This window comes from Crassostrea angulata, chromosome 2, assembly GCF_025612915.1.
Source record: "Crassostrea angulata isolate pt1a10 chromosome 2, ASM2561291v2, whole genome shotgun sequence".
NCBI classification, from domain to species: domain Eukaryota; kingdom Metazoa; phylum Mollusca; class Bivalvia; order Ostreida; family Ostreidae; genus Magallana; species Magallana angulata.
The window spans coordinates 55,466,934-55,729,838 of record NC_069112.1 but is presented as its reverse complement, the minus strand read 5'-3'; the positions used below and the strand labels follow the sequence as shown (position 1 = coordinate 55,729,838).

General features: G+C 31.5%; 10 protein-coding genes and 5 pseudogenes across 12 annotated transcripts; 11 read left to right on the top strand and 4 right to left on the bottom strand.

Annotated features, from left to right (window-relative positions):
- Positions 1-7,297: 7,297 nt before the first annotated feature.
- Positions 7,298-22,454, top strand: LOC128171559 (adhesion G protein-coupled receptor B1-like; annotated as a pseudogene).
- A 5,280-nt stretch (positions 22,455-27,734) lies between these two features.
- On the top strand, positions 27,735-28,877 carry LOC128174519 (uncharacterized). Its single transcript, XM_052840055.1, has one exon. It carries the CDS (start codon positions 27,735-27,737, stop codon positions 28,875-28,877), a length of 1,143 nt encoding a protein of 380 aa, XP_052696015.1.
- Positions 28,878-52,543: 23,666 nt separating this feature from the next.
- On the top strand, positions 52,544-53,403 carry LOC128171607 (uncharacterized; annotated as a pseudogene).
- Positions 53,404-65,615: 12,212 nt separating this feature from the next.
- On the top strand, positions 65,616-113,998 carry LOC128174518 (adhesion G protein-coupled receptor E3-like; annotated as a pseudogene).
- LOC128171619 (protein draper-like) lies at positions 73,644-81,676 on the top strand. Its single transcript, XM_052837408.1, has 10 exons — positions 73,644-73,771; positions 74,433-74,663; positions 76,063-76,317; positions 76,578-76,715; positions 77,397-77,534; positions 77,684-77,824; positions 78,029-78,166; positions 78,448-78,600; positions 78,789-78,891; positions 78,978-81,676. The coding sequence occupies exons 1-10, from the start codon at positions 73,714-73,716 to the stop codon at positions 79,138-79,140; spliced, it is 1,518 nt and encodes a 505-aa protein (XP_052693368.1). The 5' UTR covers positions 73,644-73,713; the 3' UTR covers positions 79,141-81,676.
- On the bottom strand, positions 82,991-88,777 carry LOC128171558 (uncharacterized). Its single transcript, XM_052837348.1, has 5 exons — positions 88,557-88,777; positions 87,395-88,327; positions 85,557-86,519; positions 83,894-84,814; positions 82,991-83,100 (listed from the first exon to the last, which is right to left on the bottom strand). Exons 2-5 carry the CDS (start codon positions 88,140-88,142, stop codon positions 83,039-83,041), a joined length of 2,694 nt encoding a protein of 897 aa, XP_052693308.1. The 5' UTR covers positions 88,143-88,327; positions 88,557-88,777; the 3' UTR covers positions 82,991-83,038.
- A 5,504-nt stretch (positions 113,999-119,502) lies between the features above and the next one.
- On the top strand, positions 119,503-120,642 carry LOC128171586 (uncharacterized). Its single transcript, XM_052837381.1, has one exon. The coding sequence runs from the start codon at positions 119,503-119,505 to the stop codon at positions 120,640-120,642; it is 1,140 nt and encodes a 379-aa protein (XP_052693341.1).
- Positions 120,643-136,213: 15,571 nt separating this feature from the next.
- Positions 136,214-144,260, top strand: LOC128171569 (multiple epidermal growth factor-like domains protein 11). The gene is made up of 10 exons (XM_052837363.1): positions 136,214-136,279; positions 136,945-137,175; positions 137,568-137,822; positions 138,092-138,229; positions 138,877-139,014; positions 139,162-139,302; positions 139,539-139,676; positions 139,952-140,104; positions 140,310-140,412; positions 140,500-144,260. The coding sequence occupies exons 1-10, from the start codon at positions 136,222-136,224 to the stop codon at positions 140,660-140,662; spliced, it is 1,518 nt and encodes a 505-aa protein (XP_052693323.1). The 5' UTR covers positions 136,214-136,221; the 3' UTR covers positions 140,663-144,260.
- A 93-nt stretch (positions 144,261-144,353) lies between these two features.
- LOC128171557 (uncharacterized) lies at positions 144,354-150,870 on the bottom strand. The gene is made up of 5 exons (XM_052837347.1): positions 150,413-150,870; positions 148,774-149,709; positions 147,009-147,968; positions 145,234-146,154; positions 144,354-144,434 (listed from the first exon to the last, which is right to left on the bottom strand). Exons 1-5 carry the CDS (start codon positions 150,582-150,584, stop codon positions 144,373-144,375), a joined length of 3,051 nt encoding a protein of 1,016 aa, XP_052693307.1. The 5' UTR covers positions 150,585-150,870; the 3' UTR covers positions 144,354-144,372.
- Positions 150,871-150,993: 123 nt separating this feature from the next.
- LOC128171592 (uncharacterized) lies at positions 150,994-157,421 on the bottom strand. The gene is made up of 2 exons (XM_052837386.1): positions 157,349-157,421; positions 150,994-152,081 (listed from the first exon to the last, which is right to left on the bottom strand). Coding segments are annotated over exons 1-2 (1,062 nt in total). The 5' UTR covers positions 157,351-157,421; the 3' UTR covers positions 150,994-151,021.
- On the bottom strand, positions 153,068-157,328 carry LOC128171605 (uncharacterized; annotated as a pseudogene).
- A 6,669-nt stretch (positions 157,422-164,090) lies between the features above and the next one.
- Positions 164,091-181,459, top strand: LOC128171615 (adhesion G protein-coupled receptor B1-like; annotated as a pseudogene).
- Positions 181,460-186,704: 5,245 nt separating this feature from the next.
- LOC128171587 (uncharacterized) lies at positions 186,705-188,017 on the top strand. The gene has a single exon (XM_052837382.1). The coding sequence runs from the start codon at positions 186,705-186,707 to the stop codon at positions 187,842-187,844; it is 1,140 nt and encodes a 379-aa protein (XP_052693342.1). The 3' UTR covers positions 187,845-188,017.
- A 3,896-nt stretch (positions 188,018-191,913) lies between these two features.
- Positions 191,914-206,380, top strand: LOC128171562 (adhesion G protein-coupled receptor E3-like). 3 transcript variants are annotated; one of them, XM_052837354.1, is made up of 25 exons: positions 193,427-193,487; positions 194,892-195,104; positions 195,592-195,852; positions 197,528-197,662; positions 198,059-198,157; positions 199,746-199,840; positions 199,952-200,146; positions 200,414-200,485; positions 201,153-201,258; positions 201,342-201,479; positions 201,626-201,689; positions 201,875-202,013; positions 202,197-202,249; positions 202,357-202,465; positions 202,556-202,659; positions 202,761-202,863; positions 203,267-203,444; positions 203,927-203,996; positions 204,146-204,212; positions 204,382-204,467; positions 204,783-204,909; positions 205,119-205,160; positions 205,350-205,475; positions 205,750-205,854; positions 206,010-206,380. In XM_052837354.1, the coding sequence occupies exons 1-25, from the start codon at positions 193,433-193,435 to the stop codon at positions 206,031-206,033; spliced, it is 2,766 nt and encodes a 921-aa protein (XP_052693314.1). In that variant the 5' UTR covers positions 193,427-193,432; the 3' UTR covers positions 206,034-206,380. The 3 variants fall into 3 exon arrangements, with proteins under 3 accessions (XP_052693312.1, XP_052693313.1, XP_052693314.1); XM_052837352.1 differs by lacking the exons at positions 205,119-205,160; positions 205,350-205,475; positions 205,750-205,854; positions 206,010-206,380 and adding an exon at positions 191,914-192,046 and having other exon boundaries at positions 193,420-193,487; positions 204,783-204,975; XM_052837353.1 differs by lacking the exons at positions 205,119-205,160; positions 205,350-205,475; positions 205,750-205,854; positions 206,010-206,380 and adding an exon at positions 191,914-192,046 and having other exon boundaries at positions 193,420-193,487; positions 204,382-204,904.
- An 8,552-nt stretch (positions 206,381-214,932) lies between these two features.
- LOC128174517 (multiple epidermal growth factor-like domains protein 10) lies at positions 214,933-243,085 on the top strand. Its single transcript, XM_052840054.1, has 27 exons — positions 214,933-214,945; positions 215,109-215,288; positions 215,540-215,794; positions 216,256-216,393; positions 220,685-220,822; positions 222,074-222,211; positions 223,634-223,771; positions 228,177-228,314; positions 228,674-228,901; positions 230,527-230,781; positions 231,082-231,213; positions 231,641-231,778; positions 231,979-232,107; positions 232,633-232,770; positions 233,773-233,910; positions 234,386-234,523; positions 235,024-235,155; positions 235,578-235,715; positions 236,875-237,006; positions 237,145-237,282; positions 237,378-237,509; positions 238,939-239,076; positions 239,482-239,622; positions 240,346-240,483; positions 240,718-240,855; positions 241,000-241,108; positions 242,234-243,085. The coding sequence occupies exons 1-27, from the start codon at positions 214,933-214,935 to the stop codon at positions 242,517-242,519; spliced, it is 4,056 nt and encodes a 1,351-aa protein (XP_052696014.1). The 3' UTR covers positions 242,520-243,085.
- Positions 243,086-262,905: the final 19,820 nt, after the last annotated feature.

Genomic DNA, 262,905 nt, shown 5'->3' with positions numbered 1-262,905 from the left:
ATCATAAACATTATCAGTATGTATCGCACAATTCTCTTGAATCGGGGAGGAGGTCATTTTCCTGCGGAATATCATCACATCATGGTCAATTGTATTTATATCAATCACATGCTCCTCTTTACAGCTGGAACATAAATCACGTCTGCATGAAGTACAGATGAATTTTGTGTCCCCCTGGCATTTCGAACACTGCCGTGTTGCATAAGGACTTGGACTAGCCATGCTGTGGTGAAATGTGTATATACATGGAATCACATAACATTCAAATGAAAGAGTAGATTTAAGTGGCATAATGACTTATAAGATGATATTGCTTTAATTTTTTATAATGGTAACACAAATAAAAAACAAAAATAATGAATTTAAGCATGTGTCTTTTCTCCTAAAAATTCATGAATATATACACATTTCATTAGTATAAGTATAGATCAACATATGGGTTAATTAAACTCAAAAGGCTTATTTCATGTAAAAACATATTGACTAGTAAAAGACCCCTAAAAGATTCAGAGTAAGATTAATGTATAAAACAAAACGACTTATGGAGATTGATAAATCGTTAGCAAAATACGAACTTATCTTTTTCAATCTCCATTTAAAAGTCGCTTTTGTTTTATACTATAATTCAATATATATCTTATAAAGACAAATCACGTTTTTAAAAAAATCGACCTAAACAAATTTAAGTTTCTTGCATAGTATGGTGTAAATTATGTTTAAACGTAAAATTTATATCATATAGTTTTATACACATTGACAATTTTTCTTTCATATTGAACGAATTTGTCCTAAAACATTGCTCTTAAATAATGTCAGAGTGCACATTCTTATTGCAGTGTATCAAATATTTAATTAAATGGTGAATTAAAATATGGTAAAAACTATTCTTATTTAGTATTGACCGTTATTTTGTTTTGTATTGTGTTTTTTTAAATCAAACCCTGTCACTCGATCATTAAAAATAACACAAAGTATTTAAGTGCTTTGATAGAAACAAAAAAGACAGATAAGTTGTCTTTCTATAATTGTCGCATGGTTCCACTTTAATGTCTGAAAGGTTCAGTTAAATACCCGTGGTAAACCATTGATGCACGCACAGGTCTTTTTATTTTAATGAGAACTCCAAAAGGTCAATTGATTTATCATCGGATTTAGCTGGTAACAAACCTTACGTCTGTTAAGTGGTTATCATTTATCTTTTAAAAGGCTGTAAACTAATGGAACTCGTTGTACTTTTATAGGATTGTTTGCAATCAAATTAAAGACTTTAAGACAATAGCAAATGTTTCATCATTGCATTTGATTGAAAAAAAGAACATTAACATATATTGATAATTATTGAAAATATCGATGATGTGTTAAGGAGGCAGTATTGTTATTCTGAGTTTCAAAAATGAACAAACAATTTTAAGAAATCATTCATATAGGTTTTGATGTGTTCAAAACTGCAGTTATTAACACTCCAGATTGTCGGTATATTTTTACAGACTACCTTATTCATATGGTTCATCAGGAGATAATAACAATGTGGATTAAACATTACGATGGCAAAAGAAACATTTTACAAATTCAAAAGGTTTTGAAAAACTGGTGCAAAAAAAACGGAGAGCGGAATCATGCTAGCAAAACAAGATTAGTAGTTTCTCAATAATGTAAAAGCTGACGGGAACCTAGTGCAGATGAAATGAAAATGATAAGGTACCTTTATATGTTTAATTTATCTTTTTAATTCAATTGATTTGTCTTGATTATTCATAGGTCAAAGTGATCTACTCTTTTGACTTTATTGATGGTGCTTGACTGGCACAAGTCTTTAGACTTGTGTTAAATGGCGGTAACCGTTCTAACAACAGGAAATAACATTGCAATAGTGTAGAAAAGGGACCAACAGATACTATTTGTTAATTCAACTGATGGACATAACGTTCACAATCTTACCTTCTCAGGCACACGAGACACGGATTACATAGTGCACGTATTCTTCAAAAGAAAAAGCAGAAAACAATAGCGTCTTCTATAATTATTCGTCTACATAATACCATGTCCAAAAACATAATTTAAAAAAAAAGAACACAACCACAGTGCGTTGCTAAACTGATGTATCCTTAGATTAAAATGTTAAAATTCCAGTTTATTGAATGCATGCAAATGACAAAATAATTGTCAGCGATAAGACATAACAATGGCCGCGTTTTAACAGAACGGGATGATTAGATACCAGAAGAAATAAAGGATGTATTTATACCTAAGTAAATAAACCTTAAATTTAAAAGCCGCATACATCTTTAAGTAGAACATTAATTAATGGGCTTACTCTAGTGCAGTTAAACTCAATTAGGTATTCATAGAGTAGTTGTTTGATTTGAACATATTTTATTGTGGGATGGTTGTAACTAAAGGTATAAGTCAAAACTTCTGAAAACTACGTGCGCTCTTTCCTAAAAGATCCATGACAAAAAGCAAAATACAGTTGTTCGCCTTTTTAGTTTTCTTTCCTTGAAGAATAAAATGAGAGAAAATCCTGTATAGTCTGTATTGAGTTCATGAAACATGTATTGACTTTTCGAACATTTAATACGTCCCCTGATTTGACATTTTTCCCCCCATTCACTCTCAAAAATTTACATACTTACAACTGTGTTTAAAACAATAATGACCATGTATCCACTGCTATAATATTCATCTTGGTAGTTTTTTTTAATGTCAAGAGTACATTAAAAAAGATTTCAGGGGGATTTAAAATGGGCAACTCGGGTGAAAACAATCAGGGTTTTTTTCTTTAATTAATTCGAATAGCATCTTATTTAATCAAAAAGTCACTTAAATTCGTGAAAATGTACTGGCTGGTTTTGTTCTGACCAAAATTTCCCCATTTTACCCATTTTTCGTCAGACGTTTCAAACCAAATTCAATTAAAAAATATTCACATTTGCAAATGTTTCCTTCTATGAACCTCTAGAATAGCGAAAACATTCAATTCTGTGTGAACTTTTTCATGACGTCACAATCATCATAGCACGCGCTTATCGCTTGTTGGCTGGTTTATTGTAGACATAAATCTCGGTTATTTTAACAATTATAAACAGTTTGAGTTTTTTACATGTTAATATATAAGCTATAAACAGCAAATGAATGTTAAAAAGTTCACTGGGATATGAGCTTGGTTGATACGTAATCAAGTCTTCTGAGAAACTTAAAAACTAAACTTTATTTATTTTACAACGATTGATAAACAAGTTCTACAACTTATATTAATATCTCTCGTTGGCACGGATGTTAGCGCGAGGGGGTCATTGGTGTGGGAAGAAGCCGGAGTACCCGGAGAGAACCCACCTGTCCAAGCGGGCGACCACCATACCCTATCACATACCACCACTTTCGATCACGGGGATCGAACTCGGATCGCAGCGGTGACAAGCAAGTGCATTGTCCACTACGCTACTTGGACATCTAAAAGAAACTCTTCGTGCTTCACAGAATTATGATCATGAGACCCATCAATTTCATATTCAAGTAAACTTTTTAAACTGCTGTTTATTTTCCTAAACAAATAGGAAGTTAACATCACCATCAACTTGGTTGGTCACGTAATCAAATCCTATGAAGCCTTGAGGGCCTCTCAGAAGATTTTATCACGAACTGACCCAATTCATATCATATCATATTCATGAATGACGTATGACGACCAAATTTTAGAACAAAATCACAAGAAAACTAAAACTAAGTATAACGAAGTGTGTGGTTTGTGTCAATATATTAAAAGATAGGTAACAATTAATGTGTTCAATTATTATAATATATAGTCACCAATTAATTACCTCATTAAAAAGTTTTATACAATTCATAACATAAAAAAAATACTCTTTAATTTTAAAGTTAAAAACATATACCGCTGTTGAAAATCTTACGCTACTTTGTAAATACAGTTCTTCTCTTTCTAAATTATTTAAGAGTAAGTCTCTTTTTTCTCAACATTTATACATGTACTACCACATATTAGTCAAACACATACAGGAAGTTTTAAGATGATGATGGCTGGATAACATGAATTGTCAAATTAAGTGCTTTGTTGTAAATTGCTACTTCATTGAATATGTGAAACTCCAAAAAAAAAAAATTGCGAGGCTCTTATTCCAGTTATCATTAAAATAACTAACACCAAAGATTTCTTGAAGACTTAAAAGAGAAATAAAAAAAAACAGATTTTATATAGTTGGAAAAAAAAAATTTGTTTTCTTAATTTAGGAAATTAGTAATGTAGAGGGTATTTTCTGAACAAGATTGTTTTATTTCTTCCTTATTATCCTATATTACTAAATTTCACGTTAGATTGCCCACGTGACACACAGAAATGAAATCTATAGTTAGCTAATAATTTGCAATGATAAATCTTTCTTAGATGCAATTGTTAGAGTCATTCCAGAATCTCGATATGGAATCTAAATACGCCATGTATTATTTTGGTGATAATCTGGGGCAAGCCTTTTGAAAAATGTTTACTTACAATGAATACATTTGAATACATTAAACGTCTAATTAACAGTTTTGTAGTTTTAAAAGTCCGTGAGAAACGCATTTAATCTTAAGGAGATGTTTATGTTTTATTGCAAAATGTTGTTTTCAGCAACGTTGCACAATCAGAAATATTCCTTACCTGAGAAAATCAATGGGATGTCTTATAGTATTGCAAGGGCTTATTCAAATGCTCATTTATATTTTACAATTTGATAATTTTTTATATATTTAACTTCTTGAAGATTTTAAAATTTGCTGCGATTTTGAGATATTCCAATATCTTTTAAAAAAGACCATATTGACAGGGTAAAAAATACGGTCGTTCAATAAATTTAATTAAGAAATCATTTATCATGAGGCTCAATAAGATCGAAAATTTTTGCAAAAATACTTGACGATCAAAAACTTATTGAAAAAAAAGATGAATTGAGTAAAATAATCTTGAGAAAAATACAGCGGTCACCCAATACCAACGATCACAGAAATAAATGGAAGCCGTCACTTGGGGATAATAAATAAAACGGAAAATTATGTTTTGCTGGAATAAGCAATTTTTTCTAAATATCTATCCGTCTTTTCTTAAAAGGTGACATTGTATTTTTAAACATTAATTGGGTCGGTTCATTACTTAAATGCCAATGTTTCTGAAACAACTGATTAAAAAGTCGTAAGAAATAAACTGCATTATACAATTGATTGTTGTATATGGTATTACTTGGGAAATGTGAAAGCGCTCATAAATGCATCAATCAGTATTTAATAGTCGAACACCATATTTTTACAACATTATATGTACACGTTTCTCATATGTTTTTTTTTCTTGTTGTGAGTTGATGGCTTATACAGCCCTAATGGTATTGCAAACTCTCACTAAAAGTTTATATTAAACCACAAACTGCTTTATAACATCCCTGCTAGATTTGTATAACGGCAGTGGCATGGAGTAGAGTGATGATAGAAGTTTAAAAGAACAGTGTTATGTAAGTACTACTTATGTGATTTTCTTGCTTTACTCTGTCTGTACGGTTTGCTTTTGGTACTGTCCAGATTTATTCTTTAATAGTATTTTTTATAACATTTTTGTACTAATGAAATAAGTTTGCAACAATAATATCAGATTTTTGACCAAGTCAGGTTTGTTCTATTGTTATGATTCTTTGGCGATCATATCAATACACGTCTATTGATCTAACTATACTTTAATTTATAGAGTTTAAATCAAGCTATGATAATTAAATGATAGTATTAAGAATTTAGCGAATTTACATATACACTGTTCTTTTTTTGCTCAATTTTACTGATGTACTATTTTATCTGAACCTTATTAATAAACTTTATCGCTGTTATTTGAACAAGAACAAAAATGTGTTATCGATAGAATGGTTTAAGCCTCAGTTTTGTCATGAATGGAAGTAAGAGACCTTCATTTCTTCATTTTTTTAACAACATTCATTATGTTCTTATTTACACGTCAGTGCTACAAATCCGACAAAGTTCACAATATCATGTATGAACAATGACAATAACAAACTGTCAACCATCTCAAAAAAAACGAAAAACAAATTGAAAGCAGAGCAACACGGACCTCCAAAAGATAGAGGTTAGATCAGGTGCCATGGAGGAATGAGCATTAAAGATGCTGACCGGTCACACCTGCCATGTGCTCTTTGTCGTAATCGGGGAAGAAACGGAAAAGGCCGTAGACAGTGAGGGGAATAATTATGGTCTAACAATTAGTTTGAAAAACGTCGGTCAGCATGCGACCCACTGGAAGATTGTATTTGCTGACAAAGTCGTTGTATCGACAATACTTTACATGTATTTGAATTATCAGTAACATAAAGCTTAGTATTTCTGAAATGGAAAAAAGATAGCTTTGTAAGTGAAAAAAAACATTACGTAACTATATGGAAAGAAATTTCGTATCTATAGTGTTCATGCAGTGTCAGTATACTGCATGTAAGAGAAATTCACTAAGGAAGTACTTAAATTGTATTATTTAGCTTGAGTTGTACACTTGTTTGTTCGAGAGTAATTATCTTCTTTATTGCAATTGTAATTCTCGTAGCTAATTACTTTTTATGAGAGTTCTTAAATCTACAGTTCTGAATTATTCCTTTAAATGTCAAACACTTGTTAACATACTTTGTACACATATAGAACTGCATCAGGAATTTGAAGACTATAAAAAACTAAATCAGGAAAAAAAATTCATAAATGTGCAAAAATGACAGTTGTTTATTAACCTCGTTTATAAAAATAAATATTTGACGCAATCTTGAAACAATAAATGTAAAATGTCCAAAATTAAGATTTGATTATAGCAAAGTTTTAATAAAACTTTAATTTCATTTTTTCTGTAAATATGCACAGACTATGATTTCTCGTATACATATACTGTTCCATATTTGCTTTATTTTTAACTAATGTTTTCTGATATTGAAAACCTTCAGCAATCTTGTTCTTTCAGTAGTGTAACCCTAAGTGTTTTTATTTTCAATGACAAAATTTTTTAATGATCCTAATTATGTATAGGTGTCATATATTTTTTATGATTTTATTTATTATTCTGTAAGTAATACTTATTGCCCAAACTGGAAACCCATCAAGACTGCAAACAAGAATACATTAGAATTTTTTTTTTATCTTTTCAAAGTGAAAGATAGAAATAATTAAGAAAATTATTATATTTTCGAGGATATTCATAAGGACTGGTCACTATCAGTAGTATTTAGTCTTAACAAAAAATATTAATGTCATTTTTATATTTTCAGTTTTATCAATGATGACTATTGTTTTCGGCGATCGTCAGAATATGTTTAAGGCTATTCTTTGTCTTAACTTTTGTCTTTCATCAAGCTTTGCTTATGGTGAGTACTGAGCAAATTAAAATGTTTAAATGTAAGAAATTTTGCATTTATCTAATTTTAGAAACAGGTGCTACCGATGATTTTCTTGATGTTTTTAAAGGGGATAGGTTAGCAAGGTGAATCCTTAATTATTAACTTGAAAGAAGAGAAAAACTGTATATAGATGTGTCATTTTTCTTTTTAATGTGTTGGTCCATATTCGAGTTATATGCGGCGTTGAAAGCCGTCAAAAAGGTACATGAAAATATTAATTGGACATATACAGGAAATGCATTTGACAAAGTAATTTAATAATAAGAAATGATGACTGTATTTAATGAACACTAAAAAATAGCGACAAAATTAACTTTTTTCTTTTAATTGTATAAATGGCCATTTTTAAACCGAACTTAACTTTATTTCTTTTATTAACTCGACAAAGCTCGAACCTTGTTGTTTTACATCAATGTAACGAGAGAATAATTAGAGTAACTAACAAAACTCTTTTGATGACCAAACATTTTTTTTTTTAAATCGTTCAAAACGTTAAAGACAGAAATTAAAAAAAAGAAATGTAACGTTAATTAATATATTTTTCTGGTAATGGTGATTTAAAGAAACAGGAGACTAAAAATATGTACAATTATTCAATCAATTAGCATGTACTATAATTGTAAATCGCAATTTATTTCTTCTTTATTTCATTATTTCCCCGGGACTATTATTAAATCAAGAAATTCGTTTCATTTAAATGTCTAGCCACTATGAGATCTGCCATTGGAACTTTAATCTATGACGTCACACCATCTATTCCAGTTTGTTTAATCAACATAGCATCAGTATAAACGAATCATGATATTCGCTTTAAATGAAACAATATCAATTTGATACCCTTACTTAAACCTTTGACTTTCTACTGCATTACGAACCAACCTCAAAAGAAAAAAGTTCGTTGAAATTTTAAAAAGGTTATTGTCAGAAATATCTCCGCGTAGATGTGGAAATTTTCAGCAGATACCAAGTATCTTAGAAAATATCTGTCTTCGTTATTTCAGCATGGTAATTCCGACTTTAAAGAATGTATCTTAAGCATACTGATTACATATAACATACTTATTGAGTTAGCAGAGAACTTGACTTTGAATAGAATTTACTCGAAGTAATTTTCAACATTGAATGGTAGTAGATTAATAGCTGTTATTTATCTAATAAAAATGCTTATATTTTTGCATACATGCTTTTATTCTTTAGATCGGCGTGTGAACCTAAACTTTATCAATTTTGTTCTGTCGGATACTTGTGTAAAGAAAGGCATAATCCAGTATTTTATTCAGAGCACTGTATTCACTGCATATGTGAAACCAAACCAGAGTAGATGGTGTGACGTCAAAATAATAATTACTTTGTTTTGGGTTTTGAATGCAAAAGAGTTATACATTATGTCAGCCACTAGTAAATACGAGTTCTCTAACTTCAACCGTGTACTAAAGCTTAATTATGTAATTTATTTTCAAATCAGCATGACTACATTTGATAATTTTAAACATTTTATAATTATAAATAAAATATGTTTTTTTTTTACTTTCCTTCCCCATGAATGCCCAAATTTATCAAAATATGACAATAACAAACCGTGAAACATCTAAAAAAATCCATTAAAAGAAATAAGAACTGTTTTTTCAATATGAAGTTATTACAATGTTATGCTTTACTTTACGATATAAATTGCCCCGAGCCTTGCTCCTGATATACTTGAAGTTTTATGTTAATTTATTTCTGTGCCTCACGTGGTCAATTGATTAAACAGTTTAACTGTTATAATAGGTTAATTGCTTAACAAATCAATCTAATTAACAGCTAATCTAGTATTTTAAGTCAATAATTAAAAAGATTATTATCAATTACATAACAATTGTTTTGCTGTTCGTCTTTTTCGTAAGATTTTCAATAACGGTAGAAACTTTTACTTTCAGAAGTAAGAGTGTATATTAGGTACTAAGAGTGTCTAACATTTTAATGAGATGATTGGTTTATGCTTTAAGTTGTAACACTTAACTATAAATCGTCTACTTGTCTCGTGACAGTATCACTAGTATCTGGGAAGATGTTTCCTCTCCCTCCCTCTTTCTCTCTCTCCCTCCCTCTCTCTCTCTCTCTCTCTCTCTCTCTCTCTCTCTCTCTCTCTCTCTCTCTCTGTCACTGTCACTGTCACTTTTAAAATATCCTATCATCATTAATAAAAAAAAACACATGCCTTAACAGACGGGGAAACCCTCTATTGTAAGATTGTATAGGTAGTTTCCAAACAGTAAAATGCGCCAGTCAGTTTTGTTGGTCATTGGAGGGGGCTGCAAAACCTAACTTATTAATTAAACTGTTGAAACATAGGATGTTTTTTGTGATCTGTCATATAATCATTCGAGTCCTTTTGATTGTATCAAGTTGGGTTTTTTTTTATTTTGCTCTATCCCATGACATAGATCAATGTTTGAGTAAAAACTCTTCTAATAATTATGAGCAATCTAATTCAAAATGACTAAGTCAAATCTCATACCTTTCAGTCTATCGAAATCATGCATAAGTAGTACCTTACATTTAAGAATTTCTCATGGTTCAATCGTTCTTTTTCGCAAAGCAACGACTTTGAACGGAATACCTACTCGTTACAAAGTAACAAGTTTGAACGAAATACCTATTCGTTGAAACGAATTAGTTCTTGTTTTAGTCTCATATACTTAATGTATCCCGTTAAGGGTGATTGTGATCATTCAGTATATGTAGACCAGTCTTCGATTGACAATTTGGGTTTAACTGAAAGACTACTTTACTATGTATTTTTTTTAATTGGATTTAAAATATGGCATTTATGTTGTAAATACGTATTAATCGATGATCACCGATAAGTAACCATTTTTTGGGGGGGGGGGGATAAAGTGCAAAAGTGAAAAGTTTATAGATTAAGGTAACAAGAATGTGTTATTTTCATACCATTTTCAATATCTGGGTCATCATGTTAATAAGTAAAACAAGGGATTTTGTATGTATGTATCACTATAAAAAATCTGAATATTTCAAGACTTACACGAAATAATGTAATAATTTATTTTTGTTTTTCTTTAGTTAATTTAGCGCTTAGTAGACCAACATATCATTATCCAGAAAACTACAATTACAACACAAATTCAATCAATGCTGTGGATGGGCAGAAGTCGAATTTATACATCCATGGTGGGCAATGCTCACATACCTATTATGGACAAAACGCCACCTGGTGGGTTAATCTTACCAGTATTTACAGCATCCATGATATCCGGGTATATTACCCCAATGGTATGTTTCTGTATACATTGTTTCTTAAACACTTTTAAACACTTTTAAAATCATACATGACACGATACCGGTCTTTTTTTATGTTGGTATCGTTGTTTAAAGAGGGCCTTACGCTGGGTGGAGGCTTAGTAAATTTTTCAACGTTATTCTAGAGACCCTGAAGCGTACTCTACACCAAAATATCGTGCAAGAAATGTGTCAGTCTTTACTAAAGGTTTCGTATGGAATATTTTTCAAATGTTTTTGTGGTTTCAAAATAGCGCTGAGTTTAATTTTCACAAAATAAACCGTGTATGTTAAAACAGTTACGTATGTAAATGTACACTCATGAAAATAAATTTAGAAAACAGTAATCATTTCATTTCATAAATTTAAGAAAAAGAAAATAATAAATTGAATCTTATTAAAAAAAATTACAGAGTATGTATTTTATATTTTTTCATATTATTATGAGATTCAAATACACCATGCATTGTACATCAAACTGTTTTATGGCTGGCTTTAATACAAAATAAAAAATCAATACAGACAGTGTAATAGTTTTGATGAAAACAAAACCTTTTTTACAATTGATAAATGCAATTGACATGGTTCGACTATGTACAAACATCATACATAACCTCGGATATTTGATGACTCGTTTTACTCTTTTTGTACGTCCGTCAGTAAAATTCTGGGTTTTTTTTCGGGTTTTTTCATTTTTTTTATCACTGTAGTGTTATACATTCTATTATGAACAGCCATAAAAAATTAAGTCATTTTAGATTAGCTTGGATTGAAGAATGCACGTGTACTTGAACATGAACTTGGATATATTTTTCTCTTTTTTAAAGAATAAACAATTAATGATTTTTTTCTATGCATGTAACAATATATTAAAACAAAACATTTGTCCCACATTAACAAAAAGTATTGAAGAAAATTAAAACACAGGATTATAAACTTTATGTTTATGCGGCTGAATTAATGAATTGCGGTGATTTGAACATATTTAATACTTTCCTGTACATATGGCGTTATAATTAAGAATAGGAAATAGAATCATTTTTTCCCTTTAATACATTTTTAGTTTGACTTTTACAAAAATAAAATATATAATATGCTACCAGTAATGCTGGTCTTATTTTAACTTTTTTAAAATCTTTTTTTATCTACGAAATTCAATTTTTTTAATGACAATTCATCTTCTTACAAATATTTTTTGGAAATTTTTGAAGTGACGATTCAATATCTTTTTATACAAATATTTGACAAAAATATCAACAATATCAACAATGCAATGGATAATCCTTCTGCCTGATTTAGTTTTTGTGCTGTGGATTTGGTTTTAGTGTACATTCTAGACCAATGATAATTACTATAGATTTCACGTACTAAAATATTCCAAGTACTCATTTAGAAATAAATGAGTATAGCAATGCCATGTACAGAGTTATCTGCAAGGAGTATTTTATCTAGAGAAAACTTAACAATCGTTTCTTACAATTTTACACGCTTTCTATGTATTTGTATTTTCTAATGATAGTTCATATTAATTAATAAATGTTAAAATTGTCCATATAGATTCATATTGGACTGACTGGGTGAAAGAGAGGATGTTGGAATTTTCTATATACGTCTCAAACACAACCAGCAAATCAGATGGGGTTTTGTGTTATACAGACGACGACTTTACTGTGGACACCTTTCCAGACGTTCTAGATACCCCGTGCCCTCTGCATGGACAATACGTCATTTATTACAACGAGAGACTGCCCAATCCCTACGTTACCTACTCTTACTATGAACATTCTGTATTCATCGGACTCTGCGAAGTTGAAGTGTATGGTACGTGTTTCATGCGTATAACAAGATGATTTACGGAAAAGAAATAAAAGTAACCTTTTACAATTTTAAATTATTAGCCTAACAAATCTAAATTAGGGTGTCGTGGATTAGTAAATGCAATGAATATCTAAATGCATAGGTTTAAATGGTGCATATTTACATGTTTTTTATACATGTATAATAATATGTACATCCATGGCAAGCTTACTGGCGCAGCTATTTCAATTGGGCTGTCAGTTTGTTCGGATACCTGACTTCAACAGTGGGCGACGATACATACCTCAACCGCCAAGGAAATTGGTTTCTTAATTCTTCCACTAAAGTTATTTCTTAAAAAAAATAGCATTGACTAAACAAAATGTAAATCCTTTCGATTGAAAGAATAAAAACAATTTTAAGAACTTTTTTTTCTAATCATCCTCTGCTAGATTTGGCCTGTTAGCGAAATAACCGAATATATACATTTCATGCTGTTCCAACTACGAAGTTTTAATTAATAAACTTTGTTTGTTGTGTGAACAACACTTAGATGAACAAGATGAATAATAACTTTTCAAATTTGATTCAGCAATTGGCAAGTTATACTGTTTACATGAAATGAGAACCATAATAATTAATTATTATTAGCTACAACTTCTATATAATCATAGTTTGAAACCAAGTGTATACCAGTCAATAATTTGACACAACATAAATACCCCTTATCAGCTACTTATTTTGTTACTGTTTGAAGTGTTGACAATTATAATCTGACTACTTATTTCGTCATTGTAAAAAAATATTCTCGGTCTAAAACCATCATTTAGAAAAAATAGTTTTGCATTAAATTTAAATAATTGAGCCCGTTTAATATGTCTATATTCAGAAAAAAATTTACTTAACTTCATCTTAAACTATTAAGTAATTAAAAACAAACCTAAATTTTATAACCAAGAATTTAAAAAAAAAATCTTTATTTGTTTAGGGTGCCCTGTACCTGGATACGACGGTGATGACTGCTACATTTCTTGTTCTGACCCCGATTGTCGCAAAAGTCACGTCAAGACGGGCACCTGTCAGGGCTGTGATTCGAGATATACAAAACATCAATATGTATTTGGTATTTACTTCTCATGAAATAATAAATTTATGAATGAAATAATAACGATATGTTAACGTTTCAAACTTCCATTTTTTATATTTAATGTTGCTTCAACATTATTTGGAGATTAAGCATTACTGTTTCGTCATATATTTGTACCTCAACATCGAGGGTTCGTAACAATAATGATACCTAAACCTAAGATATTGCTACAGATGGGCTTAAGTGTATTCTCTGACTTTTGAAATCCGTAACAAAATAAGCTAAGAATTAGAACATATGTGTAAATGACATTCTACACCCATGTATATTCATACATGTTTGTTAGTAAATTATCTCCATTCTTAAAGATTTGTGAACTGAATAAATTTCCTTAATGACACATTTTGCTATAGTTAACAGATGTATGTGTTTTGAAGATCCTAAAGAATTGATGAGTTGCAAAGATGAACAAATATATGGAATATTATGGAGTACTACCATGGCGGGAATAACTTTAAAAGAGCCGTGTCCTAAATATCAAAAAGGTAGCCTAGAGCAAATTGTTATAAAAAGTTGTATACAGTTGTTATTTTTTTTTTAAATTGCAAAAACAGTTTTAAGTTTTTACCTACCCGTGTATTGTTACATGTATAACTTGTGTAGAGACGTTTGTTCATCGACGTACTCTCTTTCTCTCTCTCTCTCTCTCTCTCTCTCTCTCTCTCTCTCTCTCTCTCTCTTCCTCACTCTCGCTTTCTCTCTCTCTCTCACTCAGACTAGAAGATACGTTTTAGAAGATGGATACGTAAGACTTTATCATGAGATTTCTGATTCATACATTTATATACTTTATTATTCTAGATACATAAAAATTAATATTTATTGTTACAAAAAGTATTCAGTTAAATAAAGTTACGTCGTAATCGCTATATTGATATAAAATGTTAGTAACTATGTAAAATTTTGTATAAATATACACTAAGTGTATTTTGATACGATCGTTTGAAAACTTGGTGTCGAGTCTTTTTTTTTTCTTTTTTTTTTCTTTTTGCTGTTAACGTTTCCTGCGCAAATGCACATAAACGTAAATCGTATAAAGATATACAAAAGATACAACACAAAAGATAATATTTACTTCTCCTTACATTAAGATAATCTTATAAATCAACTCATTCCGATGTCGAATTTTTCACACAATATTCTTTAACAGCTTTAAAATTGTTGTTTAAGGACATCCTCGAGTAAATGTCCTTATTTTTTCTTTTGAATTTTGTCAATACATTTCTCGATACATCACCAGGAACTTCTTGATTTTTGAATTATATTAATTAAAAATAACAATTTTCTTTGTTATTTGCTCTCTTGAATATGAAACTTTATATGAATCATGCTGTGTAATATTCAAAGATAGAATTAATTCCACTAAACTGTGTATCAGTAATCGAAATGCTTCTAAAAATTGATCACGTCTGGATCCACGCAATATTGAACTCTAGTCCCGTTCAACAAGACGCTCGGCTGTCTCCGTTAATCTCCGACTACGAAGAGAGACTCTCTGCTTGTCGGAGATTTACGGATATAGCCGAGCGTCTGGTTGCACGAAACTTTATTGAACACTGGCGTAGGAATACATACAACTACAATATATAATTAAATTGTTCGTACTTTATAAAATCTGACTATTTTCAAAGTATTTAAGAAACGTTTCCTTGAAAACCAATGGTACAGCATACAGTTCACCGAATTTATCAATTATTTTCAAGATCTAAGTCTTGTCAGCGGTGATGATTTGTGCTCAGGTCCAAACACTGTTTCACTTTGGGTTTGCCAGAGTAACTCCATAGGACAGTTGATTAAAATCAACTCCCAAAAAGTGGTATATAAGAATGTTTCTCATAGTATAATTTGTTATGTTTATTATTCATTTACAAACAAATCTAATCTAGGAGTAGCAACAAGATTGTGTGATGAACATGGAGAATGGGAACCTCCTAACTTTATCAACTGCACCAACGAAGCTTTGGTGAATGCATCGTCACTTGTAAGTTACCTTACATAATGCATAAACAATGATTTATTACATCATGAGTGTATGAATCATTTTTTATTGTAGTAAAAATCTTTCAAAATAAGTTTTGGTTTTTTTCAAGTTGGAAAGTATCATCGGAAATGAAACACAGGATCAAGTAAACAATACTCTACAACTGATGCAAAACCTGACATCGTCAACATATGGAATCGGTGCTGGTGATCTGAGTTTGTCCCTTGGTGTTTTAGAGAAGATTGTAACAGTAACCAACGCTACAGGATTACCTATCGAAAAAGAGGTCATGTATTGGAATTATCTACGTTATAACCTCTCATTCATTCACCTATTATTAAAAAGTGTTGGACTAGAAAATTGTGAAAAGTCGGCGAAAACATTTCCCTCGTTATCAACACTGAATAATTGTTTTGACCCTTTTCACTCAAAAGTACTGATTATTTTCTTTGTTAAAGTGATATGATTTTAAAATGTACGTGTACCTGTTTTCTATGCCTGCAGCAAAAACTTAGAACAGTAGAATAAATTTGTAACTAACACGTTCAAAGTAAATTTTGTTTGTGATTCTACTTGCTTATTTTATATTCAATGGCAATTCATTGTTCCGTCCTTCTCCTTTTGATTTATTCAATGGAACATGTTCAAAGCACTATGTAAATCTTGCCTAAATAGTCGGATTAACATGTGTCATAAGAAGCGTTTACTCATAAACTGTTTCACTATGTCTTGTGTTTCTAAAATATGTAACTAAAATTATCAACAGCAAACTAGTTATGACACAAATATTTGCATATGGCTCTTTTATTTCAGTTCTCTGATTTTAGGTGAAAGATAAGTTTATGTTTACCGCAATTTGCACTTAACGTCCATTGTCTTAATTTGTTGATGTATAATGTCCATGTTATCTTTATTAGCGTATACCTGAATAATGCACAGACACAAAAAAGAACAGATATTTCACGGTGTTGGAATAATTAGTGTGTCTTTTAGGATGTCGCAATATACAGCTTACAATGTACACAAAGAATACCGTTCACAATGTCAAATTCCTTTTAAATTTAACAGTAACGATATTTTATATGTTTTTATTAATTTCAGGTATTTTACGCTGTTATTGATAACATTTTATCGCCCAATAACTCAAACTCTTGGACTACTGTAAGCAAAGAGGTAAATTTACATTATACAATATTGTAATATAAATCAAAAACAAATCATTTGGTATAAAAATTTTAATGAAGTTCTTGTATTTGTGAATTTATTAACTAAATATGACAAAGTTAAAAGTTTTCATTACTTAGAAGAACATACTTGTGGCCTGGAGCACAATCAATCCATCGTTTAATGTCAAACCTGAAAGATTTATTATATTAACCAGCTTAATATTTCGATCATCTGTGCATGGTCAACACTTGTTCGAGGTCATTGTACAACACTTACTGATTTTCAGAGTGAGATGATACAAAGAATTCTAACAGTAGTTCGAATACGCTTTCGTTTAAACGAACACAAACATAATATTCAATGTAAATAAGTATTTTGTGTCAAGTATTTGGGATTGTTCTTTTGTTACAGAGTCCAAACATCTCTAAAGCGTACAATATTCATTTTACAAACAATCCAAAACTCAAATTAAAAAAAAATTGACAAGTGATAAATTTATCTGAAACTTTAATTTTAACACATAATATAAGAAAAGTTCAATAAATTAGGTAAGGAAATAAAAGTTAAAAAAAAAAACATGGCATGCATCTAGCAGAAAAGTATAACGTTTATTTGCTCACTAATATCAATTAGTATTTTACAAAGTTTGTTACTTTTAGACAGAAAAAGACCCCAGCTTTCTCCTAAAAAATATGGACCGTTTCAGCAAGATTACACTCCAAAACGACAATATTACAACGACTAAATTTAACGGATCTAATTTTGGTAAAAAGCCATTTCCTTATCGTTTAGAATTGCCAATACATGTAGAAGAAAAAACACTGTATAAATTGATGTTTTTTTTTTAAAGAGCTTGTTATCAACCGGGCAAAAATCGATGAAACGGGAATACGTTTTCCGGATGAACAATCAAACGTTTCTCTAAACTCCGAAGAAATTTCTACCTTTCTAAAATTACCAAAACAAGCATCAAACGCTACAAAAGGTAAAAAAAAAATATTTTTTGTTCGGTATATGCATTTATTGTTAAAGACAATTATGTAAAAACACGATTTAATAACAATTATTGATACTGGAAGAGTATTTCAACCAATCTTTCAATTTTTTTTATTTATTGTTTTTTTAATGTTTCCACAAGCGATCAACTATGTTGCTGTTCTATATAGAACAATGTCAGACATTCTGGGATCTGATTCTAACAGGTAAACTGTTAAAACAAGTGTTCAGTTTTCGTTCAAATCTTTATTTACATCTAGCTAAATCTGTGTTAATCTGACAAATACTCAAAAATCTGATTTGATATTATCATAATGTATGATTTTTTTTAATTTGCTTCGATACTAAACTTAATATATCTTACTCATATCTTTTTGGAAACTCAATTAACCAACCAGTAAAGGGTTGAAAGGCAAACAGGGGGAAAAGTCTAAGCAATTCCCAAATATTGTCCCTCACGACACAGAAAGACCTAGGAGTATTAAATCCACCTCTCAATCTAAAGTTTGGACACACTGTAAAAGTAAGATGTCAGAAATATGTGATTTTGGTTTACAGTTGACATAAAGTTATTATGTAAAATTAACTTAAAAGTTTCCTATTTTTGCCGACGTGTAAAGTGCAATTAACCTATGTTAATTCAATTGGTTTATTTAAGCTGTTTTTATATTATTTGTATCGTTCATTGTGTATTTAGAATACGTCTACAGAAATGCGCGCTGTATGTGTCTCCTTGGATTTTAATCTAAAGTAAGTGATTGTGAACAAATTGTTTTCTCTGATTTTAAAATTCAAGCTTTTTTGATACAAACGTTACAGCAATAAGTGGGTTTATTTCTAATTCATTTTTTCATATAGTAAATGGTCAGAGGAAGGATGCACTGTGATCCAAACAGATCGTCAGAGAACTGTTTGTCATTGCAACCATCTCACAAACTTTGCTATTTTAATGAGACCATACACTCAGGTAAACGCCCCTTTCTGATGCAAATAGAGTCAAAGAAATCAAAACTGAAATTTACTGTTGGTATTCCAAATTATCTTGATTAAATTTCAGGTATCAGAAGAAAGTCCATTCTTAAAGACGATGTCACTTGTTGGGATAGCTCTCTCCATAGCGTTTACGTTTCTTACTTCTTTGATTTACATCTTGACATGGAGGTATGTAAGACTAATTTGTATCATTCATGCACAAATATTACTCCAGCGAGTGTACATGTAATATAGAAATTCAAAATCATTTTATTGTATGTAAATTTCAGATTTATCAGGAGTGACAAAAACATCATGATGCTGAATATTTGTGGATCGTTGATACTGTCGTATACAATATTCATATCGTTAGTGGAACAGACAGCGAATGAGGTAACAATCAATTTCTACCTCCTGATAAGCGATAGGTATTTGTGTGTACATATATCTTGATAATTAAAACACAAACGAAGATCTTACCAAAAAAACCATTCGAAATAAATTTATAAAATGCATTACGTAAAACAATCATAATACCTGGTAGCCAATATGTGAACATATAATTCTTATACATTAGATATAAACATGTACGTAGATTTTATGAAGAAAGAAAACAATCAACAAAAATTCATAATGCATTAAACAATCATGTAAAATTGTACCTAAAACATATTGGATTCATATTTGTAAAATAATAATCTGTATACATGTACCGACACTGAGTATCTATCTAATCACCGGCGTTTAATTATTTTTATATTTCAGGTTGCTTGCGTCGCGATAACGGCCATTATCCACTACCTTTTCTTAGTGACCTTCTTCAGTATGCTTGGGTTAGGTGTATATTACTTCATGAGTATTACAGTGACTTACTATGCCCTGTATGTTGCAAACAACTTCAAGTCGAAATCAAGGGTTCGTTGGTTTCTGAGTGGAATCTGGGGTATGTGTTTGAATGAACCTTTCACGAGTTGGTTTTAACCTTTTAGATATATTTTCATCGTAAGATATTCATTTTTGTTTTATTTAAATAAATATAAAAATTTCAAAAAGTCGTTTAGACTTTTCAAACATTCGTTTGAGTGACCTATTTTTTCTTTATTTTTTTCTCGTATCATAATGCGTCGAAATTTTAATTCTTTTGAAGTAGGTTCGATAAACTATCATCACAAAAACAAACCCTCATTTGAATTACATCTTCAGGCTACATATGCATTCACATAAACAAAATAAATAGCTGAATAATTCGAACACAATTTCTATAGAATCAATACAAGTTCATGTATCTATATACAAGTTATATTGATGCATGTTTACGAATTTTTTAAAGCACTTGCTTAATTATTTTCATCCACCTTTAAGATAATAATATTTTGGAATTCTTTTTAGTCCATTTGACGCAATTTAAAGGATTTGGGGGTAGAAGCGATTTAAATTGTCCTTTGGACACGGTATACATTGGTCCAATAAAGAGTCGCGCAGTTGCGTAAAATACAAATATGGAATTAGATGTAACTATTAAAATATAAGGATGATATAGTTTTATTCTCATAGCGGTTCTTTTTCAGGTATACCGGTCATTATTACTGCAACAAATCTTGGAGCGTTTTGGGGTAAAGGATACCACCTAAAGTCGTAGTATGCGTATTTTACATAGTGTTATCTTTGCAAGAACTAAATAACGTATCTACTTTTACATACAAACATACTTGAATACAGAATTTGTTGCCATAAATATGTTTACCAATGACTCCAGTCGGTAAAGAAATATTTTTTAACCTTTAGCTGCTGGCTGTCCATCGAAAGTGGCTCTCTCTATTTGTTTATCATTCCAGTCTGTCTGATTAGTTTGGTAAGTTCTTGAGCAACAGCTTCTACTATTCAGTTTTTCCTTGCACATCAAATTCTTCAAAAGCGTAAAGAAAATTGGTGATTTTTCAGGACATTGAATTTAAATGTTTCTCATAGAATTCAATATTGTTTCTTTATAAAAAAAAAAAAATAATTTTTTTTTTTTCAGATCAACATTCTTATAATTGTTTCACTTTTGAGGGTGTTGTTTGCTTCAAGCATAGTGGCTAGGTCTTCACTGCAGAGGAAAGCGTCGTGAGTCAAATCAAGAAGAATCTTGATATTCATATAATTTGGTTTACTAGCAGTGTAGAAAAAAACTTTTATTAGTACCTATGTCCCATCATAATCCGACAATTGAATATCAAACATAAAGTTTAACATAATAAAATAATGCTAGTTTTCATAAACATATCGCGTGTATCCACAAAACATACAAAATACTTGTACATATTTTTTTTTCTTCTTAGCCGCAAACCTACTAACATACATGCATAACAAAACATGGAATCGTACATGTTATTTTGTAAAACGTTCTGATAAAAAAAAATATTTTCAATAATTACTAGATCCGGTCTGCGGTCCCTCGGAACACTTCTGCCAGTTCTAGGAGTGACTTGGCTGTTCGGAATCCTGGCAGTTAACGAAAATGCAGTTGTGTTTCAGTATTTGTTTGTCATTGCAAATTCATTCCAGGTTTGATATCTTTATTATGTTTCTTTCGTGTTTGTTTGCTTTTAACTTTGTTTAATTTGCAGAGGTGTTTGGGGTAGTTTTCTTAGAAAAAAGAGAAGTTTTATTTCTTTCTTATTTTTTAAGTTATTTGTTGTTTTAAAAATCAGAATCATGTGTTTTACTTAAATATTGCCATTTTTATAATAATTATCTATTTTTCAGGGGTTCTTCATTTTTGCTTCACACGTTTTGTTGGACAAAAAGGTCAGCTTTTAAAATTTGTAATAAATTTTATAATGTACCTATACATATATAAAAATGACTATTATTTTTTTTTATTATTTTAATCTTGATTGACTCTTCTTTTTTTATTTAAAAAAAAACCTATGGAGATTTCAATAAAATATCTTACAGCAAAATTATATTTGTAATTTCTTGTCAGGTGAGGCAAGGCATATGGAATAGATACCCGAGTTTGAGTACAATATTGAGTTTTGCTGAGCGAGGGACAAAAGAAACTACTCTTAGTTCACAAAGCCCGTCGACATCTAAATCAAATGAACCATTGATGAAACCTAAGGTGAGGGAAGAATGATATTTTGCACATGATTATCATTAATAGTATTACATGTATCATTTTGAAATCATATATGAAATTTCAATAGTATCTATAATTGCTTTTTATATTAGATTAAAAAATCGACATTGTAAAGAATTCCATCAATCATTTTTATTTGCATACGGTATCATGCTTAGATTAAGTTAAAGGCTAGCTTTGCAATTCTATGATCTTCGATCTATAATAAATCGTTGCATTTTTAGAGGATCAATTCGGTTGTAACTACTAGAGAAAATAAACTTTTTTTTCTTTTTAGAAAAAGAGTTTGCTTAAAAGATTTCGGCAAAACAAAGTGAAGAAGTCTGCGTTATCAATGTCAGAAAAAACAATGTCTACAAGTTGTCCACAAAGTGTTTCTCATGCAAAAGTAAGCCTCAAACGTCAACATTCAAGTTCAGATTTTTTGCAAAAAAAAAAAAAAAATAATGATAAATCAAAAATGTGAAAGCACTTAAAATGTCATGATTAATTTTATTCATTGAGCAAATTTCGCAATATTTGAAATCTTCATATCTTTATTAACAGAAAAATGAAACAAATTCTGATTAAACTTCTAATTTGTGAACGAAAAGAGAAATGTCGCAGACCGAAGAGGACAAATTTTTTTAACATAAGTTAGCTGTAAAATGTCTAATGTACAAATTGTCTTTACCTATTACTAGGATGTAACACTATATAAACAGTGCCTGTTTGGAAAGGTAACATTTGAAATCAATACCCCGAGAAAACCTGGTTTCCCCTGGTTTTAACCTGCTTTACGAGGGAAGTCAAATTACCCTGAGTTTTGAAATTAATTACCCTGGATTCTGAGGGATGTCAAATTCAACTACTACCCTTCCGAACAGGCACTATCTATTTTATTATATCGAATGTCTTATTTTTTAAAGAAAACTTAGGTGCTTTTATGTAGAAATGACGTGAATTCTACCTCGAACCATACGCACATAATTTAAGCGCATGTAACAATTCGTTGTGTTATTCGTTGCCAGGTCTGTTGCTAACGCTAAGGGTAATAGAACGGATTATCAACTGCGTCTTGACCAATCAGTATTTAACATGAACGTATAAGAAATTAATTTATGTTGTATGCAATAGGGATGGTTTAAATGTATTTCTAAGATAGATTTCTCACAGTGTATTACTTATCTTAGTATAAATCGTTCGGTATGATATCTTTTATATAGTCATATAGAAAGCATATAAGGAATTTAGTTCCATTTTCACAATAGATTTTTAGTTACATTGTAGTATAAGATAAAATTCAAAAAACAAGTTATATTATTGTTACTGCTCTATTAATGCTTACTTTTACTTGCACTATATCTGCCATTTAATTTTTTTTTAAACAATCCATAAGCAACTAATTTGAATACATGTTTGCAAAACTCAAATGTCATGAAATTGAAACGGTTATTACCTTCATTGCTGAGGATTAACAATGATTTATTTGCATTTTTAAAATACATACCCACGACTGATATCATAAACATGTATTCCCGGACTGTAAATCCTATTTTTATTTGATTGTAAATAAAAAAAAAATTTACACAACCATATTTTTAGTTTTCTTTTTTATTCTTTTGTATTATTTATATAAGATATGTTATTTAGATCGTTCCACCTTTCAGGTTAAAGACCTCTTGTTTATGTTTCTTCTTCTTCTTCTTCTTCTTCTTCTTCTTCTTCTTCTTTCTATTTTTCTCGGAGTCACTTTTTTGTTATTAAGGTTATCCATACAATTTAAACCTTATATAATTGCTCATTAAAGTTTGATACCAATTGACCCTGTGTCAAAAAACTCCCAGAACTTGCAGTGTTACTGCCCTTTGGAAAATGCTTGTTATCGCTACTCCTCTGAAACCATAAGATATGGAGACTTGCAACTTTTACCAGTGTCTTCAGTACACTTTGATAGTTTTTCAATCTATTCATACCAAACGAATCTGAGGCCACTTTCTAGCAGTTATTGCCCCTGAAAGTATTGAAACTTCGATAAAATCACTTCCAACTCTTTTACTATATATTATAGCGACTTCGGACCACTTGGAATAGAAGCAACTACCTTGGCAAAATGACATAAAGTCAGATGTCAATGTCATTTGGAAATCTATTAATTAATGCATTTTCATATCTTTTGAAATACAGAATTATAGTAAGGGTTTCAATAGTTTGCTGGATTGCGCAATAAGGTATTCAATTGGGTCGGCCGGTTATCACGTAAAGTTCTGTGGTTACTCAAGTGGAACATGCCATTTTGTACACAGCTAGCCTCTAGAACAGTCTCTTCTATTGTTAGGTTTTCTGTTTATATGCTTGTGTTGATATTATTCACTTGGCTCAGTTTTGAGTAAGTGGAAAAAAAATTCAGAAAAGTAATTCAATAGATGTTTACGATATACAACATATACAACATATAATTCTTAAAGAAATTGCCGGAAATAAAAAAAAATCTATAAAAATAATTTATGGCTTTGTGGTTTTTTCATTTTATAGTACAACATATATCAAAGGTATATCTTTTTTTTATATATTATTGAGCAATTTAGCATTTCATTAAAAATATTAAGGTGAAACGACCTCTAATTGTTCGATAACAAAAAGCCTACTTGTTTGTATTTTTTTTTTTTTTGCTTTTCTTCATACCTCACCTGGTAGAAATAGTAGAAAAAAGAATTTTTATGGAATCTGGTGTGGCAGTTGTTGATGTTGTCGTTGTTGTTCGTTTCATAAAAATACACAAAATTTAAAACAGAGAGTTCGTAAAAAATATTTTTTTAGGCATTAATTTAAAAAAAAATAAAAACAAATTAATAATGTAAGCCTACATATTTTTTAGTTTCAAAATGCTCGAATAGGAATCATTTGGGAAAAAGGGCTTTCCATCAATGTTTAAAGTTTATTATGGAAATTAATAGAATACATTCTTGTAAACATGCTTATGACAAACAAAAAGGCCGAGACATTTATATCAGAAACAGCAGCTATATAAAAGTTTGAAATTTGTTCAAATATTTCATGCACCATAGCTTACTATTTTGTACTCTATTTCATAAGAAAATTGAGTGAAATTCATTATGAAACAAAACAAAACTAATCTTAAAAATATATATGCTTCAGTTTTTACTGAATGCAAAGCAACCTGTGTGCGTATGAATGTACGCATACTTCTAAACCACATAAAACTGATTTCAAAGGCAATAATGAGCTTACAAAAGATCAACTTATATACAAATAGCTTTGATCAATATGTTTGTATCGTTCATTGATTTCTTTTTTTCACTATCTTCAAGCAGGGATGTATCAGCATAGAAAGTATTCTATTGTTTAAATGGATATTAGGTGAAATACGGAACACAGCGGTGAAATAATTGCAAAAATTAAATGTACTTTAAATTTAGAATATAACATTGTCTATACTATATGAGTAAAGTAAATATATGTAAGTAATAACGAAATGTCCATGTTAACATCGCATTTTAATGGAGATATCAACTGCAAGCAGTTTGAGTCAGTTCAGCTCTGTTTTTGTAATGCATGCATTGTTTGTTGGGTGTGAAACGAGACTTATTTTTCAAAACCTGTCAAATGAATGTTGATATACTTGAAACAGGTCTTATAACAAAAGTCTTGAGGAAAAAGCAAACACAAAAAACACAAACCTATCAAATTTTTCATTGCGTTTTCTATTTTCAAAACTATAACAGTTAATACTGTTTTTTTACAAGAATATATCATAAGGTGAAGCAGTGCCATTTTTTTCAGACAGGAAAGTTTGTAACTTTGTTTAAAAGCCTAACAATTTCGCATATTATAGACACTTATTAGCGATGGAAATATCTTTCCTGCGCGTGATCGTTCGTGACGCTATCAGTGTCGTCTGTGTCGTTTGTCAATAGTAACGTTGCTACCAATATATCCATCGGTCATCCCGATAAGTAAACATTGGGGTGGGGGTGCAAAACTTGCGAAGGTAAAAAGTTGATGGATGAAGATAACTAAACGTTGTTTTTTTTCTTCCATATTTGGGGCATTGTGTAAATAAGTAAAACAACTGAGAATTAGATATAATACTATACAAATCTGCATGATTTTTTTAAGACTTACAGGAACGTAACAAAAAAGATATAAATTTCTTTTTTTTCCTTTAGTTAATTAAGCGATTAGTGTACCAACATATCAATGTTCAGGTCACTACAATTCCAACGCAACTTCAAGCATTGCAGTGGATGGGCAACAGTCGGATTTACACTTCTATGCACGAAAATAAACAGTTCCCTACGATTTTCTTGTTTTTTCTTACAGCGGCGTTTATCTCGTGACGTCAGATTTCATTTCAAACCAAATCGGCTTCATTCAAAAATCGTTCAGGTATGACATTGGGTTTTCTCCAAATATCATGAAAAGTACTTATGCGATCGCAGTAAAATTTCCAAGATGATGTTTTCCACACAGATCTCCTTCAGATAAAAAAATGACAGGCATTGAAGATACCCTTTGATATTAATACATGTAAATGAAGAGAAAAAAATGCCTTATTGCGCATATCCTTAGAAAACAGCTGTTTGTTATTGTTTGCAAAATATATATAATTTACATTAATTATCCGTCAAAATTATGTTAGTGGCTAACAGCTGTTGATTTGAATTATTATCATTTATTGAACGTGTGATGTTTTAGTCAATGTCCTCACTCCTGCCTGTTTTAAGTAGAATAACATTAATTCGCACGAACTTTAATTATCCTTTAGACATTTGGGGCAAAACACATACGTAATTGTTTCAGGGAAGTAGATTCATTCCCGCTTTTTCAAATTTAATTGCTAGTTATTCATTACTCCGTTTTTGTTTTGTTTTTTGTTTTTTTTTTCTTTGTTCTCGTACATGTATATAGAAATGAATTAAGCTTTCGGGAAGTTTTTTTTTCGTTGAAAGAGTTATGAAAGTGTTTAGCTTCGAACAATTAATGCATTTATCAGTTTCATATTGTCTGCATACCACTGCGAAACGCGACTAATCTTTGTGCACATGAAGCAAAGCAGGAATGTCTGAAATCTTTTGTGACTTTTGAAAAAAATAATAATAATTCAGTAAAACTTGGTTGTAGCGAACACGCTCATAATGAATTGACGCATACAGCAAAGTGATTTTTATTCCCCGCGACTTAAATACATTTTATTATATTTCAATTGGAAAAACATGTACAATAGAGGTAATTTGTAAATCTTTATCACGTACAAAACAACAATTATTGCAAGATGTTAAAAAGACCTATTACTAATGATGAGCAATTTTGTGCGAAATAAAGTGGCTTTATTTCATAAAAGACCTGCATACAGTTGTTTGACTTTGTATCATTAAAAAATGGGAAAAAACGCTTAATGAAAAAAAAGTTTGTTTTATTAGCGGTTTAGAGTGTGTGTGCAAGTTTCATCAAACGTAAGGGTTACTGTGCATTTGTGTCGCCTAATGATACAAATATATCATTAATATCAAATCTTACTCAAAGAAAAACCATGAATGGATAACATGTCGATATTTATTATAACATTGGTATTGATTTGGAATAAAAACCAATTAGGACTTTAAGAAGATATTTATGGACATTTTAAACTTTTGATAAACATAATCTTAAAATGTGATAATTTTGGGGCTTTTAACAGTTTAGAATTTCAAGCTGTTCTCCCGTAAACATACATTCATATCATTTTTAGAGCCAAAATTAACAAGAAAGAAGTATAATTAAAGAATAAATATTGCGCTAAAGATTTTAGAAATATCAGTTTTCTAAAAAGGCAGCAAGGATGAAACAAAAAATATTTTAGATTGCAACATGAAAAGAATCCCTTTTAAACCAAAGCTGCTTACTATTACCTCTTTCTTAGCTGTATGCGTTGGTGTGTACATACTTGGAGTCGCATATTCTCTCTTTCGAGAACCCATGAACAACAATTCTTCATTTATCGTGCTGAATCAGAGAGATGACACGCCAGATCAATGTGAGAATGTTAATCTTATATATTATGATGAGGAACAAAACAATGAAAACATTAAAGATTTGAAAGAATGCAAAGGTTCTGACAAAAACTTTGAAAAAGTGTTAAGGAAAAATATGCAGAAAGTAGACAACTATTTATTTAATGATTCAAATAAGTTGTTAAAATGCTTACAATTAGACAGAGAGGGAATCGTTAAACTATCAACACCAAGAAGGAGCAAAGAATTGCTTCCTATATTTGTGACGGCTCTGTCTGATAATCATTTTCAAGAATTCATACAACTTATCAACAGTCTTAAAATATATCAAGAAACAAAGCACCCACAGTTAATGATCTTTGTGTACGACATAGGGTTATCAAAAGCAAATTCAAAACTGGTGCGGCAAATGTGCAATTGCAAGGTTAGAGCATTCCCATTCAATACCTTCCCTAAACACGTGAAAAATGTACATGGATATACGTGGAAACCGATCATCATCCAAATGATGCTTCAAGAATTTGATTTTGTGATGTGGCTGGATACTTCTGTAAGATTAGAAAATACAGACCCATTTTTTGTTAAAGCGAAATGCCTCGGAATTCAGGTTTTAGAGGGATCCGGTTCAATTGCTGTCAGAACTCAAAAGCGGCTTTTTGAGCGTTTTAAGGAGGATCAGTGCATGTTTAATTATCCTGAAATACAAGCTGGTATGGTGATTATCTCCCGCACATACTTTACACCTAATTATATAATGCGGCCATGGGTGGGCTGTGCTCTTGAATATGGTTGCATGGACTTTCCGAATGCGGAAGTTTATATAAACTGCACCAAAAGGTGGATTCCTTCGGATTGTCACAGGTTTGACCAATCAACTCTCGGTGTTTTTATGACCAGACTATTCAACAAAAGAAGACACCACTTTGTCGTAAAAGAAGATTTTGCAAAAGTCCTACGACATGAAACCGAAAGCTCTCAAAGCCAAAACATCTCTAAATAATTGATAATTTCGTCTCACCCATAATTTTCCTGCATGTTTTCCGTTTTTTGTGTTGTGTGCTGTTCAATTTTTCATGACAAAATTAGTTACATTACTTGTTTTAATCAGTATTGCCTGTTCGTTACCATAATTGTCTGTTAAAATTTAAACGTATCAAGCGACTAAAATACAATTGTTATGGACAGATACAGAAAAAAATAATTTTAAATTTATTATTAAAAGAATATTTTCTATTTTTTTTCTTTTAGATTGGTATGGTTCTTTTTTATTTCATTTCAAAAACAGGATTTAGTAGAAATATTGGTATTATAGTAATATCAAGTAGAAGCTTTTTAATTACCTAATGCATAAATAATGTACGTGTATTCATATAATCAACCTTAGAGGTCACGGAGTACACATCTGTGGCAACATTTATATACATGTAGGAACAAATATGAATATAAGGTTATATTTAATTATATATGGAAAAGCATGTAGTCTGAAGAAAGTCTATGTTAAATAACAATTAAATCACTAAGTCAAGGGAGGGAACCATTAATAATTAAGTGAAAGATTGTCGTTGTTTTTGATTCTCTGAATACCAAAAGCTAGTTGGTTACTTGGGCCAGTAATGGTCATACTTATCGAGTGAGTGATGCAAGCCATAACCCTTTTGTTTCTTTTCTAAATATTACTTTGGTATTTTTGAAATGATATATTATATTATAGAATTGCTCGGAAAGATTAACGACATCATATTTATATTCCCCTTCTAAGTGGCGGATTTTTGTTTCAAATTGAAATAAACACTGAACAAAAGCTCAATGTATAATTAAACTAAATAACCATTCAACATGATTTGAAAATGATAAACAAAAAAATGACAAAGAATTGCGTTTGAAAAGTGTTTATAATAAACTGGCAACGAAACGCTTTACAATGACGTCTTAATCTTTGGATTTTTTTTTATTAAGGTCTTCCGTTTCCAACGGAAGACCTTATTGTTAAGGTCTTCCGTTTCCAACGGAAGACCTTACTATTATTCTGAAAAAATTTCAGATTTCTTATTATTTTTTTTTTCTTCTAGACGCCAACTTTGATCCTTAATATCTCGCTCGTTTGTTCACCGATTGTTTTGAAATTTTCAGGACTGATAACATGCCGCGTGATGTTGTCGTTGCATATTTTAGTTGAGAAAAATCTTTATCCGGTTTTGAGTTATTCCCCTTTTAGTAAAATTTAACGACTTCTTTTGTCCAGGGGGTTTAGCTTTAACGATGACTGGCAGAGTCTCAAAGATGGGCTGGTTTGGAAGCTAATACATTGAATTTGTGCGAGATATATTTTATTTATTATTTAAATGCAAATAAAAGGGGTGGTATAGATGTTGAAACAAAGGCAAGAAAAAAATTCAAAAAAATTCGCGTATTTTCCGTGTTAGTTTCCTACCTGATAAAAATTTGTTATAACATGTATTTTAAAAGATCTTGGTCTTACCAAGACCTTTCATTCGGTATACAGAAAAAGGGGCTGGCCCCTATAATTAAGGAGTTAGATGCGTCAAAAGTTTCTTGTCAATAACTTGTAAAGGAATAAAAATTTCTAATGCATTATTGAAGCAAAGTTGTAAAGAAATTAATTTTGAATCCTTCCGTGGTATTCAATTTAATGTTTTCGTAATTTATAGCCAGTATTTGCAGAAACAATTGTTGTCAGTTCGGTCCATTTTTGTGGGGGTGCGCACGTTTATGAGGTTAAGAAAGGGCTTTTTGTAATGCACTAACTGATACATGCAGCGCGCAAAAATAATTCTACATAAAAATCCCAAATGTTTTTATTCATATGTACATATTCATTTCATAAAGATGAACGTCTTTGACCTTATTTTTGTTGTTTGTTTCATAACTGTGCCCCTTTCTATATTTAGATGCATTACGAGACTCAGGTAACCGATCGATAGAAGAGTCGCTAGCTGTATTCAGGCCGTCGCCTTGACGACAGTGCATATGCTTGTAGAGCTGGACGTACACATGTTTAACGCCCCACTGTGTTACTGTAACAGAGACATTTTGAATTGTTTCAGTACTGGGAGATGTGTTAATTAAATGGTTCGAATGCATGGTAATTAAACTCAACTTTTCTACAGTACGTATACACGGCCGTCATATAAAGCACAATGTGTATTACTGACATGACAAATGTACGCTGGCAATTTAAACGAACGCGGGATTGCTCCCGATAGAACATTTCTTTTAAAGCAAAACAAAATACTGATTTCCGATGGATATAATATTATCATCGTGGAGATGATTTTAAAAAGTGAACTTAATATTCGTATACGATAATATTTGAATCCAAAGCCGCTATTTTTAAGTAACGGTTATTAGGGATACATGTATTAATTATGACTTGCCCCGCGTTTCACGTTTTTTACTTGCAATGCATCTACAAACGAAAATACCAAACAACCTTCGGCAGCAATTTATAAATAATTTATTACATACTAGTACACAATATTAAAGAGATAATTAAATGAATTGTGCTTTATAATTGTACTCGCTATCTTCCGTGGAAATAATGGCATGGAAAAAATGTTGTTCAATGTTCATCAAAAACGATGTAGCCTTAGCAATCGAAAAATAATTAACAAACTGTATATTGATAGATTGACACATTAACAAACATTCAGACCCGCAATGTATTTTTTGCAAATTCTATAAAATGTAGACTCAATAATTAAGTTAATTTTTCCGTTTGGGGTATTTTGAATCACATGTGTACGCTATGTGTACATATACATATAGATTAATAGCCATATAGATAAACACTTTCAGTGTTGAATTTTTAAAAGATATTTTGTACATGCAAAGCAATCCAATGCAAGGGCTATTAAATTCGAACAATGTACATACGATAGGGATCGAACTGATACTGGTTCTGCTTGTTCTACAAACAGCGAATGAAATGCGAAGTATTAGGGTGTTATTTTTTAAACAAATAAGTATTGCTCTCTTAAAACCTTGCACTACTAAACAAAGTATTTCATTGGAAGCATTATTAGTTACCTTAGCTGCATATATGTAGCTCTCCTTCTGGAAAAATTGAGTACCATCCGAAATTTTTCATAGCAATAGCTTTCCAAAAAGCTTGCCTGACTACCCAAATTTATTCAATGGAAGCATGCATGTATCAATTAGACTATCTTATAAGAAATGAAATTTAATTTTCGCTGCGGATCATAAATTATTAAACTGAACGTGCAGAGTTTAGAAGCAATTTCAATCTTTTTCTTCGATCGAGTGCATGTACCTGTATATCACTGGAAATTAAATCATTTCATTATTTTAAATCATTTTAGGAATGTACATGTATCGAATAATCTCAAACAGCCAAATTGAAAATTGAATTTGTTATATATTAGATGCAAAATCAAAGACATTTTGTTATTTCTAACCATATAGGAAAGGATATTCAAACACGTACATGTAGCATCGTTATTTGAAAGTGTGTGTGTGTGTGGGGGGGGGGGGGGGGGGTTAGGTGGGCAGCTTCATCAAAAAAAAATCTTGACAAGGAATTTAAAAAATGGGGAATTTTGAAAATCCTAATCCGTAGGTGGGAGGGGGTATTTACATTTTAACTTCAATTTAATTCAATTAGAATTACTTTATTTTTTGGTTCCATTTATTACATGCTCCGACAAAAGTGAAAGATCCATGATATCTCTATTTATTATATGACCAGTTAAGAAAATAGAGTGGGTAAGACCATCTACACATCATGTGCTCTGGCCTAACTTGGACTCGCCCACTAATCGGCGAGCCAAAATTATGAATGAGACGTATTATGGCGCGAAGTCTTTCTTTACCATTCACGCAACAGCTGAGATCTCAGATAGATCCATCGGCATAGATCCACTGGGATGGTGTCAACTAATAACTACATATATTATACTTTGGATTGAATGTTTTAGAAGAAATCTATCGAATTAACATACACACTTAATTGACTAGCAATTGTTAGATGTACATTTACATTTGTATACGCGAGTGAAACCCTTTTCCAGATGAATGAAATCGCCCAATTGATCGAAAATCGGGTCACACGTACCCCACTTCGGCGAATTACTTGTACGTAGCCCCTCCAGTAAATATTCCAATTATATGAATTTATATTTGTTTTAATTAATCCAAACTGATGATTCTTTGTTAATGATGATAATCCAACACCAACTATTACTTACATTGTACTACTTAGACAATGTGTATCATCTTGCGATGACACCTCCCTCTTTTTTTTTTTTGACCTTTCAAATATGGCAATCTATTTTTAAATCAGGATTACACACGTGCAATGTGAAATGCCCTTTTAATTGAACACTCTTGCTCATTGTGCTTATTACATCCCATATAACGTTTTCATCAATTATTAATATAAATGTTGACACATTAAAGATGCATCCTCAGGCAATTATTAATTCAAGCTTGTGGGTCCCCCCCCCCCCCCCCCCACTTTTTCTCACAGCAACTAATTTTTTTAAAATTTGCTTATAAAAAATTGAATTATCAAGGATGTAAAAAATTTATATAAAAATAAGAAAATTAGGATTGAAATTGGGAGTTTTTTTTTTTCTTGTCAAGATTTTTTGGATGAGTCTGCCCCCCCCCCCCCCCACACTTTCAAAAAGGATGCTACGTGCCTGCATAAAGATAACAACATTCAAGGGCCTTCCGTCATTTTCAAGCCATGATAAACATGATAAAAAGGACTCTCAAAATAAGAAAATAGACGCAAAGTAAACTGCATTCATGGCATATGTTCACATTGTATGATGTGTCTCAACATTCCTATTTTGGACTCGTCCACTATAACTTCGAAAAAATTAATGAATGAGACATCCTGATTCTGGCGCGGAGTCTTGTAAATGAAATTTCCATTGATCTGAATGGATTTTTCCGTGAGGGTCGGGGTACTAGGTATAAAAACAAATTTAATCGTTCAAAGTTTTGAATTGTTAACAACGATATATCAGATCGAATGTTTTAGAGCGATTTATAAATCCAAAATACAGTCATTTTTAATCTGTTGACGCGTGAGCATATGTATTAAGTAGGCGGGCATCCCTATACCCTATTAATTGAAGACAAATGAAATCGCGTCCAGCAGAACTCCCTGGCATTTTAGTGTTTGTTATTATAAATTTATGATTTTGTTTGTTAATAACAATTCAACATCAATTATTAATTAACAATGTTCACTCTAGTACGCTTATACACAGTTTTGTTGCGATGACCCCCCCCCCCTCCCCGGACATTATACCTATTTTTAAATCAGGATTACACACGTGCTTGCATGTGCAGAAGACAATCTGGAACTTAACTGATAACTATATCATCTCTTTGGAGATTTATTTCTCCGTAAGCAAATACGTGTAGTAACTGATACATGCAATTGTGAAAACCATAGAGGAATGCATAATCTGCGCATAATAACTAACTGCTTGATGCAATATTTCTTTTTTCCAACATGTTTTAAGTCAATGATAATATGAAAATATATGCTTGACTTCATATCGGAAATTACTCATTATCTTTATTCCCCTTTTCAATAAACAAAACAAACCAACAAACCAAATTGATCCAGATAAATAAATTATCAAAAATAAACCTAAAAAACAAACTACACTTTCATCCTTCACCCACAATATTGCCTTTTCGATATTTGTCATCGTGGTAGATCCGTGTAACAATCTATTAAGTAGGTGCTTGCACGACATAGAACCGGCCCTTGCTGATCAACGTTTTCATTAACACATATAAAGGAAAAAAAAATATTTAGATTTTTTCTTGGATTTATTTTGATGTAAATAAAAAAGAGAAGAAATTAGTTCTATAATATATATGCGATGTAAATCTTTTTTCCACGCAATATTTCGTATAAAACAACGAAGAGTAGTATCTTGAAACTTCATTCAAAATTTGATTAGACCTTTAAACTGTAAAATGCTAACATTGAAAATTGTGCCCGATTTCTTTTTTTTAAGATAAAACTTTATTTAAAAAACTGATTCTTTGAGACAAAATAAATAAACATAATCAGTTTGATATTCTCTAAGTGCAGTTCTGTAGCTCTTAGTCTGAAAAAGAATCGGATGGACGACCTAGGACCCAGATCGTCCATCCAAATTTCTTGAATATTGCCATTTCTTTCGTACGCGGACGCATGTTGGCCGAATACTCACCAAGACTAAATGGTTCGTATTTTAAGTTTTAACTGCGTTTAAAGGTAATATTGGAATTCCGATAATTTTGAAAATGATTAATTAAATAAAAATGGTTAAAATTACCGTCAAATTACCGGCATCGGCCTTCCCCATGCGCGAATCAAGAAGAGTAGGGTGAGGGTTCCAGACCCCACCCCAACCCCCGCAAAATTTCTTTCCATTACATGTACAATATAAAATTACAAAAATATGCCTCGGACATCCCCAGGCAAACTCAAATAACCGTCAGACACTCAACCCCCACCCCAGGAAAATTTTTCTTATCTGCGCATGCCCCCTCCTCCCCCCCCCCCCTCAAAAAACAAAATTATTCTTCAGAACCCCCTGTAAAAATTTCCAGGATCTCCGCATACATTCTAAAAGATTCATTGGCCCTTGCTTTCGATAAAAAATGCGAGTAAAATGTTTGGTCTTTTTACGTTCATACCGGGCATACCCACTGTGTGATTATAATCGTCGTCCATATTCTGTGTATATTGAGTCAATTATGATGATTCGATAAGTTTCTCAAAATAAAATGCACATGCAAAAAAACAAGATGCGGCGAATCAAACTTCAGACAACTTTTAAAGATCTGTATTTGCTTATATACATGTACTTTGTTTCTTTTACACAGTGTTTATACATCTAATATTGCACCATGGTCAGGTATCAATTTTTATATTACGTCACAAGTATGACGCAGCTACGACGGAAGACCTAATCGTTGCTTGCAACGAGCTCGTCTCTAGTTTTAGTACTGTTTCTTCTTCTTATTATTTTTTTTTCCAAATTTTGTGCACGCGATTTTTCAAAAATTATTGGACCGATTTAAACCATTTTTTCACAGATGATGAGATGTAATCTGAATTTTATATGTTTTTTGAAATTTTTGTTATCGTCACTTCCGGTACCGATTTATTGGCCATTTTGTATATTTTTACGACCTATTTTGTGCAGAGCTGATCTCAGAAACTATCAGAGTTATGACTATGAAATTTTCAGAATACATAGTCTAAAGTTTGAAATTGCGCACAATTATGTTGTTTTACGCCAGTGGCGCCATTTCTTGGAGCTCGCCTGGGTCCGAAAATTGGGTACGAATTATTGTTCAAAATTTTTATACGTTTTGATCTGTATTTTTTTATCAGTTAATATTTTGTTAAGAATTAAGTATAACAAAAGTAGTAGATAATGAAAATTTCTCTCCAACAAAATCAAAAAAAAGGGGCTGGCCCCCTTTTTTAGGGGCCAAGGCACTTGTAAACTCTATTACAAATAACCGAAAAACGATAAAAATGTTGTAATGCATTATAGAAGCAAAGTTGTTGATCGTAACATTATCTATCACAAAAAATTATTGCCACGCCCATTTATTACGTAATTAGGGAATTTTAGGGGCCAAAGTACTTAAACTTTGACGCAATATATCTTGAAAAGGAGACATATTTTGTTAAGTATTGTAGAAGAGAAAATGTTTGAATTAATGCTTTAAATTGATTCCCCTTATCAAAACACGAATTTACGTCCCCATTAAGGATCTAGAGGGCAGGCCCCTAAAATATTCAATCATTTGTATCTCAAAAATGATCAACAATTCTAGATAGGCATAAAAACAAAAACTGTTAGTATTCCTTAGACCTTTTCAAAGAAATCAAGAAAAAGGGGCTGGCCCCCTTTTTAGGGGCCAAGGCACTTGTAAACTCTATTATGAATAACTGAAAATTGTATCGATTATTCATGGTATGATTTTAAACAGAAATCGCAAGGAAGACCTACTCGTTACTCGTAACGAGATCGTATCTAGTTAATATTATTTTTCTTTTTTTGGCAGTCGTCTCGGGACACTGATATAGGCAAGTTATTTTGCTTATCAGGGATGACACTAAATAGTGTCATTGAGAATATTAACATTAATAAAATGTTTCGGGGCCAACTTTCTGTATACGTTATTTTTCCTAGAAAATAAGAGTAAATGTTTCCATAATTTCCGAAAAGCCTTCGTACATATCGGTAGCTCTCACAAATTTAGTCCTGACTCATATTGTCAATCATGCATGTTATGAAATATATTTGTTTTTAAAACAACGTAACTAACATATTTTTGTAAGCCCCAGTAATTGTTTTGGGGTTTGGGGGTTTGAACAATTTTGAACATTTGGTATCAAGTGAGCTAAAACTACCTAAAAAAACCACAATTGAAATTCATATACACATATTTAAATAAACTTTGAGCTCGATACTCTCTAATGTGATTTTTTTTCATTGCACATGCGCAAAATATACACTGTTGTAGATTGTTCGGTGACAACATGGGCTTTAAGATGGTTTGGGACACCTCCATATTGTGACCTACTTCCTACTGAAATTAAAAATGAAATACAGTATTATTGTATAAGTGTTTTCTTTTAATATTTACTATCTAATTGGTTAATAATCGGCTCTGTACAGCGTAAACTACTACTCTGTTAGCCATCAGCTCAAATCCCGTTTTTATTTTAATGTTCTAAAAAATTTCAGCATATTTTTTGTCAAATATTCTAAAATTTTAAATTCTAGACTTGTTAAACTTTAACAATTATAATGAAATGTTATCCATGTCAGAATCGACAGGTGTCCCATATAACCTTAAAACATGAAGTGTTATTGTAGTACATGTAACAGAAAGATATGTTGCATATCTATATAAACTAGCACAGTTGTTTGTGCGCCGTAAATTGCAACCTTTTGACATGTATGGAACTGTAGCTACTAGGTCTTTCATCCAAATTTTGTTTTCAGACCCGGAGTTAAAGAGCTGCAGCCATTGTAACAGCAGAGTGTCTTATTGCCAAAAGTATTAACTGAAATAATGTTATCCACCAATGGAAAACGATAATGATTAATTCAGGATAAGGGTATCATTTTTTGAGTATCACCAGGGACAATATAATCGGGCATCTAATAATCTATGACATCTTAAAATATTCTATGAATGTTTCCTTATTATTTATATTATTTTTACGATTGTGCGATTCTTTGTACGATTAAATATTAAAGTAGTCGTTGATCAAATGTTTCGGACTATGCATTACAAAATCGATTCGTGGTGATATCACAACAAAGACATAAGAACTTATAAATATGATTTAATAACAATTAATGATCGTCTATTTTATATGCGACTACAAGTACCTATAATTTCCATTCTAGGAGATAGACTTTGACAACGGGGAAATTCCCCCTCCTATTTTTACTGCGAATCTGAAAGGGTCTAATAAAATAATGTGATCTAAATTTAAATAACAACATTTGCAGGGGTAAAAAATCGCGAACTCTTATTGTGTGCATTCTAGTACTATAGCAATAAAATCAAAAGTAAAATAAATTTATAAAAATGAAGTATATTTCATTTCTATTGTTAAGATTGGGCAATTTAAAGCAAAAGTCTACAGCCCCATCTAAAAATATTCTAGCTATTAGCTATTACAATTTAGAACCCTCTCTCTCTCTCTCTCTCTCTCTCTCTCTCTCTCTCTCTCTCTCTCTCTCTCTCTCTCTCTCTCTGTGGGTCGTTGAAAAGTACACTAAAAATAAGTTTTGTTAAGATTCGGACGATTAAAGAATAGTGAACACGTGATCGAGAATGTCCATTCATTAATTGCATTTCTTTCTGGCTATTTTTATAATTTATTTTTGTTAAGAAAAAAACTGAATTGTCATTTACGCCCTTGTATTACATTTTAGGATTTTTCCACTTGTCGAATAGGCCTGAAAAGTTGCAATTGTTTCAATCGATCTAGGAAATCTACCAGAGGCCTCTTACACGCCAAACGGAAAACAGAGCGTTAATTGAAACTCTGATAATTATAATGCTATTTACTAGATGTACATTGTTAAGTTGTTGTTGTACATGTATTGACAAGCCAGAACCAATATCATTATGACAAATAATCATATCTTTCACAAAAGAATTACATGCATTTAATAATTTATTCAGGAAAAGTAAGCTTCTCTTCATTACCACGCTTGTATACATTATCCTTAATCAGAAAAGTTAATTTAGCTGTCGATTTTTCTCTCTCCGTTGTTCCTAACATACTCTCGCATATTAGACGTTCAGAAAAAGAAAGTTCTAAGCTGATGTTAGCTGGATTTAATTAATTTTGTAGTTAAGTGGTTGGTGGCTATTTGCCACTTCATTGAAGATGCGATACTCGAAAAATGTGAAGCTCATATTTCATTGTGATTAAGAAACAACTAACACCAGAGTATTGAGGAGTAAACAGACAAAATAAAAGAGAGTTCATTTAGAAATGAAAAAGATGACTTCATGTTTTTTTTTTAAATCCACGGCATCGATTTGTTTATTGTTTACTAATTGTGATTATACATGTACAATTGACGAGTTAGTTGTAAGATATATATTGGATGCATTGTTGTCAAAAACTTCAAGTGAGAAATTTTCATACAAAAAGATAATTAATGCATCAACCTGCATGTAAAAAATATCTTGGGTCTAACCAAAGCTTGTGCAATACTCAAATAGTTTCATCAAACTTCAAAGAACCTTAAATAACGAGTTAAATGTCAGCCATTCATACAAGAGAGCATTATAGGATACTGCCAACATTTCTTTATGAATCTGTAGGTTTAGTTCCTTCTTTTTTGGCGCGCACTGGTTCTCGGCGCTGCGCTATCACACCACGACAACTACCTATTAATGTCTTTGTTGGATTCGTATAACGGCAGTCGCATGCAGTGGTGTGATGATAAAAGTTCAAAAGAACATTGAAATGTAAGTTCGTTTTTTTGTATGACTATCTTAATGATATCAACGGTCTTGCTTATGGTATGTCCATGTTCATTCTTTATATCTTAATTTTTATTTCTCTTTCTTTTTAAATTGTATTTTCTAACAATGTCTTTACTTATGTAACTTCTCTGTCTGAACTTTCGACGCGCCAGGTATGTTCTATTTTCTTAAGAATAATAATGAATTTTTTCATTTACTTTTTACAAGTTACGATGACCATCAGTCTGTTCTAACTTACACATCAGTATTTTATCAGTAACTTTAAGCTGATGTGTGCTTTTTTATGAAATAATAGTTAAGTTTGGTAAATACACACAATACTTCAATTACACAATTGGGACACACATCAAAATGAAAGAGCTACGACAGTCTCTGTATTATGCATGTGATAAGGAGGAATTCATGAAGGAAGTACTTAGATGATATTATCTGCTTGAATTGTACACTTAAGTGTTTGAGAGCAAAAGAATTTGTTGTATTTAAGTACAGTTGACAAGAGTTTTCATATCTAAGCAGAATCATATCTAAGAATCTGAAAATGTTCTCTTGAATAACAGACGGTATTTTTTGCGTTCAAAGGCAAAATATGTCCGGTATTCACGAAATAGTAGCTAATGCATCAAATTATGTTCCAATTTGTATCGATTATTTTTTTTTATAATACTTCTTACATATTTAATTTAAACAGTATGTTATCATGCAAAAATATTACATAAAAAGGATTGGACGGCAGACAATCTATATATTTGTGCCCTCTCCGTAAAAAGTCAATTTGACAAACAGTGATGGTACAATGTATTGTACATCTTAAATATTTAGAAATGCATCAGGAAAATAATGATGAAAAAACACATTTTGATAATTAAGTCTAGATTAAGATATTATAACAAATCACTTTAGTATATATAAAACAAGTTCTGCTATAAAAAGAATGTAATAAGCAACAATGTTTATTAAGGGCAATATAAATGTGAGATATTTTATTAAATCAGAAATAACATTGCAAAAATTTCTGTATTGAAATTTAATTCATGTTAGATCAAAGCAAATGCTAGGGTATACACCACAAAACCTTTTTTTTTTCTTTTTTTTTTTCAATGTTTGCCTGTATTAAAACGTTGAACTATTTGGTTGAATTATTTCTACTGCTTTCAGCGGTCGTCAGAATATGGTTAAGACAATATTTAGTCTTCACTTTTGTCTTTCATCAAGCTTTGCCTATGGTGAGTATACATGCTATTTACAATGTTTAAATATTTTATATGTTGTTTTTAATAATTTTAGGGCAAGGGGTATCGCTATCTATTCTTTTTTTTTTTGGGGGGGGGGGGGAGTTGCATTCCTAAAGTTGAAAATTTAATAATTAGATGCATGCCCGTCTTTTTTAGTTTAATGTGTTTCGTTCAGCTGTCCAAGATTTGAATAAATAAGACAATCAAAAAGTATTTATTGCATTAAAATTTACTATACATCAATAATCAATCATTTTTTCTGACAAATTTTAGCCAAATCCCTAACGTTTAGATGTTTTCAAAAGACAATTACGACTGTCAGTATAGTTTTATTGTAACATGTCCAGTCTGGTTTCTTTCCAAATTCAACTTCTTTGACTATCACATGACCACGACATTTAAATAAAAATAAATATTGTGTATTTTCTGTAATTCTACTGTTAAAACGGACGTATTTTCCTTTTATTGAATAGAAAAAAAAACTATTTACTAATATTTACCGCTGTGCAATTATAAACGTGCTGGCATTTTATTAAGGGAGAAAATTCATTTACACTCTTCTTCAATTACGTGCTAAATTGTTCACATATACAAAATGTAGTCCAAAAATTTCTCGTTGTTTAAAAGGAGAGTAATATATGTTCTAATACTGAATTCTATGGATATAATTATGTTAGTCTTTGAACATCTAAAGGGATAAATTGTGTTTGTACAAAATTTTGATTAAACTTCACAGGGCGAAAAACCATCTTTAAGCAAGTCCTTAAAGGTGGCTTAAAGGTGACTTAAAGGAGCTTAAAGGCTATACAACCTTTAAGCCGCCTTTAAGTCACCTTTAAGCAAGTGCTTATAGGTCCTTAATGTCCAAACTTCTTAAAGCTACCTTTAAGCCACCTTTAAGCCAACTTTAAGCATCTTTAAGTGGCATTTACGCTCTCTTTACACTGCCTTTACACTGTCTTTAAGTGGCCTTTAAGTCAATATTGATCAAGCTGAACAATAAAAACATATATTAAATGCAAAAGCTCTTTTATAGAGATGGGAGGGGGTCATCCGAGTGATAATTTAATTTCCAAGGAAGGGGGGGGGGTGTTCCAGGCGGTTTTAATCGTCGCTCCATTAAACACAGATCGCTATTATCAGCACCGCTCTGATGGACACAGATTGCCGTTATAAAATTCTTTATAATTTTTTGGGGGTTTCAAAATTATTGTAGGTATGAGCGCAGTCTCTGTATCTAAATATGTGCATAAAACTAATTAAAGTATGTTTGTTTCCTATTATAAATTAATCGGTGAAAAAAATCTCTCTCTCTCTCTCTCTCTCTCTCTCTCTCTCTCTCTCTCTCTCTCTCTCTCTCTCTCAGTTCATCCGGTTATTAAACAAAATAAAGATAATGAACCAAAAATGCATGATTTAATTTGTTAATCGGTTTAAGGTTTGTATTTTTTTTTTCAATTTTCATTATTTCTAACTCTAGATCTGCTAGATACATGTTAAAGATAAAAAGACTCTCAACTGCCTTTGTTATATCGGGCAGGATATTACTACTTTGTTTGTCTAGACATAGTTTTGTTCGTTTGTGTATATCTAATTAGAGTCTATTGTTTGTCCAACTTAAGAAAACCCCTGGAACTAACACAGAATATACAAGATATACACAGCAGTTGTGTCGTGTGCCCAGGTGCATGTTTGTGTATATCTATTTAAAGTCTATTGTTTGTCCAACTTAAGAAAACCCCTGGAACTAACACAGAATATACAAGATATACACAACAGGTGTGTCGTGTGCCCAGGTGCACGTCAGGGTTTCTAAAGGCGTTGAATCTTAGTATGTACGAGTATACGATAAGTCTAGTGAATAAAAGTTAATTTACATTTGTAATTCATTTTCAAAATATTATTTCCTAGCTCTGGGTTTCAAAGATGTTACGTCTACAAATTAACGATACATGTATGTAAGAGTAAAATCTTGAGGCTAATTAATTAATGTACCGGTGATCATAAATATGGGTTGATTATTTAAATATATGTATAAGGGTAAATATGTCAAATATACCCGGCCTGGCACATCATACAATTGTATGTACAAGTCATTTGCAATTGCCACATGCAGTAAATACGTCACCGGTAATTGGTAATTTTGTTTGTTATAGAATTGATAGTTTAAAAGTCATGTACATGTACAAACAATTACATGTAAATATTTAAACATATTGGAACGGCGCCGCGATCATAAAAACCGGAAAATTGCGGGAAATTGAACAAATACCCTAATAGTATCAATGCATTTAATAAAAGAAATGATTTCATTTTCTTTCTTACATTTTTATAGCTATAAATTAGATGAACGTATATCTACTCGGTTTAAATTTATTAACTAAGAAAGCCTACTATAGTGAACCTAACGGTTTCCATTTAAGTATAATATATTTTTGTTCACTGAAGACCAAGTTCCGTATTTCATTCTAAATACATGCATGCATGTAATTTATAAATTAGATATAATTGATTGTTACAAAATGAATGGTTTGTCAAAATCTTTTCAAGTAAACACATTCAATACAGTGATTCAATATTCACTGATATATAGGATATAAAAACGCTCATAAATATGTAAGTTACCGTGGCGCAGAGGATGTGTGGTGATGCTAGTAAACTAAGGGTCCCGGGTTCAATTCTCGCCGCGGCCGGTTTTTTTTTTTGTATTTTTTTTTTCATTTTTCTTTCTAGAACAAAAACCGTTTTAATACCTTTTCTTTCATAAAGTTAATACATTTTGTTGGAAATTAAGCACAATATTGAATTAAATTTTTTTTAATGGCTTAAAGGTGGCTTAAAGGTAGCTTAAAGGTGGCTTAAAGGTGGCTTAAAGAAGTTTGGACATTAAGGACCTATAAGTTGTCCTTAAAGGTGGCTTAAAGGTGGCTTAAAGATAGTCTTTAAGCTGCCTTTAAGCCATCTTTACGCTTTCTTTAAGCCACCTTTAAGCAATACTTATAGCTTAAAGGTAGCTTAAAGGTGGCTTAAAGATCGTCTTTAAGCTACCTTTAAACACCTTTAAGCTATCTTTAAGGAGGACTTAAAGATGGTCATTCATCCTGTGCTTGTAGGTCTAAGCAGATCGATAGTTTTTAATCCTGTGAAACTTCGACAAAGCTCGAGCTTTATTTTCAAATATAACGGAAAAATATAGTACAATAACGAAAAAACCATTAACAAACGAAACAAACAAAGATTTGAAGAAATGTTTACTGATATAGACGTGTCACATATGTAAAAAAGCAAGGCACCAGCTTTGTTTACAAAAAAGAAAGAATTGGGACCTATGTATTGCTTCTCATCTTATTAATGGCGATCAAATCATATCATATATAATTACAAATATTTTTATTCCATAAGAGATGATGGTGCAAGCAAAAACTCATGCAGCATTGAAAATAACAATATTTTGTAAGTCAGCCTTCGATCTGTAAATCAGCTTTATTTCTGAAAAGGCTACATTTGCTACAAACCATTGTAAACTAATATTATAGTATGTTATAATCGATATTCGGTTACAACTTAATTCTGGGCAAAACTATGCAAAACAAATTGATGAAAGGAAAATATTTTCTTTTGGTTAAAACCTTATTTATGACTAAGGCATTACACAATGTCATGTAAGAACAGTTGATATTTCAGTACAAAGCTAGTTGTTGGAGATTATAAAATCTCAAAATAACAACATCAAACGGATGAATTTCTTTATGTTTCATTAGGTTATTTAGCGCTCAATAAAGAAACATTTGAGTAATATCCACGTCTATTCCGTTAAAACGTTGGTTCAAACAAAGCTGTAGATGGGATAAAGCCAGATCAAAACTAAAGTGATGCACAATGCTCATTTTCAAAGACAGAAAAAAAGCCACCTGGTGGGTGAATCTAAACAGTGTTTACAACATCAATGATATTTGGATATATTACGCTGATGGTATGTTTATGTATATATCGTTGAAAAAAGTCACTTTAAACACATTTGAAACATTACACATAATGTCATGCAACATGTCTTTTCCATCGTGGTTAAACAAAGGCTATTGGCTGGGTGAAGTTTTTGTACATGTTTTATTGATATTCATATATTAATAAATGTATGCCATTTTCTGCAATGATCATTGTTTTTATCAACAATCTCCTTTGTGATATGTATCATCGTCTCCGATTTAAACACGAGTAAACAACTTTACCCTCTTTTTTTTTATTTCTGAACAGTCTATACATAATAAGGTATAATTCACCCTCCTTGAAAATGTCAAATTAAATTTAACAGTAATATTTTCATGTAGGCTCACCTATATTTCTGATTAAATTTTTCTTCTCCAAAGACATACTATTCGATTGTATTAAATTTAGTAGGGCTTTCTAATTATACAATATTTACAAATTTAACATTATATATATAACATCGCTTAAGAAGTGCATATCTAAGCATAGCTTAAACCTGTAAATTAGATGCACGTAAACTTTATTTTCCCGGATAGCTACAGTTCTGCAGCTAGATGAATCTCTGCCATTCAGTCAATTGAAAGTTGACTGAAAGGTAACTAAAATATGACTGAATGACATATGTGTGCCATTCAGGCACCTTGCCAGACCATTCAGTTATCATTCAGATGACTGAATGACAGAGATTTATCCTGTGGAAGGTATAAGGAAGTGGATTGTTTGTGTCAATGTATTATAAGATAGGCAAAAATCAATGTGTTCAATTATTATGATATAAAGCAACCAACTAATCACCTCATTCAAAAGATACAATTTGTAGAATCAAATATATCGTCCCCTACATTTTAAAGTTAAAACCATATACCGTTGTTGAAAATCTTGCGCTACTTTGTAAATACGGTTAAACTTAATACAGTTTCTCTCTTTTGAAATTATTTAAAAGTGCCTCTCTTTTTTCTTTCAATATCTATACTACCACATATCAGACGAACACATAAAGGAAGTTTTAAGATAATGATGGTTGGAAAACATGAATTGCTTCACTAAATGTTTTGTGGTAAATTGCCACTTCATTGAATATGTGATACTCCAAAAATGCGAGTCTATTATTTCAGAGTTATTATTGAAATGGCTAACAACAAAGATTTTTAAAGACTTAAAGGAGAAATAGCAAAAACAGATTCCATGTAGTTAAAAAAAAAATTCTTAATTTGGAAAATTATTCATGTAGAGGGCATTTTTTTAACATGATTGTTTCATTTCTTCCTTATTATCCTATTACTAGGTCACACGTTAAATTGCTAACGTGACACACATGAAATCTATCATGAGCTTATGATTTGCAATGATGAATTTTTCTTTGATGCAATTGTTCGAGTCATGCCAATATCTAGATATGGAATCTAAATTGTTATGATGATCACCTGTTTTGTGTTTATGTTTATGTGTGACGTCATAGCGCGCGACAGGACGTGTAGTGTCCTCTGCGAAGTTAGAGAGACGCCAGGGATCGGGGAGGAAAGACGATAAAACATTCAGGAATCCTCGGTAATTCGGCCATGCTGTGCGGGATCAAGTTATGACTGGTGGACTGGCTTTAACTTTTGGAGAACTGTGATCTATTGGTGAACTGTGATCCGTGTGTGAACTCGAACTGTAATTCGTCCGTGTGCGCGCACCGTCCTATCAAACTGCACTCCTGTTATCCGTCCTGTCGTCCTTTAATCAGCTGTGTATTTGTGAAACTTTGTTAAGATTAATTGATTCTGTATTTGTTTATCGTTTTGTGTTTTGATATATATGTAATCTATTAAATGTGTAAACGTTAATCGTTTTGCCTGGTGTCTTTCGTAAGTGTCGCTATATTTAGAATTGGGGAAAGCTTTTGGGCTAATTTTAGATTTCTACTTCGGCGCACGTTACAAAACACGCCAGGTATTATTTTGGTGATGATCGGGGGACAAGACTTCTGAAAAATGTTAATTTACAATGAATACAATAAAAGTCTAATTAACAGTTTCGTAGTTTTAAAAGTCCATGAGAAACGCATTATATCATAAGGATATGTTTATTTCTTGTTGTGAAATGCTGTTTTTCAGCAACATTGCACAATCAGAAATATTCCTTACCTGAGAAAATAAATGGGATGACTTAAAATATTGCAAGGGCTTCTTCAAACGCTCATTATTATTTTACAATTTAATAGTTTTTTATAAATTAAACTTCTTGAAGATTTTAAGATTTGCTGCGATTTTTAAGACATTCCAATATATTCTAATAAAGACTAAATTGACAGGGTAAAAAATACGGTCGTTGAATAAATTTAATTAAGAAATCTTTTATCATGAGGCTCAATTAGATTTTGCAAAAATACTTGACGATCAAAAACGTATTGAAAAAAGATGAATTGAGGAAGACAATCTTGAGAAAAATAAGCAGTCACACACTACCACAGATCACAAAAATAAACGGAAGTCGTCATTTGGGGATACTCAATAAATAAAAAAAATTATATTTTGCTGGATTAAGCAATTTTTTTCTGAATATTTAACCGTTTTCGTCTAAAAAGGTGACATTGTATTTTTAAACATTAATTGGGTCGGTTTATTACTTTATTGTCAATGTTTATGAAACAACTGACTAAAAAGTCGAAAGAAATTAACTGCATTACACAATTAATTGTTGTATATGGTATTACTTGGGAATTGTCAAAGTGCTCATAACTGCATCAATCCGTATTTTATATCTGAACAAAATATTTTTTTTACAACATTATATGTACATGTTTTCCATATTTCTTTTGTTTTGAGCAAATGACGTATACAGCCTTAACTGCATTGCAAACTCTCACTAAAGGTTGTTAAGTACACCAAGAGCTGCTTTTAAACATCCCTGCTGGCTTCGTATAACGGCAGTTTGACGGAGTAGTGTGATGATAGAAGTTCGAAAGAACATTGTTATGTAAGTACTACTAGTGTGATTTTTATGCTTTACTCTGTTTGTACGGTTTGCTTTCGGTACTGTCCATTATTCTTTAATAGTACTTTTTAAAACTTTTTTTTCTACTAATGAATTAGGTTTGCAACAATATTATCAATTTTTTTTTACTGAGTCAGGTTTGTTCAGTTATTATGATTATTTGGCGATCCAATCAATAAAAGTACTAGTCTACAGATCTAACTACACTTTAATCTATAGATTACAAATTTTAATACTTAAATGATGACATTAAAAATAAAGCAAATATACATATATACTGTCTGTTACTTTTTTACTTAGTTATACTGATGTACTATTTTATCTGATGTACTATTTTATCTAATTAAACTACATCGCTGTTATTTAAACAAGAACAACAATTTGTTGTTGATAGATAGGTTTAAGACTTTTAAGTTTTTTCATAAATTTATTCATTATTTTTGTAAAACATTCATCATGTTATAATTTACTCGCCAGTGTTGCAAATCCGACATAAATCACAATATCATGTGTTTAATTTATTGGCATGTTTAAATGTTAAAAAAATCTTCCATCACTCGAATGAAAGACATTTTTCATTAAAAGAGCTAATGTAGTGTCAGTATACTGAATGTAACAGGAATTCATGAAGGAAGTACTTAGATTGTATTATCTGGCTTGAGTTGCACACTTGTTTTTTTAAGAGTAGTTGTCTTCTTTATTGCAATTATAATTCTCGTAGCTAAGTACTGTTTATGAGAGTTCTTAAAACTACAGTTCTGAATTATTCCTTTAAATGACAAACACTTGTTAACATACTTTGTACAAATATAGAAATGCATCAGGAATTTAAAGACTAAAAAGATAAATCAGGATATAATGTTCTTAAAAGTGCAAAACTGAACTGAATAAATATTTAATATTCATAAATACTCTGCAAAAAAGAACAGTTGTTTAAAAAAAATTCGTTTATATAAATAAATTTCTAAGGCTAATCTTGAGACAAGAAATGGTTAATGTCAAAAATTAAGATTTGATTCAAGCAGAGTTTTAATGAATCTTTAATTTCATTTATTTTAGTAAATATGCGCAAACTTTGATATATACATCTACTGTTCCACATTTATTTTATTTTTAACTAATGTTTGCTGTATTGAAAACCTTAAGCAATCTGGTTATTTCAGTGGTGTAACCCTAATAGGTTTTTTTTCAATGACGAAATTTATTAATGATCGAAATTATGTATAGGTGTCAAATATTTTCTTGTGATTATAATTATTACTCTGGAGGTATCACTTAGAGCCAAATCGGTAACCTATTGCAACTGCAAAGTACACATGTAAAACATAGAAATAATTAAGAAAATAATTATATTTTCTATGATATTTACGAAGAAAGTAAATGTAATTCCCATGTTATATATGACTTGTCACTATTAGTAGTATATCGTTTTTATATTTTCAGTTTTAACAATGATGTTTATTGTTTTTGGCGATCGTCAGAATATGTTTAAGACTATTCTTTGTCTTAACTTTTGTCTTTCATCAAGCTTTGCTTACGGTGAGTATCATTTTTCTTTTTTAATGTGTTTTGTTGTGCTGGTCTATATTCCAGTTATATACGGCGTTGAGAGCCGCCCAAAAGGTACATGTAAATACTAATTGGACATATACAGGAAATGCATTTGACAAGGTACTAAATAATAAGAAATGATGACTGTATTAAAGAACATTAAAAAATTGCGACAAAATTAATTTTTATGATGGGCATATTTCTTTTAATTGTACAAATGGCCATTTTTTAACCCAACTTTACGTCATTTTCTTTATTAGCTCGAATCGTTTTGTTTTACATCAATGTAACGAGAAAATAGAATAATTAAACATACTCTCTTGACCAAGACAAACCCTTTTAATTTATGTCGTATAACGTTAAAAACAGAAATTAAAAAAAAGAAATGTTACGATAACTAATATATTCATGTGGTAATGGTGATTTAAAGAAACAGGAGACTTAAATCATGTTGTACAATTAAGCGATTAATTACATGTAGCATGTACTATAATTGTAAATCGCATTTTATTTATTATATTTTTTTCATTATTTCCCCGAGACAATTATTAAATTAAGAAAATCGATCGCTTCATTTAAATGTCTCGCCGCTATGAGATCTGCCATTGAAACTTTATCATATGACGTCACACCATCTATTACGGTTTGTTTTATCAATATAGCATCAGTATAATCAAATCATGATATTCACTCCAAATGAAAAGTTCTGGAAAAATTTGAAACAAGATCGATCTGAGACCCTTACTTTTACTTTTGACTTTTCCACAAAATTACAGACCAACCTCAAACGAAAAAAGTTCGTTGAAATCTTAAAGAGGTTATTTTCAGAGAAATCGCCGCGTAGATGTGGACATTTTCAACAGATACCAAGTATCTTAGAAAATATTCCATCGTTATTTTGGTATGGTAATTATCATTTATAGAATGTAATTAAAGCATAAAATTTACTCGAAGTAGTTTTCAACATTGAATGTTAGTTGTCATTTATTTAACAAAAATGCATATATTTATGCATACATGCATTTATTCTTTAGATCGACGTGTGAACCTAAACATTATCAATTTTGTTCTGTCGGATACTTGTGTAAAGAAAGGTATAAACCAGTGTTTTATTCAGAGCACTTTTTTCATTGCATATGTGAAACCAAACCAGAGTAGATAGTGTGGCGTAAAAAAAAATCGTTATTTTTTGGTTTTGAATACAAAAGAGTTCTTCATTATGTCAGCCACCAGTAAAAACAATTTCTCTATCTAAGGTTTCTTTTTTTAGGTTAAATAAATTGCATTCTTTCGTTTCCATTTTCAATATCTGAGGTATTATGTTAAAAAGTAAGACAATGGAATTAGAGAATTGCGAATAAGATGTAACACTATAAAAATCTGAATATTTAAAAACTTACACAAAATAATGTACATTTCTTTGTTTTTCTTTAGTTAATTTTGCGCTTAGTAGACCAACATAGCAATATCCAGAAAACCTCTATTACTACACAAATTCAACCAATGCTGTGGATGGGCAGAAGTCGAATTTAGACCTCTATGGTGGGCAATGCTCATATACCTTTAATGGACAAAACGTCACCTGGTGGGTTAATCTTACCAGTATTTACAGCATCCATGATATCCGGGTATATTACCCCAATGGTATGTTTCTGTATATATTGTTCCAAAAAACACCTTTAAACACTTTTAAAAACATAAATGACACGATAACGGTCTTTTTTCTTATCTTGATATCGTTGTTTAAAGAGGGCCTTACGCTTGGTGAAGGCTTAGTAAATTTGTCAGCGTTAATCTAGAGACCATGAAGCGTACTCTACACCAAAATAACGTGCGGGTAATGTGTCAGTCTTTACTAAAGGTTTCGTATGGAACATTTTCCAAAATGTTTAAGTTGTTTCAAAATAGTGTTGAGTTTAACATTTCACAAAATAAACCGTATTTGTTAAAACAGTTACGTATGTAAATGTACACTCATGAAAATATATTTGAAAAACAGTAATTCTATCATTTAATCAATTCAAGAAAAAGAACAAAATAAATTGAATCTTATTAAATAAAACTTGCAGAGTATGTATTTTATATTTTTTCATATAAGTACAAGATTCAAATACACCATGCTTACTACATTAAACTGTTTTACGTTAGGTTTTATTAGAAAATGAAAATCAATACTGACAGTGACATAATTTTGGAAAAAAAAAACAACTTTGTTTTTACAATCGATAAATGAAATTGAAATGATTCGGCTTTGTTCAAACACCACACATAACCTCGGAACTTTGGTGACTCCTTTTGTACTTCCGTCTATATAGTTCTGTTTTTTTCGTTTCGATCATTGAAGTGTTGTACACCCTATCCTAAAAAATAAGTGATTATAGATAAGCTTTGATTGAAGAATGCACGTGAACTTGAACATGAACTTAGATATATTTATCATTTTTAAGAATGATAATTAACATGAACACACTATATGAAATATAATTTAAAAAACTGAATAGAATTCCGATTGATATACAACTAATGATTTTATCTATGCATGTAACAATAAATTAACACAAAACATTTGTCCCCCATTAACATAATTAACAAAACACATTTAAGAAAATTAAAGCACATGGCTATAATCTTAAAGTTTATGCGACTGAATTAATAAATTGCGATGTTTTTAACATGTTTAATAGTTCGCTGTACATATGACGTTATTTATTTACTGAAAAAGAAATCTTATTATTTTCCCCTTTAAATACATTTTTAGTATAACTTTTAGAAAAATGAAATAATATATATACTATTAATAATCCTGGTGTTATTTTAATTTGTTTTATTTATTTTTAGAGCAAAATAAACAAGAAAGAAGTATAATTAAAGAATAAATATGCAGAAAGTAGACAACTATTTATTTAATGATTCAAATAAGTTGTTACAATGCTTACAATTAGACAGAGAGGGAATCATTAAACTATCAACACCAAGAAGGAGCAAAGAATTGCTTCCTATATTTGTGACGGCTCTGTCTGATAATCATTTTCAAGAATTCATACAACTTATCAACAGTCTTAAAATATATCAAGAAACAAAGCACCCACAGTTAATGATTTTTGTGTATGACATAGGGTTATCAAAAGAAAATTCAAAACTGGTGCGGCAAATGTGCAATTGCAAGGTTAGAGCATTCCCATTCAATACCTTCCCTAAACACGTGAAAAATGTACTTGGATATACGTGGAAACCGATCATCATCCAAATGATGCTTCAAGAATTTGATTTTGTGATGTGGCTGGATACTTCTGTGAGATTAGGAAATACAGACCCATATTTTATTAAAGCAAATGCCTCGGAATTCAGGTTTTAGAGGGATCCGGTTCAATTGCTGTCAGAACTCAAACGCGGCTTTTTGAGCGTTTTAAGGAGGATCAGTGCATGTTTAATTATCCTGAAATACAAGCTGGGATGGTGATTATCTCCCGAACATACTTTACTCTTAATTATATAATGCGGCCATGGGTGGGCTGTGCTCTTGAATATGGATGCATGGACTTTCCGAATGCGGAACTTTATATAAACTGCACTAAAAGGTGGATTCCTTCAGATTGTCACAGGTTTGACCAATCAACTCTCGGTGTTATTATGACCAGACTATTCAACAAAAGAAGACACCACTTTGTCGTAAAAGAAGATTTTGCAAAAGTCCTACGACATGAAACTGAAAGCTCTCAAAGCCAAAACATCTCTTAATTATTGGTAATTTCGTCTCACCCATAATTTTCCTGCATGTTTTCCGTTTGTTTGTGTTGTGTGCGGTTCAATTTTTCAGTGCATATGACAAAATTAGTTACATGACTTGTATTAATAAGTATTGCCTGTTCGTTACCATAATTCTCTGTTAGAATTTAAAGTATCAGGCGACTAAAATACAATTGTTATGGACAGATACAGAAAAAAAAATGATTTTAGATTTATTATTAAAAGAATATTTTCTATTTTTTTTCTTTAAGATTGGTATGGTTCTTTTTTATTTCATTTCAAAAACAGGATTTAGTAGAATTATTGGTATTATAGTAATATCAAGTAGAAGCTTTTTAATTACTTAATACATAAATAATATACGTGTTTTCATATAATCAACCTTAGAGGTCACGGAGTACACACTTGTGGCCAAACTTACATATATGTAGTAACAAATATGAAAATGAGGTTATACATATTTATGTATGGAAAAACATGTAGTCTGAAGAAATTCAATGTTAGATAACAATGAAACCACTAAGTCAAGGGAGGGAACCATTAATAATTAAGTGAAAGATTGTCGTTCTGTTTGATTCTCTGAATACTAAAAGCTAGTTGGCTTTCTTGAGCCAGTAATGATCATACTTATCGAGTGAGTGATGCGAACCGTAACCCCTTTGTTTCTTTTCTAAATATTACTTTGATATTTTTGAAATCATATATAATATTATAGAGTTGCTCGAAAAGATTAAAGACAACATATTTATCTGTCCATTCTAAGTGGCGGATTTTTGTTTCAAATTGAAATAAACACTGAACAAACGCTCCATGTATAAATAAAGTAAATAGCCATTCAACATATTCGAGTTTCCTTTGTTTACAACGATACGTAAACAAGTCGGTGGTCAGGGTGTTTGACACATAACGTAAACTTGGTGATTAGAAAAAAATAACTTCTACTTACACAGTGTCTTTAACCTATAGTTTATAATAAACCAAATTAAATTAAATGTATGCTACATTTTATTGTAACTTATTTCTTTGCAAGTTTCACTTTTGTTCAAGCAGAAATGCAGAAATACGGATATAAGAGAAATATATTAGCTCCGATTACACCGAATTTTGTTGTGAAGGCAATCAGCAGTTATCACACATCAAATGTAAAAAAAATCTCGAGAGAAGATTTTTTTTCAGGCCAAGCTTTGATTAATCAAAACCCTACGATGGGAAAGATCTAAAAGATTTGTTTTGTTTCAGATTTTAAATCTTCAAAATAAGTCTGTAGCTGAGCAAGTCGACAGTTGTTTTAAGTGATAAAAAAGGCATTGTTCTGTTCTTGTATGCATAATTTGCATATAAAACACATGCAAAATCTCATATTTATTGCTTTTATTTCTATCTTTTGGTAATAGTTTCGGACAGAAACAAGCCAGTTCAAAAATGTTTACATTCCCATCCTCAAACGTACAAGATGGCTGCACATCCCCCTTAACTATTTCTAACATAATGTTTACAAAATCAAGAATGGATATATGAAGGAAATGCTAGCTTTTAAAAATGATTTTAAAAATGACAAAAAAATTGCTCTTTTTCCGTTCGTTTGTAAAGTATTTAAAATAAATTTCCATCGGGACGCTTTACAATGACGTCTTAATCTTTGGGGTTTTTAGCTCACCTGAGCTGAAAGCTCAAGTGTGCTTTTCTGATCACCTTTTGTCCGTCGTCCGTCTGTCCGTCTGTCCGTCCGTCCGTCTGTCCGTCCGTCTGTAAACTTTTTACATTTTGAACTTCTTCTCTAAAACCGCTTATCCAATTTCAACCAAATTTGGCACAAAGCATCCTAATGGGAGGGCAAATATAAATTGCAGAAATAAAAGTCCGATCTATATTCAAAGCGGAGAAAACCTTGAAACTGTAGAAAAAGGGGGTGCATTTTTAAAAATCTTCTTCTCAAGAACTACTGATTCCAATTCAACGTAGTTTAGCAAAAATTATCCTTATGGGAAGGAAGATATAAATTGCAAAAATTAAGGTCTAATTCTGTTTCAAATCTGAGCTATTACCAAAATAATAATAAAGGAAAGGCGTGTTTCAATCGGGCTCGGCATCCGGTAAAATGTAGACAAGACTTGGCCTGGGCAAAACAAAAGATTGACAGTTATTAATCTGCCAATCTCATTAAAATTTCAGGATATTTGATGAACCAGTATATTTGTATTTGCTGTAAATATTGCTGCAAAATAATGCGTATTTGGAATTGACGATTGCCGATCTGCCCCGGCTTTTAGTTTGCCACGGCCCGGGTTTGCATACCCATTTTACCACGACTCGTATTCCATACTTCTTAAACGAGGTTCTTTGTTTAAAGCAGCCATGACATTATACGAAAAAGGGTCGATCTGACTATGATGAATTTGCTTGTTGTGCAACAGTTCGCAAATGAAGGGAAATTTTTGAAACATGCAAAATATATTGGTGCCGATTTTGTGAAGTAAATTGAGGCTAAATATTTCAATGCGTTGGCAGTTTTCACACATGACGTTGGTGTTAGCTTGTTCTGATTTTTGTTTCGTTTTCATTATTTATGCTTTGTAACCTGGGAACTATCATCTGTATTTCGTGATTTTTACGTATCAAATCAAACAGATACTTCGGTAAATCAAACAGTTAACTGTTTACCTGCGCAAATCTGATGTATCAAAAAAGTACTGAAATACAATTCATTCTATCGGTAATTCGGCATTATCTTTTGCGTAATGGTAGATTAATGCAATAGATTTTGTTGAGATGCTCGGCATTTTCTCGAGTTTATTCAGTTTAAATAGAGTTTGATATTGCTGTCGGAAATAAGTAGGTATATACATGTATATATATATGATTCATTTCGAAAAAATAAATTGTGTTCTTTATTTGTTATAGTGCATGTTTCTTGTGTTTAATTGTTTACAATTTCTATTTACTAACCATACTTGAGTGTTAAGCTTCGAATCATAAGCAAAATACGGAGATTTGCTCACAATTCTATGTTTGTATACAGATCTTAAAAACTTAAGATTAAAAAAGTAAAAAAAAATGTCAATATTTATTAAGAAAATTTTCAAAGTCTGTTCTTCTAGAAACCAACTTTAACAACTTAAATAAGGAATAAGGAATCATTCTTTGAGTATTATGAGACGATAATTTTGGTCGGGGCGTGATCAAATCCAATAAGGCCCGAAGGGCCAATAAATAATGTGAAATCTACATCAATTTTGATAGTTTTTCAGACACGAGTAAGTAAAAACGACATCTTTAAAACAGTTTCCATAGTTCTGACACATTTCTGTTGCGGGGATAAAGTAATTATCGCTATTCCTAAGAAAATATCACAGCGGAAAATTATCCTGGTTTGTACGCGAAGTAAATAACAGTCTTTTAATTATAATGGAGAAGACCAAAATTTTGAATGTTTTTAATTTGAGGAATTGAGCACATTGAGGTACAATTTTATTCTTCACATCTATACATGTAGGATTTTTAAAATAAAAAAACAATAACTATTATATACAGAACGAAAATATAGGGAATTGGAAGTTAACAACTTAATTACAATTAACGATCGTCTATTATATATGCGACTACAAGTACCTAGAATTTCTATTCTAGGAGATAGACAACGGGGAAATTCCCCCTCCTATTTTTACTGCGAATCTGAAAGGGTCTAATAAAATAATGTGATCTAAATTTAAATAACAACATTTGCAGGGGTAAAAAATCGCGAACTCTTACTGTGTGCATTCTAGTATTATAGCAATGAAATCAAAAGTAAAATTAAATTCAGTAATTAAAATAAAATTAAATAAAGTATATTTTATTTCTATTGTTAAGATGAGGCAATTTAAAGCAAAAGTCTACAGTCCCATCTAAAAATACACACGCTATTAGCTATTACAATTTAGGATCTCTCTCTCTCTCTCTCTCTCTCTCTCTCTCTCTCTCTCTCTCTCTCTCTCTCTCTCTCTCTCTCTCTCTGATCAGTGTCTCCTAAACAATAACAAAGGCCATAAGTATTTTTATTCGCGTGCTTTAATGAAACTTTCATTTGATTTTCATTGATAACTTTATTTGGAAAAATCAATTAGTTTTTCTTAACCTTCGAGGTTTTTTTTATTGATTAATTTAATCATTAATCTCATGGGACAATCCAGGGGTATGTAGGTCCTTGAAAAGTACACTAAAAACTAGAGCAGAGCTCGTGGCAAAGCCACGAGTAGGTCTTCCGTTGTTGCTGCGAGTTGAAAATATATGTGATATGGTGTCAAACGATTATAATTATTAACTTTCAGTTCTGCTTTTGTTATAAAAACGTGTTGTGATTGAAAGCCTGCATATAAAACGTGTTTTGAAAAAGAAAACTAGAGGTACTGTGAGCAAGCTCACAATTGATACCCCCCGCTAAGAAAAAAATCATTACGCATGTATTTTTGCTATTATAGAAAATATTGGATGAATCTATTTCACTGTCCATTTTTTATAAATAACAACTGCTTTATTTTTGGAAACTGTTAATTTTTAGCTTCTAATATTTCCATTAATAAGACATGACACAGACAGAATTTAGCTTTTTTGAAACAATGACCTTGAACTTTCTCAATTGACCTTGGGTCAAGGTCATGACACACCCTTTAATCATAAGCAATCTTTGTGTGAAGTAAGAACTTCCAATGTTTCCCCATAAGAAAGATATGGACCAGACACGAATTTTGCATTTTTTCTGCCAGTGACCTTGACCTTGCCCGAATGACCTTGGGTCAAGGCCATGACACACCCTAAGGTCATAAGCAATCTTTGTGTGAAGTAAGAACTTCCAATGTTTCCCTATAAGAAAAATATGGACCGGACACGAATTTTGCACTTTTTCTGCCCTTGACCTTGCCCGAATGACCCTTGGTCAAGGCCATGACACACCCTAAGGTCATAAGCAATCTTTGTGTGAAGTAAGAACTTCCAATGTTTCCCTATAAGAAAGATATGGACCGGACACGAATTTTGCATTTTTTTTTTGCCAGTGACCTTGACCTTGCCCGAATGACCTTGGGTCAAGGTCATGACACACCCTTAGGTCATAAGCAATCTTTGTGTGAAGTAAGAACTTCCAATGTATCTCCATAAGAAAGATATAGACCGGATACAATTGCACAGACAAGACGGACAGACAGACAGACAGACGGACGGACAAGGTGATTCCTATATATCCCCCCCAAACTTTGTTTGGGGGGGTATAATAAGAAAATGTTTTAGGAAAACTATTTGTCGCACACAGTTTATGTAATCGTAACAAACATTATTTAAAAAAATGAGATATTTAATGGCGAGTTAAATTTTCAGAGGGTAGCAAGCATTGTGTCATGTCAGGAATTGTGGTGTTTTTTTTTAAACCGAACCCGTTTACAAAACACGTAACCTTTTCTCTAAGGTAACTTCTTTATTTAAATATTTGTAAATTTTTGAAGACAATGTGCAATTTAGAATTGTTGCGTGCTGACAAAATTTACAGACCCTGAAACGTACTACTACAACAAAAAAAGCGTGCGACTTACGTGCGAAAAACGTTTCGTATTAACCGTTTAGCGTTTCGTGTGAATCGTGAAGCGTTTCGTGTAAACCGTTTAGCGTTTCGGACAAAGCGTGCAGAATTTCGGACAATGCGTTTAAATCGTTTCGAGCAAAGCGTGCGTGAACCATGTGAAACGTTTATCAGATTTTATTCGGAACTCTCTGACAATTTGTTTCAAAATGGAGCCCGTGTTTAACATTACATGTACTTTAAACTGTTTGTGATTGGCAAAACTCTCTTGTAGGTATTTTCATGAAGAAAAAAAATCTAGAAGAAATGATATACTTATCTTTTTACAAAACTGAATTTATTTTTAACAAACAAAAGAAAGGTATATGTATTAAAAGACGACTAGTTACAGAGTACATGTATATATAACGTTTTTATACGATGTTTCAGTACTGGTACAGTTTTACCGGTAACGAATATTTGCCAGTATCGAATAATTTTTAGAAAAATTATTGGTGGAAGACAAAGTTGAGGTTTAAAAAAATTTCTAGCTAGGTGATTATAAAACAGAAATAAATATTATATCAGTGCGTGAAGTTGTTTGCCATTTGCACGATTATTTACCGAATTGTTTACAAATTAAAAATGTGCCCCAGATATGAGCTGCCGGATGTTCAAAGCAGAAAAAACGAAAGCCTAACTATGAAAATAAGTTTGTTATTGATCCCTATTTAGTGAATAATTAGTAAATATAATTCATTTAAAAAGATAATACATCATATCAAATAATAATGGAGCTTTGAATGAAATTACGACTTCAAATAGAACCACGTGTAGTTTTCCTAGTTACGGTTCATTGCGACAGAAGTATTATTTGGCTGCAAAAATTGATAGCTATACGGGAAAAACAAAGGAAAATGGCAACTACTTATCATCAATTACTACTATAAAGTGTTTTTATGAAAATTCAATATTATAAAGTAACGGAAATGAAAAATGTTCAAGTCCAGTTTCAATTTGACCGGAAAACGGTATGATAAAAATAACGATCATATAATTTGTTTAAATGACATATTCCCACAATTGTTTTTCCTTGTTCATTTATAAGTCCATTAATATGTACCTCTAGTATATTTTTGAAATTAATTTGCCTCAAAATATTCGGTCAGAAGAGATAATGGGCGCTTAATTCGATACTGAGAAACGAATTCAAAACTAGGAAACTGGAGGGGGTGTTGAAATTACTGTCTCCGTAATTCATCCTTTATATTTTCGGAAGTTTGATACAGTTTAGAAGGACAAAGAAACGCGATTTAAACAAAAAATAAAAACATTTGGAATTCCGATAATAATAGTTGCATACATGAGACACCGCATACTGATTCGTTACCGGTAAAATGACTGTACAATATTAAAATTCGCTATACATAAAAAATATTAAATTCAGTTAGCAAAACATGATTTCTGTTGGAACAAGCCTTAATCAACTTTAACTTACACGAGCATGTTTTGATAAGCATGTATCTTTTTTAATTTATTTACATCGATAACTCTTATTGAGACCACTCGCGGCACACATAACCTCGGACATCGGGTGAGACCTGCACCTGGCTGAACCTGTCAATCAAACTCTGTGTATTTGTTTTCATTGGATGGTCAAGTGTCTCTTTTTTTGTCAATAGCCAATGGAAAAATTAATGACTTCAAGGTAATTGGAATCAGTATTTGATGAAGCACACAATTCAAATGATAGAAAATTTATTAATTATTTGAACAAAATTAAATGTAAACATAGAAAGAAAACATACTGATCATTTCTATGAATTGCGGTAAGTAAGTTCTTTGGAATCCCGATTATAGATATTTTTACAAGTAATTATTTTAATTACTTAAACCACTGTTAACGGAAAACAAGACGTAATTAACGCACAGGGATTTGCCTACAATGTACACAGTCATGCAATTAATTATTATGGGAATCTTTACGAATGGAACTTAATTCAAATAGATCATGATAATCTATATACACTGTACGCCGTTATACATGTAAGGAGCGCCGGTAATATATACGAAGATTGAGTCAAAAATTTAAATCATTTTTATTTCTTGTTCTTTCAATACAATGTTAAATTACTTTGAAAAAAATCCGAAATAGTAATTACAACTTTCTTTTTTGTTTAATCATTTGAATTTTTTCGAGGTACATGGATATGTACAGAACATATTTATTTACGCGAATGATACGACATAGGAAAAAAAATTATCGGATGTTTGTATAACATTGTTTTCTAACGAATGTGACTAATTTAATTTTAAATATTTTTCAACATTATCAATGTAAATAATATTAGATTAATTTCCTGTTTGTATTTTTACATCGTATTCTCTGAAACCAATAAAAATACTAATGTTAAAAGAAAAATCAAATCCCGCCGAATACTGAAAAACCGATTTCAGTTTGTAATCATACGGATTTTTATTTTTGGTATTGACTATTGAGTTACGGTAACATTTTTTCTGGATGATTTTTTATTTATATTTTATGTAGTGAAAGCACCATTCCAACTGTTACTCAATTGCATAACAATTGATGACCCGGGGCTATATATGTTCTGAGCTGTGTGCGCTGAAGCGACACTAGATTCTCGGTCGCACGTGGCGATTGATTTAACACAGACTGACCGAATAAACAAACGGTTGGGAAAGTGAAACAAGAAGAAGCCACCAAAAATTATTTTCGACAGATCTTGATATCGTTTCGCCAAAAAAAAAAATACAGCGCGAGCTCCTGTCAGCGGGGCGGGAGGAGGGGGCGGGGAGGGGGGGGGGGGCAGCAATGAGTTCGCTTCCATAATGAAACGAACATGTAGAAAAACTACAGAAGTGATTAATATGTGACCGATAGAATCTAATCTAAAGTTGTTTAAAACTCATGTGAATATTCTTTTAAATAATCATCGAATGCCTCAACTCAGGACATTCTTTTATCGTGCTAGCACCTACCGCAAACACGTAACATGGAACTTTGATTATAATTTGATTTGATTTTAAACTACCTTGTACGCTATCGTATACACCAATGCTTAATCAACTGTACAAGTAAAATAAATTTATCTTTTCATCTTAAACCAAAATAATAGTTGAAAACATAATAAAATATAGTTGGTTCCGTGCAAAATGCCAAAATATGAAACATGAACGCGTGATAAGGTACAAGATCACGAACCGACCGCGGATCACTTGTCCAATCGTGCCGGATCTCCTCAGCCATGGGCGATGGATGATCATCATTTAAATGTTTAATATTTAGGGGGGGGGGGTTGTTGTTGTTGATTTAAAACATTATTTGTACAGTTTATAAACTATTTTATATAAACAAACCAACCATTAATTTATGTCTGACGATGTTTCCGATTTGGAGTAATATCGTTCATTAATATTCATTTACACTCAAATTTAATTAAATAAATACAAAATGGACAAACTTTTATAACATAAAATTAAAACAGTTCTTGTATTTACGACTATATTAACTCAAACACGTTCATATGCATGGAAGTGTGCGTCTCGGTGTGCGAATCTTGTGTATAAATAACCGCTATGTAGTGCAGCCGTGGCTGAGATCCTCGGCCGTGGGCGAACGATAGATTACGTAAAGGTACAACGCACAGACCCACACAGCTCAGAACCCAGTAAGCCTTGAAAATTGCAGTATAATGACCTTACTCTATCAAATAGAAGTTATTTATTTTAAACTTTAAACCCACAATTTATCTTTATCTATTATTGCTTTAGATTGAGAATGACATTGCTGTTATTAATTAACTGAACGATTTCTTAATTGACACCCAATCGTTTAATCCATAAAAAAACATATGTAATCAAAACGAAAAAAATTCTTGGGTTTGCGGATAAATAAACTCATATATGAGAGACGCAACTCTCGTGTATTAGATAACCCCTGACCGCTAGGTAGTCCAGCCGCGACCATGGTGACCGATTTTCTCGGCCGCGGGCGAGGGAGAGCTTACGTAATGGTACACACCAGCTCTGATTCAAGGTAGATTTTAAATGTATGGATTAATAACTAAAATGTAATGCATAGATTTTTTTTTAATTCCATATTTTGTGGTTTACTAGAAAAGAAAAACAATGATTTGTTTTCCAAATCCCGTTTTTAAGGGTTGAGCATTATAAGAACTTAACCAGTTAACAACAATGACTTAAACTCCTAAAAAAGCACGTATTCTAAAAAAAAAATTCTTATGAATTAATGCCGTTTGTATAAACCAGCATACTTTCTGCGGTGACTTTATGCGTGTTGTACGCGCAAAGACTTTCGTTAACTTGTCAAATGAAAACAGGTACATGTTAACATGTAAAGCTTTTTACACTCATACTACACAAATCACATACAAAATAATATTGTTACGACCTTTATGAGATCCCAACAAACAACTTTTCCAGCGACAGCCATATCAAAATCCTAACCGTTTTTGAGTTATTAAGCAAAATTTTTTAGGGGCCATTGGCCCTTAATTTAAGGGGCCAGTACTTTTTTATTGGTGTCAAATGAAAGCCCTCTATATTTTGCACAACTTTTATTCTACATGTCTTAACAAAATATTTTTCGTTTAAAAGATATACAGGAAAATATGTCTAAATTTTCGCACTTTTTTGAATCCTGTTTTTTGATCCCCTACCTTTTCCTAAATAAAAAACGTAATCTAAAAACAAAAACAGATGTGCACAACTACAATGTCTCTGTTATTCAAATTCGTTGGATTCCCATTCCCTGCTATCATAGTCTCGGAGCCTTTGTCTGGAAACAAAAGGCCCTAAAAAATTTTAAAAGGGGAATAACTCTTTAACGGAAAGAGAATTCTAAATTTTATGAATTGCTTCAGATAGTGTTTTGTAAAGTACATTAGCCCTGAAAATTTGAGCAAAAACCGTTCAGAAATAAGCAAGATATGAAGCCTCAAAGTTCGCGTCTAGGAAGGAAAAAAAAAAATAATCTTTCCCGCACAATAATAGAAAGGTCTTCCGTTGGAAACGGAAGACCTTAACAAGTTTTGTTAAGATTCGGACGATTTAATAATAGTGAATACGTGATCGAGAATGTCCATTCATTAATTGCATTTCTTTCTGGCTATTCTCATAATTCATTTTTGTTAAGAAAAAAGCTGAATTGTCATTTTCGCCGTTGTATTACATTTTAGGATTTTTTCCAATTGTCGAATAAGCCTGAAAAGTTGCAATTGTTTCAATCGATCTAGGAAATCTAACAGAGGCCTCTTACACGCGAAACGGAAAACAGAGCGTTAATTGAAACTCTGATAATCATAATGCTATTTACTAGATGTACATTGTTAAGTTGTTATTGTAAATGTATTGACAAGCCAGAAACAATATCATTATGACAAATAATCATATCTTTCACAAAAGGATAACATGCATTTAATAATTTATTCGGGAAAAGTAAGCTTTTCTTCATTATCTCGCTAGTAGACATTATCCTTAATTAGAAAAATAAATTTAGCTGTCGATTTTTCTCTCTCCGTTGTTCCTAACATGTATATTCTCGCATATTAAACGTTCAGAAAAAGAAAGTTCTAAGCTGATGTTAGCTGGATTTAATGAATTCTGTAGTTAAGTGGTTGGTGGCTATTTGCCACTTCATTGAAGATGCAATACTCGAAACATGTGAAGCTCATATTTCATTGTGATTAAGAAACAACTAACACCAGGGTATTGATGAGTAAAAAGACAAAATAAAAGAGAGTTAATTTAGAAATGAAAAAGGTGACTTCATATATTTTTTTTTAAATCCACGGGATCGATTTGTTTATTGTTTAGTAACTGTGATGATACATATACAATTGACGAATTAGTTGTAAGATATATATTGGATGCATTGTTGTCAAAACCTTCAAGTGAGAAATGTTCATACAAAAAGCTAATAAATGCAACAACCTGCATGTGAAAAATAGCTTGGACCTAACCAACGCTTGTGCAATACTAAAATAGTTTCATCAAACTTCAGGGAACCGTAAATATCGAGTTAAATGTCAGCCATCTTTGGCATAGTACTACGGATGAAAGCATATAAGAGAGCATTATAGGATAATGCCAGCATTTTTTTATGAATCTGTAGGTTTAGCTCCTTCTTTTTTGGCGCCCACTCATTCTCGGCGCTGCACTATCACACTACGACAACTACCTATTAATGTCCTTGTTGGATTCGTATAACGGCAGTCGCATGCAGTGGTGTGATGAAAACAGTTCAAAAGAACATTGAAATGTAAGTTTGTTTTTTATATGACTATCCTAATGATATATACGGTCTTGCTTTTGGTATGTCCATGTTCATTCTTAATATCTTAATTTTTATTTCTCTTTCTTTTTAAATTGTTTGTATTTTCTAACAATATCTTTACTTATGTAACCTCTCTGTCTGAAGTTTCGACGCGCCAAGTATATTCTATTTTCTTAAAAATAATAATGAATTTTTTCATTTACTTTTTACCAATTACAATGTCAATCAGTCTGTTCTAACTTACACACCAGTATTTTATCAGTAACTTTAAGCTGATGTGTGCTTTTTTATGAAATAATAATTAAGTTTTGTAAGTACAAACAATGCTTCAATTACACAATTGGGACACAAATCAAAATGAAAGAGCTACGACAGTATCTGTAATGCATGTGATAAGGAATTTATGAAGGAAGTACTTTGATGATATTATCTGCTTGAATTGTGCACTTAAGTGTTTGAGAACGAAAGAATTTTTTTTTATTTAAGTACAGTTGACAAGAGTTTTCATATCTTAGCAGAATCATATCTAAGAATCTGAAAATGTTCTCTTGAATAACGGACGGTAATTTTTGCGTTCAAAGGCAAAATATGTCCGGTATTATAGAAATAGTAGCAAATACATCAAATTAGGTTCCAATTTGTATCGATTATTTTTTTTTATTATACTTCTTACATATTTAATTTAAACAATATTTTATAATGCAAAAACATTACAAAAAAAGATTGGACGGCAGACAATCTGTATATTGTGCCCTCTCTGTAAAAAGTCAATTTGACAAACAGTGATGGTACAATGTATTGTACATCTTACATATTGAGAAATGCATCAGGAATATAAAGATGAAAAAACACATTTTGATAATTAAGTCTAGATTAAGATATAACAAATCACTTTAGTAGATATAAAACAAATTCTGCCATAAAAAGAATGTAATAAGCAACAATGTTTATTGTGGGCAATCTTAAATGCGAAATGCCAACATCAATATTTGATTAAATCAGAAATTACATTGCAAAAATTCTGTATTGAAATTTAATTCATGTTAGATCAAAGCAAATGCTAAAGTATACACCACAATAGCTCTATTATTTTTTTTTTTTTTACAAATGTTTGCTTGTTTTAAAACGTTAAACAATTTGATTGAATTATTTCTACTGCTTTCAGCGGTCGTCAGAATATAGTTAAGACAATATTTTGTCTTCACTTTTGTCTTTCATCAAGCTTTGCCTATGGTGAGTATACATACTATTTACAATGTATAAATGTTTTATATGTTGTTTTTGATAATTTCAGGGCAAGGGGTATCGCTAATCTATTTTTTTTTTTTTGGGGGGGTTGCATTCATAAAGTTGAAAATTTTATGAGATGTATGCCCGTCTTTTTGGGTTTAATATGTTTCGTTATGCTGTCCAAGATTTGAATAGATATGACAATCGAAACGTATTTATTGCATTAAAATTTTGTTATACATCAATAATCAATCATTTTTTCTGACAAATTTTAGCCAAATGTCTAACGTTTAGATGTTTTCAAAAGACAATTACGACTGTCAGTATAGTTTTATTGAAACACGTCCAGTCTGGTTTCTTTCCAAATTCAACTTCTTTGACTATCACATGACCACGCCATTTAAATAATTAAATATTAAATAAAAATATATATTGTGTATTTTCTGTAATTCTCCTGTTGAAACGGACGTATTTTCCTTTTATTGAATAGAAAAAAAAACTATTTACTAATATTTACCGCTGTGCAATTATAAACGTGCCTGCATTTTATTAAGGGAGAAAATTCATTTACATTCTTCTTCAATTACGTGCTAAATTGTTCACATATACAACATGTAATCCAAAAATTACTCGTTGTTTAAAAGGAGAGTAATATATGTTCTTATACTGAATTCTATGGATATATATATCTTAGTCTTTGAACATCTAAATGGACAAATTGAGTTTGTACAAATTTTTGATTAAATTTTAGGTCTAAGCAGATAGATAGTTTTAATCATGTTAAAATTTGACAAAGCTCGAGCCTTATTTTCAAATATAACGGGAAAATTAGAGTGCATTAACAAAAAAACCCCATTAACAAAGGAAACAAAGATTTGAAGAAAAGTTTACTGATATAGACGTATCACATATGTAAAAAAGTAAGGCACCAGCTTTGTTTACAAAAAAGAAAGAATTGGGACCTATGTATTGCTTCTCATTTTATCAATGGCCATCAAACTATATCATACATCATATATTATTACAAATATCTTTATTCCATAAAAGATGATGGTGCAAACAAAAACTCATGCAGCATTCAAAATGACATTAAATTTTGTAAGTCAGCCATCGATCTTTAAATCAGCTTTTTTTTTAAAAGGCTAAATTTGCTACAAACCATTGTAAACTAATATTAAAGTATGTTATAATCGATCTTCGGTTTCAACTTAATTCTGGGCAAAACTATGCAAAAAAATTGATGAAAGGAAAATATTTTCTTTTGGTTAAAACTTAATTTATGACTAAGACATTACACATGTAAGAACAGTTGATAATTTAGTACAAAGCTAGATGTTGGAGGATATAAAATCTCACAATAACAACATCAAACGGATGAATTTCTTTGTTTTTCATTAGTTAATTGAGTGCTCAATAAAGAAACAGTTGGGTTATATCCACGTCTATTCCGTTACACCGTTGGTTCAAACAAAGCTGTAGATGGGATAAAGCCAGATCAAAACTAAAGTGATGCACAATGCTCATTTTCAAAGACAGAAAAAAGCCACCTGGTGGGTGAATCTAAACAGTGTTTACAACATCAATGATATCTGGATATATTACGCTGATGGTATGTTTATGTATATATCGTTGAAAGAGTCACTTTAAACACATTTGAAACATTACACATAATGTCATGCAACAGGTCTTTTCCATCGTGGTTAAACAAAGGCTATTGGCTGGGTGAAGTCTTTGTACATGTTTTATTGATATTCATATATTAATAAATTTATGCCATTTTCTGCAATGTTCATTGTTTTTATCAACAATCTCCTCTGTGATATGTATCAACGTCTCCGATTTAAACACGAGTAAACAACTTTACCCTCTTTTCTTTTTTTATTTCTGAACTTTTCCATAAATACGTTTGTCAACAGTCTATACATAATAAGGTATAATGCACCCTCCTTGAACATGTCAAATTGTCAAATTAATTAAATTTAACAGTAACATATTCATGTAGGCTCACCTATATTTCTGATTAAATTTTTCTTATCCAAAGACGTACTATTCGATTATATTAATTTTAGTAGGGACTTCTAATGATACAATATTTACAAATTTAACATTATATATATAACATTGCTTAAGAAGTGCATATCTAAGCACAGCTTAAACCTGTAAATTGGATGCACGTCAACTTTATTTGACTTTGCTCTGCAATTTCATTGGAAAAGATTGCCCACCGCCCAGATTGTAAAGAGAAGACTGCTTTAACGTGTCCCCAGGACTGTCGGTAAGGCTTCTGTGACATTGCAAATGGAACGTGTCTAGGGTGTGCTGATGTTTACAAAGTATACAATGTAAAGCCAGTAAGTATTGCTCTATGGTTGTTACAATCCTAGTAGATGTACATGTATGCACTCGGTAAAGAAAGAAAAAAAATATACATGTACCATCATAACGTTGGTATATTTTGATGTACAAGGCATACTGACATACATCCGTTTTGTATTTTAACATAGCTATCGTATGTCTGCCAATTTATATTTGCACGAAAACCGTTTCTATAAAAGATATATTCGTTTTGTAGCTTGCTGTATATTTATTATACAAACAAAAAACAGCACAATAAAACCTTGGCTTTAGTAATCCTGCTTTAAGGATTAGAAATTGATGTCAAAAGTAAAAAAAAAAAGATAAATTACGTCGATTAAATGTTGTATTCTTTGTTTAAACATATAAGGAAATAGGTCAGATATTAGATAGGTTGGTATTGTTGTACCGTATTGTGATTTATTATCAGCTGAAGCTTAACATCTATCAGGTGTCTCCAACTCATGCTTCCAAATGAAAAATCTTCTGTACATCCTCAGTGCATTGTTTGTTATCTCTTTTGCAATCAAAATTGGATTAATGGTTCGGTAAGATGTCTTTGCATAATATGATTTATTTGTTTTTTTTCTCTTGATATACAGGTACATATAATTAAACACATGACAACACTGAGATTAGATATTTATGCATTTTGAAATGTCTATCATTACAGACTCCTCAGACTCTGGATGAACAAAAGGCACATTAAACCTAAGAAAACAGAAATATTACCTGACAACAACTTCATATTCACAAATGCTGAATATGAAGTGGTGGAAAACAATGCAGACTATCAAGAATTAGAAGACATTTTTCAACGCTCATTATAATAGTTTGTAAACTGATATAAGCAAATAAATACATTTTCGACATAACTGATATTATGTAATTATCGGTGCCTTTGATGCCAATGGCTAATTTTCCCAAGTAGTGGTATCGTATTTCAGTACTTTGCCATGTTATTACATACATACACAAGACGTTCGTTACATAATCTGCGAAATTTGTAACAACAAGCAGTGACATCCTTTAATGAAAATTGGATTATGTATTGATAAGTTTTAATATTTTGACAATTTTTTAAAACATTGTTAATTTGTGAAAAAATCACGACTCGTAACAAAAAGAGTACGTGTATTTCCATTGTACTTGATACATTTACTTCCTAACTAAGTACATTTTAAATTCTTTATAAGCCCAAAATTTCCAACTTTTACATGTGTATATACGTATCAGTATTTCAATTTCCTGGTATAACATGAGGAAATTAAATGATTTAATTTTGTTTTATCAGTTATGTTCTTGAAATAAACACTGTTCATCTTTGATTTTTTAAGATATCATAACCGTATCTGTGTTTCACGTTAAGATCTTGTACAATTAAAAAAGGTTGATTTCTTATTGTTTTTTATTCAATAACTCATAATTCTAAGTCACTTGTATGATGCTATTATTTAAATTCTGTGCTTTTATTCTAATTAACAAATGTTTTTTCACAGTGCCGCTTTCGTGTGTAGAAAACAGTAAAACTTTAAAAATTTGATTGCATGTTATTTTTTCTCAATATTTATAGTTTTGGTTTGTTATAATTCAAATTTAATCAGGGTGGTGGTGGGGAAGGGGGGGGGTGCACTTTGCTACCACGTTATAATAGATATACCTTATATTTTCAACTGTTTTTGTTTGTGTGTTTGTGTAAATTATACAATGGTTGGTTAATGGCCCCTGATTTAACCTCACGAAACGAAGTCGAGTGAGGTTACTCGGGGTTGTGAATCCCAAACCATGGTATCCTTAACACAACATCATACAACATAAGAAGTTGAAATGTATGGTATATCTATTACACATTATATTTTACACAACATCACAAAACAGTTAAACTATGTATGAAATATGTGTTTCAACCTGTGCTTTATCTATTAAATGGTTCTTTTGATGCCTTCGTATTTTAAATTGAGATCATTAAACATTTGTCTTAACGCATACAAAAATATCCCATTGAGGGTCCCAATGTCGGCGTTACTAACCTTGCATCATTTTCAGAAAATGAGCAAAAGTTTGTCACGTGTTTGACTAGCTGTAGTTTATTTATTGTTTTCAAAGTGACAGAGTGATACTTGAAAACCTCTATACATATTTTTTAATGGACATTGTAACCTAAATCATCTTCGAATTCAACAATGCATTGTAACCAGATTGCGGTCAAAGTGTAGATTATGTTGAACAGAATACAATGTAGACTTTTAATCTTGATTTCTTGCATATTTATTTCATATGAACCTGTGATTAATTTTAATAATGAACCCAGTCACATTTGAAACCCCACTGACGACGGTTGTTGAAAATTAATTCGCGCAACCGAATAAAAGAACGACATTTGCTGTCGACGGATCCCCATGTGTGCGAATTATGCCTTGTGAAGTTTATCCGAATTTGCGATTTTACCGCTGCGGAGGCAACCGTGTCTCGATATAGAAACAGAAAGGGATGTAATTAAACATGCCACTCCTTTATCATTTTTCTCGAAAAAAAATGTGTTGGGCTAGTGGCTTTCTATATGGAGTATTGAATGATCGCTAAAATATTCCCATTCATATTATTTCCTATAGTGGTACCCTGTTTTTTTGCATTAAAATGTGTTGACATAAAATGTTGTTATATTTTTTTCTATTCTCACAATTTGCATTTATTCCATACGGGATACTTGCATTAGCCCATATTGGATAACTGCAATGCATTGAGGTTTTAATGTTTTATCCACAATTACCTTTCACATATGGGCAATGGGGGCAATGTAAATTAAGTCGCCATACACGCACATAACACCAAAATGAAATAAAGAAAATGTGGATGATGTTTCAATTGGGAACAGGTGCGGATTTAGACGTGGAGGGGTTTGGACCAACCCCCCCCCCCCCCCCCCCCGCGCCCTGCAAAACTCATCAATTCGATTTATTTGAGTTCATTTGGGTAAAGAGATGCAACAGCGATGCACGTGCGCTACCGGTGATGAAGGGAATTAATGCTTGATAGTAGAACTGCCCTACCTTAGCTACCTCCTGTCTATTCTCTTCTCTTTTAAAGGCTTAATTATCGTGTATTTCAAACAGAATTAAATTTGACACAACGAATCTCTCTCTCTCTCTCTCTCTCTCTCTCTCTCTCTCATTTTGACCATGGAATGGTGATACACTACCCAAAAAACATTTGCATTTGGATTGTTATTGTTGAGGTTGTAAATCTTCGATGGTTTTCTTTCCATAGTTAAAACCACACTCAATCTTAATTTTTTAGTTTAAACAGATTTTTCCTTGCGAGGCGATTTTTACGGAACTGGGGCGAATACTCTACGGATTAAAATGCATCGGGGAGAACATCACTAATATTATTGTTTATACTGTTTGGGGTTAATTCATCTAAGTTATATTAAACATGATATAAGAGAAATAAGATAAGAGATATATAAGACATTTACTTGAAGGTAAGAGCAAGTACGCATTTTCTTTATTTAGAACAGTTTGATGTTGCTAGGATACAGGTTTCAGATCGATAATTTGATTGGTTAATTTAAATATTGAATGTCGAATTTCGAATCTTGAATTTTGAATCTCGTATATTGAATCTCGAAATTCTCCTTATAACATGTCCCCCAGAATAGATTTATATCAAATGAGTATATTTTTATTGCATATAAATATATTTCTTCTTATTTGATGGTTTATTTTGTTTTTAACACGTCTACTTCTTATAATTTGGTATCTCGTCCTGTTAATGAAATATGATTACAATTTAATCAAAGATAAATACATGTAACGGATAAATATCTGTAACGGATACATATCTATAACATATATGCTTCTTTAAGGTCAAAGTTGTATATTCACCTGATAGATTATCATTAATATGATGAATTATATATTATAGTTTGAGTACAACTCTTTAAAATGATACTGCATTTGTAACTATCTCTTTTGGTTTTACTTCACACTCCCCTGGTGTATCATTCCTGACTGTACAAATGTAAAAATGTAAAATTAAACTGACTGAGATACATTTGTTTAGTTTCTTGTTTTGTTTTGTGTGTTTGTTTGTTTGTTTTTTGGGGGTTTTATTTTGGGGGAGGGGGTGTTTTTTTATTTTGTTTACATTCCTCGCTCAGATTTTTGTCTGGTATACAATTCAAAAACACTTCATAATAACATTAAAAGCATATAAAGAGTACATTTGTAAAATAATCTAAAATATGACATTAATTATATTTTCGTATTACTATTATTCATCGTTTAAATACATATGCACTGCACTTTGATATATTTTCAAAAATCAAATCAAGCTGAAACAGTGTCAATTATTTCTTTTCTGTGCATTATTTTTCTACTTGATCATATCATAAGTAGCTGCATTTTCATTCTTTGTTCCTTTTTGTGCCGAAGAGAAGATTATCAATAAATTTCAACGTTTCAACAAACAATCATGCTCATACATTAGTATATGGTGTATTACATTTATTGATTTTTAAAAAGATGTATAAACATGGAAATTGGTACATAAGGCTATTAATTATAGCATATGAAATAATCTATTACATTAAAACCAGGGACGGTTTACGTTCAATTAATAAATGTTCGTGCTTTGTCAGTATAATTAATTTCTTATGATCTTAAACGTTATTGTACATTTTTGATGCGCAATTGTATGCCGCAGATACTTATACCTATACAAACCAAAATAAAACTATATAACTTAGACATGACTCATGATCATTGAAACAAAAAGGTCAACAACACTTTTCCCGGAACTAGGTTAAACATATCACGTGTATGTTTAAAAAAGAATTAAATTTTCATTAGTTCCTTCCATTTTAGACATGCATTTGCTCTGGCTGCATTTATTTTTCCATTTATTCATCTTAATCAATGCATACGGTAAGGTATTTGCCTTTACATTTTTTTCCTAGTGCGTGATATTTCAATTTTATTTAAAATTATGAGTTATTCAGTCTATCTTTGTTTTGAAGTGTAAGGATATAATTTTATTCAAAATAAATAGCAGTTGGAGTCAACATTTTTAGCAAATATACAGTAACACTTGCATTCATGTCAATGGCATTTTAAACCCTACAAATTTGATATCCTCATTAGATAACTGCTTAATCATAACTGTTGCCATTGTTTTACTTGTTATATTATGACACAGACAGGAAGTTAACTCTACATTCCTCTTAAGAAAAACAATGATTTAATGATGTTTTAATAACCTTTTTTCGTATGTGTGAAATGGCTTTGACTCTCAATGCATAATGTGAGCATGTTTTGGGAATGCTTTAATCAATTGAGGCTCGTATGCAAACATCATAAAAAAGAACTAAGACAACTTCCTGTAAAAAAAACATCCTTGATGTTTCATTAAAATAGAAAGGCTCACAAATAGATGCATATGTTTTAAATTTGGTTCAATAAAATTTAATATTTTTTTCGATTAAAACGATAGTGTAAAAATTGCATCGTATTAAAAAAAAAAAGAAAGAGAGAAAAGAAAAGAAAAAACGCAATTAAAATCATTAAATAATAATATTTTCCTATCAAGAAAATATTGCTCTGAGGAAACCAGCATGGCAGCGTTTTCCCTATAGCGGTCGACATTGGTGGGGAGCAGATCGTGCTGTGGACGGACGGTATTCAGACCTATCTCAATATGACAACCAGTGTACAATATCCGGGAATTATCACCAAGTTGCAGAATGGAGGGTGGATCTCCAAGAAGTCCTTAGCATGCATCATATTGTTATATACTATAGGACGGACAATGAGCCTTGGGGTACTTTATATATATATATATTATATTATGAATATAAACCCCGGCTGGGGCGGAGGTGGAGGTCCAATAAGGTGAATTTCTCTGTGCTTAATGTATATCTTTATCATTCACGTTGGGCAGGTATATGTCAATTTGAGAGTTATTGCAATAATTGTGCTTATTATATGTATATATCTATGCAGTGTGTATCGTCCCGATCCTCTCAAACTGTCGTTTAACTGCATTTCACCTGTATCTCAAACGACCGTGTAGTGAGCGACCAGCGCGCTAGTTTCCCTTCGTCATCGAAAGCAAGATTTTTGTCTTGCCTAGATGGCCCAGTGGTTAGCGCCGTGGCCGCTCACTGCTAGGAGAATGGGTTCCAGAGGTCGTGAGTTCAAACCCCGGCTGGGGCGGAGGTGGAGGTCCAATAAGGTGAATTTCTCTGTGCTTTATATATATATATATATATATATATATATATATATATATATATATATATATATATATATATATATATATATATATATATATATTTTATATACATGTACAAGGAACATGTACCATCTTCCAGTTATTGTTGAATAAAGTGTCGGATGAGGAGTAAACAATCAAAGGACTATATATGATATGGTCCTAAAATGGCCCCCTAAAATGAACATCATCATGTTACTGTAAATCTTTTATGTTTTAGTACAGATATATATGTGATGTGTTTACATTATATTCATTTTGATTCAAGTGTCCTAAATTTAGAAATAGGACATCGTAAAGACAACTTTTTCCCGCCATTTATGTATTTTTAGCATAAAACAGATTGTTTTCAAGCAGTTTTTCTTTCAGAAAACATAGAGCGCATGCTTGAACAAACGAAACGTTTTAATCAGAGATGTATCTAGCCACAACTAATGAATGACAAAAATATTTATCTTGATCAAGCATGCGCTCTATGTTTCCCATTCGTTAAAAGATAAGAAAAATGTCAATGTTTGACTGATTTTGCCTGAATTCTAAAAATAGCGTCACTTCTGACGTCATAACTGCCATTGAGTGCAAACAAATCAAATAAATATATGAAAAATAAATTTTATATCAACTCTTCTAAAAAATAAGTTAACTTTTTATTGTACCCGAAACACTTCAAAAATGGCGAATTATGGGAGCCCAATTTAACTCATATCATATATAGTTCTTTGTTTAAATTACTAAATTACATTTACACTTATTGATGTGTGGGTTTTATACGTTCAATCTAAAATTTAAAAAAAACACAAAATATGCTGGATTTTTGTGTTTTAATTACTGTTGTTCATAATAATCGTTAATATAAACTCAAAAGGAACGAATTTCCAAGTTTTAACTTATATTACAAAACCTTAACTGAAAATGTGGGTTTTCTTTAAAGATGTTATTTCAACAGGAAATCCTAGTGAATACTCGGGACGATTTTTGGGGTTCTCTGTCTACGTATCAAACACAACGAACAAAGAGGACGGGATTACTTGCTTCAAAGACAGAAACTTTACTAGAGCAACAATAGAGAATCCTTTAACGATAAATTGCCCTAATCATGGACGTTACGTCATCTACTATAACAATAGAACACAGCCCCCGTTTCCTTCTGGCTATTCTACAGATGGAGCATACAACGAAATCTGCGAATTTGAGGTTTATGGTAGGACCTAGCGGCGACTATTTCAGCATAAAAGTTGTTTTCATTGTTATTGTTAAAATTCTTTAAAATGCTGTAAATATCCTTGTCTAAACGAAAGCACAAATAATAAGTGTTTTATCCCTTTTTATCAACAAAATAAGAATAATCAATCCTATAAAAATGAAAAATACCTTACGTGCTGCTCTTAGATTTAATTTTTATACACTGTTATATCATTAAATGATCATTTCAAACATATTGAAATCATCATATAATTTAAGGTTGCCCAACACAAGGATATTACGGAGAGAACTGTTCTTTATCGTGTCCACAGAACTGCCAGGAAGGTCACTGTCACATCGAGGATGGGTCCTGTCTGGGGTGTACTGATGGATACAAGGGTCCAACTTGTAATGAACGTAAGTATATGCAACAAATATTATCATAGAAATAACTTTTAATCGAACAGTTTTAAAATTGTGTATCCAACCTGGTTTAAATTTTATTTAGAGAATGTTGATTTCGGTTTTATATGCGTACTTAGATAAAAGATCCATTACAGTGTCTAAGCCAATCAATATCCGTACTGTAACACATTTTAAACGGGTTCATGTCTAACAAATGTCATGAACATATAACAACATATTATCTAGAAGGTAGTCTAACATTTTTTGTTGTTGTAAAAACTGACTGATATTCAAAAAAAGTATCTTGCAACAACCTTTTTTTAAATTATGTATTTAAGGAAAAATAGGTATATGTAAAAAAAAAAAAAAAATAAAAAATACCAATTTAAAAAATTAAATTATTAAACACTTCAATGATTTTGTTTAATAAGTTGCGTTTCATATGTATAATGATGAAAACTATTTTAAATTTATGTATGCCCTTCAAATGACCAATCTTTTGACAATTATCTAAACTTCAATTTGTCTGCGATCCGTAAAAATGGTTCAATAAAACTCTTTACAATACACTTTACTTAAACAAGCATGACCCATAACCAAACATATTTCTATTACCCATTGAACTTCTTTGTTACTCAGACTAAAAATTTAATCTTTTTGCTCAATTATATAATTCTAACATTAATATTACAGAATGCCACGGCAAATCGTACGGTCAAGAGTGTCAGCAAAATTGTGGAAACTGTAAAAACAATGAACAGTGTCATCATGTGAACGGAAGTTGTATAAACGGTTGTGGCAGTGGATTTTATGGCACAAAATGTGACCTAAGTACGTACATGTTAAATTTGTTTTAAGTATATGATCGTACATTAACCTCTTTTACCATTATATTGTCTTCATATTCTAAACAGATAAAATAAAATAAGCAATCTGTATTAGTTATATATCAAAAAATGTCTTATATCGCAATATCGCAGCCTGCCCTGAAAGTCGATATGGCTACTATTGTGAGGAGCACTGTAACATCAACTGTGGAGTTCCATACAGATGTGACAGGGTGACAGGGCAGTGTGAGGGAGGATGCCAAGTTGGTTGGGAAGGGGCCACGTGCAATACACGTACACAGTCATTTTTTTAATGTTTATCAACATAATGTATTTAACAATAAAGAAGTACGATGTAACAATCTTAACCAATGAATCAAAAATAAATTCTGATATCGTAAACATTTAAAGCAAAATTTATGTACAATATTTTAATTTACACATGTTGACTTTGCTCTATTCAAACAATAAATTTCTATTTTTTGCTGCATTTTGCAGAATGTAATGAAGGAAAGTTTGGTCAAAATTGTAACCATTCGTGTGGACATTGTCTTGACAATGAACAATGTAATTACATCAATGGTACATGTCCCAATGGATGTGATATTGGTTATCAAGGAAGTCAATGTACACAGGGTAATGGTAATGTTATAGCTCCTAAAAATCTATGATAGATGTTTTCGAGGAACGAATAGAAAAGAAATTTGTGAGTTGTTAACTGTCGGACAAATTAAGTATTTAATTTAAAAAAAATGGTTTGTTTGTTTTGTTTTGTATTTATATTTCAGTTGTTAATCCATTCTGAAGATAAACTTGAATTAATCCAGTAATAAGAAAAATTATTCAAATTGTAAAGAAAAAAAGCCAAAACAAATATGCTTATAAATTCAAAAAAAATGTTTGATCTTGTTGTATAGTTTGCAGTAATAATACACATGGAGATAGATGTTTGCTTAAATGTGGGAACTGTTTATATCTGTACGGAGAACAATGTCATCACGTGACTGGTCAATGTCCACGAGGATGTGACATTGGCTACCATGGCGATCGATGTGACCAGGGTGTTGAAGGTAATGTCACTTTCATGTAAAGGACAGTAATCGAATATGTTGGAATAGTAATGCTGTTTAAAGTAACAATGAATGAATATAGCTTTTAACTTCAAAAATTTCAACACTAACGATTTGTATTTCGTAAAAAATAAATCTGAAAAAATAGAATTTGCTTTAATCATATTTTTTTTAAAACTTGGAGTCAGGTTTAATTCATCCTGTATCTGAGAGCCAATTATCCACTTCACTCTATGTCTGTACGACATTTCTTATCTTAAGTGGATTACCAAATGCCATTTTTGTTGTCAGGTACGTTTAAATAAGTATACATTATGATTTTTTTCTAATTTTTTAATATCAAACCAGGTTTTAAGTAATTTTGAAGTTCTATTAAGATTTCTCAGAGAACGAAGAAAGACAATGCACGAACATCAAAAGAACTTGAAAAGTGAAAGTGAAAGGAACAAAGAGTTGGATCACTCAATGCCTATCCCCGAGTGTTCGCACAATCAATATGAAAACTTCTCTCTGTATGAGGAACTTGGGATATCTAAATAGAATAATACTTGTTCTTGCCTTTGAAAAAAAACCTTTGCTGCGCAAAAAAAGCCCCCCCCCCCCCCGATGCCTACCTGCCTGAAATATTAAAGATGTTTTTATATTATTCGAATGAAGAACTATTTTCTCCGAACAATAATATGGTGATGGTGATTGTAAAGTTATTCCATCAAGCAAATTTACCTTAATCCAAAACAGGGAAAATAAAATTGAGAAGTATTCAAACTGTAATCAAATTTGATCAATTTTAAGCCATCATGTCTTTTAAAAGTATGCAGCATTCGTTAAATATCATTTGATAAAAACGATAAAAACAATCTTTTTCTTAAAAAAAAAACATTAAAAATTAAGAAAATACAATTCAAGTTTGTTTATAAAATATTCGTTGTAAATTTATCCATGGTAAGGATCCAAAGACTTGTATTATTTAAGCTGCCCTTAATTATAACGTGAATTTCATTCTCTTTTTATAAATTTTGGATTGTCGTCCTTAGAACAGTTTCTGTTATTTTCTGTTTCTAGGTCCCGATATAGTTTTTGTTATTAATCTTTACACTTGGAAATATTGCTTTCATTATTACTTTAAGAGGTACTGTTTCAAAGCTTACATGCATTTTTTTGTTTACTGTTATTCCTTTCCTGTATGGTTTTTATTTGTTAAAACAGTTATTTGACAGCGGGTTTTTTTTTATCACCTTGTGTTGCCGCAACAGTCGATCAATTTCAAATCATTGCCAATTATGACCGAAATGATTTTGGATACCTTTTAAATTTCATTAAGCAAAGAATCAATTTCTGACAGTCTTATGTACTGTATTTAATGATACATGTATTTTATATTTAAATTGAAATATCGTTTGGGTAGTCACAGCAATGTTTTTGACATTCATTTATATATTTAGTAACTTGCTTAATGGTATTTTGTCTTTTGTGTATTACTGTGATGTCATTGATATTCAAGGGTATCAATTTTCGTGGATAAAGTGAAAATCACAGTTTCAAGGATACGTAAATTCGTGGCCAATGACCATATCAACACAAAATATTTATTGAAATTGCATTTCAATGAACATTATATTTCCTGGATCAGCTCAACAACAGAATCCACGAAAATTGGTATTCAACGATCATTGATGAAATCACAATTTATTATTCGTAATTTCTTTAACATACATTTCTAATAATGCTTTTATTCATGTAATTTGTACACGCCGTTCCCAATTCTTCACACAGGGAAAAACTTTGCATTTTTATTACAAAAATCATTGACTTAGTCTGCCCTCCTTAGAATCTTCAAACACAATATATGTATATCTGTATGCAGTTAGCTAATTATGTATATATGTCACTTTACTTGTATTTCCTTTTTGTACTGTAACACAATATCCTCTGACGTCATTTGAACATTGTATATTTTTTCTGAGCCTCAGATACCATCTTTAGTATGACCATAGTGAATAAAGTGAACTTGAATTTGAACTACACCTAGAAACCTATTTTTCTTTTGCACTTATATATTATTACAAAGGCTATGCATATCGGATTTAAACTTGTTACACCTATTTTTCACTATTCGAATGTGCTATGTTGTAACGTAAACATGATTTACTAAGTACAGAACAGACAACATTTTTTATTATAATCATAACTTACAAAAATAGTTCAAAACTTGGCTTCTATGGTCAAACTAAATAATTCTGAAGTGATAGTTACAGCATTAAGATAAAAATGAAATGTATTTTTAATTATGTTGTGTAAACATTTAATCGATATCATTTCATAAATTATAGTTGAAATGTACATTTGTTCGTTTGCCAGTCATGCAAAGTCTGTGGCAACGGACTTTAAAATATTACGCATTCTGACTTGTTACAAAATCAGCTCATATTGGCTTCTCTTTTCAAGGTGAGTTAAGTTTGGGACCAAATCAGACCACTTTGATCTTTTTTTCAAAGACAATAATGAGTGCAAACATTCATATCTTTTTCATTTTCTATTTATTGATGTCGCATTTATTCAGAATAAGTTTTTTTTTATAACCGTGTTAAATCTGCTCTATAGATACGACATCCAATGATACAGTCAAATTACCAATATATTAATCAAATAATCAAATTGAGTACCTGAAGAATGCAACCGCATCTTTTCTTCCCAAACATCATATCATATTCTTGAACTTTGATAAAAAAAAAGTTTAGTCATAGAAAAATAAATTGATCAATGCAATCAAAAGCCTTTTCCATGTTCTTATGAGTTTCTAGTCATAAAACCACTTCTCACATTTAATCTTAACAAATTATTTTGATGTAAAAAGTAAGGTAGCTACATGTACAGCTGTTAAATTAACTAGTTCATAAAAGGCATTTGAGAATGCACTTTTTGCATTGATTTTCAAAAAATATATCAGATTAAAACTGTATTGAATAAAGATATTGATTATAAAATATACAAAGAATTATAAAACACAAAAAAGGGAAAAAAAAGAAAAGACATGATGGTTACTCTGCGCAATTGATGTGATATTTTGACAACAGATCTGAATGAAATCCCGAACTTTGTTGTTCATTGTGCAATTGCAATTCAGAATAGCTAACATTTTTTTTTTAAATTCTCTTGTTGATGTCCCATCGATCTAAGTAAAAACAATCATCTTAAAAGGTCTCAAGAACTGTGTGCCCTGTACATTTTTTTTTCCAAGTGCATTGATATCGATCATTTTAACGCGCTTGGAAAAATAATATAAAGTTGTCATTTTATAAAAAGAATCAAGTTTGTGAACTTCCTCCCAGGTTAAACGCACTTTGAAAAAAAAAAACCAAATGAGTGACTTTTTAAAGCCGACATGAATTTATAAATATGCATTATTTCCCTTTTATCTCCGACTACCTTCATATAAGTTGTCGATTTCTATTGTTCTGCTAATCGCTACACACCCGCTAAATAAGGCCGATAGCACTATTCATGCTTCGTCGCATTCAGGTATTTCATATAACATCGCACATGCGCAAACTGCACACTGTGGCAGATTGAGCAATGTCAATTCGCGCATGGATTTTTAAAAAACGGGGCGTTTTTGTATGAATTGATGGAAACAACGTTACTTTCTTCGAGTTACTATCATTTAGCTACTGTGTTGGATGTAATGTCGCCGGGGTTTTCAAGAAGATGCAGACGTTATGCACTCTATATGAACGGCACACGAGTTCAATGTGCATGCGAAGTAAGGCAGCACTGTCTGTGCAAATTAATACGGATACCTTGGACATCGTTTCGAAGACTGAATATATATTGTATTCAATTGTTGTTGTTTTTTTCTTTATTACTACATTTTACTACAATGTGTAGTTAATGCATTTAGAAGTCCGTGCAACGTGAATGCCTCGATCGGAAAGCAACCTACCGTAACTTTCTCAACCGGCATTTATACCCCAGTGTCAGTAGAAGAACGATCGAAACTTATATGGCGACCAAATGCTTTTATGAATTCATGTCAGCTTTAATATAGCATTGAATCATGATTTTTTTTAAGTATACAGTCTCATTACTGCAGCGACGTGTGCATACAAATTGAGTAACGCGCGTTAGCGCGTTATGAAAATCTGTATGCAAAGAAAATATGTGGAATGTAAATATAAAGTTGTAACAAACGTGAAGAAATAAGAAGCACTGACTAATAAGATATGACCAATCATGGTAAACCAGAGGCATAAACCAAATTGTCTACAGCATTCTATGACATTCTTTCTATCATAAGTTGTTTAAAACCACTAACTTTTTGAAACCTTTTTTTATAAAACACATCTTACAGAAAAATGGATGAAAACGATAAACCTTTCAGAACCTAATCCCCCCCCCCCCCATTCCTTAGAATCAAAGTGTTCTTCTTCAAAGAATTTCTTTACAAATCTGCTTGAACCAGACAGCACTCTTCATAGTTATCTTCATATTCTGAATTCTCATCTGTAAATCATTCACAAAAGGGTGAATAAAAATTTATTAAGAAAAATATATACATAATATTACCCAAAATTAAGAAACGACAGACGAAAAAAAAAACTAGAGCAAAATAAAACAAAAAATTGTGTGGAATCTGTGTTTAAAACTTGAAATTATTAACAAATTGTTGCATTATGAATAATATTGATAAAGAATACAAGGTGTGTTTATTTTTTTTTTACAATAGACCGTTGCGAAATTTAGATCTACATGTAACGTGATTAAAACAAATGTTAAACGAGGTATTTCTTTTAAACGATTTTATCATATTTCTTTGAATAAGAGTAGCAAACTATATATTTTTCTGGTGCTTAAAATATAAGTACTGATGTTGATTAAGGCTGACATCCTGTTAAAGGAGACTGATACATGTACTTCTTCACTATATTCATTTTAATCGGCGCCATCAACGTTTAGGTATAAACATATCACTTATGTATAGCTTGTTTTAGTTATCTGTGTCTTAATATGTGCCTGGATAATGTATTTGAACACACCAGTAAAAGAAAAAAAACAAACAAACGACGATGTGCTGAAAGACGGCGACTGTACAGTACCGATTAGAATATTTATACTTGACTTTTATACTTGTATATTTATCTGAGTATCTTCAATGTTAATATATAACTGTTACAATTTACAATAGTTTCGGCATTAAATGTAAAAATATTACGCTGCATGTATAAATGTAAATAGTCAGTGATATCCAATGTTGGCATTATACATTAAAACTCGAATATAAACTTAAAAATCTTACCGGTAAGAAGGTCCTTTGGTGATAGATACTTGTAGAGACATACCGAGTAGTTGACGTCTGATCCTACCCAGAGAAGGTCTGCGTTGACATCATAACACAGGCAACTAGGCGATACTATACCTAATGGTTTAATTAGCAGATTGGATAGGAAGTGTCCGTCTTTATCAAGAATCTGTATTGCGTGGGTTAACTCATCACATACCAAGATATGTGACAGTGTGTCAGTGCAGATTCCTAGTGGAGAAAGTTTTGATTCAGGAGGGTGTCCTTTGTACGAAAAACGATGTCTTCCTTCACGGTCTGTTACAACAACAGCACCTGTCGAGTCAGACACCACGACATCCCCGTTAACGTTTTCTGCTATATAACGTGGTGTACTGTAGATATCGCTTCCGATTTCGTTGTGTTGTATTTCCTGTATTTCTTCCCCGAGGTTGTTGTACCGAATAACCTTGCCTTGTATTCTGTCCAATTTCTTCATACCGACCAAAACGTCATCAGTTATTTGAGAACAGTAAAGACACCATGGTCTCCATGCAGAATCGGTTTCCTGTATATATTTGATAAAAGTTGTTTTTGTTTTCTCTTTATATTTTGACAGTTTGACAATGTTATAGTCCTTCTCGATAAAAAACAATTCTTCCCGAGATAGGTTCATTGAGTGTGATCCAGAACGGGCATCACTGCGTAAACCGTCAATATGGTGTATAGTTTCACCTGATGTACTTGTAATGATGAAGTTGTTTCCTTCATTGATTAAAAGGCAGTCGAATATTCCATATGATAAATGAGAACAGCGTTTAAAGTTTATCACTATGAAATAGTTCTGTAATGCTGGGGCAAATATCTGCTTTTCCGAACAAGTTCCATCGACGACGTCATGTTGCATCTGTATTACAGCATCGCAATGTTTATTTTGATCTATGACACAATCATAAAATAAAGGTTAATTTAATATTGTAGCAGCCCTTCCTCGGTACATGTTTATTTAATCTTAAATCTTATATAAAACATTACATGTAATAATAGTTTGTGTCAATATCTTAAATTTATATAATGCAACCAGCTTAATACATTTGGTTGTCAATTTAGCAAATAAAAATCTGTGTTAGTTTATCTTTCCATTAAACTATACCGGTATTCATCATATTTATTATGAGAAACGTAATGAAAAAATGACAATAACAAACTGTCAACCATCTTAAAAATCCATAAAACGAAATACAAATTCAACGCAGAGCAATACGGACCTCTAAAAAGATAGAGGTAGGATCAGGCGCCATGGTTTCCTCTGCTAACCGGTCACACCCGCCGTGTGCTCTTTGTCGTAATCGGGAAAAAACGGAAAAGTCCGTAGACAAGTAGGTGATTAATAATGGTCTAACAATTAGTATGAAAAACGTTATTGAGCATGCGACCTAGAGGAAAATTGTATTTGCTTACAAGGTCGTTGGACTGAGCATAGAACTTACGGAAAGATGACTTCAAACGAGATGTTAACAATGATACGTAATGCATGTAGGTACATTGTAGCACAATTTCTTGTACTGATGTAAAACATCGATCTAACTATCAATTATTTACTCATTTTAGTGTGTCTACGTCCTCGAGCACCGCAACAATAAAAGAAAATAATCTTAAAATAAGAGTTTTGTTATCTTACCTGCCAGTAGATCTTCATTCCTTAAATACTTGTAGATAGCTACTGTATTGTTGTACTCTGAGCCGACCCAAAGAAGATGCGTCTTTTTATCAAAGAAAATAGAACATGGTGTGGTGACGCACTGTAGGTTTATCGATAGATATGTCAAAAACTGACCGTCTTTATCAATAACATGTATTGTTCGCGTGTAATAATCGGATACCAATATGTTTGACAGTGCGTCGGTGGACACTCCAAATGGATCTAATGCTGATCCTTGTGGATACCCTGTGTAAGCAAAACGAAATTTTCCTGCACAATCAGTAACCACTACAGCACCAGAAGTATCAGATACCACCATATCTTCATTGTTGTTCTCTGTTATATAGCGAGGACGTTTGAAGATGTCCAGTCCTTCTTCGTTACATTGTATTGTTTGCACCATTTTGCCATTTTTGTTAAACCGAATTATTTTTCCTCTTCTTAAATTCATATTTGCCCTGCCGACAAAGATATCACTCGTGAATGAGGAATAATATATACATTGCGGTCTCCATTGATTTGAATCCGTATTCTGAATAAATGTGGTACTTTTTTCCAAATCCTTTGATAATTTGAGTATAGTGTCATCCTTTGCTACGTAAATTAGTTCACCATCACTGTTTAGCGTGTGCAATCCATACGACCAATTATAAGATCCATCGCGATAATCTTTGATTTGATCTTTGATTTGGTGTAATGTTTCACCAAGTTCGTTGACCAATACAATGCCATGATCATCACTCACCCATATCCTACATGTACCTGTTGCGCATACAGATACACTTTTGCTACACCGAACATCAGTAATTGACAAGTATTTGTGTAGGATTGGGCTATACGGTGATGACGATAGATTATTCTTTCCTACTTTTCTTTCTTTAGTCTCTGTTGTTTGAATAGCTTTTATTGGATTTGCTAAATCATCAGAGATTGATTCCGGATCTACGAAAAATGTAAAACGAATGTTTAAAACAGAACTAGGCTATAAATACGTTGACTCTCACCGCATTTTAAATTTACAAGTAATTTCTTGTCTACATATTAGGTAATTATTATAATATATGGTATATTATGTATTGCATAAATAGTTCATGTTAAGTACTAGCAGTTTCTGTTAAGGAACACGAATAAATGTACAATGATTCCAAGGGATGAACCTCCCTCAACAATAGTGGGCTAAAAAGTTTTTAAAAGATATTGGATATGAAATATAAAGTATGGAAAAGAAAAGTCCAAAATTATTTACAACGAGAGTAAGCTAATTCGTCTTGGTAAAAAAAATTATTCTATGAATTTCTCACCAAATTCACAACTGCGTTTGATAAAAGTAAAAAAAAATATGCATCTTTAGATGAATAATTTTTAAAGGAAGGATGTGCAACATCATGTGGATTGACGAACATGTGTTTTGCGCATGTGTGTACCAAACGTAATTCAAAGAAAAAAAACAGAGGTAGAGAATGGTTGGAAAGAACATTAATAATGTTGACAAAACATTACTTAGAATTGTTAGAAAGCCTTTATTTACATTGTATTTGCATGCATGGCAAACAGTTTTTAACGTATGAAGTGTGATGAAAGAACAAAAAGTCTTTCTTAATTATGAATGCGACATAAATAGTTAAAAATTTACTAAGCCTTACAAATATCAAATCATAGAAATAGTTTGCTTTAAATGTTGACTTTCGAATTAAGCATTGATAAAGCATTAACCATGTGGAATATAAAATTGTAATGGATTTTTCAATTATAATTTTTAACCTCATCACGACATGTAAGATAATTTTATTTTTTAAGCATTAAGCATGAACACTTACTTAACAACGAATCCTGTCTGAATATATACTTGTAAACACCCAGTGTTTGTTGATTATGGTCAATACCAGCGTAGAGACGGTTATTGAGGACATCATAACTCAGACAGTATGCCCTTCCCATCCCTGAAAGTTGAAAATGTGATAAAAAGTGTCCATTTTTATCTATGACATGCACAGAGTTCGAGTATGGAGCGCATATAAGGATGTTCGATTGACCGTCGCAACATACTCCATGACACCATGTGTAGGAACAAGAGCGATAACTTGTATATGAAAAACGATAATTTCCTTCCCTGTCAGTAACCACTATATTATTAAGGACAGAGTCAGACACCACGATATCCCCATTACTGTTTTCTGTTATATATGCAGGTTTACGATAAAGCGGTTTTCTACTGTTGTTGTGCTGTATGTTTTTCGTCCTATCTCCATCCCGGTTGTAATGCAAAATAGATCCTGTCCTTGGGTTGTCTTTTGTAACTCCGACAAGTAGGTTTCCAGTGAAAGGGGAACAATACACACTCAAAGGTATCAATGCAGTGTTAGATAACGTTATGAATTTGGTTTTTGTCTTCATAACTGTCGACAGTCTCATTATGTTATGTTCTTTATTTATATAAATCAATTCACCATCACTAGAAACTGTGTGTATTCCGGATTCTCGTTCACTGAATAAATCTTTGATATGGTATATTGCTTCACCTTTAGTGTTTATCAATACGAGATTTTCATGATCACTGACCCACATTTCATCAGCCGAAACAAGTGACAAATGGGAACAACACCAGATGCCCTCCACTCTAATTGCATTCAGAAGCAATGGACCTGGTGTCTCTAAATAGAGTAGTTCATTTACAAAGCAATGTTCTTCCCCCGTTTGTACTGTTGAGTGTACAGCAGATGTTCTTACAACGGCACTCAGTGAGGGTTCAGCTAAAAAATAAACATAATAAGTTACAAACTTATATGTTAATTTTGTTTGAATAAATGCAATATAATGTGCCTTTATTTTACTTAGTCGTTTATGGTTTCATATATAACATACTTATTCTAATAACCTATGGCATACGTTTGTGCAAAATTGAATTAACGAATTGAATTGTAATTAGGGAATTAATCAGAGATTAACAACAGTAACACATCAGAATGAAATGTGCCATACCGTAGGTGTTATCATATTGGGTTATGTACCTATAACCAAGCACTGTGTTTAAACTTGATGATCCAACCCAGAGAAGATGTGTTTACATCGATGGTTAGGCTGCTCGGTGACAGTATACCTGGTGGTCGCATTAGAAGATATTTTAGAAAATGGCCGTCTTTATCAATCATATGTACTGAGCTACTGTAACTATCACACACTAGTATATGCGAAAGTGAATCAGTACAAATTCCTTGAAACACCCCATAATTGAATGGCCCTCCATTGTAAGAGAAGCGATGTCGACTTCCAATGTCTGTAACTACAACTGTACTTCTATCCGAAATAGCAACATCCCCATTGTTGTTCTCTGCTATATGGGAAGGATGTGTAAAAAGAGGGTATCCTGATGCGTTATCCTGAATTGTTTGCTTCAAACGGCTTAATTTATCGTAACGGTTTATCCAGGTTTTGTTATCCAAATCATCATATCCCATGAACCCTACAAGTAGATCTCCAGCGAAGGGGGCGAAATACACACAGCATGGTCCCTTGTTATTGTATGGTGTGTTAATTAATGTCGTTATTTTTTCCATATCGTGTGAAAGTTTAACGATGTCATGATCGTTATTTATAAAAACCAAATCCTTTTCATTGGTTACTGTAAAATATGCAGCAGGGTTATAAAACGAAAATTCATTAAGTGGTCCCTCTTGATGAAAAAGTGTGTCGCCGTTTGTGTCTTTCAAATAAAAATTGTTTTCACATCCAATCCATATCCTATCTGATGTCACAAAAGCCATATGGGAACAGGAGTCAACATCTGTTGCCATGAAATACTTTTGAAACACAGGTGCAGGCATCAACTTGAGTTCAATTTCTGTAGGTCGTTTTCGTCCCTCTGTGACATTTATATCGCTCAATAACATCGTCACGCCCTTTGCGTTCAGTCTTTCGGTTACACTTAGCTTGGCATGTTTTGCACATCCGTACCGTTCTTTTAATGTTCCAAAGGCAGATTTTGATAAGAGGAATTTTACAGGATCTTTTGCTGACTGTTCAAATAAATGTTCGGAACACACCAAACAAGAAATATGTCTGTGTCTTTTCAGATTGTGTACAAAACACTTGTGTATGAGTTCAACGTCACATACAACTTTATCAACGATATCCTTAAGCCGTGTGGCATTCAAAATAAGACTTGTATTACCTTTGCATATTTCTTTTTGGCAGGTTTTCACATCAGCTTTGATGCCGGTCATTAAAACACTTTCGTATAAGTGAATCTTGCCCCTCACGACGTGAATAGCTTTTCTGAGTCGCTGATGGTGTGAATCATGTAAGGATTTAATATCTAATTTCTTGTGTCCGGTATGTTCAAAGCAAGAGGAACACATGGGCAATTCACAAGTTTCACAATACTTATCATAAACATTATCAGTATGTATAGCACAGTTTTCTTGAATTGGAGAGGAGGTCATTTCCCTGCGGAATATCATCACATCATGGTCCATTGTATTTAGTTCAATCACATGCTCCTCTTTACAGCTGGAACATAAATCACATCTGCATGTAGTACAGATGAATTTCGTGTCCCCCTGGCAGTATGAACACTGTCGTGTTGCATAAGGACTTGGAGTAGCCATGCTGTGGTGAAATGTGTATAGGCCCCTATATGGAATCAAATAACCTTCAAATGAAATAGTAGATTAAAGTGGCATAATGACTTATAAGATGATGTTTTGCTTTCTATTATGGCAACAAAAAGAAAAAGAAAAATAATAAATTTAAGCATGTGTCTTTTCTACTAAATGTTCATAAATATATACACATTTAATTAGTTTAAATTAAGACCAACATATGGGTTAATAAAACTCAAAAGACCCAATTCATTTAAGAACATATGGACTAGTAAAAGACCCTAAAAAGATACAGAGTAAGAATAAAGTATAAAAAAAAAACGACTTATGGAGATTGCTAAACCGTTAGCAAAATACGTACTTATCTTTTTTAATCTTTTAAAAGTCGCTTTTGTTTAATATATAATTTGATCTATATCTTATCAAGGCATATCACGTTTTTAAAAAAATCGACCTGAACAACGTAAAGTTTCTCGCATAGTATGGTGTAAATTCTGTTTAAACGTAAAATTCATATCACATAGTTTAATTTTTCTTTCATACTGCAACGAATTTGTCCTAAAACATTGCTCTTAAATAATGTCAAAGTGCACATTCTTATTGCAGTGTATCAAATATTTATTTAAATGATGAATAAAAATATGGCAAAAAATATTCTTATTTAGTATTGACCTTTGTATTGTTTTTTTTAAATCAAACCCTGTCACTCGATCATTAAAAATAACACAAGGCATTTAAGTGCTTTGATAGAAACAAAAAAGACACATAAGTTGTCTTTCTATAATTGTCGCATGGTTCCACTATAATTTCTGAAAAGGTTCAGTTAAATACCCGTGGTAAACCATTGATGCACGCACAGGTCTTTATTTAAATGAGAAATCCGAAAGGTCAATTGATTTATCATCATATTTAGCCGGTAACAAACCTTACGTCTTTTAAGTGGTTATCATTCATCTTTTAAAAGGCTGTAAACCAATGGAACTCGTTGTACTTTTATAGGATTGTTTGCGATCAAATTGAAGACTTTAAGACAATGGCAAATTTTTCATCATTGCATTTGTTTGAAAAAAATAATGAACGTTTACATATGTTGATAATTAGGTGAAAATATCGATAATGTGTCAAGGTGACAGTATTGTTTTCATGAAATTCAAAAATGAACAAAAAAAGGATATCATTCATGTACGTTTTGATGCGTTCAAAACTGTAGTTATTAACAATCCAGAGTGTTGCTATATTATGAAATATCGGTTCAAAGAACAGAGAACGGAATCTTGCTAACAAATAAGAGTAGTAATTTCTCATTGATGTAAAAGCTAACGAGAACCAAGTACAGATCAACTGATAACGATATAGCACTTTTACATGTTTTATTTATCTTTTTAATTCAGTTGATTTGTCTCGATTATTCATAGGTCAAAATGATCTTCTCTTTTGACTTTTTTGATTGTGCTTGACAGGCACAAGTCTTTAGATTTATGTTACATGGCGGTAACCATTCTAACAAGAGGCAAAAACATTGCAAAAATGTAGAAAAGGGACTAACAGATACTATAAGTGGACATAAAGTTAACAATCTTACCTTCTCAGGTACACGAGACACGAATCACATAGTGCACGCTTTCTTTATAAGAAAAAGCAAAAAACAATAGCGTCTTCTATTATTATTTGTATATATATAATACCATATCCGAAAATATAAAACAAATGAACACACGCATTGCTACACTGATGTATCATCGTGATTTTTTTTTAATTTTAAAGTTCCAGTATATTGAATGCATGCAAATGACAGACTAATTGTCATCGATAAGAAAAAAGACATAACAATGACCGAGTTTTAACAGAACGAGATGTTAAGATACACGAAGAAAAATGGGATGTATTTATACCTAAATAAATAAACCTTAAATTTAAAAGCCGTATACATCTATTTGTTTTAAATAGAACATCATTTAATCGACTTACTCTATTGCAGATGAACTCAATTAGGTATTCATAAAGTAATTGTTTTAAACACATTTTTTTCTGGGACGGTTAAAACTAAAAGTATAAGTCAAAAATTCTTAAAACTAAGAGCGCTCTTTCCTAAAAGATCCAATACAAAAAGCAAAAGAATGTTTTTCGCCTTTTTTTTTTAGTTTTTTTTTTCTTGAAGAATAAAACGAAAGAAAATCCTGTATTGATTTCATGCATTGAACATGTAATGAATTTTTGAACATTTAAAATGTTACCTGATTTGACTGGTTTGTTTTCCCATTAATCCCAATAATTTACATTTTAACAACAGTTTTAACAACAATAACCATCATGTATAATTACTGCTAAAGTATTCATCTTGGTAATTTTTTTTTAAATTTCAAGAGTACATCAAAAAAAAGATTTCAAGTGGGTTTTAAATGGGCAATTTTGGTGAAAGCAATTAGTTAGTTTTTTTTTCTTAAGATTATTCGAATTGCATCTTGTTTAATCAAACAGTGAATTAAATTCGTGTAAATGTATTGGCTGGTTTTATTCTGAGCAACATTTCATCAACATGTTCACCCATTTTTCGTCAGACGTTATCAACCAAAGTCAGTTAAAAATATTCACATTTGCAAAAATGTTTCCTTATATTAACCTCTAGAATAGCGAAAACTTTCAATTCTGTGTGAGCTTTTACACGACGTCAAAATAAGCATAGCACGCACTTATCACTTGTCGGTTGGGTTATCGTAAACATAAAATATCGGTTATTTTAGCAATTCTAAACGGTTTGCTTTGTTCACATGAAAATATAAGCTATAAACACCAAATGAATGTTAAAAAGTTCACCGGAATATGAACTTGGTTATTCCGTAATCAAGTTTTCTGAAAAACTCTACGTGCTTCAAAGGATTCAATCATGTGACCAACCAATATCATATTCCAGTTAACTTTTTAAATTGCTATTTGTTTCCTAAATAATTAGTAAGTTTAAATCACCACTCAGACATAAGTTTGGTTGGTCAAGTGATCAAATCCTTTGAAGTCTTAAGGGCCTCTTAGAAGATTTGATCACGAACTAACCAAATTCATATCATATCATATTCAATAATTATGATGACCACATTTTATAACAAAGTCCAAAGAATTCGAGGGTATAACGAAGTGGATGGTTTGTGTCAATATATTTGTTTTATTGGTTTTTTAATGTTATTTGTGGGGATGCTTGGACAGCGAGGGCAATGTATATAAATGCTTGCTTTCAGCCTCTATTGCTCGGCCTTAAAAGAAAACAAGTTGGATGTCTTTACAATTTCATTAATGAGAAACCGCAACTCAATATAATAGAAGAAAGTAAATTAATAGATAACAATGATTTGATTAATTTAACAAAATATCCTGAAAAATAAATAATTAATAACATTTTAAATTCCAAGTTATTACATCTTGGTTGCGTTTACTTATCAATGCTATTTCTAACGCTAAGATGATTTGAACTACACATGCGTACCTTAAAAGAAAACAAGTTGTATGTCCTTACAATTTTATTAACGAGAAACCGCAACTGAGGTTGTCAGGGCGCACATGGCCATTTTATACCCCAGGACCGGTTTCCATGACGTTTCCACAACTTGTTAACTTTTTAGTACCCATGTGACTTGACCGCATGTGGTCATCCTGTAATCACTATTTCATAATCTTAATTGAAAGTTTACACCTTGCCAAATTTCTAAATTCTTACTTCATAGCACCAATATCAGCATTGACCTATAATAATAACCTTTATCGAAATTCAACATTTTTTTCTTTATTCAAACAGGGATCACGTACATAAAATATTTGATGAATCAATTAATAATCCTAGTGCTTGGTGACAATACTTAGATGTAATAAAAAACTAGATAATATGTTGGTCGTCTTTTAAATACTGACTATCTAGAATACACAATTTGTAAACATAGATCAAGAATATCCCACTACTGACCTATAAGATAGGTAACTTTTGACCTTGCACTAGATATAAGAAATAAGACCTTTTAAAATCAATGAATGCTATAAATATACAATCAAATATGAAAATAATATAAAAAATCTATATCATATTTATATAATAGTCTTTTGTTGTGCATGTACGAGGGTTTTATACATGGTGCGAGAGCCGGAGGCGAGTGCACTACATGTATGTTTCAAACTCTGACTACTATTTCGGCATAGTACATGCACAACACAACACTATTGTTATTATTATGCCGAGTTTTGTATATACTAACAAACGTTGCTATAAGTACTGTGACGTTTGAGTGTTGTCTATCCCCAAAAATAATCACTGGAAAAGCTGGCGTTTGTTCTTTCAAATTAATCAATTGATTTCAAATCGATTAATTAACTATTGAATTCACCAAGCTAACCCAGCACTTTACATTATATTTGCTTGAAGACACAGAGCCTGGCAACATTCAGGAATTATGAAATAGAACTTTACAATAAATAGTATGATAGATATTTATTACTCTGTTATTACAAACAATTGGTGGATGTTGGCTGCATAATGATTTTTTGGGGTAACTGGGAAGCCGATCAGTGTGCCAGTTTAACTACCCATGTAGGGACACACTGTGGTTCCGAGTATGAAACAGTGCCCGAACCTGAACGATCCCCAGCGTTCTAAGGAGGGTAGTGAGTCCTGCCCTTCTCACCCTGTCTCCTGCAGTGCTACCTGGTTTAGAACTTTGCATGACAAAGGCTACTTTATCAACCAATTATTACACCATTATTAGTGCACCAGCCTGTAGCATCCCCTCACTGGAGTGAGGTGGATGTGGCTCCACCTATACCCAGTGTAAGCCCGCTATACAAAAAAACCAATTTTACATTGTAACAACATGACACAGTTAACTGTCATAACTTTGCCTTTTATAAATCATATTGAATGATTTAATTTATAAATAGCCCCTAGATTTGAAAGCAAGTGGGGGGAGACACTCAGGTTTTGGAGCAGAAAGTGTCAACACATACCACTACGGACTCCACAGTCCCGCCACAGACTTTGGGACAATGTCCCCCACAAAACCCTTTATATAAATTAATATTATATATGTAAAACTAATACATATAAAAATTGTTGGAGACTTGAAATTATTTATATTTACCTTAGATTGTACATAAAATAGAAAGAGCATGAAACAAAGGCCAATACCAAGTATGGCAGCACATTATGCTTTTAAGTAAAATAAAATTTTGGGCCAAAGCATTGGTCCTATCATGGGAGCAAAACAACGATCAGAACTTTCTGAATACTAACATAAAAAATGTACATATGTAAATGCAAATGGGATTGGAGACGGAAAAAAGTTGCTTTTCAGGAAACCACTGGATACTGGTTCCTTTGTCCATGAATGAAATATTGTAGAGCGCATTTAATATTCGTCAGATGTATGTTGTTACCAGTGTTCGACAGGTTTGTACCATCTGATCGAAACAACTCAAGATCGGTTGTCTTGATGTTGTGGCATGGCCAATGTAACACCCCCCCCCCCAACTGGTCTGCCATGAAATTGTTCATGCCCTTGTTAATTCTGACCCGCTTTTTGTTGATTTTGTTTCCCATACGCAAAGGGACAGACCAGATGGGGGTTGTCTTTGGCCATTAAGCATTTAATCGATACAATGAACATTGTGCATTTTCAGAAAACAATTTAGATGTCATTTTATCTTTGGTTAGGTCATTTGAACCGAGGTGAATGATGATGAAATCTGGCGGAGTCTAGTATTTTGACATTGATGTTACCGTCCTGTCGTCATCCTCCCATTGGAGTCCACAGATACCTTTCCACTGAATGGTTACAGGTGGTTACAGGTTAAGGTCCCCCTGGTCTCTCTGCTGCTGCAATTTCAGCCCAATAGGGGATTGAGGACCTCACAATCAAGGCTGACAAATCTAAAAGGGCTTTATTTAGTGCTGAGACCTACTGGTGTATGTATTGTGTGTATGTAGTGTTGTCAAAAATTCAGTGAAACTAGGGATTTTTGTAGGGGCTTCCGGATAAGCCAATGGTTACATGTAACTCGTACAGGGTTTTATCCGAATATACAGAGTGTCTCAAAATTGATACAGGCTATTTGATATGAAAACAAATAATCCTGATTATTTAATCAACAAGGTGTTGTACAGTAAAAAATCAACAAGGGTTTATGTTCTTTTAAAGAAACGAGAGACGTTTCACCATTCCAAGAAAACTCGAAATGTTAAGCAGACAAAATCTCATTGAATTTTGTTCTTGTAAATCTGTATCAAGCGTCATTTAAAAAGCGTTTTTGTGATTCTCATGTAGAATTTCTTTCGAAATTGTTTAATCTATTTGTTCAAAAGTTTATCAAAACTTTAACTTATAAAATTGTTGTCAATAATGATGTGTTTTTTTGAAAGATTAATAATTTTAATTGCTTGATGTCAATCAAATGTTTCTACGTTTTATATATATATAAATACCGTCAGTAACATCATCGGCTGCTGTAGCGTAATGGTAACGCGTTGGGCTTCAAGACGTAATGCTTTTAGTGGCAAGAGTTCAAAACCCGCCTTCGGCGCTTACAAAGTATCGTTGTAAACATTTGCCGTGCTCTATTGCGGCATAGTATGCTTACGCTATATAAACCCATTGTATACTATGCAAAAATAGATGAGTATTAAATATATAGCGACAAACTGACAGGAGGCATAATAATATAAGACAGACAACTGTAGCAGGTCAGTGCCGTATAAGTTTTTGTGAGTATTTCGCGTTGTGTTTATTTTTGTTTTGAGACTGAATTTGACCTCTACTTTAAAAATTAAACTTTACTAAATTATAGATAAGGTATGAACACGACTTTAATCTCAATATAGATAAACCAGATATAATAAACCAAAACTCAAAGTAAATGAAAACCAAGATTAACAACCCTTTATAAATTTATAATTACAAAATAAGAAAACAAGTCAATAGCAAGTACCTAAAATCCCCAACCCTAAAACCTATCTTTAACAGGGACCTCAAATAGACGGATGAGACAGGGACTCAGGAGAAAAGTAGCTAGCGAAACCAGCCGTCTCCCTCGTCAAATAAGGACTTACACGACTTTATATACGGAAAGAGATCAAAGGCAACTGTCAATAAAGTTATTGGTTTACGTATAAAGTGGGCGTTACCAAAGTAATAAAATTAAATCACTTCGGGATCGAAATACTAATTATAATTAATAGAAACGAAATCCCGATCTACCACACAACAATTAATGTGTTCAATTATTATAATATAAAGCAACTAACTAATCACCTCATTCAAAAGTTTGATACAATACGTAGAATCAAATATACCGTTCCGTACATTTTAAAGTTAAAACCATATACCGTTGTTGAAAATCTTGCGCTACTTTGTAAATACGGTTAAAATAAATACAGTTTCTCTCTTTTGAAATCATTTAAAAGTGCGTCTCTTTTTTCGCTCAATATTTATACTACCACATATCAGAAGAACACATAAAGGAAGTTTTAAGATGATGATGGCTGGATTACATGAATTGCTTCACTAAGTGTTTTGTGGTAAATTGCCACTTCTTTGAATAAGTGATACTCCAAAAAATGCGAGGCTATTATTTCAGTGTTATTATTAAAATGGCTTACACCAAAGATTTTGAAAGACTTAAAGGAGAAATAGCAAAAGCAGATTCCATATAGTTAGAAAAAATATTTTTTTCTTAATTTAGAAAATTATTCATGTAGAGGGCATTATTTTGAACATGATTGTTTCATTTCTTCCTTATATCCTATTACTAGGTTACATGTTAGATTGCCCACGGGACACACATGAAATCTATTATGAGCTAATGATGTGCAATGATTAATTTTTCTTTGATGCAATTGTAAGAGTCATGCCATTATCTAGATATGGAATCTAAATACGCCAGGCATCATCTTGGTGATGATCTGGAGCAAGACTTCTGAAAAATGTGAATTTACAATGAATACAATAAAAGTCTATTTAACAGTTTCGTAGTTTTAAAAGTCCATGAGAAACGCATTTTATCTTAAGGATATGTTTATTTCTTGTTGTTGTGAAATGCTGTTTTTCAGCAATATAGCACAATCAGAACTATTTCTTACCTGAGAAAATAAATGGGATGTCTTAAAATATTGCAAGGGCTTATTCAAACGCTCATTTATATTTTACAATTTAATAGTTTTTTATAAATTTAACTTCTTGAAGATTTTAAAATTTGCTGCGATTTTTAAGACATTCCAATATATTTTAATAAAGACCATATTGACAGGGTAAAAAATACGGTCGTTGAATAAATTTAATAAGAAATCATTTATCATGAGGCTCAATTAGATTTTGCAAAATACTTGACGATCAAAAACTTATTGAAAAATTATGAATTGAGTAAGACAATCTTGAGAAAAATAGGCAGTCACACTCTACCAAAGATCACAAAAATAAACGAATGCCGTCATTTGGGGATACTCAATAAATAAAAAAAATCATATTTTGCTGGAATAAGCAATTTTTCTCTAAATATTTAACCGTTTTCGTCTTAAAAGGTGACATTGTATTTTTAAACATTAATTGGGTCGGTTTATTAATTAATTGCCAATGTTTATGAAACAACTGACTAAAAAGTCGTAAGAAATTAACTGCATTATACAATTAATTGTTGTATATGGTATACTTAGGAAATGTCAAAGTGCTCAGAAATGCATCAACCGTTTTGAGTATTTGAACAAAATATTTTTACAACCTTATATGTACATGTTTTCCATATTTCTTTTGTTTTGAGTAAATGACTTATACAGCTTTAATTGCATTGCAGACTCTCACTAAAGTTTTTCAATTACACCACAGACTGCTTTTTAACATCCCTGCTAGATTCGTATAACGGCAGTTGCACGGAGTGGTGTGATGATAGAAGTTTGAAAGAGCATTGTTATGTAAGTACTACGTATTATATTTTCATGCTTTACTGTGTCTGAACGGTTTGCTTTCGGTACTGGCCACTATTCTTTAATAGTATTTTTTTAAACTTTTTTTTCTGCTAATGAATTAAGTTTGCAACAATGTTATCAGATTTGTTAACCGAGTCAGGTTTGTTCAGTTATTATGATTATCTGGCGATCCAATCAATAAAAGTACTAGTCTACAGATCTAACTACACTTTGATCTATAGATTAAAATTTTTAATATTTAAATGATGACATTAAAAATAAAGCAAATATACATATATACTTTTACTTTTTTACTTAGTTTTACTGATGTACTATTTTATCTGATGTACTATATTATCTAATTAAACTACATCGCTGTTATTTGAACAAAAACAACAATTTGTTATTGATAGATAGGTTTATGACTTTCAAGTTTTTTCATAAATTTTTTCATTATTTTTTTACAACATTCATTGTGTTCTAATTTACTCGCCAGTGTTGCAAATCCGAAATAAATCACAATATCATGTGTTAAACTTATTAACATGTTTAAATGTTAAAAAAATCTTCCATCGCTCGAATGAAAGAAATTTTTCATTAAAAAAACGAATGTAGTGTCAGTATACTGAATTTAACAGGAATTCACGAAGGAAGTACTTAGATTGTATTTTATGGCTTGAGTTGTACACTTGTTTGTTCGAGAGTAGTTGTCGTCTTTATTGTAATTGTAATTCTCGTAGCTAAGTACTGTTTATGAGAGCTCTTAAATCTACAGTTCTGAATTGTTCTTTAGAATGGCAAGCACTTGTTAACATACTTTGTAGAAATAAAAAAAACAAATCAGGATATAATGTTCATAAAAGTGCAAAAATGAACTGAATAAAGATTTGATATTCATAAATATTTTGCAAAAAGGACAGTTGTTTAATAAATTCATTTATATGAATAAATATCTAAGGTAATCTTGAGACAATAAATGGCAAATTTCAAAAATTAAGATTTGATTAAAATAGAGTATTAATGAAACTTTAATTTCATTTATTTAAGTAACTATGTTAATAAACTATTATATATACATCTACTGTTCCACATTTGCTTTATTTTTAACTAATGTTAATAATAGTGTCATTAATTTTTTTTATGATTGTTGATATTATTATTCTGCAAGTATTACTTATAGCCAAATTGGTAACCCATCAAGACTGCAGAGTAAAACATAAGAGTACATTAGAAATTCTATTATCTTTTCAAAGTGAAAGAGAGAAATAATTAAAAAATAATTATATTTTCGAGGACATTTATAAAGAATTTAAATATAATTCCCAAGTTATACAGGACTGGTCACGATCAGTAGTATTTACAAAAAAATATATCATTTTTATATTTTCAGTTTCAACAATGATGTCTATTGCTTTTGGCGATCGTCAGAATATGTTTAAGACTGTTCTTTGTCTTAACATTTGTATTTCATCAAGCTTTGCTTACGGTGAGTAAAGAACAAATTAACAATGTTTAAATATCAGACATTTTGCATTAAACTAATTTAGAAACAGGTGTTACCGATGATTTTTTTTTTCAATGGGATAGGGGTAGCAAGGTAAATCCTAAATTATTAACTTGAAAATGGGGAAAACTGTAGATATATGTGTCAGTTTACTCTTTAAATGTGTTTTGTTGTGCTAGTCCATATTCCAGTTATATGCGGCGTTAAAAGCCGTCCAAAATGTACATGTAAATACTAATTGGACATATACAGGATATGCATTTGACAAGGTACTGGATGATTAGAAATGATGACTATATTTAAGAACATTAAAAAACTGCGACAAAATTAATCTTTTTTTCTTTTAATTGTAGAAATGGCCATTTTTTAACCCAACTTTACGTCATTTTCTATGTTAGTTCAAACCTTTATGTTTTACATCAATGTAACGAGAAAATAGAGTAATTAACAAAACTCTCTTGGCCAAAAAAAAAAAAAAAATTTATGTCGTACAACGTTAAAAACAGAAATTAAAAAAAAATAAATGTAACGTTAACTAATATATTCATGTGGTAATGGTGATTTAAAGGAACAGGAGGCTATAAATATGTTGTACAATTAAGCAATTAATTTCATGTAACATGTACTATAATTGGAAATCGTATTTTATTTCTTCTTTTTTTCACTACTTCTCCGAGACAATTATTAAATCAAGAAAATCGATTGCTTAATTTAAATGTCTCGCCGCTATGAGATCTGCCATTGGAACTTTATTATATGACGTCACACCATCTTTTACGGTTTGTTTTATCAACATAGCATCAGTATAATCAAATCATGATATTCACCCCAAATGAAAAGTTCTGGAAATATTTGAAACAAGATCGATCTGAGACCCTTACTTTTACCTTTGACTTTTCCACAAAATTACAGACCAACCTCAAACGAAAAAAGTTCGTTAAAATCTTAAAGATGTTATTGTCAGAGAAATCGCCGCGTAGATGTGGAAATTTTCAACAGATACCAAGTATCTTAGAAAATATCTGCCATCGTTATTTCGTCATAGTAATTATTATTTATAGAATGTAATTTAAGCATAAAATTTACTCGAAGTAGTTTTCAACATTGAATTATAGTTGTCATTTATTTAACAAAAATGCATATATTTATGCATACATGCATTTATTCTTTAGATCGACTTGTGAACCTAAACATTATCAATTTTGTTCTGTCGGATACTTGTGTAAAGAAAGGCATAAACCAGTTTTTTATTCAGAGCACTATTTTCATTGCATATGTGAAACCAAACCAGAGTAGATGGTGTGACGTCAAAAAAATCATTCTTTTTTGGTTTTGAATACAAAAGAGTTCTTCATTATGTCAGCCACCAGTAAATACAATTTCTCTATCTAAGGTTTATTTATTTATGTAAAAAAATGTATTCTTTCGTTTCCATTTTCAATATCTGGGGTATCATGTAAAAAGTAAAACAAGGGAAATGGAGAATTGCGAATAAGATGTAACACTAAAAAATCTGAATATTTAAAAACTTACACGAAATAATGTACATTTCTTTGTTTTTCTTTAGTTAATTTAGCGCTTAGTAAACCAACACATCAATATCCAGAAAGCTACAATTACAACACAAATTCAAGCAATGCTGTGGATGGGCAGAAGTCGGATTTATACGTCTATGATGGGCAATGCTCACATACCATTTTAGGACAAAACGCCACCTGGTGGGTTAATCTTACCAGTATTTACAGCATCCATGATATCCGGGTATATTACCCCAATGGTATGTTTCTGTATAAATTGTTGCAAAATCACTTTTAAATACTTTTAAAAACTTAAATGACATGATACCGGTCTTTTTTTTAATTCTGTATCGTTGTTTAACGAGGGCCTTGCGCAAGGCTAAGTCTTAATAAATTTTTCAACGTTATTCTAGAAACCATATACTCTACATCAAAATATCGTGCGAGTTATGTGTGAGTCTTTACTATAGGTTTCATATGGAACATTTACCAAAATGTTTTTGTTTCAAAATAGCGCTCGGTATAACATTTCCCAAAATAAACCGTGTTTGTTAAAACAGTTACGTGTATAAATGTACACTTATGAAAATATAGCTAGAAAACAGTAATCATATAATTTCATCAATGTTTTTTAAAAAAAAAACACATACTTAATTGAAATTCATTAAAATAAAACTTGCAGAGTATGCATTTTATATTTTGTTATATTACTACGAGACTCAAATACATCATGCATTGTACATCAAACTTTTATGTATGGTTTTATAAGAAAATGAAAATCAATTCTGACAGTGTCATAATTTTTAAAGAAACATTTTTACCACCGATAAATGTAACTGAAATATAATTTGGTTGTGTACAAACATCATACATAACCTCGGACATTGGTTGAATCCTTTTGTACATATGTCAATATAGTTCTGTTTTTTCGTTTCGATTATTGTTGTGTCTTACATCTTATTGTGAACAGCAAAAAAATGAGGTGAATTTAGATAAGTTTGGATTGAAGAATGCTCGCTGACATGAACTTTGATATATTTCTCTTTTTTTAAAAGAATAAAAATAAACAGGAACACATTTTCTGAAATGCATAAAAAAAAGCTGAATAGAATTCCAGTTGATATACAATCAATGATTTTATCTATGAATGTAATAATTCATTACACAAAACATGTGTCCCCTATTAACTTATTTAACAAAAAGTATATAAGAAAATTTAGTTTTTGTGCTGTGGATTTTGTTCTAGTGTACATTTCAGACCAATGATAATTACTATAGATTACAAGAACTAAGACATTCTAAATACTCAATTAGAAATACATGAGTATAGCAATGGCATGTACATAGTTATCTGCAAGGAAGCATTTTTTAAAGGGAAAACTTAACAATCGTGTCTTACAATTTTTAACGTTTTCTATATATTTGTATTTACTAATTATAGTTCATATTAATTATTAAAAGTTAACATTTTCGATAAAGATTCATCCTGGAGTGTCCGGGCCAAACAAATGCGCTTGGAATTTTCTATATACGTCTCAAACACAACCAGCAAATCAGATGGGGTTTTGTGTTATACAGACGACGACTTTACTCTGGACACTTTTCCAGACGTTTTTGATACACAATGTCCTCTGCATGGACAATACGTCATTTATTACAACGAGAGACTGCCCAATCCCAACGTTACCTACACCTACTACTATCCTCGTTCTGTATACATCTCTCTTTGCGAAGTTGAAGTGTATGGTACGTATTTCATGCGTATAACAGGATAATTTACAGAAAAGAAAAAAATATTCCATTAAAATTGTAACGTTTTCCAATTTACAATTACTATCCTAACAAATCTAAATTAGGGTGTCGAGGATAAGTAAATGCAATTGATACATGTATCTATATGCATAGGTTTAAATGGTGCATATTTACATGTCTTGTATACATGTATAAATATATGTACCTCCATGCAATTTATTGGCGCAGCTATTTCAATTGGGCTGTCATTTTGTTTGGAAAATTGATTTCATCAGTGGGCGACGATACATACCTCAACCGCCAAGCAAATTGGTTTATTAATTCTTCCACTAAAGTTATTTTTTAAAAAATATCATTGACTAAACAAAATGTAAATCCTTTCAATGATGGAATGAAAACAATTTTAAGAACAACATTTTTTTCTTTTCTAATCATCCTCTGCTAGATTTGGCCTGTTAGCGAAATAACCGAATATATACATTGCATGTTGTTCCAACTACGAAGTTTTAATTGATAAACTTTGTTTTCTGTGTAAACAACACGTAAATGAACAAGATGAATAATTGGCAGGTTATACTGTTTACATGAAATAAGAACGCATTATAATTGTCGATTGTGAAATCAGCAACAACATTCTATATAATCAGAGTTTGAAACAAAGTGTTTACCAGTCAATAATTTGACACACCATAAATACCCCTTATGACTTATCAGCTACTTATTTTGTTACCGTTTGAAGTTTTTACAATAATATTCTGACTAGTTATTTCATCCTTGTAAAAAAATATTCTGGGTCTGAAACCATTATTTAGAAAAAATAGTTTTGCATTAAATTTAAATAATTGAGACCGTTTACTATGTCAATATTCAGAAAAAAAATAAACTTACTTTCATCTTTAACTATAAAGTAATTAAAAACAAACCTAAATTTTATAACCAAGAATTTAAAAAAAATCTTTATTTGTTTAGGGTGCCCTGTACCTGGATACAACGGTGATGATTGCTACATTTCTTGTTCTGACCCCGATTGTCGCAAAAGTCACGTCAAGACGGGCACCTGTCAGGGCTGTGATTCGAGATATACAAAACATCAATATGTATTTGGTATTTACTTCTCATGAAATAATAAATTTATGAATGAAATAATAACGATATGTTAACGTTTCAAACTTCCATTTTTTATATTTAATGTTGCTTCAACATTATTTGGAGGTTAAGCATTACTGTTTCGTCATATATTTGTACCTCAACATCGAGGGTTCGTAACAATAATGATACCTAAACCTAAGATATTGCTACAGAAGGGCTTAAGTGTATTCTTTGACTTTTGAAATCCGTAACAAAATAAGCTAAACATTAGAACATATGTGTAAATGACATTCTACACCCATGTATATTCATACATGTTTGTTAGTAAATTATCTCCATTCTTAAAGATTTGTGAACTGAATAAATTTCCTTAATGACACATTTTGCTATAGTTAACAAATGTATGTGTTTTGAAGATCCTAAAGAATTGATGAGTTGCAAAGATGAACAAATATATGGAATATTATGGAATACTACCATGGCGGGAATAACTTTAAAAGAGCCGTGTCCTAAATATCAAAAAGGTAGCCTAGAGCAAATTGTTATAAAAAGTTGTATACAGTTGTTATTTTTTTTTTAAATTGCAAAAACAGTTTTAAGTTTTTACCTACCCGTGTATTGTTACATGTATAACTTGTGTAGAGACGTTTGTTCATTGACGTACTCTCTTTCTCTCTCTCTCTCTCTCTCTCTCTCTCTCTCTCTCTCTCTCTCTCTCTCTCTCTTCATCACTCTCGCTTTCTCTCTCTCTCTCTCACACAGACTAGAAGATACGTTTTAGAAGATGGATACGTAAGACTTTATCATGAGATTTCTGATTCATACATTTATATACTTTATTATTCTAGATACATAAAAATTAATATTTATTGTTACAAAAATTATTCAGTTAAATATAGTTACGTCGTAATCGCTATATTGATATAAAATGTTAGTAACTATGTAAAATTTTGTATAAATATACACTAAGTGTATTTTGATACGATCGTTTGAAAACTTGGTGTCGAGTCTTTTTTTTTCTTTTTTTTTCTTTTTGCTGTTAACGTTTCCTGCGCAAATGCACATAAACGTAAATCGTATAAAGATATACAAAAGATACAACACAAAAGATAATATTTACTTCTCCTTACATTTAGATAATCTTATAAATCAACTCATTCCGATGTCGAATTTTTCACACAATATTCTTTAACAGCTTTAAAATTGTTGTTTAAGGACATCCTCGAGTAAATGTCCTAATTTTTTCTTTTGAATTTTGTCAATACATTTCTCGATACATCACCAGGAACTTCTTGATTTTTGAATTATATTAATTAAAAATAACGATTTTCTTTGTTATTTGCTCTCTTGAATATGAAACTTTATATGAATCATGCTGTGTAATATTCAAAGATAGAATTAATTCCACTAAACTGTGTATCAGTAATCGAAATGCTTCTAAAAATTGTTCACGTCTGGATCCACGCATTATTGAACTCTAGTCCTGTTCAACCAGACGCTCGGCTGTCTCCGTTAATCTCCGACTACGAAGAGAGACTCTCTGCTAGTCGGAGATTTACGAATATAGCCGAGCGTCTGGTTGCACGAAACTTTATTGAACACTGGCGTAGGAATACATACAACTACAAAATATAATTAAATTGTTCGTACTTTATAAAATCTGACTATTTTCAAGGTATTTAAAAAACATTTCCTTGAAAACCAATGGTACAGCATACAGTTCACCGAATTTATCCATTATTTTCAAGATCTAAGTCTTGTCAGCGGTGATGATTTGTGCTCAGGTCCAAACACTGTTTCACTTTGGGTTTGCCAGAGTAACTGCATAGGACAGTTGATTAAAATCAACTCCCAAAAAGTGGTATATAAGAATGTTTCTCATAGTATAATTTGTTATGTTTATTATTCATATACAAACAAATCTAATCTAGGAGTAGCAACAAGATTTTGTGATGAACATGGAGAATGGGAACCTCCTAACTTTATCAACTGCACCAACGAAGCTTTGGTGAATGCATCGTCACTTGTAAGTTACCTTACATAATGCATAAACAATGATTTATTACATCATGAGTGTATGAATCATTTTTTATTGTAGTAAAAATCTTTCAAAATAAGTTTTGTTTTTTTTCAAGTTGGAAAGTATCATCGGAAATGAAACACAGGATCAAGTAAACAATACTCTACAACTGATGAAAAACCTGACATCGTCAACAAATGGAATCGGTGCTGGTGATCTGAGTTTGTCCCTTGGTGTTTTAGAGAAGATTGTAACAGTAACCAACGCTACAGGATTACCTATCGAAAAAGAGGTCATGTATTGGAATTATCTACGTTATAACCTCTCATTCATTCACCTATTATTAAAAAGTGTTGGACTAGAAAATTGTGAAAAGTCGGCGAAAACGTTTCCCTCGTTATCAACACTGAATAATTGTTTTGACCCTTTTCACTCAAAAGTACTGATTATTTTCTTTGTTAAAGTGATATGATTTTAAAATGTACGTGTACCTGTTTTCTATGCATGCAGCAAAAACTTAGAACAGTAGAATAAATTTGTAACTAACACGTTCAAAGTAAATTTTGTTTGTGATTCTACTTGCTTATTTTATATTCAATGGCAATTCATTGTTCCGTCCTTCTCCTTTTGATTTATTCAATGGAACATGTTCAAAGCACTATGTAAATCTTGCCTAAATAGTCGGATTAACATGTGTCATAAGAAGCGTTTACTCATAAACTGTTTCACTAAGTCTTGTGTTTCTAAAATATGTAACTAAAATTATCAACAGCAAACTAGTTATGACACAAATATTTGCATATGGCTCTCTTATTTCAGTTCTCTGATTTTAGGTGAAAGATAATTTTATGTTTACCGCAATTTGCACTTAACGTCCATCGTCTTAATTTGTTGATGTATAATGTCCATGTTATCTTTATTAGCGTATACCTGAATAATGCACAGACACAAAAAAGAACAGATATTTCACGGTGTTGGAATAATTAGTGTGTCTTTTAGGATGTCGCAATATACAGCTTACAATGTATACAAAGAATACCGTTCACAATGTCAATTTCCTTATAAATTTAACAGTAACGATATTTTATATGTTTTAATTAATTTCAGGTATTTTACGCTGTTATTGATAACATTTTATCGCCCAATAACTCAAACTCTTGGACTACTGTAAGCAAAGAGGTAAATTTACATTATACAATATTGTAATATAAATCAAAAACAAATCATTTGGTATAAATTTTTAATGAAGTTCTTGTATTTGTGTATTTATTAACTAAATATGACAAAGTTAAAAGTTGTCATTACTTAGAAGAGCATACTTGTGGCCTGGAGCACAATCAATCCATCGTTTAATGTCAAACCTGAAAGATTTATTATATTAACCAGCTTAATATTTCGATCATCTGTGCATGGTCAACACTTGTTCGAGGTCATTGTACAACACTTACTGATTTTCAGAGTGAGATGCTACAAAGAATTCTAACAGGAGTTCGAATACGCTTTCGTTTAAACGAACACAAACATAATATTCAATGTAAATAAGTATTTTATGTCAAGTATTTTGAATTGTTCTTTTGTTACAGAGTCCAAACATCTCTGAAGCGTACAATATTCATTTTACAAACAATCCAAAACTCTGATTTAAAAAAATTGACAAATGATAAATTTATCTGAAACTTTAATTTTAACACATAATGTAAGGAAAGTTTAATAATTTAGGTACGGAAATAAAAGTTAAAATAAACATGGCATGCATCTAGCAGACAAGTATAACGCTTCATTGTGGTTTATTTGCTCACTAATATCAATTAGTATTTTACAAAATTTGTTACTTTTAGACAGAAAAAGACCCCAGCTTTCTCCTAAAAAATATGGACCGTTTCAGCAAGATTACACTCCAAAACGACAATATTACAACGACTAAATTTAACGGATCTAATTTTGGTAAAAAGCCATTTCCTTATCGTTTAGAATTGCCAATACATGTAGAAGAAAAAACACTGTATAAATTGATGTTTTTTTTTTAAAGAGCTTGTTATCAACCGGGCAAAAATCGATGAAACGGGAATACGTTTTCCGGATGAACAATCAAACAACGTTTCTCTACACTCCGAGGAAATTTCTACCTTTCTAAAATTACCAAAACAAGCATCAAACGCTACAAAAGGTAAAAGAACTTTTTTTTGTTCGTTATATGCATTTATTGTTAAAGACAATTATGTAAAAACACGATTTAATAACAATTATTGATACTGGAAGAGTATTTCAACTAATCTTTCAATTTTTTTTATTTATTTTTTTTTTTAATGTTTCCACAAGCGATCAACTATGTTGCTGTTCTATATAGAACAATGTCAGATATTCTGGGATCTGATTCTAACAGGTAAACTGTTAAAACAAGTTTTCAGTTTTAGTTTAAATCTTTATTTACATCTAGCTAAATCTGTGTTAATCTGACAAATACTCAAACATCTGATTTGATATCATCATAATGTATGATTTTTTTTAATTTGCTTCGATACTAAACTTAATATATCTTACTCATATCTTTTTGGAAACTCAATTAAACCAACCAGTAAAGGGTTGAAAGGCAAACAGGGGGAAAAGTCTAAGCAAAGATCCTTTGTCAATTCCCAAATATTGTCCCTCACGACACAGGAAGACCTAGGAGTGTTAAATCCACCTCTCAATCTAAAGTTTGGACACACTGTAAAAGTAAGATGTCAGAAATATGTGATTTTAGTTTACAGTTGGCATAAAGTTATTTTGTAAAATTAACTTAAAAGTTTCCTATTATTGCCGACGTGTAAAGTGCAATTAACCTAGGTTAATTCAATTGGTTTATTTAAGCTGTTTTTTTATATTATTTGTAACGTTCATTGTTTATTTAGAATACGTCTACAGAAATGCGCGCTGTATGTGTCTCCTGGGATTTCAATCTAAAGTATGTGATTGTGAACAAATTGTTTTCTCTGATTTTAAAATCAAAGCCTGTTTTTTTTTATACAAAAATGACAGCAATATGATGGGTATTTTTAAATTCATCATTTTTTTAAAATTATTATTCAATTCATTTACTAGTAATCAATTTTAGTAAATACATTTTATTAATTTAAATTGATCTTAGTAATTTTAATTTAATTTCAACATTAATTTTAGTAAATGGTCGGAGGAAGGATGCACTGTGAACCAAACAGATCGTCAGAGAACAGTTTGCCAATGTAACCATCTCACAAACTTTGCTATTTTAATGAGACCATACACTCAGGTATATGCCCCTTTTTTATACAAATAGAGTCAAAGAAATTAAAAATGAAATTTGCTGTTGATATTCCAAGCTATCTTGACTACATTTCAGGTATCAGAAGAAAGTCCATTCTTAAAAACGATGTCACTTGTTGGGGTAGCTCTCTCCATAGCTTTTACGTTTCTTACTTCTTTGATTTACATCCTGACATGGAGGTATGTAAGACTGATTTGTATTATTCATGCACAAATATAACTCAAGCGAGTATACATGTACTACAGAAATTCAAAATCATCTTATTGTGTGTAAATTTCAGATTTATCAGGAGTGACAAAAACATCATGATGCTGAATATCTGTGGATCGTTAATACTGTCGTATACAATATTTATATCGTCGGTGGAACAGACAGCGAATGAGGTAAAAATCAATTTCTACCTCCTGATAAGTGATAGGTATATGAGTGTACAATGTGAATATATAACATCATAATTAAAGTACAAACGTAGATCTTACAAAAAAACATTCAAAATAAGTTGATAAAATGTATAACATAAAATACTCATGTTATCTGGTAACCAATATGTGCATATATAATTCTTATACATTTGATATATACATGTATATATATATATATGTACGTAGATTTTATAAAGAAAAAAACAATGCACAAAAATTCATAATGCATTAAACATCATGTAAAATTGTACCTAAAATATATTGAAAATTATTGGATTCATATTTGTAAAGTAGTAATCTGTATACATGTACCGACACTGAGTATATATCTAATCACCGGCGTTTAATTATTTTTTTATGTTTCAGGTTGCTTGCGTCGCGATAACGGCCATTATCCACTACTTTTTCTTAGTGTTATTCTTCAGTATGCTCGGGTTAGGCGTTTATTACTTCATGAGTATTACAGTGACTTACTATGCCCTGTATGTTGCAAACAACTTCAAGTCGAAATCAAGGATTCGTTGGTTTCTGGGTGGAATCTGGGGTATGTATTTGAATGAACCTTTCACGAGTTGGATTTAACCTGTTAGATATATTTTCATATAATGTAAGATATTTCCTTTTGTTTTATTTAAATAAATCTTAAAATTTTAAAAAGTTGTATAGACTTTTCAAACATTCGTTTAAGTGACCGATTTTTTTCTTTATTTTATTTTGTATCATAATGCGATGAAATTTTAATTTTCGGGGGTTGGTGGGATCATCACAAAAAAAAACCCTCATTTGAATTATATCTTCAGACTACATATGCATTCACATAAACAAAATATAATTAACAGCTGAATAATTCTAATACAATTTCTATGGAATCATTACAAGTTCATGTATCCATATACAAGTTACATGGATGCATGTTTACGTGTTTTTTAAAGCACTTGGTTAATTATTTTCTTCAACTTCATACATAATATCGTTGGGATTACTTCAGTTCATTTGACGCAATTTGAAGGAGGCGGGGCTTAAAGCGATTTAAATTGCCCTTTCAACACGGTATACATTGATAAAAAAAAGAGTCGGGTAGTTTCGTAAAATACCAATATGGAAGTAGATGTAAGTATTAAAAAAATAAGGATGATATTGTTTCATTCTCATAGCGGTTATTTTGCAGGTATACCAGTCATTATTACTGCAACAAATCTTGTAGCGTTTTGGGGTAAAGGATACCACCTAAACTCGTAGTATGCGTATTTTACAAAGTATTATCTTTTCAAGAACTAAAGAATGTATCTACTTTTACATACATACTTGAATACAGAATTTATTGCCATAAATATGTTTACAACTGACTCCAGTCGGTAATAAAATATTTTTTTTAACCTTTTAGCTGCTGGTTGTCCATCGAAAGTGGCTCTCTCTATTTGTTCATTATTCCAGTTTGTCTGATTAGTTTGGTAAGTTCTTGAGCAACAAATTCTACTATTCAGTTTTTCCTTGCACATCAAATTCTTCAAAAGCGTAGGAAAATTGGAGATTTTACAGGGCACCGAATTTAAATGTTTCTCATAGAATTGAAACTCAATGTTGTTTCTCTATAAAAAATAATTGTGGTTTTTTTTTTAGATCAACATTCTTATAATTGTTTCACTTTTGAGGGTGTTGTTTGCTTCGAGCATAGTGGCAAGGTCTTCACTGCAGAGGAAAGCGTCGTAAGTCAAACCAAGAAGAATCTTGATATTCATATAAGTTGGTTTACTAGCAGTGTAGAAAAAAACTTGTTCTATTAGTACCTATGTCTCAACATAATCCGACAATCGAATATCAAACATAGAGTTTAACATAATAAAATAATACTAGTTTTCACAAACATATTGCATGTATCCACAAAACATTCAAAATACTTTTACATCGTTTTTTTTTTCTTCTAAGCCACAAACCCAATAACACACATGCATAACAAAACATGGAATCGTACATGTTATATTTGTAAAACGTTCTGATAAAAACAAATATTTTCAATTATTACTAGATCCGGTCTGCGGTCACTCGGAACACTTCTGCCAGTTCTAGGAGTGACTTGGCTGTTCGGAATCCTGGCAGTTAACGAAAGAGCAGTTGTGTTTCAGTATTTGTTTGTCATTGCAAATTCATTCCAGGTTTGATATCTTTATTATGTTTCTTTCGTGTTTGTTTTTTTTTTAACTTTGTTTAATTTGCAGAGGTGTTTGGGGTAGTTTTCCTAGAAAAAAAAAATATTATTTCTTTCTTATTTCTTAAGTTTTATTTGATTTGTTGTTTCAAAAATCAGAATCATGTTTTTTACTTACACATTGCCATTTTTATATTAATATATCTATTTTTCAGGGGTTCTTCATTTTTGTTTCACACGTTTTGTTGGACAAAAAGGTCAGCTTTTAAAATTTGTAATAATTTTCATAATGTACTTATACATATATAAAAATGACTATTTTTTTTTAAATCTTAATCTTGATTGAGATATGACTCTTCTTTTTTTTTTTTAAAAAAAACCTATGGGGATTTCAATAAAATATCTTACAGAAAATATTATATTTGCAATTTCTTGTAAGGTGAGGCAAGGCATATGGAATAGATACCCGAGTTTGAGTACAATATTGAGTTTTGCTGAGCGAGGGACAAAAGAAACTACTCTTAGTTCACAAAGCCCGTCGACATCTAAATCAAATGAACCATTGATGAAACCTAAGGTAAGGGAAAAATGTTATTTTACACATGATTATCATTGATAGTATTACATGTATCATTTTGAAATCAAATATGAAATTTCAATAGTATCTATAATTGCCTTTTATATTAGATTAAAAAATCGACATTGTAAAGAATTCCATTAATCATTTTTTGTTGCAAACGGTATCATGCTTAGATTAAGTTAAAGACTAGCTTTGCAATTCTATGATTTTCGATCTATAATAAATCCATGCATTTTTAGAGGATCAATTCGGTTGTAACTACTAGAGAAAATAAACTTTTTTTTCTTTTTAGAAAAGGAGTTTGCTTAAAAGATTTCGGCAAACCAAAGTGAAGAAGTCTGCGTTATCAATGTCAGAAAAAACGATGTCTACAAGTTGTCCACAAAGTGTTTCTCATGCGAAAGTAAGCCTCAAACGTCAACATTCAAGTTCAAATTTTTTGCCAAAAAAAAAAAAGATAATGATAAATCAAAAATGTGAAAGCACTTAAAATGTCATGAATAATATCATTCATTGAGCAAATTTCGCAATATTTGTAATCTTCATATCTTTATTAACAGAGAAATGAAACAAATTATGAGTAAACTTCTAATTTGTGAACGAAAAGAGAAATGTCGCAGACCGAAGAGGACAAATTTTTTTAGCATAAGTTAGCTGTAAAATGTCTAATGTACAAATTTTCTTTACCTATTACTAGGCTGTAACACTATATAAATAGTGCCTGTTTGGAGAGGTAACATTTGAAATCGATACCCTGAGAAAACCTGGTTTTCCCTGGTTTTACCCTGGTTTACGAGGGATGTCAAATTACCCTGAGTTTTGAAATGAATTACCCTGGTTTCTGAGGGATGTCAAATCCAGCTGTTACCCTTCCAAACAAGCACTATCTATTTTATTATGTCGAATGTCTTATATTTTTAAGAAAACTTAGTTGCTTTTATGTAGAAATGACGTGAATTCTACGTCAAACCATACGCACATAATTTACGCGCATGTAACAATTCGTTGTGTTATTCGTTGCCAGGTCTGTTGCTAACGCTAATGGTAATAGAACGGATTATCAACTGCGTCTTGACCAATCAGTATTCAACATCAAAGTATAAGAAATTAATTTATGTTGTATGCAATAGGGATGGTTTAAATGTATTTCTACGATAGATTTCTTACAGTGTATTACTTATCTTAGTATAAATCGTTCGGTATGAGATCTTTTATATAGTCATATAGAAAGCATATTAGGAATTTAGTTCCATTTTCACAATATATATTTTAGTTACATTGTGACATAAGATAAAATTTAAAAAAACAAGTTATAATGTTGTGTCTGCTCTATTAATGCTAACTTTTACATGCACTATATCTGCCATTTAATTTTTTTTAAACAATCCATAAGCAACTAATTTGAGTACATGTTTGCAAAACGGTTATTATATTCATTGTTTAGGATTAACAATGATTCATTTGCACTTTTAAAATATATACCCACGACTGATACCATAAACATGTATTCCCGGACTGTAAATTCTATTTTTATTTGATTGTAAATAAAACTATTTTACACAACCATATTGTTGTGTTCTTTTTTATTCTTTTGTATTATTTTTATTATATATCTATGTACGATAGGATATTTAGATCTTTCCACCTTTCAGGTTAAAGAACTCTTGTTTATGTTTCTTCTTCTTCTTCTTCTTCTTCTTCTTCTTCTTCTTCTTCTTCTTCTTTCCACGGAGTCACTTTTTTGTTATTAAGGTTATCCATACAATTTAAACCTTATTTAATTGCTCGTTAAAGTCATGATACCAATTGACCCTGTGTCAAAAAACTCCCAGAATGTGCAGAGTTACTGCCCTTTGAGAAATTCGTGTTATCACTACTCCTCTGAAACCATAAGAGATAGAGACTTGCAACTTTTACAAATGTCTTCAGTAAACTTAGAGAGTTCTTCAATCTATTCATACCAAAGGGATCTGAGACCACTTTCTAGCAGTTATTGCCCCTGAAAGTATTGAAACTTCGATAAAATCGCTTCCAACTTTTTTTTACTATCTATCATAGAGACTTCGGACAAATTGGAATAGAAGCAACTACCTTGGCAAAATGATATAAAGGTCAAAGGTCAATGTCATATGGAAATCTATTAATTAATGAATGTTCATATCTTTTGAAATACAGAATAATAGTAAGGGTTTCAAAAGTGTTCTGGATTGCGCAATAAGGTAATCAATTGGGTCAGCCGGGTATCGCATCAAGTCCTGTGGTTACTCAAGTGGAACATTCATTTTGTACACAGCTAGCCTGTAGAATTGTCTCTTCTATTGCTAGGTTTTTCTGTTTATATCCTTGTGTTAATAATATTCACCTGGCTCAGTTTTGTTCAGAGTAAGTGGAAAAAAAAATCAGGAAAGGAATTTAATAGATATTTACGATATACAACATATAATTCTTAAAGAAATGGCCTGAAATAAAAAAAATTCTATAAAAATCATTTATGGATTTGTGAGGTATTTTTTCATTTTATTATACAACGTATATCAAAGGTATATCTTTTTTTATATCTTATAAAGCAATCTAGCATTTCATTAAAAATATTAAGGCGAAAAGACCTCTAATTATTCGATAACAAAAAGTCTACTAGTTTGTATATATTTTTTTTGTTTTTCTTTATACCTCACCTAGTACATGTAGAAAAAGTAGAAAAAAGAATTTTTATGGAATCTGGTTTGGCAGTTGTTATTGATGTTGTCGTTGTTGGTCGTTTCATAAAAATACACAAAATTTAAAACAGGGAGTTATTATAAAACATGTTTTTTTTTTCTAGGCATTTATTTAAAAAAAATAAAAACAAATTAATTATGTAAACCTACCAATTTTTGTAGTTTCAAAATGCTCGAATACGAATCAATGGCAAAAAGGGCCTTCCATCAATGTTTAAAAGTTTGTTATGGAAATTAACAGGATAAATTCTTATTAACATGCTTATGGCAAACAAAAAGGCCAAGACATTTATTTCAGAAACAACAGCTATATTAAGGTTTGAAATTTTATCAACTATTCTATGCACCATAGCTTGCTATTTTGTACTCTATTTCATTAGAAAATTGAGTTAAATTCATTATGAAACAAAACTAATCTTAAAGTATACACGCTCCAGTTTTTACTGGATTCAAAGCACCTGTGTGCGTATGAATGTATGCATACCTCTAGAACACCTAAAAACTGGTTTCAACGGCAATAATTAGCTTACAAAAGATCAACTTATTTACAAATAGCTTTGATCAATATGATTGTATCGTTCATTGATTTATTTTTGTCACTATCTTCAAGCAGGGATGTATCAGCATAGAAAGTATTCTATTGTTTAAATGAATATTAGGTGAAATACGGAACACAACGGTGAATTAATTGCAAAAATGAAATGTAGTTCAAATTTAGAATATCACATTGTCTATACTATATGAGCAAAGTAAATACATGTAAGTAATAACGAAATGTCCATGTTAACATCGCATTTTAATGGAGAGATCAACTGCAAGCAGTTTGAGTCAGTTCAGCTTTGTTTTTGTATTGCATGCATTATCTGTTGGGAGTGAAACGAGACTTATTTTTCAAAACCTGTCAAATGAATGTTGATATACTTGAAACAGGTCTTAGAACAAAAGTCTTGAGGAAAAAGCAAACGCAAAAAACACAACCCTATCAAATTTTTCATTGCGTTTTCTATTTTCAAAACTATAACAGTTATTACTGGGTTTTTTACAAGAATATATCATAAGGTGAAGCAATGCCATTTTTTCAGACAGGAAAGTGTGTAACTTTGTTTAAAAGCCTAACAATTTCGCATATTATAGACACTTATTAGCGATGGAAATATCTTTCCTGCGCGTGATCGTTCGTGACGCTATCAGTGTCGTCTGTGTCGTTTGTCAATAGTAACGTTGCTACCAATATATCCATCGGTCATCTCGATAAGTAAACATTGGGGTGGGGGTGCAAAACGTGCGAAGGTAAAAAGTTGATGGATGAAGATAACTAAACGTTGTTTGTTTTTCTTCCATATCTGGGGCATTATGTAAATAAGTAAAACAACTGAGAATTAGAAATAATACTATACAAATCTGCATGATTTTTTAAAGACTTACAGGAACGTAACAAAAAAGATATAAGTTTCTTTTTTTTTTCTTTAGTTAATTAAGCGATTAATGTACCAACATATCAATTTTCAGGTCCAACGCAACTTCAAGCAATGCAGTGGATGGGCAACAGTCAGATTTACACTTCTATGCACGAAAATAAACAGTTCCCTACGATTTTCTTGTTTTTTCTTAGAGCGGCGTTAATCTCGTGACGTCAGATTTCATTTCGCACCAAATCGGCTTCATTCAAAAATCGTTTAGGTATGACATTGGGTTTTCTCCAAATATCATGAAAAGTACTTATGCGATCGCAGTAAAAGTTCAAAGATGATGTTTTCCACACAGATCTCCGTCATATAAAAAAATGACAGGCATTGAAGATACCCTTTGATATTGATACATGTAAATGAAGAGAAAAAAATGCCTTATTGCGCATATCCTTAGAAAACAGCTGTTTGTTATTGTTTGCGAAATATATATAATTTAAATTAATTATCCGTCAAAATTATGTTAGTGGCTAACAGCTGTTGATTTGAATTATTATCATTTATTGAACGTGTAATGTGTTAGTCAATGTCCTCTCTCCTGCCTGTTTTAAGTAGAATTACATTAATTCGCACGAACTTTGATTATCCTTTAGACATTTGGGGCAAAACACATACGTAATTGTTTCAGGGAAGTAGATTCATTCCCGCTTTTTAAAATTTAATTGCTAGTTATTCATTACTCCGTTTTTGTTTTTTGGGGGTTTTTTTGTTCTCGTTCATGTATATAGAAATTAATTAAGCTTTCAGGAAGTTTTTTTTTTCGTTGAAAGAGTTACGAAGGTGTTTAGCTTCAAACAATTGATGCATTTGTCAGTTTCATATTGTCTGTATACCACTGCTAAACGCGACTAATCTTTGTGCACATGAAGCAAAACAGGAATGTCTGAAATCTTTTGTGACTTTTGAAAAAAAATAATAATAATACAGTAAAGCTTGGTTATAGCGAACACGTTGATAATGAATTGACGCTTACAGCAAAGTGATTTTTATTCCCCGTGACTTAAATACATTTTATTATATTTCAATTGGAAAAACCTGAGGTAGCAGAAAACAACCATTACTTCAAACAGCAGGTAATGTTGGTTTTACGATGTTTATGTAGACAGACGTACCACATATTTTACTTTTTTGTAGATTAATGTAACATGTACAATAGAGGTTATTTGTAAATCTTTATCACGTACAAAAAAAACAATTATTACAAGGTGTTAAAAAACCAACTTTGTGCGAAATGAAGTGGCTTTATTTCATAAAAGACTTGCATTCAATTGTTTGTCTTTGTATCATTAACAAATTGGAACAAACGCTTAATAAAAAAAAAAGAGTTTGTAGTATTTGCGGTTGTGTATATATGTGCAGGTTTCATCAAACGTAAGGGTTGCTGTGCATTTGTGTCGCCTAATGATACAAATATATCATTAAAAGGCGATATTGTATCAGCGGTTTGAGATGGCAACAGTAATAGCAATGATTTATAGTAGTAGGCGTTGCAAACGCAACACTAATTATATTCATGGCATTAAGTGGCATTGGATCCTTAACGGTGGTGACAAATCAAATCTTACTCAAAGAAAAAACATGAATGGATAACATGTCGATATTTATTATAACATTGGCATTGATTTGGGGAAAAAACAATTTTTTTTGGACATTCTAAACTTTTGATAAACATAATCTTAAAATGTGATAATTTTGGGGCTTTTAACAGTTTCGAAATTCAAGCTGTTCTCCCGTAAACATACCTTCATATAATTTTTAGAGCTAAAATAAACAAGAAAGAAGTATAATTAAAGAATAAATATTGCGCTAAAGATTTTAGAAATATCAGTTTTCTAAAAAGGCAGCAAAGATGAAACCAAAAATATTTAGATTGTAATTTGTTTTTTTTTTTTTTTAGATTGCAACATGAAAAGAATCCCCTTTAAACCAAAGCTGCTTACTATTACCTCTTTCGTAGCTGTATGCGTTGGTGTGTACATACTTGGCGTCGCATATTCTCTCTTTCGAGAACCCATGAACAACAATTCTTTATTTATCGTGCTGAATCAGAGAGATGACACGCCAGATCAATGTGAGAATGTTAATCTTATGTATTATGATGAGGAACAAAACAATGAAAACATTAAAGATTTAAAAGAATGCAAAGGTTCTGACAAAAACTTTGAAAAAGTGTTAAGGAAAAATATGCAGAAAGTAGACAACTATTTATTTAATGATTCAAATAAGTTGTTAAAATGCTTACAATTAGACAGAGAGGGAATCGTTAAACTATCAACACCAAGAAGGAGCAAAGAATTGCTTCCTATATTTGTGACGGCTCTGTCTGATAATCATTTTCAAGAATTCATACAGCTTATCAACAGTCTTAAAATATATCAAGAAACAAAGCACCCACAGTTAATGATCGTTGTGTACGACATAGGGTTATCGACAGAAAATTCAAAACTGGTGCGGCAAATGTGCAATTGCAAGGTTAGAGCATTCCCATTCAATACCTTCCCTAAACACGTGAAAAATGTACTTGGATATACGTGGAAACCGATCATCATCCAAATGATGCTTCAAGAATTTGATTTTGTGATGTGGCTGGATACTTCTGTAAGATTAGAAAATACAGACCCATATTTTGTTAAAGCGAAATGCCTCGGAATTCAGGTTTTAGAGGGATCCGGTTCAATTGCTGTCAGAACTCAAAAGCGGCTTTTTGAGCGTTTTAAGGAGGATCAGTGCATGTTTAATTATCCTGAAATACAAGCTGGTATGGTGATTATCTCCCGCACATACTTTACACTTAATTATATAATGCGGCCATGGGTGGGCTGTGCTCTTGAATATGGTTGCATGGACTTTCCGAATGCGGAAGTTTATATAAACTGCACCAAAAGGTGGATTCCTTCGGATTGTCACAGGTTTGACCAATCAACTCTCGGTGTTATTATGACCAGACTATTCAACAAAAGAAGACACCACTTTGTCGTAAAAGAAGATTTTGCAAAAGTCCTACGACATGAAACCGAAAGCTCTCAAAGCCAAAACATCTCTTAATAATTGATAATTTCGTCTCACCTATAATTTTCCTGCATGTTTTCCGTTTTTTGTGTTGTGTGCTGTTCAATTTTTCATGACAAAATTAGTTACATGACTTGTTTTAATCAGTATTGCCTGTTCGTTACCATAATTGTCTGTTAAAATTTAAACGTATCAAGCGACTAAAATACAATTGTTATGGACAGATACAGAAAAAAATAATTTTAAATTATTATTAAAAGAATATTTTCTATGTTTTTGTCTTTTAGATTGGTATGGTTCTTTTTTATTTCATTTCAAAAACAGGATTTAGTAGAAATATTGGTATTATAGTAATATCAAGTAGAAGCTTTTTAATTACCTAATACATAAATAATGTACGTGTATTCATATAATCAACCTTAGAGGTCACGGAGTACACATCTGTGGCAACATTTATATACATGTCGGAACAAATATTAATATAAGGTTATATTTAATTATATATGGAAAAGCATGTAGTCTGAAGAAAGTCTATGTTAAATAACAATTAAATCACTAAGTCAAGGGAGGGAACCATTAATAATTAAGTGAAAGATTGTCGTTGTTTTTGATTCTCTGAATACCAAAAGCTAGTTGGTTACTTGGGCCAGTAATGGTCATACTTATCGAGTGAGTGATGCAAGCCATAACCCTTTTGTTTCTTTTCTAAATATTACTTTGGTATTTTGGAAATGATATATAATATTATAGAATTGCTCGGAAAGATTAAAGACATCATATTTATATTCCCCTTCTAAGTGGCGGATTTTTGTTTCAAATTGAAATAAACACTGAACAAAAGCTCAATGTATAATTAAACTAAATAACCATTCAACATGATTTGAAAATGATTATTAAAAAAAATGACAAAGAATTGCGTTTGAAAAGTGTTTATAATAAACTGGCAACGAAACGCTTTACAATGACGTCTTAATCTTTGGATGTTTTTTGTATTAAGGTCTTCCGTTTCCAACGGAAGACCTTATTGTTTTCGTACTGTTTCTTCTTCTTCTTCTTAATTTTTTTCCAAATTTTGTGCACTCGATTTCTCAAAAACTATTGGACCGATTTAAACCATTTTTTTCACAGATTATGAGATGTAATCTGAATTTTATATGTTTTTTTAAATTTTTGTTATCGACACTTCCGGTACCGATTCATCGGCCATTTTGTATATTTTTACGACCTATTTTGTGCAGAGCTGATCTCAAAAACTATCAGAGATATGACTATGAAATTTTCCGAATATATAGTCTAAAGTTTGAAATTGTGCACAATTATGTTGTTTTACGCCAGTGGCGCCATTTCTTGGAGCTCGCCTGGGCCCGAAAATTGGGTACGAATTATTGTTCAAAATTTTTATACGTTTTGATCTGTATTTTTTTATCAGTTAATATTTTGTTAAGAATTAAGTATAACAAAAGAAGTAGATAATCAAAATTTCTCTCCAACAAAATCAAGAAAAAGGGGCTGGCCCCCTTTTTTAGGGGCCAAGGCACTTGTAAACTCTATTACAAATAACCGAAAAACGATAAAAATGTTGTAATGCATTATAGAAGCAAAGTTGTTGATCGTAACAATATCTATCAGAAAAAATTATTGCCACGCCCATTTATTACGTAATTAGGGAATTTTAGGGGCCAAAGTACTTAAACTTTGACGCAATATATCTTGAAAAGGAGACATATTTTGTTAAGCATTGTAGAAGAGAAAATGTTTGAATTAATGCTTTAAATTGATTCCCCTTATCAAAACACGAATTTACGTCCCCATTAAGGATCTAGAGGGCAGGCCCCTAAAATATTCAATCATTTGTATCTCAAAAATGATCAACAATTCTAGATAGGCGTAAAAACAAAAACTGTTAGTATTCCTTAGACCTTTTCAAAGAAATCAATAAAAGGGGCTGCCCCTTTTTTTGGGGCCAAGGCACTTGTAAACTCTATTATAAATAACTGAAAATTGTATCGATTATTCATGGTATGATTTTAAACAGAAATCGCAAGGAAGACCTACTCGTTACTCGTAACGAGATCGTATCTAGTTAATATTATTATTCTTTTTTGGCAGTTGTCTCGGGACACTGAAATAGGCAAGTTATTTTGCTTATCAGGGATGACACTAAATAGTGTCACTGAGAATATTAACATTAATAAAATGTTTCGGGGCCAACTTTCTGTATAATCTATTTTTCCTAGAAAATAAGAGTAAATGTTTCAATAATTTCCGAAAAGCCTTCGTACATATCGGTAGCTCTCACAAATTTAGTCCTGACTCATATTGTCAATCATGCATGTTATGAAATATATTTGTTTTTAAAACAACGTAACTAACATATTTTTGTAAGCCCCAGTAATTGTTTTGGGGTTTGGGGGTTTGAACAATTTTGAACATTTGGTATCAAGTGAGCTAAAACTACCTAAAAAAAACAACAATTGAAATTCATACACACATATTTAAATAAACTTCGAGCTCGATACTCTCTAATGTGTTTTTTTTTTGATTGCACATGCGCAAAATATACACTGTTGTAGATTGTTCGGTGACAACATGGACTTTAAGATGGTTTGGGACACCTCCATATTGTGACCTACTTCCTACTGAAATTAAAAATGAAATACATTATTATTGTATAGGTGTTTTCTTTTAATATTTAATATCTAATTGGTTAACAATGGGCTCTGTACAGCGTAAACTACTACTCTGTTAGCCATCAGCTCAAATCCCGGTTCTTTTTTATGTTCTAAAAAATTTCAGTATATTTTTTGTCAAATATTATAAAATTTTAAATTCAAGATTTGTTAAATTTTACCAATTATAATGAAATGTTATCCATGTTAGAATCGACAGGTGTCCCATATAACCTTAAACATGAAGTGTAATTGTAGAACATGTAACAGAAAGATATATTGCATATCTATATAAACTAGCACAGTTGTTTGTGCACCGTAAATTGCAACCTTTTGACATGGACGGAACTGTAGCTTCTAGGTCTTTCATCCAAATTTTGTTTTCAGACCGGGAGTTAAAGAGCTGCAGCCATTGTAAGAGCAGATTGTCTTATTGCCAAAAGTATTAAATGAAATATTGTTATCCACCAATGGAAAACGATAATGATTAATTCAGGATAAGGGTATCATTTTTTGAGTATCACCAGGTACAATATAATCTGGCATCTAATAATCTATGACATCTTAAAATATTCTATGAATGTTTCCTTATTATTTATATTATTTTTACGATTGTGCGATTCTTTGTACGATTAAATATTAAAGTAGTCGTTGATAAATAGTTTCGGACTATGCATTACAAAATCGATTCGTGGTGATATCACAACAAAGACATAAGAACTTATAAATATGATTTAATAACAATTAATGATCGTCTATTTTATATGCGACTACAAGTACCTAGAATTTCTATTCTAGGAGATAGACTTTGACAACGGGGAAATTCCCCCTCCTATTTTTACTGCGAACCTGAAAGGGTCTAATAAAATAATGTGATCTAAATTTAAATAACAACATTTGCAGGGGTAAAAAATCGCGAACTCTTATTGTCTGCATTCTAGTACTATAGCAATAAAATCAAAAGTAAAATAAATTTATAAAAATGAAGTATATTTCATTTCTATTGTTAAGATTAGTCAATTTAAAGCAAAAGTCTACAGCCCCATCTGAAAATATACTAGCTATTAGCTATAACAATTTAGAACCCCCTCTCTCTCTCTCTCTCTCTCTCTCTCTCTCTCTCTCTCTCTCTCTCTCTCTCTCTCTCTGAGATCAGTGTCTCCTAAACAATAAAAAAATCAAATGTTTTTATTCACGTGCTTCAATGAAACTTTCATTTGATTTTCATTGATAATTTTATTTAGAAAAATCAATTAGTTTTTCTTAACCTTCGTTTTTTTTTTCATTGATTAATTTACTCATTAATCTCATGTGACAATCCAGGGGTATGTGGGTCGTTGAAAAGTATACTAAAAATAAGTTTTGTTAAGATTCGGACGATTAAAGAATAGTGAACACGTGATCGAGAATGTCCATTCATTCGTTGCATTTCTTTCTGGCTATTCTTATAATTCATTTTTGTTAAGAAAAAAGCTGAATTGTCATTCACGCCCTTGTATTACATTTTAGGATCTTTCCACTTGTCGAATAGGCCTGAAAAGTTGCAATAGTTTCAATCGATCTAAGAAATCTACCAGCGGCCTCTTACACGCCAATGAAATGCTTCAATGAAACTTTCATTTGATTTTCATTGATAATTTTATTTGGAAAAATCAATTAGTTTTTCTTAACCTTCGTTTTTTTTTTTCATTGACTAATTTACTCATTAATCTCATGTGACAATTCAGGGGTATGTGGGTCGTTGAAAAGTACACTAAAAATAAGTTGTTAAGATTCGGACGATTAAAGAATAGTAAACACGTGATCGAGAATGTCCATTCATTAATTGCATTTCTTTCTGGCTATTCTTATAATTCATTTTTGTTAAGAAAAAAGCTGAATTGTCATTTACGCCCTTGTATTACATTTTAGGATTTTTCCACTTGTCGAATAGGCCTGAAAAGTTGCAATTGTTTCAATTGATCTAGGAAATCTACCAGAGGCCTCTTACACGCCAAACGGAAAACAGAGCGTTAATTAAAACTCTGATAATTATAATGCTATTTACTAAATGTACATTGTTAAGTTGTTGTTGTAAATGTATTGACAAGCCAGAACCAATATCATTATGATAAATAATCATATCTTTCACAAAAGGATTACATGCATTTCATAATTCATTCAGGAAAAGTAAGCTTCTCTTCATTATCAAGCTAGTAGACATTATCCTTAATTAGAAAAGTTAATTTAGCTCTCCATTTTTCTCTCTCCGTTGTTCCTAACATGTATATTCTCGCATAATAAACGTTCAGAAAAAGAAAGTTCTAAGCTGATGTTAGCTGGATTTAATGAATTCTGTGGTTAAGTGGTTGGTGGCTATTTGCCACTTCATTGAAGATGCGATACTCGAAACATGTGAAGCTCATATTTCATTGTGATTAAGAAACAACTAACACCAGAGTATTGAGGAGTAAAAAGACAAAATAAAAGAGAGTTCATTTAGAAATGAAAAAGATGACTTCATATTTGTTTTCAAATCCACGGCATCGATTTGTTTATTGTTTACTAATTGTGATTATACATGTACAATTGACGAATTAGTTGTAAGATATATATTGGATGCATTGTTGTCAAAAACTTCAAGTGAGAAATTTTCATACAAAAAGCTATTTAATGCAACAACCTGCATGTGAAAAATATCTTGGGTCTAACCAAAGCTTGTGCAATACTCAAATAGTTTCATCAAACTTCAAGGAACCTTAAATAACGAGTTAAATGTCAGCCATTCATATAAGAGAGCATTATAGCGAGCGCATCTCGCCGGCGCGAAGCGAGCTCTACCGGCAAGGCATGTGTGAATAGAAAATTCGAACTAGTTGCACATTCATTCAACGGATTTTTTTGACGTCAGTAAATCGGACCAGTAATGCCTTGTTTTAATCGTCCCAGTAATTCCCTGTAAATATGGTGTCCCATTTCACACTCTCACGAGAACAAGATAAAAGACTATGTACATAATGCATAGTAAATAAAACCATTACATAAGACTAACAAAGTTGTCGTTCCTTTGAGTGTCGTCACAATTTATTTCTTGCACATTGATCCCACAGAATTTTTCGGCGTCAGTAAATTTCGACCCACAATGCAATTAATCAATGTCGAACGATCTCACTAGACTTGATTCCTTCTCGCGAGAATCAAAGTAAAACTTTTGAGAAACAGATAAATTGTGTAATTTCAAGAATATCATGCTTTTTAAGTAAAGAAAACAGTATATTTCACTTAGTTGTTTTTCAGAGTTTTTTCAAAGAGACAGACGACACTTGACCGACGTGAACTGTGACGTCACAATAAGGGGAAATTACTCTAAATAGTTATTGTGTAAATCTGCTGAAATTTTAAATACCAAAAACTTCTCAAAAACTTGCAAAGCTAACGAATGGGGACATCTCTTTTTTTTAATAGGAAACAGTTGTAACTTGCTCTCATTTGGATGAATGCTCACATGCATTTATTTTATTCACTCTATATTTACAGTAATTTCCAGGAACATTTTTTAAAAGGGGGCGCGGCAGCATCATTCAAAAAATATTTAAAAGCAAAATGAAAAAGAAATTCTCAAAATCAGGGAAATTCTAATCCGGGTGAGGAATGGTGAGTGCGTAGTATGCATTTAGCTCTTTAACTGCTCAATGGTATCTTTTTTTTCATTTTATTACATCCTCCGGGGGGGGGGGGTTCAAAACCGTTTTTCTCATATGATCAGCATATAATTTTTTTATACGTCGTAAATTATATTTTTTTTAAGCGGGGGGGGGGGGGTGGGACTCTATGATAAGTCAATTTTTAATATGTGAGTTTAAGAAAAATGTCTGCTGCAAGAAAAGAGGAAATAAACTGCAATAAACATTATGTTAAAATCTTTATCATTCAACAACATTGTATCTGAGATAAATTATATATTTAAATAAATTTAATAGACTAAAAAAAGGCATGTATATATATTTTTTTTGCATTCAAATTCATTTACGTTACGTTGATACTTTTATATTTTATCATAATTCATTATTTGATCACATGCTGCGCTCGCCCCAACGGTCGCACCGTAAAACATATTAGGATACTGCCATTTTTTTTTCATCAATCTGTAGGGTTAGCTCCTTCTTTTTTGGCGCGCACTGGTTCTCGGCGCTGCGCTATCACACAACGACAACAACCTATTAATGTCCTTGTTGGATTCGTATAACGGCAGTCGCATGCATATTGGTATATGACTATCCTAATGATATCTACGGTCTTGCTTTTGGTATGTCCATGTTCATTCTTTATATTTTAATTGTTATCTCTCTTTCTCTTTAAATTGTTTGTATTTTCTAACAATGTCTTTACTTATGTAACTTCTCTGTCTGAACTTTCGACGCGCCAGGTATGTTCTATTTTCTTAAGAATAATAATGATTTTTTTCATTTACTTCTTACAAGTTACAATGTCCATCAGTCTGTTCTAACTTACACACCAGTATTTTATTAGTAACTTTAAGCTGATGTGTGCTTTTTTTATGAAATAATAGTTAAGTTCTGTAAGTACAAACAATGCTTTAATTACACAATTGGGACACAAATCAAAATGAAAGAGCTACGACAGTCTCTGTAATGCATGTGATAAGGAATTCATGAAGGAAGTACTTTGATGATATAATCTGCTTGAATTGTGCACTTAAGTGTTTGAGAACAAAATAATTTTTTTTATTTAAGTACAGTTGACAAGAGTTTTCATATCTAAGCAGAATCATATCTAAGAATCTGAAAATGTTCTCTTGAATAACGGACGGTCATTTTTGCGTTCAAAGGCAAAATATGTCCGGTATTATAGAAATAGTAGCAAATACATCAAATTATGTTCCAATTTGTATCGATTATTTTTTTTATAATACTTCTTACATATTTAATTTAAACAATATTTTATAATGCAAAAACATTACATAAAAAGGATTGGACGGCAGAAAATCTGTATATTTGTGCCCTCTCTGTAACAAGTCAATTTAACAAACAGTGATGGTACAATGTATTGTACATCTTACATATTGAGAAATGCATCAGGAATATAAAAATGAAAAAACACATTTTGATAATTAAGTCTAGATTAAGATATAACAAATCACTTTAGTAGATATAAAACAAGTTCTGCTATAAAAAGAATAAAATAAGCAACAATGTTTATTGTGGGCAATCTTAAATGCGAAATGCCAAAATCAATATTTGATTAAATCAGAAATTACATTGCAAAAATTCTGTATTGAAATTTAAATCATGTTAGATCAAAGCAAATGCTAAAGTATACACCACAATAGCTTTATTTTTTTATTTTTTTTTTACAAATGTTTGCTTGTTATAAAACGTTAAACAATATGATTGAATTATTTCTACTGCTTTCAGCGGTCGTCAGAAAATAGTTAAGACAATATTTTGTCTTCACTTTTGTCTTTCATCAAGCTTTGCCTATGGTGAGTATACATGCTATTTACAATGTATAAATGTTTTATATGTTGTTTTTGATAATTTTAGGGCAAGGGGTATCGCTAATCTATATTTTTGTTTGGGGGGGGGGGGGTTGCATTCATAAAGTTGAAAATTTAATGAGATGTATGCCCGTCTGTTGGGGTTTAATATGTTTCGTCATGCTATCCAAGATTTGAATAAATATGACAATCGAAAAGTATTTATTGCATTAAAATTTATTATACATCAATAATCAATCATTTTTTCTGACAAATTTTAGCCAAATGTCTAACGTTTAGATGTTTTCAAAAGACAATTACGACTGTCAATATAGTTTTATTGAAACACGTCCAGTCTGGTTTCTTCCCAAATTCAACTTCTTTGACTATCACATGACCACGCCATTTAAATAAAAATAAATATTGTGTATTTTCTTTAATTCTCCTGTTGAATCGGACGTATTTTCCTTTTATTGAATAGAAAAAAAAAACTATTTACTAATATTTACCGCTGTGCAATTATAAACGTTATATGTTAGTCTTTGAACATCTGAAGGGACAAATTGAGTTTGTACAAAATTTTTATTAAACTTGTAGGTCTAAGCAGATAGATTGTTTTCAATCCTGTTAAAATTCGACAAAGCTCGAGCCTTATTTTCAAATAAAACGGGAAAATTAGAGTGCATTAACAAAAAAAAACCACTAACAAACGAAACAAATAAAGATTTGAAGAAATGTTTACTGATGTAGACGTGTCACATATGTAAAAAAAAAAAAAGCAAGACACCAGCTTTGTTTACAAAAAAGAAAGAATTGGGACCTATGTATTGCTTCTCATCTTATTAATGGCGATCAAATCATATCATATATAATTACAAATATCTTTATTCCATAAGAGATGATGGTGCAAGCAAAAACTCATGCAGCATTGAAAATAATATTAAATTTTGTAAGTCAGCCTTCGATCTTTAAATCAGCTTTATTTCTGAAAAGGCTGCATTTGCTACAAACCATTGTAAACTAATATTATAGTATGTTATAATCGATATTCGGTTACAACTTAATTCTGGGCAAAACTATGCAAAAAAATTGATGAAAGGAAAATATTTTCTTTTGGTTAAACCCTAATTTATGACTAAGGCATTACACATATAATTTAGTACAAAGCTAGATGTTGGAGGATATAAAATCTCAATCTCTTAATTTAGCGCTCAATAAAGAAACATTTGAGTAATATCCACGTCTATTCCGTTACAACTTTGGTTCAAACAAAGCTGTAGATGGGATAAAGACAGATCGAAACTACAGTGATGAACAATGCTCATTTTCAAAGACAGAAACAAAAGTGCCACCTGGTGGGTGAATCTAAACAGTGTTTACAACATCAATGATATCCGGATATATTACGCTAATGGTATGTTCATGTATATATCGTTGAAAAAAGTCACTTTAAACACATTTGAAACATTACACATAATGTCATGCAACAGGTCTTTTTCATCGTGGTTAAACAAGGGATATTGGCTGGGTGAATTCTTTGTACATGTTTTATTCATATTCATATATTAATAATTGTATGCCATTTTCTGCAATGTTCATTGTTTTTATCAACAATCTCCTTTGTGATATTTATCAACGTCTCCGATTTAAACACGAGTCACGAGTATAAAACTTTACCCTCTTTTCTTTTTTTTATTTCTGAACTTTTCCATTAATACTTTTTTCAACAGTCTATACATAATAAGGCATAATTCACCCTCCTTGAAAAAATGTCAAATTAATTAAATTTAACAGTATCATTTTCATGTAGGCTCACCTTTATTTCTGATTAAATTTTTCTTATCCAAAGACGTACTTTTCGGTTATATTAATTTTAGTAGGGACTTCTAATGATACAATATTTACAAATTTAACATTATATATATACAATGTAACATTGCTTAAGAAGTGCATATCTTAGCATAGCTTAAGCCTGTAAATCAGATGCACGTAATCTTTATTTGACTTTGCTCTGCAATTTCTTTGGAAAAGATTGCCCACCAACCAGATTGTAAAGAGAAGACTGCTTTAACGTGTCCCCAGAACTGTCGGTAAGGCTACTGTGACATTGTGAATGGAACGTGTCTTGGGTGTGCTGATGTTTACAAAGTATACAATGTAAAGCCAGTAGGTATTGCTCTAAAGTTGTTACAATCCTAGTAGATGTACATGTATGCACTCGGTAAAGAAAAAAATACACATGTACCATCATAATGTTGGTATATTTTGATGTACAAGGGATACTGACATTCATCCGTTTTGTATTTTAACATAGCTATCGTATTTCTGCCAATTTATATTTGCATGAAAACAGTTTCTATAAAAGATATATTCGGTTTGTAGCTTGCTGTATAATAATTATACAAACAAGAACAGCACCATAAAACCTTTTCTTTGGTAATCCTGCTTTAAGGATTAGAAATTGATGTCAAAATTAAAAAGGAAGATAAATTACGTCGATTAAATGTTGTCTTCTTTTTTTATACATATAAAGAAATAGGTTAGATATTTGATAGGTTGGTATTGTTGTACCTTATTGTGATTTATTATCAGCTGAAGCTTAACATCTATCAGGTGTCTCCAACTCATGCTTCCAAATGAAAAATCTTCTGTACATCCTCAGTGCATTGTTTGTTATCTCTTTTGCAATCAACATTGGATTAACGGTTCGGTAAGATGTATTTGCATATAATTTCTTTGTTTTTTCTCTTGATATAAATAAACACATGACAACACTGCGATTAGTTATTTATGCATTTTGAAATGTCTATCATTGCAGATTCCTCAGACTCTGGATGAACAAACGGCACATTAAACCTAAGAAAACAGAAATATTACCTGACAACAACTTCATATTTACAAATGTTGAATATGAAGTGGCGGAAAACAATGCAGGCTATCAAGAATTGGAAGACATTCTTCAAAGCTCAAATAATAGTTTGCAAACTAATATAAGCAAATAAATACATTTTCTACATAATTGATATTATGTAATTATCGGTGCATTTGATGTAATTAAATGCCAATGGCTAATTTTCCAAAGAAGTAGTATCGTATTTCAGTACGTTGCCATGTTATTACATACATAATCTGCGAAATTTGTAACAACCAGCAGTGACATCCTTTAATGAAAATTGGATTATGTATTGATAAGTTTTAAATATTTTGACAATGTTTAAAACATTGTAAATTTGTGAAAAATCACGACTCCTAACAAAAAGAGGATGTGCATTTCCATTGTACGTGATACATTTACTTCCTAACTTAGTACATTTTAAATTCTTTATAAGCTCAAAATTTCCAACTTTTACATGTATATATACGTATCAGTATTTCAATTTCCTGGTATAACATGGGGAAATAAAATGATTTAATTTTGTTTTCTCAGTTATGTTCTTGAAATAAAGACTATTCATCTTCTATTTTTTTTAAGATATCATAGCTGTATCTGGATTTCACGTTAAGATCTTGTACTATAAAAACAATGTTGATTTCTTATTGTTTTTTATTCAATAACTCATAATTCTAAGCCACTTGTATGATGCAATTATTTAAGTTCTGTGCTTTTATTCTAATTACCAAATGTAAATAACTTTGTAAATGACAGTTATTAGACTAGTAATAATGCAGTGTGTTTCGCAGATCAATGTGAAAGTAAAGACTTCTTTTCCTGAGTAACTTTATATGATGAATCTGATTTTTGGCATTCTTTTCAATATAGAAGTCTACATATTCTGTACGATCAAATGTAGTGATATTAGGGTGCCAATTTTTTCACATTGCCGCTTTCATGTGTAGAAAACAGTAAAACTTTAAAAATTTGATTGCATGTTATTTTTTCTCAACATTTATAGTTTTAGTTTGCTATAATTCAAATCGAATCAGGGTGGTGGTAGGGAAGGGGTGTGCACTTTGCTACCACGTTGTAATAGATTAACCTTATATTTTTAACTGTTTTTGTTTTGTGGTGTTGTGTAAATTATACAATGGTTGGTTCATGACCCCTGATTTAACCTCACGAAACGAAGTCGAGTGAGGTTACTAGGGGTCGTGAATCCAAAATCATGGTATCCTTAACACAACATCATACAACAAAAGAAGTTGAAATGTATGGTATATCTATTACACATTATATTTTACACAACATCACAAAATAGTTAAACTATGTATGAAATATCTGTTTCAACCTGTGCTTTATCTATTAAATGGTTCTTTTGATGCCTTCGTATTTTAAATTGACATCGTTAAACATTTGTCTTAACGCATACAAAAAAATCCCATTGAGGGTCCCAATGTCGGCGTTACCAACCTTGCATCATTTTCAGAAAATGAGCAAAAGTTTGTCACGTGTTTCACTAGCTGTAGTTTATTCATTGTTTTCAAAGTGACAGAGTGATACTTGAAAACCTCTATGCAGATTTTTTAATGGACATTGTGCCCTAAACCATCTTCGAATTCAACAATGCACTGTAACCAGATTGCGGTCAAAGTTTAGATTACGTTGAACAGAATACAATGTAGATTTTAATCTTGATTTCTTGCATATTTATTTCGGATGAACCTGTGATATATTTTAACAATGGACCAAGCCACATTTGAAACCCCATTGACGACGTTTGTTGAAAATTCATTCGCACCACCGAATAAAAGAACGACATTGGCTGTTGACGGATCCCCATATTTCCGAATTATGCATGGTGAAGTTTTCTCCGAATTTGCAATTTTCGCCGCTGCAGAGGCAACTGTGTCTCGATATAGAAACAAAAAAGGGATGTAATTAAATATGCCACTCCTTTATCGTTTTTTTTTTCGAGAAAAATGTGTCCGAGTGTGGTGAAATTTTCTCGGAACCCCGCGGTCTTTAGATTGGTGAGATTTATTGTCATATTGCATTAGGCTACTAGCTTTCTTTATAGATTATTGAATGATCGCAAAATGTATCCATTTATTTATTTTCTATAGTGGTACCCTGTTTTTTGCACCAAAATGTGTTGACATAAAATGCTGTTGTTATATTTTTTTTTATTTTCACAAGGTGCATTTATTCCATACAGGATAACTACATTAACCCATATAGAATTACTGCAATGCAATGATTAATTAATGTTTTATCCACAATTACCTTTAACATATGTCACCATACACGCACAGAACACCAAAATTAAATAAAGAAAATGTGGATGATGTTGTAATTGGGAACAGGCGCGGATTTAGACGTGGAGGGTGTACACCCCCCCCCCCTTGCAAAATTCATTAATTCGGTTTATTTGAGTCCATTTGGGTCCATTTGGGATTTGGGTTAATAGATGCAACAGCAACGCACGTGCGCTCCGGATGATAAAGGAAATTAAACCTTGATAGTTTGATAGTAGACCTGCCCTTCCTTTTTCTCCTATAAAGGCTTAATTATCGTCTATTTATTATACTTGTATTTCAAACAAAATTAAATTTGACACAATGAATCCCCCTTTCGCTCGCTCGCTCTTTCTCTCGCTCGCTCGCTCGCTCTTTCTCTCGCTCTCTCTCTCTCTCTCTCTCTCTCTCTCTCTCTCTCTCTCTCTCTCTCTCTTTTCTCGCTCTCTCTCTCTCATCTCGACCATGGCATTGTGGTACATGAAGTAGTTACCCCATATAATGTTGTTGATTATGTGCAGATACCCGACGGGCGTGGTCATAATGACACGAGGGAGTGTAGCGAGGCAATTTTTACGCAACTGGGGCAAATACACTACGGATTGAAATGTATCAGGGGAGAACATCACTAATATAATTGTTTATACTGTTTGGGTTTAATTCAACTAAGTTATATTAACCATTATACAAGATATATTAGATAAGAGATATATAAGACATTTACTTGAAGGTAAGAGCAAGTACGATAATCCTTATTAAGAACAGTTTGATGTTGCTAGGATACAGGTTTCAGATCGATGATTTGATTGGTTAATTTTGATATATAGTCTCGAATTTCGAATCTTGAATTTTGAATCTCTTATTTCGCATCTCGAATTTTGAATATCGAATCATTCCTTCAACGATTTTCCTTAGTACAAGTCCCAAAGAATAGATTCATATCAAATGAGTATATTTGTATTGCATATAAATATATTCTTTATATTTCTCTGGTTTATTTTGTTTTTAACAATTCTTCTTCTTATAATTTAGCATCCTGTCCTGTTAATGAAATATGATTACAATTTTATCAAAGATAAGTTTCGGATAAATTCATGTAACGGATAAATATCTTAAACGGATGCATATCTATAACAGATATGCTTCTTTAATGTCAAAGTATGCATCTCTAAGTTGTATATTCACCTGATAGATCATCAATTATATGATGAATTATAGTTTGAGTACAACTCTTCAAAACGATATTGCATTTGTAACTATCTTGTTTTGTTTTACTTGATACTCCCCTGGTGTATTATTCCTGACTTTACAAGTATATTCCATTGGAAAGTTCAAAGTTAAAAATGTAAATTTAAACTGACTGAGATTTATTTGTTTAGTTTTTGGTTTGTTTGTTTTTTTTGGGGGGTGGGTGGGTGGGGTTAGTTTTTTTTTTTTTTTTTTTTTTTTTTTTTTATATATAACAGTAAGCTGTGTAACAAACAAATGCAATGAATGATATTTTATTTATAACATTTAGTTTCTGTTCTTTCTTTTTTTTTTTGGTTATAATTTTTCAAATTTGTTAAAAAATATTGTGTTTGTTTACATTCCTCGCTCAGATTGTTGTCTAGTATACAATGAAAAAACACTTAATAATAACATTAACAATCATATTTAGAGTACATCTGTAAGATTATCTAAAATATGATATTAATTATTGTTTCGTAATTCTATTAATCATTGTTTTAATAAATATGCACTTTGATATATTTAAAAAAACAAAAACAAATCAAGCTGAAACAGTGTCATTTATTTCTTTTCTGTGCATTATTGTTCTACTTGATCCAATCATAATTAGCTGCATTTTCATTCTTTGTTGCTTTTCGTGCTTAATAGATTATCAATCAATTTCAACGTTTCAACAAACAATCATGCTCATACATTAGTATACGATGTATTCCATTCAGTGATTTTTAAAAAGATGTATAAACATTGAAATTGGTACATAAGGCTATTAATTATAGCATATGAAATAATCTATAACATTACAACCAGGGACAGTTTACGTTCAATTAATAAATGTTCGTGCTTGTCATTTAAACTTATTTCTTAGGATTTTAAACTTTATTGTATATTTTTGATGCGCAGTTGTATGCTGCAGATACTTACCTATGCAAACAAAATAAAACTATATAACCTAGATATGACTCATGATCATTAAAACAAAAAGGTCAACAACACTTATTCCCGGAACTAGGTTAGACATATCACGTGTATGTTTAAAAAAAAAATTCATTACTTCCTTCCATTTTAGACATGCATTTGCTCTGGTTGCATTTATTTATCAATTTATTCATCTTAATCAGTGCATACGGTATGTATTTGCTTTCATATTTTTTTTCCTAGCGTGTAATATTTCATTTTTATTTGAAATAAAGAGTAATTCGGTCTATCTTTGTTTTGAAGTTTAAGGATAAAAATTTTATTCAAAATAAAATTACTATGAGCAGTTGGAGTCAACATTTTTAGCAAATATACAGTAACACTTGCATTCATGTCAAAGGCATTTTAAACCCTACAAATTTGATATCCTCATTATATAGCTGCTTAATCATAACTGTTACCATTATTTTACATTGTTATATTATGTCACAGACAGGAAGTTAACTCTACATTCCTCTTAAGAAAAACAATGATTTAATGATGTTTTAAGAACTTTTTTTCGTATGTGTGAAATGGTGTTGACTCTCAATGCATAATGTGAGCATGTTTTGGGAATGTTTTAATCAAATAACGCTTGTATGCAGAAATCATAATAAAGAACAAAGACAACTTCCTGTAAATACCATCCTTGATGATTCATTATAATAAAAGGGTTCACAAATAGATGCATATGTTTTAAATTTGGTTCAATAAAATTTCATATTTTGTTCGATTAAAACGATAGTCTAAAAATTGCATCGTATTAAAAAAACAAAGAGAGAAAAGAAAAGAAAGAACGCAATTATAATCAATAAATAATAATATTTTACTATAAAGAAAATATTGCTCTGAGGAAACCAGCATGGCAGCGTTTTCCGTATAGCGGTCGACCTTGGTGGGGAGCAGATCGCGCTGTGGACGGACGGTATTCAGACCTATCTCAATATGACAACCAGTGTACAATATCCGGAAATTATCAGCAAGTTGCAGAATGGAGGGTGGATCTCCAAGAAGTCCTTAGCATGCATCATATTGTTATATACTATAGGACGGACAATGAGCCTTGGGGTACTTATATACTTATATATATATATATATATATATATATATATATATATATATATATATATATATATATATATATATATATATATATACATATATATATATATATATATATATATATATATATATATATATATATTGTTGAATAAAGTGTGTCGGATGAAGGGTAATTAAACAATCAAATTTGTTTTAATTACTAAATTATACTTATTGATGTGTGGGTTTTTCTACGTTCAATCTAAAATTTAAAAAAAAACAACAAAATATGCTGGATTTCTGTGTTTCAATTACTTTTGTTGTTCACAATTATATTTAATATAAACTCCAAGTTTTTACTTATATTACAAAACCCTAACCGAAAATTTGAGTTTTCTTTAAAGATGTTATTTCAACAGGAAATCCTAGTAAATACTCGGGGCGATTTTTGGGGTTCTCTGTCTACATATCAAACACAACGAATAAAGAGGACGGGATAACGTGCTTCAAAGATAGAAACTTTACTAGAGCAACAATAGAGAATCCTTTAACGATAAGTTGCCCTAATCACGGACGTTACGCTATCTACTACAACAATCGAACACAGCCCCCGTTTCCTTCTGGCTATTCTACAGATGGAGCATACAACGAAATCTGCGAATTTGAGGTTTATGGTAGGATATAACGGCGAAAATTTCAGCATAAAAATCGTTTTGATTGTTATTGCTAAAATTCTTGTACATGCTTTAAATATCTTTGTCTAAACAAAAGCACAAATAATGATTGTTTTATCCCTTTTTTATTAACAAAATAAGAATAACCAATCGTATAAAAAATGAAAAAATACCTTACGTGCTGCTCTTAGATTGAATTTTATATACACTGTTAATGTATATCATTAAATGATCATTTCAAACATACGGAAATCATCATGTTATTTAAGGTTGCCCAACACCAGGATATTACGGAGAGAACTGTTCTTTATCGTGTCCACAGAACTGTCAGGAAGGTCACTGTCACATCAAGGATGGAACCTGTCTGAGGTGTACCGATGGATACAAAGGTCCAACTTGTAATGAACGTAAGTATATGTAACATATATAATCATAGTAAAAACTTTTAATCGAACAGTTTTAAAATTGTGTATCCAACCTCGTTTAAATTTGAATTAGAGAATGTTGATTTCGGTTTTATATGAGTAGTTAGATAAAAGATCCATTACAGTGTCTAAGTCAATCAATATCCGTACTGTAACACATTTTTAAACGGGTCCATGTCTAAAAATTGTCATGAACATATAACAACATATTATCTAGAAGGTCGTCTAACATTTTTTGTTGTTGTAAAAACTGACTGAAGAAGTATCTTGCACCAACTTTTTTTTAAATTATGTATTTAAAGAAAAATAGATATATGTAAAAAAAAAAAAAAACCCACAAAAATACCAATTAAAATCAAATTATCAAATAGTTCTATGATTTTTTCTCAATAAGTTGCGATTCATATGTATAATGATGAAAACTATTTCAAATGTATGTATGCCCTTCAAATGACCAATCTTTTGACAATTATGTAAACTTCAATTTGTCTGCGATCCATAAAATGTTTCAATAAAACTCTTTACAATAAACTCTACTTAAACAAGCATGACCCATAACCAAACATATTTCAATTAACCATTGAACTTCTTTTTTACTCAGACTATAAGATATAATTTTTACATTACAGAATGCAACGGCAAATCGTACGGTCAAAAGTGTCAGCAAAATTGTGGAAACTGTAAAAACAATGAACAGTGTCATCATGTGAACGGAAGTTGTATAAAAGGTTGTGCCAGTGGATTTTATGGCACAAAATGTGACCTAAGTACGTACATGTTAAATTTGTTTTAAGTATATGATCGTGTATTAACCTCTTTTACCATTATATTGTCTTAATATTCAAAACAGATAAAATAAAATAAGCAATTTGTATTAGTTCTATTTCAGAAAATGTGTTATATCTCAATTACAGCTTGCCCTGAAGGTCGATATGGCTACTATTGTGAGGAGCACTGTAACATCAACTGCGGAGTTCCATACAGATGTGACAGGGTGACAGGACAGTGTGAGGGAGGATGCCAAGTGGGATGGAAAGGGGCCACGTGCGATACACGTACACAGTCATTTTTTTTACGTTTATCAGCTTAATCCATTAACCAATAAAGAATTATGATGTAACAATATTAACCAATGAATCAAAAAATTAATACTTATATCTATTAAAATTTATAGCAAATTTTGTGCCTGGCATAATATTACATTTATAATTAGGTACTTTAATTTTGATTTACTTATGTTGGCTTTGCTCAATTCAAACGATGAATTTCTTTTTTTTGCTGCATTTTGCAGAATGTAATGAAGGAAAGTTTGGTCAGAATTGCAACCATACCTGTGGACATTGCCTTGACAATGAGCAATGTAATTACATCAATGGTACATGTCCCAATGGATGTGATATTGGTTATCAAGGAACTCAATGTACACAGGGTAATGATAATGTTATAGCTCCTAAAAATTTGTGCTAGATGTTTTCAAGGAAGGATAAGAAAAGAAAGGTTGTGAATTGTTAACTGTCGGATCAAATTTATGTATTTGATTAAAAAACTTGATTGTTTGTTTTGCTTTTATATCTCAGTTTGTTAATTAATTGTGAAGTTATACATGAAGTAATCTAGTAACAATAAAGTTTATTCTAATTGTAAAAAAATAACGCAAAAAATATGCTTATAAATTCAAAAAAAATGTTTGATCGTGTTGTATAGTTTGCAGTAATAATACACATGGAGATGGATGTTTGCTTAAATGTGGGAACTGTTTATATCTGTACGGAGAACAATGTCATCACGTGACTGGTCAATGTCCACGAGGATGTGACATTGGCTACCATGGCGATCGCTGTGACCAGGGTTTTGAAGGTAATGTCCCTTTCATGTAAAGGACAGTAATCGAATATGTTGGAATTGTAATGTGGTTTAAAGAATTAACAATAAATGAATATACTAGTATATAGTAGCTTTAACTTAAAAAATTTCGAGACAAACGATTTGTATTTCGTAAAAAATAAATCTGAAAAAAATAGAATTTGCTTTAATCATATTTTTTTTTAAAACTTGAAATCAGGTTTAATTCATCCTGTATCTGAGAGCCAATTATCCACTTCACTCTATGTCTGTACGACATTTCTTATCTTAAGTGGATTACTAAATGCCATTTTTGTTGTCAGGTACGTTTAAATAAGTATACATTATGATTTTTTCTGATTTTTTAATATCAAAGCAGGTTTTAAGTAATTTTGAAATTCTATTTAAAGATTTCTCAGAGAACGAAGAAAGACAATGCGCAAACATCAAAAGAACTTGAAAAGTGAAAGTGAAAGGAACAAAGAGTTGGAGCACTCAATGCCAATCCCCGAGTGTTCGCAATATCAATATGAAAACTTCTCTCTGTATGAGGAACTTGGGATATCTAAATAGAATAATACTTGTTCTTGCCATTGAAAAAAAACCTTTGCTGCGCAAAAAAGCCCCCCCCCCCCCCCCGATGCCTACCTGCCTGAAATATTAAAGATTTTTTTATCTTATTCGAATGAAGAACTATTTTCTCCGAACAATAATATGGTGATGGTGATTGTAAAGTTATTCTATCAAGCAAATTTACCTTAATCCAAAATAGGGAAAATAAAATTGAGAAGTATTCAAACTGTTATCAAATTTGATCAATTTTAAGCCATCATGTCTTTTGAAATTATGCAGCATTCGTTCAATATCATTTGATAAAAAGGATAAAAACAATCTTTTTCATAAAAAAAAACATTAAAAATTAAGAAAATACAATTCCAGTTTGTTTATAAAATATTCGTTGTAAATTTATCCATGGTAAGGATCCAAAGACTAGTATTATTTAACCTGCCCTAAATTATAACGTGAATATCATTCTCTTTCTATAAATTTTGGATTGTCGTCCTTAGAGAAGTTTGTGTTATTTTCTTTTTCTATGTCCAGATATAGTTTTCGTTACTAATCTTTACACTTGGATATATTGCTTTCATTATTACTTTTAGAGGCACTTTTCAATGCTTACATGCACTTGTTTGTTTACTGTTATTCCTTTCCTGTATAGTTTTTATTTGTCAAAACAGTTATTTGACAGTATGGTTTTTTTTATCAACCTAGCTGTGTTGCTGCAACAATCGATCAATTTCAAATCATTGCCAATTATGACCGAAATGATTATGGATACCTTCTTTGACCATAGAAACAAATTTTGACAGTCTTATGTACTGTATTCAATGGTACATGTATTTTATATTTGTACTGAGTCAACGTTTGGTCAGTCACATCAATGTATCTGACATTTGTTCATATATTTGGTAACTTTCTTATTGATATTTTGTCTTTTGTGTATTACTGGGATTTCATTAATATTCAATGGTATCAATTTTCGTGGATAAAGTGAAAATCACAGTTTCAAGGATAAATTCGTGGCCAATGACCCTATCAATACAAATGTTAATAGATCTATGAATTGCACTTCAATGAACATTTAATTTCGTGGATCAGCCTAACAACAGAATCCACGAAAATTGGTATTTAACGATCATTGATGAAACCACAGAATATTATTCGTAATTTCTTTAACATACATTTCTAATAATGCTTTTATTCATGTAATTTGTAAAGTGATGGCAATACACGCCGTTCCCAATTCTTCCCACAGGGAAAAACTTTGCATTTTTATTACAAAAATCAATGATTGGCAAATCGGATTCGAATTTGTCAAACCTATGTTTCACTATTCAAATGTGCTAGCTGTAATATATACTTGCTTTTATAAAACAAAATACAAAACAGACATTTTTTTATTATAATCATAACTAACAAAAATAGTTTAAAACCTGGTTCTATGGTCATACTAAATATTGTTGAAGGGGCAGTTTCAGCATTAAGATAAAAATGAAATGCATTTTTGATTATTTTTTGTAAACATTAAATCGATATCATTTCATCAATTATTGTTGAAATGTACATTTGTTCGTTTGCCAGTCATCCAAAGTCTGTGGCAACAGACTTTAAAATATTACGCACTTTAAAAAAAAAAGTTCAATGTGCGTCTAACTTGTTACAAAATCAGCTCATTTTGGCTTTTCTTTTCAAAGTGAGTTAATTTGGGGACCAAATCAGAGCACTTTGATCTTTATTTCAAAGTGAATAAAGAGTGTAAACATTCATATCTTTTTCATTAAGAAATTAATAAAACTATTTACTGATGTTGCATTTTTTCAGAATAAGTGTTCATTTTTTTTAAAACCTTGTTAAATCTGCTCTATAGATACGACATCCAATGATACAGTCAAATTACAAATATATTAATCAAATAATCAAATTGAGTACTCGAAGAATGCAACCGCATCTTTTCTTCCCAAACATCATATCACATTCTTGAACTTTGATAAATAAAGTTTAGTCATAGAAAAATATGTTGATCAATGCAATCAATATGTTATTCTATGTTATTATGAGTTTCAAGTCATAAAACCACTTCTCACATTTACTCTAAACGAATCATTTCGATGTTAAAAGTAAGGTAGTTACATGTACAGCTGTTAGATTAACTACTTTATAAAAAGGCATTTCAGAATGCACTTTTTGCATTGATTTTCAAAAAATATATCAGATTAAAACTGTTAAATCTATTGAATAAAGAAATTGATTATAAAATATACAGTCCAAAGAATTATAAAAAACAAACAAACAAACAAACAAAAAAGAAAAGACATATGATGGTTACTCTGCGCAACTGATGTGATATTTTGACAACAAATCTGAATGAACTCCTGAACTTTGTTGTTCATTGTGCAAATGCAATTTAGAATAGCTAACATTTTTTAAAAATTCTTTTGTTGATGTCCCATCGAGCTAAGTAAAAAAAATCATCTTAAAAGGTCTCAAGAACTTCGACTGTGCCCTGTACATTTTTTGTTCAAAGAATAAAAGTTTGTAAACTTACTCCCAGGTTAAACGTACTTTGAAAAAAAAAATACAAATGTGTGACTTTTTAAAGCTGACATGAATTTATAAATATGCATTTTTTTCCTTTTATCTCCGACTACCGCCATATAAGTTGTCGGTTTCTATTGTTCTGCTCATCGCTACACACCCCCTATATAAGGCCGAGATCACTATTCATGTTTCACCGCATTCAGGAATTTCATACACCCGAACACGTTACCTTGGACGAAAAGACTTGTAAAAACGCGTTTAGAACAAAAATCATATGACAAACACTGCATTGGTAAGATATTTTCAATAAACGACGAAAGAAGACAGACTGAAATCCAGGCGCAGATACTTCAAAAATTCCTCGATAACTGTAGACCGTTTTCCTGTGTATGTTATAAATCACACATGCACAAACCACACACTGCGGCAGATCGAGCAATGTCAATTCTCGCATGGATTTTTTAAAAAAAACGGTGCGTTTTTGTATGAATGGATGGAAAAACGCTTACTTTCTTGGAGTTACTATCATTTAGCTACTGTGTTGGATGTAGTGTCGCCGGGGTTTTCAAGAAGATGCAGACGTTATGCACTCTATATGAACGGCACACGAGTTCAATGTGCATGCGAAGTAAGACAGCCCTGTCTGTGCAAAATAATACGGATACCTTGGCCATCCTTTCAAAGAATAAATATATTTTGTATTTCATTGTTGTATTCTTTTTTCTTTATTACTACATTTTACCACAATGTGTAGTTCATGCATTTAGAAGTCCGTGCAACGTGAAAGCCTCGATCGGAAAGCAACCGACCGTAACTTTCTCAACCGGTATATATATATACCCCAGTGGCAATAGAGGAGCGATTGAAACTAATATGGCGACCAAAGGCTTTTATGAATTCATGTCAGCTTTAAAGTGTTGTAACAAACGTGAAGAATTAAGTAACACCGTACTTATAAAAAAAGACCAATCACGGTAAACCAGAGGAATACACCAAATTGTCTACAGCATGCTATGACATTCTTTCTATCATAAGTTGTTAACAAACACTAACTTTTTTGAAATCTTTTTCTTAATGAACACATCTTACAGAAAAAAATGAATGAAAACAATAAACCTTTCAGAACCTACCCCCCCCCCTCCCCCATTCCTTAGAATCCAAGTGTCCTTCTCCAGAGAATTTCTTTACAAATCTGCTTGAACCAGACAGCACTCTTCATAGTTATCTTCATATTCTGAATTCTCATCTGTAAATCATTCACAAAAGGGTGAATAAAAATTTATTAAGAAAAATATATACATAATAATACCCATTATTAAGAAACGACAGAAGAAAAAAAAACTAGAGCAAAATAAAACAAAAAAAATTGTGGAATCTGTGTTTAAAACTTGAAATTATTAAAAAATTGTTGCATTATGAATAATATTGATAAAGAATACAAGGTGTGTTTATTTTTTTCTACAATCGACCGTTGCGAAATTTAGATCTACATGTAACGTGATTAAAACAAATGTTGAACGAGGTATTTCTTTTAAACGATTTTATCATATTTCTTTGAATAAGGGTAGAAAACTATATATTTTTCTGGTGTTCGAAATATAAGTACTGATGTTGATGAAGGCTGACATCCTGTTAAAGGAGACTGATACATGTACTTCTTCACTATGTTCATTTTAATCGGCGCCATCAACGTTTAGGTATAAACATATCACTAATGTATAACTTGTTTTAGTTAGCTGTGTCTAAATTTGTGCATGGATAATGTAATTGAACACACTAGAAATAGATTGTTGTATTGGATTTCATTTTCATCGAAAACAAACGACGATGTCCTTAAAGACGATGATTGTACCGAATAAAATATTTATACTTGACTTTTATACTTGATTATTTATTTTGTGTATCGTCAATGTAAATAAATAACTGTTACAATAGTTTCGGCATTAAATGTAAAAATAGCTAATACATGTATATATCTAAATAGTCAGTAATATCCAATGTTGGCATCATACATAAAAACTCGAATATAAATTTAAAAATCTTACCGGTAAGAATGTCCTGTGATGATAGATACTTGTAGAGACATACCGAGTAGTTGACGTCTGATCCTACCCAGAGAAGGTCTGCGTTGACATCATAACACAGGCAACTAGGCGAGACTATACCTGATGGTTTAATTAGCAGATTGGATAGGAAGTGTCCGTCTTTATCGAGAATCTGTACTGCGTGGGTTAACTCATCACATACCAAGATATGTGACAGAGTGTCAGTGCAGATTCCTAGTGGAGATAGTTTTGATTCAGGAGGGTGTCCTTTGTACGAAAAACGATGTCTTCCTTCACGGTCTGTTACCACAACAGCACCTGTCGAGTCAGACACCACGACATCCCCGTTAATGTTGTCTGTTATAAAACGTGGTGTACTGTAGATATCGCTTCCGATTTCGTTGTGTTGTATTTCCTGTATTTCTTCCCCGAGGTTGTTGTACCGAATAACCTTGCCTTGTATTCTGTCCAATTTCTTCATACCGACCAACACGTCATCAGTTATTTGAGAACAGTAAAGACACCATGGTCTCCATGCAGAATCGGTTTCCTGCATACATTTGATAAAAGTTGTTTTTGTTTTTTCTTTATATTTTGACAGTTTGACAATGTTATAGTCCTTCTCGATATAAAACAATTCTTCCCGAGATAGGTTCATTGAGTGTGATCCAGAACGGGCATCACTGCGTAAACCGTCAATATTGTGTAAAGTTTCACCTGATGTACTTGTAATGATGAAGTTGCTTCCTTCATTGATTAAAAGGCAGTCGGATGTTCCATATGATAAATGGGAACAACGTTTAAAATTTGTCACTATGAAATAGTCCTGTAATGCTGGGGCAAATAACTGCTTTTTTGAACAAGTTCCATCGACGACATCATGTTGCATCTGTATTACAGCATCGCAATGTTTATTTTGATCTATGACACAATCATAAAATAAAGGTTAATTTAATATTGTAGAAGCCCGCCCTGGATTTGTATTTATTTAAACTAAAATCTTATATAAAACCTTAAATGTAACAAAAGTTTGTGTCAGTATCCTAAATTTATATAATGCAACCGGCTTAATACATTTCGTTGTCAATTTAGCAAATACCAACATTTGTTAGTTTATCTTTCCAATATACTGCACCGGTGTTCATATTATGTGTTATGAAATCCGTAACCAAAAAAAATGACAATAATAAACTGTCAACCATCTCATAAATCCATTAAACGGAATACAAATTCAACGCAGAGCAACACGGACCTCTAAAAAGATAGAAAAAGCATCAGGTGCCATGGAGGAATAAGCATCCTCTGCTGACCAGTCACACACGCCGTGTGCTCTTTGTCGTAATCGGGGAAAAGCAGAAAAGTCCGTAGACAATTAGGTGATTAACTATGGTCTAACAATTAGAATGAAAAACGTCAGTCAGCATGCGACCCAGTGAAAGATTGTATTTGCTGACAAGGTCGTTGTATCGACCAAAGAAAGATGAATTCAAACGAGACTGTTGCTAGACCAGTTTTATTAACTTGTTTGTCAGTAACTTGCCTCGCCTTAGAAACGGTTCATACGAAGAGCATGTCCTTGTGTGATCAATTGAAAACCCTTGTTTAGCAATGATACGTAATGCATGTAGGTACATTAATATTGTAGCACAGTTTCTTGTACTGATGTAAATGCATCTATCTTACTATCAATTATTTAATCATTTTAATGTGTTTACGTCCTCGAGCACCGCACTAATAAAACAATGAAATCTTAAGTTAAAGTTTTGTTATCTTACCTGCCAGTACATCTTCATTCCTTAAAAACTTGTAAATAGCTACTGTATTGCTGTACTCTGAGCCGACCCAAAGAAGATGCGTCTTTTTATCAAAGAAAATAGAACATGGTGTGGAGACACACTGTAGGTTTATCGATAGATATGTCAAAAACTGACCGTCTTTATCAATAGCATGTATTGTGCGAGTGTAATAATCGGATACCAATATGTTTGACAATGCGTCGGTGGACACTCCGAGTGGATCTAATGCTGTTCCTTGTGGATATCCTGTGTAAGCAAAACGAAAATTTCCTGCACGATATGTGACCACTACAGCGCCAGAAGTATCAGACACCACCATATCTTCATTGTTGTTCTCTGTTATATAGCAAGGATATTTGAAGATGTCCAGTCCTTTTTCGTTGCATTGTATTGTTTGCACCATTTTGCCGGTTTTGTTATACCGAATTATTTGTCCTCTTCCTAAATTCATGTTGGCTCTGCCGACCAAGATATCACTCGTGAATGAGGAATAATATATACATTGCGGTCTCCACTGATTTGAATCTGTTTTCTCAATGAATATGGTACTTGTTTTCAAATCTTTTGACAATTTGAGTATAGTGTCATCCTTTGCTACGTAAATTAGTTCACCATCACTGTTTAGCGTGTGAAATCCATAAGACCCATTGTATGTTCCGTCGCGATAATCTTTGATTTGATGTAATGTTTCGCCAGTTTCGTTGACCAATACAATGTTATTATCATCACCCACCCATATCTTACATGTACCTGATGCGCATAAAGATACGCTTAAAGATACGCTTTTGCTGCACGTAACACCAGTTACCAACAGGTATTTGTATATTGGGCCATGCTGCGATAAGAATAAATCATTTTTTCTTTCTATTCTTTCTTTAGTCCCTGTTGTTCGAGTTGTTTTAATTGGCTTCGCAAAATCACTAGAATTTGATTTTTGATCTTCAAAAAACATGAAGCAAATATTAAGAAATATTGAAATTGACACTTCTTCTTACCTGTTGTTTAATATTACAAATCATTTTTGTTCTTTAATAATTAAAAAAAATGATGATATTTTTGCATTAAAAAATCATTTTCGGTACCTGAAACTTCCGTTAGGGAACACAAAGTTAATATACAACCATTCCCATGAGGAATGATCCAATCTCAACAATAATGAGTTATGTGAATCTAAAGACTATTATTATTTACAGCGAAAATATGTTTATTCTTTTTTGGTAAGAAGATACATTAATTGAAATTTTTGAACATTTTGAAAGATGAAAGAAAAAAAGAAGATGGATTTTTATGTGTTTATGTATCACAAAACAAAGGAAGGGTGTGAAACACCTATTGAATTGCCGAATGTGTATGTCTGCGCGGGTGTGTGGGAAACGTATTTAATTTGGGCTGAGACATGACATAAAATACACGTTTGTAGTAGGAAAGTCGCTGTACATTTATAAAGTTTACAAAACTCCTTTTGAGAAGAATTATTAAAATGTATATTCAATACTTTATTATTCATTGAATTAAATTGCATGCACATGCGTTGCAGACGTTTGTACCTTATGAAGCTTGATTTTTGAAAACCAAGCCCAAGAATCTCTTCCTTTAAAACATTCATTGAATACGACCTAAATGATTTTAAGTTTACTGATAAAAATCAATTCATAACAATTATAGGATATGAATGTTCACTTGAAAATTGAGCATTAATAAACATGAATCGTTGAAGTATTTTCTTTTATATTTGAACACTCACCTATCAAGGAATCCTGCCTTGTTACGTGCTTGTAAACACACAGTGTTTCATTGTAGAATGAACCTACGTAAAGACGGTTAGTGATGGCATCAAAACTCAGACAGAATGCTCCTCCCACCTCTGGAAGTTGAAAATGTGATAGGAAGTGTCCATTTTTATCTATAACATGCACAGAGTTTGAGTATAAGACACATGTTAGGATGTTCGATTGGCCATCACAACATACACCATAGAATTGTCGATATGAATATGGACGATGACTTGTGTATGAAAAGCGATAGTTTCCTCTCCTATCCGTAACCACTACATTATCAAGGCCCGCGTCAGACACCACTATATCCCCATTACTGTTTTCCGTTATATATGCAGGTTTACTATAAAGCGATTGTCCACTGTTGTCGTGTTGTATGTCTTTCGTCTTTTCTCCATGCCGGTTGTAATGCATAACAATGCCGGCTCTTGGGTTGTCCTTTGTCACTCCAACAAGTATATCTCCAGTGAAAGGGGAACAATACACACTTAAAGGTTTCAGCGCAGAGTCTTTTAATGTAATGAATTTAGTTTTTGTCTTCATAATCGTGGACAGTTTCATTATGTTATATTCTTTATTGATATAAATCAATTCGCCATCACTCGCAACTGTATGTAATCCGCAATGTCGTTTATTGGATGCATCTTTAATACGATGCATTGATTTACCTGTAATGTTAATCAAAACAGTATTTTTATCATCACTAACCCACAGTTCATCTGCCGACACAAGTGACAAATGAGAACAACGCCTGACGTCTTTCACTGTAATTATACTCAGAACCAATGGACCGGGTACCTCTAAATATAGGCGTGGATTTACAATGCACCGCTCTCGTCTTATTTGTAATTGGGAGTTTAAATGTACAGTAGCCTTTCTTTCATCGGCTTCCACTACAGGTCCGGCTAAAAAAATTACAAACTAATGTGTTGAACTTGTTTCGAAAATGCAATATATATATAGATTATTAAATGGTATTTTTTTTATATCGTATCCTATATTAGCCAGAGGTTGCATGTAAATCAGCCCTACAGCCGTCAGGCTCAAAAGCTGATATACAATGACCGAGGGTTAATATAGGATGCGATATAAAAAATGTCAGGATTTTCATATCATATTCTTATAGAAAATATATATTAAAAAAAGCAATAAAAAAATATCATGACATGTATGACTATTGCCAACAAATCACCATGTGTCTATATACTTCCTATCTCATTAACTGTCTTAAAATTACTCAATAAACCAAAGTAATGTTTAAGTTGTTATTTGACGCATTACTCAGACATCAGAGTTGAAAGAAGCATCACGAACTCAACGTCAAGACAGCCTATTATTAACATAAAAAAGAGTAAACAACCATGGGTTTATTACGCACAGGTAGGCTATTTTTCGGTTTATATCGCATTGGGCGGAAATGGGTTATTTTCTTCAACTATATGATATAATTTCATAATAACTTACCTAGTTGTGCATGGTTTAATGTAATTAACAATTCTAATAATCAATGTCATAAGTTTGTGTATTAATGAGTCAAACGCATTTTTTTGTAAATGAAAATTTATCGGAGATGATAATGTGACCAAATAAGAATAAAAGCTGTCTTACCGTTAGTACTGTCATATTGGGTTATGTACCTATAACCAAGCACTGTGTTTAGACTTGATGATCCCACCCAGAGAAGGTGTGTGTTTACATCGATGGTTAGGCTGCTCGGTGATAGTATACCTGATGGTCGCATTAGAAGATATTTTAGAAAATCGCCATCTTTATTAATCATATATACTGAGCTACTGTAACTTTCACACACTAGTATGTGCGAAAGTGAATCAGTACAAATTCCTTGAACCAACCCAATATTTGATAGTCCTCCTTTGTAAGAGAAGCGATGTCGACCTCCAATGTTTGCTACTACAACTGTACTTCTATCCGAAATAGCAACATCCCCGTTGTTGTTCTCTGCTATATGGGAAGGATGGGTAAAAAGAGGGTATCCTGATTCGTTATACTGAATTGTTTGCTTCAGACGGCCTAATTCATCGTAACGGTTTATCCAGGTTTTGTCATTAAAATCATCATATCCTCTGAACCCTACAAGTAGATCTCCAGCGAAGGGGGCGAAATACACACAGCATGGTCTCTTGTTATGGTATGGTGTGGTAATTAATGTCGTTATTTTTTTCCATATCGTGTGACAGTTTAACGATGTTATGATCGTTATTTATAAACAACCAAATCTTTTTCATTGGTTACTGTAAAATATGCAGCAGGTTTATAAAAAGAAAAATCATTAAGTGGTCCCTCTTGATGAAAAAGTGTGTCGCCGTTTGTGTCTTTCAAATAAAAATTGTTTTCACATCCAATCCATATCCTATCTGATGTGACAAAAGCCATGTGGAAACAGGAGTCAACATCTGATGCCTTAAAAGACTTTTGCAACACAGGTGCAGGCATCAACTTTAGTTTAATTTCTATAGGTCGTTTTCGCCCCTCTGTGACCTTTATATCGCTCAATAACATCGTCACGCCCTTTGCGTTCAGTCTTTCGGTTACACTTAGCTTGGCATGTTTTGCACATCCATACCGTTCTTTTAATGTTCCAAAGGCAGATTTTGATAGGAGGAATTTTACAGGATCTTTTGCTGACTGTTCAAATAAGTGTTCGGAACACACCAAACTAGAAATATGTCTGTGTCTTTTCAGATTTTGTACAAAACACTTGTGTATGAGTTCAACGTCACATAAAACTGCATCAACGGTACCCTTAAGCCGTGTGGCATTCAAAATAAGACTTGCGTTACCTTTGCACATTTCTTTTTGGCAGGTTTTCACATCAGCTTTGATGCCGGTCATCAAAACACTTTCGTATAAGTGAATCTTGCCCCTTACGATGTAAAAAACTTTTCTGAGTCGCTGGTCTTGTGAATCATATACGGTTTGAAGATCTATTTTCTTGTGTTCTGTATGTTCAGAGCAAGAGGAACACATGGGCAATTCACAAGTTTCACAATACTTATCATAAACATTATCAGTATGTATAGCACAGTTCTCTTGAATCGGTTGGGGGGTCATTTTCCTGCGGAAAATCATCACATCATGGTCCATTGTATTTAGATCAACCACATGCTCCTCTTTACAGCTGGAACATAAATCACATCTGCATGAAGTACAGATGAATTTCATGTCCCTTGGGCATTTAGAACACTGCCGTGCTACATAAGGACTTAAAGTAGCCATGCTGTGGTAAAATGTGTACTCACATGCAATTTCACAAAACCTGCAAATGAAAAAGTAAATTAAAATGGCATACTGACTTATAAACTGATTTATCGCTTCTTAGATATGGTAACAAAAATGAAAAGATATATCACAGCCCATATTTGATGAATACGCAAATCGTCCTTGTTGATAAAATAAACAACTCAGCTAGCTGTTGGGTTCTTGTATTTTATATATTTTTTTCAATATATAGAATTGATGGTGACCTGTAACAATTATTACTGAAATTAATATAATAAAATACACACTCACACAACTAAGATTTACGCATTAAATATATTTTAAGATGTTTGAATACTATTAATTTATGTTTTAAATAATTAATCATTTCAATCAATAGATAACTTCGGCAACTGCGGTGAATGAACTTACCGAAATGACATATATTTTATATTACTATTCTGAAATAGATAATATAATATGGAAAAGGAGATAACGTATTCCGCAAATCATGCGCACTTAAATGTAAAACTTGTAAAACCACTCATTCACTATTTCTTAATACAACTCTCACATGACCCAAACACCTTTGACCTTTTACACTCTAAACTCAACCAATGAATGTAAAACACCATCAATATGAATGAAATGTGGAAACGTAGTAAATTCCAGTGATCTGTAATTTTCTATGTCTATAGACGATGATGAAAATGATATATGAATATGAGTACATTATATATATCAATATATTAAAATAAATATTGAATCAATGAATAATTTATCATATGACATTCTCCCCCTCTTAGAGAAAATATTTCCAGGCATTTCAAATATGAAAGTTAATCACATCTGAAATAAAAAAAGGAATATTAGATAAATATATCAACTTCACTCCAGGGATGATCGTTACAGTTGTCTTCTCCTGTAAATAAGAAGATAATATACACATTAATAACATGAGTTTTAATGCTTTATATGATCATCATTCTACGAGCATAATCGAAGTAAAAAAATATATTATTCATACCATTATGAAAACAATACATGATTATTATCATCATAAAATTAATTTAGTAACTTAACATAGTTCATTACTAAATACAAGATCATAAAACTATAATACACTGATATCTTAAGAATATTCCTGTGACATTCTTCCCCTCAACATACCAAACTTGACCATTTAAATCACCCACTACCCATTCATCATCTTTATCTGGTGGCTTTCGCACTCGAGTAGAGCGTCTCGGTTGTGCAGTAGACAGACTCGTTTCACGATATCATGGCTGACTTTGATTAACATCTGTCATTTTTATTTATAATTATCCCTTGCTCTGAGTCTGATTCACTAGACTCATCTTCTCTGCTGGTACAAACCTCTGTTTTCCTCTTCATTCTAGTCTTTCTCATTGGTATCAATGGGGATTTCTCAGTACTTCTTCAGTCTCTGAAGTAAACATAAATGGTAATAATAAATTTCTGTGAAGTAACCTTGTAGGGCCTTTACCTGAGGCTGTCTGTACCTTGTACACAGGAATATCTTCATTAGGGATATCTTAAACTACATATGGGTCTTTTTCCCATTTATCAGAAAGTTTACACTTTCCTGTTTTAGCTAATAACATTACCAACACCCTGTCTCCAATTTCCAACTTTGAAAACCTAACTTTGTTGTCAGAATTTTCTTTGTGTCAAACTATTTTTTTCTGGATCTTGCAACTTTATAGGTATATTGTAACCTTTTCTTAAGTTTTTCAGCATAATTCAAATGACTGATAGGTTTTCCTGATACGTCTGAATTGTCCAAATTTAAAATTGCATCTATAGCCAATTTTGGATGCCAACCAAACATTAAATAATGTGGACTGAATCCTGTTGGCATTGTAGGCATGTACTAAAGGAAGTACGTAAGATTTCCAATCTTCCTTTTTGTAATTCTCCAATGTCCCTAACATTTTAATCAGTGTTTGGTTGAATCTCTCAACAAGACCATTACCCATTGGATAATAAGGTGTTGTCCTGCTTTTACTGATGACACTTATTTCACAAAGTTCTTTAATTACCTTACTGTCGCAATTTCTCCCCTGGTCCGAATGTAGTCTTTCAGGAAAACTATAATGACAAACACAATTTCCAAACAGAACTTTAGTTGTTGCTTTTGCTAGTTGGTTTTTAGCTGGTACTGCCTTTGCATATTTGGTAAAATGATCAGACAAGAACAAGTACATAAATTGGGTTCATTGACAAAAATGGAATTTGTAGTTAAACCTCTACAAAGCCAGAAAATGGCAAGGAATTACTATCTGCACTATATACCTTAAGTTCAAAATCCTGAATATCATGAAGTTTAGGTTTACATTGTAGAGACTGATAAAATTTCTTTGACAAGCAAGTGACCATTGATCCTGTATCAATCAAAGCTCTTGTTTCTAAACCATTCATGAATATTTTACTTTCATTTGGATGGCCAACTATTCTTGATAACATATTTTGTGATGACATATTATGAATAGGGCTATCTTTAACATTTTCCTCCTCCATTATTTGCCCTTCAACAGAAGAGGTTATTAATTTTTTAAATTTTGAATACCCTGATTCAATTTTTTTAATGACCCCTGTCTTGACCTTGACATCGTCCTCTTCCGAACCCTCTGTACGAATTGTTGTTAAATCGACCCCTTGTTAATAATAATTCGAGTAAACATTTTGTGATCTGTAAGTTGTTTTCAAACTGAAACATTCGACTGTTCAATTGTTAAAAACTCTTTGAATTATTATCAATTTTCTGTTCTAACCTTTCCGTAGTTCTTGTAATTGTTTGCATTTCTTTCTGAAGATCAGTTGATGTCGTAGAGGCCTCTGCTCTCTCTGCATGCATAAATGCTTGCTTTGATGACTTTGTGGATCCAATACTTCTGTGGGCTGTTATCTCCTCCTGTATATTCCTAATTTCCCTAAAAAGATATTCAAAATTCTTAATTGAGTCAAACAAATGTCTTGAACTTTGTTTCAATTGTTGACTAAATAAACCAGTCCAAAATTTACTTCTGAGCATACCATCTCATGTCACTGTTTCTATATGACCAAGAGCAATGGCTTTAGACAAAGTGTCTTCTAACCTTGAAGCATACACAACTATGGACTCCCCTTTTTTGCCTATCATTGTAAAATGACTGCATAAGGGTTTCACATGAAGTAACATCACCAAAAAATCCATCCAATTTTTTCATTATGTCCTCAAGAGAAGCCTTACCACCTACAGACACTAACATACTTCTAGCTAAACCTTTCAGAGAATTTCTCACTGCTAGGAGTAAAATATGCTCTTGGTATTGACGTGAATTTTGCAAACATTTTACTTCAAAATTCCAGACTTCATACTTTACCTCACCTTTTTGTGGTTCATCTGTTCCACTAAATGTTGGTAACTTTTGAACAGTGTATTGGTTTTCTGATAACATTGAGACATTACTAGTACTTGGGGTTTCAGGTTCTTCAGCTGGCTTTACAAGTTTTGTTATGGGTGAAAATGAAAATGTAGTGCCAGACTTTTTTAATGGAGAACTTGCTTTATTATTCAAACCTGCTCCAATAGGGCTCCAATAGGGGTACTTGTTTTATGTTCTTTCTTTACACTTGCATTTCACAGTACTTCATATTCCTCTTTTGTGAGTACTTTGTAATTAGGGTCTTTGCTTACCTCACTGATATGATGTTCAATAGATTCCCCTTCTCCTCTGATTCTGACATACTTAAAAATATTGTAGAATCTTATTACAAATTATTGCATACAGTATACAACTGTCTAGGTATGTTTTGTATGATTGGGTAAGTCCCTTCTAATACTGACCTAGCAGTGCAACATGTATTTCAAGCAATGAAATCTATGGTATAATTTTCCTGAAACAAGTATAGTTCCTGTGATTGGGTCTGTCCCTACCAACAGAGACCTGTCTCAAGTTAAATTAGTACCAATTAAACATATATCAATAACTAATTAAACATTAAGATGAGTGAATAAAAATACATTCAATGAGCCTTTTCAACCACACTCTTGCTAACATAGAACATGGATGAATATCGTCTATATATAACTGAAAATTGTAAGATACTCGTTGACACTTGCCTTTCTCTTTCCTGTATTTTATTAGGTGAAGCTTAAATCTAGGACCATTTACAATACAAACTGAATTAACATTCCTGATATAGTCCTTCAGGATGCCAAAGGTTTCATTCAATGTTTGGTCTTTTTCTTTGAAAATTTGGGGATCAATATGACCTTTAGCTCTATTCCACTCCACAATAGAATATTGGGGATCTCCAAAAATATAGGAACAACTTCTTTAAACGGACCAATAAATAAAACAAATAAATCAATATATTGAACAATATTCTTTACACACAAGGTGGAATCTACATACCTTAGGTCAATATATCTTCCAGACTTCTGTGCTGTATTACATGTCCCCAACCAAATATAAAGTGTTATCTGGCCATGTTGTTGTACTAGATTTGACAAGTTTTTCTTAAGCCACGGATAGAAATCTGCGAAACGAGCACCTGGTCTACATTCAAACTGCACAAAAAATCTACTCTTTTTCAATAAATCGAAGTGTCTCTTTAAATAAACACCTTTGCTATCACTAATTAATACTGGTCTACTAACTTAAGATTTAAATTCCAGAGGTTTTTTTAAATATTTCAATAATTTACTGTTGCTCATATGTCTGAAACAAAAGCAAATATTTGTTAGGCAAAATTAAACACAGTATATAATCAAGTTCTAAATACAGCTGCTACTCGGGAATGTTTTCTCTCCCTTAAGAAAATCCTGCAAGAAATTATTGTATTATTTGCTTTGGATCAGCTGTCTATAAAATTCTAAATCATGTACACAATAAATCATCTGCAATTAATAAACCAATTAATCAAGAGATGTTAATGTTGATGATATGATTTCTTGATGATATTAATTAATACTGAATGAATCCACAATTAACCACAAGATAACTCTTCCAACTGAACTAAATAATACCCCATCTCACATCGCGCACCTGCTCACTCGAATTTCCTCTGTCTTACAAGATACCATTTCCAAACTAACTATTGTTATTATTGGTGCAACATGTTAGCGACATGCTGGGTTGTTAGATAAATGTCAATATCTTTACTTCCTACAATTTATCGATGTGTTTAGAGAATTGGTTTAACTTTTTTTTCACTTTCAACCACCTTTCTTTCCATGCACATAGTAATAAGCAAATCAATGGATACAAACGAATAAATATGACAATAATTTGATATATAAATATATATAATAGTTACATTGAGTCACAGACTCCTAAGATAAGCTTCACAGAGTTACACAATCCAACGTTGGCATGTGAAACGGTTTCCAGCGGTGGGGATATCCGAAAAGGCGAAAATGAAAGTAAGAATACAATGCTAGCACGACGGTGACGTTACACTTATGCAAATATGAAAACACCGGGTTTTACGGCTAACTTCTGTCGCCGGAGTTTGATGAGTAGAGCTCACGGTATTCACAACAAATCAGTTGGCGATGGAAATAATGAAAACACATGATAAACAAGAATGGACAAGCATTCTCAGAGTATTGCACAAGCAATACACGTCCCCTACCGGTTTGTGGAATTTGTGGAAACAATGCACTGTTATGCAGAATATCGAACCCGAACATTAAAAAATTGGAATATAAAAAAATAATTTTCTGGAAAATTTGTCAACCAGACGCTACAAAAGTGTAAACTTGATCTGTAGTTTGACATTTTAAAGCTGTTCAGCAAATTTCATATTATTCCTCAAACGCATAAAGAAAAAAAGTGGGGAAAACTGAAGTGGGACAGACAGTCAGACGGACGGACGGACGGACTCACGGACGCAGAGGTAAGCTATAGTCCCCTCCGGTGAAAAACGGTGGGGTACTAAAAAAAGAGATGAATGATTTCTCCACCGTTATAAATTCGAATCCCCATTCATATTGAAAACACAACGTGGGCGCCATTGTCACAGCCGCTATTTGATGATTATGCAAATCGTTGTTGTTGATAAAATTAACAACTGAGCTAGCTGTTGGGTTCTTGTATTTTATATATTTGTCAATTTATAGATTTGATGGTGATCTGTAACAATTATTACAGAAATGAATTTAATAAAATGCACACTCACACAATTAAGATTCACGCATTAAATATATTTTAAGATGTTTGAATATTATTAATTTATGTTTTAAATAATTAATCATTTTAACAGATAACTTAGGCAACTGCGGTGCATGAACTTACCGAAATGACAGATATTTAATATTACTATTATGAAATAGATAATATATAATATGGAGAAGGAGATAAACGCTTCCTTTCTCTTGGCTGTCTGGGGGTGAAGTGTGTTAGATTTAGGAATTGGCGCCAAGCATGCGCACTTAAATGTAAAACTTGTAAAACCACTCATTCACTATTTCTTAAATATCAACCAAGCATACAACTCTCACATGACCCAAACAACTTTGACCTTTCACACTCCAAACTCAACCAATGAATGTAAAACAACCTGAATATGAATAAAATGTGGACACGTAGTAAATTCCAGTGATCTGTAATTCACTATGTTTATAGACGATGATGAAAATGATATATGAATATGAGTATATATATATATATATATATATATATATATATATATATATATATATATATATATATATATATATATATATATATATATATATATATATATATATATATATAAATATTGAATCAATGAAAAATTCACCCTGTGACAGATATAAAATAAATTTGAGCATTTGCCCGTATATATACATTTAATCATTATAATTTTAGATCAAAATAAGAGCTGTTTTAACTCAAAAGGCACATTCCATGAAAACAACATATGGACTTGTAAAACATTTAAGGACTATAACCACCTTAAAGCTTTTTTTTGATAATGGAATGATAAAGAAAAGTACTTTGAGCTCTCTTTAAAATGATAAAATAATCTTAAATTTGTTTTCTTCATTCATTTCTGATAAGTTACAATTTAATATAATATTTCTATGATTTTAAAAGAAAAAGAAAAAACATTTATCCTCATTATATATAAGTTGATTAGCACATAATGAAAAAAAAAATATCAATAGTGGGAAAGGAAATCAAGATTGGCAAGAGCCTTTTCATTACTAACATTTCCAGCAGCAGAGGAGCACATTAATATTTCTACTCAAATGTTATGCTCAGATAAAATTCAACATAGGCCGTTATTGTTACTTAATGAAAAAGTAAATATATATAAGATGTGAAACAACAAACAATCAAACGATATATAGTGCACATTTCCTACATCGATCACATTTATAATAAATTCATCGTAAAATTAAAGACTGTTTAAATGTTTAACAGGTTTAAAACGTAGATAGAACTTATCAATAGGGGTTTCACTCTAATCTGGAAATGTTTCTGCTAATCAAACAATAAAAAACAGTCGGAAGTCATAATAACTATGAAAACAATGAATTAAGAAATACAATCGCTTACAAAATAAATGTTTATATTTTTCAATCTCCATTTGAAAGTCCTATTTGTTTTATAGTATAATGTTTCTTTTGATGGCAAATCAAGATTTAAAAAATTGACCTGATGAAGTTAGAGTTTCTCAGGTAATATGATGAAAATGTTGTTTGTGTTTAAACTCTTATCATCAGTTTGATACACAATGAAAATTTTTGTCCTCCAAATTTGCTTTTAGAAAATGTCAAAATGTGCATTTTTTGGCGATATATCAAATATTCATTTAAATGCTGAGTAAAAATATGGCAAAATATTTTCATTTAAACTGACCTTCAATTTTTATCCAGAAAGATTAAAACCCTGTCAATCGATCATTAACAATAGGGCAAGATATTTCAATGCTTTCATAAAAAAATCAAAGGTGTCGTTTCTTTAATTGTCGCATGACTCTACTATAATAACTGAAAAAGGTTAAGTTAATTACCCGTAGTAAACTATTGATTCCTGCACCGTTCTTTTTTTAATGGGAAGGGTTAATTGATTTATCATTCGATATATCCGTTTAACCAACCTTACGTGTGTTTTAAAAGTTGTTCTCATGTATCTTTTAAAAGCCTGTAAACTAATGAAATTTATTGTACTTTTATTAAATTTGCGTGCAATCAACTTGAAGACACTGAGCAATAGCTAAGGTTTCATCATTGCATTTGTTTGAAGAAAAATTATCATACACTTTTATTCATAATTTAGATGAAAAGATTGCTGATGTGACAAGGTGATAGTATTGTATATTTTTGTTTCAAAAATGATCAAAAAGATTTTAAGAAAACATACACTTTAATGTGTTTAAACTGTAGTTATTAACAATAATCACTCCAGATTGTCGGTATATATTTACAGACTACTTTATTGTTATGGCTCAACTTGAGATATCAACGACGTTGATTAAACAGTGCGATGACAAACAGAGCATTTCACACATACAAGGGTTTTAAGATTTAAGTGCAAAGACAGGAATAGGAAATCATGTTAACAAAACAGGAGTTGTATTTTCTCATAAATATAAAAGCTGGCTGGTGGTGCAGATAAAATGATAGCGATAATTAGAATATTCTGGTATGTTAAGTTTATCTTAAGTTTTTAATTCGATTGATTTTTTAAATGTGTAATAAGTCAAAAAGATTTACTCTTTAGACTTTTCTTGAATTGTCTTGACAGGCACAAGTCTTTACATTTATGTTAGATGATGGTAACAATTCTAAATATTTTTCTTTCTTTTTTCCATTTGTTTTAACTAAAGACATTAATATAGAAAGAGCTCAGCTATAAATTAATTCAACTGATTGACAAACTAAAGTAAACTTTGTAAGCAATCTTACCTTCTCTGGCAATCGATATACGGTTTACATGGTTCACAATTTATTCAAAGCAAGGAACCGAAAGCAATACCGTCTCCTATAGTTACATGTCTGCATAATGAACTCTTTGTCCGAAAACAGAAAACGAACATGACCACAGTGCGTTACTACACTGTTCTTGATGTATAATCGAACTGCTCTTCTCAAAAGCTGGCTACAATTAGGTGTCTTATTAGAGTGATTTAAATCGGTATTGTGATTTCGTAAAGTTAAATAGTTTTAAGTTCCAGCATATTGAATGCATGCAAATTACAAACTAATCGCCATCGATAAGAAAAACAAAAGACATAGCAAAGACCGAGTTATAACAGAACGAGGTGTTTAGATACTAGTAGTAATAAAGGATGAGTCTATACCTAAGTAAATATACCTTAGATTTAAAACATGTATACATCTATTTGTTTTAGATAGAATAGCAATTAATGGGCTTACTCTGGTGAAGTTTAATTCTATTACGTTTTTTAGAATAGTTATTTGATTTGAACATATTTTATCGTGAGATGGTTATAACTAAAGGTACAAGTAAAAATTCTGAAAACTAAGAGCGCTCTTTCCTAAAAAGTCCAAGACAAAAAGAGAAAAAAATATGTTTCGCCTTTGTTTTAGTTTTCTTTCGTTGAAGAATGACAGAATGAAAGAAAATCCTGTTTACTCTGTATTGATTCATCCATTGAACATGTTATGAATTTTTGAACATTTAAAATGTTACCTGATTTGACGGGTTTGGTTTTTATTTACCTTCAATCTCAACAATTTACATTTTACCAACTGTTTTGAAAACAATAATGATCATGTATTACTGATGTATTATTTATCTTGATAATTGTTTTAAAAGTGTCAAGAGTACATAAAGAATATTTCAAGTGGGTTTCTAATGGACAATTTAGGTGAAAGCAATCAGGGTTTTTTTTCTTGAAATCATTCAAATTGAATCTTGTGTAATAAAAAAGCCCTTATTATTGTGTAAATGTATTGGCTGGTTTTGTTTTGATCAGAATTTCCTGAACAACGCAGCACAGTTAAGGCTGTCAATAAACTCCGTTCAGACAAAAAGTACGGGAAATGTGCATTATGACATCACAGTATATTACAAACCTCGAAAGTACTTATTAATCTATTTATTAGTAAAATTAACTTATACTTATCTTTTAATTAAAAACAACAAATGCTATTACTTACAATTTTGATGTCCGTTATATTGTACACACTGAAAAATAAGCGAGATGTCGTTCTCGCTGTACTACAAAATATGACGTCATATGCTTCAAAATGACGCATTAAGTTAAATCATTGAAGGCTATCGTGCAGTTTTATAGCGAAGAAAAATAAATGTCATACATTAACGGAAAAGAATAAATGAATATTTTGTTTAAAATTATTATTAGTAGAATGCTACCTATAAAGTCTTATTTCCATTTTGTTAAAAGTATGCATCGTATAAAGAAGCCACCTCGGTTTTGTATAAAATATCGTATATCTAAAATCTGATTACCTAAATAAATCACTTAATTGCAAGGGCATACACTTACCTAATCCCGACAAACTTTTACATGTGAATTTGAAATATGCTATGTAACTTAAAAACTTTTTTTTAATGAAATTAACCCTGTGACCTTCAAAATTATTCAACATATGCATTATAAATTACGGTTTCAACTAACAAATATTTTTATCTTAAAAAGTTCCCACCATTTTTCAAAATGTACGATATAACATCAAGTTATTTCATAATTCAGTTGTGAATTTTGACATGATTATGCCCTTGCAATATTGAATTTTTTAAATGACCTCAAAACCACAAATACATCTGCTTGTACCATGCGACTGCCATATCACGTGACCACTATGAACATAGAATATTGTACTGTTATATATCTATTTAGAAATATATTGCATTTGAGTGACTGTTATTGATTTTAAAAAGGACATGCCAGTTTAACTAAAGTATACGTGTTTTCATCACAAAAATTTGCCCATATTTTTATTGACCGCCTTAACTGTACTGCCAAGGTTACTCAGTTTTCGGAACACGTTTCCAACCAATTTTTTTAAAGAAATAATTACAGTTGCAAATATGTTTCCTTATACGAACCTCTAGAATAGCGAAAACATTCAATTATGTATGAATTGAGTCATGACGTCACAATGATCATAGAACGCGCTTATCACTTGTCGGTTTCGTTATTGTAAAAATAAAATCTCGGTATTTTTTCAACATTTCTAAACAGTTTTTTTCACATGTAAATATAAGCAATAAACAGTAAATTAATAATAAAAAAATCATCAAAATTTAATATTCAGGAAATTTATATTCTTTGTAGCGAAATGGTGTGGTTTTTCAGCAACATAACTCTTTTTCTTATTTCTTACCTGAGAATATCAGTGGGATGTCTTACAATATTGCAAGGGCATATTCAAACGCTCATTTGTATATTGCAGTTAAATAAATTTGTTTTTGTTTATTTTCTTGTAGATTTTAAAATTTACTGTGATTTTTAAAACATTTCATTAAATATACACAATATTCACCGTGTCGGAAATACGGTCGTTGAATAAATTTCATGAAAAAAAAATCAATATTCGTGAGGATCAATTAGATCGCAATTTCTTTTTAAATACTTGACGATGAAAACCTTTATGATGATGAATTGAGTAAGATATTTTTGAAGAAAATACAGCAGTCACACAATACCAAAGATCACAGAAAAAAAAATGGAAGTCGTCACGTGGGGGCAATTAGTCACTAGAAAAAATTATATTTTGTTTGAAAATGTATTTTATTTCTTAACATTTCACGGTTTTTGTACTAATAGATGACGTTGTATTTTTAAGCATTCAATTGTTTGATTCATAACTTACATGTAATTGCCAATGTTAAAAAACTGCATAAAACGTGTAGGAATTTAACTATACTGTATGATTAATTTTTGGTCGTTCGATTTAATTGGGAAATAAATGCATCAATCTGTTTTTGATATTTTAACAACATATTTTTACAACATTATTTATACAAGTTTCCCATATTTCTTTCGTTTTGAGAACATAACTAATGCAGCCCTAATTGTATTGCAAACTCTCACAAGAGGTTTTAAATTACACCACAAATTGCTTTTTAACATCCCCCTTGGATTCATATGACGGCAGTTGCATGGAGTGATGTGATGATAGAAGTTCGAAAGAACAGTGTAATGTAAGTACTACTGATATGATTTCCATGCTTTAATCTTTATGTTCTGGTTTGCTTTGGATGCTGCTTCTTGATTAGTTTTTTTTTACTTGTTTGTACTAATGAATTAACTTTGCAACAATATTATAAGATTTTTGAAACGAGTCAGGTTTGTCATTAATTTGTGGCGATCGAATTCATAAAAGTCTACTGATCTAACTACACGTTATTCTATAGATTTAAAATTAAGCCAAAATAATTAAATGATGACAATAAGAATAAAGTCAATACACAGATACACTATAAATTTTTTACTTAGTTTTATCTATGCACCTATTTAGCCAAACCTTATAAATAATATATATATCGCAGTTTTTTTTTAATAAGAACGATTATTTGTTATTGATAGATAGGTTTAGGACGGAGTTGTTTTATAAATGGAAGAGATATACCTTTATTTCTTCTTTATTTTTTTATTTTTTACATCATTCATCATGTTCTAATTCTACACTTCAGTGCTGCAAAACCGACATCAATCATAGTATCACGTACTTACATGTACATGTATTTGAATTATCAGTAACATTGAGCTAAGTGTTTCTAAAATGGAAAAGAAAGATAGCTTTGTAAATGAAAAAAAAAATCTTACATAACTCGATGGAAAGACATGTTTTATTAAAATAGCTAATGTAGTGTCAGTATACTGAATGTAATAGGAATTCACGAGGAAGTACTTAGATTGTATTCTCTGGCTTGAGTTGTGCACTTGTTTGTTTAAAAGTAGTTGTCGTCTTTGTTGCAATTATAATTCTCGTGGCTAAGTACTGTTTATGAGAGTTCTTAAATCTACAGTTCTAAATTCATCTTTTAAATGACAAACACTTGTTTACATACTTTGTACAAATATAGAAATGAATTAACAATTTAAAAAGAACTAAATAAAGAGTTGATGTTCATAAGTATCCTGCAAAAACAAGACAGTGGTTTGATGACTTCATTTATATAAATAATCATCTAGGGCAATCTTGAGACAATTAATGATAAATGTCAAAAATTAAGATTTGATAAAAGCAGAGTTTTAATGAAACTTTTATTTCATTTATTTTAGTATGCACAAACTATATACACCACACCCGCTTTTTAAAACATGTGTATGCTGGTATTGAAAACCTAAAGTAATCTAGTTCTTTCGATAATGTAACCCTAAGGTTTTATTTTAATAACTAATTTATTAATTACCTAAATGAAATAAATATTCGTAATCAATTGTTAAATGAAATAAATATTCGTAATCAATTGTTAATATATAAGCGCCATATTATTTTCTTCTGATATTAATTATTGTTTCGTAAATGTTACTTATAGCCATATTTGTATCAAATGAAGATTTCAAAAATCTTTAAATATTATTTTTATATTTTCAGTTTTAACAATGGTGTCTATTGTTTTTGGCGATCGTCAGAATATGTTTAAGACTATTATTTGTCTCAACTTCTGGTTTTCATCAAGCTTTGCTTACGGTGAGTAAAGAACATAGTAACAAGGCTGGAATATTAGAATTTTTGCATTTTATTGAATCTATAGACAAGTGCTACCGTTGATTTTTATTAGTGTTTTTTTATTGACTTAAAAAAAGAGAAAAAATGTATTTGTGTCCTTTTTCCCTTGAAATGTGTTTCGTTGTGCTGGTCTATATTCTAGTTGTCCAAAAGGTACATGTAAATAATAACTAGAAAGAATGACTGCATTTAAGAACGTTTTAAAAATTACGACAAAATTAATTTAAAAAATGATCAAATTTCTTTTAATTGTAGAAATTGCCATTTTGAAACCCAACTTTACGTAATTTTCTTTGTTAACTCGTTGTACATCAATGAAACGAGAAAATAATTAGAGTATATTAACAAAACTCTCTTGACCAAAAAATATTTCTATGTTGCTCATTCAAAACGTTAAAGACAGAAATAAAAAAAAATAATGTAATGTTAACTAATATATACATGTGGTTATGATAATTTAAAGTAGCAGGAAACTAAAGACATGTTGTAGAATAAATCAATTAATTGGCATCTACTTTGTATTCACTTACATTTGTTTTATTTGGGACAATGAATATATCAAGTTAATCGATCGCTTAATTTCAATGTCCCACCTCTATGAGATCTTCCATTGGAACTTTAATCTATGACGTCACAGCATCTTTTCCGGTTTGTTTTATCAACATTGCATCAGTATACGAAAAACATGATATTTGCTCTAAATGAAAAGTTCTGGAAAATTTGAAACAACATTGATCTGAGACCTTTTCTTTAACCTTTGACTTTCCACTGATTTACAAACCAACCTCAAATGAAAAATGTTTGTTGAAATTTAAAAATTGTTATTGTCAGAGAAAACTCCGGGTGGATGTGGACATTGTTACTTTAAAGTAACTTATTTGACTTTAAAGAATGTATCTTAAGCATCCCGATTACATATATAACATACTAAATGAGTTAGCAAAGAACTTGACTTGGAATATAATTTACTCGAAGTAATGTTCCACATTGAATTGTAGCTGTCATTTATTTAATAGCTGTTATTACAGCGTTTTAATCAGAGCACTGTTTTCATTGCATATGTGAAACCAAACCGGAGTAGATGGTGTGCCGTCAAAATAACCATTCTTATTTTGGTTTTGAATACAAAAGAGTTTTACATTATGCCAGCCTCTAGTAATTACGATTTCTCCGACTTTAAGCTTGCATTAAAGCTAAATTATGTATTTTATTTTCAAAACAGCATGACTACATTTGATAATTTTAACCACTTTATAAATGTAAATAAAATATGTTGTTTTTTATACTTTCCTTCCCCATGAATGCCCAAATTTATGAAGTAATATCAATGTTATGCATTTCTCTACATTACAAAGCGCTAAAAAGCCTGACTCCTGATATGATATGAAAACTTATAGCATATCATTAAAATCGAATACAATAGCAAAGCATAAAATTATAAAAGATATGCATGAAATGACTGTTTAACTATAATGTCTGGAAAGATATAACCTCTCCCTCCCCATCTCTCTCTCTCTCTCTCTCTCTCTCTCTCATTCAGTATATATAGACCAGTCTTCGATCAGCAATTTTAGTTTAACTAAAAGACTACTTTACTACACTACTTTTTGCTTTAGTCGGGTTTGAACTGTGGGATATGTGTTGTAAATACGTATTAATCTATCATCACCGATAAGTAACCATTTAGGGGGGGGGGGGGGCAGAAAGTGCGAAGATAAAAAGTGTATGGATTCAGGTAACAAAATTGTGTTTTTTCCATACCTTTTCAAAAACTGGGGCATCATGTAAAGTAGTAAAACAAAGGAATTAGATAATTGCGAATTAGATGTTACACTATAAAAATCTGAATATTTAAAGAATTACAGGGAATAATGTACATTTCTTTGTCTGTCTTCAGTTAATTTAGCGCTTAGTAGACCAACTTATCAGTATCCAAAAAGCTACGATTACAAGACAAATTCAAGGAATGCTGTGGATGGGCGGAAGTCGGATTTAGACATCATTGGTGGGCAATGCTCACGTACCTATATAGGACAAAACGCCATCTGGTGGGTTAATCTTACCAGTATTTACAGCATCCATGATATCCGGGTATATTACCCCAATGGTATGTATCTGTATACATGTTTATGTTGCAAAAACACTTTTAAACACTTTTTAAAACATAAATGACATGATACCGGTCTTTTTGTATATAATTTTTCTATCGTTGTTTAACGCGGGCCTTACGCTGGGTGAAGGCTTAGTAATTTTTTCAACGTAATTCTCGAGGCAATGAAGCGTACTCTACACCAAAATATCGTGCGAGTAATATGTAAGACTTTACTTTAGGTTTCATAAGGTACATATTCCAAAAAAAATTTTGTTTCAAAATAACGCTGGGTATCACATTTCCCGAAATAAACCGCGTTTGTTAAAACAATTACGTATGTAACTTATGAAAATATAGTTAAAAAACAGTAATCATGTCATTTCATCAATGTTTAAAAAAAACTAAACTAAACTGAAATTCATTAAAATGAAACTTGCAGATAATGTATTTTATAATTTTTTCATATTATTACAAGATTCAAATACACCTTGCATTATACATCAAACAGTTTTATGTATGGCTTTTATACAAAATAAACATCGATACTGACAGTGTCATAATTTTAAAGAAAAAAACTTTTTTTGCAATCGAAATGGTTCGACTGTGTACAAACATCATACATAACCTCGGACATTTAGTGTCTACTTTTGTACATCTGTCAATACAGCTCTGTTTTTCGTTTCGATCATTGTAGTGTCATACATCCCATAATGAACAGCCATTAAAAATCAAGTGATTTTAGATAAGTTTGGATTGAAGAATTCACGTGAACTTGAACATGAACTTGGATGTATTTTTCTCTTTTTTAGAGAATATACAATTAATGATTTTTTTCTATACAAGCAACATTGAATTAACACAAAACATTTGTCCCACATTAACAAAAAGTACATAAGAAAATTAAAACGCAAGATTATAAACTTTTTGTTCATGCGACTGAATTAATGAATTGCGATATTTTGAAAATATGTAATACTTTGCTGTACATATGGTGTTATTTATTTACTGAATAAAAAATCTAGATATTTTTTCCCTTCAATACATTTTTAGTATGACTTTAAGAAAAAAAAATATATTAATAAATGCTATCTAATTGCTGGTCTTTTTTAATTTTTTTTAAAATCTTTTTTATCTACCAAATTCATTGTTTTAATGACAATTCATCATCTTCAAAATATTTTCTGGAAATTTTTGAAATGATAATTCAATATCTTTTGTACAAGTATTTGAAAAAAATATAAACAATATCAGCAATGCAATGGATAAGTCTTTTGGCTGATTTATTATTTGTACTGTGCATTTGGTTTTCGTGTACATTTTAGACAAATGATAATTACTATAGATTACAAGTACTAAGACATTCCAAGTACTCATTTAGAAAAAAATGAGTATAGCAAAGACATGTAAAGAATTATCTGCAAAGAGTATTTTATAAGAAGAAAACTTAACAATCGTTTCTTACTATTTTTAACTCTTTCTATGTATTTGTATTTCCTAATGATAGTTCACAATTAATTTATAAAAGTTAAAATTTTCGATATAGATTCATATTGGCAAGTTTGGGAGAAAATGCATCTCTTTGGATTTTCTATCTACGTCTCAAACACAACCAGCAAATCAGAATGGGTTTTGTGTTATACAGACGACGACTTTACTGTGGACACTTTTCCAGAGGTGTTTGATACCCCATGTCCTGTGAATGGACAATACGTGATATATTACAACGAGAGATTGCCCAACGTTACCTACCCTAACTACTATGGTCGTTCTGTATTCAACTCACTTTGCGAAGTTGAAGTGTATGGTACGTATTGCATGCGTATAACAGGATGATTTACAGAGAATTAATCTTATTCAATTTAGAATTGTAACGTTTTACAAAGTAAAATTATTAGCCTACAAATCAAAATTCGGGTGTGGTGAATTAGTAAGTGCAATGGATATCTATATGCTTGGTTTTAATGGTGCATATTTACATGTCTTGTATATAATTATATGTACCTCCATGCCAAGCTTATTTTATAACCAAAAATAAAAAAAATGATTTTTTCCTTAGGGTGTCCTGTACCTGGATACGACGGTGGAGATTGCTACATTTCTTGTTCTGACCCCGATTGTCGCAAAAGTCACGTCAAGACGGGCACCTGTCAGAGCTGTGATTCAAGATATACAAAACATCAATATGGATTCGGTATTAACTTCTCATTTGAATATAAGGTTTGGAATGAAATAATAACGATATTTGTTAATGTTTACAACTTATATTTTATTTTTTTTAATATATAATGTTGCTTCAACATTAATGGAAGATTGAGCACTTTATTTCGTGAAATATTTGTACCTCAACATCGAGGGTTCGTAACATTAATGATACTTAAACCTAAGATATTGCTTTAAAAAAAGGACTTCAGTATATTCTTAGACTTTTGAAAGTCCGTAACAAAATAAGCTAAAAGGTAATAGATGTATGTGTTTTGAAGATCCTAAGGAACTGATGAGTTGCAAAGATGAACAAATAGATGGAATATTATGGAATACCACAATGACGGGTAACACTTTAAAGGAGCCGTGTATTAGATATCAAAAGGGTAGGCAAACTTGTATAACAAATTGCAGACAGTTGTGATTTTTGTGATCGCACAAACAATTTAATTACCTCTTTACCTATGCGTGTATTGCTGCATATATAACTTACGTAAAACGTTTGCTTCTCTCTCTCTCTCTCTCTCTCTCTCAGACTCGACGATACGTTTTAAAAGATGCATACTTGAGACTTTATTATGAGATATCTGCTTCATACATTAATATACTTTATTCTAGATACATAATAAAATATTATTTTAAAATCACAAAGATTATTCAGTTACATATACTTACATTAGTTCAATTTACCTCGTTAAAGAATAAGTTTATGATTTTATCTTAAAAGAAGAAACCCCCGGAAATTAGCACCGACTTAAATACAATGACAAACATCTATTAAATTATCAAATTGCTTTAGATATCGCACGGCCGATCCAAGAGTCATTAGGTCCCTACATCAATTGATTAGCTTTAGTAACTAAAAGATAGTAGTTGAAATCACTATATTGATATACAATTGTAAACAGATAGCCATGCTATGACCTTGAATTGCTAGCATTACATAATGGTCACTATGATATTTATGTGTACCTAGATGCTGCGCACTGAATGGTGTTCATGATAATTAACAGAATGAACTCTGTGACTCTTGTAGCAATGCGTAGTATTCCTAAATGATGTTATGAAACCAGGTGCATAATACGGGCATAATAATATCCAAATTGAGAGTTTATAAATAAGTGATATATTTGGCGATTCTGTGTCTGCAACGATAGCTCTGGTACTCTATATTGAGTCATGTATTGTGTATTCTATATATTAACCTTTGTAACCTTTAATGCCATGTATGAATGAACGTATTATGAGTAAGTGATGCCTCGACTAGGTGGAGGACTCCGAGACCCCGGACCCGGAGACTCAAATCCTGCATCCAGACTCTTTGATTGGCAATTTTGACAGTTTTGTTACTTTATTTAGGAATAAACTATTAATCTTAATTTTGAACACTAAATGTTCACTCATGATCGTCGTAAAAGGCCGAACTAGTCAGAACTGTCCATCATAAGTAAAACCTTATATATACCCATGTAAAATGATGTAAACAGACACCGCTTATAGAGATTCTGAGACTCTTGATTTGGGCTGCTCTTAATTGGTGTAACTATACGATCACGCTTAATAAAACCGCTTGAGAAACAAATACTTGACTTGTGATCACTAAGTTTCAGCTGACCCTCAATTGGATCCGTACGACAGAAGGCTTACACAATGTTAGTAACCATGTACAGATATGTATAAATATACACTAAAAGTGTATTTTGATACGATCGTATAAAAATGGTGTCGTCTCTCTCTCTCTCTCTCTCTCTCTCTCTCATTGCTGTTATGGTTTCCCGCGCACATGCGCAAATAAAAATATGAAAATACAAAAGAAAATATTTATTTTTCCTTACACTAAATAATTTTTAACTCATTTCATTCCGATGTCGCACTTGTTATATAACATTGTATTACAGCTTTAGAATTGTTGTTTAAGCACATCCTAGAATAAATGTCTCTATTTTTTTCTTTTAAATTTTGACAAAATTTATCTTTATATATATATTGTATGTACCAGAAACTGGTTGAGATTTGAATTATATCAATTAAAAGAAACCGTTTACTTTGTCATTTGCTCTCTTGAATATTATCGAAAAAATGATAAAATAGAAAAGATATTTTATCCATCTTCAAAAGGAGGTATATGAGAATGCTGCTTCTGATAGTATTATATGTTATGTTTTATGATTCATTAACAAAACAAATCTAATCTAGGAGTGGCAACACGATTCTGTGATGAACATGGAGAATGGGAACCTCCTAACTTTATCAACTGCACCAACGAAGCTTTAGTGAATGCATCGTCACTTGTAAGTTGCCTTACATAATGCATAAACAATGATAAGTTACATCACGAGTGTATCAATCATTTTTTTATTGTAGTAAAAATCTTTCAATATAAGTTTTGTTTATTTTAATAGTTGGAAGGTATCATCGGAAATGAAACACAGGGTCAAACCCAGGAGACGGTTAACAATACTCTACGACTGATGAAGAGCCTGACATCGACGACTAGTGGAATCGGTGCTGGGGATTTAAGCTCCTCTCTGGGCGTTTTGGAAAAGATTGTCACAGTAACAAACGCGCTACGGGATTAGCTATCGAAAAAGAGGTCATTTATTGGAATCATCTACATTATGATTCCCCTTCATTCACACATCAATAATAAGTGTTTAACTAAACAATTGTGAAAAGTCAACGAAAAAGTTTCCTGCGTTATCAACCCTGTATAATCTTTTTCCCCCGTTTTAATAATGATTTGTAATGATTTGTTTCTTTGTTAAAGATATAATGATTGTAAAATGTACGTGTGCCTGTTTTCTAAGCAAACATTTAGAACAGAAGAATAACATTTGAAACTGGCATGTTCAAAGTAAAATTCGTTTGCGATTCTACTTGCTTATTTTAAATTCAATGGCGATGCATTGTTCCGTCCTTCTCCTTTTGATTTATTCAATGGAACATGTTCAAAGCAATTTGTAAAATCTTACCTAAATAGTCCAATTAACATGGCTCATTAGAAGCGTTTACTCCTAAACTGTTTCCCTAACTCTTTTGTTTCTAAAATATGTAATGAAAAGTATCAACAACAAACTAGTTATGACACAAATATTTGCATATGGCTCTCTTATTTCACTTCTTTGAATTTAAGTGAAAGATCATTTTATGATTACTGCAATTTGCACTTAACGTCCATTGTCTCTTAATTTATTGATTTATAATATTCATGTTATCTTTATTAGTGTATACAATGGAGCCTCACTTATCCGGACACTTTTGTCCCCAGGCCAAATCGTCCGGATAGGTGAAGCGTCCGGATATCTGAATTGTGATATTTACCTTTTAATATTTATGGAAACATAACTCATAAATTAATTATATAATTAAATATTTTATTTTGATAGACATAAGCACTACAAAAAAGCTTTAGATTTTTTTTAAATTAACAAAACAAAATATTGTTAAAAACATTATTTAAGGTATGTTTTTTCCACAGGAAACCAAGCACTACATTCTTCAAGGCAACACATGTACATGTACATGTACATAACAATCACTGTATTAAACCGATAATTTATTTACATTCGCATAACAAAGCGAAGAGAAGAAAGTCGGTGTTCCACTTTACGCTGACAAATCTTTTCTTCAAGCTAGCGGTGATCAAAACTCTCGCTCTCTTGGCCGGTAGTGTTGACATGTTTAAAGCTGCTCAACATTTCATGATTGAAAATGGGTGAACATCTGTATATATTCCCTTATTGATAATTGTCCAAGCTATTTTTTCATTGACAGAACTTACCCAAGCTAATTTTACGTATCCATCTTTCTATAGAGTTAATTGGACCCAAGCGATATTTACAAGTAGCGTGAACACTCATCCACGCCATGTTTGGCATAAATTATTATTACACTGTTAATTGAACACACGCTATAAAATTAATGTCGATACCCTGAACATCCCAAGCGGTCTTAATAACTATCGTAAACAGTACTCAAATTATCAAATATTTCATTTCAATTACGTTTTAAAATGAAGAGGCGTACGAACGATCTAATCACACTACGATTAATAGAATTTTAATTCAATCAATAGATGACTTTTTAAAACACAAATTAAACAATTTTCATGACATTTTAATCAAACAATAACAGTTCATAAGTTAAATGGCAACAATTAAACATGTTGCATCCATGGTTATCGTAATATCCTCGGGCGAGTACATAGCGTGACACAGGTGACCCCGATTACTGGACGAAGGCATTGTTTAAAACCAACAACCAGTGTCAGATGTTTTTACACCAATTTGCACTTGCGCATAAAAAAACTTTTGTGTCCCCGAACACTTAAATGTGACCGTCCGGTTAAATGAGGTAAAATTTAAAGGAAAACTGTATTATGTGGTAAAATTTGACCGTCCGGATCCGGAACGCGGAATTCCGGATAAACGAGACAAATTATTGTGTAAAAATTCCGTTCCCAATAAAAATCGACCGGTAAGTGAAGCGTCCGGATTTCTGGCGTCCGGATATCTGAGGCTCCACTGTACCTCAATAATGCGCACACACAGAAAAGAATAGATATTTCACGGTGTTGGAATAATTAGTGCGTCTTTTAGGACGTCGGAACGTACAGCTTACAATGTACACAAAGGATATCGTTCGCGCGTGTTAATGTCCATATAAATTAAACAGTATCCATATTTATATGTTTTAATTAATTTCAGGTATTTTACGCTGTTATTGATAACATTTTGTCGTCCGATAACTCAAACGCTTGGACTACTGTAAGCAAAGAGGTAAATTTACATTACACAATATTGTAATATCAATTAAAAACAAATCATTTGGTATAAAGATTTGAATAAAGTTACTGCATGTGTGTATCTATTAACTAAATATGACAAAGTTAAAAGTTTTCATTACTTACAAGAGCATGCTTGTGGCCTTGAGCACAGCAATCTATCGTTTAATGTCAAACCTGACATATTCATCATATCATTGACCAGTTATAATATTTCGATCATACGTGCATGGTCAACACTTCTTCCAGGTCATTGTAAACACTTTCTGATTTTAAGAGTGAGATGCTACACAAAATACTAACAGTAGTTCGAACACGCTTTCTTTTAAACGAACAAAACATAATATTCAATGTAAATATGTATTTTGTGACAAGTATTTGGCATTGTTCTTTTGTTACAGAGTCCAAACATCTCTGAAGCGTACACTATTCATTTTACATAAACAATCCAAAACTCAGATTTAAAAAAGAAAATTGACAGGTGTTAAATTTTTCGGAAACTATAGTTTCAACACATGATATTAGAAAAGTTTAATAAATAAGGTAAGGAAATAAAAGATAAGAAAAACATGGCATGCATCTAGCAAAGGAGTATAACACATCATTGTGGTTTATTTGCTGTCTAGTATCTATTAGTATTTTACAAAGTTTGTTATCTTTTAGACAGAAAAAGACCCCACTTTTCTCCTAAGGAATATGGACCGTTTCAGCAAGATTACACTCCAAAAGGAAAATTTAACAGCAACTAAATTTAACGGATCTAATTTTGGTAAACACGCATTTCCTTCTTAAAATTGCTAATACATGTAGTAGAAAAACCACTCTTTATAAATTGATGTTTTTTAAAGAGCTGGTTATCAACCAAACAAAAATCGATGAAACGGAAATACGTTTCCCGGATGAACAATCAAACAACGTTTCTGTAAACTCTGAAGAAATTCTTACCTTTCTAAAATTGCCAAGACAAACATCAAACGCTACAAAAGGTAACAGACTATTTTTGGTTTTTATATGCATTTATTGTTAATGACAATTATGCCAAAACACGATTTCAAGATTCATGATTCATTGCAATTATTGATACTGGACAAGAATACCAACTCATCTCTTAATACTTAAGTATTTTTTTTTTTTGCTACAAGCGATCACCTATGTTGCTGTTCTATATAAAACAATGTCAGACATTCTGGGAGCTGATCCTAACAGGTAAACTTTTAAAACAAATTATTAGTTTTCGTTTAAATCTTTCTTTTCATCTAGCTAAATCCGTCTAAACTTAGAAAATACTCAAACATCTGATATGATATTATATATGATTATTATTTTATTTACTTTGTTTCTATACTAAACTTGATATATCTTATTCATATCTTTTGGAAAATCAATAAAACCAACCAGTAAAGAGATAAAAGGTAAACATGCGAAAATGTCTGAGCGAAGATCCTTTGTCAATTCTCCAATATTGTCCCTCACTACCCAGACAGACCTAGGAGTGTTGGATCCACCTCTCAATCTTATGTTTGGACACACTGTTAAAGTAAGATATCAAAAATATGTGATTTTGATTTACAATTGATATAAAGTTATTATGTATAATTAACTAAAAAGCTTCCTATTATTGGCGACGTGTGTTAAAGTTCAATTAACGAGGCCGAGTACAGAACGAGTACGCACGCTTTCGCGCAGCGTTTCATTTGTATTGTGACGTCATCTTTTTGCTTGGTTGACTCCATGGCGTGATAGTTTCAACTGCAGATATTCAGCGAAAATTGTTGAAAATATCTCGTTTGATGCGTAAAAATAATGTTATATTGTGGAATAAACATAAATATCTCGAAGTATAAGCTATATTTGGGCTCGGGTCGAAAACGTGAAGAGGGTTCAGCAAGCCTAGCCCTCTGTCACGTTTTCTTAACCCGCCTAAATATAGCTTAATTCATATATTTTAAGACAGTAACCATGTATTTTATATTAATGACCCTTAATATGTGATGTTATATATTTTTTTATTACTTAAATATGTCTGAATGTTTTAATAATACTAAGAATATCACTTTTTCCGCCTTTGTCAAATAAAAAATAGCCATTATCTGACGAATCTGGGAATTGGGCATACAAAAATCAACTTTGATAAGACCCCTGGAACAAACCAGGAGGTAAAAGGGTTTTTTTATTTGACAATTTGATGCCTTTTAGCAATAACTTTAATATGTAGAACAGAAAAAGAAATCCCTAGGGCAGAAGTTTTGAAAAAATGTAAAAAATATGCAAAATTGATACATTTCAAGCAAAATCCCATAGGGTCCTATGTTAAAGATGAACAAACTTTGAGATGACCCCCTTAACAAACGGTGTGGTAAATGTCTTATTTTTTAATCTTAAAATAATAATTATATCAGTAGAAATTCATGTAAAAAGTTTCATCCAAAAATCTAGGGCAGAACAAATTAGACCCGGCCTCGTTAACCTGGTTTAATCTTGTTGCATTTTTAGGCGGTTTTTTTATTATTTGTATCGTTCACTGTTTATTTAGAATAAGTCTACAGATATGCACGCTGTATGTGTCTCCTGGGATTTCAATCTAAAGTATGTGTTTGTATACGAGCTGTTTTCTCCAATTTTAAAATTAAAGCTTTTTTTTTAGTTCAAAAAATACAGCAACGGGATGGTTTATTTTTGATTCACCATTTTTTAATTTTAGAAAATGGTCAGAAGAAGGATGCACTGTGAACCAAACAGATCGTCAAAGAACTGTTTGTCAGTGCAACCATCTCACAAACTTTGCTATTTTAATGAGACCATACACTCAGGTAAAAGCCCCTTTTTAATACAAAAACAGCCAAAGAAATCGAAAATAAAATTTGCTGCTGATATTCCAAGCTATCTTCACTACATTTCAGATAACAGAAGAAAGTCCATTCTTAAAAACGATGTCACTTGTTGGAGTAGCTCTCTCCATAGCTTTTACGCTTCTTACTTCTATGATTTATGTCCTGACATGGAGGTATGTAGAACTGCTTTGTATCATGCATGCACTAATTTAACTCCAGCGAGTATACATGTACTACATAATATCAAAATCATTTAAATGTATGTAAATTTCAGATTTGTCAGGAGTGACAAGAACGGCATGATGCTGAATATTTGTGGATCGTTAATACTGTCAAATGCAATGTTTATATCATTAGTGGAACAAACAGCGAATGAGGTAAAAATCAATCTCCATCACCTGATAATCAATAGGTATTTGTGTGTTCATATATAACAATACATACGTAGATCTTACAAAGAAAACATTGAAAATAAATTTTAAAAATGTATTACTTAAAACAATACTGCTATCTGCTAACGGATACGTAAATATATGAATCTTACTCATAAAATATATATAAACGTAGATTTTATAAAGAAAGAAAACAATCCACAATCATTCATAATGCATAAAACAATCCTGTAACAATGTACCTAAATTATATTTTGAAAATTTTTGGACTCATATTTGTAATCAATAATCTGTATCCATACACCGACACTGAGTAATAACCAACGTTTAATTATTTTCATGTTTCAGGTTGCTTGCATCGCAATAACGGCCATTATCCACTACCTTTTCTTAGTGACTTTCTTCAGTATGCTTGGATTAGGTGTATATTACTTCATGAGTATTACAGTGAATTACTATGCCCTGTATGTTGGAAACAACTTCAAGTCAAAATCAAGGGTTCATTTGTTTCTGGGTGGAATCTGGGGTAAGCATTTGAATGATCCTTTAACGGGTTGATTTTAACCCTTTTGATATGTTTTCATCGTAAGATATTTGCTTTTGTTTTATTGAAATAAAAAAATAAAAATAAAAAAGTCGTATAAACTTTTCAAGCGTTCGTTTAATGACCGATTTTTCTGAAAAATATATTGTATCATAATTTTTTTGAGATAGGTGAGATAAACTATCACCACAAAAACAAACCCTCATTTGAATTATATCTTCAGGCTACATATACATTAACAGAAACAAAATCTTATAAACAGCTGAATAATTCGAACACAATTTCTATGGAATCATTACGAGTTCATGTTTTTATATACGAATTATATGGATATATGTTTACGTATTTTTAAAGCACTAGGTTAATTTTTTCTCCCACCTTATACATGAAATTGTTGAAATTATTTTTAGTCTATTCGACGCAATTTAAAGGATTTGGACTTGAAACGATTTAAATTTCCCCTTGAAAACGGTATACATTGATCAAAAAAAGAGTCGTGAAGTTGCGTAAAATACAAATATTGAATGAGATGTAAGTATTAGAAGATAAAGATTTTAATTTCATGGCGGTTATTTTGCAGGTATACCGGTCATTATTACCTCAACAAATCTTGGAGCCTTTTGGGGTAAAGGATATCACCTAAAGTCGTAGTATGCGTATTTTACATAGTTTTGTTTTTGCAAAAACTAAAGATTGTATATACTTTTACATACATTCTTGAATAAAGTATTTATTGTCATACATATGTTTACCACTGACTACAGTCGCTAAAGAAAAAAATTTCTCTTTGAACTTTTTTTAGCTGCTGGTTGTCCATCGAAAGTGGCTCTCTCTATTTGTTTGTCATTCCAGTTTGTCTGATTAGTTTGGTAAGTTCTTGAGCAACAAATTCAACTATTCATATTTTCCTTGCACATCGAAGTCATCCAAAGTTTAAAGAAAATTTGTGATTATTCGTGGGCACCGAATTTAGATGTTTGTCATAGAATTGATGAAATTTGATGTTTTCTCCGTAAAAAATTAACTGTGTTTCTTTCAGATCAACATTCTTATAATTGTTTCACTTCTGAGGGTATTGTTTACTTCAAGCATAGTGGCAAGGTCTTCAGTACAGAGGAAAGCGTCGTGAGTCAAACCAAGAAGAACCTTGATATTCATATAATTTGGTTTACTAGCAGTGTAGAAAAAAAAAACTTGTTTTATCAGTAGACATGTCTCAACATAATCAGACAATCAAATATCAAACATTGAGTTTAACATAATAAAATAATACTAGTTTTCACGAATATATCTCAGGTATCCACAAAACATACAAAATACTTGTAGATGTTTTTTTTAATTAGCCACTAATAGACATGTGTCATGAAACACTGAATCGAACATGTTATATATGTAAAACTTTCTAATAAAAACATATTTTCAATAATTAATAGATCCGGTCTGCGGTCACTCGGAACACTTCTGCCAGTTCTAGGAGTGACTTGGCTGTTCGGAATCCTGGCAGTTAACGAACATGCAGTTGTGTTTCAGTATTTATTTGTCATTGCAAATTCATTCCAGGTTTGATATCTTTATTAGGTTTCTTTCGTGTTTGGGTTTTTTTAACTTTTGTTTAATTTGCAGAAGTGTTTACGGTAGTTTTCTATGAAAAAAGGAAGTTTTATTTTTTTCTCTTTTCTTACGTTTCATTTGATTTGTTGTTTTAAAATCAGAATCATGTTTTTTACTTACACATTGCCATTTTTGTAATATATATTTATTTTTCAGGGGTTCTTCATTTTTCTTTCACAAGTTTTGTTGGACAAAAAGGTCAGCTTTTAAAATTTGTAATAAATTATATCATGTACCTGTACATTTGTAAAAATGACTTATTATTATTTTTAAAAATCTTAATCTTGATTAGGATATGATCCTTGTGTTGTTTTAATTCACAGAAAAACATCTATGGAGATTTCATGAAAATATCTTAGAGCATATATTATATTTGCAATTTCTTGTCAGGTGAGGCAAGGCATAGGAAATAGATACCCGAGTTTGAGTACAATATTCAGTTTAGCTGAGCAAAGGACAAAAGAAACTTCTCTAGGTACACGAAGCCCGTCGACATCTAAATCAAATGAACCATTGATGAAACGCAAGGTGAGGGAAGAATGCTTTTTTACACATGATTATCTTATTGAAATCAATTATTAAATATCAATAGTATCTATATTTTTTATTAGATGAAAAAACGACGTTATAAAGAATTTCTTCAATAAATTTGTAATCGCAAATGATATCATGCTTAGAGTAAGTTAAAAGCTAGCTTTGCAATTCTTTGATCTTTGATCTTAAATAAATCTTCGAACTTTTAGAGGATCAATTCGGTTGTAACTACTAGAAAAAATTATATTTTTTTTTTTTTAGAAAAAGAGTTTGCTTAAAAGATTTCAGCAAACCAAAGAGAAGAAGTCTGAGTTATCAATGTTAGAAAAAACAATGTGTACAAATTGTCCACAAAGTGTTTCTCATGAAAAAGTAAGCCTTAAACGTCAACATTCAAGTTCAGATTTTTTGCAACATAAAAAAAAAAATGATAAATCAAAAATGTGAAGGCACTTAAAATCTCACGATTAATTTATACATTTATACATAATATTTTGAATCTTCATATCTTTATTAACAGAGAAATGAAACAAATTCTGATTAAACTTCTAATTTGTGAACGAAAAGAGAAATGTCGCAGACCGAAGGGGACAACTTTTTTAACATAAGTTAGCTGTAAAATGTTTAATGTACAAATTTTCTTTACCTGTTACTAGGATGTAACACTATATATATAGTGCCTGTTTGGAAAGGTAACAGTTGAAATCGATACCCTGAGAAAACCTGGTTTCCCCTGGTTTTACCCTGGTTTACGAGGGATGTCAAATTACCCTGAGTTTTGGAATGAATTACCCTGGTTTCTGAGGGATGTCAAATCCAACCCTTCCAAACAAGCACTTTCTATTTTATTATGTCGAATGTCTTATTTTTTAAGAAAACTTAGTTGCGTTTATGTAGAAATGACGTGAATTCTGCGTCGAATCATACGCACATAATTCACGCGCATGTAACAATTCGTTGTGATATTCGTTGCCAGGTCTGTTGCTAACTCTAAGGGTAATAGAACGGATTATCAACTGCGTCTTGACCAATCAGTATTTAACATGAACGTATAAGAAATTAATTCATGTTGTATGCAATAGTAATGGTTTAAATGTATTTCTACTATAGATTTCTCACAGTGTATTACTAATCTTAGTATAAATCTTTCGGTATGAGATCTTTTATATTGTCTTATAGAAAGCATAAGGAATTTAGTTCCATTTTAACAATAGATTTTAGTTACATTGAAACATAAGATTATATTTAAAAACAAGTTATATTATTGTGTCTGCTCTATTAATGCTTACTTTTACATGCACTTTATCTGCCATTTAATTTTTTTAAACAATCCATAAGCAACTAATTTGAGTACATGTTTGCAAAACTCAAATGTCATGACATTGAAAACTGTTATGTATTCCCGGACTGTAAATACTATTGTTATTTGATTGTAAATAAAAGTATTTTAAGTATATATATATATATATATATATATATATATATATATATATATATATATATATATATATATATATATATATATATATATATATATATTAAGTGTTCTTTTTTATTCTTTTGTATGATTTTTCATTATATGTATACGATATGTTATTTAGATCTTTCCACCTTTCAGGTTAAAGACCTCTTGTTTATGTTACTTCTTCTTCTTCTTCTTCTTCTTCTTCTTCTTCTTCTTTTCTCGGAGTCACTTTTTGTTATTAAGGTTATCCATACAATTTAAACCTTATGTAATTGCTCATTAAAGTTATGATACCATTTGACCCTGTGTCAAAAAACTCCCAGAACTTGCAGTGTTACTGCCCTTTGAGAAATGCTTGTTATCGCTACTCCTCTTAAAACAATAAGATATGGAGACTTGCAACTTTTACCAATGTCTTCAGTACACTTTGATAGTTCTTCAATCTATTCATACCAAAGGGATCTGAGGCCACTTTCTAGCAGTTATTGCACCTGAAAGTATTGAAACTTCGATAAAATCACTTCCAACTCTTTTACTATCTATTATAGCGACTTCGGACCACTTGGAATAGAAGCAACTACCTTGGCAAAATGACATAAAGTCAAATGTCAATGTCATTTGGAAATCTATTAATTAATGAATTTTCATATCTTTTGAAATACAGAATTATAGTAAGGGTTTCAATAGTTTGCTGGATTGCGCAATAAGGTATTCAATTGGGTCGGCCAGGTATCACCTCAAGTCCTGTGGTTACTCAAGTGGAACATTCATTTTGTACACAGCTAGCGTCTAGAACAGTCTCTTCTATTTTTAGGTTTTCTGTGTATATGCTTGTGTTAATATTATTCACTTGGCTCAGTTTTGAGTAAGTGGGAAAAAAAATTCAGAAAAGTAATTCAATAGATGTTTACGATATACAACATATACAGCATATAATTCTTAAAGAAATGGCCGGAAATAAAAAAAAAATCTATAAAAATCATTTATGGCATTGTGGTTTTTTCATTTTATAGTATAACATATATCAAAGGTATATCTTTTTTATATCTTATTGAGCAATTTAGCATTTCATTAAAAATATTAAGGTGAAACGACCTCTAATTGTTCGATAACAAAAAGTCTACTAGTTTGTATATATTTTTTTGTTTTTCTTCATACCTCACCTAGTAGAAAAAGTAGAAAAAAGAATTTTTATGGTGTGGCAGTTTTTGATGTTGTCGTTCTTGTTCATTTCATAGAAATACACACAATTTGAAACAGAGAGTTCGTAAAAAATATTTTTTTAGGCATTAATTTAAAAAAAATAAAAATAAATTAATTATGTAGGCCTACATATTTTTTAGTTTCAAAATGCTCGAATAGGAATCATTTGGGAAAAAGGGCCTTCAATCACTGTTTAAAGTTTATTATGGAAATTAATAGAATTAATTCTTGTAAACATGCTTATGACAAACAAAAAGGCCGAGACATTTATTTTAGAAACAGCTGCTATATAAAGGTTTGAAATTTGTTCAAATATTTCATGCACCATAGCTTACTATTTTGTACTCTATTTCATAAGAAAATTGAGTAAAATTCATTATGAAACAAAACAAAACTAATCTTAAAAATATTCATGCTTCAGTTTTTACTGAATTCAAAACAACCTGTTCCTATGAATGTACGCATACCTCTAGAACACCTAAAAACTGATTTCAACTTATATACAAATAGCTTTGATCAATATGTTTGTATCGTTCATTGATTTCTTTTTTCACTGTTTTCAAGCAGGGATGTATCAGCATAGAAAGTATTCTATTGTTAAAATGGATATTAGGTGAAATACGGAACACAGCGGTGAATTAATTGCAAAGATGAAATGTACTTTAAATTTAGAATATAACATTGTCTATACTATATGAGTAGAGTAAATATATGTAAGTAATAACGAAATGTCCATGTTAACATCTCATTTTGATGGAGAGATCACCTGCAAGCAGTTTGAGTCAGTTCAGCTTTGTTTTTGTAATGCATGCATTGTTTGTTGGGTGTGAAACGAGACTTATTTTTCAAAACCTGTCAAATGAATGTTGATATACTTGAAACAGGTCTTAGAACAAAAGTCTTGAGAAAAAAGCAGACGAAAAAAAAAACCCAACCCTATCAAATGATTCATTGCATTTTCTATTTTCAAAAATATAACAGTTATTACTGGGTTTTTTTTTTACAAGAATATATCATAGGTGAAGCAGTGCCATTTTTTTTTCCGACAGAAAAGTTTGTAACTTTGTTTAAAAGCCTAACAATTTCGCATATTATAGACACTTATTAGCGATGGAAATATCTTTCCTGCACGTGGTCTTTCGTGACGCTATCAGTATCGTCTGTGTCGTTTGTCAATAGTAACGTTGCTACCAATATATCCATCGGTCATCCCGATAAGAAAACATTGGGGTGGGGGTGCAAAACGTGCGAAGGTAAAAAGTTGATGGATGAAGATAACAAAACGTTGTTTTTTTTCTTCCATATTTGGGGCATTATGTAAATAGGTAAAACAATTGAGAATTAGATATAATACTATACAAATCTGCATGATTTTTTAAAGACTTACAGGAACGTAAACAAAAAAGATAAAAAAAATTATTTTCTTTAGTTAATTAAGCGATTAGTGTACCAACTTATCAATATTCAGGTCACTACAATTTCAACGCAACTTCAAGCAATGCAGTGGATGGGCAACAGTCGGATTTACACGTCTATGCACGAAAATAAACAGTTCCCTACGATTTTCTTGTTTTTTCTTACAGCGGCGTTAATCTAGTGACGCCAGATTTCATTTTGCACCAAATCGGCTTCATTCAAAAATCGTTCAGGTATGACATTGGGTTTTCTCCAAATATCATGAAAAGTACTGATGCGATCGCAGTAAAATTTCCAAGATGATGTTTTCCACACAGATCTCCGTCATATAAAAAAATGACAGGCATTGAAGATACCCTTTGATATTGATACATGTAAATGAAGAGAAAAAAATACCTTATTGCGCATATCCTTAGAAAACAGCTGTTTGTTATTGTTTGCGAAATATATATAATTTAAATTAATTATCCGTCAAAATTATGTTAGTGGCTAACAGCTGTTGATTTGAATTATTATCATTTATTGAACGTGTAATGTGTTAGTCAATGTCCTCAGTCCTGCCTGTTTTAAGTAGAATAACATTAATTCGCACGAGTTTTAATTATCCTTTAGACATTTGGGGCAAAACGCATACGTAATTGTTTCAGGGAAGTAGATTCATCCCAGCTTTTTGAAATTTAATTGCTAGTTATTCATTACTCCGTTTTTGTTTTTTTTGTTTTTTTCTTTGTTCTCGTACATGTATATAGAAATGAATTAAGCTTTCAGGAAGTTTTTTTTTCGTTGAAAGAGTTATGACAGTGTTTAGCTTCGAACAATTAATGCATTTGTCAGTTTCATATTGTCTGCATATCACTGCTAAACGCGACTAATCTTTGTGCACATGAAGCAAAACAGGAATGTCTGAAATCTTATGTGACTTTTGAAAAAAAATAATAATACAGTAAAACTCGGTTATAGCGAACACGTTGATAATGAATTGACGCTTACAGCAACGTGATTTTTATTCCCTGTGACTTAAATACATTTTATTATATTTCAATTGGAAAAACCTGAGGGAGCAGAAAACAACCATTACTTCAAACAGCAGGTAATGATGGTTTTACGATGTTTATGTAGACAGACGTACCACATATTTCACTTTTTTTTGTAGATTAATGTAACATGTACAATAGAGGTTATTTGTAAATCTTTATCACGTACAAAAACAATTATTGCAAGATGTTAATAAGACCTATTACTAATGATGAGCAATTTTGTGCGAAATAAAGTGGCTTTATTTCATGAATGATTTGCATTCAATTGTTTGACTTTATATCATTAAAAAATTGGAACAAACGCTAAATGAAATAGGGTTTGTATTATTAGCGGTTGAGAGTGTATATATGTGCAGATTTCATCAAACGTAAGGGTTGCTGTGCATTTGTCTCGCCTAATGATACAAATATATTATTAAGCGGCGATATAGTATCAGCGGTTTGAGATGGCAACAGTAAATGCAATGATTTATAGCAGTAGGCGTTGCAATCGCAACACTAATTATATTCATGGCATTAAGTGGCATTGGATCTTTAACGGTGGTGACAATTCAAATCTTACTCAAAGAAAAAACATGAATGGATAACATGTCGATATTTATTATAACATTGGCATTGATTTGGGAAAAAAACAATTTTTTTTTGGACATTCTAAACTTTTGATAAACATAATCTTAAAATGTGATAATTTTGGGGCTTTTAACAGTTTCGAAATTCAAGCTGTTCTCCCGTAAACATACCTTCATGTAATTTTTAGAGCCAAAATAAACAAGAAAGAAGTATAATTAAAGGATAAATATTGCGCTAAAGATTTTAGAAATATCGGTTTTCTAAAAAGGCAGCAAAGATGAAACCAAAAATAATTTGATAGTAATTTGTTTTTGTTTTTTTTAGATTGCAACATGAAAAGAATCCCCTTTAAACCAAAGCTGCTTACTATTACCTCTTTCTTAGCTGTATGCGTTGGTGTGTACATACTTGGCGTCGCATATTCTCTCTTTCGTGAACCCATGAACAACAATTCTTTATTTATCGTGCTGAATCAGAGAGATGACACGCCAGATCAATGTGAGAATGTTAATCTTATGTATTATGATGAGGAACAAAACAATGAAAACATTAAAGATTTAAAAGAATGCAAAGGTTCTGACAAAAACTTTGAAAAAGTGTTAAGGAAAAATATGCAGAAAGTAGACAATTATCTATTTAATGATTCAAATAAGTTGTTAAAATGCTTACAATTAGACAGAGAGGGAATCATTAAACTATCAACACCAAGAAGGAGCAAAGAATTGCTTCCTATATTTGTGACGGCTCTGTCTGATAATCATTTTCAAGAATTCATACAACTTATCAACAGTCTTAAAATATATCAAGAAACAAAGCACCCACAGTTAATGATCTTTGTGTACGACATAGGGTTATCGAAAGAAAATTCAAAACTGGTACGGCAAATGTGCAATTGCAAGGTTAGAGCATTTCCATTCAATACCTTCCCTAAACACGTGAAAAATTTACTTGGATATACGTGGAAACCGATCATCATCCAAATGATGCTTCAAGAATTTGATTTTGTGATGTGGCTGGATACTTCAGTAAGATTAGGAAATACAGACCCATATTTTATTAAAGCGAAATGCCTCGGAATTCAGGTTTTAGAGGGCTCCGGTTCAATTGCTGTCAGAACTCAAACGCGGCATTTTGAGCATTTTAAGGAGGATCAGTGCATGTTTAATTATCCTGAAATACAAGCTGGGATGGTGATTATCTCCCGCACATACTTTACACTTAATTATATAATGCGGCCATGGGTGCACTGTGCTCTTGAATATGGATGCATGGACTTTCCGAATGCGGAACTTTATATAAACTGCACCAAAAGGTGGATTCCTTCGGATTGTCACAGGTTTGACCAATCAACTCTCGGTGTTATTATGACCAGACTATTCAACAAAAGAAGACACCACTTTGTCGTAAAAGAAGATTTTGCAAAAGTCCTACGACATGAAACCGAAAGCTCTCAAAGCCAAAACATCTCTTAATAATTGATAATTTCGTCTCACCCATAATTTTCCTGCATGTTTTCCGTTTGTTTGTGTTGTGTGCTGTTCAATTTTTCAGTGCATATGACAAAATTAGTTACATGACTTGTTTTAATTAGTATTGCCTGTTCGTTACCATAATTGTCTGTTAAAGTTTAAACGTATCAAGCGACTAAAATACAATTGTTATGGACAGATACAGAAAAAAATGATTTTAAATTTATTATTAAAAGAATATTTTCTATTTTTTTTCTTTTAGATTGGTATGGTTCTTTTTTATTTCATTTCAAAAACAGGATTTAGTAGAATTATTGGTATTATAGTAATATCAAGTAGAAGCTTTTTAATTACCTAATACATAAATAATATACCTGTATTCATAAAATCAACCTTAGAGGTCACGGAGTACACATTTGTGGCAAAATTTACATACATGTAGGAACAAATATGAAAAAAGGTTATATTTAATTATATATGGAAAAACATGTAGTCTGAAGAAATTCTATGTTAAATAACAATTAAATCACTAAGTCAAGGGAGGGAAACATTAATAATTAAGTGACAGATTGTCGTTCTTTTTGATTCTCTGAATACCAAAAGCTAGTTGGTTACTTGGGCCAGTAATGGTCATACTTATCGAGTGAGTGATGCAAGCCATAACCCTTTTGTTTCGTTTCTAAATATTACTTTGATATTTTTGAAATGATATATAATATTATAGAATTGCTCGGAAAAATTAAAGACATCATATTTTTATTCCCCTTCTAAGTGGCGGATTTTTGTTTCAAATTGAAATAAACACTGAACAAAAGCTCAATGTATAATTAAACTAAATAGCCATTCAACATGATTTGAAAATGATTAACAAAAATTGACAAAGAATTGCTCTTTTTTCCCGTTCGTTTGTAAAGTGTTTAAAATAAATTGGCATCGAGACGCTTTACAATGACGTCTTAATCTTTGGATTTTTTTTTATCAATATTATTATTTTTTATTTTTTTGCAGTCGTCTCGGGACACTGAAATAGACAAGTTTTTGTGCTTATCAGGGATGACTAAATAGTGTCAATGAGAATATTAACATTCATTACATATTTCGGGATCAACTTTCTGTATTATCTATTTTTCCTAGAAAATAAGAGTAAACGTTTCATTAAATTCCGAAAAGCCTTCGTACATATCGGCAGCTGTCACTAATTTAGTCCTGACTCATATTGCCAATCATGCATGTTTTGAAATATATTTGTTTTCAAAACAACGTAACTAACATATTTTTGTAAGCCCCAGTAATTGTTTTGGGTTTTGGGGGTTTGAACAATTTTGAACATTTGGTATCAAGTGAGCTAAAACTACAAAAAAAAACACAATTAAAATGCATACACATATATTTAGATAAACTTCGAGCTCGATACTCTCTAATGTGATTTTGTCATTGCACATGCGCATTGGGTGATAACATGGACTTTAAGATGGTTTGGGACACCTCTATATTGTGAGGTACTTCCTACTGAAATTAAAAATGAAATACAGTATTATTGTAGGCCTATAAGTGTTTTCTTTTAATATTTACTATCTAACAGGGTACATAATGGGCTATGTACAGCGTAAACTACTACTCTGTTAGCCATCAGCTCAAATTCCGTTTTTTTTTTAACTTTCTAAAAAATTTTAAAATATATTCGGTCAAATATTCTAAAATCTTAAATTTTATACTGGTTAAACTTTACCAGTTATATTGAAATGTTATCCAAGTTAGAATCGACAGGTGTCCCATATAACCTTAAAACATGAAGTGTCATTGTAGTACATGTAACAGAAAAATATATTGCATATATATATAAACTAGAACAGTTGTTTGTGCGCCGTAAATTGCAACCTTTTGACATGTACGGAACTGTAGCTACTAGGTCTTTCATCCAAATTTTGTTTTCAGACCGGGAGTAACAGAGCTGCAGCCATTGTAACAGCAGAGTGTCTTATTGACAAAAGTATTAACTGAAATAATGTTATCCACCAATGGAAAAGTATAATGAATTATTCAGGATAAGGGAATCATTTTTTGAGTATCATCAGGTATTAATACAATATAATCGGGCATCTGATAATCTATGACATATTAAAATATTTGATGAATGATTCCTTATTATTTATATCATTTTTAAGATTGCACGATTCATTGTACGATTAAATATTAAAGTAGTCTTGATTCAATTTTTCGGACTATGCATTACAAAATCGGTTCATGGTGATATCACAACAGACATAAGAACTTATAAATATGATGTAATAACAATTAATGATCGTCTATTTTATATACGACTACAAGTACCTAGAATTTCTATTCTAGGAGATAGACTTTGACAACGGGGAAATTCCCCCTTCTATTTTTACTGCGATTCTGAAAGGTTCTTATAAAATAATGTGATCTAAATTCAAATAACAACATTTGTAGGGGTAAAAAATCGCAAAATCTTATTGTTTGCATTCTAGTACTATAGCAATAAAATCAAAAGTAAAAAAAATTCATAAAAATGATGTATATTTCATTTCTATTGTTAAGATTAGGCAATTTAAAGCAAAAGTCTACAGCCCCATCTAAAAATGTACTAGCTATTAGCTATTACAGTTTAGAACCCCCCTCTCTCTCTCTGTGTCTCTGTCTCTCTATCTCTGTCTCTGTCTCTGTCTCTCTCTGTCTCTCTGTCTATCTTTCTTTCTCTCTATCTCTCTCTCTCTCTCTCTCTCTCTCTCTCTCTCTCTCTCTCTCTCTCTCTCTCTCTCTCTCTCTCTCTCTCTCTCTCTGAGAGCAGTGTCTCCTAAACAATAAAACAGGACATGTTTTTATTCACGTGATTCAATGAAACTTTCATTTGATTTTCATTGATAATTTCATTTGGAAAAATCAATTAGTTTTTCTTAACCTTCGATTTTTGTTCATTGATTATTTACTCATTATGCTCATGTGACAATCCTGGGGTATGTGGGTCCCTGAAAAGTACACTAAAACAAGTTTTATAAAGATTTGGACGGTTAAAGAATAGTATACACATGATCGAGAATTTCCATTCATTAATCCCATTTTTTTCTGGCTATTCTTATAATTGTTTTTGTTATGAAAAAAGCCGAATTGTCATTTACGCCTTTGTATAACATTTTAGGATTTTTTCCACTTGTCGAATAGGCCTTTAAAGTTGCAATTGTTTCAGTCGTTCGTACGATCTAGGTAATCTACCAGATGCCGCTTACACGCGAAACGGAAAACAGAGCGTTAATTAAAACTCTGATAATTATAATGCTATTTACTAGATGTACATTGTTAAGCTGTTGTTGTAAATGTATTGACAAGCCATAAACAATATGATTATGACAAATAATCATATCTTTCACAAAAGGATTACATGTATTTATATGCATTTAATTATTTATTCAGGAAAAGTAGGCTTTTTCTTCATTATCATGCTAGTAGACATTATCCTTAATCAGAAAAGTTAATTTAGTTGTCGATTTTTCTATCTCCTTTGTTCTTGGGATTTACACTCTCGCATATTAAACGTACACAAAAAGGAAGTTTTTAGCTGATGCATATGTTAGCTGGATTAAATGAATTCTGAAGTTAAGTGGTTAGTGGCTATTTGCCACTTCATTGAAGATGCGATACTCAAAACATGTGTAGCTCATATTTCATTGTGATTAAGGAACAACTAACACCAGAGTATTGTGGAGTAAAAAGATGAAATAAAAGAGAGTTCACCTAGAAATGAAAAATATGACTTCATATTTTTTTTTCAAGTCCATGGGATCGATTTGTTCATTTTTCCCTTTTTGTAATGAAACTTGTACAATTGACAAATAAGTTGTAAGATATTGGTTGCATTGTTGTGAAAAACTTCAAGTGAGAAATTTTAATACAAAAAGCAAATTAATGCAACAAGCTGCATGTGAAAAATATCTTACCAAAGCTTGTGCTATACTCAAATAGTTTCATCATAGTACTACGGGTGAGAGCATTAGAGAGCATAATGGGACGCTGCCAACATTTTGTTATGAATCAGTACGTTTAGCTCCTTCTTTTTTGCGCGCACTGGTTTTCGGCGCTGCGCTTATTTACACCATGACGACTACCTATTAATTTCCTTGTTGGATTCTTATAACGGCAGTCGCAGGCAGTGGTGGGGTGAATAAAGTCCAAAAGAACATTGAAATGTAAGTTTGTTTTTTATTTGACTATCTTAATGATATCAACGGTCTTGCTTTTGGTATGTCCATGTTCATTCTTTATATTTTAATTTTTATCTCTCTTTCTTTTTAAATTGTTTGTGTTCTTTCACAATGTTTTTACTTATGTAACTTCTCCGTCTGGATTTTTGACGCGTCAATTATGATCTGGGTTTTTTTTATAAAAATGAATAAATGGTGGCACTGAGAGTAAGGCAAATGCTCTGTTAATGCGTTTAAATGTGTATCATTTTACCTGAAGCTTCTAATGACACTGCATCGTTGTTATTTGAACGGTGGGTATGACTTTAGTTTTATGAGAGATGAATCATTGTAAAGGTTATCAATTTTTCAGAAAAAGAGCACAACAGAATTTCATTTGTTCATTTACTTCTTACAAGTTACAATGTCCATCAGTCAGTTCTAACTTACACACCAGGTTTTTATCAGTAACTTTAAGCTGGTGTTTGATTTGTTTTTAAATGAATAAAGATAGTTTGGTAAATACAAACAATGCTTTGATTACACAATTGGGACAGAAATCAAAATGAAAGAGCTACGAAAGTCTCTGTATACTGCATATTATTAAGAGGAATTCATGAAGGAAGTACTTAGATGATATTATCTGGCTTGAATTGTACACTTAAGTGTTTGAGAGCAAAATATTTTTTTTTGTTTAAGTACAGTTGATGAGAGTTCTCATATCTAGGGATCTGAAAATGTTCTCTTGAATAATCGACAATAAGTTTTGTGTTCAGAGGCAAAATATGTCCGGTATTTAGGAAATAGTAGCAAATACATCAAATTATGTTCCAATTTGAATCGATTATTTTTATAATACTTCTTACATGTTTTTACAATACTTTTTACATGTTTAATCTAAACATTATTTCATCCTGAAAAAATATTACATAAAAGGGATTAGAAGGCAGACAATCTGCCTATTTGTGCCCTCTCCGTAAACAGTCAATTTCACAAACAGTGATGGTACAATGTATTCTGCATCTTACATATTGAGAAATGCATCAGGAATATAAAGATGAAAAAACACATTTTGATAATAAAGTCAAGATTAAGATATTATAACAAATCACTGTAGTATATGTAAAACAAGTGCTGCTAGAAAATGAGAGTAATAAGCAACAATGTTTATTAAGGGCAATCTTAAATGTAAAATGCCAAAATCAATATTTGATTAAATCAGAAATTACATTGCAAAAATCTCTGTATTGAAATTAAATTCATATTAGATCAAAGCAAATGCTAAAGAATTCACCACAATAGCTTTATTTATTTTTTACAAATGTTTGCTTGAATTAAAACGTCAAACAATTTGGTTGAATTATTTCTACTGTTTTCAGCGGTCGTTAGAATATGCTGAAGATAATATTTTGTCTTCACTTTTGTCTTTCATCAAGCTTTGCCTATGGTGAGTATACATGCTATTAACAATGCATAAATGTTTGATATGTTGTTTAAATAATTTTAAGGGCAAGGGGGACCGCTAATCTATTTTTTTATTTATTTTTTTTTGTGGGGGGGGGGGGGTGGGTGGGTGCATGTTAAATTCTGATTCACAAAGTTGAAATTTTAATGACATTTATGTCCGTCTTTTTTCGTTTAATGTGTTTCGTTATGGTGTCCATCATTTGAATAAATATGACAATCGAAAAGTATTTATTGCATAAACATTTACTATACATCAATAATCAATCATTTTTTTTTGACAAATTTTAGCCATATACCTAACGTCTAGATGTTTTCAAAAGACAATTACTACTGTCAGTATAGTTTTATTCAAACATGTCCAGTCTTGTTTCTTTCCAAATTTTCAACTTCTTTTACATGACCACGTCATTTAAATAAAAACAAAAAGATTGTTTATTTTCTGTGATTCTCCTGTTGAAACGGACGTATAAGTATTTTCCTTTTATTGACTGATAAGAAAAGAAAACTATTTACTAATCTTTACCGCTGTGAAATTATAAACGTGCTGGCATTTTTTTTAGGGAGAAAGTTCACTTACACTCTTCTTCAATTACGTGCTAAATTGTTCACATATACAAAATGTAGTCCAAAAATTACTCGTTGTTTAAAAGGAGAGTGATATATGTTCTTAAACGGATTCTATTGATGTTTGTTAGTTTTTAAATATCTAAATGGACAAATTGAGTTTGTACAAATTGTTGATTAAACTTGTAGGTCCAAGCGAATAGAGAGTTTTTAATCTTGTTAAAATTCGACAGAGCTCGAGCCTTGTTTTCAAATATAACGGAAAAATAGAGTGCATTAACGAAAAAACCATTAACAAACGAAACTAATTAAGATTTGAAGAAATGTTTACTGATGTAGACGTATCACATATGAAAAGAAAACAAGGCACCAGCTTTGTTTACAAAAACAAAGAATTGTGACCTATGTATATCTGATCGTCTAACTAATGGCGATCAATTTATAGTATATATAATTCCATATATCTTTATTCCATAAGGGATGTTGGTGCAAGGAAAAACTCATGCAGCATTGAAAATGACATAAAATTTTGTAGGTCAGCCATCGATCTTTAAATCAGGCTTTTCTTAAAAGGCTACATTTGCTACAAATCATTGCAAACTAATATTAAAGTATGTTATAATCGATCTTCGGATACAAGTTAACAAAGGGCAAAAAATTGATGAAAAGAAAAATATTTTGTTTTAGTAAAAACCTTATTTATGACTAAGGCATCACACATAAAAGAACAATTAAGAATTTGATACAAAGCTAGATGCTAGAGGATATAAAATCTCACATTAACAAAATCAAACGGATGAATCTCTTTGTTTTTCATTAGTTAATTTAGCGCTCAATAAAGAAACATTTGAGCAATATCCACGTCTAATCCGTTACAACGTTGCTTCAAACAAGGCTGTAGATGGGATAAAGCCAGATCAAAACTACAGTGATGAACAATGTTCATTTTCAAAGGCAGAAAAAACAGCCACCTGGTGGGTGAATCTAAACAGTGTTTACAACATCAATGATATCCGGATATATTACGCTAATGGTATGCTTATGTATATATCGTTGAAAAAAGCCATTTTAAACACATTTGAAACATTACAAATAACGTCATGCAACAGGTATTTTCATCGTGGTTAAACAAGGGCTATTGGCTGGGTAAAGTCTTTCTACATATTTTATTGATATTCAAATATTAATACATTTATGCAATTTTCTGCAATGTTCATTGTTTTTTATCATCAATCTCCTTTGTGATATGTACCAACGTCTCCGATTCAAACACGAGTAAACAACTTTACCCTCTTTATGCGATCTATACAGCAACTGATTTGAAACATTAATACAATTACAGTACACCAATTTAGAAATAAGTAAATGAAACAATTGCATAAATAGAGTATGCTGCAAGTAAGCATTATGCAAACTAGAAACTTGTTTTATTTAAAATTATTTAGATTTTAAATTTTTAATTTGTATTTCCTTATACATGATGAAATAAAAACAGTCAAATCCTAAACCTTTTGTTATAGAGTCAGGTTGGGGAAACTGGTATAAAGGGCTGCGCTTAGGATTTTCTATATACGTCTCAAACACAACCAATAAGTCAGATGGTGTATTATGCTACAAGGACAACAATTTTACGTTGGACACCTTTCCAGAAGTCCTTGATACCCAGTGTCCTGTGTATGGACAATACGTCATTTATTACAACGAGAGACTACTCGGAGTTACGTACCCTGAGGACTATAGTAATGATGTATTCAATTCACTTTGCGAAGTTGAAGTGTATGGTAAATATTCATAGTGTGTAACAGAAATACATGGTTATATTCAACGCATTACAATCTTTTTTAATATATTCGCAAAGTCAACAAAGTTTTAAAAAGACTATGCATCTTATCTCATTACCTATTGTACGATTTTTCATAAGATGACATTCGAAAAATAGCAGAATTGAAATAGTATGACATAAATTGGTTGATACAATGATTGGATACATATGTAAGATTTAACCTTTCATATTGCATTTTTTCATGACCTCGAAGATATTTACAGCTAAAACAATTAACAATTTATTTTAAATCGACCGCAAAAAAATATCACCGACTTATCGACATCAAATGATTTAATATTCAGATCAATCCTCAAGTCCATTTGAAAAGTCGACAGTCGACAATACATTACCTAACTGCTGGTTTAAAAAAATGTTTTTTAAACTTCCAAGGCCACCTGATTTATTTTCAGAGTAAACAGCAGTAAAATACAGCATTTCAGTTATTAGTATGTATACATTATTTCTATGGATTACAAAGTTATCATACACTTTCTCAGGTAAAGTTCACAACTTTTAATCGCCGGCTTTTTGTCCTAAACACTTAACCATGCATTAGCCAATAAATTACTGGCTCGGTTAAACAGTCAAAGTTGCTGCACAAAGTGTCTGTAAACGTCTTCGGACTACTGATAGATAAACCATCTTGCACGTAGCTTCGAGTCATTCATTGAAATTTACAACATATTGGTCCTTACCTTGGTACTCTTGCAGTTCCTCTCTTTTGAGTAGTCCGCTAACAGACACTGTGGAATCATTAAATTTCGTGATGGTTCATTTTTTGGTGAAATTCGTGGGTACCTCTCAGCCACGAATCAACCTCCTCCCCGAATTAATAAATTAGGGGTATAAATTCATATTTCCTTTTGTAGGTATTAGAAAATAGACGAAATTACGTCCCCACATTGGTTTGCTATATATTCTGATCATAAAAAAAAACATACGGGAGATAACTCCAACTCAATGCATTTACTATGAAACATCCTTAGAGATCCGAATGTCAACATGGTGTGTAAATTTGAAGCGAGTAAAAAACGTTGAATAAAAAGTGTTGAATTCCTTAAAATTAAGAATCAAATTTTCAAATGAAAGGTATTTACAGCCCCAAAATGGTTTGTTATAAATAGTTTGATTCGGTTTTTTTCAACGCAACTTCATTAATGTTTCCCTAAATCGTTTCAAAGTGATTTTGCAATTTTCTTCTACAATACGGGTATATGGGAGGTATTTTAACTCTGGCGAAGGCGTGTCACGAGACACATTTGGATTATTCTAACTAAGCAGAGTTTAGTGAAATTAAAGGCATAATTTGAGGCTTAAAGCTTGGTTGTATGAATGTCAACAACACGGTGTGTCGATGTGTCTATTTCATAAATGTCCGATATTATATGGAATGTCAACCCGTGTACGTACGGGTCAAAGTCTAGTTATTAGAAATAATCGCATCAAAAAATTGAAAGATAATTATGATGTGTAATATCTTGATGACTGAGTTTCTTTAATTTAAACTTTTTTATGTTTGCAGTGTACGTCAAAAATTATGTAAAAAAGGAGGGGCATTTAAACTTTAATATTGATATCTTAATTGAATGAAATAAACTTATATTTGATTACAATAAATAATTTTTTCTGAGGGTGTCCTGTCCTTGGCCACTATGGAGCTGATTGCAACGTGTCCTGTTCTGACGCCGATTGTTGCTATAGTCATGTCGAAACGGGCACTTGTCAGGGTTGTTATTCGGAAAGTGAAGGACTTCAATGTCGATTTGGTATATACTTCTTTTTCAAAATAAATTTTAATTGAAACATTAAATAATCTTAAATGGTTGAAATATTCATCTTACTTCTTTTTTATCAAATAATGCCTTCGCATTGTTTTCAAATAAAGCACTACTATTTGATTGACATACATGTACTCATGCATTTATCATCATTCCAATCATAATCTTTGAAGTAATTTTGAAATCAATATTCATTTTTCTGAAATTTAATTTAATATGTTTGATACTTGTATTGTTATATGTACTATTATTGTAATGTTCTCCATTGATATAATATATAAAACATGATACCGTTTTCACTTGAGAGAAACAAGGACAGAATTTGTCATTTATTTCAACTTTAACTACTATGAGAATGTTGGGTTTTTTTTGCAAATTTTGAAGAACAAAACACCTGCATAGAAGACAAGACAGACGGTATATTATGGAAAGCAACTTTTGCAGGAAGAAATAAAGAAATTCCGTGCCCTGAAAATCAAAATGGTAGGGATATTATTATAAAAATAATTTTGTTGGCATTTTGATTCTTTCAAGATAATTTAACCGTCCTTTTATTTACATGTACTTATTTATTGTTATAACTTTTGTAAAAGACTGTTTTGTTTTTAGGTGTTTTTTTTATAATCAAATATGAACCAATGAGTTAAATCGTAAACTTACCTTACTCATAAACTGTTAAAGGATACAAAAAATGCTAGTGGACTAGAACTATACAAGTGTTTAGAATGTATTCTGAAAATTTTCATTTCAAATATTTCATTTACAAAATAAAAGTCTTGTCATGGAACATAAAGCATTTAATTAAAAATGAATCTAAGATATTAAACCTGATCTTTTAAAATTAACAAAATTGATTAAAAGTTAATAACTCTAGCAAGATAAAACAAAAAAGCAAAATTGACACAGACTCAAATACAGAACTAAACGTCGAAGATACATTAGAATATCCGGATACGGTACCAACGTTAAGGTACAATTCTCGGTAATGTAGTCGTACTAACAATTTATATAAAAACGTTTAAAGACTTCTGTTGATTTAATGAAAATGAACTACTGCAAACAATTACAGACTGTTGTGTTTAAAGGTATACAAACTCCTTTTGCTTAAGGAATAAGGAATCATTTTTTTAAGTATTATGAGATGATAATTTCGGTCGGGGCGTGGTCAAATCTTATAAAGCCTGAAGATCTTTATTATAGAGTTAATCACGTTCCAACCGAAATTTTTACCTCATAAGATTCATAGAATGATTCCTTAATACTTATATTTATATTATTTCCAATTTGTACACTTAAAGACAACATTCTTTTAAACCCACTTTTTTAAATAGGACATGTTATGCATTATTACGCGGCGCAGCCTATACCGTTTTTCGGACACGCCCGTTTTGTGTCAGTCATGTTTTTTAAAGTTATTGGTTCGGGTTCAAAAATGATTTGTAATGTTACCACCGACAAGGAGAGTTGAAAATGAAAATATTGAATAATATTTAAGACATAAATGTTAATGTCTTTATAAATACGACTCGTCAAAATAAATTTTGTAAACAAACTTGATGCAACGCCTTTTTCTCAGAGCTGTTCATTTTCCAACACTCAAATCCGCACAAACGGAAGATTATATTCATCTATCCTTACATTAAATAACTATATTACTCAATTCATACAAATAAACACGCTTTCACATTTGTCACAAGGTTTTCCTTTATGAAGTTCATCATACTCCCAAACTTCTTGTCAGACTTCGAACATTGCATTTAGGAAAACAAACGAACAATGCACTGACTGTTTTTCATTCAAAACATCCTCTATTTTCTTGCTCATAAATTTTGTCAAAATTTCTTTCAAATATAATGCATTGAACTTAGGAAAGGTTTAAAGCAAACAATTGAGAATTGAATAATAAATTTTAAAAGTAAAATAATAGAAGTAAAATAATATTTATGCCTTTTAGTTTGCCGAATATCTCTTGAAAAAATGATCAAATCGAAAGTTTATGGTCGATCTTATAAAGATGGTATAAATGAACACTTCTTACATGTATAAGAGTTTGTAGCATCTTATAATGTAGGAGTGGCGACAAGATTCTGTGATGAACATGGAGAATGGAATCTTCCTAACCTTATTAACTGCACCAACGAAGCTCTGGTGAATGCATCATCACTTGTAAGTTTCCTTGCACGACGCATAAACAATCATAATTTAAATCATGGGTATATGTAACCTTATTAACCGTGATAATCTTTCAATTAAAGTTTTTTTCAAACATCTAAATAGTTGGATGGTATCATCGCAAATAAAACACAGGATAAATTCAGAATCCAGAAGACGGTTAACAATACTCTACAATTGATGAAAAAGCTTACATCATCGACCAGTGGAATCAGTGCTGGGGATCTGAGCTCCTCTCTTGGCGTTTTGGAGAAGATTGTCACAGTAACAAACGCTACGGGATCAGTTATCGAAAAAGAGGTCACTTATTGGAATTTTCCTTATAATATCATCTTCTTCGTTTTCCACATTATCAATAAGTATTAGACTAAATCATATATGATAAATTAGCGAAAAGGTTTCCCCCTTATGAACCCTGTCCTATTTTTCTGCCTATTTTTACGCAAAAGTTCTAAAATTATCAAAAAACAAATTCGCACTAATTATGACACAAATGTTTGCACATGCCTTTCTATAATAATAATAACTTGAACAAAAATATAATTTAAGTGTTTTAATTCATTTCAGGTCTTTTACGCTGTTATTGATAACATTTTGTCGCCTAATAACTCTAACTCTTGGACTACTATAAGCGAACAGGTAAATTTACAGTATGCTACATTGTAAAAAAAAAAAAATCAAATCAAATCATTTGGTAAAAATACTTAAAAAAGTTTATTGCATTTGCGTATCTATTAACTAAATATGACAAAATTAAATTTTTCATTACTTACAAGAGCATACTTGTGGTCTGGAGCACAATCAATCCATCGTTTAATGTCAAACCTGAAAGATTTATTTTTATTGACCATGTGTAATATTTCGATCATATATGCATGGATAAGACTTGTTCCAGGTCATTGTACAACACTCACTGATTTTCAGAGTGAAATGCTACAAAGAATTCTAACAGAAGTTCGAAGACGCTTTCTATTAAACGAACAAAAACATAACATTCAATGTAAATTTGTATTTCGTGACAAGTATTTGGCATTGTTCTTTTGTTACAGACTCAAAACATCTTAAGCGTAACAATATGCATTGTACATAAACAACTCAAAACACTGATTTAAAAAAAATTGACAGGTGTTACATTTATCGGAAACTATTGTTTCAACACATAATGTAAGAAAAGCTTAATAAATTAGTTAAGGAAATAAAAGTTTTTAAAAAAATGCATGCATCTAGCAAAAGAGTATAACGCTTAATTGTGGTTTATTTGCTCGTTAGTATCTATTAGTATTTTACAAAGTTTGTTATCTTTTAGACAGAAAATGGCCCCACCTTTCTCCTAAAGAATATGGACCGTTTCAGCAAAATAACACTCCAAAACGACAATATTACAGCAACTAAATTTAACGGATTTAATTTTGGTAAACAAGCATTTCCTTATCGTTTAAATTGTCGATACGTGTAGTAGAAAAACCACTCTGTATAAATTGATGTTTTTTTTAAGAGCTGGTTATCAACCAAACAAAAATCGATGAAACGAGAATACGTTTTCCGGATGAACAATCAAACAAGGTTTCTCCAAACCCCGAAGAAAGTCTTACCTTTCTAGAATTACCAAAACAAGCATCAAACGCTACAAAAGGTAAAAAAAACTCATTTTTGTTCGTTATACGCAATTATTGTTAATGACAATTATGCAAAAAACACAATTTAATTTAAGATTAAAATAACAATTATTGATACTGGAAGATTATACCAATCAATCTCTCAATATTTTTTTCCTACAAGCGATCAACTATGTTGCTGTTCTATATAAAACAATGTCAGACATTCTGGGATCTGATTCTAACAGGTAAACTGTTAAAACAAGTTTTCAGTTTTCGTTTAAATCTTTCTTTTCATAAAGCTAAATTTGTCTAAACTTAAATTATACATCTGATATGATATTATGTATGATTATTATTGTTTGTACTTTGTTTTTATACTAAACTTGATATATTATTCATGTCTTTTTGGAAAATCAATTGAACCAATCAGTAAAGAGTTGAAAGGTAAACAGGCGAAAAAGTCTAAACAAAGATCCTTTGTCAATTCCCCAATACTGTCCCTCACTACCCAGACAGACTTAGGAGTGTTGGACCCACCTCTCAATCTTAGGTTTGGACACACTATTAAAGTAAGATATCAGAAATATATGATTTTGGTTTACAATTGACGTAAAGTTATTATGTACAATTAACTTAAAAGTTTCCTATTATTGGCGACGTGTGTAAAAGTGCAATTAACCTAGGTTAATCCTATTGTTTGTTGTTTTTTAGCTTGGTTTTTTTATTTTTTGTATATTTAACTGTTTATTTAGAAGGAGTCTACAGAAATGCGCGCTTTATGTGTATCATGGGATTTTAATCTAAAGTAAGTGATTGTGAACAAATTGTTTTCTCTGATTTTAAAATTCAAGCTTTTTTATACAAAAGTTACAGCAATAAGTGGGTTTATTTCTAATTCATTTTTTCATATAGCAAATGGTCAGAGGAAGGATGCACTGTGATCCAAACAGATCGTCAGAGAACTGTTTGTCATTGCAACCATCTCACAAACTTTGCTATTTTAATGAGACCATACACTCAGGTAAACGCCACTTTCTTATGCAAATAGAGTCAAAGAAATCAAAACTGAAATTTACTGTTGGAATTCCAAATTATCTTGATTAAATTTCAGGTATCCGAAGAAAGTCCATTCTTAAAAACGATGTCATTTGTTGGGATAGCTCTCTCCATAGCGTTTACGTTTCTTACTTCTTTGATTTACATCTTGACATGGAGGTATGTAAGACTGATTTGTATCATTCATGCACAAATATTACTCCAGCGAGTGTACATGTAATATAGAAATTCAAAATCATTTTATTGTATGTAAATTTCAGATATATAAGGAGTGACAAAAACATCATGATGCTGAATATCTGTGGATCGTTAATACTGTCGTATACAATATTTATATCGTCAGTGGAACAGACATCGAATGAGGTAAAAATTGATTTCTACCTCCTGATAAGTAATAGGTATTTGAGTGTACAATGTAAATATATAACTTCATAATTAAGATACAAACGTAGATGTTACCAAAAAAACCATTCAAAATAAATTAATAAAATATACAATGTATTACGTAAAACACTAATGGTATTTAGTAACCGATATGTGAATATATAATTCTTATACATTAATTATATATATATATGTACGTAGATTTTCTAAAGAAAGAAAACAATCCACAAAAATTCATAATGCATTAAACAATCATGTAAAATTGTACCTGAAATATATTGAAAATTATTGGATTGATATTTGTAAAATAGTAATCTGTATACATGTACCGACACTGAGTATATATCTAATCACCAGCGTTTAATTACTTTTTATGTTTCAGGTTGCTTGCGTTGCAATAACGGCCATTATCCACTACTTTTTCTTAGTGACATTCTTCAGTATGCTTGGGTTAGGTGTTTATTACTTCATGAGTATTACAGTGACTTACTATGCCCTGTATGTTGCAAACAACTTCAAGTCGAAATCAAGGATTCATTGGTTTCTGGGTGGAATCTGGGGTATGTATCTGAATAAACATTTCACGAGTTGGATTTAACCTTTTAGATATATTTTCATCGTAAGATATTTCCTTTTGTTTTATTTGAATAAATTTTAAAATTTTAAAAAGTCGTATCGACTTTTCAAACATTCGTTTCGGTGACCGATTTTTTTTCTTTTTTTTTTGGTATCAAAATGCGTTGAAATTTTAATTTCTTTGGAGTTGGTGGGATAAACTATCATCACAAAAATAAATCCTCATTTGAATTATTATATTCAAATTGTTCTTTGATTACGGTATACATTGGTCCAAAACAGAGTCGGGTAGTAGCTTAAAATACAGATATGGAATTAGATGTAAGTATTAAAAAATAAGGATGATATTGTTCCATTCTCATAGCGGTTGATTTGGGTAGTAGCTTAAAATACAGATATGGAATTAGATGTAAGTATTAAAAAATAAGGATGATATTGTTCCATTCTCATAGCGGTTGATTTGCAGGTATACCGGTCATTATTACTACAACAAATCTTGGAGCGTTTTGGGGGAAAGGATACCACCTGAAGTCATAGTATGCGTATTTTACATAGTATTGTATCTTTGCAAGAACTATAGATTGTGTCTACCCTTACATAAATACTTGAATAAAGCATTTATTCCCATACATATTTTAACCACTGACTTCAGTCGTTGAAAAGATAACTCTTTTTGAACTTTTAGCTGCTGGTTGTCCATAGAAAGTGGCTCACTTTATATGTTTATCATTCCAGTCTGTCTGATTAGTTTGGTAAGGTCTTAAGCAACAAATTATACTATTCATTTTTTTCTTTAACATCAAAGTCTTTAAAAGCGTAAAGAAAATTGGTAATTATTCGTGGGCAGCGAATTTAAATGTTTGTCATAGAATTGAAATTTAATGTTCTCTAACTAAAAAAAATTAAATGTTTTTCTTTCAGATCAACATTCTTATAATTGTTTCACTTTTAAGGGTGTTGTTTGCTTCGAGCATAGTGGCAAGGTCTTCACTGCAGAGGAAAGCGTCGTGAGTCAAACCAAAAAGAGCTTTGAAATTCATATAATTTGGTCTACCAGCAGTATAGAAAAAACTTGTTTTATTAGTACATATGCCCCAACATAATCCGACAATCGAATATCAAACATAAAGTTTAACATAAAAAAATAATACCAGTTTTCACAAACATATCGCATGTATCCACAAAACATACAAAATACTGGTACATAGTTTTTTTCTTCTTACCAACAAACTCACTAACATACATGCATAACAAAACATGGAATCGTCCATGTTATATTTGTAAAACGTTCTGATAAAACAAATATTTTCAATAATTACTAGATCCGGTCTGCGGTCACTTGGAACACTTCTGCCAGTTCTAGGAGTAACTTGGCTGTTCGGAATCCTGGCAGTTAACGAAAATGCAGTTGTGTTTCAGTATCTATTTGTCATTGCAAATTCATTCCAGGTTTGATATCTTTATCATGTTTCTTTCGTGTTTGCTTTTTTTTTTAACTTTGTTTAATTTGCAGGGGTGTTTGGGGTAGTTATCTTAGAAAAAAAGAAGTTTTATTTCTTTCTTATTTCTTAAGTTTTATTTGACTTGTTGTTTTAAAAATCAGAATCATGTTTTTTACTTACACATTGCCATTTTTATAATAAATATCTATTTTTCAGGGGTTCCTCATTTTTGTTTCACACGTTTTGTTGGACAAAAAGGTCAGCTTTTAAAATTTGTAATAAATTTTATTATGTACCTATACATATATAAAAATGACTATTATTTTTTTTTTAAATCTTAATCTTGATTTAGATATGATCCTTCTTCTTTTTTTATTTCAAAGAAAAATCTATGCGGATTTCATTAAAGTATCGACAGCAAATATTATATTTGCAATTTCTTGTCAGGTGAGGCAAGGCATAGGGAATAGATACCCGAGTTTGAGTACAATATTCAGTTTCGCTGAGCGAGGGACAAAAGAAACTACTATAAGTTCACCAAGCCCGTCGACATCTAAATCAAATGAACCAAAGGTAAGGGAAGAATGTTATTTTACACATGAATATCATTTTGAAATCAAATATGAAATATCAAAAGTATCTATAATTTCTTTTTAAATTAGATTAAAAAATGACATTATCGAGAATTCCTTCAATCAATTTTTAATCGCAAACGATATCATTCTTAGTTTAAGTTTAAGGCTAGCTTTCCAATCATGTAATCTTCTATCTACAATAAATCTTCGAACTTTAAGAGGATCAATCTGGTTGTAACTACTCGAGAAAAAAAAATATTTTTTTGAAAAAGAGTTTGGTTAAAAGATTTTGGCAAACCAAAGAGAAGAAGTCTGAGTTATCAATGTCAGAAAAAACGATGTCTACAAGTTGTCCACAAAGTGTTTCTCATGCAAAAGTAAGACTTAAACGCCAACATTCAAGTTCAGATTCTTTGGAAAACAATTAAGATAATGATAAATTAAAAATTTGAAGACACTAAAAATGTCACGACTAATTTTATACATTGAGCAAAATTTGCTATATTTTCAATCTTCATATCTTTATTTACAGAGAAATGAAACAAATTCTGATTAAACTTCTAATTTGTGAAAGAAAGAGAGAACTGTCGCAGACCCGAGGAAAAGAACAATTTTAACATAAGTTAACTGTAAAATGTTAAATGTACAAATTTTGCTTTTACCTTTTACTCGGATATTTCTCATAGATTTATGTTGCATCCAATAAGGTGGTTTAAATGTATCTTTACGATATATTCCTCAGAGTGTATTACTTATCTTAGTATTAATCGTTCGGTATGAGATCTTTCAAATACTTGTAGCCATATAGAAAGCATATTAACAATTAAGTTCCATTTTCACAATATATCTTTAGTTCGTTGTAAGATGAGATGAAATTTTAAGAACAAGTTATATTATTCTGTCTGCTTTATCAATGCTATTTTCTACTTGCATTATATCTGCAATTTAATTTTTTTTTTAAATAATACATAAGCAATTTATATTCGTTCATCAATGTTATATTAATTTCATTTATATTAATTTAATTACATGATTGCAGAACTTAAGCGTCATGAAGTTAAAAACAGTTATTACCTTCATTGTTGAACATAAACAATAAGAAATATATATACCTGACTGTATACATGTACCATAGACAGGTCTTGACTGTTAATCCTATTCTCATTTGATAAACTATTTTATGCAACCTCTTTTATACTGTTGGTTTTTTTCTATTCTTTTTATCATAATATATATATAATATCTTGTATTTTTTTTTTATTTGTAACTCACCAATGCAAAAAGTAGCTTTAAAAAAAACATATATACATATTGCTTTGATAAATATGTTTGTTTCGTTTAGTGATTTCTTTTTTCACTACATGTATTTTCAAACAGGATGGAAATACCATAGGAAGCATTTTATTTTTCTAATAATTTATGGGTGAAATACGAAACACAACTTTGAATTAATTCCAGACATTAAACTTAGCTGAAATCTAGAATATCATATAGTCTATACAATATAAGTATAGTAAATATAAGTAAGTAAAAGCAAAATGTTCAAGTTTATGTTGCCCGAAAAAAGAAAAAGCTTATTAATGGGGGGGGGGATCATCTGCAATCATTAAGAGTTAGTTCAACTTTGTTTTTCAGGTGGACAATGCATTGATTTCATTAATTATTGAGTTGTAACAAGACATATTTTACAAAACCTGTCAAATGAATAATGATATACTTTAAACAAGTCTTACAACAAAAGTCTTGAGAAGAAAGCAGAAAAAACAAAATAACCTCGTTGAGCACATGAAACACAGCCATATGAATGTTTCATAAGATTTCTTAATAATCTAAACTATAACAATTATAAGTTATTTTCATTCATTTATTTTTTTGGCCAAAATATATGATATATTGAAGAAGCGCCATTTTTTCTTCCGACGGAAACTTTTGTAACTTGGTTTAAAAGTCTGACAATTTCGCATATAATAGTCATTTTTTCCATCACTTCTAAGCAAGCGATGGAGTATCTTTTCTGTTTTTTCTCGAACATAGTTGTTACATTGTAGGATCAAGAAACAGTGCATGGTGAAACTTAAGATAAGGAGTAGATAAACTTTGAATGTCATTGTGAAAAGTACGATTGCTTAAAGACTTCAATAAAATTACTTACGTATGAAAATGTTTAATTTTCGTTTTAAATTCAGCTGATAAAGGAGGATGTTGGTTTGTGTTATAAGATTTCATCCTTTATTTAAAATTCCAACCCGTTAACTGTACTCTTTACAAGAATTTGTTAACCTTTAACATAATACATTTCTCTAAAAAGATAAACATAACTTTAATTTTATAAAAGGTTCATTGTCTTATCACGGAAGAGCAGAGTAGTCTAGTATCTACTGTGTGTTATCTTGTTTGTCACATCTGTCAATGTTATTCACGTTTCAACCATCACTTTTGCGTTAACTTCCTATGAAATTCATTTTTGCCTCTTTTTTCTATTTCCCACTTTAGCTTTAAGATGTAACATCCTTCCTTGTCCTAAAATTATGATATGTAGCAACGTTTCAAACATTTGTGGATGAAAGTTGATTTATTTTAACAAAAATCACTAATTTACGAACAAAATTTAGTAGAAAGTTTAGCAAAGGCAATAAATTAAGATTTATTGGGGTTTTGGTGGAAATTTCTGGGAAAGGCTTACAAATATAACCAAATATAATGTATTGTAATACAGTGCAGGTGTGATGACACCAAATATCAAATAGATTTATACATGAAACAAGATGTATGTCATGTCAAGTTTACTGGAAAGTGCATATAATGTAAAGCTAAGCAAACGAATGAAGTAAAAACGCATAAAATTTATCATAATTTAATAATTATTTGTCAATGAAACAATACCTCACATCAGACTTTTTTAGGATTATGATATGAAATGAAACAGATGCCTTTAACCCACACAAACACTACCTGTTTTAAACCTTAACTTGAATAATTTTTAATAGTCCATTTAAAGGATTCATCAATCCCGCACCTAGTTTTAAACAATATCATTTATCAATATGCAAACTTGTTCAAATAATGAATCGTTTAATGAAGATATTTAAGGTGGATCTATACACCAAATAATTGTAGGAGATTTTTGTTGCATGCAGTTGATACTATTGGTGGGAACGGTATTAAAAGATATAATACCTTAAAGTAAAATGCTATATTTTCTACCAAAAAACAGAAAATATCAATCTTGTTCAAGATTATAACTTTTCAAATTTCTAAACATTTCTATTTTTGAATCCTTTTGAAAATTAAATGTTATAAAGTTGTTTTGAAATAAGAAAACAAAATTAACATGAATTGAGATTGTTTAATTGTATTGGAGTCCACATTAATATGAAACTAAAATATTTGAAAAATTCCTGTAAGACAAACTGCTAGAGGGAATCTCAGAAAAATCTGAACATATTCGTTGGTAATGAGATGAAAAAAAAATTGAATAAAATTAAAACATTAAAAGAAATACTGAACTATTGCAAATATCTTGGTACAGAAGATCCTACTTATAAGATGTCTTCCTTTATTTTACCTGGTTTCAAATATCTTGGGACCAATTTTGTAATTACTAGAAATCACGAGGAAAAGAAAATACTTATAAATTAATACAATTTGCCAATAAACTACCAAACGCCTGCAATGAAGTAACCGCTTTTACAGTTGGTATTTCAACACGTGTAATACATGTAGGATGTCCCTAAGCTATAATTGAATTTTACCTTGAAGTTTAATAAATACCGTTGAATGTTAATTGTCCGCCATTTTGACCTAGTAAAAGCCATTTCTTGAAAACCAGCATATTTTCTCGGGTTCAGCATACTTTTATTATAAAAAAAGAAAAAAAAGAAACATGCTGGACCAAATGAGAATTATTTGCCGTTAAAAGTTCAAAGTTTATTTTGGACTAAATCGGACCAGATAAAATATTAACGTACCCCCCCCCCCCCCCCAAAAAAAAAAAATACTTAAAACATATTTGTATATTGGTATATTTACTTGATGTCGCGCACATAAAGTTCTAATGAACGACATCTACTGATAAAACTTTATATCGGGTAATATTCCAGAAATAACATTTTATACAATTTAATAATATAGGAATCTTTTTTTTATTATTTTGTACGCAATTTCCCTTTTCATAAAAAATAACATGAAAAAATATTATGTAAAAACAGCGAGTTTCCGAAGAAATTCGTAAAAATTCACGACAGTGAAATTTTTCCTGTATATGGTATTTTATTCTCTCTGTGTTTATCTTTATTGGTTTTTTTTCTTAAAGTATTTTAAACAAAACCGAACTTGTCTTTATAAAAATTAAACTACCAGAAATTCATAGATAAAATCCCATTTAAATGTACAAATGTTTTTTCTGTCTTAAAGAAAGGCGGAATTAACCTATATATTAAACGGAACTACATATTACATACAAGTACATGTTTAAAGTTTCTCGTGCTCTTATCACAACTTTCCACACTAAAGGAAGCTACCAAAATGACTTAAATTTGATTGGGGGATCTCGGAATAAGGAAGATGTTAGTCTTACGCACTTAAAAAAAAGTTGGAAGACCAACATGTTATTTTGTTTTAAAAGACCTTGTAGAAATGTTTTTGACAAATATTTGTATAAATATTTGTATTGCTTTATGGTTTGCCTTCTCTTCTGCTTACGGTAAGCAAACATTTATAAGTATACTTATTTCTTATTCGTTGTGAATAATGAATTTTAAAAAACTATGAGAGCTATCTTTGTTTGAGCAATTCCCATACCACAATACGAAATACTTTCCTTTATCTTTTTAAATTATCATTTTTTTATACATTCACGGTTTTTGCCATGGGATATAACTATTGAACCTGCTTGGCGTTTTACCGACGAGAAAAATAACGGGAATAAGGATTTCATATAACAATAAAATGATTCCATCAATTATCATGATTTTTACTTTTGATCCAAATGCCCTCACCCTAGAAATGACTTTTGACAATGTTAATCCTTTTTGCTGTTTAACCTTTTGTAAATAACATTTCGGCGTTCTAAGGCGTGATCTTTTACGAAACACTAAAACAATCTTCATCATTTCTATTTACGAATACATTTTTATGTATAAACGTGTGTACTGACGGGAAACGTTTGCTTTTATGACTCTTTGAACGATATGCTCTGTTTAATTAATTGCATTAATCAAAATGCAATATTAGCATCGTAAAATGGCCTTATGGTGACAAATATTTAATCTTCTAATGTAAATATTTCACATATATTTCACATATACTACATTCCTTCGAAAACGATATACCAGAACGTTTACCCCGAAATATAAGGAAAGCCTTGGAGTGTTATGTCGCCCGAAGTCGAAGTCAGAGGGCGACATTACACTCCAGGGCTTTCCGTCACCAAGGGACAAATAGGCAGGCAATGTCGCCAAAGAAAACAGAAAATATGTTATATAACATTTTTAAACAAACCAAAGCGGTTAACGAACGTATTTTTCTTTAATTAACAAATGAATTTTTTTAAACAGGTTCATATTTTACAAATCAATGTAAAATGCTTTGTAAAGAGTCAAATCTATAATAATGATGTGCTTGAATTTTACTGTATTGGACTGACTGAAATTTTGGAAGGCTGTCTTATTTTCCTCGGTAAAGGCCAAGTTGCGTTTGTTGTTTTCTGTAAGATCACGCTAAATTTGATTTCTATAATTGTAATTTTTTTTCTTATCAATAAAACAATTAAAGTACCACTGAATTTAAAACGGTACTGTTTACGTTTGCTTAGCAACTGGTTCTTTAAAGTTCGAACCCGACGCAATGCATTAAAATTGCACGCGATTGTGATTTAGCAGTTTTGGAAGGGCAATAAAACTATTTCCTGTGTAATATAACTGTTTCTGATGTGATTAAGCAGTTTTCGGGACATGTATATAAAAATAATTAAATTTTGGTTGTAACATCTCATTTGATTGGCTGATACAGATGGTGGGACATGTATAATATTGTATAACATACCTTGATATGGGGACACACACCCTTCACCACATCTATCCGGAACGACTTTTGTTTTACATGTAAACCTTACATGTACACTTGCATGCATGTGTATATAAAAGTAAATGAATAGAATATGACCAAGTTTATCTTTTTTCATTTGCACATTATAAATTTTAAAAAAAAATATGCTCCAATCTTTCCAAATTGAAAAATTAAAAATGATTTAAAATATCTCACAAATGGAGCTGAAACAACTTCAAGACAAATAAAAATAGAATTTCAGCGAAAAGGAGCACAAAACTTGAGGGGGAGTTAAATCTTTTTCAAGGTATGAAACGGATGAATAAAGAAATATCAATAAATTTTATACCATAGTAAAAATAAGCGCCTTATTTACCAAAACATCAAATTTTAACCCAGAATGGGAACTGCACCCAAATCTCTCTTTTCAGAGCGCTTTACTTTTAAGCTATCTAGGTTTATGGCGGTATTTTGTTGTGGTTTTAATATCCTGATGCCTCTTTTCGTAAAAACATTTGGCGAGCAGATCTCCATCTGACTGAGCTAGCTACCCCCCCCCCCCCATTACTATAGACTGTTAACATGTTAATAATCGATGTCAGGATATTAATCATAACTTGTAAATATGAATCCTCTGTTAACAGTTACAATCTCGATGGCTCAGAGAAAACAAATGAGCGAAACTTTTAGTGTACATGTACTTACTGTAAAGCGGTAACATGCAATCAATCAATTTTCAGCATGCTCGGTCATTTCACACACCGCTCCCAATATCCGAGTCGATCTCCAAACATAAACTTGATGTGTGCTTCATCAGCGGCCCAAGAGGCCTGCCCCTGCAATCTCCACACTTTCACATGTCTAACGGATGTCTAATTCAACTTTTGACAACTGTACCTTTAACTTTGAGAAGTAAACAGTGAAGACGCGAACCAGCGTCTAAACATCAAATTCAAATATGACCGCCACCCCTCGTTTCCTTCTAATCTGGGTCAGCTGTTACTAAGGATGTTGTGCCAATGCGCGGGTAGTTTAAATGTCATTTACGGTTCAAACAAAAGCATGAAAATGGTAGGGAGAGTTAGTTTTGTTTTAAGTATTAAATTATAAGGAATGGATTTAATTTTGACGTATGTTATACAATATAACATAATCTGGGACAGTTTACGCTTTTTTATAAACCACTTTGCGTTTTGTGAAGCGTAAACTGCCCCAAGTTATGTTATATTGTATAACATACGTCAAAATTAAATCCATTCCTTAATTATCTCATTTGAGATATAACGAGAAAACTTATTCAGAAATGTCATATGTATGTATATTAGATAACACAAAACACATGTGACAAGTCAAATATTCCGGAATAATATAACTAAATATTTGAAACGATTTTGTGTTTAAATTGTGTCATGTAGTCAAGCTATTGTATAAGAAACTATACAGAGATTCAAGTGGAGAGTGTATTAAGCATCAGTCATGACAAAACCTTTAATCATTCATGTAGCTGATTGCTAGCTAAAGGTAAAATAAGGGTTGCTAAAAAGCTTAGGTTTATTTGTACAAAAGTTAAAAACATGTTTTTACATTTTTTAAACTGAGAACAACGTCTCGCACAATACAGGGATAATGACTGAACATAAAGCAATAGGGGGTTAAGATAGAGTTATCTCTCTTGGAATTTTGAACCACCACATATAATATTCGCCCCCGTTTTATTTTCGCCTCTTTCGCCCTCGGTGTCAACGGGCAAATTTAAGACTTGGCGAATTACGATGTTTCAAACTATCTCTCTTAAGGTAGTACAAAACAGATAAGCAAAATATTTCCTATAATTCAATTTTTCTGAAATGTTTATATTTTTTCTTTGGAAATAAATATGTAAAATTGGAAGAAAAAAACAATCCGGTGTGTGACCACATTGCCCCTAACAGACCATTTGAATCTTCTTTCAGTGTGGTGTAAAATGAAATAGTCATTGTTATAATTTCCTATGCCATTAAGTTTTTTTGCAAGATATTACAAATCTTTGTGCTGCTATTTTTACAGGAGACCTTTTTATTACTTAAAGATACTGAAATAAATTCTAACTTGTAACTTATGATAATTTCTGATGCAATACAATGTAAAACTAGCGCTTTCGAAATCTCTTTTAAGACGAAAATTTAAAGCACTTAACTGTCTCTAAAAAGAAAATGTATCATTTAAATTTGAATAAATTTAACAGTATGATTGTCACGACACTGTAATTAAAATATGTCAAACTAAAGAAGATTTAACCATTGGTTTTAAATTAGTTAAGGTTAAAGTATATTTGAGGGAGGTAAAAATTGATAAAAATCCTAGATGACGTCATCATATTTGACCTTTGACCTATTGATATGACCTTGAAATTTTTTTAACATAAAGCCAAAGAATTGATTTTGGGTTTTTTAAAATTCAGGTCTTTATTTTGAAAAGAACACAAGTTACGCATTTTTAAATGATATAAGGCTAAAATGCAAAAACAAAAAAATCATTTAAACATCATCCACATGTATGTTTCAAAATCATCAAAATACGTTGCACCTCAATTTTTTTCGGCCTTGAGTAATTGATGGGTATGATTTATATATTTTTAAGATAATGGATTGAAAAATGTTTTACATAATATTAAGTGACTGTCATTATTTTGTTTATTTGAAAAAAATGTTTCAAATAGATAATTTCAGGGGTGTTTTGTATTACCTTAAACACATCTATGTCTGGGCGAATTCAAGAGGAGCTAAAACTGTTTGCAAGAGTAGAAGAGCGAAATTACACAGTGCGAAAATTACCCTGTATACAGAATTTTTTTTTTTTTAATTTTGTATTTTCCTTGGGTCACCCGATAAACATTCTTCTAAATATGCTACATTTGCATATGCCGCTTTTTTATTATAATTTTTCACACTCATAACACTCATAGAATCTTCTTATCTGTTGATTTATTCGTCCAATATAGAAACTAATTTTAAAATTTTAAAATAAATTTTGTCAAAGGTAATGTTAATAAGTTATGCCTAAAAATATCAATAGTTCACATGTACATTGTGTTCATGTTAAAGTTTACAATAATTCCATTCATCTGTATTCATTAACAAAACCAGGGTTACAAAACACGACAAAACTCAAGGTAACCGAAGCCATATGATTAGTAATGTGATAATCTTCATACAGAATGTGTCATTTATTCACCCTCGTGTGAAAAATTATAATTGTATATTTTTCTATAATGCAACGTATAAAAGTGCCTTTAAAAATACTACAGTAATTGGCAATGGTCGTTTTCAGTTGCACAGGCATAAAATTCATAAGAATTGCATGTTATATGAATACATTTCTGTAGTTTACAATCTCATCAAAATCCCGGAAATTGAGATCAGAAAGCCAGGATGCCTGACTCAAGTACAGAATTTTAGTGAAGGAAGAAGATATCATATTTAAAATAATTTCAAGCAGAATACAAAATCACAAAACATTTTTAAACGGCGCATCTTTTTTAACTGATAATTATATAATTATATAATCTGTAAATCATATTTATTTGGGTTAAATTTTTATTCAACAGAAAACTTGGCACTAAATAAACCAGCTCATGAAGAGTACCCATACTATAATGTTAATACTGACGCCAGCAAGGCTGTTGATGGACTTAAGACTATTCTGTTTGGTCTTGGAGGACAATGTTCAATGTCAGCCCAAAATCAACGTACATCCACCTGGTGGGTAAATCTGACCCGTACCCGCAGTATCCACGATATCCGGATCTATTACAGGACAGACAATGTACATTGGGGTATATTCCTAAAATTGTCAGATAAATTAAATTATTTATAAATAAAGGAACATGTAAGGGCGATGTGTTGGTTGTGTGGTTTAAAATGCCTGTAACATTAGCGCTGTACATCCATTTTGTTCCATGTATTTTTCTCTATATAAAAGCATAGAGAATTTACAAAATTCTCGATGATTGTAATAAAATACTGTTGATTATTTTAGATGCATCAAACGGATATACGTCGAGGTTTCTTGGATTTTCTATATACGTCTCAAACACAACAAACAAGTCGGAGGGAAAACTTTGCTACAAAGACAACAACTTCACAAGAAGCACGATACCAGCTGTCTTTAACACCACTTGCTTTGTACATGGTCAATACGTCATCTACTACAACGAGAGACTAGCAAACGTGACCTATCCTAGTGGATATTCTTACTTTGCCTATAACGACCTCTGTGAAGTAGAAGTCTATGGTAAACAATTTAATATATTCTAGCTTGTCTGTAATATCTGCCTGTCTATCACTAATAGTTTTATCCTAAACTCAAGTAATACACTCGAAATGTGTGAGGTTTTCTGGAAAAAAAATAAAAAGGCGTTCTCTTTTATCACAAAAAACATTTTCGATTTTTTTAAAATACATTTATGCTTTTGATAATCCCTTTTTTTTATTTATTTGACTTACATACTAAAGCAGGTGACTAATATATAAAAAAAAATTGACGTGTTTGCTTCTTAAAAATTTCAATAGCAAACTCATTGTGACCTTGATATGAGAAAAGTGTCAAAAAAGCTTCCCCTTGCCAATATATTCGGTCGATAATTAAAATACAAACATAACTGTTGTTTTTAATTCAGAGAACTATTCAACTTTACTCATACCCTGTGATTATTTAAATCAAACATTACTTCATATTAAATCATAATTTTGTAGGATGTCCTACACCTGGCTTTTATGGTATCAATTGCACCATTCCCTGTCCTGACGCCAACTGTGGATACTGTCACATCGAGACGGGCACCTGTCAGGGGGGATGTAAACCTGGATACAAAGGACACCAGTGTGAATTGGGTACTCATTTAAAATTAAAGTCTCTGAAAACGTTTTCTAAGTTAGTTGTTATGTTCAATTATTATTATCAATTTTAAGGGTTTTCATATACATGTATCAGTCATCATCGTCATCATCATCATCATTCTATCATCCCCATCATCAAAGAAATCAGCATCTTTTTTTAATTTTCTTTGCAATATATTGTCATCGTTTTTGTAGTCAATGCTTTTGTTTTGAACTTCACATAAATATTTTCCTTAATCAGTGCATATGTTTAGTTACGACAAACAAACCAATGCATAACTTAGGATTATATCAGCACTTTTCAAGTAAAGGAACGTTTAAACTTTTTTTATTCAAACATTTTGCGTTTATCTCCGTACAATTTTCTCTCCTTGATTTTAATAAAGCTATAATGAGCCACTAAGTTGCCAGCAATTCAGACTGTATAAATACATCACATGGATCTTCATTTCAACTCCCAAACTGATCACACTACCCTTTGAATTATTTTTACCTTAGAATGTGGCAATAGAAAATACGGAGACGGATGCCAAAGGAATTGTGGGAATTGTTTAAATAGAGCGCAATGTGACCACGTAATTGGAACTTGCTTACGGTTACAATTTTTTTTATCGAAAAAGGCGCATCTTTTTACTCATCAGCATCCGGTGTTCACATCCATGAGTAAACATGTGGAAAATTTAAAAAAAATTATTCAAGCAGTTTTGCTAAAAACACACATTTATAATAACATCTACAATGTATTTTCTGCTTTACTTCTTTAAAAAATCGACTATAGTTCATACAGTTTTAAACTGATTAGCCATCGAGTAAAACAACGTTCAAGTACGAGTACGCGCATTCGTTTTACTTTTAACAGTTGCTTTCAAATGTATTGTTTAGTTAATTAACTTAATTAATTATAATAGAAAAGTTCTACTTCGTTTCATACGAACACATTGACCCGCTTATGCAAGTTATGCTATTTTTCTGGAATGCTACATGTAGCTATACCGTACCTTCATATACCCACATGAGAAACAAAAGAAAGCCTTTTTTGTTTTGTTTACAAGAATCGGAAATTATGTTACAAAATACCGTGTAAGGGGTTTATATGTAAACCATTATGAAAATGCACAACTTTTCAAAACTTTCCTAAATAAGATCGCATTTGTACAAGTGCCGGATGATGTGGCGCACCCATTATACAGAGGTCACATCAAGTTCCTTGGGACGACTATTGCTTGTACAATTGTATTACACATGTTCCATCTATTCAGCAGATAAACTATCCCAATTTTTGTCATATCCATTCCTATCATTTTGACCTTTATTTAAGATGGCAATTGATAGAAATTGAAATCAATAAATAGTTCAGAATTTAAACATCAAAGAGATAAAAAATTTTTTTACCAAAAATTCATTTTTATAAAAGCTTATCGTAATAAGTCTGAATTATTTTTTGTTTCTTAGTGTTTCGTTCTATTAAGCATAGCATAGACGCACATTCTCATTGCTGGAGATTTGGTTTTTTGAGGCTAGATATTATGCAAATCTTCCTTACCTAAACCAAACCGTTCAATAATGCAGTGCACTCTGATATTAGAATAGATATGAAATAGATATTGACGAGATAAATGTTTATTAAATTTATGCACGGAAAACATTCGAAAGCCCTTGTTTATTGATAATGAATTTTGCACGCATTAATTTTCATCAATTGGAACCCCCCCTTTTCAAAATTGCTGGATCCGCCTCTGTACTAGTATGCCGAAAGCAGTTCTGTATGAAATACTATAAAACAGTTTTGATGTCCGTTATAGGGCCGAGAACTATGATATTTTTTGATACAGAAGTGTTTGAGGCATACATTGTAGTTTGACACTAACTACCCAAAATCACTCCATTGGATATCATTGTTGATTCCTGAGACAGTCCGATTTTAAAGAATAACAGTATTATTTAGAAGCTCTCTAATATATCGGACTGTCACAAGTAAAAATTTTGACTGCTGGAACAATAGAATGACATTACAGCAGTGTTTTAATGTTCATTAACTAAATGAAAAAAGAATATCGATTTCTTGAAAAATATTTAGTTAATTATTCCTTATAAATGCCATAACGTCTATTCATTTACATTTCATTTTTTCTAGTGATGTCTTTTGAGAATTGTTCCAAGTGATAAGCTATCCGTAAATGTCTTGAGAATTAAGATCATATTTCAGAGAGAGAGAGAGAGAGAGAGAGAGAGAGAGAGAGAGAGAGAGAGAGAGAGAGAGAGAGAGAGAGAGAGAGAGAAAGAGAGAGAGAGAGAAAATATGTGGGTTTACTATTTTGAAGCGAAGATAGGTTAAAATGAACATTTTTATTTAAAACATCAAGCAGTAGCACATAAATAATGTTGTAAAATTGTCTTGAAAAGTCGAATTCATAGCAAGCATGTAGAATTTGTGTTATCATATATATAGATTTGTAATGAACCCGGCCGTAAATCCATTTTTTTTCAGAGGGTAGGGAAGGGGGGGGGGGTGAATGGAAACAAATACTGTTTTAAATCTCTCTGTACTCATCGTTGTTTTGTTTTTTTAAGAAAGGGCCCGGCAATCTGAATTTTTTTTATATGCCATGCAAGAAAAACTTTAATTAGATTTAATACGCATAAAATAATCAAAGATAATTTCAATCGACAATTTTATAGGCAAAAGTAAGTCACCGATGTACACACATTTAGGGTGTTTTTGTTAAATTTTATTGGACAAATGATCAACAAAGACATCGCAATTAGGATTAGGATTAGACTTCTATATATCGCACATGCTGATAATGTATTCTAAGCTGTGTATACCAAAAGCCGTCTTCATCAAAACGGACACAATCGATCTTTTAAGAAAGGAGTGTAACTGCATGTAACGGTTCACCGGAAATACATTAAATTGACCACGCGACGAATCAACACTGATCAACAGGTGGCTGATAAAGAAAAGACGTATGCATTGGCAAAATGTTTTTATGCAAGGGACGATGGCTTAATATTCAATTACAGCTGTACTTAGGAATTAATCAAGTTTTTTGACGGAATAAGTTAAGTTTATCATATATGTAGGCCTTCTTTTTTACACGTGATGTCGACTGTCTCTCTCCCGCAGTATTCAGGAACACGTACTTGTGTAAAAAAAAAAATCGCTTGCATCTTTCCTTTCGTTTAATGCATTTCACCGTTTGACAAAAAACCCACAACTAGCTACTTATACATGCTATCGGTTATTCCACATAAAGGTATAGGGATATATATTTACTTACGTACGTACAATGTTAACTTTGCCAATTTAATTTTTTTCTGTTTGTTAGCAATGTTCATGTATCTCATATTCTACTGCAATTGAATAATACCGTGGTACATAGAAATAATGCTTTTTAAAAATGCAGACTTTACTGGTAAATTCTATTGGCAAAATACTGAAAGAACTCAAGATTCCCTGTACAGATTCAACTGACGTCGCTAACGTCAAACTATGATGCATTGATGATGCACGTTGTAAGCATGAATCCACAGTATAAAATTACTAGATAAAACATGTTAAAGTTCAGTTTATATGCATTTCTTCCTCAAATATTTAATAAAATGATGATTTTGTAAATAATCACAAATAATTCTTTATCATTATTAATTAAATTCTGCTATTTAAATAAAAAAGGAAGCAAATAATTACCCTAAAATAGAGTGGTCTGTTTTATTTTCTGTTAACCAAAATTTTCAAAATTTATAGAATACACATTGGCCACACTTGAGTACCTCTACGAAATTTTGCAGGCAGAAGCATTTATGCAATATCTCTCAGTTTTAAAAGTTTCAAAGAGGTACTCAAGTGTGGCCACATTCAAATTTGGGAAATACTGCAGTAAAATCTACAATTTTCAGCTATTTTTAACGATCATAGTATGTTTGATGATGCGCATGTGCTAAACGGTGGGGCCGAAGTGAAAAAAAATCATATGCATAGATGTAGAATATTGTGCCCTACATTATAAGTAATTACAATTTGTATTGTTTCAAACTTGAGTTTTGTGAAAATTTTAAGGCACATTTTGATGCTTCGTGGCTCTAGCTCTTTATCCTTATGAGTTTAAGACAAGTTTATTTGTTGAAGATATATATTAAATGATATATTTATCTGGCATGTTTTTGTAGTATAATGCGGCGTTAATTTAAAAGAAATGCTCCGAATTTTCGTAATGTAATACAGTCCTATTTTTTGTTTGTATATCTCTAAGTCAATTGATACATTATTTTAATATAAATGTAGAGTGTGATGGTAATTTGTACGGTGAAAACTGCAGCAAGTCTTGTGGCAACTGTAAAAACAATCAACAATGTCATTACATTAATGGATCTTGTATGAATGGATGTGAAAATGGATACCAGGGCTTAAGATGCGACAAAGGTATTTCACAAGAAAGAATTTGGCGTAAGGGTAAAACTGAAAGCTTTTAGAATTGGTGGATTAGAAATTTAATAATATCAGGGTTATTGCACTACATTAGTTATCTCATCACAGATATACAAACACAATTGAATTGTGCTAAACAAAGAACTTCAGTTGTTGAGTATCGTGAGCGGCATGTCACACATTTGTATTTGTATATAAATGGTTTGTTTTTGTTTTCTTTGTTGTTGTTGTTTTTTTTTGTTTTTGTTTTTTTTTGGGGGGGGCTGCTCTATTGTTGATTTTTCTTAATTATATATGTTTAAAACCGCATAAAACACAAGAACCGTTTATTTATATTGTATATTCTATGTTTTATATATATATATTGAAATAATATGTTTTGAATAAGTTTCTTTAAGCTATATTCTCTCTCTCTCTCTCTCTCTCTCTCTCTCTCTCTCTCTCTGTGCAAAGCTTGGAAGAATTAATTAGAAAAGGCATCCGGCTGAACAATATGTGTTTAAAATAGCTTCGAAGAAATGCAGTTACTAAAATCTTCAGGTCATTTAACAACCTCCTTCTAAAGGGCTAAAAAGGATAAAATAGATATATTTTGATATTTTGAATTTATTTGACTCATTTGATTTAATGGGATGACTACTTGCCAAACAATACTTCTAACTATACATGACTATGAACGTAGGTGTGATTTGGATTTCTTTCAAAAATTAATGGCAGATTAAGATTCCCTTTATGAAAAATTTTAAATATGGCTGTGGTGTCTTAGATAGCCAGAACTCCTGATGCCCAATCCTATTATGTTTTTTTTTCATATTCAAATATCTTGAAAATTTGAATTATCTATTTTATGTTCATATGTCGCCTTTCAATCTATTATTTCGGGGGGGGGGGGGGGGGGGTCAAATGAATTCAGCGACGAGTGGTTTTTTTTATTGAGTTTTAAAACAAGATTACGCAATTTTGAATGAACTACTATGCAATGCAAAGGTATGCAAAGGCTGCAAATCAACGAACTGAGGATGATTTTTCACCGCATGTTGAAAATTCTACGCACTGCTCATTTTATAGCAGACAGACATGTTATTGTAAATAGTTAATAGTCGCTCTGACGCTTTGTGGACTTTAGAAGCATGAGACAGAAAAAAACGAGAAAGACAGAAAGATGTTGCTAGCCTTTACTACCCATTATGCATAATGACACATCAAAAGATACAGGCTTTCAGTACTTCGATTCTTTGATTGTAGAATGTGACAATGGAACATACGGGAGCGAATGCGATAGAACATGTGGACATTGCGTGAACAAGACGCACTGTTACCACGTGAACGGGACCTGCTTTGAGGGATGTGATCCGGGATATAGAGGTTCTCGGTGTCGTCGAGGTAAGCTGTACACTCCTGAGGATGTTTAACAACATGTACGCTTTGATCAGTATAACAAAAGATCTGTTGACAGTCTACGTAGAATTCGTTTAAATGACAAAAAAAAAAGAAATTATTCAGGAAAAAAACAAGCATTACTTTTCTTGTATGCTTGATACATTTTGTTTTTTATGCTATAGTATATAATTGCATAGCATCAAGCGGATGATACTCGCTATTTTAGACGTTTGCTTTGTCTATTCCCGCTGCCTTTTAACGTTTTTATTCAATTATGTCAGGTAATATTACACATATTTTAATTACAAAAAATGAATTGAATGATACAGTTTAATATCAACAGTCTTGGCCTAAGAGACAAGAGCGATTATTTCCAAAGCTCCTAAGAGTAGAGTTATTGTTTTATAAAATTCTGACCAAAAGTTACATAGACAAGAGTTAGTGCAGAGAACCTGTTCTTTAATCCGGAATCAAGAAAATCATATTTTCAGCAATATAGTTCTAAGTTCTTACATGTAATCACAAAAGGTGAAGTAAAACAAATTGACGATTCAACCAGTCTGAACATTGTGATGCTGACCGGGTCAGTTTGTCTTACATAAAATGTGTTAATCGTTTACGTCACAATGAATAAATTCGTCTAATCTCGCAGAAATAAAAAGAGCTGACGGGCTGTGCCACATTAATAACTGGTGGCTACTTTTAAAACATTACACTTGCATTTGTAGTGAAGGCAATACAAAGTAATTGTTGACTGGGTATAAAGGGAAACTATAATTTGTTGGACCTGACGACATAAATAGAAATCATATTTGCCCGCATGCTCAGTCAATAGCTGTATATTTTTTTAACTGAACTCATTTGATTATAGTAATTAATTTAATGATATATCAACAAGCAACAAAGTTTTTTTCATCCTCTACAAACATCATAATTATTCAATATAACAGTTTATACTCCATTATTGTGATTGACTTTGGCCGATCACAGTTGTGTCCATATGAGGTTTCTGGCAAGTTTTACAATTTGCGCACGCATTGCGCTTTGCACTTCTTAAATTACCGTGCAATGACAATCTCATATAAATCTTAAATTACATGTAGATGACATAAACCGTTATTCTAATGTGTTTGTCTTGAGAATAAAACGTTTATACAGTCAGATACATAATTTTCCAAGTTCCGTTTTTCCTTACATACATACATACCTTGCGTAAGAATATCAATTGGAAGTACAATTCGTTTACTAAAAGTAAAGCTAATTCATGCCTTGCTTTTTCAGAAACAAATAAAACGGTGCGACATATCTTATTCATCGTGACTATTGCCTGCACCCTAATGTTTTGGCATTACATTGATAAGGCTGTCAAATGATATAACATGCCGATCATTCCTTTGAAATGAATACTTGTATTTTTAATCTTAGAATGTAACAATAATAAATATGGAGACGGATGCCAAACAAACTGTGGACATTGTTTGAACATGAGTCAGTGTCACCATATAAATGGAACTTGTTTTGACGGCTGCGATCCTGGATATGAAGGCCAAAAGTGTAATCAGGGTACGTAACTATAACCATGTGCTGGTATTGCTTTTCTTTTAGGCCATTAATCCTTATATTTAACTTTTGCATATTGTTATAAAACTCTCTTCTTGATTATTTACGAGTTAATTATATCAAAATACATATTCATAAAATGTTTTTTTTTATCATTTAAAAGTAAGCACTTTCATTTTGTATACATAATGTAGAAAAGAGTTTCTATAAATGATCAAAGAAAGCTTAACAAGGTGGTCAGTTTTATGTTAATTTAACAGCTATGAGTAGTTATACCAAGATTACATTCATCTGTTCGTCAGTATTTTTTTCTCGTTCATACATGTAGTTTCAATACCGATTTACTATAATTTTATCAAACCTGGCAAAAAGCTTTCTGCTTTTCACTCTTGCAGCCATTTTCATTTCAAGGTATAAAAAAACCAGTAAAATAGTTTATCTTATGGATTAAAGTTCTTTTCAAAAACCAAATTTAATTTATAAACCACGTTGTCATGAATTAGGCAATTCCAAGTTTTTTCTATGTTTAGCGTCCGCGGATGGATTGGTTTTCAGATGTAAAAATTTAAAAAAAAAAAACCCACTATGGTTGTTCATAAAATTCGATCGTGTTTTCGTATACCGGGCTCGGGATCGCATTTTTAAATCGGGATCGGAAATCAAATATTTATAAACAACATTCAAAATGCAAGATGTCAGTTCTACTATTATGCAGGGAATTTATTTGTCTTTTATTTATTATATGAAGTTTAAATTTGTGCCAAAGTATGGATTTTTTTTATTATATTATTTGTTATTTTTGTTACAAAATGAGGAAAATACTTCAAAATATATACTAAAATTTTTTTTGTTGAACTTTTAAAGTTGTGGGTTTTTTTCTAAGGTTTGTGTTTTTTCCTGATAGAAAGTTAGGTTTTTGAGTTTTGGGTGGACGCTTAACAAAGAAAACACTTGCAATGGCCTTATCAAAATTGTGTATGAATCATTTTGGTACTAAGTATATTGAGTATCATCAAACAAAAATGTTATGATCCTTTCGAGGGTTTTACTGACAATATTGAAATATATAAAATTTAAGTTTAAATGTTTATTTTTAGTATTTTATAAGAATACAATATAACGGTAAGTTGAAATAGAGATTCCACAAATTTAAGAGTGTTGTGTCGGCCATAAGCGATGTTTTGAAAGTGTTTAGTGGTTTGGGGTTGTATTAGGTTACATTATCTACTTCTTCACCAATAATTACTTAACCAGTTCAGATCAAACTTAGCACAACGCAGCTACGAATAAAGAATAAAAAAAAAATTGATGTTTAGTATGTGTTGTTATCAAGATTTTGATCAGTAATTTGGCTGCAAACCTGAAACGTTTCATAAACATCATGATATAAAAGATAAAACTCACTTTGGTTCTAAAATTTAGGACCAATAAAAGATTCGTTATTTATTTTGATATGTACAAAGTACAACATAAATGTATGCTCTTAATAAACTTCTGAAAAAACTGTTGTGAGAAATTATTAGATAGAGGTGATTCAGATTTGTCCATTTTTAGCTCACCTGAGCTGAAAGCTCAAGTGAGCTATTCTGATCACATTTTGTCTGTCGTCCGTCTGTCCGTCCGTCTGTCCGTTTGTCTGTCTGTCCGTCCGTCTGTCCGTAAACTTTTCACATTTTCAACATCTTCTCAAGAACTACTGTGCCAATTTCAACCAAACTTGGCACAAATCATCCTTAGGCAAAGGGGATTCAAAGTTGAGAAAATTAAGGGTCACACCCGTTTTCACGGGGAGATAATTAGAAATTAATGAAAAATTTCGAGAAATTTTCAAAAATCTTCTTCTCAGAAACTAATCAGCCAGGAAAGCTGAAACTTGTGTGAAAGCATCCTCTGGTAGTGTAGATTCAAAGTTGTGAAATTCATGACCCCCGGGGGTAGGGTGGGGCCACAATTGGGGCTCGAAGTTTTACACAGGAGTATATAGAGTAAATCTTTAAAAATCTTGTTCTCAGAAACTAATCGGCCAGGAAAGCTGAAACTTGTGTGGAAGCATCCTCAGGTAGTGGAAATTCAAAGTTGTGAAATTCATGACCCCCGGGGGTAGGATGGGGCCACAATGGGGGGTCAAAGTTTTACATAGGAGTATATAGAGTAAATCTTTTAAAATCTTGTTCTCAGAAACTTATCTGCCAGCAAAGCTGAAACTTGTGTGGAAGCATCCTTAGGTAGTGTAGATTCAAAGTTGTGAAAATCATGACCCCCGGAGATAGGGTGGGGCCACAATAGGGGCTCGAAGTTTTACATAGGAATATATAGAGTAAATCTTTAAAAAATCTTCTTCTCAGAAACTAATCAGCCAGGAAAGCTGAAACTTGTGTGGAATTATCCCCAGGTAGAGTAGATTCAAAGTTGTGAAAATCATGACCCCTAGGGGTAGGGTGGGGCCACAATGGGGGGTCAAAGTTTTACATAGGAGTATATAGAGTTAATCTTTAAAAATCTTCTTCTCAAAAACTAATCAGCCAGGAAAGCTGAAACTGGTGTGAAAGCATCCCCATGTAATGTAAATTCCAAGTTGTGAAATTCATGACCCCCGGGGGTAGGGTGGGGCCAGAATGGGGGTCGAAGTTTTACATAGGAATATATAGAGATAATCTTTTAAAATCTTCTTCTCAGACACTAATCAGCCAGGAAAGCTGAAACTTGTGTGGAAGCATCCTCAGGTAGTGTAGATTCAAAGTTGTGAAAATCATGACCCCTGGGGGTAGGGTGGGGCCACCATAGGGGGTTGAAATTTTACATAGGAATATATAGAGTAAATCTTTAAAAATCTTCTTCTCAGAAACTAATCAGCCAGGAAAGCTGAAACTTGTGTGGAAGCATCCTCAGGTAGTGTAGATTCAAAGTTGTAAAAATCATGATCCCTGGGGGTAGGTTGGGGCCACAATGGGGGGGGGGGGGGTCGAAGTTTTACATAGGAATATATAGAGTAAATCTTTAAAAATCTTCTTCTCAGAAACTAATCAGCCAGGAAAGCTGAAACTTGTGTGGAAGCATCCTCAGGTAGTGGAAATTCAAAATTGTGAAAATCATGACCCCTGGGGGTAAGGTGGGGCCAGAATGGGGGTCAAAGTTTTACATAGGAATATATAGAGATAATCTTGTAAAATCTTCTTCTCAGACACTAATCAGCTAGGAAAGCTGAAATTTGTGTGGAAGCATCCTCAGGTAGTGAAGATTCAAAGTTGTGAAAATCATGACCCCTGGGGGTAGGGTGGGGCCACCATAGGGGGTTGAAGTTTTACATAGGAATATATAGAGTAAATATTTAAAAATCTTCTCAGAAACTAATCAGCCAGGAAAGCTGAAACTTGTGTGGAAGCATCCTCAGGTAGTGTAGATTCAAAGTTGTAAAATTCATGATCCCTGGGGGTAGGTTGAGGCTACAATGGGGGGGGGGGTCGAAGTTTTACATAGGAATATATAGAGTAAATATTTAAAAATCTTCTTCTCAGAAACTAATCAGCCAGGAAAGCTGAAACTTGTGTGGAAGCATCCTCAGGTAGTGGAAATTCAAAATTGTGAAAATCATGACCCCTGGGGGTAAGGTGGGGCCACAATGGGGGTCAAAGTTTTACATAGGAATATATAGAGTAAATCTTTAAAAATCTTCTTCTCAGACACTAATCAGCCAGGAAAGCTGAAACTTGTGTTGAAGTACCCTCAGGTAGTGTATATTCAAAGTTGTGAAAATCATGAACCCCGGGGGTAGGGTGGGGCCACATTGGGGGGATGTTAAAGTTTTACATAGGAATATATAGAGTAAATCTTTTAAAATCTTCCCAGAAACTAATCAGCCAGATGATTCTTTATAATTGATAAGACTTTGGCTCCAGGACAATTCTTCGGCCTCACAAGAAGGTTCAGAGTTCGATGTAGCTTTATAACCCATATATAAACAATTATTAAGGATCTTTTTGAGAACTGCAATACTCATAATGTGATATGACTATAAAATCAGCCTGTTAGAAAAGGGACGAATGATTATAAACATAAGAATATCCAGGGGGAAAAATGGATTTTATTTATACAGGATCTACATGTTTTATTGTACATTGCCCAGATAGATTGTATTATGACTCCATTAAGCTGATTTTATCATACCTATTGTTCCTCAGGTGAGCGATGTGGCCCATGAGCCTCTTGTTTTTTTATTGACTGCGAAAATTGAGTATAATTGTACGTAGAGGATAATATTTTAGTATACGTAGTAAATAGGTTAATATATATCTTTTTATAATAAGGTTGTGTTGCTTTTAAGAATGATGTAATCATTGTGTTTAAAATATTTTCTTTCAACACCTCTACGCACCAATTGCTTTATACTTTCATTTTCTTTTCGTTATAGAATGTCGGGATAGAACATACGGTAACCGATGCCAAAGGAAATGTGGACATTGTTTGAACAGCTCCCAATGTGACCACGTTAACGGATCTTGTTTACAGGGATGTAAAGCGGGTTATGGAGGACGCACATGTAACCTAGGTTGTATTTAAGTTACTTGCCACCTTGTACTAAGTTCCAAATACGAACATTGTAAAATAGATTCCAAATCTTCTTAGAGATATTAATATATAAAACTGCGTATCATACGATTTAAGGAGAGTAATGTGGAAATGTGCGTAACCTAGTTAATCAGAGAAATCGTGTCTGATGGTTGTTGTTTTTTCGTCTAGGTTAATTTTTAAATTTTTGTATGATGCATAATAACAATGTTGTTTTATTTTGGAAATTTACAAAAAGCATTCTTAATACTTCTGTGATACGAGATAAGAGTTCAACATTTGTGAGACACTTCTTTTCGCTAAAAGGCTCAAATAGTGATGATCTAAATAATTTTACAGTTAACTTGGCTCTACGCAAACCAGCATATGAGGAGAACATATACAGACATGCTAACGTTAGTGCCGGCAATGTTGTGGATGGACGCAAATCAAACTTGAAAGGTTTAGGAGGAGAGTGTTCAATATCAGCTGAGAAACAACGCACCGCTACCTGGTGGGTTAATCTAGAGAGCATCTATAGCATCCATAACATTCGTATCTATTACAGGACCGAGAATTTAGCCTGGGGTACGTACCAATACATCAGTAATATTTTTAAAATCGTAATTAATTTGAAATAGTGCTTTTTAATTGTATATTAATAATGCAACTGCTGATATATCATAATCATCGTTTTAGCAGGTAAAAGGGCCAATAGAAATAGAAGATATTGCTACAAAAATTTAATAATTATATAGACAGCGATCATATTAGAATATTATTTGTTTTCCAATTTTGGTGCAGTGATCAAACTTTCCGATGTCATTTGCCAAATGCTATGGGATTTATTTTTCTCAAAAAGGGGGAATAAATTGAATTTAAATGTGATGTAATCAATACACAAAGTGTTTATACAAATACTTCTACGTTAAAAAGCAAGTAAAAAGTTGTTTTTTAATGTACAAGTTAATTTTTTATTTAAAAAATGATATCTTAGAGAGCCATCTATACTCGAGGAGCAATTTCTGCAGAGAATTACCGATTCACTACTGCAATATTTGTGTTCAGCATATGGAACACTTTTTTATGATGCATATAACGCCAACGAGTTTGAACTCGAAAAGTGCTGATAATGCAATACAATCGAAATATACATGTACTCTATATATACACAGTATAATACTCATGTTTATTTCCAGATTTGTAGTTACGGAAGATTGAGATAACTAATGTAACACTTATTGTATGTTAAGTCATTAAAGAAGTCACATAAGTTATTTAACAAAAATTAAAGGTCATGTCGATGATGAGTCAGGGGTTATGGTCAGTTACCCATACTGGTTAATCGATATCATTATAATATATAAAAATTAGGAGAATTCCTGAAGTTTAATAAAATAAGTTAAACTTTAAATATAGCTGTAAAATGGAGGAGGATCTCATTAGGAGTGGATGGCCTACGTACATGTAGGCATTTCCTGATATTTAATCTACATTAAGACTCGTATTTAGAATTCAAATATTGAGAGTATTAAAGAGTGAAGGTCCTTTTGTTACACTTACTAGATTTGAAAAAAAAATGGTTATGTATCAGTACCTGAAAGAAGGCCTAAATGTTATCTTTCTTATGAACATTATTGCTTCATAGAAATTTTGATCATCTTTCAGAATTATGAAATATTATTTTTGGCAACATATCAATTACGAAAGGGTTTTTGTATTTTCTTTGCTTTGCAAGACCGTAAGGTCGTATTGGACATTTTCATGTGACGTTTTGTTCATCGAAAAAAACAATAACTAAAATGAAGTGTAGTTATCTAAGTATTTTCTTTCCAAATATTGTCACCTAACAGTGTAGCGCAGTGGGTGAGCGTTTACTACATATCTGTAAGTCATGAGTTCGAATCCCGCTCGGGGTTTTACAATTTTTACCTCTCCATATATTTTTAAAAGCTATTTTTGATAAGATATTGTAAAATTTGAAAATTCTAAATCGGTGAGATACTGTTCATTATAATGTACTTTAATCCACATTAATATCGACAGCTGTCCCATACAACCTAAAACGGATTTTTTTTTTACTCAGATTGTTTTGATCTAGTTCGCTAGAAAGTAGTTTTGAAACGAGTGGATAGTTCTTTATCTTGCTTTATTTTTTTTCTGTTTATTCATTGTGGTATGTTATGTGAGCATAAAGCATATTTTTATTAAAGGTCAATCAAACGGGCATACAGCGAGATCTCTGGGATTCTCTCTATATGTATCTAACACAACAGACAAGTCAGATGGAAAACTTTGCTACAAAGACAAAAACTTCACTACAAGCACGATACCAGCTGTCTTTAACACCACCTGCTTTGTTCATGGTCAATATGTCCTTTACTACAACGAGAGACTACCAGGAGTTACCTATCCTAGTGGTTATTCTGACTACGCCTATAACGAACTCTGTGAAGTGGAAGTCTATGGTAAACATGTTTATGTTTATAGTTTCGTTGTAGAAAGTTTAATTTGCATTTTTAATTAACAATAAAGATTAAATAAACTTCAAAACACAATTTATAAATTTTGTATGGATTTTTATCAATAGGTACGTAAACATTTCAGTAATCTTATCTCTTTCATTGACAAATTTGATCAAACTGATCAATTTACAACCCTCATTAAGTTTGCATTTGATTAACTGGAAAACTAGTACAATGTATCAATGTATCACAATGTTTATAATGACATGGCATAGTAAAAATGTCGTTTTTTATTATACCTAGGTTGTCCCCGACCCGGGTACTATGGTATTGACTGTAACCTCCCCTGTCCTGACAACTGTCGATACTGTCACATCGAGACGGGCACCTGTCAGGGATGTAAACCTGGATACAAGGGATACCAGTGTGAATTGGGTATGATATAGCGACACTCAAAAAAAAATACTGTAGTTTTCTACTCTTTAATCATTTATGATAAATAATTCATTTTTATAGTCATTATTTTTCAAATTTAACTTGTTTCTAATATTGTCATTAACTTGTTTCTAATATTGTCATTAACTTATGATATAGATCAGGATGTAAATAATGAGAACCGTAATTTATTTTTATGATTAACTAATTTATTATTTATTATATGTCATGGTATATATAATGTTTAATATTAATTGTTATCCCTGTTTTTCTGAAATATAAATTTATTTTCATGTTTATCTCAATTATTATCAATTATAAAAAAAATGTCATAATTTCGTTTTAAAGAACTTTTGTTATAAATTTTGTTTCAAATACATATAACTGTAATTTTATGTTTGTGCTCTCATTCGTTCTTTCATCACAGAATGTGATACAGGATGGTATGGAGACGGATGCCAAAGACAATGCGGACATTGTATAAACATAACGCAATGTAACTACGTGCATGGGACTTGCTCACAGGGGTGTGAAGTGGGGTATGAAGGTCAAACGTGTGACCAAGGTGAGTTGATTAACCTAAACACTCTGTTCTGTCTGTATATTTTTGATTGGCCTTTTTGACAATGACAATTTTCTCAATGAAGTTGTCAATGTTTTTAAAACCCCCTCTTTATATCATGCATTCACTCTTTTTTATTGTTAACTCAAGCCAAAATTGTTGTTACTTAAATTAGCGTGCACGGGTTTTATTCATTTTTGAAGAGTGCCAGGATGGATACTTTGGTGAAAACTGTGCTCGGGAATGTCCTAACTGTTACAGCTGTAATAAAAGATCTGGACTTTGTGATCTTGGGTGTCATCCGGGATGGAAAGGGACACATTGTACAGAAAGTATGTATCGTGATAATTCATCAGGTTATAAGAATATTCAAGCATTAGATATTCAAGTTTTGGTACTACCCAATCATGTTAAATATCTAAAACGCACATATATTAATTAATACATTTTTATTATCATTTTGGGCTCATTTAGTATCAAAAGCGTATAAACTGATAGACTTGAAATTTAAGTCAGTTTATCTTACTAAACCAAGAATGGCAAGAGAAATTTTTACAATACATAAGATAATAAATTGATATCTGAATTATTTGCAATGTATCTTTAAACCATGTCTTTGCTCTTTATTAAACGTGTTGCCCGTCTGCTTTACACACAATCTGATGGAAGAGAAAAAAAACATTATAATTAGGGTACTTTTATTTAGTTCCTTGGATTTAAAGCTGAACGTCGGTCGTTTAACACTGTCTAAGCTGTATAACATTCAGAAAATAATATTTAAAACCTTGGTATCTTGAGATTTATATATCAGTAAATAATTTTATACACTTTTAATTGGAGTTAATATTTTTTTATAGAATGCGAAGGTGGGCTTTTTGGAGCAAACTGTAGCACACCTTGTGGACACTGTCTTAATAACCAACAATGTCATCATCTAAACGGAACATGTGCGAAGCGATGTGACCCAGGGTTTATGGGAGACAACTGCACGGAAGGTAGAGTTACTTTCTTTTATTATTAAGTTCATTGTGGTTTACATGTATAACTTTGGAATATAGTGGAACAAGTGATTGTGTTATGAGTTTGAATAACTAAAGAACACTTTGTACAACGCACTGTGAAAAACCAATATGAGAAAAAGTTTTTAAAAAATGTTCTTAACATGTAGTTTTCCGCAATCATTTTATTAGGTTAAGCTTCAAATTGAGGATAACATTTTCACTCAGAGAACCAGTGACTCTGATTAAAGATCAGGCACTGAAATCGAAAATATCCGTGACGTACTTTAAAGACTACAAACGTTATTAATTTTAGAAATTGTAGCACAGGAACCTTAATCTACATTCACCGTTAACGACGTATGATTTAAGTTTAGCCTACAAAGTCAGTTTTAAAGGTTTTCGAATGAAAAATAATAAATATTGGCAGATTCTTATTGCATGAAAAAAGATAAAAAGGATAACGCCTGGTTTTGGGATAACCAATTCATTTGTGTGCTATTTTCACAAAAATTCTAATGTTCATGAAAATAATACTTTGTATCAATTGTTAATTAAACTATCGATTGTAAATATAGCTAAGTTTAGGAATTATATCATGTAGCAAAATATATCTTTTAAACTATAAATGATATTGATTTTTTTGCCCAATACATTTCAAAGGATTTTAATAATGTTGAATAAGAATTGATATGAAAAACTTAGCCCATGATTATAATTGAACTTTCATAAAAAATAGTTGTGTAAAATAGAAAAAATATATCATTAAACGTATTCTCAATAAGTCATCGCTATCATTTGATGAATTTCATTGTGACTGCGTGTTTCACAGTATAGATTCTAATTCGTTCCAAGTGAAATAAAGAATTATAAGCCAACAAATGGGATTTAAAGTTCAACACTGTTTTAGTTGACAATTTACAATGTTGTTTATATATATATATATATATATATATATATATATATATATATATATATATATATATATATATATTTCAGAATGCGATGACTATAAGTACGGTGAAAATTGCAGTTTTACTTGTGGAAACTGTGAAAACCATGAGAAGTGTAATCATATTGTTGGAACTTGCACTAGTGGATGTGATAAGGGGTATCAAGGCCCCAAATGTGATACAGGTATTCAGATTAACAGTATTGTTGCAAATCCAATTTCTGTTACAGTTTATGATAAATTTATTGTATGCTCTTCAATTAAACAAAAAGATATCAACTTTTCATAATCAACTGTACAACGCTTATTTTTGAAAAAATAAACCACGTGAAAGCTTTCTGAAAACGACGTTATTGTTTTAAGAAAGGGTTTTAATGGATTATGACAACATTAGTGTAGTGATCCGGAAAATCGGATCACAGTTTGTAAAATAAACTATGTATTGAAAACTATGAATGTATGCATTTGTAGATAAAGAAACTACATGCTTATCAATGAATAAATTTTGCAATTTTCTTTGAATAAATTTGTTTTACGGTGTTTTTTTAGTAAGTGCAATAATCTCCAAATTGGGCAACATTGAACCAAAATCTACACATATGTATATTCCTTCATTAAAGTATATTTAACTAGCTGTTTTCATGGCGATTAATATTTCAGAGTGTGATGATTACCGTTTTGGTAAGAATTGCAGCAAACAATGTGGACACTGTAACAATAATGCATCGTGTCATCACATAAATGGAACCTGTGTGGATGGCTGTGACAGAGGGTACCAAGGCACAGAATGCATGCAACGTAAGCACAGGTTATGTTTATATTATTGCAACATATATGTTGCTTCATGCTGGATCGATGCTTTTGAGAAATCTCACAAATCTATGCAGCATTTTTTTTTATTATCAGTAAACAAGTGAATATGTTTAGCTTAAAATTACTCTATCATTTTAAAGTTTGTAGTATTGAAATGCATATTGCTTTTAACAATGTTTATTGAATTTGGCGTATTTTTAAAATGGTATATTTAGAAATATGATAAGGATTTCTTCGTCTAAATAAAATTACACAGATGTATATTTTTTAAAGTTTATTTCTATAAGCAGAAAGTAACAAATTTCTATTCTATGATGCACTCATATAAACATTTAAACACTTGCTAAATAAGTATTATTTCTTGTTACTTCTCAGATTATCAGAAAAATTAAATTCTATAATTTAAACATCAGAGACCCGTAAAAATGAACAGTTATTTTTTTTTTAAAGATATAAATATTTTGTCGTTTTGATTTTTTTTCCAGAGTGCTCAAAGAACACATTCGGTCGTAACTGTCAGAACAAATGCAACAGGACGTGCATAACCTGTGACATAGTTACTGGAATTTGTGACAGTGGATGTCATCCCGGTTGGAAAGGAGACTATTGTGAAAACGGTAATTTATCAACCCAGATTAGGTAGAATTATGTACTTTTGTTGCATAGACAACAGTAGATTATATTCGTATGCATATTCGTACAATAATATGGATTCCATTGTCATTACTATTCATGAAATTAAATGAAGTGCAAATTTTGTGATGAAAGGATTATTGGTACATGTAAAAACAAAGGTTTCTTTGAAATGGTGAGTTTACATAATATTCTACAGAAGAGATGCTTGCAAATATCAAGAAAGCACAATTAGAAATTTTATGAATTTCGTTCAGCGTAAACACAATTCTACCTGTTTTCATTATGCAACGATGCTTAATGAGCATTGTTATGTGTTCTTTTACTATAAAATGCCAATGTTTTGTGGCGTTATGTGTTTTTCAGGTTTGCATAAGAATACATATCATTATTTTTTTAATCCTAGCATGCGATGGCAATTTCTACGGAGCCAATTGCAGTCTACAATGTGGAAAGTGTATGAACAATACACAGTGTCACCACGCATTCGGAAATTGCATGGGTGGATGTGCCAGTGGGTTCAACGGCACCAAGTGTGACACAGGTATTGTATACGTGGTTATATTAAACAAAATGTTGAAAAAAAAACATTCTTCAAGAAAACTAACAACAATAAACATTTGCGCTTCCTTGTGATATAACTTTCTTATGTCTGAAAAAGGCCCTGTCACACCAAGTTGCGTTCCAACGGCGTGTTCATTGCGTTGTAAAATTCATGGTATCGCCGTAGGATCGCAAGGAAAATTCAGGAAAAATTGTACAATAGCCAATGTTGGAGTTTTCGTGGTCTGGATGACAACGCACTAGAAACGCCGTGGGAGTGCGGTACAAACGCTAACAAACGCAGAAGAAACGTAAAGAGAGCGCGATGAACACAGCAACAACTCTTTGGGTCGCTGTGTAAACACAGCCAAATGAAACACAACTTGTTCAAACGCTGTGGATGCGCAGTGAGAGCGCAATAGAGACGTAGTGAGATATCAAAGAGCTTGAGATCTCTGTGCAAGCGCAATTGACATTTCTACGTCTACACTGCGATTAGCTGCGTTTCTTGAGCGCACCAACGGAGCTTTAGTTGCGCTGCTGGAGACCTTACGGCGCTGTCACGGCAACCCCCTCCGCTTCTACGACGTGTTTATCAGAACACAGAGACAGGGTGCGTACTTTGTGCATAATCAAAGTGCGCGCCGTCGAATGGCGTTATAAAATGTTCTAGGCGATCCCACTGCAACGAACGAAGATGCCGTTGCGTTGTTATGGCGCTGTAGAAGACTCTACTGAGTTTACCTTGGCGTTTTGGCGTTTTACATTATTTAAGGACGCAGTGGGATCGCCGTGAGGACACAACTCCGGTGACAGAGCCGTGACAGCACCGTAAGGTCTCCAACAGCGCAACTAAAGCTCCGTTAATGTGAACGATAGGACTTCAAACTAGGATAGATTAACTTAAGTAAGTTTAAATGTTGTTATACAGCCAATTGTTTTACCGTTTTGTTAATACTTAAAAAACAAATGATTCCGTTTCCAAGGGTCATCCACCACTAACTTGTGGAAGTAACACGTACAACGCCAGGCCTTTCACTTATCTAAATTGTCCAACAAATATGTTACATTTGAAATTTATACCTATTGTTGAGAAAACTTTACTTAAACAAATTTGTATCATTTTATCTACACTAATTTTCCCTGTTTACTTTTTGTAGAATGCCCTGATGGTTATTTTGGTCCAAACTGTCGTGAATCATGCAACGAAACGTGCAAAAGCTGTAATAAGTCATCGGATGTCTGTAAATACGGCTGTAAACCAGGATGGAAGGGCGACTTTTGTGAAACAAGTAATAATGATATTATCTAGAAAGTTATGCTTTCATTTTCCTACGTGTAAATTTTCTATATAACAATATGTTTATAATGAAACTTTTAAATAGCAGGAGAGAATTTATGATAAATGATTTTGACGATATGCATTTCAGTTTGTGATGACCATTTTTATGGAGAAAATTGCAGTGTGCCGTGCGGGATGTGTTTAAAAAATGAGCAGTGTCATCACTTGAATGGAACGTGTTTTAATGGGTGCATGGGTGGCTTTATGGGCTCAGAATGCACAGAAGGTATCAATTTTCAATGGTGTTGCTTCCGAGATTCAAATAACAGACAATAATGGTCATTGCTCAAAATGATTACCACCTTCGTATTTCTTCTGTAGAGTGCCAGGATGGATATTTTGGAGAAAACTGTATTCGAGAGTGTCCTGTTCAGTGCCACAGCTGTAACAAATCTTCTGGAATTTGTGATCAGGGATGTCACCCGGGATGGAAGGGGACATATTGTACAGAAGGTATATATTGTAATCAGTCATTAGGCTATTAGGTTATTCAATTAATAAACATAAGTATTAAAGTTATGACACTGTCTAATGCCTGTAAGCAGCAAGTATGAAATTTATATTGTCTGAAACAAACGCAGAGATAGACACATATATATACACACTTTTACTTTCTTCATTATCCTTTTCCATTCGTATTTAAAGCAATTGAATAGTAAAACTCGAAAAAAAAAATCAAGTCAACGAATCTCAAGATGGCAAAAATGTTTATTATAAGGTGACTCATTGTATTGAATGTCTAGTTGTATTGTCGATTTGATCATTTTTTTGCGCTTAAGCTAGCCAACATGATAGAAAAAGAGTCTTATAACCTTACAATTAGCTGGTCGCGTAAAATCTCAATGCAGCATATCTGTATATAGAGCATTTTACAAGCTTTGATATTTTTTTTTGTATTTACGTATTCGATCAGCTGTTTTTTCCGGATGATTTTAGTCTAACAATTTCACAGCGTAATGAATTATAAATGTATTTCTTGAGAATATATAGTGGCCTTTTATAATTAAAATAGTTTTCATTTAAAGTCCTTATGAAAAAAAAAATTATCAAAATGCGCCAACCTAAACACTCAAATACCTACAAGACACACTGTATAATCTGAAACTGTAATAATGACAATAAAAGTTAGAAAATAAATATCAGAACAAAACTATAATAGAATAGATAATGCTGAAAATACATTAATAATTCAGCTAAACACTACTAAACATAAGTAAGAAATAAAGATCAAATTAACATTATATCCGCTATTTGAACTCTTATAAATGTAAATATTTTATATTATTTATGTCGCACATTCGATAACAAGGTTTTTGATCTGATTTACTGTATTTAGGGTTATTTTCGTTCTGTGTTATTTTTGTCCTTCTACTCTTAAAAATGGTTTCGTCCAGTCTTAAGTTCCTTACTACCCTTTATATTATCACAGTTATTCAAAAATTGTTTTTAATTCGTTCAGTCTTATTTATTCTACTGAGAGCAAAAGGGGCGAAAATAAGACAAGCGGATTAATTCCCTGTATAACGTATTAAGTTTTTATGTGAACTTGCGTATAATGACAGTGGAGTCATGAGACTTATTTCATGGGGAGTTATTAAAAGCTTTCGGGGTTTTTATTTTATTTCAAGTCAGAAATAGATAAATATTGATAAAAGACTGGTTTCAAATGTATAATTTGAAGGCATATTATATACTTACATTAGACCTTAAGGCTGTTCATTTTATTTCTACCTAAAGGACAAACAGTACTAAGTTTTATCGTCTCTTTCTGCCGTAGAACTCTTTAATACCTCATGCAAAATAAAAGAAATTAAAAAAAAAGAAGCAAAAAACGAAAAATACTAAATTCATGCTTTTATTGCATTGACTTTTTTATTCATAGAATGTGATGGTGGGCTTTACGGAGTGAACTGTAGCATGCCATGTGGACACTGTCTTAACCACCAACAATGTCATTATATAAACGGAACATGTGTAACTGGATGTGGCCCAGGGTACATTGGAAATACTTGCACTGAAGGTACAAAACTTTGATTTACAATTCATCGTCGTTTTAACTATTATTTTGGGCTATATCAATCTATATTGTTTTGCGCTAAACAACATATTATAAATTTCAAAATGTAGAATAAAAATCTGTTATAATATCAATACATTTCCCAAAATATCAAGGTAAAGTAATTGCAGAAGGAATCATTTTTAAAATCTAATAGCAATGTTATATCAATGTCATATCATACAAATTTTGATTTATTTTGAAAAAGTCTCAGATCGTGTATTATCCGTTTCTGTAATAGTATGTGTTATTGAAGATCGTTATTTTCGGTCAATACCGATTTATTTTTTAGTTAATGCTCATAGTTTGATTAAAACACATTGAAAGTATGATTAACACATGTCGTGATATGATCATTGACCTTTGTAGCTTGTCTAGCTGGAACTTTCGGAATGAACTGCAACGAAACTTGTAGCATCAATTGCAGATATTCAAAACGTTGTAGTTCTGAAACAGGAAACTGTAGTGGTGGATGTGTAAAGGGTTGGAAAGGGTCTCACTGTAGTAATGGTATATTACATTATATTTTATCTATTTTCTATCTCTGTATAAATTTGTTTTTTTTTACTTTTTACACAAAATGAAGGTATATATAAATGTGCATCGGTATCAATTCAATACATCGAAATGAATTGTGACTGATACAAAAGTCTTGCAAATTTCATTGTAAACTTGTTCGATTTAAAAAAAAAAAAGAGAAGAAAAAAAATAACAAATCATTCAAATGTAATCCAGTGTTAACATTTTCATATTTACGTCACAAAGTGCTGAAAGAGATAAAGTATTTGAAAATTCTGTGCCTACAACGTGAACCTGTGTATGAGCGAAAAGGAGCATGGTTTAAGTACTTTTAGTACTTTGATTTTGATTGATATTGCCTTTTTGTTCTCGTAAAGTCCTAATACAGACACAATGTACATGTCTGTGTATACTTATATACGATAATTTATCATCACTTTGTATATAGTATATATTGTATTTCATTATATTGCATAAATATGTATATCATATTTCAATAACATCATTTTCTAATACTATTTCATAAATGAAACAAATCAACGTATCAAACTTTTAAGATAAAAAAGCGTTGTGCTGCACAGTGATTTGTCAAATAAAGGTGACGATTATTACAGATTCAAGCCTTCAGATATGAAATAAAATGAAAAATGTTCAAATTTTATCAGATATTCAGCCTCCAAGTAAAAAATATGTGACCATATTTATTGTTCGCAGAATGTGACGGTCATACATATGGATATAATTGTCAAGAGCACTGTGGAATCTGCTGGAATGTAGAGGAGTGTGATACAGTGACTGGAGTGTGTCCCAATGGCTGTGACACTGGTTACACGGGGGACAACTGTAAAGAAAGTAAGTTTAAGTTGTATTTGGTTACCTATTAATTATTCTTAAACACCATTTTCTTCCTATCATCTCTTTCGTACTTTTCATACATCAATTTTGCATGCTTACATGTACATATCAGTATTTATTTTTGTGTTAGAAAATGTTGGCCAATGTGCACCCTCGATGTATTAACGTTCAAATAATTGTAAATTTATGATAAATGACCATTTGTGTTTCTTTTGAAATTTTTCTTAATAGCTTGCAGTAACAACACGTATGGACTCATTTGTTCGTTGACTTGTGGTGACTGTATTGACAAACAACAATGTCATCACGTGACCGGAAAATGCCCAGAAGGATGCGCTGTAGGATTTCAAGGAGAAAGGTGTGACGAAGGTAGTTTTATTTTGCACTTTATCAGCAAAACATTACAAAATTTTTATATCATGAAAGCATTTATACAGTGAACTTTTTAAAAATTTGACGTGAAATTTTTAACTATATGCATATATTTTTTTTCATTTTAAATGTTACTTACAGCACTGTGTCTCCCACCGTCAGCAGAGTCTGCTGACCATTCCTCCATTTCTTACATTTTGTCTGCATTGCTCACCGTCTGTGTCATCGTTATCATTTTTCTCACCTTAAGGTAAGATCATTGCAATAACATATAATTAATGTCAAATAAAATGCAAAGCTTATGAAAGTGAAAAAAGCTAAATTAATCAAAATTGCGTTAAAGTAATCTAAAAGTTCATGAAGTGATTTTTTATATAAAATACTAACTGTGTTAATAGGTGAAGTTATCTGTTTTATATCTGTTTTAGGTTTGTTTTAAGGATTTATGTATAATTTTGTCAGATTTTCCTAATGTTGTTTTTAAATTTAATTTACCAATAACAATATCAAATTTTCGTCGCAGTTTCCTCTGCCATTATTGTTCACAAATGCTTAAAAGTTAGCACAATCTTTGTTTCGGCATGTCATATGGTAGTATTCTGTTACACCTTGTATAACCTCAGCAACTATTCATTGCAGGTGGTTTAAATTTTAACATACTTTTTCTTAAGCCAGGCCATATGATGGATTTTTTTAACAAATCTTATATCAACTTTCTTTTAAATGTAGTTTTTGTTGTTCTTATATATGAACATTGTCATAAATATCTTGTTAAATCGGGTTTGTAGATGATTTTTGTATTTAATATGAGAAAGGAAAATACTGTAAACGTATTATATTTGGCGTGTACGATATTTGGTGGCAATTAGTTTTTGAACAAGTTGGCGTAGATTTGAATTAGCGTATTCTTGAACGTGACTATTTTTACATATATGTATTGCATTAAGCGATGTACTTGATTCAGCGGAAGCTGAATTCCGTCAAAAACGCTAAATAGAATACACAGCCAAATGGAGTACGTTTACAGTAGGAGCAGCGAAGAATAAAGTCATTATCTGAATAATCCTTTGTTTTACCAGTAAAAGTACAATGTTTGAAATCTTACACAATCTCCTATATATAAATGTGTTCCTTTTAATGTAAAAAGATTGATATCTATTTGATCCGTGTCACTAGCTTTTATTTATATGAATGGTCTATGGTGTTATGTAATCAATTAAACATTAAATTTATGCACAGCTGTAATGTCCTCTTCTTTTATAACCTAACTCCTTGGACTTAATTAGAATGTTTATCATCAACTCCGTTCATATTAGCTTACTGATATTGCTTTGTTAATGAATTATATTGAATATAAATATATATATTTGACCAGATTATGCAAACACGAACAATGTTATAAGTACCATCAGCATAAGCAACCGAAGGACAACAAACCTGTAGACACTGCACCATCTACAACTGGTCACGACGTCAACGTTGATGACGGTACGGCATACCAGGAGCTCAACGAAGTCACCAATCAACCACAGAGAGGTGATCTTGGTCACACCGCCGTCAACCCTGATACTTACGTTAATGTTGAGGGAGATAACTCAGCGTATCAGGCGCTAGGAGAAGTCACCCAGCCGTCTCTCTATGATACGCCTTTCCAGAAATAAGCAATTTGTACGTTATTGCAGATTGGTGTAAGATTTACAAAGAAAAATCCTTAAAATATTGCTATTTCTTAATCGCAATAATGCAGATATAAATCAATTGTTCATTTTTGTTGTATAAACAACACAGTGCGTAACAAAGCAAAGTTTTTGGAATCCAAGAAATCTATCAACATTTTTTATATCAATTTTTTTTCTCTGCTTATTTGTAATCATGATAAATGAATGAAAATCGTGGGGTTTTTTCACGCAATATCTGTTATCCTTGTTCTTTCTTAGTAACACGAATTTTAATAAGATTTTTTTTAAGTTCGGGGCGAACTGAAGGTAAGTTGTAATAAATACCCGTATTACAACCTTAAGGTATAGCTACATACATGTGAATTTGAGGTTTATACCTGAATAATCAGCAGTTATTATTGCATTGCTTGTACATGTGTTTCTAAATATATATATAATTTATAAAAATCAGTATCTGTTTCCGTGTTTCATCATACCATATGTGTTCACCCTGTTTGATTATCCTTGCGTTATTTCATAGAATCCACATCAATGTATATAATTTCTTATCTTCCTTAATATATATATATATATATATATATATATATATATATATATATATATATATATATATATATATATATATATATATATATATATATAAGGTGTTTTATTTCATAGACGAAATTTGGTGAAATGTATTTTTAAATAGATTTATTATTAACTCGTTACTGACGTTTGGATTTTCAAAAAGTCGTTTTTTGTCATCGTAGATATTTTTACAATTTCATTTTCATTTTTTTCCAGTTTAAATAATTTTTAAGCATGATAAAACATCACATATGTAAAAGTTTATTGGTTTGTATTTGCAATGATGTTCAAGGTCATATGTACACTCAAGATTTCATTTTTATCCACTGCAATGTTTTTTTTATTCACTGTCATAGTCATCGTAATTTCATAATGTCATTGTAAAGTTATATCCTTTTGAAATGCTTTTTTACATGATAAAACTAATGTTCTTTACCTAAATGGTTTTTTACAATAATTATCATATTGTTTCTTTCAGACATAGAACTTTGAAGATATATCTATACTACTATATTAAAATAATAGACTCGAATTGTTGGGCTTTAATACCGATTAATCGGAAGAGTACTGTCTTTTGTTTTATATATTTTAAACATCATTGGTACTGAATGATAACCAATTTGTTTTTCAATTTTCTCAATCAAACTTTGCTAACTAATAATCAACGAAAATTCCTAAAAAAAAATTCCGGAAATCATCTGAATTTTTTGGATTTTACAATCTTGCACATGCGCATTGCATTCACACTAAATCATGGGAGGCTCTTTTTTTATCTTTCCACAATATCACATTTGCATGGATAAACTCAGAGACGATAAAACAAATGCGTGTAAATTTTCACTGGAAATATTTTTTTCTGTTCATCAAAGAAAATACGGGAGATACCTCTTACACGGTGCATTTACTATAAAAGAAAATCCCGAGAGTTTCGATGTCAACATGATGTGAAAAAAAAACGTTGTTGAAGAAATGTTGAATTCTGCATTATTATAGAATTAAACTTTTCGAAGAAAGGTATTTACAACTTCAAAATGGTTTGTTATGAACAATTCGACTGTTATTTTTAATGCAAAACTTTTAATTTTATCCAAAATCGTTTTGGAGTGATTCTGCAATTTTCTGCTACATTACGGATATATGGGAGGCATTTTAACAGTGGTGAAGGCCTTTCCCCAGACACAGTTACATAATAACTCAGCAGAGTGTAGTAAAACTTATAGCATTATTGAAGACTTAAAGCTTGGTTATGCAAATGTCAACAATATACGGTATGTCGATGTATCTACTTCGTAAATGTCCAATATCATATTCAATGTCAACCCGTGCATGCACGGGTCAAAATCTAGTATTGATATAAATGTTTTACTTCATGTCAATACTTTATATTTGTTTTAATATTTATCTATTACTTTGATACATTACTGTGTTTTCATCATCGTTTTATTTTATGTTTAATTTACAAGTTTTTAAATGTTCATGTGTTCTTCATTTAATAAACTATGTTTCCTTAACCTGAATATTGCTTAAAATAATCATAAATCCGTTTAGCAAAAATTAAACAATGTAAAGTCAATGTTATTCAGCAACATGCATTTCAACCAGTTTCTCAATATTACACACTCCTTATTGAAATACCTAATACATATTTTTAAGATCTTGAATTTGTTTCAAGTCCATAAGAAAGGTATTGCACGCGGCATCATAATATTTTTTTTTATTTATTTTGAAATTATTCTGACCGATCTGAATATTCTAGCAATATAAAAGGTTCTTTATGTTTGACTTTTATTTCAGAAGTTATTGCGTCCAATTAAACACCTAGAGGTCTCGAAGAAAAACACGTAATGTTCATAACATTGATAATTTCTATTGGCATATTTTCATAACATATTTATTTAATAAAAAATCCACATTTATCATTAAATAGTCTTAAAAGAGCTGAATTATTAAGACTATAATTTTAACAGCATACAAAATCCACTGATATTCCCAAAATTAAAATTGACTGACATTGTCTGACATCTACTGTATAACCACTGTACACCCACTGTACAGAGCTACTGTACCACACTGTATCCCACTGTACGCCACTGTACAGTCCTACTGACTTCCACTGTACTCCACTGGACAGCACAGTACATACCCACTGACTAGCACTGTACCTCACTGTACACCACTGTACGGGCACTGGTCAGCACTGTTCACCACTGTACAGGGTACTGACAAACACTGTACACCACTGTAACCCACTGTACCTATGGTTTTTATAAATTATTATGTTTAAACAATGAATTGAGTATTTACTTTATTTGATACCAAAATCTGGATTTGTTTTGTTTCTTTCCTATTGCTTACAAGGGAGAAAATGGGCTTCTATTTCTTTAAGTTCATATATAATTACATGCGCGGTAAGAATTTTTCCAGGGAAAAGCAGGGATATTTCTTTTCTGGGGGATATTTGTATTATGTATTTGAATTATATTATCCTCTGAACCCCCCCCCCCTCCACCCATCCTCCGATTCGTGCAGGTATTAAAAACTCAGAATCCAATATTCATACAAAATACAGCAACTTACTCAATTTAAAGGGGAAATGTTTTTTATATATTTCGATATCAATGTTTACGTAACTAAATATTTAGTTGGTTTTTTTTTCAGTGAATTTAATTTGATCAATATTGTCAAATAAATGTTAGTATATATGTTACATTAAAGTTTTAAAATTCAGAGAATTTAAAACTATGTATTAAAATTTATAGATAGTTTTAAATTCTTTGAATTTTAAAAATTTAATGTAACATGTATGTGGAGGAGGAACAATATTTTCAACGATAAAAGAATCCACCATATTGCTCAACATACTGATTTTTTTTTTCAAAAGAGAGAAGATAACTGGTCTGGACTTTAACATTTCTTTGAAGTTTTACTTCACAGGAAAATCAGCGAGGCAGTATCTGTGTATAGTATACATACTTTCAGTAGATCAAAAGGTGTGAATGTCCCAATATTCAACCCTGTAAAGTCTGTCAGTCTGACACCTTGTTCAAGATATTATGTAATTCCTTTATAAGGGTATTTTGGTCTTTAGATTATTAAATCCATTTGAAATATAAATTTTATATATAAATTATATAGATATATATATTTTTAAAAACATTACATGTATTAATAAACGGTATACTCTAGATCTTTATATTCATCATTATAGATGCGTTTTTTTAATTACTTAAATCAAGTCGAATATTAAACATTAAGAAAACATTTATAAATTTTCCCCCCACCACCACCAGTCGCGGATATCAAAATAATTATGGTGTTAATTTAAAAATGAAATGTGCTGATAACAAACAGTGTTCAAATAATATTTCACTCTATTACGGTACTTTTAATTATATACTTTTGAATTTGAACACTGTTTGTTATCACCACATGTGAAACATCTACATGTATCTTCTCTTGCACAGCGAAGAATGTTGTGACATAGTTTTAAATAGCATTGATTAGAAAAAAATATATCCCCTCCTTCTCTCTCTCTCTCTCATGTTGTAACTAAGTCAGAAAGGCATACCCCCCCCCCCCCGAAATATTTTTGCTGCATCACATTTTTATTTTAGCATCCCTTAAATTATAGGCGAAACCTCAATTAATAGGCAAACATGTTTTTTTTCTCTTTCCGTAATAAGTGAATTGTGTACGGGTCAGATAAAACAGAAAAATATTTTCACTATTCATTAATTGATAAATACGCAATTTATTTTTGAATCATGTCGAATGTATATGGCCTAATAAATTCCACGATGAATGAGCATTCAGCCCAAAACTTGCTTACAATTTTTTTTTTTAAACAAACTTATGAGCTATTAAAGCTGTATTTACTGGTTATAAACTCAATTGGAACTTGTTGCACGAATACGTCACTCCATGGAAAACGAACTCTATTAGTTAATTGTCATCGTATAATGGCTGCTTTTACATTCAACATTTTTACTGATCGTATGGTTTTCTTACACAATTATGTTTGTTAAAATTAACGTCTTAAACAATGTCAAGTGCGAAAAAATGTACTCTCTCTCTCTAACATGAATATTTTAGTATTTAAATAAAGTGCTACCGGTAACATGTAGTAATGCTGACAGCCTTTAAATCTACATCTTGGCATTAAACAAGTTAAATTATGTATTTATTTTTAGTTACGGAATAATGTCCATGGTTTCAAATGATTTAAAGTTCGTTATTCAATGATTGTCTTAAAAATTCTTAATGAATGAAAGTCAACGCTAACAAGATTTTTTTTATATCGACGGTGTACTGTCTCCTTCTTTGTGTATGTCTACATAATCTACAAAATCTTTTGTCTGTCTGGGAGCAACGAAAATATCGGAACTAACATAAAGGCTCAGACTATACACACGCCCTGTTGACTGCGACAAGGTGTGAAAACTGACCACCTGTGTATGTGTTGGGGCATAGAAAAAAACAGATGTAAACGTCGGGGAAATACACTGTTTAAACAAAATGTCTGTATTTTCACTTCTGATTAAAAAAATCATTACGGTTGCCGGGTGCATTGGGATCATAATAATTTAAAATCTGTCTGAAAAGATTATTATTATTTACTTTTTACTTACATGTAGGACTACTTGCATGTAATGTTTGCACAAAAGTGGGATTTATTATATCTATTTAATAGTGATTTCACATCGAGGTCAAAATTAAAAAGGCGCATTAATTTCATTAACCGATTGCTTAACATGAATCGTTTCGACAAAGCACAGTACTGCAAGGAGTATCAAAGGATTTGGGGGAAAAAGGGGGGGGGGATATTGGGTTATTATCCATGTTACATTTTATTTTTTGACTTAAAGTTTGCAGATATTTTTCTAAAACCCGGGAGTTAGTTGGCAAAGATGAACTTGAGACGTAAAGAAAAATAATCGATAAGCAGATTAATAGACAAACAAATTCTTAACCCAATTGATTAATCTCTCTCTCTCTCATGAATTTCCTAGTGCTAAAACTTGGGGCCCTGAGTCAGAATGGTATAGCCACGTTAAAATCCCCTTTCGGCATCATATCCACCAGTTTCAACATAGATTTTATTGTGAACTTTTCTACAACTACAAATGTCACCAGTACAATATAGTCAGGAAGTGATATACCTGTAATCTCGTAATCTCTCTCTCTTTCTCTCTCTCTCTCTCTCTCTCTCTCTCTCTCTCTCTCTCTCTCTCTCTCTCTCAGTATAAAAAAAATAGTGTGTAGAGTAGGGCATTATATATTATTTCTAAAACATTTTAAAGTAAATCATATTTTAAGAAAACTGTACAGCTACGCATATTACAACATGTTACAACCTTCCTTGATTTCAATCCTTCGTTTTATTTTTTGCTGAAATTAATGAAACTGTTAATTACTGCTTACTATGTTACTGATTATGTTTAAAATTTATAATGTATTTTGCAGTTGGTGTTATTTTGTAAAATAAAAACCCGACATTTGCAATGTATTTTTAAATTTTTTAATCAAAAGAAATCAATGAACAAATGAGCTATAGAAACTCGCACGCTATCTTCAAAATATACCTGTGTAGTCAAGCGGGCAGTCATGATAAATGGACATGTGTACACAAAAAACAAGCATAGATATATTTTGTGGATTCTGCTCATGTGTTTAATTGACTGTGTTTGGTGGCTGAAACACAGCTCGTAAGACACAGAGAATTAACAATCCGATCATTTGTCATATATAATCAATAAGAAATGATTAATTTGTAACCTTGCTGGTTGGTGGGAGGGGGGGGGGTGATTTTCCAATGACTGGCAGAATAAACATAATGGCATGCACTTTTTAAATAATCAGATTAAACATGTAAAATTCAAAACTTTAACCTTATAGCAAAAATTTATCATTTTTGAGATCGTAACATTCAATAACACATTAAGACATTAATAAATAACACGTATTAAATAAATTTAACGACCTGTTGCATTCTTTTGTCAAGTTATCTGTATACATATACGGCATAATAAAAATAAATATCGAAGAAAAAATATACAGTGTATATTGAAGATTTAAAAATCTGATTTTTCTCTCAAATTAATAGTACAGTGGGGTTCAGTGCTGGTCAGTGCCCTGTACAGTGGCGTACAGTGGAAGTCAGTAGGACTGTACAGTGGCGTACAGTGGGATACAGTGATGTTCAGTAGAAATGTACAGTGGGATACAGTGGGGGTACAGTGGAAGTCAGTGAAATGTACAGTGAGGTACAGTCAATGTACAGTGGATGTCAGACAATGTCAGTCAATTTTTTGGAATATCAGTGGATTTTTAATTCAGTAGTGATACATTGACAAGTTTACATTTGAGGCATGCGTCAAGAACAAATCATTCTTCTTCAAAATATAAAAAAAAAATTCAGCATTTATAATGAGATCGATTTATTTTTATTTAATCATAATAACAACTATGAGTGACGTCTTCGCCTTGGTACAGCCAGTTAGATTGACATGGGCAGATATATAGATAGATAGATAGAAAGATAGATAGATAGATAGATAAATAGAAAGAAAGATAGATAGATAGATAGATAGATAGATAGATAGATAGATAGATAGATAGATAGATAGATAGATAGATAGATAGATATGCCTGTAAACAATAGATAGATAGATAGATAGATAGATAGATAGATAGATAGATAGATAGATAGATAGATAGATAGATAGATAGATAGATAGATAGATAGATAGATAGATAGATATGCCTGTAAACAATAGATAGATAGATAGATAGATAGATAGATAGATAGATAGATAGATAGATAGATAGATAGATAGATAGATAGATAGATAGATAGATAGATAGATAGATAGATAGATAGATAGATAAATAGATAGATAGATAGATAGAAAGATAGATAGATTCGTGCATTGTGCGGCTTTTTGCTTATTCGTGGGAGTGTTTTTTTTTGGATTTGTCGACTTTCAGTTTCATTCAGAAAATTGACTCTTTCAAACTGTGTTTTCATCGAGGATATAAATTCGTAAGGAGGGGGCTACCCACGAATACTAAGAGAAACAAACCACCACGAATTCTAATGATTCCTCGTTACTTTGTTTTATATACTCTTAGATTTTAATTCACCCACACACAGACTGCATTTGGAAAACCCGGACATCATTCGTTTTCACAGGCTTTTCTCATACAGTAAACGTTTGGACATTCTATTAAAAAAGAATTAAAGAAGATATTACTAAATTACTAAATTTAAACAATATTTTAAGCTATAAATATTATAAAATTAAAATTTTCTAATACAGAACATCCTTTAATACTCTCTAAAGTTTACTCCTGTAGGAGTTATGTTTGGTTTTTTTAACTAATTTGGATGTTAAACATTCCGCCCGAATTGTACTGATTTTAACATATTACATTAGCGTGTGTTTTACACGTAAAATAGTATACTTATACGGAAATTTAATGAGGCGATAGATATTCTGATTGTTTACGAAATTTCAATTCTGGAATAAATAAAAAGATGAATTATTAGTAAATTGAAATTAGATGGTCTTCAAGTATCTAAAACAAAGCGTTATCATTTATGCAATGTTCCAAAAAGCTTTATCATCGGAAGGAGGGAGCTACTCATAGTGTTGAAAAATCTGTCAAATTATATTACAGATATAGAACTCAACAAATCAATGAAATTGTAAGCTTGAAATCAAAACGTTAAAAAAAATCTTTTTTTAAGTTTGATGTCTCTTTGAAGAATATTTATTTACCTTTCATTGCTGAAGGTGTTGTAGGATTGTCAACTCGTTTTCTTTAGTTCTGAAATCTATACTCACTGTATCGTTTCTGGCAGACTTTTTTACAGAGTTCCTTTGTTTTGAAATTATTTGCGTTAACTCCGCAACATCCGTAGTCAAACGTTTTACAGATGCGCGTTTTGTAGTCGTAAAAATATCTTATGCACCCATTGTTACAAGTTCCTATATCAGAGGGCGATCTGCATATATCTCTCCCTCATTAAGAAAAAATATTTTAAGTGATTAGCAATGGGCATAAAATAAGATATCAACATATAGCAAATAATGTTTGGGATGTAAAATATATTATTCCATAATCTTATTAAAGTTCACAGTTTTTTAAATAAATGGCTTTTTTATGCTGCATTTATAAAACAACGCTTTTCAAAGATAAGATATTTAACTCTCATATTTTGCAATTTATCTTGCACAAGAAATGTAGAAATAGGTAAATAATCATAACCTAAATAACAAAAGAGCGAATTATTTAAGCAACTTTCATTAGAACTCTGTTTTTAATTATGTTGAAACAAAAAGCAAACCTTGTTCTTCTTTGTAATCTTCAATGTGTTTGGATAGATCTTAAAAGAACGGGTAACAATGTTAAGACATGCATATCATTCTGTTTATTGCCAATGTATATACTGTATATCTTTATGTCACTTGAAAAAATAAACCGGATATACGGTAAGTTGTATTAAAGAAATGTTGGCCTAATAACTTATCGACGTGTTTTCAATACACATGATCCAGATAGCTCTGGGTGTTTTTTAATCTATAATTTATCAGATGCAAATCAGCTTACTATATCCTTTAGGTGATTGGTCGTCATCGTTGTCATCCGACACACTGACTACAATCTGAAAAAAGGTCACATATGGAATGCCATAGCTGCCTTAAGGTCAATTTCATATTATCTGAATTGGTATATTTTTTATACGCAATAGTAATATCATTATATGCAGTGCTAACATCATTATATGCAGTGCTAACATCATTATATACTATTATTTCACCATTATATTCAGGGGTAAAATCTTTATATGAAGTGGTAACATCATTACGTTATGTCGTAAGATCATTATGTGCAGTAGTTTATTCATTATATGCTATGAATAAATCTTTATATGATATGATAAACTCATTTCATACAGAGCTAAACTCATAATGAACTATTGTTCAATCGTTATGTTAAATGGTACACTCTTCATGTGCAGTTGCAAAATCCTTTTATGCAGTGCAACTTCTTGACATTAGGTGATAAGTTCATTATATGCAGTACTAACATCATGTTATGGTGTATTAAAACCATTATGTATGGTGGTAAAACCTTTATGTATTGTGGTAAAAGCTTTACATGCAATTGTAAATCCTTTATATGATGTGACAATTTTATAATATGCCGTTGTTGAGTCATTATATTATGATGTCAGTTCTTTACATGATGTGATCATTTCATTATATGGAGTGGTAACTTCTTTATATGCAGTCGTAACTCTTTATGATGAGGTTGTAAACTGGTTCTCGCTGAAAAGTTTTAATGGGGAAGAGGTCCAGTTTTATTTTGCAAAAAGATGCCGCGTTCATTGTGACGATGCACATTTCCTGTCGTTTGTTTTGAAGAGAGAGAGAGAGAGAGAGAGAGAGAGAGAGAGAGAGAGAGAGAGAGAGAGAGAGAGAGAGAGAGATATTCTCTGTTCTTGATACATCGATGTGTGATAAATGGAATGAATTTTTAGTAGAGTACGCGTTTAATGTTAAAAGTGAAATAAATTTCAAAAAATGATAGTTTATCCATCATTCATTTTCAAAACCATCGGAATAGGGGTATTACCTTAATGATATGAAGATATCTGCAACAGCTTTATGGAAATTAGCACAGGAACTGCAACACCTTCTTTGTATACGTAGGATTTAAAATACAAAAATACATGCCCGGTGAGCTTAAATTCTATACAGTGGATGAAACAACCATAAAAAGAGGTTAAGACCAACCAATTTCTTTATTATTTCTTAAAAATCAAATTAATTTTAAGAAAAATGAAAAATAATTTTTATTTATGTCTATGAATAAAAATTTGTCTATTCCTCTTGTGTTGGAGGCATTAATCAGCGAGGAGTAGATAGCATCTACCTGGTACATTGAAACAAAGGTTTTTCGACTTTGATTTTAAAACGCTTGCTTCATTTTTTGTAATTTCTTTTACTCTTAAATTAAAAGCATACTCTACTAATAATACATTCGATTTTTTCACACAAAATGGGTTCAATGATTGATATTATGATATCGATATTAAGGACAGATTAACTCTCTCTCTCTCTCTCTCTCTCTCTCTCTCTCTCTCTCTCTCTCGCTCTCTCTCTCTTCAAAACAAACGACAAGTTGACCAGGAAATGTGCATCGTCACAATGAACAGAGAATCTCTCTCTCTCTCTCTCTCTCTCTCTCTCTCTCTCTCTCTCTTCAAAACAAACGACAAGTTGACCAGGAAATGTGCATCGTCACAATGAACGCGGCATCTTTTTGCAAAATAAAACTGGACCTCTTCCCCATTAAAACTTTTCAGCGAGAACCAGTTTACAACCTCATCATAAAGAGTTACGACTGCATATAAAGAAGTTACCACTCCATATAATGAAATGATCACATCATGTAAAGAACTGACCTCATAATATAATGACTCAACAACGGCATATTATAAAATTGTCACATCATATAAAGGATTTACAATTGCATGTAAAGCTTTTACCACAATACATAAAGGTTTTACCACCATACATAATGGTTTTAATACACCATAACATGATGTTAGTACTGCATATAATGAACTTATCACCTAATGTCAAGAAGTTGCACTGCATAAAAGGATTTTGCAACTGCACATGAAGAGTGTACCATTTAACATAACAATTGAACAATAGTTCATTATGAGTTTAGCTCTGTATGAAATGAGTTTATCATATCATATAAAGATTTATTCATAGCATATAATGAATAAACTACTGCACATAATGATCTTACGACATAACGTAATGATGTTACCACTTCATATAAAGATTTTACCCCTGAATATAATGGTGAAATAATAGTATATAATGATGTTAGCACTGCATATAATGATGTTAGCACTGCATATAATGATGTTACCACTGCATGTAATGATGTTACCACTGCATATAATGATATTACTATTGCATATAAATAAGATACCAGTTCATATAATATGAAATTGACCTTAAGGCAGCTATGGTGTTCCATAGTCACATGTGAAAATGTTTTAGTTCATTTCAAGTTACTTTATTCAATTTCTGTGTAGCACTGTTAACTCAGCATGCATATGCATGGCTGATGACCTAAGTTTAACTTTTGCAATCAAAATCCAAATCATTCACTCTTAATAAAGCCTAAAGTATTGCAGACGTTCATAACCCTATCACGCGTGCGAATATACATGTACATATTTACACGAAAAATTTCTTATCAAGAAAATCACGATCAAATGTTTTATATAAAGCTATTGAATATATATGATACAATTGTATCTTCATTTTTCTGTTAGGTTTCTCACAAACATAAAATTTAATTCTACAACAATAACCGTAAATTCCAGTTCCAATTAATATCAATGTTCTTTGCATAATTTTTCAACGTGGAAGATATTTTATTTTATAACGTACATGAAGTCAAACTCCATTTGTATTTTTGCAATTACAATTCGAAGGCATCATTAACTAATAAACAGGAAGTATTTTGGAAAATGTTGCAAATCTTAAATAGTATAGATTAAAGACATTTTCAGAAATTATAAAGAGACAATCTGAACAATTATTCTCTTTTAAATGTTGAAAAAGGGAGGGGGAAATCAAGAAACCACATAAATCAAGTTCTTATTTCTTTATACGTAAAGCTATAAATTGTGTCATGGTTTTTTTAGCGGGAGATGATAAATCGTAAACATAAATATGCTGCATCAGTCTAAAGATAATAATGTGAGATAATGAGTAAAAATACAGAAAAGATAGGTGTAGTTTTCAAGAGGCGGTTGGTGTTTTTTTAACTGTTGGCTTAGGTATATTTAAAGTCTGGAATCAGCAACCTCTCGACAAAGGATAGTCAAGTTTTCTAAGCTATATGTCTGAATTCTAGATCTAGGAGACATGTAGCAAGTTATATATTTCCAATTTATTGTAGCTTTTTTTGCAGAGTCGTTCCCATTAGAATTTTGTCATTTGCATTAATTTTTTATGAAATACCGCCCCATACATTCGTTCCCTGGAATACTAAAAGATCTACAATAAAATATGTTTCTTGTTTGTTAACATTATATTTTTGGGCTTGTAATCATACTTGATTTTGATAATAACTATAAACTTATCTCTAGATCTTTCTACAAGTGGTTTGAACTAGCCTTCAGCATATTATCCCAGTAAAAGTTATATCTCATAGGTAATGCTATATTTTATTTTTCAAACATCACTGCTAGTAACTGTATAGTTGGCCAGGTATTTTCAGAAAAGGTTTTTGTTAGTTATTATTTTAGAATAATTGATTAGAATTATAATAATAAATCGGTCAACAAATGTTTTGAATGCATTGTTCATTGTTTATTTCATTTAGTTTTAAAAAGTGTTATTATTATTGAAATGGTTGATAGAGAGTGTGGCTTAAAATAACCAAAGTGCTTTCAATTTGAAATTAAATTTCGCAGCATTCAAATAGTACGTAGGATTAAAACTTGTTACACAATGTTTCTAGAAATGAATAAACAATTGACAACTGATGGAAGAGCTGGGTTATAAGATCATCTTTGCTATTGCCGTTTCAAGAGTTAGAACGTCTTACCGGAAGAGTAGCGATAGCGACGGCCGCCGGATTTGCAGACTACGTATACTACCTGCGATAAAGAAGAGCAGATTCATTTTTAATACGTATGTTGTTAAGAGGCCGGTGTAATGAAGAATAATGACCCCCGTAGAATAATGACCGGGGGTCATTTTTCTACGTAGAATAATGACCCCCCCGGTCATTATTCTACGCAGAATACTGACCCCCCGGTCATTATTCTACGTAGAAAAATGACCCCTTTGCCTGAAGAATAAGTGTCATTTTCATAAAAATGAGCACACTCCACATGAAGAAAAGTGACCCCTGTAGAATAATGACCCCCTTGTAGATTAAAGTTTTTCAGTATATTTTTATTATTATTTGTGAAATAGTCTTTACACTATTGTAATTTATATTGCTGCAGTTTACAGAAAGTAACAGAAATTATAATTCATATTCAAATAAACTTCAAGTGAAAGAAGGGGTATATCTTAGAAAATCGAAGTACTGAAGTACTGAAAGCCGGGCTCTTTTGGTGTGTCTTTATGCATATTGTGTAGTAAAGACTGAAAATCTCTCTCTCTCTCTCTCTCTCTCTCTCTCTCTCTCTCTCTCTCTCTCTCTCTCTCTCTCTCATGCTTTTAATGTCGGCAAAGCATCAGAGAGCGACCAAATTTTGTAAGCGGCTATAAACAAAAAATAAGTCTGTCTGGCAGAAGTTAAAAAGTTCAACAGTTGCTGCCATGAATTTTGCAACAAGCATTATATATTCAATCCCCGTTTCTTCATCGTGCAGCAAAGTAGTTCATGCAAATTCATGTGCATTGTATGTGTCCAAAATGCATAGTAATGTTTTAAAAACACGTTATTAATATGAAAACTAAACAAGAGAGACAAGTCATTCGAAATTAAAAAAAAGAAACAAAATGCCAACACTTTTGACAAAACGTGGCTCTTTGGGTAACTATTTGGTATAGCGGAAGCTTTACCTTGACGCTGTTTGGTTTTTTGTTTATTTGTGCTATTTATAGTAACATTGGCGATTGGCCTGCCTAAAGCCAGGACTCTGCTTTCAGCAGAGCCCGGCTAATAAAAATCCGTTATAACAAGATATAATTGAGGTATTGCATCGGGGTATGGTTGTCATCTTAACAATTACATTTACATATATCTATGGTGTTCCGATAGGGCCACTTCGACCTAAGTTGCAAGGGCGATAGTGCGAAGGCGATGGAGCAAAAGTGCGAAGATGCGACGACGAAGCGCGAAGATGTGATGCCTAAGGTGCGAAGGCCAAGGAGCGATACTACTATCGCTCCTTCCCAACTTTGCACTCTGGCCTTCGCATCTTCGCACTTTCGCCTTTTTTGATTGCATTCTGCAAGTCTCCGTCGATTATATAGAATTTAATACCGGCACCGTACTCGCCAAGGTTTTCCGATTAATCCATCCTATTATTGGTACGCATGCGCTAGGCCATCGCGCTTACTATTAATGTTTATAAATATGTTTACCAGTGCTGGCTATGCCTAATCATTAACTACTCCACACAAAATTTAATGTCCGCCATATATAATGTGTACATATGCACTTCTAGACTCCTGTCACTTACCAGCCGTCTTTTTACCGTGGACCAAACACAGTAACATTCTAATTTCATTATGCGACACTCCTTGCTCATGCATGTATCTAGAGGGGGAGAGGGGGTCCGCCCCCCGGAAAATTCAATATTAATAATTTTACGCAGTAAAACGGGAAAAGGAGTCCTGACCCTATCCCCATGGATAATTTCATTTTATTTTAAAAAAATCCAAAATATGTCTCGGAACCCTTTAAACGATGGAGAGCTCCGCAATTATAAAACATAGGTCATCACAGGTTACAAAGCTCACCGAGACGAGGCATCACCTTTATGGGGCATCACCTTTATGAGACCATCTTTATCATATTATATGAAAACCATCCTTTATGATCTTGAATATTCATGGATTCTGTTTTGACACAATATCATCTGTTAAAAAATTGTATGATGATCCTATGTTCATATGTTAATCAATACAGTAATATAAAATTAAATTTGCATCATATCAGACTTACAATATATATCATATATTTGTGATTCTCATCTAAAATTTCTTTGAAAAATGCTCAATCAATTTGTTTAAAAGTCTATAAGAAACTTTAACTTTAAAATTACCGTCAATATTGAAGTATTTTTGGAAAAATGAATAATTTTAATTGGTTGATGTTAGTCTATATATAGATCTACGTTTTATATATATAAATACCGTAAGTTGTAATAACTGCTAATTTAGCGTAGCGGTAACGCGTTGGGCTTCATGCTGGAATGATTTTAGCGTCATGAGTTCGAATCCCGCTGTCGGCGCTGGAGAGATTTTCGTTGAAAACATTTGCCGTGCTCTATTTAGGCATAGTATGCTTACGCTATATAAATCCTTTGATACTATGCGAAAATAGATGAGTATTGAATATATAGTGACAAACTGACAGAAGGCATAATAAATAACAATAGCTGTGTTTGATACGATGAGTTCGAATCCCGTTGTCGGCGCTGGAAAGATTTTCGTTGAAAACATTTGCCGTGCTCTATTTAGGCATAGTATGCTTACGCTATACAAATCCTTCGATACTCTGCGAAAGTAGATGAGTATTGAATATATAGTGTCAAACTGACATAAGGCATAATAATAAACAATAGTGTTTCAAATCATACAATACTATATCATAGGAATCATGTTATATCATTTAACAACAACCACATCAATCTATCAAGCAAGTTTGAGTGGATAGGAGATTTCTCTAGCATCCTTGATAATTGAGATCAGGCTCTGCATCTAAAGCAACCTCATTTATAATATAGTTAAATCAACTATGCAAGCTATCATCTATAAAACATGTGACCTGTTCCAAAAAACTAAAATTCAGGGAGAATCATAAACCTATGGTTCTGATTCAGCATTCAAGCATGTCAGGTGCATCAGTTTCATAAGACGCACCATCCATACAAGTTTAATGAAGTTATGACCAGTAGTAACTAAGATAAAATCAGTTGCAAAGGCGAAGAAGCAAAAGTAGTATCACTTCTTCGCCTTCGCAACTTAGCACTTTCGTCTTCGCATCTTCGCGCTTCGCCGTTGCATCTTCTATATTTTACATATTGTTCATGAATTATACTTGCATTGAGGATTTCCACAATACAAACTGCTGGGTATACAAGTTCATCACCCAGAAAAAATGATGAAACCAAAATTATGAAAAGTTTACTCAACTGTTAGGCATTATAACCAAGCTGAAGTTAGTAGGCACTGACAGCAGCCATTACGCCAGTAGAGGTTAACGGCCAATAAGGAAAAAGTACTGAGAGTATCCCCGAGTACCCAATATCCGTCACCATAAGCAGAAAACCTCTTGCGTTTCTCTGTAAATTATTTTTTGTGGTTTTTATCATTTGCAATCACTAAATATAATCTGAAACAATATAATTTATAAAATTATTAACAAAAATATTTTTATTTATATTCAGATAAGCCCTCTGAATACGACGTTTATCACGCGTTCTTATTATATCTTATGAACCTAACTCCGTCACCCACATGCTCTATGATATGGCAGGGAATGAAGACACATTAACAATTTAGTTAAAACCCCATTTGTATCTAGGCCAGGTTATTATAAGTAAAAATGGTACATACAATTTAAATTATATTTAATTTCATCGAAATGAAATGATCGCCAGAATAAAAAATGGGTCCATGTAACAACAAACACAATGTCCTTTTCAGAATGTATGGATGCCATTTGATTTATGTCCTTACATATTTCAAATGTTTATATCATTAATTAATATATTACTTATTAAATTATTTATTTATTACCTTTTTAGCAATGTAGCATATTCTAAATAGCGATATACCTGATATATCTATATCGCATAGCCCCCTAACTCCGTCACTACCCTAACTCCGTCACTTTCGGGAAACTCCTCGCCGTTTGAAATCAAGTACGATTATGACGCCATTTTTTGCATGTCAAAAATCTTCAATCAAATGTCAACAATTTACAACGGTTAAATTTAAGAATGTGTTCAAACTTAACAAAATTACATCTTGTTCATTTTATGCAACAATAATTGCGTGAAATAAGCTAACACTTTTTCACGGGTGCACTAAAATAACGATATTTCTGACATGCGGGCCCATTTGATTATTTACGGTGGTCAGTTATTTTAAGAGAGGTCAAGATGAAACATTTCACATGTAATTAATTTTTTTATTGAGGTTATTAATACATTTTTTTTCAGTCCGCAATAGCGTTTATGCACTACGTTTGATGATAACGTCAAATCGCTCATGCCGTAATATTTGCCTAATACAGGGTTACAGATATATACGGTATGTCGGTATTTAGAAAATGCTACATTTATTAAAAATGTAATAAATAATATAATCATTAATATATTCATTATTGATATGATATATTTGAAATATGTAAGGACAGAAATCAAACGGCACCCATACATTCTGAAATGGTCATTGTGATTGTAATTACAAGGACCCATTGTATACAACGATTTTACTTATTAAAACTTGACCTAGATACAAGTTGAGTTTAAACTAAATTGTTAATGTGTCTTCATTCCCTGGCGAATCATAGATCATGTGGTGACGGAGTTAGGTTCATACGTTATGATAGCACGTTTGATAAACGTCGTATTCAGAGGGCTTATCTGAATAATAATAAAAATATTTTTGTTAATAATTTTATAAACTATATCGTTTCAGGTTATATTTAGTGGCTGCAAATGATAAAAACCGCAAAAAATAATTTACAGAGAAACGCGGAATGATTTCTGCTTATGGTGACGGAGTTTGGGTACTCGGGGATACCCTGTATAAGGCAAAAGTATCGGCATTAGCGATTTGACGTTATCATCAAGAGTAGTGCATAAAGGCTATTGCGGACTGAAAAAAATGTATTAATTACCTTAATCAAAAATGTATTACATGTGTAATGTTTCATCTTGACCTCTCTAAAAATGGCTGACCACCGTAAATGGTCGAATGGGCCCGCATGTCAGAAATATCGATATTTTAGTGCACCCATGAAAAAGTTTTAGCTAATTTCACACAATTAATGGTACATAAAATGAACATGGTTTAATTCTGTTATTTTTTGACACATTCTTAAATTTAACCGTTGCAAATTGTTGACATTTGATTAAAGATTTTTGACATGTAAAAAATGACGTCATAATCGTACTTGATTTCAAACGGCGAGGAGTTTCCCGAAAGTGACGGAGTTAGGGTAGTGACGGAGTTAGGGGGCTATGCGATACTCGTACAGAAAATATATTTTACTTTATCCTCGGCATACTTTAGTTTAGTTAATATCATGATAATTAATGCTTCAATAGTTTGTATGAGCATTGGTAACTTTGGATACAATAAAGATCGTGTGATCAAAATCAAGCGGGATATTAACCCCTAACATGGGTCCTAACCTCTTATCAACGCTTTTTGAAACAATCTTCTCTTATTATGATCGATCAGTGTTTATTATCTATTTGGATTTACTATAGTCAGGTACTCTTCACAAATTTGCTCCATAAGAATAAAGTCTATTCATGATCACAAAACAACACTACAACAAATGTTTAGAATATTGATGTTCATGTAATACGTAGAAGAAAACAAAACTAACGCAGAATGATTTTTTAAAAAAAATCACTTTCCCCAAGAAATGTAAAAATTCATATTCCTACGTTACCTGCCCCTTAGTCTTTTTCCACAAAGATATATACATGTATCATTCTTCGATTGACAATTCATTCACCAATGACTATTGCTTATATCATTACAACAATTATTCTTCCATGATTATTGTTCGTTAATTATCACACAATATCCTCATTGTGTACGAATTTTTCTATTTTTGCGTCATTTCCCGCCATATTTCGACGAGAGAAGTAACTGAACTGTTAAGAATCAATTTGTGGCAATGTCAGAGTGTTTTGCGTGTGCTTGCTACGGATATGAAAAATCATATACAGCGATTTATTTACAAGTTCGGTGTTTATAACTTCAAAATTAGTTGAACAGAGTGAAAAATTAAGTAATTTCAAAGTCATTTTTTGGATACGGGGTAACCAATTTCTATTCATGTTTACGGGGGGGGGGGGGGTCATCTTTTTATGGCGGTCATTTTTCTTCATGTTTAACATGAAGAAAAATAACCCCTGGGTCTTTTTTCTTCAGAAAAATCCAATTATTCTTCAGATAGGGGGGGTCATTATTCTACGTAGAAAAATGACCCCCGGTCATTATTCTACGGGGGTCATTATTCTTCATTACACCGGCATTATATTTACCTTTTCGTCCCTTTTCAACTTTACCCCTAAACAATAAAGATTATTTCTTTAAATGGTCGACTTCGAGTTTCGGACCAACAATTACTGCGTTTGATTTTCTTTCTCGGATAAAAAAAATTTCATTTCTATCAGAAAATGTTTAGGTTCTAAGTTAATATTCATATTCAATGTCAGGAGAGTTTTACTTTTTTTTAGAGATAGTTCCCATTTACAAATTATGATCATGAAAACAAATATTGATATGAAAGAAGACTTAAAACATCTGTCTATTTGTCCTTTAACAAAAAAAAATACTAAATATGAATAAATCGAAATGTTAACTTTTTCTTAAAACTGAAACAAAGTAATGAAGACTTCAATCTTTATTTAAGTTTTTAGTCCATAAGTTTTTAGTCCATAAGTAGTGTCGTTTACTGAAATTTATTTTATCAGATTAATTCAGTACATAAAGAGTAAACTTCATTTAATTTGATAAATAAATTTCAGTAGACGACAGTACATATACCTAGCATCACAATTTCAGAGAATAGTGTGTCATCAATTTCTATGCGAATTGAATTTAGCTTGGTGAATGTGAAAGGACACGCATATGTTAAAAATCAAATAAAGAATATTTGAGATGATCGTTTTTTTTATTATTATAATTGATCGTTTTCACTACAATTCATATGATTTTCATTGAAATAGTTTTGAATAAGATTTAAAATGCAATTTTAAAAGTAAAATTCGTCTTTTATATCTTCTGCAGAACATAAAATACAAAATATATTATTTAGC

Coding starts and splice junctions, on each gene's coding strand:
- LOC128174519 (XM_052840055.1), top strand. CDS start 27,735: ATGAAAAGAATCCCTTTTAAACCAAAGCTGCTTACTATTACCTCTTTC.
- LOC128171619 (XM_052837408.1), top strand. CDS start 73,714: ATGCATTTGCTCTGGCTGCATTTATTTTTCCATTTATTCATCTTAATC. Junction 73,772..74,432: donor CATCTTAATCAATGCATACG/GTAAGGTATTTG, acceptor TTTCCTATCAAG/AAAATATTGCTCTGAGGAAA. Junction 78,892..78,977: donor AATGCCATTTTTGTTGTCAG/GTACGTTTAAAT, acceptor AGTTCTATTAAG/ATTTCTCAGAGAACGAAGAA.
- LOC128171558 (XM_052837348.1), bottom strand. CDS start 88,142: ATGTGGGTCAGTGATCATGAAAATCTCGTATTGATAAACACTAAAGGT. Junction 86,520..87,394: donor CAGACAGGATTCGTTGTTAA/GTAAGTGTTCAT, acceptor CATTTTTCGTAG/ATCCGGAATCAATCTCTGAT. Junction 84,815..85,556: donor GAATGAAGATCTACTGGCAG/GTAAGATAACAA, acceptor ATTGTGTCATAG/ATCAAAATAAACATTGCGAT.
- LOC128171586 (XM_052837381.1), top strand. CDS start 119,503: ATGAAAAGAATCCCCTTTAAACCAAAGCTGCTTACTATTACCTCTTTC.
- LOC128171569 (XM_052837363.1), top strand. CDS start 136,222: ATGCATTTGCTCTGGTTGCATTTATTTATCAATTTATTCATCTTAATC. Junction 136,280..136,944: donor CATCTTAATCAGTGCATACG/GTATGTATTTGC, acceptor TTTACTATAAAG/AAAATATTGCTCTGAGGAAA. Junction 137,823..138,091: donor CTGCGAATTTGAGGTTTATG/GTAGGATATAAC, acceptor ATGTTATTTAAG/GTTGCCCAACACCAGGATAT.
- LOC128171557 (XM_052837347.1), bottom strand. CDS start 150,584: ATGATTAATAAAGATGGCGATTTTCTAAAATATCTTCTAATGCGACCA. Junction 147,969..148,773: donor AAGGCAGGATTCCTTGATAG/GTGAGTGTTCAA, acceptor TGTTTTTTGAAG/ATCAAAAATCAAATTCTAGT. Junction 144,435..145,233: donor ATCACAGGACATTCTTACCG/GTAAGATTTTTA, acceptor AATGATTTACAG/ATGAGAATTCAGAATATGAA.
- LOC128171587 (XM_052837382.1), top strand. CDS start 186,705: ATGAAAAGAATCCCCTTTAAACCAAAGCTGCTTACTATTACCTCTTTC.
- LOC128171562 (XM_052837354.1), top strand. CDS start 193,433: ATGCTGAAGATAATATTTTGTCTTCACTTTTGTCTTTCATCAAGCTTT. Junction 202,466..202,555: donor TAATGAGACCATACACTCAG/GTAAACGCCACT, acceptor ATTAAATTTCAG/GTATCCGAAGAAAGTCCATT. Junction 204,468..204,782: donor TCACTGCAGAGGAAAGCGTC/GTGAGTCAAACC, acceptor AATAATTACTAG/ATCCGGTCTGCGGTCACTTG.
- LOC128174517 (XM_052840054.1), top strand. Junction 228,902..230,526: donor GACCGAGAATTTAGCCTGGG/GTACGTACCAAT, acceptor TTTTTATTAAAG/GTCAATCAAACGGGCATACA. Junction 232,108..232,632: donor AGGGACACATTGTACAGAAA/GTATGTATCGTG, acceptor ATTTTTTTATAG/AATGCGAAGGTGGGCTTTTT.